Source organism: Nomascus leucogenys, chromosome 13 (genome assembly GCF_006542625.1).
Source record: "Nomascus leucogenys isolate Asia chromosome 13, Asia_NLE_v1, whole genome shotgun sequence".
NCBI lineage: Eukaryota > Metazoa > Chordata > Mammalia > Primates > Hylobatidae > Nomascus > Nomascus leucogenys.
Genome location: NC_044393.1, coordinates 87,839,820 through 88,061,785, shown reverse-complemented (window position 1 = coordinate 88,061,785; position 221,966 = coordinate 87,839,820). Strand labels below are relative to the sequence as shown.

At 44.1% G+C, this 221,966-nt stretch overlaps 2 protein-coding genes, 1 long non-coding RNA gene and 1 other non-coding gene across 5 annotated transcripts; all 4 read left to right on the top strand.

Annotated features, from left to right (window-relative positions):
- Positions 1 to 7,264: 7,264 nt before the first annotated feature.
- ZC3HAV1L (zinc finger CCCH-type containing, antiviral 1 like) lies at positions 7,265 to 61,918 on the top strand. The gene is made up of 6 exons (XM_030826772.1): positions 7,265 to 7,629; positions 8,599 to 8,734; positions 14,950 to 15,208; positions 17,052 to 17,177; positions 61,221 to 61,489; positions 61,586 to 61,918. Exons 1-6 carry the CDS (start codon positions 7,265 to 7,267, stop codon positions 61,916 to 61,918), a joined length of 1,488 nt encoding a protein of 495 aa, XP_030682632.1.
- Positions 61,834 to 212,126, top strand: KIAA1549 (KIAA1549 ortholog). 2 transcript variants are annotated; one of them, XM_030826082.1, is made up of 20 exons: positions 61,834 to 62,130; positions 125,847 to 128,540; positions 132,800 to 132,888; positions 133,963 to 134,140; positions 136,146 to 136,276; positions 138,167 to 138,350; positions 140,159 to 140,218; positions 141,447 to 141,595; positions 146,283 to 146,460; positions 150,824 to 151,008; positions 163,634 to 163,830; positions 165,569 to 165,684; positions 173,935 to 174,140; positions 175,684 to 175,907; positions 177,329 to 177,482; positions 184,009 to 184,326; positions 196,498 to 196,544; positions 204,342 to 204,499; positions 208,576 to 208,721; positions 210,774 to 212,126. In XM_030826082.1, the coding sequence occupies exons 1-20, from the start codon at positions 61,944 to 61,946 to the stop codon at positions 210,978 to 210,980; spliced, it is 5,808 nt and encodes a 1,935-aa protein (XP_030681942.1). In that variant the 5' UTR covers positions 61,834 to 61,943; the 3' UTR covers positions 210,981 to 212,126. The 2 variants fall into 2 exon arrangements, with proteins under 2 accessions (XP_030681942.1, XP_030681941.1); XM_030826081.1 differs by having other exon boundaries at positions 210,726 to 212,126.
- LOC115838075 lies at positions 168,760 to 168,866 on the top strand. The gene has a single exon (XR_004033130.1). It is a non-coding gene; the product is annotated as a U6 spliceosomal RNA (small nuclear RNA).
- Positions 212,127 to 214,626: 2,500 nt separating the features above from the next.
- On the top strand, positions 214,627 to 217,501 carry LOC101178736. Its single transcript, XR_004033018.1, has 2 exons — positions 214,627 to 215,164; positions 215,226 to 217,501. It is a non-coding gene; the product is annotated as an uncharacterized LOC101178736 (long non-coding RNA).
- The last annotated feature ends 4,465 nt before the right edge of the window (positions 217,502 to 221,966 follow it).

Here is a 221,966-nt window from a genome sequence, read left to right as displayed (position 1 = left end):
GCTAATACACCTTTCTTCCTTTAGTCTCGGGGATGTGAACAGGGCCAGGCTGAGGCACAAAAGTTAAAAATATAAATGGTGATAAGCAGAATTACCCTATCAGCCATTCCTTCTCCAAAAGCCCTTCTCTACTCATTATTTTCTTCTTTTTTTTTTTGAGATGGAGTCTTACTCTGTCACCCAGGCTGGAGTGCAGTGGCGCAATCTCAGCTCACTGCAACCTCTGCCTCCTGAGTTCAAGCAATTCTCCTGCCTCAGCCTCCTGAGTAGCTGTGATTATAGGCACCTGCCACCATACCCGGCTAGTTTTTGTATTTTTAGGATAGATGGGGTTTCACCATGTTGGCCAGGCTGATCTTGAATTCCTGACCTAAGGTGATACACCTGCCTTGGCCTCCCAAAGTGCTACGATTACAGGTGTGAGCACCTCACCCGGCCTCATTATCTTTTTTAATCACAAAGCTTTCATTGGAGAGGGAGCAGGGAGAGAGTGAGGGAAATGGAGAGGGAGAGCAAGTTCTACAGCAGCAGAGATTTGATAAAGTGAAGGTAAAACTGCTATTTGACTTGGACCTCAATATAAATAAAGCAGTCATTGCTGTCAAAGCACCTGGATTGAAACACACAAAAATGCTATCAAACCAAGCATGAGCAGATCCTGGAGTTTTTTTTATTATTTTTTCTATGAGTTTGTTTACTTTGTCATAATGTGTCCAAGAAAACCTGCCATTATCTAGTTTCTGGTGGACTCCTCAGTCCAGCATTTGGTAGAAATGAAGCTATGGCCGGGTGCAGTGGCTCCTGCCTGTAGTCCCAGCACTTTGGGAGGCTGAGGCGGGTGGATCACGAGGTCAAGAGATCGAGACCATCCTGGCCAACATGGTGAAACCCTGTCTCTACTAAAAATATAAAAATTAGCTGGGCGTGGTGGCACACGCCTGTAGTCCCAGGTACTTGGGAGACTGAGGCAGGAGAATTGCTTGAACCCAGTAGGTGGAGGTTGCAGTGAGTCAAGACTGTGCCATGGCACTCCAGCCTGGGTGACAGAGCAAGAGTCTGTCTCAAAAAGAAAAAAAGAAAAAAAAGAAAAAAGAAATGAAGCTAAATAGCAACCACTTTCCACTCATACCTTCATACCTTAGCTACTGTAAAGAGAACTGCCATGAAACGCAATACTTAGTTGAGTGCTAAGCGTGTGTGTCTGGGGCCATGGGGGCCATGTTCTGGGACATGTCTTGGAAAGAGTTCAGGGGCTAACGGGCAGGTTTCATTTAGAAGGTTAAGACCAGAGCAGATGAGTTTATAACAGTGATATCAGTGCATGTCCCCGGAGTGACTTGCTCCAAAGCTCGTGCTACAGATGTGTGCCTGAGTGACCATAAGCTTGAGAATGAGCTTCAGAATCAGAGTGGGAGGAGACATCAGAACGTTCCAGGAAGTGCTTAAGTCTTAAAAGCTCCAATCCTAAAATACCACCCCCAATCTCAACCTCCTGTTTTCTCTTTTCCATTCCCTTGTGAACCTGCCCGGCATCTAATGTCACCCTCTTCTTCCTGAAAAATCCACATGCTTCAATAAACAGTCTGCTCTGGGATCTTTCCTTTTTACCCCTCTATGCACTTCCCCATGAATGGTCTTATTTATTCCCAGATTCAAGTGTCACACACTCTGACTCCAGGATCTATACCTTTGCTGAGGAGTCACATAACCTGTGCATGGTGTCACGGCTACTGAGTGCCAGAACCAAGATTCTAAACCCAGAAGTTCAGCTGCAGAGTCTGCAGGTTAAGTGTGTATCTGTAGGAAAAGTCTCTACCTCTTCCCTCTCACCTCCCCACCCGTCCCCCATTAACTCCTGCATTTACTCTTGGAGTCTTCTCCACACTGTGCCTCATAGTCTTCCTCTCCACTTAAAATCCTCCCTTTTCCTTCAGTGTTCACTATGGTCAACCCATGCAACACCCCTAGCCTTAGATGTCATTAACACCTGTCTTCACTGTCCTCACTATTCGGGGAACCAATAGCCATCACCCCACTGTCATACTGTCATCAGTTAGAATTACTCTAGAACTGCTTTTTTTTTTTTTTTTTTTTTTTGAGACAGAGTCTCGCTCTGTCGCCTAGGCTGGAGAGCAATGGTGTGATCTCAGCTCACTGCAACCTCTGCCTCCAGGGTTCGAGCGATTCTCCTGCCTCAGCCTCCCAAGTAGCTGAGATTACCGGCGCCCACCACCATGCCCAGCTAATTTTTAGTAGAGATGGGTTTTCACATGTTGGCCAGGCTGGTCTTGAATTCCTGACCCCAACTGATCCTCCTGCCTCGGCTTCCCAAAGTGCTGGAATTATAGGCATGAACCACCGCATCTGGCCTAGAACTGCTGTTTCTGAAATCCCAAACCTCTATATTCTACCTCTGACCCCAGCCTGCTTTTTAGCTCTCTCGCCCTCCTACATTTCATTCACATACAGTCTTCTTTCTCTGCCCATTGTTCAGCCCCTGACCACTCTTGCTTTTCTTCTCTTTTTTTTTTTTTTTTGAAACAGGGCCTCACTCTGTCTCCCAGGCTGGAGTGCAGTGGTGCGATCTCAGCTCACTGCAGCCTCCGCTTCCCAGGTTCAAGTGATTCTCCCACCTGAGCCTCCTGAGTAGCTGAGATTACAGGTACCCACTGCCATGCCTGGCTAATTTTAGTAGAGATGGGGTTTCAATATGTTGGCCAGGCTGGTCTCGAACTCCTGACCTCAGGTAATCCCCCTGCCTCAGCCTTCCAAAGTGCTACGATTACAGGCGTGTGCCTCCACACCTGGCTAATTTTTGTAATTTTGGGTAGAGACAGGGTTTCACCACGTTGCTAAGGCTGGTTTTGAATCCCCGACCTCAGGTGATCCACCTGCCTCGGCCTCCCAAGGTGGTGGGATTACAGGCATGAGTCACTGCACCCAGCTCCCTGATCACTCTTTCAATTCATACTTTCAATCATCCAGAACCTTGGACCTTAAGTCTCATCCACTGGCAAAACCTAAAGGTGAATCAAATTCTGTTCTTACACCTTGAAAGCTTTTAGAATTGCAGCACTGTTCGGATCAATGCCACTGCCAATTTGTGGCCTTGGCAAGGCCCTCCCCATGCCCACCAGTCCTACCTGTCAGGCTTCTCCCCACTCCACAAGTCAGCTTTGTCAAGCCTTTATGGTCTCCTCAAGTGACTCTCCACCACCCATTCTTGGTTTTGCCTTAAACTTAAAAAGACAAAACAAAACAAAGCCTACAAACTTGTCTTTAGATGCTCTAATCCTTGTCTCCTTTCCTGTTGTGTGAATGGAAGAAGCATCTCCCCTCCGTGAAAGGTTAGTTCCTCTGACGTCTCCCATTCTCCCTCACTGCCTATGGACATCCCCCGCTGATTACCATTCCCCTTTCCTTGATACTCTTTCTTTTTTTCTTCTCTCTCTCCTTCCTTTTCTTTCCTTTCCCTTCCTTCATACCTTTTTCTGTTGCCCAGGCTGGAGTGCAGTAGCACGATCTTGGCTCACTGCAGCCTCTGACCTCCTAGACTCAAGCAATCCTCCCACCTCAGCCTCCTGAGTAGCTGGGAGTACAGGCACATGCCGCCATGCCTAGCTAATTTTTGCATTTTTAGTAGAGATGGGGTTCTACCATGTTGCCCAAGCTGATCTCAAACTCCTCGGCTCAAGTGATTCTCCTGCCTCAGCCTCCCAAAGTGCTGGGACTGCAGGCATGAGCCACTGCGCCTGGCCTCCTTTATTTTCAACTTTCCATTCTTACTGGCTCTTTCTTTTCTTTTTGTTTTGTTTTTGAGACGGAGTTTCGCTTGGTTCCCCAGGCTGGAGTACAGTGGTGAAATCTCGGCTCACTGCAAGCTCCCCCGCCCCAGTTCACTCCATTCTCCTGCCTCAGCCTCCCGAGTAGCTGGGACTACAGGCGCCCGCCACCACGCCTGGCTAATTTTTTCTATTTTTAGTAGAGATGGGGTTTCACCATGTTAGCCAGGATGGTCTCAATCTCCTGACCTCATGATCCGCCTGCCTCAGCCTCCCAAAGTGCTGGGATTACAGGCATGAGCCACTGCACCCGGCCTTACTGGCTCTTTCTACTCAGCATGTAACTATGCTTGTCTCTCCTATAATAAAATACCTTTCTCAGTCTTGTGTCTTCCTCTTATTATCATTACCTTACTTTTAGAAGTAGTCTAAAGTCCCGGATTTTTCCATTCTTCTTTTTTTAAACCTACAGAAATCTACCTTTTCTCGTTATTCCTCTGAAACAAACTTGCCTAGGTTATCACTGCCTACAAGCTTTCCCTTGTAGGAAAGCTCCTCTCTGTAGTATCTCACTATGCTGATCACTTCCTCCTTGAAACTCTCTCCTCTGCGTGTCCATGAATGACTCAGTTTTCTCTAACCTCTCCTTATCAGTTTATATGTTGGGCTATGTTCCCTCAGGAGCAATCAGACAAGGATTGAATGCACGCAGTTTACTTGGGAGGTGATCCTAAGAAACACTGGCAGAGGAATGGGGAGGTGGGGCAAGGAAAGGAAGACTGTATGGGGAGTGCTAATGAGCAGGTGTGGCTGTGGGCAACTGGGGTTCAGTTCCACTGAGGAAACATTGGGAGACCATGGAATGTACACTTCCAAGTGGTTCCACATGAGGAATAATGAGTTGGGCGATTTGATCCATTGCTGGGGAGGAAAAACTTTTCCTGCTTTCTCTTATGTTCAGTTCTGAGGGGCTGCAAATTTAACTGACAAGAGAAAAAATATATATGCATATGGCACTGCACAAAAGAAGTGATGATGATTTATTTACCTAACTTAATAGGAGAGAGAGGGGGGCAAAAAGGCTCCTATGGAAAGAACAAAGGGGTTTCTAGGGAACAAACAGGAGATAAGGAAGTTTGTGATCATGTTTGTTTATGCAGGTGCACGTGGTCTTCTGTTTTATGTCCATAAACCCCTGGAGAGGGGATGAATGGCAGCCTCATTCCCAGAAGGTTCTGCTTTTACTGAAATAAAGGAAGCTTCAAGAAGGCTTCTTTTTGCCTCTATTCAATCTTACATGTCTTTAGTTTAAAATAATCCTCATGCCAACTTTAGGGTTGAGAGTGCATCCTCAAACCACCAATTCCCCAACATCCCTGGATGAGTGCTCTTCCTGGAGGTGTTGGCTCCTTGGTAATTCCAGCCTGCCTTTCCTGCTGGCTGCTTGCTCTTTCTGTTGGAAAAGCTTAGGCAGAGAGTTCAGGAACAAATGCTGAGTGCCAAGGGGACGTAGGCTACTGCCTATTTTTCTCTTCCCCCACTTGCTTATTTAATGTGGGTATTTGCCAAGGTTCTTTCCCCCCACCTCTGCTTTTTCACACTCTTCATTTTTGCCGGGTGATCTTATCAACTCTCAACTCTCAGTTACCTAATACTCTGATGTCACGCAAATCTACATCCCTTCCCTTCTCATGTCCCTCAAGGTCTAGACCTGTACACAGAATACACCTGCCTGTTGAGCATCTTACCTTGGGTTGTCCACTGCAAACTCAACATAAATAACATTTGGGTTATAGTCCCTCAAATCTTGCTTATTTTCTGTTATTCCCCACCTCGTCTTGCTTTTCTAGAAATCCATTCTTCTCATTGCTGCCAGGGGTCTTTCTAAAACACCTATCCTACAATATGGCCAGGTACTATTTTAGGTGGTAGGGATACAGCAATGAACAAAACAAGGTTCCTGCTTTCATGAGCCTGAATTCTATAGCTAAATATATAAATAAACAATAAAGAAGAAAAATATCAGTGGCAAGTTCCATGCAGACTGGGGAGCTACTTTAGATTTGATAAGTCAGGAAAGGTTTTGCTGAAGAGAAGACATTAAAGCTCAGAGCTGAATGACACACCTTGAGTGGCATTCAGGAGATATCCACACTTCCCAGATGAAAATCCTTTAGTGACTTCTCAAAGTTCTCGGGATATAAGTCCAAATTTCACAGCATGGCAGAGAAGGTCTTCTGGCATCTGGCCAATTGTCTTCCTCTCCAGCTTCTTTACATTACATGACATTAATGCATTTAATCCTCACAAGCACCTTGTAAAGTAGCAGCTAGGCTGGCTGAGTTCTCTGATGGTCTGATTCATCTTTGTACTGTCACTGCGTTAGTAGTTGGCTCAACAAATGTTCATTAAACAAGCAAGGTGTTGGACAAAATGCATGGATGCTTAAGGCAGGTCTAGACTGGTGCTGCTCAACAAAAATAAGGTAATCCACATTTGCAATGTAAAATTTCCTCATAGCTACATTAGGAAAGTAGAAGCAACACATGAAGTTGTCATAACATTTTATTTATCCAAATATATCCAAAATATTATGTTTAACGTGATTCATATAAAGTTAATGAGATATTTTACGTTCTTTTTTTCACTCTCAGTCCTCAAAATCTAGTGTGTGTATTTCACACTTACATCACATCTCAATTCGGACTAGCCACTTTCCAATAAAGCTCACCAGGCCCCGCGGGGTGGCTCACGCCTGTAATTCCAGTGCTCTGGGAGGCTGAGGCAGGTGGACCGCTTGAAGAGTTCGAGACCAGCCTGGGCAACATGAGGAGACCTCGTTTCTACGAGGCAAAACAAAAACCAAAAAAATTAGTAATGTGAACCTTCAGTCTCAGCTACTCAGGAGGCTGAGGTGGGAGGATCGCTTGAGCCCAGGAGTTCCAGGCTGCAGCGAACTATGATAGCGCCACTGCACTCCAGCCTGGGCGATAAAGTGAGGCCTTGTCTCCAAAAATAAAAATACAACAACAACAACAAATCCCAGAAGTGCTTAGCAGCCACATGTGGCTAGTGGCCACCTCCCCCGAAGCAGACCGGCCACTCACCTCCTACCACCTTTTATCTATTTCGCCTTCTCCGCAGGCCTCCCTAGCACTACCAGTTGTCTTACTTGTTGGCGAGTCCTTTGCGACTCCCATTATACAAGCCCCTCAAGGCCAGGCCTCGCCCTGAACGGTGCTCGGGCGGATCAGACGCTCCATCAACGCTGTCCCCGCCTGAGTCCGCGTCCAGGGAATCCGCAGGCGCCGTACCCTGCTTCCACGCGCCGGGGCCGCCCCTCTTCCGGCCTCCCGCAGGCCCACCCCTCGCCAGGCCCAGGCCCATCCCCGGGATGTTCGCTGGAAATCGTGGACGTGACTGGGAGGAGCCTGCCCGCCCGGGCTCGCGGCGCCGCGCGCACAGGGCCCGCGCCAGCGACCATGGCGGAGCCCACAGTGTGCTCCTTCCTCACCAAGGTGCTGTGCGCCCACGGCGGCCGCATGTTCCTGAGGGACCTGCGCGGCCACGTGGAGCTGTCGGAGGCCAGGCTCCGGGACGTGCTGCAGCGCGCCGGGCCCGAGCGTTTCCTGCTGCAGGAGGTGGAGACGCAGGAGGGCCTCGGGGACGCGGAGGCCGAGGCGGCGGCCGGCGCGGTGGGCGGTGGCGGCACCTCCGCCTGGAGGGTGGTGGCCGTGTCCTCTGTGCGCCTCTGCGCCCGCTACCAGCGCGGCGAGTGCCAGGCCTGCGACCAGCTGCACTTCTGCCGCCGGCACATGCTGGGCAAGTGCCCCAACCGGGACTGCTGGTGAGAAGGCGGCGGCGGGCGGGGACTGTGGGCGCTGGCTGCGGGCCTGGCCGTCCTTCTGGAAGCGGGAGCGACGGGAAGAGGGGCTTAGTCCTGCCCGGGGCCGGGGACGCGGGGCTGGACGACCCCCTCCCGCAGGCCTTTCCTGGGCGGCCTCTCCCGCGCTCCCAGGAGCTGGGCGGAAAGGCGCGAAGGTCCTCTCCATGGAGACGTCTCAACCGCCCCCGCCGGAAAAGTTGCTACCCCCGCCCGCCCCCCGGATCCTGCGCGACGCGGCCGGGTTAAATCCGGACTGGGACTTAGGAGTTCACTTACTCTGGTGATCTTTGGCGGGAGGTGGGGGGCGAGGGGCGTCTGAGGATCCCATGAGATCCCTGGATCCTTTAGCCGGAAATCGCCGTTCCCCCATATCCACACACTTGTGCAGAAGCGGGTCTGCGCCCTCTAGGTTTAACAGCGCTGAGCCAGTCTCACCCCAGGAAACAGGGCTGGATGACTTGGGTGAGGCCCTGTGGTTCCTGACTGCCAGAGCTGGGGTTCGGGGCCGTCTCCTGACCCCAGGCTGTGCTTCACAGCCCCGAATTTTCCTTGGTTGTCTCTAGCCACACACCCTGCCAAAGCGGTGCTGGGGATAGGGGCCCTTTCTTTTTAACGTTGGTGGACTGTGGCAGCTGTTGCCGGGGAGAAGGCCAGGTGCAGTCGCCTACAGAACAGATGCGCATCCTCAGGCGAGGTGGGCGACCCTTGGCTTCAAAGCATCCCTACTGAAAATTCAAATGACCCTGGGAGAGGAGTTGCTTCAACCCAACTTTCTTATTTTCCATCAGTGCTTATTAGGCCATACTATCCCCGGTTTCATGAAAATTACTCAACTTCACATGTATTAGATTGAAAGCTGCTCAAGGCAAGGAATTGGACAGACTGGTCCTTCTTCACCTGGGCATCTGACCGAGGGCTTTGTTCTTTTAGGTCTACCTGTACCCTTTCCCATGATATCCACACACCTGTCAACATGCAGGTCCTGAAAAACCATGGACTTTTTGGTCTCAATGAAAACCAGCTTCGGATCCTGCTTTTGCAGAATGACCCCTGTCTTTTACCCGAGGTGAGTCACCAAGGAGTCACCCTCATGTCACATTTGTTACAAGTACTTTCCCCATTTTTCTTTTGGCTTTATATATTAATTTTAATTGCTTTGAAGCAACATGATTCAGTTTCAAATGCTTTTTTTTTTTTTTTTTGAGACGGAGTCTTGCTCTGTCGCCCAGGCTGGAGTGCAGTGGCGCGATCTCGGCTAACTGCAAGCTCCGCCGCCCAGGTTCACGCCATTCTCCTGCCTCAGCCTCTCCAAGTAGCTGGGACTACAGGCGCCCGCCACCACGCCCGGCTAATTTTTTGTATTTTTTAGTAGAGACGGGGTTTCAACGTGGTCTCGATCTCCTGACCTCGTGATCCGCCCGCCTCGGCCTCCCAAAGTGCTGGGATTACAAGCGTGAGCCACCGCGCCCGGCTTCAAATGCTTTAAAGGTACCCTTTATAATTGCTACCATGGCGAAATAGTATGTTTGTTTCAGTTTGGCCATACACAAAGAAGTTTTAGAAACAAAATAGTACGGCCGGGCGCGGTGGCTCACGCCTGTAATCCCAGCACTTTGGGAGGCCGAGGCGGACGGATCACGAGGTCAGGAGATCGAGACCATCCTGGCTAATGCGGTGAAACCCCGTCTCCACTAAAAATACAAAAAATTCTCCGGGCATGGTGGCGGGCGCCTGTAGTCCCAGCTACTCCGGAGGCTGAGGCAGGAGAATGGCGTGAGCCCAGGAGGCGGAGCTTGCAGTGAGCGGAGATTGCGCCACTGCACTCCAGCCTGGGCGACAGAGCGAGACTCTGTCAGAAAAAAAAAAAAAAAAAAAATTGTACAAATTACAAGAGAAAATTGGAACATCAATTAAGACCACCAATTAAAAGCAAGGTTTTCTAATCTAGCACAGTGATGCTATCATAGACACCTCCACTTGGCCAGAAGAGGGATGGGAAGAAGGGGAGATGTTGAGAAAACACAGAGGATAGTTGATGATTGTGGCCTGATTTTAACTCTAAGGCATTTCAGCGTCTAGAAAGGAAGATAGCCACAAGACTAGAGGTAGGAGCTGGAGCCTTTGGTGCAGGTGGCAGAGGCTGCTCTCAAGGCAGCAGAATCTGTACCCAGAAGGCAGTCCTGGAGTTGATCTCAGGAACAAGTAGGTTTCTTCCTGACGTGCATAACCTGTTTCATTTCTTCGAGCACTGAAGCCAAGTCTGGTATGTCATGGTTGTGAGCCAGATGCATTCCAACCAACCATGTTGCCCAAAGTAGATCCAAGCTAGCTGACGCAGGTTATTGGCAGGAAGGGTGAGGAGGGTGGCTGCAGCTATGAGGCTGGGTCCAGTCCTTCCTCTCTCAGAAGGTGTGGTGCTGCTGCTATTTGCCTTTTAATTTTATAGTACTTTTTGATTTATAGAAGCTTAGTATTTTTATTTTGTCAAATCTATCGAATGTTTGTTTGGTGTGCCCTTTTTTAGGGTGTATCCTGGGCCCAGCCTCACCTTGTCATATTAGACACTTCAGTGTTTTGTGAGCAGCTGATGGGTTGGCTGCACTTACAACAGGAGCCTCCCCTGTGCCTCCACTTGTCCCCATTACCTGGGACTGGAAGTAGGTGACATGTGGCACAAAACGTGATCATGTGGACAGCAGGGACTGTGGAAAAACACAGTGCATGAGGCAAGAATGGTGCCTCACATCTCTTGTATGAAATGCCTGATGATTGCTTTTACCACTCTCTCAATAAAAAAGACAATAGACAAATACGTAAAGTTTCATGCTGGTGCATTAACAGACAAATTTCTAGAAAAATACAGCTTGTCAAAATGAATTCAAGAAGAAACGGAAAGCCAAAATAGTCTCATAAAAATTTTTAAAATAAAACCATTAAACCTCAAAGCATTAGTTAGAAGGCTTGCACAAGAAAACATCAGACTTATATAGTTTGTTATTTTGTTTTTTTTTTTTGAGACAGGGTCTTACTCTCTCACACAGGCTGTGGAAGTACCTCGGCTCACTGTAGCCTCTGCCTCCTGAGTTCAAGTGATTCTCCCACCTCAGTCTCCTGAATAGTTGGGACTACAGGCATGTGCCACCATGCCCAGCTAATTTTTGTACTTTTTGGTAGAGATAGTGTTTCGCTGTGTTGGCCAGGCTGGTCTTAAATGCCTGACCTCAAGTGATCCTTCTGCCTCAGCCTCCCAAAGTGCTGGGATTACAGGCGTGAGCCACTGCGCCTGGCCAGGCTTAGATAGTTTCATAGTTGAATTCTATCAAATTTTTGTCTTTATTAAAGTATAGTTGACAAATAATTTTGTATTTACAGTGTACAATGTGATGTTTTAATATATTTACATTGTGAATTGATTGCAACGATTAAGCTAATGAGCATACTATTACTTCACATAGCTGTTATTTTTTGGGTGTGGTAAGGACAGCAATTTTCAGGTATACAGTATGTTATTTTTAAATTTAATTTTATTATTTATTTATTTTATTTTATTTTAATTTAATTTTATTTTATTTTATTTATTTATTTTTTTTTTTCGAGATGGAGTCTCACTCTGTCACCCAGGCTGGAGTGCAGTGGTGCGATCTTGGCTCACTGCAAGCTCCGCCTCCCGGGTTCATGCCATTCTCCTGCCTCAGCCTCCCGAGTAGCTGGGACTACAGGCACCCACCACCATGCCCAGCTAAGTTTTTCTATTTTTTTAGTAGAGATGGAGTTTCACCTTGTTAGCCAGGATGGTCTCAATCTCCTGACCTCATCATGATCTGCCCGCCTCAGCCTCCCAGAGTGCTGGGATTATAGGTGTGAGCCACTGTGCCCGGCCATTATGTTATTATTAACTACAATCACCTTGCCATACCGCGGATTTCCAGAAATTCATCCTGTCTAATTGAAACTTTGTTCCCTTCGACCTACATATTCCTATTCTCCTTAATTTTAACAAATCTATAAGGAACAGGCTGTTCTAGTATTTGGAGTAGGTCTAGGATCTATTTTCCATGATCTCCAATTCTTGAACCACTATCATACTAATTAGTTTATCTTTCATTTTTAAAGTTTATTTACTCTTTTAGAGACATGTTCTCGCTGTGTCACTCAGGCTGGAGTGCAGAGACAGGGTTTTGCCATGTTGCCCAGGCTGGTCATAGCTCACTGCAACCCTGATCTCCTGGGCTCAAGCAATCCTCGCACTTCAGCCTCTCGAGTAGCTGGGACTACAGGTGTACACTACCACACCCAGCTACTTTTTTTTGTTTTTTTTTTGAGACGGAATCTTGCTCTATTGCCCAGGCTGGAGTGCAGTGGCGTGATCTCAGCTCACTGCAATCTCCACCTCCCTGGTTCAAGCGATTCTCCTGCCTCAGCCTCCCGAGTAGCTGGGATTGCAGGTGCTCGCCACCATACCCAGCTAGTTTTTTGTATTTTGAGTAGAGATGGGGTTTGTCATTTTGGCTAGGCTGGTCTTGAACTCCTGACCTCAAGTGATCCGCCCACCTTGGCCTCCCAAAGTGCTGGGATAACAGGCGTGAGCCATAGCGCCCGGCCCCCAGATACTTTTTTTTTTGTTTGTTTGTTTTGTAGACAGAGTCTCTCTCTGTCACCCAGACTGGAGTGCAGTGGCATGATCTTAGCTCATTGCAACCTCTGCCTCCCAGGTTCAAGCAATTCTCGTGCCTCAGCCTCCCTAGTAGCTGGGACTACAAGCATGTGCCACCATGCCTAGCTAATTTGTTGTATTTTTAGTAGTGACAGGGTTTCACCATGTTGCCCAGGCTGATCTCAAACTCCTGAGCTCAGGCAATTCGCCTGCCTTGGCCTCCCAAAGTGTTAGGATTACAGGCGTGAGCCACTGTGCCCAGTCAACTTTTTAAATTTTTTTGTAGAGACAGGGTCTTGCTGTGTTGCCTAGGCTGGTCTTGAACTCCTTGGCTCAAGCAATTTGCCATCCTTGGTCTCCCAAAGTGCTAGGAGTACAGCCATGAGCCACTGTGCCTGCCTAATTTTGTTTGTTTGTTTAATCAATTCATGTCTCCTTTTCCAGATAAGCTTTAGAATCACTTAAATTCCTAAAACTATTTTAAAGGAATTCTTTGAGAAGGGTAGAAATTGCATTAAAGTTATGAATTTATTTTAGGAAATTGGCATCACAATTATAAATAGGATGCTATTTCATTTTAAACCAGGTCATCTGTGTCTTGTAGGATTTCCCATATTTTAGATTTGACTGATTACATTCCTGTAGTACTATTGAACATGTTCCTGTATCCCTCAAATTTTGATCAGATTTAGGATTTATTTTACTTTATTTTATTTATTTATTTATTTATTTATTATTTATTATTATTTTTTTTTGAGATGGAGACTCACTCTGTCGTCCGGCCTGGAGTGCAGTGGCACAATCTCGGCTCATTGCAACCTCTGCCACCCGGGTTAAGCAATTCTGCCTCAGCCTCCCAAGCAGTTGGGATTAACAGGTGCCACCACGACTGGCTAATTTTTGTATTTTTGGTAGAGTCGGGGTTTCACCACATTGTCCAGGCTGGTCTTGAACTCCTGACCTTTTGATCCACCCTCCTTGGCCTCCCAAAGTGCTGGGATTACAGGCGTGAGCCACCACACCTGGCCTTATTTATCTTTGAAATGGAGTCTCGCTCTGTCGCCCAGGCTGGAGTGCAGTGGCGCGATCTCGGCTCACTGCAACCTCTGCCTCTATTTTATTTTATTTTTAAAACGGAGTCTTGCTGTGTTGCCCAGGCTGGAGTGCAGTGGCACAATCTTGGCTCACTGCAACCTCCACCTCCCCGGTTCATGTGATTCTCCTGCCTCAGCCTCCCCAGTAGCTGGAATTACAGGCGTGTGCCATCTTGCCTGGCTAATTTTTGTATTTTTAGTAGAGTCGGGGTTTCACCGTGTTGGCCAGGCTGTTAGGAACTCCTGACCTCAGGTGATCCTTCTGCCTTGGCCTCCCAAAGTGCTAGGATTACAGGTGTAAGCCACTGCGCCCGGCCAGGATTTATTTTATAGCAAGAATTTTTTTACATGTGCAGCATCGTTAGGGTGACTCGCCATCCCATTTGCCTGGGACTGAGGGGTTGCCAGGGATGTCAGACTTTCATAGTAAAACCTGGACAGTTCTGTTTCCTGTTGCATCACATCAGGAGGCATATAATGTCATCTTTGTGTGAGAGGCTAAGACTGATGCGTGGTTTCAGGGTCAACAGCCTGATCCCATCATTATAAAGTTCCCCATCAGTGTGGTCTTGATGTGTCTGGGATGGACCCAGTTTATGTTAGTTGTCCCAGTGCGATTATTAATAGTGCTCCCTTGCAGCCTAAAAATGCCCTTGTCTGGATCATAAATTATATCTTTGTGCCACCCGTTGAAATTGGTTTCCCTGGAAGCAGAGCCTGAGATAGAGACCCAGGTACATGTGATCTTTTTGAGGGTGGGCTTTTCAGGAAAACCCAGTGTGGGAGAGAGGCAAGCAGGGTCTAAGGAAGGAAAAGCTACAAGCACATAAGGTCTGGCCTTGACTTGATTCATGGGGAGCTGTGGAACAAAGATCACACTGAGTCTAGCTTTGAGGCACTCTAGCATTGTTTTTAGCTTTATCTACGTCATTCATTGGCTACAGGCTTTGGGGACAGAGGGCAGGTCAGCTGAGAGTGTAAAGTAAGAGAGGGGCAGCTGTGAGTCACGAGCAGCCAATGCCCACAGCAGCTGGAGTATGGTTAGCACCACTACACTATCATCAGGCTTTCACCCAAAGATTTTAACAGCCACTGGTGATCAGAAGATGTCATTTAGTCTTCAGTTTAGCTAGAGAAGCTATAGTCTTTTGGCTTCAAAGATAGAGTGAAAGCTAATATTGGCCGGGTGTGGTGGCTCACACCTGTAATCCCAGCACTTTGAGAGGCCGAGGTGGCCAGATCACCTGAGGTGAGGAGTTGGAGTCCAGCCTGGCCAACATGGTGAAACCCCGTCTCTACTAAAAATACAAAAATTAGCTGGCTGTGGTGGTGAACGCCTGTATTCTCAGCTACTTGGGAGGCTGAGGCAGGAGAATTGCTTGAACCCGGGAGATGGAGGTTGCAGTGAGCCAAGATGGTGCCACTGCACTCCAGCCTGGGTGACAGAGCGAGACTCCATCTCCCCCCCGGCCAAAAAAAAAAAAAAAAAAAAAGAAAACTAATATTTCAGGTGTTGCTTCATTTCTGTACCAGGTCTGTTTGCTCTACAACAAAGGGGAAGCCCTCTATGGCTACTGCAACCTCAAGGATAAATGCAACAAGTTTCACGTGTGTAAATCCTTTGTCAAGGGAGAATGCAAACTTCAGACCTGCAAACGGTCTCATCAGCTTATCCATGCTGCATCTTTGAAGCTGCTACAGGACCAAGGACTGAATATTCCAAGTGTTGTTAATTTTCAGATAATCTCCACCTACAAGCATATGAAGCTGCACAAGATGCTTGAAAATACAGGTAGGAATATCCAAGGAGGACAGAGAAGTATCAGCAATATAGTTTTGGGATGCTTCACTGTAAAGAAGTAAGAACAGTGACATGAAAGTGAGTCTGGGGGCAAAGCAGTTCCTATGTTAATTTCAGCTTTGTTCTTGGGAAAGTTTAGAACAGGCAACGTTTTACTGTATAGAACGGTGATCCAAACCAAAGGAGGGAAGGGTTGGAGTTTATCTTTAGCACTGTCACTGCCAGCTACTAGGATCTACCCAAGTGATTGAACAGTAGCTTGTTGGTAAATTGGATGTCAGGAAGTAGGTAGAACAGGTTTTTTTTGTTTTGTTTTGAGACAGAGTGTCTGTCGCCCAGGCTGAAGTGCAGTGGCGCAGTCGCATCCTCTACCTCCCGGGTTCAAGCGATTCTCCTGCCTCAGCCTCCCGAGTAGCTGAGACTACAGGCATGTGCCACCACACCCAGCTGATTTTTGTGTTTTTAGTAGAGATGGGGTTTCACCATGTTGGCCAGGATGGTCTCAATCTCTTGACCTCATGATCCACCTGCCTTGGCCTCCCAAAGTGCTGGGATTATAGGCATGAGCCACACGCCTGGCCTGGTAGAAGTTTTAATGGCATGGTTAGGAAAAAGAGGAAGGAAACGGGCCAGTGACTGGAAAAGTAAGATTAATGTAGGGATGGCTTTCTTTTCATAAATAGGATTTTTGGCTTTGTTAATTTTTAAGTAATTTTAACGACATTACAGAACAATTTGGAAAATAGCAACTGGAAATGAAAATTGTATATGATTTTGCTCACTCTAATCTACTATACTTGTTACAATTTTATTATAGGCCCTTCAATTCTGTTATATACAAACACGAATCCAGCTGTGCTCAAAGTATATGTTAATTTAATATCTTAAATTTCTACTTTATACAACATCATATTTTCCCATATTGCTAGGAATATTGCATATTCCCATTATAAATATATTCCCATAGTCTTTCAATAAGTTTTATTGTTGTTTTTGAAGACAGGATCTTGCTCTGTTGCCTAGGCTGGAGTACAATGGCACAGTCATGACTCAACTGCAGCCTCGAACTCCTGGGCTCAAGTGATCTTTCTGCTCAGCCTCCCTGGTAGCTGGGACTATAGGCACATGCCACCATGTCCAGCTATTTTTTAAAATTTTTCTTTTGTAGGGACAAGGTTTTGCTATGTTGACCAGGCTGGTTTTGAACTCCTGGGCTCAAGCAGTCCTCCAGCCCTGGCCTCCCAAAGTGTTGGGATGACAGGCGTGGGCCACTGCACCTGGCCTTTAGTAGTTTTTTAGTCTACAAAGTGTGGCTTGGTGTTCTTTTAATTATAATGCATTCAGTTACTTATTCTGTTACATTTGCTGGTACCTAGAAATCAGTAGGTGGTAGGCTTAGGAGAATTGCTGTTGGGAAAAGTAAATCACCAAAGGCGAAGTTGCTAAGCTTTCACCATCGAGTTTTCATGTGTTGGGATGTTAGCGTCAGACATAGTGAGTGCAGGCAGGGAGGGCTCTGCATATACCAGTGTCAGGGGCTGTTTAGGGAACCGTGAATGGTGGCAGGTACCTTCTACCCTATGCTGTGTCTAGGGCCTGTCATTGTCTTCATCTGGTTTTGTTTGGTGAGTCTCTCCTGTGACATAGTGACTTTCCGCTTGCTGTCTATTTTTTATCCACACACACATACAATTTTTTAAAATCCAGAAGACATGAACTCTCCAAATCAAGGTGTTGGGAGTCTTGTCTGATGTCTGGTTAGCTGGGCTGTTGCTCCCAACATAAAATGAAAGTTGGGGTATCGTAGGAAAACTTATCCCTTTCCTCTTTGTAGATAATTCATCACCTTCTACTGAGCATTCACAAGGCCTTGAGAAGCAGGGAGTGCACGCAGCTGGAGCTGCAGAAGCTGGTCCTCGGGCTTCTGTCCCCGCTCAGTCAGCCAAGAAGCCCTGCCCAGGTAAACCTTAAAGGGGGTCAGTGAACTAAGAAGAAGCTTGTCCAGCTTGGAAGATCTGAAAACAAGCCTTCTGTTTAGCTTTAATTTGTAACCATTCATTTAATGATAGATTTGTAATGGTCATAATAATATCTACCTCACAGTGTGTTGTGAGAAGTAAAGAAGATGGAAAAGGAGAAAATGTCCTTTTGGAAGAATACAGTTGGGCATGGGTAGTTGGGGATGGGGTTGGACATTGAGCAGGCAAAGAGAGGCTAAAATTGAGTGCAGATGGGGCCAGTCCAGGGCGAGTGCTGAAGATGGCAGCTTCTACCTGCAGCTCCTAGGTGCTTTCCTTAGGCTGAGTAGATGGAGCTCTGCTGACTTCTGTGGTCCACCATTGTTTTTCTATCAATTTATATTGTGGCAATCATAGAGTACTTTGCACACATTATTATTTTTTTTTTACTTAATATTGTCTCAAGCATCTTTCTATATTTGTCCACATCATACATAATCATGTTTTTGCACAGATACATTAATATATCATAGTTTATTTAACTACTTGAGATGGTCTTGCTTGTTGCCCAGGCTGGAGTGCAGTGACGTGATCTCGGCTCACTGCAGCCTTGACTTCCTGGGCTCAGGTGATCCTCACACCTCAGCCTCCTGAGTAGCTGGGACTACAGGTATGCACCACGACCAGCTAATTTTTTGTATTTTTTTTTGTAGAGAGCGTATTTTGCCATGTTGCCCAGGCTAGTCTTCAACTCCTGGGCTCAAGTGATCTGCCTGCTTCAGCCTCCCAGAGTGCTAGGATTACAGGCATGAGCCACTGCACCCAGCCTCTAACAAATTTTGAATATAACTCCTGTCTTAAAATCTGCAGAATATTGAATTTTCCCAGCTATTTTTTACTTTTGCTTAGCTTACAGATGCTAAAGGATACTGTCATTTGCATTTTTTAAAATATATGTATGAGTGAATAGTTTCCTGGTGTCTGCTTTCTGATTGTCCTTATTTTTTCATTTTATATTTGACCTTTTATTAATGGGGCCCTGATCTATGCTGATGTGGGACAGCCTTTAACGAGGCCTCGCAATTTTCATAAAAGGACCTCAGCAATACTGTGCTTGGATGATATTCAATTTTTGTAGGTCCATCCTCAGCCAATAGTACAGAGTATATAACCTTTGGGTTCTCTCCAGAGACTTCTACCTCACTCTGTCTACTTTTTTTTTTTTTTTTTTTTTTTTTTTGAGACGGAGTTTCACTCTTGTTGCCCAGGCTGGAGTGCAATGGTGCGATCTCAGCTCACCATAACCTCTGCCTCCCGGGTTCAAGCAATTCTCCTGCCTCAGCCTCCCAAGTAGCTGAGATTACAGGCATGCATCACCACACCCAGTTAATTATGTATTTTTAATAGAGACGGTGTTTCACCATGTTGGTCAGGCTGGTCTCAAACTCCTGATCTCAGGTGATCCGCCTGCCTCGGCCTCCCAAACTGCTGGGATTACAGGCGTGAGACTCTGTCTACTCTTCATCTCTTGCTGAACTTTTACCAAAGCCAAGTTGCATAGTTCGAAGGATGAGCAGTGTATCCACTCCCTTAAATTCTATCCATTATTCCTGTGGCTCAGGATGGACCATCAGAAGTCTGTATGTCTCCCATTTCATGTTCCCTTTCCCCTTTCTCCCTTCCCCCTTCCTCCCTGCTCTCCACCTACCCAGCTGTGTTCATTGAGTTACATTTCAATATTTTGTGGTTTGTTTTCATCAAGGGGTACCACAAGAAGCAGCTTTATGCGATTAAATTTTTTTTCTGTTTATTATAGTCATCCCCAAATGTCACTGTGTAAAATGTCATCATTGTTTTTTTTTAATTCAACTGTCCTGCAGTAACATAACATTTGAGAAACAGAGACAATGTAATAAGTTTTCATAAAGCTAAATTAATGTAGAGAAATTTTTATCATGAAATGCTATCTTTTCAATTGGGGAAAAAGCAAAAATGTCCTTTTTAAAGTGAGAAATGGCTGTGTTTTCTCCTAATGGATAATAAGAGTCATGCCACTTGTGTTGACCTTTTTACTTTCATTGTCAACAATATTTCTGAAAGCCCTTATGCTCTGCATATTTTGTTTCTTTTTTTCTAGTCCAGATTTCTCCTGGTGATAATTAAAAAGAATTTTTACATTTAATTATTACTATTATTTACACTTATCATTTTACTATGTATATTTTTGTAGTAAGCTATCTTAAATCTTTATTGGAAACAGTGTAGGGTATAAATGCATTTCCTTTACATTGAGAGACTTGCTGGACCTTTACTTATGTTCTGTTTATATGTTATCATTATGCTTTTATATGTGAAGTTATTGGTCCTCTGTCATCTTTGTTGCAGTGTTTTATTCAGTTCTATAATAGTCTACTTTAATCTTAGTTTTGTTGGTATTCATTCTGTAAAATATTTTATATAACCATGCCTGTCTTTCTCTGATTTTCACTCATGATTCAGCTGTTAGAAAGTTATCGTGTTATAGTTGGAGAAGAGTTTTCTTTGATAATTTATCGGGGTTTTTGATGTCAAGTCGCATGTCTGTAGACTACAAATTCAAGGTATTCTAAATTGGATTATGAATTTTCCTCTAGTCTTGTTCCTCCTTTTATTTCTTTATTTTTGAATGTCACCACTATCTACCTAATGACATAGGCAAAAAGCTGTAAATTGTCCTATACTTTTCTTTCTCCTTGTTCCCTTTGTCTAATTGGTTACCCAGTGTTGGAGAGTTTCTTCCCCTCAAAAGCCTTTCAAATATTTGTCCTTCTCTGCCCCTTTCTTTCCACCCCGTACATACTGCCTTGTTTCAAACCCTCATCACCTTCCTGCATATATCCTACAGATGCTTAAACTCCATGGTTTTCAAGTCATCTGTTAACGGGAGTTTTTGGTAAAAGGTGCCCGGTTCCCACTGCAGTGATGATAGCCCTGTTTTAATCTTTTAATAGAATAGGCTTTTGTGGATTTCACTGGTTTCCTTACCACTCTTCACTTCTGCCTTCCGTCTGGCTGCCTGATGTTTTGAAAGCAAACCTAATCATACGGCTTTTTTCCTGCTGAAACCTTCCTTGGTCCCCGTCATGTAGGGTGGTATTCGTAAACTCAAAGGCCTGCAGGGACTAGAAAGGTGAGTTAAATGGATGAAGTGAACTGGATTCAAGAGAAATGGGAGAAGGGAGAAGTGCTGTGGCAAACTGTCCCATCTAAAAGGGACGCCTGCCTCTTGTATCCATGTGGGAATGTGGGCCCACTTTGTCATATTGCCCAGTTTTTTAAAAAGAAGCCAGAAATTCAAATTGTTACAAGAAATGTTCTGATTGAATATTGACTTTAGTCGAGTTTTTAAAATGCAGACCAACATTGTATGTACTTGACCTACTTGGAATTTCTGGAATGTGCTGTTTTGTCTTGTGATTCTCTGTAAATGATATTCCCTGTTTTTTTTTTTTTTTTTTTCTTTTTTCCTTTGAGATGGAGTCTCACTCTGTCGCCCAGGCTGGAGTGCAGTGGCATGATCTCAGCTCACTGCAACCTCCGTCTCCTGGGTTCAAGTGATTCTCCTGTCTCAGCCTCCTGAGTAGCTGGGATTATAGGCGTGCACCACCACACCTGGCTAATTTTTGTATTTTTAGTAGAGATGGGGTTTCACCATGTTGGCCAGGCTGGTCTTAAACTCCTCACCTCAAGTGATCCGCCCACCTCGGCCTCCCGAAGTGCTGGGATTATAGGCGTGAGCCACTGCACTCAGCCTGATGTTCCCTCTTTTATAAGTGCCATTCCTTCTTCCTTCTTCCTACTTCACAACCTGGCAAAATTGGATTCTTCAAAACGCCAGGTTGGCCTTTCTTGACTCGAAAAGAGGTGACTCTTGTAGCATTCTTACAGGCCTGACATAGCACTTACTTTATGTTGCAATGCTGTGTGTTTTTACTCCCTAGCTCTGAGCAAAACATTATTTATTCTTGGTAATTGTAACACTTGGTAGTGAAGACACATTTTTTGCCATATAATGGATTTTACTTTGTATTTGAATCCATGCAAATCAGTAGCATATTGGTCTTCATTGTTTTTCCTCCTTCTCCTACGTTTTTTTGAGACAGGGTCTCACTCTGTTGCCCAGGCTGGAGTGCAGGGCACAATTATAGCTCCCTGCAGCCTTGATTTCTCGGGCTCAAGCCATCCTCTTGCCTCAGCTTCCCCAGTAGCTGGGACTTTAGGTGCATGCCACCATACTCAGCTAATTTTTTTAGGGTTTTAGTAGAGACAAGGTCTCACTATGTTGTCCAGGTTGGTCTTGAACTCCTAAGCTCAAGCAGTCCTCCCACCTTGGCCTCTGAATGTGCTGGGATTACAGGCATGAGCCACTATGCCTAACCATATTTTTTCCAATATTAAAAAATCTGTTTTCCCCCTAAGGAATGTGTTACATAAGGTCAATATCTTTTTAGTGCTTCAATTTGACTTGTCTACATCTGAAGTTAACTCTTTAAGGCTTACATTTATGATAATAATTCTTTCCATCGAGGGATTTAGTCTCCGTTATTGTCATGTTTCTTGATTTTTTTCATTATACGTGGTTCTTCTTTTTGTCTAGGTTTTATATATACTTTAATTAATTCTTTCTTGGCTGTTTTATATCTATGTTGCTGTCAGCATGGGAATCTCTATTATTAGAAAGCTATTAACTTTTAAAATATGTATCTTTTGGTGATTGTCTTTGTTCTAACAGTTTTAGATGGCCTGTTTGCTTTTTCTAAATATAAAATCATAGGTATTTCTGTTTTGTTTTTGTGTTTCATAAAACTGTAGTAAGTTTTTTTGATATTTCTTCATTACATATGAAGTTAATTGTTGGTTTTAAACAAATGTTCTTTGTTAGGATAACAGAAATAACATCTATTCTTGTTTGTTGGAAGCTAAAAGCTTGATAAAAGGAATTGGTATCTTTTGATACAATCATTTTTATCACTTAAATTGCCTAATATGATTAAAATAAGGGTTTTTGTAATATTAAAACATCCTTAAATTCCTGAGATAAAACTCGACCTGGTTATACGTTCTTTTAATGTATTATCTTTCCTATTTGCTGTACGTCTATACATTCATAAATAAAATTCATTTATATTTTATGTGTGTATGTAGTAATTTCCTTTTTATTTTTACTGGCATATGGTCAAAGTATAAATCTTATTCTAAGTACTATCTGGAGTTTTTGTAAATTGATTTGTAATGCCATTTTTATTTAAAAAATAATGTATTATTGGGTTTTTGAATTACTCTGTTATTATTTAGGAATATTTTTCCAAAATTATTTTTTGAAAATATATCATTGTGGAAATTTTAGAGAGTACAAGAATATATGAAGGAGGTCATATTAATCATCTCATAATACCACTGTATAATCACTCTTAATACTGTATTTTTTTCTTTCTTTTTTTTTTCTTGAGACAGGGTTTCTCTGTGTCACCCAGGCTGGAGTGCAGTGGTACAATCATAGCTCACTGCAGCCTCTGCCTCCCGGGCTGAAGTGATCATCTCACTTCAGCCTCCTGAGTAGCTGGGACTACAGGCATGTGCCACCACGCCCAGCTAATTTTTTTTTTTTTTTGTAGAGACAAGGTGTTGTCATGTTGCCCAGGCTGGTCTTAAATTCCTGGACTTAAGCAATCCACCTGCCTCCCAGGTGGAGTCCTGGCTTCCCAAAGTGCTGGGGCTGCAGGTGTGAGCCACCAGGCCCAGGCTTTTTTCAGTCTTTTTTATGCATATATCCTTAAATATTGAAGGTATGCTGTACATACAATTTTATGCCATTTGGGATTGATATTATTTTGTAAGCATTTCCCTATGTAATTGAAAGCATTTACAATTACACATGATGGTTTCATTATATTTTTTAAAGTATTATTTAATAATAGTTCTATTGTTGGATATTTATTGTTTGTAACATTAATGGTACAAAAATCTTTGTCTGAATTTCTGATTTTTTTTTTTTTTTTGAAATGGAATTTTGCTCTTGTTGCCGAGGCTGGAGTGCAATGCTGCAATCTTGGCTCACTGCAACCTCCACCTCCTGGGTTTAAGCTATTCTCCTGCCTCAGCCTCCCGAGTAGCTGGGATTACAGGCATGCACTACCACACCCAGCTAATTTTTTGTATTTGGTAGAGACAGTTTCACCATGTTAGTCAGGATGGTCTTGAACTCCTGACCTCAGGTGATCCGCCTACCTTAGCCTCCCAAAGTGCTGGGATTACAGGTGTGCACCACCGTGCCCAGCCAATTGCCAATTATTTTTTAGAACAATTTTTTAGATGCGATTATACTGTGCCAGAAGATATGAATAGGATAAAGACTCAAAAAGAATTTCAAAACTCTCTTCCAGAATAGCTGCACCATATAACCGTCAGCATAGGAATTGCCTATCTCAGTACACTCGATAGCCTGTGTTAGAAAGCACATTCCCAGGAAAGGCACAGAATATATTTTGTTTCCTAAGGGGTTCTTCTGGGCAGATACTTAGAAAAATACATTTCTATTGATTTTGACTTACTTACCCAACCAGAGCTATATTTTAATGTTTGTTATACAATAACATGATTAAATTATGTACATTTTCTGATGTTTTGTCTTTACTGAGATTTCCTTTTGGATTTATGTTTGCATTGTCACTTTTTTTTGGTGAACTGATCACACAGCCTTCTAAAAGTAATATTTTATTCTCATAGTGCCTCATAGGTGCTCACTCTCAGATATTTATCTCCTAGATACATTTTCAGTTTACTCAGAAGAGATGCTGCCTCGTCTGGCATATATAGCAAGCTCTCAGTTTAATGAAGGAATGTCTGCTAACTTGAGTTGACTCTACCTACTTTCAAGATAAACCTGGGGACTGGGCGCGGTGGCTCACGCCTGTAATCCCAGCACTTTGGGAGGCCGAGGTGAGTGGATCATGAGGTCAGGAGATCGAGACCATCCTGGCGAACATGGTGAAACCCTGTCTCTACTAAAAATACAAAAAAAGAAAAAAAAATTAGCCGGGCGTGGTGGCGGGAGCCTGTAGTCCCAGCTACTTGGGAGGCTAAGGCAGGAGAATGGTGTGAACTAGGGGGCGGAGCTTGCAGTGAGCTGAGATCACGCCACTGCACTCCAGCCTGGGAGACAGTGAGACTCCGTCTCAAAAAAAAAAAAAAAAAAAAGGTAAACTTGGGAAAGCCTCAGATAAAACCTTCCTTTGGCTCAAACTTTTCTGCAGGTTCATAAAATCAAACCAGAAAACATGAGTGGATTGTTCTGTTACTTGTTTGGGTAATGGAGACTAGAGGAGAGTCCCCGTCACAGCTCCTCTGACAGTATAGCCTGCCATTCTCTCCATCTTCTCCACTTAAGACTCAGAAGAGAGTCCTCTGATTGTCCACGCCTTTCTAAGTCAAAGATACAGGGACAATAAGGGCTCACACAGAATGTAAAGACCAAGATAGGTTATTTGCAGCAATGAGCAACTCCCAAGTCTCATGGCTTACAACAACAAAGATTTATTTCTTACTTGTGTTCATTATAGTCAATTTCAGCTTTGTTCCATGTCATTTTCACTTAAGACGCAGGTTGACTGGGCATCCCCCACTGGGACCAGTGCTGGTGTCCCGGCAGGGGAAGACCATAGCTGGCTCTTCAAGCTTCTATTCTCATTGCATTGGCCAAAGAAAGTCATATGACTACCCTGTGTTCGACAGGGTGGGGAGGTATAATCCTGCATGGAGGGGTACTGCAGGTTACATGACCAAGTTTAATGTCAATGGACAAGGACAATAATACGTCCTCAGGAAGGGGCAGTGAATATTTTCAACATAATGCAGTCACCAAGGAGGAAGCTCAGGCCGGTGGCCTTTCTTGTGCTGCCCTGGGGAGGCAGAGTTCCCTTTAAGGATGCTGTAGGATTTCTGATGGTGGACTTTTATTGTCTCAACCAAAAAGCAGCAAACATTGCCAATGTGTTGACAACAGAGGTCAACCAAGACACCACAAGAGTTCTGGTTTCTGGCCAGAGGGACCCAGACCAGCACTAAGCTCCTAATTTAAGAACAGCATGGGTGAGGGGCAGAGCCAACAATCCTTCAGACTGGGGTATGGCTTAGGCCAGGGTGACCAACTATCCCCGTATGCCCAGGACAGAGGGGGGTTCCTGGGACAGTGTGGGGGCACAGCTGAGGTGTTCTTTGTGCTGCCTCATTTCTGCAGTAATGCAGACTTCCTTTGAAGCAGAGTTGAAGAGGTGAGCTGATGCATTGTGGCAAACATAATCCCTGACTGAATTAGCAAAGCCTGGGAAGTGTGTGTGTGTGTGTTGTGTGTTGGAAAAGGAAAAGCTCTTTTTTTTTTTTTTTTTTTTTTTTTGAGATAGAGTCTCGCTCTGTCACCAAGGCTGGAGTGCGGTGGCACGATCTTGGCTCGCTGCAGCCTCTGCCTCCCCAGGGAGAAACTCATTTTTCGTTTTCATTTTTTTATTGTATTTAGGGAATAATTTTTATTTTATTTGATGTTTAATTTTTTTTTTTTTTTCGAGACAGAGTCTCATTCTGTAACCCAGGCTGGAGTGCAATGGCACGATCTTGGCTCACTGCAACTTCTACCTCCCGGGTTCAAGAGATTCTTGTGCCTTCGTTTCCCTGGTAGCTGGGATTACAGGCATGTGCCACCACACTCAGCTAATTTTTGTATTTTTAGTAGAGATGGGGTTTTTCCATGTTGGCCAGGCTGGCCTTGAACTCCTGACCTCAAGTGATCCGTCTGCCTCAGCCTCCCAAAGTGCTGGGATTACAGGCGTGAGCTACCATGCCCACCCAGAGAAGAATTTTTTAAATGTTCATTTAGCTCTGATAACTAGAAATATATGTGTTTCAGAATATATTTGATGACCTTAAGGATAATTAAAAACAGGGTGCCACTGCCTAAATGATTATAGAAAAATAAAATCAGATACAATTTGTCTAATAAATCACAAAAAGAATAAGCAAGCAAACAACAACAACAACAAAATGGAGCATCCAAAACAAAGTAACAGAAATAGGGCTAAACATGCCAATCATATACTTTCTCAGTCAGTGGTTGTAGTTGCAGGCTGTAGAAAGCAATTCTGGTTTAAGCAAGTGAAGGAATTTGTTAAAAGAGTATTGGGTGGCTCATAGACTCTGAAGAGCTGTAGAGGAAAGCTCGGAGGCTGTGCTGCTGGAACCAAGTTGTGCTTAAGAACCAGTCCACTAAGACACCCAACAGGATGCTGCAGGCAGCATTGCCAGCAACAGGGATGTTACATCCTGAAAGCTGAACTGCTGCCACCCAGTGTCCAAACGATTCTGTACAGTCTTTGTTTCTCTGGATTACCAGCTTCTGATTCAAAGTGAGACTGTTTGGGGTACAGCATTGTGGCGTACAGCATTGAGGGGTAGAATCTATATCATGTCACTCTGCCCCAGCTGCGAGGAAAGATGAGAAAGTCTCTGGAATTTCCAGCTTCTGTAGTGGGCGATGGGCTCCACTTCAGAGGAGGTGAACTTATTCAACACATGAGGATTTACAATGACAAATGCCTACGCCGTTTCATTGCTTTGGCATGCCAAAATCATCATACACACTTTTCCCATTCTTACTTTAAAAAAGAAGTAGGGGTTTTCTAAACACTCTTAGATTTTTGTTGTTGTTGTTTTTGGCCAGGCATGGTGGCTCACGCCTGTAATCCCAGCACTTTGGGAGGCCGAGGTGGGCAGATCCCAAGGTCAAGAGATTGACACCAATCTCCTGGTCAACATGGTGAAACCTTGTCTCTACTAAAATACAAAAAATTAGCCGAGCATGGTGGTGTGCACTTGTAGTCCCAGCTACTCGGGAGGCTGAGGCAGGAGAATTGCTTGAACCCGGGAGGAGGATGTTGCGGTGAGCCAAGATTGCGCCGCTGCATTCCAGCCTGGCAATAGAGCGAGACTCCGTCTCAAAAAAAAAAAAAAAAAGGAATGCTTTTTTGTTTTTGAGATGGAGTTTTGCTTTTGTTATCCAGGCTAGAGTGCAACGGTGTGATCTCAGCTCACTGCAACCTCCACCTCTCGGGTTCAAGCGATTCTCCCGCTTCAGCCTCCCGAGTAGCTGGGACAACAGGCGCGCGCCACCAGGCCTGGCTAATTTTTCTATTTTTAGTAGAGACAGGGTTTCACCATGTTGGCCAGGCTGGTCTTGAACTCCTGACCTCAGGTGATCCACCTGCCTCAGCCTCCCAAAGTGCTGGGATTACAGGCATAAGCCACCGCACCCAGCCTCAGGATATTTTTAAATGGGGCAAAGCAAACCAAAATAAATCATATCTTCAATATGACTTCAAATAATAATTGAATAGGAAAAATATTAACAGTGTTTGTTTCTGGATGGGGTGTTTCTTCACACCCTTCTGGACCTTCTAGGTTTTCTGCAATGAGCATGTGTTATTTTTAGCGGGAAAAACACTCAAAAGAGAAGATGCTCAAAACAGAAATCATGTCCTATTCCTGGTATTCGTCAGTCCAACTTGGCCTTACTTTGTTGAAATCAATGCCTCCAGTGCCCTGCTGGGATGATCCCATCCTAAGAGTACATTGCATGGCTGATCTATTTTCTAGTGCCCACTTCTCAGGAAAGATGCCATCCACCTCCTGTGGGAATGGATATTACTTATTCATATGATGAGGATAATGAGATAATGAAGAAATAGATGCTACTTTTTTTTTTTTTTTGAGATAGAGTCTTAACTCTGTCACCTAGGTTGCAATGCAGTGGCGGGTTGAAACCTCCCAGGTTCAAGCAATTCTCCTGCCTCAGCCTCCCGAGCAGCTGGGATTACAGGCGCACGCCACCACACCGGCTAATTTTTTGTGTTTTTAGTAGAGATGAGGTTTCACTGTGTTAGCCAGGACGGTCTTGATCTCCTGACCTCGTGATCTGCCCGTCTCGGCCTCCCAAAGTGCTGGTATTACAGGTGTGAGCCACTTTTAAATCACTACAGGATATCCTATGAAGAACAGAGTCCTATAAGGAACCATAATATGAGGGATGGTCGATGCCACCCACATGGAAGAAGTGGCATTGACCATTTCCCATATTATGGCTCACTATAGGGCTTATGTTTCTATTTCTGAGTAAGAAAGTAGGGCAGGGACAGCTGGCCGATGGCAGGTCAAGATCCAGAGCTTCCTGAGACGCCGCCATCTTCATCACTGCTGAATGCCAATGGTTCAGCCTCAAAAGGACTTCATCATGGACCTGTGCATCGGCCCCTCCTCAGCCCCTCCTCTGTCACCAGCTTTGTGATAAGCATTCTCTTCCGTCCTGTCCTGAACCTCCATGTGCACCAGCCACTGCCATCTACTTTTTTGAGAAGGTTTGCACTTCCAAGGACTTCCTAACCACCGCGTCGCTGACTATGGTGCTGGTCCACCTGGCCCTGCCCACCATTCTATGGCAAGATGGAAAATATTAGCTGAATTTTAGAGGTGAACTGCTGCTGCTACATGATCTCCACATAAGAGAGTTGCTTTGTCCATCTCCCACTGCTCCACATTGGAGTTTGTAAATAACAAAATCTGGCACTTCTTCCATTGAGAACATGTTTGCTGCTGCCTCTCCTATCAACTCGGATGAAGACAGTTGTTCCAGCCCCGTGAGTTACACCAAGCAAGGTCAGCCTCCCTGAGGGGTGGATTCCAACCACAGTGGCTGATACCCCAGGAGCATCCCATATGTATGGCTGGGAGGGGTTGAAGCTAAATCATCAATTTACCTGTAGGCACTGTTCCCTTTTTTTTTTTTTTTTTTTTTGTCTCTGGAAAGAGGCAGAAGTTTATATTTGCCCTAAGAAATCTGTATATTTGACAGATGAAAGGCTTATGTTTGCTACCAAAACTTCTACTACAAGTGAGGAAAAAAACAAAACAGAGAGATTATATGTCTTATAAACATCTGAGTGTTTTACCCATGTAGCAATCAGAGATTGTTCAGAACCTCCTCTCTGCACCTTCCTTATGATAACTCTACATTGTAAAATAACTGTATACACTTTGTATATGCTGGGTGTTAAGACAATCAAACTCCATTTTCCCCTATTCGGAAATGTTCTATTTTTATTTTTATCTGATCTTTGGGATTAGTGTGTATTGAACATATTCATTTTAATTTTCTGTGTCCCATGGCCTCCCTGTGAAGCAGCTAGTGATCTATAAATACATAAGAGCCTTGAAGGTACTCATCATTGGTGGAACCATGTTATGAATTTTTCTGTAATGGGAGCAGTCATAACCTGAATTACCTATTTTGGGAGTTGGAACTATAGATGCATATATATGCTGCTCATCTTCCTCCCTATCTCCCCTCTGGATTATCTTGATTCCACTAATATGCTAAAAATATCTGCCCCCAGTTTTGCTTACTTGCCCACTCCCTCCTTATGTTTTATGCTTCAGTCCATGTTGGCCATTCTGCTCTAATTCTGACAGCTTTGGCATCACAGTAGAAGTTGCTGATAGCCATACCCAATTTTAAGTCTCAAGGGAGAAGGAAGCAACTCACCAGGATAAGTTAAATTACTCCACAGCAAAATCCACGTCACTGCCCCCTGATGCTGTACAGTACTCTGCTTCTGCAGCCTAATCTTCATTCCTGACTTTTGGCTTTCGATGACTTTTATTCAAACTAGTGACTACCGGTTTAATCCTGTCTGCAGGTCCTTGTGTCAGTCTTGAGTCTGCCGGCGGATCAAACTTGACCCTGTTTGCCTTCTGTGCTCAGCCCTTATTCTATCAGAAGTGACCGTCTCTTTCTGTTACCCACAACTGAAGCCTACTCATTGGCCTGCCCACCTGAAGACCAAACCAGCCCCATAACTGTTCCTGCGTATAAGGCAAACAGTATTTGTTTTAACATGTAGATGTAGGTTTTGTTTATATTCGGAGTTGGTGAGGCCAAAAGATTAGGAGATGATTGCCACGGAAAAGATAGTTTATTACAGCTCCCAAGAGGAGGGGAGCGTGCCATGCCGTGCAAGGCCACACAAGAGAACACCAAGGTCACAGGCACGAGAGAGACACACAGAGAGAGAGAAGAAATGGGTGAGTCAGGGTAAGCAGGCGAGGCAGGTTTAGGATTGGCTAGTTTTAGCGAAGAGTCAAACTCTTTAAAATATTTGAAGAGATTTATTCTGAGCCAAGTATGAATGACCATGGCCAGTGACACAGCCCTCGGGAGATCCTGAGAACATGTGCCCAAGGTGGATGGGGCACAGTATAGGGAGGCACGAGACCTCCATCAAGTACATTTAAGAAATACATTGGTTTGGTCCAGAAAGAAGGGATAATTCAAAGAGCGGGGGCAGGCAGTGGGCTTCCAGCTTCCAGGCTATAAGTAAATTTTAACATTTTCTGGTTGACAATTGGTTGAGTTTGTCTAAAGACGTGGGATTGATAGAAAGGAAATGTTCAGGTCAAGATAAAAGACTGTGGAGACCAAAGTTCCTTTGAAATTGTTGTTTCGAGACAGAGTTTTGCTCTTGTCACCCAGTGACATGATCTTGGGTCACCGAAACCTCTACCTCCCAGGTTCAAGTGATTCTCCTGCCTCAGACTCTGGAGTAGTTAGGATTACAGCCACCTGCCACCTCGCCTGGGTAATTTTTGTATTTTTTTAGTAGAGATGGGGTTTTGCCACGTTGGCCAGGCTGGTCTACGAACTCCTGATCTCAGGTGATCTGCCTGCCTTGGCCTCTCAAAGTGCTGGGATTACAAGTATGAGCTACCAAGCCTGGTCCCTTTGAAGTCTTATAGTGGCTGCCCTTAGAGACAATAGATGACAAGTGTTTCCTATTCAGATCTTTAAAAGGTGCTAGACTTTAGTTCATCTCTTTAGAATTGGGAGGGCCTGGAAGAAAAAGATCTAGCTATGTTAATAGAGATTCTTTAGAGATGCAAATTTTCCCCCACAAAGGACAGCTTTGCAGTGCCATTTCAAGATGTGGCAGAGAAACATGTTTTGGGGTAAAATATTTTGATTTTCTTCCTTGTCTTGTAATGTTATGCCAGAGTCAGATTGGAAAGTAAGTCACGACATATAGGGTTAAATGAAACCCATCTGATATGGTTTGGCTGTGTCCCCACCCAAATCTCAACTTGAATTGTATCTCCCAGAATTCCCTCATGTTGTGGGAGGGACCCAAGGGGAGGTAATTGGATTATGGGGGTGTTAGTTCCCATGCTATTCTCATGACAGTGTATAAGTCTCATGAGATCTGACGGGTTTATCAAGAGTTTCCGCTTTTGCTTCCTCCTCATTTTTCTCTTGCCACCACCATGTAAGAAATGCCTTTCACTTCCTGCCATGATTCTGAGGCCTCCCCAGACATGTGGAACTGTAAGTCCAATTAAACCTCTTTTTCTTCCCAGTCTCAGGTATGTCTTTATCAGCTGTGTGAAAACAGACTAATACAGGTTAAATAAAACCCATCTGATGAGAACTTACGGTCTGTAGAGCATGACTCCCCAGACCCCTTATATAGGAATTTGGACTAGATAAAACAACCAAAGCTTAGTCCTCACTAGTTTGAATAATAACTGTGGGCTCTGTGGTATAGCATCTGCCTCAAGCTGTCTGTTGCTTGCTTTGGGATGATTAGGGCAGGGGAATAGTGTCCTGCAATATAAGAGCCCAATAATGCAACTGGAAGGAGCTGGGGGCTGGAAGGATTGGTTAGTCTGATGAAAGGTGCTTTTGAAGGAGTCATTTTCTATCGCTAGGAATCCAGTAACCCTGAGAGGGGCCGTCCTTTTCTAGTCAACAAGGCCTCAATGATAAAACTTTAGGTACAGAAACTTTTTTTTTTTTTTTTTTGAGATGGAGTTTCGCTCTTGTTGCCCAGGCTGGAGTGCAATGGTATGATCTTGGCTCACTGCAACCTCCACTTCTCAGGTTCAAGCGATTCTTGTGCCCTAGGCTCCTGAGTAGCTGGGATTATAGGTGCCCACCACCATGCCCAACTAATTTTTTGTGTTTTTAGTGGAGACGGGGTTTCACCATGTGGGCCAGGCTGGTCTTGAACTCCTGACCTCAGGTGATCCACCTGCCTTGGCCTCCCAAAGTGTTGGGATTACAGGTGTGAGCCACCATGCCTGGCCACAGAAACCAATAAGACACTTAGTTAATACAATGTTTTAAATACCTCAGTCCTTCCTGGGCAGGGCTTACCATTAGCTCTCTGCTCAAATCCAGTACTAGGTGATACGCTGGTGGTCACTTGGCTGTGGGTTGCCTGCCTTTTGTATGAGACACCTGTAATAATAGCAGATTGGTTGCAAAAATGGCTCAACACCTCTCCCTATATCTACATCCTTTGCAATGTGACTTTGCAGCTCCTCCCATCAAAAGATAGAGTCTCTCTCCTCACTCGTTGAATCTGGGCTGGCCACATGACTTCTTTTGACAAATTAAATGCAGGGGAAGTGAAGGCATACCAGTTCTCAGCCCCTCTGAAAATCTTTGCACACTTCCAGTCGTTCTCTTGAATCCCATATGAAGGAACCCAGACTAGCCTGTTGTGGGATATGAGATCCTGTCAGAAGCGTTTGAACCAGAACAATTCCATCTTGAATAGGGGCTGGGTAAAATGAGGCTGAGAACTACGGGGCTGCATTCACAGACAGTTAAGGCATTCTAAGTCACAGGATGAGATAGGAGGTCGGCACAAGATACAGGTCATAAAGACCTTGCTGATAAAACAGCTTGCAGTAAAGAAGCCGACCAAAACCCACCCACCAAAACCAAGATGGCTACCAGAGTGACCTCTGGTTGTCCGCACTGCTACACTCCCACCAGCATCATGACAGTTCACAAATGCCCTGGCAACTTCAGGAAGCTACCCTATACGGTCTAAAAAGGGGAGGCCATAAAAATGGGCAACCAGCAGCCCTCGGGGCCGCTCTGTCTATGGAGTAGCCATTATTTTATTCCTCTACTTTCTCAATAAACTTGCTTTCACTTTACGGACTTGCTTTGAATTCTTTCTTGCACAAGATCCAAGAACCCTCTCTTGGGGTCTGGACTGGGACCCCGCTCCAGTAACAATCCCATGGAGGACAGTCCAGTTGTCCCAGGGGAGGCCATCCTATACCAGCCTCTTGCCTGTTGTCCCCCTAACATGAGAGAGAGCAGCCAAAATTACCAGAGTTGCCTACTCAGCCTGCAATTGACCATTTTGTGCATGAGCAAGCCCATCCAAGATTAAAAGAACTGCCAGGTTGACCTGTAGCTTTGTGAGCAATGATAAATGTTAATTGATTTAAGCCACTGAATTTTGGGGTGGTTTGTTACACAGCAAAAGCTAAATGATACTATATATACATCTCATTTAAACATGAGAACCCACCTGGTATAACAGGTACTATTAGCATTATCCCCATTTTACAAATAAGAACACTGAGGCACAGGGTACTGTTGACAAAAAGCCAAACTCTGTAAAATACTTGAAGAGATTTATTCTGAGCCAAATGTGACGATCATGACTCATGACACAGCTTCAGGAGGTCCTGGGAACATGTGCCCAAGGTGGTTGTGTTTCAGATTAATTTTATACATTTTAGGAGGACAGAAGTTACAGACAGGCATAAACTAATACACTTAAGGTGTACATTGGTTTGTTCTGGAAAGGTGGGACAACTCAAAGGGTTGGGAGGGGCTTCTGGGTCATAGGTGGTTCTAAAGATTTTCAGATTGGCAATGTTTTTTGGCAGGGGGATAGGTCTCGCTCTGGTGACTAGGCTGGAGTGCAGTGGTGCAATCATAGCTCACTGCAGCCTGTAACTCCTGGGCTCAAGCAATCCTCCCACCTCCTCCACTGGAGTAGCTGGGACTACAGGTGTGTGCCACTATGCCTGGCTGATTTTTCTTTTTTCTTTTCCTTTTTCTTTTTTAAGTAGAGATGAGATCTCGTCATGTTGCCCGGGATTGTCTCAACCTCCTGGGCTCAAGTGATCCTCCTGCCTTGGCCTCCCAAAGTGCTGAGATTACAGATGTGAGCCACCATATCTGGCCCTGATTGGCAATTGGTTGATAGAGTTATTATTTAAAATATTGGAGTCAGTAGAAAGGAATGTCTAGGTTAAGATAAGGGGCTGTGGCGACCAAGGTCTTATTATGTAGATAAAGTCTCATAGGCGGCCACCCTTACAGGCAATAAATAGATGGCAAATGTTTCCTATTCAGATCTTTAAAAAGTGCTAGACTTTCAGCTTATCTCTTCAGTGTCAGAAAAGACCTAGAGAGGGAAGGGGATTCTCTACAGAATGTAAATTTCCCCTACAAGAGACAGCTTTGCAAAGCCATTTCAAAATAAATCAAAGAAATGTATTTTGGAGGCTGGGCACAGTGGCTCACACCTGTAATCCCAGCACCTTGGGAAGCTGAGGCAGGCAGATCACTTGAGGTCAGGAGTTCAAGACCAGCCTGGCCAACATGGTGAAACCCCGCACTGCTAAAAATACAAAAATTAGCCAGGTGTGGTGGCACACACCTGTATTCCTAGCTGCTGGGGAGGCTGCATGAGAATTGCCTGAACCCGGGAGATGGAGGTTGCAGTGAGGTGAGATCATGCCACTACACTCCACACTGGGCAACAGAGCGAGACTCCATCTCAAAAAACAAAATATATATATGTATATGTATATATACATATACATATACTCTACTATAATCATATGACAGACAGACAGCAGGCCCTGAAAAGAATTATTTTACCTCAAAACATTATATATGTATACATATACATATACATATACATATACATATACATATATAATGTTTTGAGGTAAAATAATTCTTTTCAGGGCCTGCTGTCTGTCCGTCATATGATTATAGTAGAGTCAAGTTGGAATTTGGTATCTTATTGCTACAAAGAGTCTGTTTGTCAGTCTTAAGATCTCTGTTTTCAAGTTAATGCTGGTCAGTTGTGCCTGAGTTCCAAAGGGAGGAGGGTATACTGAGGCATGTCTGATCCCCCACTCACCTTACTTACCATCATGGCCTGAACTAGTTTTTCAGGTTTACTTCGGAATCCCCTTGGCCGATAGAAGGGGTTCATTCAGTCGGTTGGGGGGGGGGTGCTTAAAATGTTTTTTTTTTATGTTTAGAGTACATACAAGGCCACATACCTCATGTGTGATAGAGATGGGCTTTGAACACAGAAATCTAACTTCAGTGCCTGCTTTCTTCACTACTGTCTTTTTCTGCCATTCCCCTATTGCCAGTGAGGCCTAAGTCACTCTCAACAGGCTCTAACCCTATTTCTTTGCCTGTCCACCCTATGCCAAGTACCTAGTCCCAAGATAAGATTCTGTTAGTATCATTACCCATCTGACCCAGTCCATAGCACCTTCTAGAGATTTCCATATTCCTTTTTCAGAGAATCAGATAGTTCAAGTATACATTACAAAGTCTCTTCTGGTGCAATACTTTAAGTTTTAAAGTAAGATATTTTAAAAATTCTGTTACTCTTCAAACTGTCACCCATTAGTTTCAGCATCTATTGATGATTCCTGCCAGAATCAGTTCTTATGATGATGGCTACCAAGTGATAATTTTCCAGTTCCATACTTTATTCAACTTTTATTGATTGGCTTTCTACTGTAAGAGAATAATTTTCCCTTTTTATTTATTAAGTATCAGTGTGGACTCATGGTTTCCTTATTCAATGGTTATAATCGTTTACTATTGTACAGGAAAGGGGTCCTGATCCAGACCCCTAGAGAGGGTTCTTGGATCTCATGCAAGAACGAATTCAGGGTGAGTCCATAGAGTAAAGTGAAAGCAAGTTTATTGAGAAAGTAAAGGAACAAAAGAATGGCTACTCCATAAGGCAGCCCCGAGGGCTGCTGGTTGCCCATTTTTATGGTTATTTCTTGACTACATGCTAAACAAGGGGTAGATTATTCATGCCTCGCCTTTTTAGACCATATAGAGTAACTTCCTGACATTGGCATGGCATTTGTACACTGTCATGGCCCTGGTGGGAGTATAACAATGAGGACAACCAGAGGTCACTTTTGTTGCCATCTTGGTTTTGGTGGGTTTTGGCCGGCTTCTTTACTACAACCTGCTTTATCAGTAAGGTCTTTATGACCTGTATTTTGTGCCGACCTCCTATCTTATCCTGTGATTTAGAATGCCTTAACGGTCTGGGAATGCAGCCTAGTAGGTCTCACCTTCATTTTACCCAGCTCTTATTCAAGATGGAGTTGCTCTGGTTCACAAACCTCTGACATTTCTCCCCTCCCTTTTATAAGAGAACCCTTAATCCTAAGGGCTGCAGAGGGATGAAGATCCACTAGGTCCCAATCCAGATCCCAAGAGAGGATTCATGGATCTCACACAAGAAAGAAATCAGGGTGAGTTCATAGAGTAAAGTGAAGGCAAGTTTATTAAGAAAGTAGAGGAATAAAAGAATGGCTACTCCACAGACAGAGCAGCCCCGCAAGGGCTGCTGGTTTCCCATTTTAAAGGTTATTTCTTAATTATATGGTAAACAAGGGGTGGATTATTCATGCCTCCCCCTTTTTAGACCATATAGGATAACTTTCTGATGTTGTCATGGCATTTGTAAACTGTCATGGCACTGATGGGAGTGTAGAAGTGAGGACGATCAGAGGTCACTTTTGTGTCATCATCTTGGTTTTGGTGGGTTTTAGCTGACTTCTTTACTGCAACCTGTTTTATCAGCAATGTCTTTATGATTTGTACCTTGTGCTGACTTTCTATCTCATCCTATTTCTTAGAATGCCTTAACCATTTGGGAATGCAGTCCAGTATGTCTCAGCCCCATTTTACTCAGCTTCTATTCAAGATGGGACTGCTCTGGTTCACACACCTCTTGACATTTCTCCCCTCCATTTTATAAGAGAACCCTTAATCCTAAGGGTTGCAGAGGGACGGAGATCCATCTTCTGTAACTTCTTCAGGCTGAATAGGGGTGATGACATTCCTGCCTAACTATTATGGTCTGTTGTATTCAGGGTAGAGAGGAGCTCAGTCAGAAAGCATCAGTATGGTGAGGGGCATTCATAACTCTTGAGTTCTGACAAGGGTTGATATCTGGAAGATTAATAAGTATTCAGTTTAAGAAAACATTCAGTAAGCTTGTCCTGCATTCCTACACAAAGAGTACAACAGCAATGTATTCCACAAAAGTTAAGTAAAATAATCCCAAGTAAATTAAATTAGAAGGCTTTCCACGAACTGGGCAACTATTGGAACCAAGCTGATACAAGGTTGCTAGCTAATTCAAATATGTGCCCAGAATTAAAATATTGATTCAGATTTTTACATTACCCATCCCTCCTGTTTCTTATGAGCAGCAGCCAGAGATCACTAGTTGGTTCACATGAATAAGCAAGGTTAGCCTAAATTGCAGAAACAAAAACAACTGACGAGACTAGAATTTAATAAGAAGTATACCATAGTTTTTGAAACATAACTTTTCTGTCTCCAGTTTCCCATTTTTACTAAAGACAAATTATGGCAAGACTGATTTGTTTTATTATACTTGGCCTGATTATGTGTATAAAGTACACCAAGAGTATTTTTCACATAATCTCTTTTTAAATTGGCTTTGATGGAACTCTGTTACAGAGAAAGAATCTCAGATAAGACTTTTTTAAAGCCAAGCTCAGCCATGGGTGTGTACTCTCAAATACCTATGAGTTGAGTAAATGCCTCTCCTTTTGAGGTTCCAAGATAACCTGGGGCTCCTGGACCTGTGAGAAAGTGATATTCTTTACTTACCACAGGTCAGAAACCCTGTACAGGGCCTGTGTAGGCAAGGTATGAGGCCAGTTTCCCAAGGGGCTTTTATTGGCTCTATAAGTCAAGTTTAATTCCTTAAATGAAAGCACACCATTCCAGTCAAAGCCTTGGTAAAATAACGAATTTTTCCAATTGTGTCCTGTTACAAAAGAAAACAGATTCTTACTGCACTTATGCAAATAACTATTGCCATAAATTAAGAATACTCACAAATAGTTTCTAAATTCTGGAGAAATCAGGAAGAGAGGAACAAATATGCTCCAAATTTTGTTCATAGCAGTATGCTTTACTCAATTGCTAAAAGCTGTAAATAGCTCAAAAGAAAAGTTTCCTTGACTCTGAAAAAACAAAGCAAAGATCAGCAATGTTTTAAGCAAAGTTAAAAATATTACTTAAGTTTTTTTATTGGTTCAGTTAATTTAGTTAACTCCTGTCTTGCTTGATATTCACGGACATTTTAGCTCTCTCTGAGAGTTCTGAAAGCTGTTTCCTCTATTCTAATGTCACAATTTCCAAAGTTATTAGAAACCTGCATTCAAGAACACCTGTTAGAGTCCAATAGCCAATTATAAACCACCTTCTAAAGAGGATTAAAACAAGACAACAATTGTTTGTGGATGACAAAATGTTTTAGGAAGCCATAGTCAAAAACATGATTGACAAATAAATTTTGTTACCTCTGTAGTATACAATGATTTTATGTAACAATTATAATTATTAATAACATACACTGTCATATCAGAATTAGGAGTTTCCCATAATTTGGGAACATATGCTAATAACACATTTATACAAATATAGCCCAAAGAAAGCCAAACACCATTTCGTATTTGATAATGCTCCCTGTATAATTTTTATACCAAATAAGCCAAATGTCACTGTTGCATTAGTGCACTGTTGATGTCGAACTCAATTCTTAATGAAACCTTATAGATAAATGTATTCAATCTTAATCAGTTTGATGATAAAGTAAGATTTTCATACATCTTTTTTAACCCTTTACAAATTTTTGTTAAAGAGCAGATCATAAGCAGGTTTTTGCGCTAATAAAAACCTGTTGTGCTTTTATTCTGATGTTCAATTTATGAAAAACTGAATAATGCCCCTTTAATTTTAGCCAATATGTTCACACACAGAATTTCTTTCACAAGATTAATAATAAATAAACCTTTCACAACTTGCCTAAACCTTTAGATTTTTTCTATCTAACTTAAAACAATCCTATAACCCTTTTAATCTAGGCAAGAAAAGAAGTCCACATTCCCATGACTTCTTACAATCTTTTACCAAAAACACATTTCGCTTTCTTTACACACCTTGCATGTAAAACTGTTTCTTCAGTAGTTCAATTACATGTTATAATGTTAACCCTTAGTGACTTTTCACTGTTGGTAACAAATGTTGGTAAATAGCAATTTTAATTTTGTACTCGGTGTGGAGCCTAACCTAGAACACACCAGGCAGAAGTGCAGATAAGGGCTGAGTCCAGCATAGGTAGAGGTCGTGGCTAACTCCACATGTCCTAGGCCTTATCTAGAATCTAATGCTCAAAAGTTAAAGAAGCAGTTTATGACCTTAAAGCATTTAGCAAACTTAATAAATGCTTAATTTAGACCTGCATAATTTAGACCAAATATTTACATTTTGAAGATATTTTAATTTTACCAATAATCTTTAAAATTATCTTTATTTCCCAAAGATTACTTAAGTCACATGAACTAAAAGGCATTACACTTTTTACTTTTCTGACAAAATATTTTATTTAAGCTCTTATTATTAAACCAATTAATTAAAGCTCTTTTATATTATACACACAACACATACAAATACACAGACAGACAGAATGTAAAGGATCATTCCCTAAGCTGGGAATTGAACCCCAAACCCAGGCCACCATTGTGAAAAGAGAAAGCATGGCCACATGGTTACAAGGTCAAGCTCCCAAGGACATACAAAACAAGAAGGAAACCTCATCTAGTTTTTTTCAGGGACCTGCAGCAAAGTTTATAACTGATCAGTTTGCTGGGCTGTTTTGCAAAGTGGGCTTACAGGTGTCCTAAGCCAGTGTTCTATCCTAAGTTACCCCTCTTTAAGACAGAACAATACAGAAAAAACACACAACAGATTTCCTACGGCTTAAGACTAGCCTCATAAATCCTTTTTTTTTTTTTCATTTATCAAAACTTTACAGCAGAGGAGATAAACAATGATTTTTTTTAACCATTTATTCAACCAGTGTGCACAGAGAGAGAGAAAGAGAGAGAGAGAGGAAAGCATTGCCTGAGGCAAGATGGGAAAGGCAGGCGCTCAAAGAAGCCAGAGAAAGACCCACCCATTGCAGTGACACTGAAAAGTTCAGGTGGCTGCTTGTCGGCAGTGAAGGGATCTTTTCCAGCAGTCCCAGCAGCTCTCAAGTTTCCCTTTTTAGGGAGGAAAGAGCTCCCCATGTCCCACGATCCTGTACATGCCTAATCCTGTCACCCACCAGCCGTTTGCAAAGAGTACAAGGCAGATTAATCCAAGGAGAATAGCAGTTAACATCCCATAGTGCCAAACCCGTTCTTAGCCAAAAGGGACTTTACTTACTGAGAGGGACTTTACTGACAGGGGCCTCTAACCCCCTAAATCTTAGAAGGGGCTCTAACCCTCCTAAGTCAGGCCTCTAATAACCTAAGGTCAGTCAAGCATCCTTGCCTTTTATTGAGAGGGGCCTTTAACCCTCTCTGTCTTAGGAGACACTGTAACTCCCCTAAGTTGGGCCTCTAACCCAATCCTATCCTTTATTCGGGTACCCCACCACTCACCCAAAGTCGTCCAGTCAGTGCTGCAGTCTATTTCCTTTGAGTCGGGGGGTTCTCCTCAATATCATCACTTCAGGGTTCACCAGAAAGATGTTACCAGACCCCACCACTTACCCAAAGCTAGCCATTGGGTTGGGGGTTTCCGTACTGTAGTTGCTTCTGTGGTCACCAGAAAGATGTTACAGGACACCAACACTTACCCGAAGTTAGCCTTTGGATCAGGGGTTTCTGTACTATAGTCCCTTTGTGGTCGCCAGAAAGATGTTACAGGAAAGGGGTCCTGATCCAGACCCCTAGAGAGGGTCTCTCTAGGATCTCACGCAAGAAAGAATTCAGGATGAGTCCTTAAAGTGAAAACAAGTTTATTAAGAAAGTAAAGGAACAGAAGAATGGCTACTCCATAGACAGAGCAGCCCCGAAGGCTGCTGGTTGCCCATTTTTATGGTTATTTCTTGATTACATGCTAAACAAGGGGTGGATTATTCATGCCTCCCCGTTTTAGACCATATATAGGGTAACTTCCTGACGCACGGCATTTGTACACTGTCATGGCCCTGGTGGGAGTGTAGCAGTGAGGACGACCAGAGGTCACTCTTGTGGCCATCTTGGTTTTGGTGGATTTTGGCCGGCTTCTTTACTACAACCTGTTTTATCAGTAAGGTCTTTATGACCTGTATTTTGGGCCAACCTCCTATGTCATCCTGTGACTTAGAATGCCTTAACGGTCTGGAAATGCAGCCCAGTAGGTCTCACCCTCATTTTACCCAGCCCCTATTCAAGATGGAGTTGCTCTGGTTCACACGCCTCTGACACTATCATTATTTTTTTGATGCATAGATTATCTTATATTTGTCCAGTGGGAGTCCCTCCAAGCTAGCTCCTGGGTCCTTTTGACAGATCCCCATCATTCTTTGAGCATGTCTTTACTTTTTTTTTTTTCTGAGACGGAGTCTGGCTCTATCACCCAGGCTGGAGTGCAGTGGCGTGATCTCAGCTCACTGCAAGCTCTGCCTCCCAGGTTCACGCCATTCTCCTGCCTCAGCCTCCCGAGCAGCTGGGATTACAGGCGCCCGCCACTACGCCAGGCTAATTTTTTTTTTGTATTTTTAGTGGAGACGGGGTTTCACTGTGTTAGCCAGGATGGTCTCGATCTCCTGACCTCGTGATCCGCCCGCCTCAGCCTCCCAAAGTGCTGGGATTACAGGCTTGAGCCACCGCGCCCGGCCATGTCTTTACTTTTTGACATGAGATGTTTCAGGCTCATTTATGCTTTTCCTGTACCAGCCCTGGAATGAATTTTTTCTTAAAAACAACAAAACACTACTGTCCCCTAACTCGGCCCTAAACCACCTTGTTTTCTTTTTGTAGAGAATGGTAACTTTTTTTTTCTGTCACCCAGGCTGGAGGACAGTGGTGCGATTATGGCTCACTGCAGCCTTGACCTCCTGGGGTCAAGTGATCCTCCCATCTCAGCCTCCCAAGTAGCTGGGACCACAGGTGCATGCCACCACGCCTGGCTAATTTTTGTGTTTTTCGTAGAGATGGAGTTTCGTCATGTTGCTCAGGCTGGTCTTGAACTCCTGGACTCAAGCAATCTGCCTGCCTTGGCCACCCAAAGTGCTGGGATTTACTTGTTTACTATTTTTTTCTTTTTCCTTTTCATTTATTATTTTATTTTATTTTATTTTTTATTTATTTATTTTTTTGAGACGGAGTCTCCCTCTGTCGCCCAGGCTGTAGAGCAGTGGCGCAATCTCGGCTCACTGCAAGCTCCGCCTCCCGGGTTCATGCCATTCTCCTGCCTCAGCCTCTAGGAGTAGCTGGGACTACAGGCGCCCGCCACCACGCCTGGCTAATTTTTTGTATTTTTAGTAGAGACGGGGTTGCACCGTGGTCTTGATCTCCTGACCTCGTGGTCCACCCGCTTTGGCCTCCCAAAGTGCTGGGATTACAAGCGTGAGCCACTGCGCCCGGCCCATTTAGTTTTATTTTTCAAAACAGAGATGGAGTTTCACCATGGTGCCCAGGCGGGTCTCAAACTCCTGGGCTCAAGTGATCCTCCTGCCTTGACCTTCCAAAGCATTGAGATTATGTAAAGGCATGGGCCAGCATATCTGGCCATACGTTTTTTCACTTAACAATTTATCCTGCAAATCTTTCCACGTGAGTCCATAAAGTAATTAGAACAAAGAATAAATATTAGAGCCAGATGCCGTGTTTCATGTCTGTAATCTCAGCTATTTGGGATGCTGATGTGGGAGCATTGCTTGAGGCCAGAAGTTTAAGACCAGCTTGGGCAACATGATGAGACCCCCAACTAAAAAAATAATTTTTTTTTTAATTAGCTGGGCATGGTGGCAAGCACCTGTAGTCCCAGCTACTTAGGAGGCCAAGGTGGAAGGACCAACTGGACACAGGAGTTCAAGGCTGCAGTGAACTGTGATTGTGCCTGTGAGCAGCCACTGCACTTCAGCCTGGGTGACAGAGCAAGACCCCATCTCTAAATAATAATAATAGTAATAATTCTCAGTAGGCGAAAACTTAGGGAAATGACTACTTTTGTGCAGTGTTTGTAGAAGTAAATTACCAAATTCTTCCTTTTCAGATAGATGTGGATTGAAGATCTTTAGAATTCAAGGAATCAACCGTGAGAGTCTTTTGAAAAGCCTTTCTGTGGTTTGTGTGTATTTTCCCTCTCCCTCTGGTTAGGACAAACTTAGTAAAGACTAAAGAAAGCTAACTTCTCTGGCACAGCGCAAGTTTGATCCTTTCACCTACCAAGAAATCCAGGGGGTAGAAGGCGGTATAGTTTTATATAAAGACCACTGGACTGGAAATCTGAGTTTAGGTTCTGGTTCTGCCTTCAATTTATTCTGGAACTTTTGATGGATCAAGAAATCAGCTGGGCATGATGGCTTATACCTGTAATCCCAGCACTTTGGGAGGCCAAGGTGGGCAGATCACCTGAGGTCTGGAGTTTGAATCTAGCCTGGCCAACACGGTGAAACCCTCTCTCTACTAAAAATAAAAAATTAGCCAGGCAAGCTGGCGCACACCTGTCCTTCCAGCTACTCGGGAGGCTGAGGCAGGAGAATCGCTTGAACCCAGGAGGTGGAGGTTGCAGTGAGCCGAGATAGCACCACTGCACTCCAACCTGGGTGACAGAGCGAGACTGTCTTAAAAAAAAAAAATTCTCTGTGAGGCGTTTGTCATCCATAAAACTGGATAAACGCCACCTGTTCTCAGAAGACTAAACTATTTTAATATTGCATAGGAAATAAGTGGTCCAAGACAAAGTAGAGATGTCATGGGTTATAGTTTATATAAAAGAAGGTACGTTTTTACCCAACAATATCATGTGAGGTAGAGAGGCAATGCGGTATCAACTATCTGAATAAACAAAAAGATTTTAGAGCTAGCAAGAGGGTTGTGGGGAGGAGGCTCTGGGCTAGAAGTACTGACGAAATATTAGAGTCGGGGTATTGGCAAGATAAACTCATTACGTAAAAGAGGAGGGAGAAACAGATTAAAGGAAAACAGTAAGTTTGAGTATACCCTAATAATAATAAATTGATGGTGTACAGTTATAAAAATGTGTTTACATGGTTAGGAAATCTTTAAACATGTAAAATCACGTAGAATAGACATATATTTAGAAAACCCACGCAAAACCAAATGAAATAGTAACAGGGATGGAGGTTGCCCAAATAACTTTGGACCGACAATGCTAATAGTTGATATTAGAATACAGAAATGGGTCACGGCGCAATCAGAAAAGCTGTGACCAGAATGTTTCAGCAATGCAGCTGATGAAAATCAATGGCAGTACTAAAGACTGCTCCTCACTGTCCTGACAATGTCAACGGCCTTAAGCAAGAAACAATTAAAGAGGCCGGGCGTGGTGGCTCACGCCTGTAATCCCAACACTTCGGGAGGCTAAGGCCGGTGGATCACTTGAGGTCAGTAGTTCGAGACCGGCCTGGCCAACATGGTGAAAACCCGTCTCAACTAAAAATACAAAAATTAGCTGGGCATGGTGGTACGCACGTGTAATCCCAGCTACTTGGGAGATTGAAGCATGAGAATAGCTTGAACCTGGGCGGCGGAGGTTGCAGTGAGCCGAGATCATGCTACTGCACTCCAGCCTGGGCGATAGAGCCAGTCTCGGGGAAACAAACAAACAAAACATTAAAAAAAGGAACCTGAATACATATTTTTAATTTTTGAACTTTGACAATAATAAAGAATACTTTATACAAGTAAGAAGGGGTTGGTAACATTTAAAGAAATACCAAATAGAATTATTTTGGACCTTGGAATCCAAATAAAAGCCAGAGGGACTGAAATCAGTATCTTCAAGATACTTCAAGCTAATAGTCATCAATGATAAGAAATAATGACATGTATTATAGCTTGCCTGTATTGTAGCTTTACTGGGAGACAAGTACTGTGTGAAGTCCTTTAGATATACTACCTCATTTAATTATCAGAACAGAGATGAGTTAGATCAATACTGCCCTTAGACTTGGGCAAGAGGGGCCCCTGCCCTGTGTCTCTGCTTTAGAGGGCCTTTGCTGTCAGGATTTATACCATCCAAGCCTCAGGGAAATTCTTCTCCACTCTACTTATCCTGTGTCCTCAAAACCAAACGTGACTGCTTCTGAACACTCTGTAGCTCCGTGGGCTATACCACTGCCAGCATTGGAAACAGACATGGTTTTGGACTTTGCAGAGGATTTCAGTGGTGGAAACATGTAGGTTGGCAAAGGCAAATTAACTCGTCAAGTCATGCCTTTCAGATAGCATAGATGCAATAGATTCTTGCTGAATGAAGTATCTTTCTCCAGTAGTTTCCAGCGTCCATTTTCCTTTCTTCTTTCTGTGTTTGAATCGGTAGTTCCAGAGGTAATCACAAATTGAACAGTATTCACTGCAAGTGCACACGGTGTCTGGGGAACATTTTTCATTAACAAACAATTCATATGACTGTTCAATATTTATATAAGTAGTTTTCTATGTAACATGTGAGAGGCAAGATATTCTTCCATTAGCAATTACATGCATATTGAATGTGGAATCAAATATAGTTCTGTTTTATTTTTATTAAAATGTTCACATTTAATTGCATGTTCAAAAAATTAAATGGGAAGTTTTACTTCAGCTCCGAATGCAGGAAGTCACAAGAAAAAGCCAGATAACCTACAAAATCATAACTTTTCTTGAATCCATCAATGAGCTGTGCTTACAAGGCAACCAAGTTCGCTGAAATCCAAAGAGTGACAAAGCCTTGCAAGGAGAGATGTGAGGCATAAACGGCTTCACCTTTGGCAAAGGGAGGGGAAAGAGAAGGCCCAAGTACAAATAGGTAAGATAAAATCAGCTAACATTTTAATGAATTATTATTACTATTTTTGAGACAGGGTCTCACTCTGCCACCCAGGCTGGAGTGCAGTGGCGTGATCATGGCTCACGGCAGCCTCTATTTCCTGGGCTCGAGTGATCTCCCTGCCTTAGCCTCTGGAGTAGCTGGTACTACATGTATGCACCAATATACCCAGCTAATCTTTTTTTTATTTGTTTTGTTTTGTTTTGTTTTTGAGATGGAGTTTCACTTGACTGGAGTGCAACGGTGCGATCTTGGCTCACTGCAACCTCCGCCTCCTGGGTTCAAGTGATTCTCCTGCCTCAGCCTCCCGAGTAGCTGGGATTACAGGCATGTGCCACCATGCCCGGCTAATTTTTTGTATTTTTAATAGACACGGCATTTCACCATGTTGGGGTCAGGCTGGTCTCGAACTCCTGACCTCGGGTGATCCGCCTGCCTCGGACTCCCAAAGTGCTGGGATAACAGGCGTGAGCCACCGTGCCCAGCCCCAGCTAATCTTATTATGATTCTTAGTAGAGACGAGGTCTTGCTGTGTTGCTCAGGCTGGCCTCAAACTCTTGAGATCAAGTCATCCGCCCACCTCAGCTTCCCAAAGTACTGAGATTACAGGCAAGAGCCACCATGCCTGGCCAATTTTAATGAATTCTTAGGGGCCAAGTATGGGCTAGCATGTCAATTTGTAATCGCTCATAGCAGAGGAAAATATTGAGAAAGTTATGCAAGAAACACCAAAAAAAAATAGACTGTGATAATTAATAGGTAATTTTCCCTTCTACACACACTTTCAGAGATGAGATGATCCCCGTATTATAGAAATGTTTATGAACACAGAAAAAGATGTAAATAAAATTTTTAATACTTAGTTTGGACACAGGGCCTGACGGCTGGTGCTGTCATACACTGTTGGAGGAAGGTATACTGGAAAACAAGTTGGCTATATTAGAAAAGGTTTTAAAAATACACATGCTGTGTGATCAAATAATTCCAGTTGCAGAAATGTATTATATGCTAATAGCAAAAAAAAAAAAAAAAAAAGGCAGAGAAATTTACTTACAAAGTTGTTTATATTTTCCGGCAAGAAACAGATGGCACACTTAAACTAGAAAAGCGAAGTGAATTTAATGAAGGACTATTTATAAAGGTGTGGGCAGGATTAAGGGAAATCAACAAAGGATGGTGGAGTACTCTGGGGTTAGGAACAGGAGGGACACCTTACCACCCTAAGCACGAAGGTGCAGGGTAGGGAGCTGTCACAGGAACCCAGGGAGGGTAACAGTAGGAGAGAACCTCCAACCAGGTGCGGTAGCATCTAGTTCAAGGACACAGCCAAGTAGTAGCCCTTTGGGGAGCAAGCTTGGGGCAGAAATATCCTGATCTCCCTTTTTTCCTATCCTTGGATTTCTTGCTGGTGCCTCCATTGGCCAAACCTACTGGAAGCCAGAGGGCAAGGAAGCCCAGTGATGTAAAGATCAGCCTCCCCAACCAAACAACATGGTGGAGAAAGGGAGAGGATGGACCGAAAGCTATTCAAAAGATCCAGCACAATGTTTGCCATGGCATTGCTTATAATGGTAAAATATTGGAAACCACCTCAATGTCTAACACTTGGGAATTTGCAAAACAACTTACATTGGGTTCATATCTTGGAATACATGCCACCATTAAAATTTAAGTTTTGGAAGTATTATTTATTAAGATGAAAAGATGTTCATAATATATTGTTGAATGAAACAAAATTTTATGTACAGTCTGATCACAGTTTTCTGTCAGCATTTTGTGTGTGTGTGTGTGTGTGTGTGTGTGAATTTATACATTAAAAATGTCTGGACGAATCAAATGTTAACAATGCTTCTTTGGAGGTGGTGAGATTATGGATCATTTTGATATTCATAATTTTGCTTCTCTGTATATTCTGCTTTTTCTACAATGTGTAATAAAAAATTAAAGTTCTTTTTTAGAAAAACGGGAGAGATGGCATGATCCCAAATTAATTCTGTGAGTTAAATAGGTGCTATTATTAACACTGATAAGGAAGATTCCTTAAAACTTCTATTAGAAGCCAATTTCATTTACATACACAGTTGAAAAATTCTTAAATAAAATTTCAGCAAAGATTTGAGCAATAATAACCATCATTGTATATTTAACTAGATGCCAATTACTGTATTGGGAAACTTAACTGATTAACTTATTTTCATACAACACCATGAAGAAGGTATTAACATTTCCATTTTAAGGTGAGGAAATCAAAGCTTAGAAAAAAAACTATGTCTAAAGATACACAGTTAATAAATAGTAAAACTATATTCAAAGTCAGGTCTGTCTTCATCTAAATCCAATGTTTTCAACCCCTGCACTGTATACCATACCATGACTCGGTGGAACTCATCTCCAAATACAAGACCAGGAGATCAAAAAGAAAACTTTGGATGTATTACATCATGTCAACAGAGCGAATAGTGAACATCAGAAGAATACTTTATAGATACTGCTAAGGCACGGTGCACGGTATACTTTTTTTTTTTTCTTTTTTTGAGACAGGGTCTCACTCTGTTACCCAGGCCGGAGTGCTGTAGCGTGATTTTGGCTCACTGCAACCTCTGCTTCTTGGGTTCAAAAAAATTAAATTCTAGTAAGCTCTAAGAAATAAGAGACCAACAAAAATTACTTATTTGGATGGAGCAGGACAGACAGGGCAGGCTGGGGTGAGGACGAGCACATCAGGTGTAGGGTAGGTGAAGGGAGGACACGGGGCTTCCAGGGTGGGTGAAGGGGGAGGGACACGGGGGACACCCAAGGCAGCACCTGGAAGGACAGTCCTACCAGCTGGGCTTCCCTGCAGGAGTCTGAGAACCTTTGCCTGGCACGCTCAGCAATGCATTTTATTTGATGGGTGAGTGGGGAGCTTTGGAAGTTTGCTTTTATATTTATGAAGTGTTTGTTTTCACTGCAGATGTTTTATCTGCTGATGTCTTTTATTTTGCGGACTTTCTCAGACATCTGCTGTGGTCACACGTGATGGTGGCTGAGTTGGATTTTGGCCCACATGTCAGGCAGAGACTGCCCAGCAAACCCAAACTGTGAATTTCAAGTTGATTCTCAGAAGGTTACAAGGACACAGTGCTGGTTAAGCTGAGGCGGGGATAAGGTAGTTACTATTATTTGTATTATTCTCATTTCACAGGTCCGGTCTAGAGAGTTGTGTTTGCCATAGATATCAGTGCCTATCATGAAACAAGTCCAGCAGTTGTGATCGGATCTGAATCATGTGTCATATGTTGGCAGTTTCTGTATTTAGTTTTCCGCACAGCAGCCATCATCATACTTTTTTTCATGGTCTAGAGTTACACTGTCCAATATGGTAGCCACTACCCACATGTGGATATTTAAATTAAAATTAATTAAAATTAAATGATATTAAAAATTCAGTTCCTCAGTTGCACCAGCCGTACTGCAAGTGCTCAATAGCCATTTGTGGCCAGCGGCAACTTCATTGGAGAGCACAGGGTTATACAGCAGTTCCACCATCTCAGAAAGTTCTTCTGGGCAGTGCCGGTCTAGAAGTTTCTTAATTTTCTCTTTAAAATGGTGGATGACTTCCACACAGAGTTGTTTGTGGGCAGATAATTTTATCATTCAGCTTCTCACAATTTTTATCCAAGAGCCTATAAAATTCAATTTTGGTAAACACACTTTATTGTTTGGAGATTGTCGTTTCCTAAAGGGCAGAGATGTTCTTCCTCTATTTTTGTGGAGAGCCTTAGTTCACTAAATTTAATAAGTGTTTGCTGGTGCCAATTACCGTAGTGTACTGAACTCTGCACAAGGCCAAGCAAATGTCATGTCTGAGGCAGCCTTAATATTTCTCAAGCAATCTCTGGTTGGTTTCATAGCATGTAGCAGAGGAATCCAGCATTTCTTGGCATTCTTGGAAGTTCGAGACGTTATACTGTGTCCGTGCCAGGATGGATACACAGATGCCACAGTACTTCCCTCCTGGCCTTGGTAGCAAAGAACTATGGGCAAGCTCAGGCTCCCCACTTAAGTTAGTTCAGCACCTTAGGGGGCAGGCATTGGTAGGATGAGGGTTAAGAGACCAGCTTGGAGCTTAGTACTTATATGTACTTCCATTTATTCATTTAACAAGTATTAATGGAACCTTATGACCGCCAAGCATTGCAGTAGGCACTGGGGAATGAAGAGATGAAAATGACAAGGTCCCTGCCCTTGAAGAACTTATAATCTAGTGCGGAGCAGACAATGAAGATTTAATTCCGCGCGGCCAATTTTAACTCCATGCGGTAAATGCAGTGACAGGTGTCACGGGCAATATGAGGAGATCAGGGATGGCCTCCTGCAGAAGTGATGCCCACAACTATAGGAGGCCTGAGAGCAGACGTCTCCATACTAGGAAGACTCTGTCTCTGGGGATTTGGGTGAGAAAGGGGTGTTCTAGAGAAGCGGAGAAGTTGCGACAGATGTATAGTTCATGTGGGTTTGGCTTTGTTCATGTAATTGATGGAAACTCATGACAAGATGGAAGAGCAAGAAGACCTAGATTGTCATCATTCTTCTCATTCTGAGTTTGAGCCAGAGTCGATGAGTTTTAGAACACAGTCATATGTGAGTTGGAGTAAGTATAATGCCAGAGAATGAGGGTGACTCTAAAAATAGCCTTCACCAACTGTTGCCATGATTCTAATGTGGATTTTTGGCATGCCTCGGGAGAGCTGCCCGTGGGTTTGGGGCTATAGCAGGAAATGACCATAGAGAATGTGGGCAGAGGATTGAGCCAGTTGATCTGCGGCAGCTTGTGTCTTAGGGGGCGGGGGCTTAGAGACAAAGGAGGTGAGAAAAACTGCAGTAGACAGGGAGGCAAGGCGTGGGATCTGCCTCAAGAACACTCTTATTTGCCATTATTGCTACCAAATTGTGCAGGAGGAGTAGACGTCTCCAGCCCAATTCATCCAACCAAGGATCCTGGTTTAAATGTTTTACCCATGGTCATGGGCACTCAGGATGTGTCTCTCTCCACGGGCTTCCCTTCCGATAGGCAGAAAGTCTTCCCTAGTGATTTAGGTAGACTGAGGTAGTTATTTAGTTTACATCATGGCAGTCTTTGGCATGGTCTAACTCATGGCAGGTCTAAATCTGACATTATCCTATTTATTTGCTCTTTTGTCTTCAAATTCCTCCAAATAGCTTTTCCTCTAGTTAAGCAGCCCTGTCTGAGGTCACATTCTGTCCATTTCTACCTTCTTGCCTTTGCTTTCCTCTACAATACCCCTTCCTCTCCCTTTTCTTTTTCCTTCCTTTAACAAATGCTACCCATTGTTCTCATTGTTCAAGACCCAGGTTAAGCCCCATGTACTCTGTGAAAGCTTCCATACCTACTCTAGCTCATGCTATCTTTTCCTCTTTAGGATTTTTGTGTTTTAGTCCAAATACTGCCATCTGACATTGAGACATTGATGTTGAAAAGGAAGAAATCACCTTATTTTATTTTATTTTATTTATTTTTTTTGAGACGGAGTCTCGCTCTATCACCCAGGCTGGAGTGCAGTGGCGCAATCTCAGCTCACTGCAAGCTCTGCCTCCCGGGTTCACGCCATTCTCCTGCCTCAGCCTCTCCGGGTACCTGGGACTACAGGCGCCCGCCACTATGCCCGGCTAATTTTTTGTATTTTTAGTAGAGACGGGGTTTCATCGTGGTCTCGATCTCCTGACCTCGTGATCCGCCCGCCTCGGCCTCCCAAAGTGCTGGGATTACAGGCATGAGCCACCGAGCCCGGCCGGGGAAGAAATCACTTTAGAGACTACTTAAGGCCTTTACCTTGATTAATCTGTCCTTTGTCTCTTCTTCTGGAGGAAGATTGTTCGTTCTTGTAAACATTTTCTATTGAAAAGACAAATATAACATCATCATCAAAGGAGAGAATGAATGCCCATAATCCCATTATCTTAGTACAACAATTTTAAGTACTGCGCAGTTCTTTCTCAGTCATACATATTGTTTTATATCAGCTCATAAACCATTTTATATTTGTTTTTTTCCTCCAGTTAACATTATAACCCAAACACTTCCTATGTTTTTTCACAGAAGTATAACATTCCCACGTGTTACTGTAGGGTGGTTTTATCAAGCCATTAAGCCACTCCCCTGACACTGGACATTGGGGCTGATTAAACTGCCATATCTTTTTTTTTGAGATGGAGTCTCGCTCTGTCGCCAGGCTGGAGTGCAGTGGTGCGGTTTCAGCTCACTGCAACCTCCACCTCCGGGGTTCAAGTGATTCTCCTGCCTCAGCCTCCCGAGTATAGCTGGGACTGCAGGCTTGTGCCACCACACCAGGCTAATTTTTGTATTTTCAGTAGAGATGGGGTTTCACCATATTGGCCAGGATGGTCTCGATCTCCTGACCTCATGATCCGCCCGCCTTGGCCTCCCAAAGTGCTGGGATTTCAGGTGTGAGCCACAGCGCCTGGCTGAAGCTCCCATTTCAAAAGAATGATCTGTTGCTGTTGATTCCATCTGCTGTTAGCTCTGAGAATTTGCTCTATTGATGATCCCTCTCTTGGATCTTATTTTCTCGTTGTCTTTGGACACCTCTTAAATCTACAAGGATGTTGCAGTCTTACCTATCCTAAAAAATATCTCAACCCTGTTACCCGTCATCTTCTGTGGCCTCCACTACTTCCTAACCCACTCATTCTTTTACCCCTTTTTGTTTGCCTCTCCTCCCCTGCCACCCCCTCACTTCAACACAGTATGAAGGGTCCTCAAAAAATTCAAAGTAAAACTATCCTATGGTCCAGCAATCCCACTACTGGGTATATATTCAGAGGAAATGAAATCAGTTGAAGAGGTATCTGCACCCCCATGTTCACTGCAGCTTATTCACAAAAGCCAAGATATGGAATCAACTTATATGTCCATGGTGGGATGAATGGATAAAGAGAATGTGGTGTATACAGACACAATGGAATACTATTCAGCCTTAAAAAAGAAGGAAATCTTGTTATTTGATACCGCATAGATGAACCTGGAGGACAAAATGAGCCAGGCACAGAAGGAAAGTCTCTTTTTAACCACTGCATCTGCAAGTCCAAAGAGGTCTTCTCAGTCCTGTTGTCTTTGACATTGACTGTCCTATTTTAAAACTCGTTTCCCAGACTGTCGGTGACACCACATTTCCATTGTGCTTCTCCACTTTCTTTCTAGATCTTTCTCTGCCTTTTTCACGGACTCCTCTTCAGCCTTTCCAAAACGAAGGTCTTTCTCCAGGGCTCTCCTTGGCCCTCTTTTCTTGCCTTCTCCCCTCTCTTTCTAGGCAGTCATTTACTCTCTCATCTTTAGCTAATGACGCCGTACGAATGATTCCATATCTGGAGTCACATCTCCCAAGCCCTCAGCTCACCTTCGCCATCGCTGGCATCAGCACAGCTCCCTGGTACTGGTCCAGCACCTACAGCCAACACACTCAGGACCCAACCCTCCATCTTTGCTTCTCACCCAGGCTTTCCAGCTGAATTCCCTTTTTTCCTATCCTTCCACAGATGGTCCAAAATCTCTGAATCATCTTTCATTCTTTCCTCTCCTCATATCTCACCGACTCATTTAGCATCCAGAATGTGTCTCATCCATTTTCTAATTTCCATTCAAACCCACAAAGTTTTTATTTAGAAAAATTTTGAAATACAAAAGCAGTATATGCTGGTGTCAAAAATTCAAATGCTATCTAATCTATCACAGGAGTGGAGTTAAATAAATGAAAAATAAAGAAAGAAAAAAGTTCAGATGATATGATGTGTATTAATCACATGTAATATTATTGTAATCAGGTGTATGGTTATATGGAGCAAAAAGTGAGTTTTCCTCTTCATACATTCACTCCCCAACTCCTCTTCAAACTCGATTTCCTTTCCCAGTAGTAACAACTGTTTACACTCATACTTTTTTAAAAAGTGGATTTACAATCACAATCACACTTTTTTTTCTCATTAGTGGGATTATACTATATAGTATCTTACTCCCCCATCCCCATGTAATATGTGAGTCTTCCATGGAAGACAATACAAAGTCTAGAAATAAATCCACACATACATAGTCAATTAATTTTGAGAAAGTATAAAGTCAATTAAATGGCAAAAGGATAGTCTGCAACAAATGGTGCTGTAACAACTAGACATCACACACACAAAATTAACTTCAACCCTTTAATCTCACAAAATATATAAAAGTTGACTCAAATGGATAATAGACTGAAACATAAGAGCTAAAACATTAAGTTTCTAGATAGAAACATGGGAGAAAATATTTGTGACCTCCAGCTAGGCAAATATTTTTTAGGACACAAAAAAACATGAACCAAAAAAGAAAAAAAATAATAAAAAAGTGTATTTCACCAAAGTTAAAAACCTCTGCTCTTTGAAATCTACCATTAAGAGAATGAAAAGACAAGTTATGGACTAGGAGAAAACATTCGCAAAACACACATCGGATAAAAGATTTGTATTTAGGATATATAAATATACATTTTGGTAACATGAAGACAATCCAATTGTAAAAAGAATAAAAGATTTGAACAGACATGCCACCAAAGAAGACATATTGATTGCAAATAAACACATGGAGAGTGTTCAGTATCATTAGTCATGAGGACAAGGCAGATTAAGTGCACAATGAGATATCATTAGACATTTGCTAGAATGGTTCAAATTAAAAAGGCTAACAAAACCAAGTGCTAACAAGGGTATGGAACAACTAGAACTTTCATACATTGCTGGTGGGGATCTAAAATATATCCCACCTTGGAAGACAGTTGGGCAGTTTAAATTTACATTTATCACGCCACCCAGTTAAATTTACATTTATCACATGACTTAGCAGATCTACTCCTAGGTATTTACCCAAGAGAAATGAAAACATATGTTCACACAAAATACCTGAAAACAAATGTTTTTAGCAGCGTTATTAATAATGACCAAAAACCTGGAAACAATCCAAATGTTCATCAGTTGGTGACTGGACAAATTGTGGTATATCCATTCAATAGAATACTACTAAGCAATAGAAAGGAACAAGTTACTGATGTATGCAACAACTTGGATGAATCTCAGACATTATGCTAAGTAAAAGAAACCAGACACAAAATGCTACAAACTATATAATTCCATTGATGTCAAATGCTGGAAAAGGCGAAGCTGTAGAAACAGAAATCAGATCAGTGGCTGTCAGAGGGAGGGTAGGGGATAGACTGCAAGCTGGCACAAGGGAACCTTAAGGGCAATGTAAATGTTCTTTACCTTGAATGTGGTGGCAGCTACAGGATTTCATAGAATTGTTGACACTCACTGAACACTTTTAAAAGGTGAATTTTCATCAAACTGTAAACTGCTTATGATTGTGGATAGCTTTGTTCTTTGCTTCTTGTGTTTTTCAGTTTCCTAAAGTGTACACATTAACTTTTAAAAAATAAAGATTATTTTAAAAACCTGGAAAAAAAGGTGAATATTTATTTATTTATTTATTTATTTATTTATTTATTTATTTATTTTTTGAGACAGAGTCTCGCTCTGTCACCAGACTGGAGTGCAATGATGTGATCTCTGCTCACCGCAACCTCCGCTTTCCACGTTCAAGCTGTTTTCCTGCCTCAGCCTCCTGACTAGTTGGGATTACAGGCACGCACCACCACACCTGGCTAATTTTTGTATTTTTAGTAGAGACAGGTTTTGCCAAGTTGGTCAGGCCGGTCTCAAACTCCTGATCTCGTGATCCACCCACCCTGGCCTCCCAAAGTGCTAGGATTACAGGCGTGAGCCACCACGCCTGGCCAAAAAAGGTGAATTTTATCTGATTAAATTACCTGACTAAATTTGCCAGCTGAATTAAACTTGACTTGAAAAAAAAAAAAAAGAAAAAGGAAAAGGAAGTGAGCTGATTTTATATTTTGATAGATAAGGTCAAATTATCCTCCAAAATGGCTACACCAGTAGAATTTGAGAGTGCCTATTTTGCTATACACTTGCACAAATGAATATAATCAAAATTTTAAAAGCTTTGTCTGTTTGATGGTGAAAAATGTTTTGATCCTTGATACTTCATGCATGCAGCATTAAGATCTTGTTCTGGCCAGGCGCGGTGGCTCATGCCTGTAATCCCAGCACTTTAGGAGGCTGAGGCGGGCAGATCACGAGGTCAAGAGATCGAGGCCAGCCTGGCCAACATGGTGAAAACCCGCCTCTACTAAAAATACAAAAAAATTAGCTAGGCGTGGTGATGTGCGCCTGCAGTCCCAACTACTTGGGAGGCTGAGGCAGAAGAATCGCTTGAACCGGGGAGGTGGAGGTTGCAGTGAGCGGAGATCGCGCCACTGCACTCCAGCCTGGTGACAGAGCTAGACTCCATCCCAAAAAAAAAAAAAAATCTTGTTCTAATTGGTCTCCTCATTTTTAGTCTTTTCTCTTTCCAAATCATCTTATATAATTTTAATAGAGTAATCCTTCTTGTGCCTAGTTCTAATAATATCTCAACAAATCTTTAATAATCCCCCATCACCTACAAAATTAAGTCCAAACCCTTCAGCCAGATCTTTAAGCTCTCCTTGTTCTATGTCAGCTTCCCTTTTCTCCCTTCTGTGCTGCGCCTCTCTTACCACTTTTAGTAAGTGATTATAAAGCCTGACTCTTAGACTTCTAGCTCAATGGTTCTTACACATCAGAATCCTGGAAAGCTTTTAAAAGACGGGGCTGTCCAAGCCTTGTCTGCAGAGATTTGGATTTTACTGGTCTGAAGCGTGGCCTGGGGGTGTTCTGTTTTGTTTTGTTTGTGGTGTCCAGGTGATTTTAATTTGCAGTCAGCATTGTGAACCACTGCTCTAGCTGATCTGGCCATCAGCTAGATAAATTTCATGCATTCCTGCCTTTATATTTTTGTACTGTTTGTTCCCTCCACCTGGAACACCTGTCCTGTTCTCTTTAGCTGTCCAAGTCCTCTTCAATTTTTAGGCGCCCCCTAACACCCAGCTTCAATGCAACACTACACTGAAGCTTTGCTTGATCTCTTGTGCCAAATATGATTTCTCCTTTGAACTTTTTTTTATAACTTCCTTCAGATATTTGTCATGTTCTACTTTGTAACATATAGGTTTTTAAAATTTGTTTTTTTTTCCCATAAGACTGTAAGCTCCTTGAAAAACCTGTAGATAATTAATTTTTTTTTTGAGGCAAGGTCTAGGTTTGTTGCCCAGGCTGAAGTGCACTGGCGTGATCACGGCTCACTGCAGCCTCGACCTCCTCAGGCTCAGGCAATCCTCCCACCTCAGCCTCTTGAGTGGCTGGGACTATAGGTGCACGCCACCATGCCTAGCTAATGTTTTGGATTTCTTCACAGAGATGGGATTCTCACCATGTCGCCCAGGCTGGTCTCAAATTCCTGGGCTTAAGCAATCCACCTGCCTCAGCCTCCCAAAGTGGTGGAATTACAGATGTAAGCCACTGTGCCCGGCCTAACTAATCTTACTGATCATTTAGCACATGACTCTATGGGGCGCTTACTTAGTAGGGACTCAGTAAATTTTTTTTGAATGTTTATTCTGGCTACTTCTCCACTTTGCACAGTTGTTCCCTCTGCCTGACACACTCTTCCCCAGCTATCCCCATGGCCCAATGTCACCTTAGTAGAGTGATCACCCCTGACTATTCTATTTAACACGGTAACACTGACCCTTCCCTCACTCCTTTTCCCTCTTTGTTATTTTGCAAATTGCTGTCATCAGCGAAATGCTCACTTACTGATTGCCTGTCTCCTCTCACTAGAACATAAGTTCCATGAGGAAGGGCCTTTGTTTTGTTCACTATTATACCTCCAGTGCCCACTGCAGTGCCTGGCATATGGTACATGCTCAAAAAATATTCATTGAATTTAATGAATGACCTTTGTGAACATTCATCTTATTTTGTATAATTCTCTTAAGAACCCACAGCTAAGCAAGGTAGGCATGTGAAGCCCATCATCAGATAAGAACATTTGAGGTTTGAGAGTAGGGTGAAGCATTTTGTTCAAGTTCATAAACTTTTCTGTGACAGAGCGGAATGCAGAACTCAGCTGTCCTGATTCCTATTCCAGGACTCTCACACTACCCTCTACTGACTTCCGGCCATCCTCTAACTTCAGTCCCTCTGTCCCATCCTTATCCATACCCTAAGAATTGAGGGGCCCAGGTCAAGAGTGCAAATAGGGGCTTACGCAGCCCATTTCACATTTGGCCATTTTGGCCAATTTCATATTGATGACCATGTTTTCATCAGCAAGTTACATGCCAAGCAAGCAAACTATTAAATATGTCTGTTCTACCTTAACAAATGTATGTCTTCAGAATGGTTAGGCTGGTTCACAGGCAGGATTCGCAGACTTCCTGCAGTTGTGAGCAGAACATCACAGCCAGGTTGCCATGTGAATATGGGGCGTGCCCGATCTTCTCTTCCCACCCCTGGTCCTTTGCTTCATTCCTATAGGCTGCATGTGTGCATCTTTAGAGACTCCTCTTGCATAAGTTCTGCCACTCCCCAGCAAACAACTATCCCTTGGAACCAGACACACCTTTGGTGCGGCCTTGGGAGAATGGACTTGAGGAAGAGGCCACATAGGCCTGAAGATGAGCTTGGGGTGAAATGGGCAGGATTCTGGGGTCCTGGGCACCTAAGCATGGGAAGCGGGGCTGCTGGTGAGGGTGCTTCCTGGGCTTCACAGACTCTGTCCTGAGGAGAGAGGTGCAGTTTGAGAAGGCCAGACTGGGGCCCGCTTTGTCTAGGTCTAAGGATAGTGCTGAGCCTACCTCTCCCTGTCCCCAGACCAGACTATAAGCCTATTGAGGACCCAGGTTAATTTTCCCCCTCCCCTGGAAGGTGTGTGGTTTAAATGGAGATGACAATTCCAGTTGGAGTTGAGCCTATGGAAATAAACTAACCCTCTCTGGCTTGTTTCTTTATCTATGAGAATTGGATGAGATAATCTCTAAAATCGACTTCAAAATCTTACACACACACACGCGCACACACACACACACTCCCCTACCTCCAAGGGCCACTCATCCCCTCTGGGTCTGCAGAGTGACACTACCTACCAGCTGGACTGTCAGAGCCTGGTAGACATTTTCCCAGACATGGAGGCAGAATGCTTTAAATCCTAACAGAGGTAAGATTTTGTTTTATGCCTTCAGAGCTGGAAGACTAAGGGACCCTAGGGACCTCACTTTCCATGGACACTTTGGTGTCCATGAGTCATTTCTATTATCTCAAAGTTCCAATTTTTATTTTTATTTCCAACTGATCAATCTCTTAATGGCAGGGCAAACACTTTATTGTCTTTGAGTTTGCAGAGAATGGAGAGGGAGACTCCTTTCTTTTGTTTTTTTCTTTTCTTTCTTTTTTTTTTTTTTTTGAGATGGAGTCTTCCTCTGGTACCCAGGCCAGAGTGCAGTGGCGTGATCTCGGCTTACTGTAACCTCCACCTCCTGGGTTCAAGTGATCCTCCTGCCTCAGCCTCCTGAGTAGCTGGGATTACAAGCACATGCCACCATGCCCGGGTAAATTTTTCCGTATTTTTATTAGAGATGGGGTTCGCCATGTTGGCCAGGCTGGTCTTGAACTCCTGATCTCAGGTGATCTGCCTGCCTTGGCCTCCCAAAGTGCTGGGATTACAGGCGTGAGCCACTGCGCATGGCCGAGGGAGGCTTTTTTCTCTGACACCAACAGGTCTAGTGTAGATGGCAGCTTGCAGGAGGCCGAGGCCAAATCCGAAGATGGAACCTCTTCGCTGGGGGAATGCATGCTCTGGCTCAAACCAACAATTGTCTACTGAGGGCTTACTGCGGCTATGAGAAATCCTAAGCAGGACAGCACCATATTGGAACTTCATATTAATTTATTGGAGGTGGGGTGGGGGCTGTGTGTGCAAGGCATAAATTCATAGAAGATAAAACAACACAACAGGACAAGACCATTCAAGAGTTGCACAAAGGCAGTGGTTTGTGGTCAAATGTGCTGTTATACAGAGTTCAGAGAATAAAGATAAGTGTGTGAATAAGAGGTCCCAGATCTATGGCCATGGTGTCCTGGGACCAGTCATATCTGGACAGTCTCTCTTAGGTATTTACCTGGGTGTGCAGGCAGAACCCTCTTTGGGAGACAGGAGCAGTTACTGTAATAAACATAGGGGCTGTATGATGGGGGGTCATAATAACGTGTAAAAATACCAGGAACATCAACAGAAGCTATTTTTAACCTTTATTCTCATTTTCCTTGAAACTACCAGGTTTCAAGTACCCTCCTGTAAGGACCAGGTGTGTACTTACAAAAGAGTGCCCCTGTCCTATTCTTAGGAAGAACTATTCGCCAAGGGCAAGGAGTCCAGACGAGTTGGAGCTGCAAGGCTGGGCAGCCCCTTCAAGGGCTGGGCCTGGCAGGGGAACCCGACTGAATAGCCACCAGGATCCCTCCGCCAGTGTAATGATTCACATTTTCCGTTGTCTGCCATAGGTTTTTTGGACAATAAGATAGTGTCCCACATACACACCGTTAATATCTGCTTGGTGCAACAATGCCAGTGGGATGCAATGATTCAAAACTCCCAATTCCTCCTCCCTAGACCCTGAAGCCACGGGGCGTCTTCAGAGTGACGTGCCTGGCACACAGTAGGTACTTGACAGATGTCAACTCCCTTCTTCCCGTTCCTCACTCCCCCCGCCGACTCCAACCCTCAAACGCTCTCTGGGCATTCTCTCCACCTCTCAGGAGCGCCACTTTCCCTAAAACGGCCTGGCCATGCGGGTCTCCCCAGCTCCACGCCCATTCGCTTCAGCAGCCGCCTGCTCAAGGCCTGCTAAGTGCAGGGTCCCACGGGCCTCCCAAGCCGAGCGCAGGGTCGCTTCCCGAAGACCCGCAGAGGTGGCCGCACCTTCTTAAGGCAGGAAGGCGGGGGAGAGCTGCGTGCGCTCTGCTCGCCCGTTTTGCACGCTGAGCTCTAGCGCAGGAGCCCGACTTTGTCTGGCTTTGTCCCCTCCGCGGCCCCGAGGCTGTCCTGAGAGCGCGGCGCCCCACACACCTGCTGCCCGCAAGGAGTCGGCAGGAGAGGAGGAGCGAGGGCGGCGAGAGGGCTGCGAGAGGCCCCCTCCCCCGGCTTGCCGGCCTACCCTGATCCGGGCGCCCCGGGGAACGCGCGGCGGGACCCGGGCGGCGGGACCCGGGGTTGGGTGCGGGTCGGGGCGGCACCGCCCGGCCCAGGCCCCCCGAGCCCCTCGCGCTCCCTCCGGGAGGCGGGTCCTGGGGAAGGGCTGGGCCTCGCCGCCTCTGCCGCGCCGAGCCCCGCGCACGCTGCCCCGGCCGCCTCGCAGGCAGGCAGGCAGGCAGGCAGGCAAGCGCCCGGCCGGCCGGGAGGGGGTGCTCGCCGCCCCGCGCCCGGGCCCGCGCGTTGCCGGGCAGCTGCTCCGAGGCTCCGAAGGGGGCGGAGCGGCAAGGCGGGCGTGCGGCTGGCGCCCCTGTCCGCGGTTCCGGCCCGACCCGCCCCCGCCTCGCCGGCTTCCCTCCGCGCCGGTGCGCGGCGCCCCGTCCCAGCCGCAGCCGCAGCGGCCGCCCCTCCCGGACCTGAGAGCCGCTGAGCCGTGAGGCCGGGCCGGGGCGCCGGCCGGGAATGCCGGGGGCGCGGCGCCGACGCCGAGGCGCGGCCATGGAGGGGAAGCCCCGCGCCGGGGTCGCGCTGGCCCCGGGGCCGAGCGGCCGAGGGCCTTCCGCCCGCTGCGCCCGCCGCCGCCGCCCGGGGCTGCTGCTCCCCGGCCTCTGGCTGCTGCTGCTGGCCCGGCCGGCCTCGTGCGCCCCAGGTAAGCCCCGCCGAGACCCTCGGGACGCGGCCGCGACCTCGCCTGCCTTTATCGCTGCTGTTTTCAAAACCCCGGCTTTCCCCGCCCATCCTCTTTTATTCTCCAGCTCCCTCGCTGTCCTTTCTGGAAGATGCTTTGCCATTCTTCTGGGGCCCAGCAAATAAAGGCACGGGGGAAATAAATAATTAAAACGAACAAGCGAGCGGCTTCTGGCCGGTCTTGCTGAGGGGTTTGCGAAGCTGTTCTCTTGTCCATAGAGCCCGAAGCGGGTCTGGTGGCTTCATCTCATAATGTGCCTGGTTTTTCCTGCAGAATGCAGGCACTGGAGTGCTTTTTTGTCAAGGCTGTATGATGTGGCATATCGAATGTTTTGAGATACTTTATTGTCGGGGCGAAGGGGGCATTCGGGTGTGCTTTAAAAGAGTATTGCATTACCGGGACAAGCCCAGCGTCCCCCAGATGCGGGCAGGCCGGCCGTGTCCCCCCGTGCAGCAGGACACAAAGAACATTCAAAGAAAACCTCTTGGAGAGCTCCCTGGCCACGGATCTTTCCAGGGAAATAGCTATTGGTATTACTTCTGCAAGGCATTATTAGTACAATGGAGTGTGAAAATATTTTGATTCTTAAGTGTCAGGGCATGAAAGGAGTAAGGGCTGTTTTTATAACAGATGCAGTTTAGTGACTGTTCATCAGTATGGAATGAAGAAGCATGATTTATGAGGGTTTTGTTGTGGAAGAAATAATTTAATTCCTGTTGCTTCTCCAAAATGTTTATTTGTCCACCCTGAGCCTGTACACAGGATGGTCTGGAAACCGTCTCTGAGCTGACGCTGCAGGCCAGCAATTGCCCCAGCACGGGCACTTGACCACTTTGAGGCGGAAAAGGAAAGGTGGAAGGAGCAGCTTAGGGTGGAGAGCTGCTGCACGCAGAACAAAAACCAGAAAGCCGTGAACGTTGCTCCGAATCCTCCCTTCTCGTGGGAGCAGGGCCAAAGGGCTACTCAGTGGCTGGGAGGAATTGGAACACATTTGAAGGTGTCCCTTGGACTTGTGAGAATTGTAACCAGTGCCCTAGAGGGGATGGTACAATAGAAGCACAGGGAGGACTTCAGGGATCATGGAACAGGTTCACTCTGCTTACCAAAGAGGAAACTAAGGCAGAGAAGTGCCTTGCTCAAGGTCACAGTCATCACTTTCCCTGCCTCCCACCCCAGCTCTTGGCCCATAGACATATCCACACCTGAAGCCTCAGCAGAGATTTCCCATAGCTGGGTGGAACCAGGGTTGGGGTGACAGAATGAGTCTCTTTTGGGCAGTATACAGCTAGTGCAAACACCTTACTCTAACCTAGTACCTCCCGTCTCAGTCCTGCTCCTGCGAGTTCCAGCCCTGTGTGTCCAGAGGAGATGAGATCATTGTCAGGGGTCTCTTGGCTTTAGTCAACAAAGAGAGCCCATCTGATACTCGTGGATTCATCTGTCATAAGACACAGCAGATAAATGGTTTCCATCTCCTGAGTGCTTTTTGTGTGCCAGGTGTTGAATTTTATATACACGATCCAATCACGTTGTGAGTTAGGAATAGTTATCCCCATTTTACAGATGAGGAAACTAAGGCTTTGAGTTTAGGTTGGCTTGCTTCAGACTCTATGACATGCTTCCTTTCTGTGCCTGATGGCTTACCCAGATGAATGTGGCCATCTGGGTGTACTGCAGAGGTTGTGGAGAATATAAGTGCTTCTTCTGGTAACTTTAAAATAAATAGGGAAGCTGTTTGCACTGCCCATCCCTAACCTTCTCTTCTTTGGAAGTCCTTTCCTGCTTCCCCTCTACCCCCAATACAAATATTCAACCTGGAGACATGAAATTAATAATATTTCCATTCTAGACCTGACATCATGGAAACAGAGACTTCATCCTTTCACTAGTTTGTATATTGGCTTCAGCCGCTGCCAGGCTCATAGACTAGGAACTAAGAAGTAAAGGGCACAGCCCCTGTGCTCCAGGATCCAGCTGGAAACACAGAGCAGTGAAGGAAGTACAAACCCTTGCACAGACCATTCCCAGACAGGAAAGGCAGGATTCCTTGTGGATGACCTGCTGGAGGTGACCCCATCTACTTCTTGAAGACTGTGAGGAACGATCTTAGTGGAGGGTGGCTTCCTGATGTAGCTAGGGTGTGTGTAGGGTGCCTGGGCGGTGCTGTTGATCCTGGGAAGAGGGTGCATTGCAGTTGCTTGGGCCGCGCTCCCAGTCCTGAGTATGGTATTTTCACCAGGAGATTTGGAAGATAGGAGAGCTTTGCTGAACACTGCCGTGGTGGTTGGTTCCCTTTCTGAGGAATAAGCAGTGCTAGTCAGAAAATGGTATGGCTTAGCTCTGTTTTGGACTTCCTACGTGAGGCAGCATTCCCATCCGTGGCTATCTGAAAGCTATCTCCTCCTTCAGCTGGCTTCTCTTGTTAACTTTTGTTCAACGGAGTCCACCTTCCAGGTGGTCCCCTTATTACAGTCTTTGGTCAAATCTCTATGTTGAATCGATTTCTTGTCTATTTCTATTTCATTCAGCATTTTGAATGTGTTTTTTGTTTTTTTTAAAAAAACATTTACAAGTTTGGTCTTAACCATTGACTGTTGTGGAAACAACTTGTAATACTTTGGACTTACTTTTGAATGCATTGCTCTTAAGTGATTAGCCATCCACAATATAAAAACAAAGAATCATGCTCTGTTTCTTCACCTTATTCAGAGATAAGTTTTTAAAAAGTAATAGTTATTATGAAATAGATTGCTTTGTAGGGAATTTGGAAATTACTGAAAGGTACAGAAACCAGTCACCCATAATCTCACAACCTGTAGGTAACACTAAGTAATTTTGTCGTTTTTTTGTTGTTAACATTAAAAAAAGAATTCAATTATATGCACAATTATATTTACTACCGTTTCCACTCTACATTTAACTTAAGCATTTTCCCATTCATTAAATCTTATTTGGAAACAATTTTCTATCCTAATGATTTATTCTTTTATTTCCATTTTTTGGGTTGCTGTAAGTAATGCTGATGAATAGCTACATAGAAAAGGCTTTGCTGGCCGGGTGCGCTGGCTCACGCCTGTAATCCCAGCACTTTGGGAAGCCGAGGTGGGCGGATCACCTGAGGTCAGGAGTTTGAGACCAGCCTTGCTAACATGGTGAAACCCCGCCTCTAATAAAAATACAAAAATGAGTCAGACGTGGTGGCACGCGCCTGTAATCCCAGCTGCTCGGGAGGCTGAGGCAGGAGAATTGCTTGAACCAGGGAGGCAGAGGTTGCAGTGAGCCGAGATGGCGCCATTGCACTCCAGCCTGGGTGACAGAGCAAGACTCCGTCTCAAAAAAAAAAAAAAGGCTTTGTGTATGTTTCTTTCTGTGTATATGTGTGTGTATGTGTGTGTGTGTGTTTTCTTGAGTATACATTTGTGGAAGGGGTATTAGAGTGTGATTAAAATGTAAGGCCCACCAGGCTGGGTTTCTGCATGTTTTGTTCAAAATGCTGGGCCCCTAGTAGGTACTTAGTATGTGATTTTTGAATGAAGCAATTTTTGAAAGTTATAATGCTGACATAAGCCCTTGAAGCTTACGCAGGGGCCTTCCATTATCACTTGCATTGAGTATTCACTTCATCACTGGCATTGAATGTTACTTTAAAAGCCCTTGTTTAAATAAATTTGTAATACATTGTTTTAACCTGCACGGTTTTATTGCTTTAGAATTGAATATTTTTTATTTTGTATTTGTATTCTGTGAATTTTCTCTGTATTTTTATTTGTTTACCTGTTGTGGCATAGATATGTATTTAAATCTTTATGTATTAGAAGGATAGCAACCATTTTTCCTTCTATTTGTTGCGTTTTCCCCCTTCCAAAGGAATTTCTTTTAAATTTTACATAATTTTGAAATGTAGAAGTTTTTGGTTATTTTGATTAGCAAGATCTGCCATTCGTTCTTTTAGTAATTTTTTTATTGCATTTATGCTTGTGGTGTGTTAAATTTTTTTCTTAATGTGCTATTTTATTATTGGCCATTTCTAGGTGAATATTTATGCTTTGTGAGTGGTTTAGTATATGATAAACAAATACTTAAATGTTTCAAAAGTGTGGCCCCTAGGCCTCCTGCATCAACATCATTTGGGGATGTGGGGGTGCTTGTTAAGAATTTAGTTGTCTAAGACTCACTCTTAGCCTCTAAATTAGACTCTTTGGTGGCAGTACCTGGGAATCTTCCTTTTAACAAGTTCACAGCTCAGTTTTAGCCACTGAGCATTGGAACCACTGATCCAGATATGGTAGCCCAGTAAATTAACAGTATTTTGAAGATATAGTAGTCCTTCCTTATCTGCAAGGGATGTGGTCCAAGACCCCCAGTGGATGCCTGAAACCTTGGGTAGTACTGAACTCTGTATATACCATGGTTTTTTCCTATATGTACATACCTGCAATAAAGTTTAATTAAAAAATGAGGCACAGTAAGATTAACAATAATAACAAAACGGAACAGTTCTAACAGTCTACTGTAATAAAACGTGAATATGCTGTATCTCAGAATACCTCAGAATATCTCAAAATATCTTCAGACTGCAGTTGTCCTCCGGTATCCGAAACCTTGGAGGAGGGGGACTACTGTATACCATTTAATATCTTGCAATTGTCTTTTCACTGTTAGAACAGCTAATTTAAAATCGTTATGTTGAGGCCAGGTGCGGTGTCTCACGCCTGTAATCCCAACACTTTGGGAGGCCGAGGTGGGTGGATCACCTGAGGTCAGGAGTTCGAGACCAGCCTCACCAACATGGTGAAACCCCGTCTTTACTAAAAATACAGAAATTAGCCGGGTGTGGTGGCAGGTGCCTGTAATCCCAGATACCTGGGAGGGTGAGGCAGGAGAATCGCTTGAACCCGGGAGGCAGAGGTTGCAGTGAGCTGAGATCGCGCCACTGCATTCCAGCCTGGGTGACAGAGCAAGACTCCGTCTCAAAATAAGATAAAATAAGATAAGGTAAAATAAAATAACCATTTTTTGTTACATATTTTTGCTTGGTTTAGTTTGGGTTGGGAGTGAAAGGGTGCAGAGGACTGCATTTTCAATGCTCACTCCTGCCCGTTTGGGAACAGCTGCTGCAGTGCTTGTCAGGAAGTGCCTCACTTAATTCTGAAAACAGAACCCAGCCAGGGAGTTGTTAAAAGTCACTAGGGACCTGGGAGCCACAGGTTTTCTATCAGTGCCCTGAATGATAGAGGCAGCTAATTACCGTCATTATAATTACACTAGGTTGATTTTCCCAGATAGGAAGACACTGTTCTAACTGATCTAATTTGTTTTCAAGTTGTGACCACCCACCTTTCAGCTGGAGCTCACAATGATGTGATTTCTTTTTCTTGTTAGGCAGCAGGATTTGTTAAAAGGTGAGTTAAAAAACCTGGGTGTGTGCATTTCTGCCTGTAACTTTGTGACTATGGACAAGTTACCTTGCCCTGGGTTTCCTCCTCGGTGTAAGAAAGGGTTAATGAGATTAGCGCTAATCTCATTAACCCTCTAGCTCCTTGTAGCTCATTTCTCCCTGTAGCTCCTACATATCAAGTCAACATCTTGGATGTCTTGGAATGCACTTATAAGCAGCATCTGTCCCTTTTCTGTTAGGCTGTTTTGTCATTTCTCTTTGCCTGGTAGATGTTCTAGGCCCATGACCTGCTGAAGGCAGCTCACTCTCACCATTGCAGATGGCTCTTCATTTTAAAAACTCCCTTTATTCTTCCCTCTTGCATCCACACACTCAGGACACATACTTTGCTTTCTCTTATTCTTTCTCTTTGTCTCTTTCTTTATTCCGTCTCCTTTGTTAGCTTCAGGCAATTACTTCTCATTAGTGAAATTCTAATCTTGTGGTCCCCACACACTCAGCATCTTCACTGCTTTGTAGCTTGTTAGAAAATGCAGAATCTTGGGGCCCACCCCCGACCTTCTGAATCAGAATCTGCATTTAACAAGATCCCCCTGGTGATTCTGCATGCACAATTGAAGTTTGGGAAGCAGTGAGCTAAGAGGTAAAGTGCCTCCTGTTCTAGCCTTCTGGGAATAGGTATTGTTGGAACACTGAAGGCTAAGTCAGCCTGGACTAACTCTGGAGCTGTCTAAATCTCCAGGGACCTTGAGAGACACCTGCTTTTGGGACTGAGTGTGAATAGTGTGCAAGAGCCATATTTTATTTGACCAGGCAACTAGATTAGAATGGTCCCCTAGACCTGCTGTTTTCATTCCTTGCGAGCATTTGACTGGTTGTAAAAACACTGAGATACAGGCTGGATGTGGTGGTTCACGCCTATAATCCCAGCATTTTGGGAGGCTGAGGCAGGCGGGTCACTTGAGGCCAGGAGTTCGAGACCAGCCTGGCCAACATGGTGAAATCTTGTCTCTACTAAAAACGAAAAAATAGCCGGGCATGGTAGTGGGTGCCTGTAATCCCAGCTACTCAGGAGGCTGAGGCTTGAACCCTGGAGGCAAAGGTTGCAGTGAGCTGAGATCACACCGCTGCACTCCAGCCTGGGCAACAAAATGAGACTCTGTCTCCAAAAACAAAACCAAACCACTGAGATACTACCCTAGCAGTTGGTAAATAGCTGCTTTACTGAATATTCCTTGCTCCCCACCCCCAAGTACCCTGAGCCTCCCTACCCTCTTTCAGGACTCTTTTCCCAAGGACCACCGCCACCCTCCACCTCACCGAGAACCAGTGACTGAAAGGTTAATGCTCAGCACAGCAGGCGCCTCAAGGACTCTGCTCTAGTTTTTTGGCTGAAGACCATTCTGGCAGGTGTGAGGTGCTAGCTCATTGTGGCTTTAATTTGCATTTCCCTAATGATTAGGGATGCTGAGCAATTTTTCTTTACCTGTTGACCATTTATGTGTCTCTTTTGAGAAATGTCTGTTCAGATCCTTTGCCCGTAAAATTAGAAAGCTCCCTTTCCGACTGTCAGTGCTCATGCTCCACTGCTGTTAACTGTGTTGACTATCACCTGTACATTCATTCATTTTTTAAAAATCTATCCCAGATCCAGTACTTAGAAAAAAAGTTAGGCTGGGTGCGGTGGCTCATGCCTGTATTCCTAGCACTTTGGAAGCCCAAGGCGGGAGGATTGCTTGAGCTCAGGAGTTTAAGACCAGCCTGGGCAACATAGTGAGACCTTGTTTCTACAAAAAAAATACAAAAATTAGCTGGGCATGGTGGCATGCACCTGCAGTCTCAGCTACTCGGGAGGCCGAGGCAGGAGGATTGCTTGAGCCCAGCAGGTTGAGGCTGCAGTGAGCTGGGATTGTGCCACTACACTCCAGCCTGGGTGACAGAGCAAGAACTTAAAACAAAAAAAAAAAGCTTGTTAAATGTTGCACTTGGTGGTAGTTGAAGTCATAGATATGGAAGACCCTAGTGAAGGGGGAGCATGGAGAGTTAGTAGACAAGGCGGCCGAGGACAGAAACCCTGAAACTAGCATGAAGGAGGGGGAAGACAAAGAGGAGCACACAAAGGAACTGACCATCATGACAAAATAGTGCTGTGAGAGCCAGGAGAGGAGAAGAGCGTTTTCCTCTAGGTAAGTGATCCAGCATGTCAAATGCTACTATACCAAACTGTTTCTTGAAGGATGGGATGAGGGCCAACTGATCGGAATCACCTGTGAAAAACCCGAACTCATGGTCAAGCCAGATCTACTGAAACAGGTGATGCCTGAGGATTTGTATTTCTGAAATGTTCCACAAGCTGTTAGTGTTATTCTTAGGCCTGGTGAGGTTTAAGTTACTCCCTATAACTTAATGGTGGCAGGAGGGTTGGTGGAAGTTTTAAAAACGTGTTTTAGACTTGTGTCTGTAGGCTTCAAGAGTCAGTAAAAATACAGTGACTGGGCCGGGCGCGGTGGCTCATGCCTGTAATCCCAGCACTTTGGGAGGCCCAGGCAGGCAGATCACTTGAGGTTAGAAGTTTGAGACCAGCCTGGCCAACATGGTGAAACCCCGCCATTACTAAAAATACAAAAATTAGCCAGGTATGGTGGCGGGTGCCTGCAGTCCCAGCTATTCGGGGGGCTGAGGCAGGAGAATCACTTGAATCTGGGAGGTGGATGTTACAGTGAGCTGAGATTGTGCCACTTTACTCCAGCCTGGGTGACAGAGCGACACTCTATCTCAAAAACAAAACAAAACAAAACAAAAACAGTGGTTGAAAATTTAAGGAAGTAGAAGGAAGGACCTGATGGCTAATTTACCAAAAGTGAGAAAGTTTTCACCTGGGCAGGCAGGACCACCCTAAGAAGAGTTAGAAAGAAGTAATATTGGGAGAAGGAATCGGAGGGACTGGTGGAAGGTTGGGAGTGAAGTCCAAGGTAACGGGGGTATCTGTGGTGATGTTAGGGAACCCGCCATGTGATTTTTGTCCTCTAGCACTTGATGTTCCAGTGTGTCTGGCAAAGGTGAGCCATTGGCCCAAGTCAGGGATGGGGAATCACAGGACAGGTGTGAAGAGCCAAAGGGGATTGAAGGAGTTGGCAAGAGGTGGTCTGGATGAGGTAGCATGGGGTCTAGGCTGGATGAGGTAGGAGGTGAACCATGGATGGAGCAGTGGGAAAGGGACTGGGAGGAGGGGGTGCAGCTGAGATCCCAGGGCAGGTGTTGGGAGAGAGGTGGGAGAGGGCGGGAGAGATTGGGGTGTCATTGTGCCGAGTTTCAGAAGTGGGTCATCTCTCTAGTTTTGGTCTTGGGTAATGAACAGGGTAGGGTGTAGTGGTGGGAATGAGTTGTTGAAGTGGAACATGGAGGAAGGCTTTGGGGTGAATAACTTCTGTGGATGTTGAACTTGCCTGGAGAGAGGAAGAAGGGACTGTGAGCCAGGCACCAGCCCCTCAGTGAGTGAAAGAAAGTTCCCAGAGGACTGTGCATGGGAGGGGAGGAAGTCTCTCTTGAATATATCTGCTGTACCATTGCTGGCACCACTGCCCTCTTTCAAGCTCCCATCCTCTTTTCTCCAGGTGACTGTCACGACCTCCACTTCTACTCTTGCTTCCTCCAATTCATCCTCCACCTTCAGCGGGAAGGGCCTGCTAGAGACAGGTCACGTCACTTCCTCCTTGCTTGACTGTCTGTAGTGGCCCCCATGGTTTTCATTACGCTCCACGTCTGAGTCAAAGCCTGTGTGCTCAGATAGCAGGTGTACAGGGCAGGAGTTGGGGGTCTAGGATGTGGGAAAATGGGCACAGAAGATGCAGAATATTCCGCATATTGGTACTGAAAGGGGCCAAGAAGATCTTTCCAGCAAGAGAAGGGAAGTAATGTGATTTGGAGGCTGAGTTTTGCCCTCTCGAGGTTGAGGTCCAGCTGCAAGACGGTTTCTCAACCCTAGGGGTGGGTTTTGTTGTGACAGGTAGCCGCTGACTGGGTAGGACCCAGCCCCTCAGAGGGCCAGCTTCTGCAGCATGAAGGGTGCTGTGTGTGCGCAAGGAGTGAAATAACGTAGGAAGAGGGAGTGGTAAGGTGGAGGCCATCTGTGCAGGTGAGGGCTAGGAAGAAGCCAATCTGGGGTGGGGTTGGAAAGGGAGGCAGAGAGGGCAGGAGTGAAGGCTCCTGGGGGCTTGGAAGGGATGGGATCTAGGGCAAGAGTGGAGGGGTTCATTTGAGAGAGGAGGAAAACAGAAGGAGAAACAGGTGGCATGTCTGGGGACAGAGATGTATGGGGGAGTGCAGGTCTATTCGTGGAGGGTGGGAGGCGAGCAGATCTGGAGAGAGGACAGCAGCGTGGGGGGATCAGGAGCTTGAGCAAACACAACTGGCTTCCAGAGGAGAGCGAGAAGGGATGAGTGAAAGAATTGCCAGGCAGTGGCAAGGGCCCAGTTGAAGTTGGAAGGCCAGTCTTGGTCACACTCCAGGCAGACACTCTGCTTGTCCCTCCAGCAGCCTGGGTGGCCCAGAACCTTGGCGGAAGATAGGCCACAGCGGTCCTGGGGTGTTGTGTCGAGGGCAAGGCAGCTGGGAAGGCTTCTTGCTCCTGATGGTTTCTTGGTGGTTCCCAGTCCTTTGGAGTCACTTGGAAACTCTCCTTGTCACTTCTTTCTTCTTTGTTCTCTTGTTTGGGCCTGAGGAAGGAACCCTTCATCACTTACTGTTTTGGTTGCTAGGATTAATTGTGGAGCCAGACAGTCTGAAGAGCTGCTTTAAAACACTGGGTAAATACTGTTGGGGAGCTTTCGAAGGGGGAAGCCTCAAACATACAAAACAGATGATCTTATGGAGCCAGCTTCCAGGGGAACTTGGGCAAAGCCCAGGAGACAGGTCTGAGCAGGTGGGAGGTTGCCAGGTCCTTGCTGCTCCAAGTGTGGTCCCCAGATCAGCAGCATCAGCATCACCTGGGAGCTTGTCAGAAACGCAGCACGTCGGACCCCACCCCGGACCTACTGCATCGACTTCTTGAAAGCATCTCCAGGTGACTTGTGTGCACACCAAAGCTTGAGAGGCTCAGAACTGTGCAGTTTCTCATTGAAGTTGGGTGTATTTCAAAGATTTTTGGTTCTCTAATTAGCGGAGAGTCCATAGCGCATAAAAATGCAGCCCAGATCTCAAGCCGTCGGGCAAAACTGAGGGTAGGAGCATTAGCGGGTTCAGAGCTGAGCTGGTGCCTGGCTGGATGTGCTGCTCAGAGAACTGCCGCTGCCCTGAGCATGGTCACAAGCCTTTAGTCCAGTCCTGAGTTCCCTGAGCTGGTGTTAGCAGGTGTTAGGGTGGTTGACTGTCAGGAATTACAAAAGCACTTGGAGATAGTTGAAGCAAAAGGGTGTCGAAGCTGAGACGGAGGCAGAAGCAACCCACATGTCTGTGGACAGATGAATGAATAAACAAACTGTGGTCTGGCAGGAAGTGGGGATGGTTAATAGGTACAAAAAAATAGAATGAATAAGTTGCTTTTATATAGGAAAGGAAAATTTTTAAAAAAGGAAAAGAGTGAAGAGTGAATAAGACCTAGTATTTGCTAGCCCAACAGGGTGACTATAGTCAAAAATAATTTAGTTGCACATTTAACAACAGCTAGTATAATTGGATTGTTTGTAACACAAAGGATAAATGCTTGGGGGGATGGACACACCGTTTACCTTGATGTGATTATTATGCATTACATACCTGTATCAAAGCATCTCATGGGCTGGGCACAGTGGCTCACGCCTGTAACCCCAGCCCTTTGGAAGGCTGAGGTGGTCAGATCACCTGAGGTCAGGAGTTCGAGACAAGCCTGGCCAACACAGTGAAACCCTGTCTCTACTAAAAATACAAAAATTAGTCAGGCATGGTGGTGCAGGCCTGTAATCCCAGCTACTCGGGAGGCTGAGGCAGGAGCATTGCTTGATCCCGGGAGGCAGAGGTTGCAGTGAGCCGAGATCGCATTACTGCACTCCAGACTGGGAGACAGAGCAAGATTCCATCTCAAAAACAAACAAACAAAAAAAACCAAAACTCATATAACCCATAAATATATATACCAACTATGTACCCACAAAATTGAAAATAAATAAATTTTTAAAAATGTGGTCTAGCCATTCAGTGGAATATTATTCAGCCTTAAAAAGGAAGGAAATTCTGACACATGCTACAACATGGATGAACCTCAAAGACGTTATGCCAAGTGAGATGAGCCAGTCACGAAAAGACAAATACTGTAGGATTCCACTTATATGAGATCCCTAGAGTAGTCAAAGCCATAGAGACAGGAAGTAGAAGGATGGCAAGGGCCTGGGAGGAGGGGGGAATGGGAAGTTTCTGTTTAATGGGGACAGAGTTTCAGCTTTGCAAGATGAAAGAGTTCAGGCTATCAGTTGCACAGCAGTGTGAATGTACTCAATACTGTGGAACTGTACACTTAGAAATGGTTAAGATGGTCAATTTGGGGGAGCTAAATGGTAACTTATGAACACAGAAAGAGTCAACAGACACTGGAGCCTCCTTGAGTTGGATGGTGGGAGGAGGGAGAGGAGCAGAAAAGGTAACTATTGGGTACTGGGCTTAATACTTGGGTGATGAAATAATATGTACAGCAGACTCCTGTGACACCTGTTTACCTGTGTAACAAACCTGCACTTATACCCCAAACCTAAAATAAAGTTTAAAAAAAAGGATGCTAAAGAAAATAATAAGAAGAAAATATTATTGGAGCACAAGGTTTTTTTTTTTTTTGAGACGGAGTCTGGCTCTGTTGCCCAGGCTGGAGTGCAGTGGCGCGATCTCGGCTCACTGCAAGCTCTGCCTCCCGGGTTCATGCCATTCTCCTGCCTCAGCCTCCCCAGTAGCTGGGACTACAGGCGCCCGCCACCACGCCTGCCTAATTTTTTTTTTTTTTTTTGGTATTTTTAGTAGAGATGGGGTTTCACCGTGTTAGCCAGGATGGTCTCGATCTCTTGACCTTGTGATCCGCCCACCTCAGCCTCCCAAAGTGCTGGGATTATAGGCGTGAGCCACCACGCCCGGCCTTGGAGCACAAGGTTTTTAGCTTTTTATACTTTGGCTGTACTAGATGGATTGAAAAATAAAGCTCTGTTGACTATCTGACCTCTAGTTTGTTTCCTTTTAAAAACGTATATCGCTGCTGCAATGAATTGCCTTTAAATAAACATTTCTGTTTAACACAAGATGGTAAATTTTATGTTATATTTTTAACCACAATTTTTTTAAAATTTTTATTTTTAGTTCTGGAATACAAGTGCAGGACGTGCAGGTTTGTTACATAGGTAGACGTGTGCCATGGGGGTTTGCTACACCTGTCAACCCATCATCTAGGTATTAAGCCCAGCATATATTAGCTCTTTTTCCTAATAATCTCTCTCCTCCCACCCCACCTACCGAGAGGGCCTGGTGTGTGTTGTTCCCTTTCCTGTGTCCATGTGATCTCATTGTTTAGCTCCCGCTTATAAGTGAGAACATGCGGTCTTTGGTTTTCTGTTCTTGCATTAGTTTGCTGAGGATAATGGCTTCCAGATTCATCCATGCCTAGTGGAGTGGGAACCAGCCGGTAGGGAAGCAAGAGTGGACATTGCTCAATGCTGGGAGCCTCAGTGGTCTTGGTGCAGAGCAGGAGCATGTGACAGGTGCTTGCTTTGGAAACTGGCAGTGGAGGCAGGTGACAGGCTGGGATGGAGGGGCATCTGTGCAGGACAGCACAGGCCAGATCTGGATGGGAGTTGGGGGGTAAATCAGCCACTGGTGGCCAGGATAGTGGTCAGGATTGTTGCCCTTGGCTTTGTAGCACCAGCAGAGATCTCGGGGCCTCTCCACCTTGGGGCTGCTTCACCTTACCTCACCTCAGCATCCTTGCACTGTTGAGTGCTTTTTCTCCTGGACAGCTGTTTGATGGAGATGGGCTGGGAGACTGGGCTGGGGAAGGTGGCTCCAGGAATGGGTTGGAGTTTTCAGCCTGGGCCTGAAGAGAGTCTTAGGAATTTGAAAAATTAGTTAGTTTTCCTAGCCCCTAGAATTGGGCTTTTAAATATCTCAATGCGTTTTGAGAGTACAATATCTTTATTGGCTTTTTCCTGATTATAAAAACGATATGCATTCATTGCAATCATTTGTACTTGCTGTTCCCTCTGGCTAGAACTTTCTCATCTCAGATATGATCGACACAGTTGACGCCCCTTCCTTCAGGTCTCTGCTCAAATCTCCTGTTATCAGAGAGGCCTTTCCTAACCTCCATGCAAAAAATTAGCAACCGCCTCCGTAATTCCTCTGCTCCTGCCTGCTTTTTTTCTCCATGACACTTATCATTGTCTTCTACATATTTGTCTGTGCATTCTGCCTTCCTTCACTGGACTGTAGGCCCCACCAGGGCTGACTTTGTGTCGTTCAGTGTCATTTGTCCATGTATTCCACAAATCTTTGAGTGCCTGCTCTGTGCAGGCACTGTGCTGGGCCCTTGGGATACATCAGTGGACAAAGTTAATGATATCATGTGTTACTCCGTGGTAAGTGTCATGTGTAAATGCAGCAGATAAACAGCTTGGACTGATGAGTTGCAATTTTGATCTGGGTGTTTAGGGAGCCTCGTTGAAAATGGGGCTGGATTCATTCGCTCGGGCTGCCATAATAACGTACCACACGCTGGGTGGCTTACACAACAAAAGGTTATTGTCTCATAGTTCTGGAGTCCAAGATCAAGGTGTCAGCAGCACAGTGCTTCCTCCAAAGGTGCTAGAGAAGGATCTATTCCAGGCCTATCTCCCAGCTTCTGGTGTCACAATGGTTAATATTGAGTGTCAACTCGATTGGATTGAAGGATGCAAAGTATTGATCCTGGGTGTGTCTGTGAGGGTGTTGCCAAAGGTGATTAACATTTGAGTCAGTGGGCTGGGAAAGGCAGACCTACCCTTAATCTGGGTGAGCACAATCTAATCAGCTGCCAGCATGGCTAGGATAAAAGCAAGCAGAAGAACATGAAAATACTAGACTGGCTTAGCCTCCCAGCCTACATCTTTCTCCCGTGCTGGATGCATCCTGCTGTTGAACATCGAACTTCAAGTTCTTCAGATTTGGGACTTGGACTGGCTTCCTTACTCCTCAGCTTGCAGTTGGCCTGTTGTGGGACCTTGTGATCGTGTGAATTTAATACTCCTTAGTAAACTCCTCTGTGTATATATATATATAGCTATCCTATTAGTTCTGTCCCTCTAGAGAACCCTGACTAATACAGGTGGTTCCTGGCTCATGGCAGTGTGACTCCAGTCTTTACGTGGCATTCCCTCTGTGTGTGTGTGTGTGTGTGTGTGCAAGTTTCCCCTTTTCATAAGGACCGTTGTATTGGATAGGGGCCCACCCTACTTCAGTATGACCTTATTTTAACTACATTTTTGATGACCCTGTTTCCACGTAAGGTCACATCCTGAGGTTCTAGGGTTAGGACTTCAACATGTGAATTTTGGGGGCACACAGTTCACCCCATAACAGTGATATTTAAACTAACATTTGAAAGAGGCAAGGGGGCAAGACAAGCAGGTATTGGGGGGAACGGTGTTCCCAGCAAACGATGTGGCCAGTGCAGAGGCCTTGAGGCAGGAGTGTGCCTGGTACTGGGGGAGGCAGAGGAGGCCTGTGCACCTAAAGCAGAGGGTGGAGGCGGGAGGTAGCAGGCACTCAGGTGTGAAGGGAGGTGGGTGCTAGGGGTAGAGGATCATAGAGGGTTTTGATCAGAGGGTGATGTGATGAGACAATGTAAAATTTCTTGCACATTGAATAAAGTCAGGTGGTACAAAGAAGGTGTAAATTAGAAAGCAAAAATCACCCCAAATCCTACCTGTCAGACAACTGCTATGACATTTTAGTATCTCTCCTTTCAGACTGTTTTCACATGTACAGGCGCATACACAGAAAGCAATGGTATCATATTCTACATGTTGTTTGGCAGCTTGCTTTTTTTCGCTTCACACTTTATCATGGAATCTTTAGTTGTCAGGAAATACAGATCCACACCATGATTTTATTCGACGCTGTGGATGTTCCACACTTCATTTATCTGGTTCTCTGTTGATGGGTGATTGTATTGTCTTCAGCTTTCAATGTTATAAGAAAACGTTGCTGGGCGTGGTGGCTCACGCCTGTAATCCCAGCGCTGTGGGAGGCTGAGGTGAGCAGATTGCTTGAGCCCAGGAGTTCAAGACCAGCCTGGGCAACATGGCAAAACCCCATCTCTACAAAAAATACAAAAATTAGTCAGCCATGGTGGCACGCACCTGTAGTTTGAGAATACAATATCTTCATTGGCTTTTTCCTGATTATAAAAACGATATGCATTCATTGCAATCATTTGTACTCGCTGTTCCCTGTACCTAGAACTTTCTCATCTCAGATATGATCAACACAGTTGACGCCCCTTCCTTCAGGTCTCTGCGCAAATCTCATGTTATCAGGGAGGCCTTCCCTAACCCCAATGTAAAAAATTAGCAACTGCCTCCGTAATTCCTCTGCTCCTGCCTGCTGAAGGAGGCCGAAGAGGGAGGATCGCTTGAGCCCAGGAGGTTAAGGCTGCAGTGAACCGAGATTGCACCACTGCACTTCAGCCTGGGCAGCAGAGCAAGACCCTGTCTCAAAAAAAAAAAGAAAAAGAAAAAGAAAAAAAACACTGCTATGAGCATCGTTGTGTATACATCTTTACACACTTTTCCAATTACTTTCTTAAGATAAATTCTCAGAAATAGATTTGCTGGACTAGGCAGTATGCACATATTAAATTTTGATGCATATTGCCAAATGGCTCTCTAGAAAGGCTGAAGCAATCCACATTCTCTCTAGCAATGCATCAGAGTGCCAGCTTGCTTCTCTCCTCCATAATACAGGCTGTTACCAGTCTTTATTGTCTTTGCCCAACTCATAGGTACAAAATATCTCCATTAAAGGTGCATTTCTCTGATGGTTCATTGGCATTTGGGCCTTTGAATGAGGTTCTCTTTGCACTTCTTTCTCTGGTCCTCTCCTGCAGCAGTCTCAGGGCCGAGCTGGGAATAATAATAATAGCCAACAATTACAGAGCGCGTGCTGTGTGCCCAACATTGTGTGAGGAGACGACACAGTGTCTCTTGTTTAATCCATGCAACAATTGTATGAGGTAGGTACTGTAAGGATCCCCATTTTACAGATGAGGAAAATAAAGCTTAGACAAGTTCATTGACTTGCTCAAGGTCACACAGCTAGCAAGAGTTTTTCCCACCCAGGGGGAGGGCATGTGCACCCCCAGCCGCGGTCTCCTCTGTTCTGGGTCTGGGTTAGAGAATGACTCTGTGGTCTCTCCCATTGAAGTGCCCACTCACAGGCTTTGCTTGCAGGGCAGAGTGAGCTCTGTGGACAGAGCCCCAGTCAGAGCCACCTGTGGCCCCTGGCCAGCTCCCTGTCCCTGTTAGAAGCCCTGACTGTGAAGTCACACCCTGGCCTAGCCCATAGAAGCTGCTCACCAAACATAGGTTAAGAGAAATGAATGAAGCAGGCTTTCAAAACCTACAGTGTTGTGTGGTGGTGCATTTTACTTTATTTCGGCAGATTAAACATTTTAACAATAAAAAAACTCAAAAAGTTAAAATTCCATGATGAGCCATATTCCATTTTCTCCACCAGTGAGGATAATATTTTTCTTAATACTGAGTGACATTTTCTTGCCTCATTTCCTCTTTTATCACGTCCTGGATCATTTCCTTGTGGTTTTGATACCATTTTTGCTTTGTGTTGACTGTGCTGTTTTTCTGTTGTTTGTTTCTGACAGCCAAGTGTGTGGTTGTCATACATCTTCTCCGTTAATTAAGTTAGTGTATACCACTGGTTTAAAATCAATTTCTTATTTACTTTGGAATTTTGGTGGGAGGAAGTCGATGCCTTAAAATAAGTACTTTGTTCAAAAACTGACCGGTACAGCCGGCTGTCCTACTTCGTTTGTTTTATATGCCCCTTGAGCCTCTTTGGTTCTTCATAAAACACACTGTATTAACGCCTTGAGTTCTTGCCTAGATCTGGTATAAAGTTTAACCTTCTGAATACTTCCCAGAAATCCTGAACCTGCAACTGTTCTGTTTTGTTCGTTGTAGTTTATATTGACTTTACTCATTGACAGCCTTCAGGTTCCTCTACTCCCTCTTCCAATTGTGTTCAGTTCCCCTGAGAGGAAAACAAGATATACCTGTAGAATGTGTACCCTGTCAGTCCGGGTAAACCAGCAGTGCTGTGGAAACAGTTTCCAAATCTCAATGGCTTTCCGCATGTGACTTCTGACTCCCACCGGCAGATCTTGCCCTTCGTCTCTCTCCTGCACCTTTTACATCTTGTCTGGTTCTGGGAAGTGTGCTTGCCTGGGTCCTGTTTTTCGTTCTTCCATCTTTGTTTTGGGTTTGCCAGTGCCAGAAGGCATGCCTGCAGGCAGGCCAGTTGTGTGGTGGTTCCATGCCCACGTGTCTGCATGACTGAGCCAACGTTGATGGAGCACTCACTGCCATGTGCTGAGCACTGTGCTGGATGTTGGGATACTAAGAGAAATACGGCAGTCAGTCACGGCCCTCGAGCAACTCCGTGTACAAGGGGAAGTAGTTCTGTACGTAAATGACTATCCAGTGGCATGTGAAGTGCTATTGTAGAGGACTGCAGTGGTGATACAAAGAGGGCAGTCACTGTTGGTGGATGTAGGACCGCAGAACTGTGGGGGATGTTTGAAGATGGATATGAGATGGAACATTCTTTTAAAGCTAAAGGGGAGCCTCGTTTCGGTTATCTATTGCTGCATAACAAATCACCCCGAAACAGAATGGTTTAAAACAGTAATGGTTTATTATTTCTCATGATTCTGCGGGTCAGGAATTCGGACAGGTCTCGGATGGATGATTCTCCTGCTCCATGAAACTCAGCTGGGGTCACTCACTTGGCTGTGTTCGGTTGGCTCCAGGGCTGGGCTGGAAGGCTGAGGCTGTTTCACCCCCCCTCCTACCTTCGTGTTCCACCACATGCCCTCCCTCTCTCTTCCCAGGTGGCCAGCTTGGACTTCCTTATAGTAGGACTTCATATGGGGCTGCTGGCTTCTAAGGGGAATGAAGCAGGAGCTAGTGGCCCTCTTAAGATCGGGGGCTCAAAAGTTGTCTCTGCTGCATTCTGCTGGTCAGAGAAAATCACAAGACTAGTCTACAAGGGGCAGGAGGAAATAGGGCTACCCATTGATGAGTGGTGAAATAGCCTAGACATTGACATTGATGGTGGTCGTCTTTGGAGATTAGCAGCTACCATAAGCACAAAATGGTTGAAGGTAATGGAGAGAAAAGATACAATTACTTGAGAAAGCTGTCAGAGAAGACTAGGATAAATGATAATAATCATAGACATAATAATAGGTAACTAAAATTGATGTGCACTTATGTCAGGCATTCTTCTAGGAAGTTGATATGTATTAATTGTATTAAGCCATGTAATCCTGATAACCCTATCCAGTACAATTATAAGGAGATGAAGTAACTCACCTCAGGTCACGTAGCTGATAACTGAGAGAGGAGAGATTCACACTCCATTGCATCCTTGCACGGGGAGAATGGTGCCTCTTCCACTGAGACAGGTGGGAAGGGGGAGTGATGGCTACAGGTTTAGGTGCATGCAGGTAAGGGGGCGGGAGGATGATGCTATTGAGGAAGTTGATGTCTGATAGCTTTTTTCTTTCTTTATTTCTTCCTTTCTTTTCTTTTTCCTTTCTTTTTTTTTTTTCTTAAGAGATGGAGCCTCTATCTGTCACCTAGGCTGGAGTGCAGTGGCGTGATCATCTCTCACTGCAGCCTTGAACCCCTGATATCAAGCAGTTCTCTTGCCTCAGCCTCCCAAAGTGCTGGGACTGCAGGCATGAGCCACTGTGCCTGGCCATGTTTTTCTTTTTGATAGTGGCATGGCCATCACTTAAATGAGATGGGGCAGGAGCAGGTCAGGTTCCATGAAAAAAGTAGTTTATAATTATAGTATCTGTGGATCACAGAAGAAGGAATAGAGCAGGAGGCTGTGAAAGGATTGTTGAGTGGGCCAGGCCTGGGGGAGATGAGGACCTTTTGTGTACAGCAGCAGCCTCCCGTGGTCCCTGTGGGGGATGATAGCCTCGTGGCAGGGTAGGGAAAGCACATCATGGGGCCGATCCCAAAGCAGCTCTCTCAGCCCACGGTAGGAGCCTAATAGATCTATTTTCTGCCCAGCTGCTGTGTTTGCCTCAGTCTCACAACACTTCCCCCAGCAGCTTTCAAAATGCAGCATTTCCGTCATAGACTTCAAAAGAAGAACGCCAAGATCTCCTGGCATGGAGCCCTCCTATGTACTTTGACCTTTAATTGGGTGCCTTCCAAGTCCAAACTTCAAGTCTTGAGACTGCTCTGAGGACAACAGGAGCAACTTAGAATGGGGTTTTAACCTCCCAGTGTGTGCCTAGAGGAGACCCCACTCTTTGGTGGGCAAGAGGATGTGGGCATTGACCGTCACCCAGATCCAAGTGAGGGACAGATGGCTCCTGCTCCTCGGCTGTGCTGTCCGATGGCCTGCAAGGGGCCCTTCTGTCAGAACTGCACAGGGAGAGGTTATGAGGGTATGGGGGAAAGACACATGTAGTGTCCCATTCATCTCTTTTCATGTCCCTTATTGCGTGGAGTTTGCAGTGCTTTTAGAATTTCCCAGCATTCTTATCATTTATGTTCGTGGAGACTTTGCTTCATAATAGTTTGATCTCTTTGGAAAATCCAGAAGACACCACCATGTGTGTTTCTAGTCCTACAGGGCCTTAGAAAGTGTTTCTTGAGAAAAGCACGTGCACTATGGAGAGAGCAGCTTTACTCCCAGTGGCTGCAGATACACTTCTGTGAGGTGCCTGCCGTGGCAGACTGGGCTCCAGCCTGGGGTGTCTGGGACGTTCAGCCCTTTGCTGGTGTTGGAAACACTTGCATGTATTTAAAATTTTTTTATTTTTGTGGCTGGGCACAGTGGCTCATGCCTGTAATCCTAGCACTTTGGGAGGCCGAGTCAGGTGGATCACCTGAGGTTAGGAGTTCGAGACCAGCCTGGCCAACATGGTGAAACCCCGTCTCTACTAAAAATACAAAAAATTAACCAGGCGTAGTGGCGGGTGCCTGTAATCCCAGCTACTTGGGAGGCTGAGGCAGGAGAATCGCTTGAACCTGGGAGGCAGAGGTTGCAGTGAGCTGAGATAGTGCCACTGCACTCCAGCCAGGATAATAGAGTGAGACATCATCTCAAAATAAATAAATAAATAAAAATAAATAAATAAAATTTATTTTTGTAGGGATGAGGTCTCACTATGTTGCCCAGGCTGGTCTCGAACTCCTGGCCTCAAGTGATCCTCCTGCCTCAGCCTCCCAAAGTGTTAGGATGACAGATGTAAGCCACCGTGCCCAGCCTTGTGTATATTTTTTGACACAGTATTTACACTATCTCCTCTGCCACAGAGCTCCAGGGCACAAATTCTGTTTCTCCTGGACCTCAGTGGCCCAGTCAGCCTTTGACCAACTGGAGTTGGGCTGTCACTCTGATTGCTGTTTGATTCACTCTGTCTTGCAGTAATTTTTCGACACATTTCAGAGCTTGTTTGTGTTAAGGGACCAGTAGTCTATCTTTTGCTCTCCAGTCCTGGGAACTGACCTGATCCCATACGGGTGTGACATTTGGAATTGAAAATTGTTAGTCCTTGAGAGCACTGTTTAAAGAGGGGTGGGGTCTGATTAAGAGGCGCAGTTGCTCTCTGATCCTCACAAATGAAGTTAGGTTGACACCTTTTGGCCCAGTAGTTCAGCTCTTAGGAATGTATCAAGTTACACCTCTTTGACAGTTAAATCTACATAAATTTATAAAGAGATTTGTGAATGGATCTTCTAATCCAGAAAAAAGTAATGCTTCTAACTTAATGTAAATTTAAATAAATTCTAATTATGACCAAACTTTCCTGACATATTTCATGCTGAAATAATTGATAACCAACAGTCAGGGTTAAAAATGATCATAACAAAGATGACATTTTTCTCCATTCGTAAAATGTGGGTTAGGTTAATTGCAGGCTTTTTATGGGAAATAAACATAAAGACCCTTTGTCCTATGCAGGTTGGGCCTCTCTGCCATAAACCCCCACTCCCTTTTCCTAATGGTGGGAGCCCCGTTAGCGTCATCTTTTTATTCCACAATGTACTGCGTGAGAGATGGATGCATGAATATGTAGATAAATGGGACTTTCCCTAGTTGTGTGTGGTTGTGATTTGTGGTGCTATTTAAGTCTTGATGTTTAGTTGATTGCCAAGAGGGAATGAATGAGTATATAGCAGATTTTTAGAATTATATTAAGGTCATTTGGTTAAAAAAGGATGTATGAGAACTTTTGTCTCAGCACTTTGGGAGGCTGAGGCAGGTGGATTACTTGAAGTCAGGAGTTCGAGACCAGCTTGGCCAACATGGTGCAACTCCGTCTCTATTAAAAATATAAAAATTAGCCAGATGTGGTGGCGGGCGCCTGCAATCCCAGCTACTCGGGGGGCTGAGGTAGGAGAATCACTTGAATTTGGGAGGCGGATGTTGCAGTGAGCCGAGATTGTGCCACTGCACTCCAGCCTGGGTGGCAGAGCGACACTCTATCTCAAAAACAAAACAAACAAGACAAAACAAAAAAAAAACTTTTGGCCATAGTACAAAAACAAATCTGTATATCTCGAATTGTGTAATTGGTACGTACCTGGACAGGAACAACTTCTGAATCATACTGGTTTGTTTGGATCATCTTGGATTGTTGCTGAGTGACCCTGAGGAAGTATTGTTGTCTACTGTTCGGAGTTGCTAGGAAGAAACCAGTCCTCTCTATACCAGGGAAGAAGAATAGCTGATGTGAGACAATGGGATAGTAATAAGCTAAACCAGGGGGAGAGAAAGAGATTTAAATGACAGTCCCAGGCAAGGCTGTCATCATGGGACGTAAGTGAGACTGTTAAGCTCCTGAGTCATAGAACTTTACAGCTGGGAAGTTATGTAAATATTCATATATATGTCAGTTTCCAGTTCTGTGGCCCTGACAAGATGCCTCAGGGCCTGCAGCTTGGGGATCCAGGCTGTAGGAGTTGAAGACTGTTCCTTTAGGGCATAGCCAACTGGATGAATTTCAGCCTTTTAATCATTCTGTTTGAGATTCAAATTTTGGGGAGAGAGCCTGGGGCTTGGGATAGTTGCCCATCCCTTGGTCAGGAGAGAATGAGCATCCTGAGTGATGGTGGCACCTAGATCCGGTGCCATGGTGGAAGGAGTGTTCCCCAAGGCAAGACTGGGGTGGGGGTAGGTGCCAGGCAGACTGAACCCACAGATGTCCCCTCTTGTGGCCCGCGCATGTGGGTCACATGCCCACTTGTGCTCAGCATACACACACAGGCGCATGCATAATCATTAACGTGCATGTATCCAGAGGATGACAGTCGTGCAAAGACAAGGAAAGACAAATATGTATTCACAGATGTTGTCACAGGAAAATACAAAACATAGATGCATGAGTACAAGTGTATAGGTTAACAGCAATATATGCAGAGATGCACATACAAGGAAATGCATGAATACAGACACACTGACTCATGAGTATGCACCCATAGCGAAATGCACTGTTGCTGGGAGAGGAAGGAAGGCTGAGTAGAAGAAGTGGACAAAGAATAAGGGACAGTAGAGATAAGGAGGCAGCAGCAAGTGACCCTGGGACACCAGTTGGGTCTATAGATACATGTTTTCAGGAAAGTTGACTGGGTGCAGTGGCTCACGCCTCTAATCCCAGCGCTTTGGGAGGCTGAGGGGGGCGGATCACCTGAGGTCAGGAATTTGAGACAAGCCTGGCCAATGTGGTGAAACCCTGTCTCTACTAAAAATACAAAAATTAGCTGGGTGTCATGATGCGAACCTGTAGTCCCAGCTACTTGGGAGGCTGAGGCAGGAGAATTGCTTGAACCTGGGAGGCAGAGGTTGCAGTGAGCCGAGACTATGCCACTGCACTCCAGCCTGGGCCAAAGAGCAAGACTTCATCTCAAAAAAAAAAAAAAAAAAAAAAAAAGAAAGTAGTAGGCCAAAATTTAGGATTTGACTTTGGGTTTCTGTTTGTTCCCTTATTGCTGGGCCCTCAGCTCAGTTCCTTGCCAGTGTGTTCACTAAGTTCACTTGATTAGGACCGTGTGGTGCCTCACATGGCAGTGTCTCTGGTTTGTTCAGTCTTCGTTTTTCTTGATCTGCAACAGCCTCCTCTCCCCTCTCCTGCCTCATTGCCTGCCTCTCCTGTTACCATATTGCTCTGGCAGTATGGTCATTCCCCATATGGGGAACTGTGTTGAACTGTTTTATGCCCCTGTGCCTTTGCACATGCTGTTCTTTCTGCGTGGAATGCACTTCTCTTCCTCATTTGCTTGATTCTGTACCTCCCTCAGGAAGACTTCCAGAAATCCCAGAATGGTTTGGATGCTCATTGTCCCTATTGTAACTCCGGCCACTGTGTTATGATTGTTCCTAACTAGCTTTTTGAGGACAGAGATTGTACCTTATTCACTCTTAAAGCGCCCCCGTACCTAGCACTGGGCCTGGCAGAGAGTAGGCCCTCAATAAATGTTTGTTGAATCATTAAGTGGGTGGGTATAGGAAGGAATGCTTCTATGAGTTAACAATTAAATAGGTAAATGATCATATGAACGATTGAATAGACCAGAATTAATAGCGACTTGGTGTATTTGTCCATTTTCACAGTGCTGATAAAGACATATCTGAGACTGGGTAATTTATAAAGAAAAAGAGGTTTAATGGACTCACAGTTCCATGTGGCTGGGGAGGCATCACAATCATGGCAGAAGGTGAGAGGCACGTCTTACATGGTGGCAGACAAGAGAGAATGAGAGCCAAGCAAAAGGGGTTTCCCCTTATAAAACCATCAGATCTCGTGAGACTTATTCACCACCACGAGAATAGTATGGAGGAAACCACCCCCACGATTCAATTATCTCCCACCAGATCCCTCCCACAACACATGGGAATTATGGGAGCTACAATTCAAGATGAGATTTGGGTGGGACACAGCCGAACCATATCACTTGGTGAATTCGGTACTGTGGCTTCTCCCCGGATTTGTAAGCTGCTTCATAAAGCTGGGCTTCTCTTTATCTTTCTCTTCCCCTTAGCTGCTTTCTCCTCCTGAATCCTAACTCAGAATGCCTTTTCACACCTTCCTTCCTTTCTTGAAGATCACCTGGAACTACATCTTCATCCCAGACCTGTTCCATGAACTAAATCCCTGTGGGTGATTAGCTGTCCTTTTAAACCCAGTGCTGACTTTGGGAGGCTGAGGTGGGCGCATCGCTTGAGGTTGGGAGTTCAAGACCAGCCTGGCCAACATAGTGAAAACCCATCTCTACTAAAAATACAAAAATTAGCTCAGCGTGGTGGTGCACACCTGTAGTCCCACCTACTTGGGAGGCTGAGGCAGGAGAATTGCCTCAACTCAGGAGGCGGAGATTGCAGTGAGCCGAGATCGCACCACTGCACTCCAGCCTGGGTGACAGAGCAAGACTCCGTCTCAAAACCCCACCCCCGCAAAAACAAAAAACCATCAATGCTGTCAGTGCCTGAGTTCCCTGCATGTTGGTTCCCTCTCTGTTGGGATAAAAAAAAGTTTGATTATAAATGGTCCTCATTTGTAGGTACTTTGGAAAGTACAGAAGTATATTTAGTAGAAAATAATCATCTTTATTTCTGCCACCTAACAATAACTATTATATAAACAGTTTGATATGCATCTTCCTAGTGTTTCAAAATATGTATACGAGACTTTACTTTTTTCATAAAATGGGATCATGCTATGTATACAATTTGCATCTTGCAGTTTTCATCGTATTGTAAACATTTTCATGCCATGATATACTTTCACTCTGCTGTGCCATCATCACCACCATCCATCTCCACGACACTTTTCATCCTGCAAAATAGAACCTCTGTACCCGTCAAGCAACTCCTCATTTCCCCTCTCCCCTATCCCCTGGCAGCCACCCTTCTACTTTCTGTCTCTATGAATTTGACTCCTCTAGGTACCTCCCGTAAATGGAATCATCTAGTATTTATTTTTGTTCCTTCGCATAATGACCTCAAGCTTCACCTGTGTTGTAGCTTGTGTCAGAATTTCCTTCCTTTTTGAGGCTGAGTGATATTCCATTGTGTGTTTGTGCCACCGTTTATTTATTCATTCATCAGCCAGTGGACAGTTGGTGAGTTGCTTCTGCCTTTTGGCTATTGTGAATTACAGTGATTTATTTTTCACTTCTGTTTTTAATACCAGACTGTGGACAGTGGGGGTCAGGGACAGTGTTTAACTCACCTCAGTTTCCTCGAAATCTAGTGGTGTCTCTGGCACATAGTAGGACACCGATCGGTGTTTGAATGAAGACATGGCAGAGCCAGTAGAGGGTGCTTCAGAGGAGGGGTGTGTGTGGGGGGACTTAATCCGAGGCCTGCTGCTCTGTGTGGTGCCAGCAGCCTCTTGGGCGGTGTGGCTTGCTTGCCCCAGGACATTACTGTCTCCCTGTCCCCCTTATCCTCAGCCCCTGGGTCACCTTTCCAGATGCCCCTCACATCTGCTGCTTTTCTTTCCCTGCCTTCTCTTTGGTCCGCCCCACCTGATCTGAGATCATTCAGTTTCTTCTGCAGTACGGGAATCTTCCTGCAGTTCCTGCACAAGCACCCTTCTCTGGAAGCTTCAGTCGCTCTGCATGGGCCAGTTACCTCCCCAGGAGTGGCAGAGGCTTCCATGAGCCCGGAGGGTGGTCTGAGACAATGTCCAGAGGGGTGATCCAAGTGGAAAACTGCCTATGGCATTGTTGTGGGGGGGTGCCACGGAGGCAGAGGAATTACCTGACAGACAAGGAGGAGGAACCAGACCATTTTTGGCCAGAGAACAGGAGCCTGAGGAGTTCTCCCAGGCTATCGTAGAGAGCCTGCGCTTTGGCAGGGGGTGGCTGATAGGGATGCCAGCTTGTTCAATAAAATCCACACTGCTTAGTTTGGCAGTTCAGGTCTTCTGTAGTCTAACCCCAGTACCCACCCAATCTCCATCGTGTCCCTGCAGGAATGGCTCACATTACAATTTAGCCATGTCCTGTGAGGCCTTCTGTTCTTTCTTTAATATCTTACTCATGCTCTTTTCCCCAAAGGGAGTGCCTGCCCAGGTTCCCCAATTTTCTAAATTCTGGCCATCTTCAGAGCAAAGTTTAGCTCTTATTTTTACCAATAGAATTAAATTGCACGAATGCACTCTGCTTCATATTCTTTTAGCAATTTCTGTCTACCATCGTATATTTATTTGCTGTTGTTAGAAGCCAATTTTTATTATTAATCTAACTTTTTGTGCGTATATCCTTTCTCCTTAAATAGCTTACTAGCCCCTTGCTAGCATTTTGCACATAGAAATATGACTGTTGATTACTAAACATAATATTTCATTGAAACTAAGATGCCATCAATAGTGTGATGCACCATTTATTTTCTGTACCCCTGAGAAAGATCATGGAGAAAAAATACTTCCATTTAAACCGTATGCACCAATAACTAGATTCACCCTGATTTCAGATATCTTAAAATGTGAAAGAACAGGTCTTAGAATGGATGAATCACAATAGATATGAAACAAGTGTTTGTTTAGTTTATTTTATTGTGTATATATTTGTGTCGTATGGAAGATAGATGAGAAAATTTATAAACATGGCAAGAAAAGGCCTTAACATTTTATTACTTAAACATTCCCAATTAAATGCTTGTTGAGTCTCTGCTTGGGAATACGGATCACATAGCTTTTGAATTCAGCACATTTCCTTGTAGTATATGTTCTTTCTTTAGGAAGCTTCCCTCATTTTATTTCACCTGTTTTCTTTCATATTTTGTTTTTTCACTGTAGATTTAAGCTTTTTTGTGTACTTTTTTTTTTGGCAGTATTTTATATAGGAGGGATGACTCTTCTTAAAAATGTATCTTTTTATAATTGCTTATTTTTATCATTGCTTTTTCCTATTATTACTGTGCTTGAAAAGAAAAGTAGAGATGAAGCTGCACTTATTTATTATTTATCTTTTTTTTGTTTTTGTTTTTGAGACAGAGTCTTGCTCTGTCATCTAGGCCGAAGTGCAGTGGTGTGATTTCAGTTCACTGCAGCCTCCACCTCCTGGGTTCAAGTGATTCTTGTGCCTCAGCCTCCTGAGTAGCTTGGACTACAGGTGTGCACCACCACACCCAGCTAATTTTTGTATTTTTAGTAGAGACGAGGTTTTACCATGTTGGCCAGGCTGGTCTTGAACTTCTGGCCTCAGGTGATCCACCTGCCTTGGCCTCCAATTACAGGCTGGGATTACAGGCATGAGCCACCGTGCCCAGCTACAGCTGCTTTTAAAACGAGTGATTCAGAACAGACTTTTGAAGCAACAAAATTTGATCACTTCCCATCTTAAAAGAGAGCTGACTCATTTGTCCTTACGGATGAATCCATCACTTGGTGATAGGAGAATGGTGATAGGAGAATATTCTGAATATTCAGTCTAGACTCACTTGCTCCTTATTTGCCTCCAGGCCTCTCTTTGCTGGGCTTTCTCCTTATTGGATGTTATTTACCAAGGGTTTCCACTCATTAGGGGTGGTGATGCTTGTTTTAAAGGTCTTCTAGAACCTTCTAGATAGAACACCTCCTCAGGATCTGAAAATCTCAAGATATCACAAAGTAACAAGTGATCAGAGCCAGAGCTAGTGTCTCCAATGCCAAGTACAAATTTCAATGCATGAAAAATACATTTTTAGAGTTGAGTATGCAACTTTTGTTAAAGAGGCCTCATTAGGCGGTTATTGTATTAGCAGCTGGTTGGAACTTCAGGCCCTGGGAATTCACAAAAGCCCTTCACAGCTCCTACTGTGTAGAGATGAGTGACCTTTATGAACACCATTTGATATGCAGAGTCCTCACTTTATTCCTGGGAACTACATTTTTCCTGATTTTTACTGTCTGAGAAGAACAGGAACAAGAAAACATGTTTGTTTGTGCTCTTAAACCCATTTCCCCTTAGGGTTCCTGATTATTAGAATACTGGTCTCTTGCCTTAGCCTGATTTCTTTGATGTGCCTCATCTTGTTTAGATCCAGAATCCCGGATTCTTATTTTTCTAGGCCATGTTATTAATAATTACACGAACAGCTGGCATTGTTTTTGAAAGCTTTGCCACATGTCAGTCCAGTGACTCTTGACCCTGTGCAGATTATAATCACCTGGGAAGTTTTGAAATTCCAGACCATACTCAGCCACATTGAGTCAGAACCTCTGAGGGTGGATCCAGACATGGGTAAAGTGCCGGGGGCTCTGACCTGCGGCTAGAGTTAGTGCCTTCCGTGTGTTCACCTGTGCAGTCCACGTAACCACCCTGTGTGTTCTTTTCCTCATTTTATAGACGGAATCACTAAGGACAGGATTGGTTAGCCCAGCATTCATGGAGATTCCAATCCAGATCGCTTGATTCCAGAGGTGATTCTTTTAGTATTTCTTTAATTAATGCACTGGAGCCAGACTATTTGGTTAAAACCAAGCAGTTGCATTCCATAGTATTTATAAAGGTAACCTTCAATGGTCATTTATGAAGTGCTTTTAAATTCCTGGCTGTTGCTTAGACATCTGTATTATGTTCTTTTCTTGTATAGTTTTCTCATCATGATGTATAGAATTTCTGTTGGTTCAAGAATATTTGCCCCATTAGCATTTTTATGAACTCAGATTTTCCCTGAATGATCTTAGAGGAGTGACTGGTTAAGTTTTGGGTACTTTATAAAAATCTGTGCTCATTTAAAATCACTAGTTTTGTGGGGAAAGCCGGTGTCATCATCTGACACCTGGGTTTATACCTTAAGCTAGCATGATCGGGGAGCAGCTCACTGAACTGCAGAGACAGACATAGGCAGTGTCAGGGCCAGCCTGTGTGTGCAGACCGTTCAGAGAGAACATGTGGGGAGAGGATGGCAACTGTGCACTCAAGGAAATGCCCAGGGAAGGGAAGGGAAAAGAAACAGTGGCAGGGTGGCAGCAGGGTCAAGGAGAAACTGTGCTAGGGAGAGAGGACCACTGATGTTCGAAGGTGAGAGAGAAGATCTAAAGAAGTGGGAGCGGCGAAGACGCGGGTGGAGGGAAGTGTCCGTGAACCCTGCATCCTGTGATGCCCTGTCTGGGATTCAGGTTCCTTCAGAGGGAGGGTGCGGCTGGGCATGGTGGCTCGTGCCTGTAATCCAAGCACTTTGGGAGGCTGAGGCAGGAGAATCGCTTGACCCCGGGAGGCGGAGGTTGCAGTGAGCCAAGATCGCACCACTGCATTCCAGCCTGGGCGACAGAGTAAGACTCTGTCTCAAAACAAAACAAAGAAACCAGAAGAGAGGGTGCATAGGATGGGGAGTGTTAGGGCGGGCCTAACCTTGGGGATGAAGGAGTAGGTAGGGAGGTAACTGGTGACAGCTGGGCCGAGGTGAGGGCGAGGTGGTCGGGGATCTCATGTGACATGATGCTGATAACCTCCGCAGGGTAGAGAGAGCGTCTGATGAAAGTGTGGCGAGGTCGTCAGGGACCTCATGTGACATGATGCTGATAACCTCAGCAGGGTAGAGGGAGCATCTGATGAAAGGTTTCAGCCCCCGGGGAGGTCCAGAGTCCTGGAGCCACAGTGAGGTGGGAACCCTCATACCAAGACATACGTGCAGGATTGGGCCAGACCTGGCAGGCCTCGGCCACCTTTGCTGTCAGTGGTGCCTGGGAGCCGTGCCTGGGAGCAGCATGGAAGACGCGTCCCTTTTGCAGCAAACCGAACTTATATGAGGGTTGCCCTGAGCATGGAAGATAAATCTGAAGTGATTATTCTTGTGCCAAATAGTCTTTAAATGACAAGAGTCCCCTAAACCACCTTAATAGAATTTGTATTCTAGAGGTGGGTTTCCACACAGCTCTTCAGGAATTCATCTCCCTGCACGCTTAAATGAAGGCTCTCAACTCCTTCTCCTTTCTTGAAACACAAGGAAGGCTGGAAGGGAAATTAGTCAGGCTTTCCTTTTCTGAGCAGCTTGGTTGAGTGGCTTTCAAACTTTGTTAGGGGGATCTGTTAGATGTGTGTTTGCAAATTTGATAGATATTTAGTTTTTGAAATTTTATATATATTCTGAAATTTTTTACAATTATAGTAAAAGATGTAATGTATTAATATATGAGTATTCATAAGCATACAATGAATTTTCACAAACTGAATGGCTGTATAACAACACCAATATCAAGAAACAGAACATGACCTGCCCCTCAGAAGCTCTCACGTCCCCTTCCAGTTACTACCATCCCCAGCTGAAATATTAAATCAGCATACGCAGTCCTGCCATACACACATTTTAACACAATGGAGACCACGAAGTGTTAGCTCGTGGTGCTGGGATAACTTGTTCCTGTGCAGATCTGAAATAAGGTAGCCTCAGCCATCTTCTTGAAAATTTGGCACCGACTAGGAAGATTGTGGGGCTTGGCACCGACTTGAAGTCAGGGGTATTCACTGCTCTCATGACATTGCGTGAACTGCCCCTGGCCCCTGCTGGGGTTGGCTCAGATGTATCGGAGTGTGAGACCCACCTGTGGGTCTCCGAGAGTCTGGCGTGTCATTGGCAGTCCTGGGGTCTGTCGTAGGTCCTCAGCGCTCCTGGGGTCTGCAGTCATGCGAAGCCACACTACTGTTTGGTGACTTTAGGAATTTTTTAACCTTGAGGCAAACATTTCCCGGTACTCTCCTGTTAAGCTTGAGCCAGATTGGACTTTTGTTCACTCAGGTGGTTGGTGCTTGAATACTGGTTTAGGTGTTTGTGGAGTCCTGCAGGCTGGCATTGGAACCCTGTCTCTTCATTAGCTGTATGCCGAGAGACAGCAGAATAGGCTTTCGGTCTCCACAGTTGGACATGGGAAGAAAACATTAGAACTTCCATTTACTTAAAAAAAATACTGATTTTTTATTTAAAAATAAAAATTAAATTTTACTAATACGTAATATGTGGGTCGATCGTGACATCACTTGGTCTATATGACAGAACGTTTTGTGTCACATATGAAGAGTAAAGTGTCCTGAGGACAGACAAATCCCATGACATGGAGGGGTTGATGGTGAGTTTGTCACTTTTTTATCTTTCAGTGACTTGGGGTAGATGAGGGTACTGACTACTCTGTTAAGTGAATTTTCAAATTATAGAAATAATTCCAGGTTTTATATAAACAAATTTTCCCTTAGTGGACAAATGGCTCAAAACAATTTTTTTCGAGAGGGTGGAGACTTGTAGATTAGAGATAGTTTAACAGTGCAAACACAAGCAGGTAAGAAATGACAGAGCTGTTACTCCTAGTATGAGCTCTTTGTCAACCTCATGACCCCATAAAAACAGTATAAACCCTGGCCGGGCACGGTGGCTCATGCCTGTAATCCCAGCACTTTGGGAGGCCGAGGTGGGTGGATCACCTGAGGTCAGGAGTTTGAGACCAGCCCTGACCAACATGGAGAAACTCCGTCTCTACTAAAAATACAAAAAATTAGCCAGGCATGGTGGCACATGCCTGTAATCCCAGCTACTCGGGAGGCTGAGGCCGGAGAATCGCTTGAACCCAGGAGGCAGAGATTGCAGTGAGCTGAGATCGCGCCATTGCACTCCAGCCTGGGCAATGAGAGTGAAACTCCCATCTCAAAAACAAACAAACAAACAAACAAAAAACCCAAAAAACAGAAAACAAAAAAAATAAAAAAACAGTATAAACCCCATAAACCACTGCACTGTCATGGAACAATGACTCTTTTGCTTGGCTATAGGGAGAGGTCAACCTCATTACCCCATAAAAACAGTGACAGTATCTATTGGTTTGCAAGGGCTGCGTAACAAGGTACCACAGACTGGGTGGCTTAAATGACAGAAGTTTACTCTCATGGTTTTGGAGCCTAGAAGTCCAAAATCAAGGTGCTGGCAGGGCCACGCTCCCTCTGATGGCTCCAGGGAGGATTCTTTCCTGCCTCTTCTGTTGGTCTGGCTGGCCTGGGCATTTGCTGGCAGGCCCAGGCACTCCTTGGCCTGTAGCTGCATCACCCCAACCACATGGCTGTCTTCGTCCTGTGTGTTCACACCATCTTCCCTCCATGTGTGTCTGTCTCTGTGTCCTAATTCCCCCATTTTCATGAGGACACTGGCCGTGTTGGATTATGGCCCACCACAGTGACCTCACTTTACCTTGATTGCTTATAGTAAGGCCCTATTTCCAAGTAAGGTCACATTCTGAGATATTGGGGGTTAGGACTCCAAAATATCTTTTTTGGCATACACAGTTCCTCCCATGAGATTAATCAGATGTGATAAGAAGCTGGTCCCTGAGGCCGGGTGCAGTGGCTCACACCTGTAATCCCAGTAATTTGGGAGGCCGAGGCAGGTGGATTGCTGGAGTCCAGGAGTTTGAGACCAGCCTGGGCAACGTGGTGAAACCCTGTCTCTACAAAAAATACAAAAATTAGCTTGGCTTCGTGGTGCATGCCTATAGTCCCAGCTACCTGGGAGGCTGAGGTGGGAGGATTGCTTGAGCCCAGGAGGCAGAGTTTGCAGTGAGCTGAGATGGTGCCACTATACTGCAGCCTGGGCAACAGAGTGAGACCCTGTCTCAAAAAAAAAAAAAGTTGGCCCCTGAATATTGAGATTCAGTTGCATCAAAATGACTGGAAGTGTAGTTTACATCTACAGTTATTATCAAGGAATCTCAGAAAAGTTTGGTTTTGCCTTCAGATGTTAGCAAGTATAATTATGAGGTTAGTTATTGCATGTTTTCTTCATTCTTTTAAAACTTGGTATTGTATATGTTTTGTAAGATTCTTCATATGAAAACAAGAGTCTGTGTGCATAATTTTAAAACAAAGTATATATGTGAAGGTGTGCTTGGGAATTTTTTTATTAATGGAGTGTGGACCCAGGCAGTGTGAGACCACCCCCTGGGCTGGCTGCTTGGTGGGGTCAGGTGCATATAAACCCCAGCTCCACGTCTTACTAACATTCAGCGTTTTCGGGTTTTTCAACCTCTGTAGCTTCCGTTTCCTCATTTGTAAAGTGGGTGGCTGGGGAAATTAAGTGATGTACTTATGTAATTTCCTTCTGGGAGAAGGTGCTTCTCCCGGAATTTGGCATATAGTAGGCATTCAGTACATAGAAGCCATCATGGATGCTAGTAAGTTAACTTGTTTTCCATGGTAGTTTATTTTATTAACGTTTCATCTTGGGTCATCTGGTCAACATGGGGCTGCAAATTACCCAAGAAACTCAGCTGCTCAACTGGATGAACAGTGGTTCTATACTAATGGACTTAAAATGGAAGGGAGCTAGAGTTTACTTATTGTCCTGCTTGGTGAGAACATGGAGGTAGATAAAATCCCAGTGAATGCTCTACTGTGGTTTTTCTGCACCCGTTGGCAGTGGGGGCTGCTGGGAGACCAGGGGTTGTTTACCTGCTCCCGTCAGCCTCTCTCCCCAGGCCACGCAGTAAAGCTGCAGTGAGTCTCAGACGGTTTTCAGTTGGGCAGTCTCACCTGCAGAGGCGCTGGGCAATGCCTGCGAGCATTTGTTGTTGTCATCATAGTTTGGGGAGAGGCATTACAGACGGGGGTGGGGTCAGGGATTCCAAAGAACTGGGGGTCTCTGTAGAGATGCCTCTATCACCCAGGCTGGAGTCCAGTGGCGTGATCTCGGCTCACTGCAACTTCTGCCTCCAGAATTTAAGTGATCCTGTCACCTCAGCCTCCTGAGTAGCTGAGACTACAGGCGCACACCACTTCACCAGGCTAATTTTTGTATTTTTGGTAGAGATGGGGTTTCGCCATAGTGCTCAGGCTGGTCTTGAACTCCTGGGCTCAAGTGATCCGCCTGCCTCAGCCTCCCAAAGTGCTGGGATTACAGGCATGAGCCACCGTGCCCGGCCTGGCCTTTTAAAAAAAAAATTCTGTTTTAGAATATCTTTAGTCTGTGAGACTTTTCCTCCTCTCCCCATAGCCAAGAGAAAGAAAGAGTAATTGTACCACGACAGTAGAGTAGTTTAAATTTTCACTGAAGATGCCCTGTGTTTCTTATCTAAATAGGGTCAGTAATCAAGAGTCTTTTTCTCTTAAAGGCCACTGGTTCCTCTGCAGAAATCAACTAAGGCTTACATACAAGCAGAAAACAATGTTTTAAAGAGAAAACTATAACCAGTGTTTAAAAGCAGAGAATAACAAGCCTCACTCAGTAAATGTAACAATGAACGTAATATATTATGTGACTTCATATTATTATGATATGTTAAACCAGTTAAGGAGAAAAGGGAGCAGATGAGAGGCAGTAAGAACATGGGACTGGGAAGAGGCAGGCAAAGGGTGGAGAGACCTTAGGGGTGGGGAAAGAGGGAGGGGAGGAGAGAAGGGGAAGGGGAACTTGTAAGCTTAGTTGAGAGAACCCTCTTGAACATACTGTTTTTCAAGCTTCCTGTTGGCCTCAATTGTGGAAATTTTATTTTTTTTTTTGACAGGGGTACTCATCCTGTTACTCAGGCTGGAGCGCAGTGGCACAATCATGGCACATTGCAGCCTTGAACTCCTGGGCTCAAGCCATCCTCCTGCCTCAGCCTCCAAACCACTGGGATTACAGGCGTGAGCCACTATGCCCAGCCATTGTGGATATATTTTTAAAATCACCACATCATATGAAAAAAACCAATCTTTTATAATCTACTTTTAAAGTGGTCTGTATTAAAGGATGATTTTAATATGCGTATAAAAAAATGTGTTAGCATTCTGGTTTTAAAGTACCGGTGGTCAGAAGTCACAGTCTGGGGCAGGATGGCACAAGTGACTTCGTGCTTTAAATACATAAAGTTGATATATGAAATATGAGTACAGAGAGCCAAACAGTCTCAACTCAAAAGCAAATAATCACCTGTGTGGACCAGAAGTGGTATAGAGCTGCAAAGTACTTAGTGGGGTCAAGGTCAGCTTCTGCCAGGTGAGGGGCTTGGTTTGCAAAGTGCAGCTGAGAGCTGAACACAGCAGATGCTAACAGCCCAGAGGTAGTACTTAGACAACAGCTGTCAGCATGCCTGGATTGGAGCGTTAGTAAGGAGGTGATTAACACACTCCTTTCAAGAAGCTCTGAGAACTGCCTGGAAGGATGGGGATGAGATGTGTTAGACAGTGGCTGGCGCTAAGGCACCTGGGGTGAGTGTTAAAATGTGCATTCCTGGGCCCCACCCCATCAGAGAGTCGGGGGAAAGGCCTGGAGTTCCATTTTTAAAAAAGATCCCCGGGACTCCTCTGTGAGAGACACTATACTGGTAGAAAATAAGTGAACTTTAGAAAAATAATAGCTTCCCAAGTTAAACTGGGATGAGGGTATTTAACTGGACCTAGGAGGTTTTTGTATTTGACCCTTCAACTGACTGCCTTAAATTATTTTTTGGTAAAATATGCATAACATAAAATTTACCATTTTAGCCCTTTCAAAGTGTTCAATTCAGTGACAGTAAGTACATCCACAGTAGTGTGCAGCCACAGGACTGGCTGGACAGAGGGCAATGGACAGGGGTCCATTGCACCCTCCTCACCCCTGGCAGCCACTAACTGCTTTCTGCCTCTGTGGGTTTGCCTTTTCTGGATATTTCATGTAAATGGAATCATACAGTATGTGTTTGTGTGTCTGGCTGCTTTCAGCATAATGTTTTCAAGGTTCATCTGTGTCGAACTATGCATTGGTCTTCCATTCCTTTCTGTGGTTGAATGGTATTGCATTTTATGAATATATCACCTTTTGTTTTTTCCATTCATTAGTTGGTGGACATTTGGGTTGATATCATCTGTTGGCTTTGTGAATAATGCTGCATTCAAGCAGAAGTTTTGGTTTGAACGCCTGCTTCCAGTGTTTTTTCGGGGATATAGCTAGGAGTGGAATTAGTGGGTTGTGTGATAATTCTATGTTTAACTTGTTGAGAGATCAGATCCCCGCCAAACTCTTTTCCACAGTGGAAGCACCAGCTGTGTATAAGGGTTCCAATTTCTCTATATTTTCACCAACACTTATTTTTCACTTTAAAAAATATAGCCATCCTATGGGTATGAATTGGTATTTTATTGTGCTTTTGATTTGCATTTCCTTGATAACAAATGATATTAAGCATCCTTCGATGTACTTCTTGGCAATTATATGGCTTTTGAGTGAAAAGTTATTCAGATGCTGGGGTGGTGTGGGGGCTGGGGTGGCTGGAGAGATGTTGGTCAAAGGATATAAAATTTCACTTAGGAGCAGTAAGTTCAAGAGATCTATTGTACAACGTTGTGATGATAGTCACCAGTTAATAACAATATATGGTAATGTTAAAAAATGCAGCCATTGACAAAAAAAAAAAAATGCTAAGAGAGGCCTGCTTGGTGGCTCACGCTTGTAATCCCAGCACTTTGGGAGGGCGAGGTGGGAGGATCGCTTGAGCCCAGGAGTTCAAGACCAGCTTGGGCAACATAACGAGACCCTGTCTCTATTAAAAAAAAAAATGCTAAGAGAGTAGATTTAAGTGTTCTTACCACAAAAACTAAGCTGTGTGAGGTAATGCATTGGTTTTTTTTTGTTTTTGTTTTTTGAGATGGAGTCTCGTTCTGTCGCCCAGGCTGGAGTGCAGTGGTGCGATCTTGGCTCACTGTAAGCTCCGCCTCCCGGGTTCACGCCATTCACCTGCCTCAGCCTCCCGAGTAGCTGGGACTACAGGTGCCCGGCACCACGCCCGGCTAATTTTTTGTATTTTTAGTAGAGATGGGGTTTCACCATGTTAGCCAGGGTGGTCTCGATCTCCGGACCTTGTGATCCGCCCTCCTTGGCCTCCCAAAGTGCTGGGATTATAGGCAGCCACAGTGCCTGGCGAGGTAATGCATTTGTTAATTAGCTTGATTTAGCCATGCCACAATGTATATATATTTCAAAACATTATGTTGTACACAATAAACATATACAGCTTATTTTGTCAATTATAAAAAGAATAAGGGAAATAAATAATTTTTGAAAAGTTATTCATTTGGGTGGTGTTTTCCTCCATAGGCATGAGTTTCGCGTGCTGTGACTGAGACTGTGGGCTCTGGGGGCAGACAGCCCAGGGCTCTAGTCCAGATTCTCTGGCAGGGATTTGGGCAAACCAGACCTCTCTGTGCTGCCTGCCCTGCTATAAAATGGAGATGAGAACAGTGCCTTCACCATCGGGCTTTGTGGGACTCGAGGGGGACTCGTGGCGCATCTGGGCACAAAGCAAACACTCTGGAGTCATTGTTGCCACTGTTGTCACAAACAAGGAGATCTGTGATTATTTCCCTCCTTCTCTCATGTGGGTCTAGCAAGCTGCCTTAGCTTCCTCTGCGGTGGAGGGCAGACTGTCTGCAGGGACACACGTTGATTGCTCATCGGTTGTTTAAGGCCCAGGCAGCCCTTAGTAGGTTTGCTGGGGGGCAGGAGGCAGGTCTTTGGTCCATTGTGTTTGTTGCTTGAATTTTCTTGCTTCTGGTCCAACCTCCAAGTTACTTTTTTTTTTTTTTTTTTTTTTTTGAGACGGAGTCTCGCTCTGTCACCAGGCTGGAGTGCAGTGGCACAATCTTGGCTCACTGCAACCTCTACCTCCTGGGTTCAAGCGATTCTCCTGCCTCAGCTTCCCAAGTAGCTGGGACTACAGGCGCCCACCACCATGCCTGGCTAATTTTTTATATTTTCAGTAGAGACAGGGTTTCACCGTGTTAGCCAGGATGGTCTCGATCTCCTGACCTGGTGATCCCGCCCACCTCGGCCTCCCAAAGTGCTGGGATTACAGGCGTGAGCCAGCATGCCCAGCCTCCAACTTACTTTTGCAGGTAAGGGAGCGCATGTATCACCAGTGCAGTGCCTGAGAAGGCTGGTGCCTGGGACAGTTCCCAACTTTTCATACCTCTCCTCTTTGGGTCTCCCTGTGGGCCTCAGCCACCGGAACCAGGTTCCAGGTCTTTCTGTGGCAGCATCCCCATGCGGTCATGGTGCAGAGCTGATTGCAGGAGCTAGCCTCATGCCCCTCTGGCTTTAGCATCCGAGATACTATTTTCACCGTATTGCTCTTTTACATGTTGTTTAAACCTCCTGAAGTTGATGGGCCTGTGTTGAGATGCAGTGAGTGGAGTTTTCAAATTAGGAAGCGGTTTTTTTTTTTTTTTTTTGAGACCGAGTCTCGCTCTGTTGCCTAGGCTGGAGTGCAGTGGCGCAATCTTGGCTCACTGCAGGCTCCGCCTCCCGGGTTCACGCCATTCTCCTGCCTCAGCCTCTCCGAGTAGCTGGGACTACAGGCGCCCGCCACCACGCCCGGCTAATTTTTTTGTATTTTTTTTTTAGTAGAGATGGGGTTTCACTGTGGTCTCGATCTCCTGACCTTGTGATCTGCCCGCCTCGGCCTCCCAAAGTGCTGGAATTACAAGCGTGAGCCACCGCGCCCGGCCGGGAAGCGGTTTTTAATACTTAGAATTCTCGTTTGCCTTCAATTATGAAAATTTTTGTACAGAGCTGCTCAAGAATGATAATCTGGAAATTTCTTTTGCAAGATCTCAGTGCACCTCTTCAGAGAGGCAGTGTGGTGCTGTGCCCAGAGGCAGTGTGGTGCTGGCAGCGGATGGATCCGGGTTCAAATACTGGGTCCACCACTTGCTAGTTGTGGGACTTGAACAAGTTACTTAATCTTTTGGAGCCTTGGGTTTTTCACCAATGACATGAGAAGGATAATGGATCATAGCACGTGGGAGAGGGTGGCTGTTGGCGACATGAGCTTATAAAAATTGAGCATCGTGACTTTTAATGTGGTAAAATATACATAACATAAAATGTATCATTTGAATCACTTTTAAGCGTACAGTTCAGTGGCATTCATTGCAAAGTTTTTTTGTTTTTTTTTTTTTGAGACAGAGTCTCGCTCTTTCACCCAGGCTGGAGTGCAGTGGCGCGATCTCGGCTCACTGCAGGCTCCGCCCCCCGGGGTTCACGCCATTCTCCTGCCTCAGCCTCCCACGTAGCTGGGACTACAGGCGCCCGCCACCTCGCCCGGCTAATTTTTTTTGTATTTTTAGTAGAGACAGGGTTTCACCGTGTTAGCCAGGATGGTCTCGATCTCCTGACTTCGTGATCTGCCCGCCTTGGCCTCCCAAAGTGCTGGGATTACAGGCGTGAGCCACCGCGCCCAGCCGCAAAGTTTTTTAACATTTCCTTATTTCCTCTTTGGAAGAGTTTAGTCTCCCTCATCTTACTGGTCCCTGAAGGTTATCCCTGATGTCTCCTGCTTCCTTTCCCTACCTTCTTGCAGCAGGCTGGGCAGTTCAGTTCAGCAGAGCGCTAATTGCTCTCCTGAGTGGAAGTGCTCTAACCCAGGGGGAAGTGCAGGTACCTGTGAGGCTTGGCTATTAATAGAGGGTTTCTCAGGGTCAGTAAGTGATTATGCAGAAGGCATTAACTAGCCTCTGTTTTTGAAGGGAGGAGGATTCTTCTGTTTGCACAGGTATTTTACTGTTTATTAACACTTCTCTGAGTAAGGGATAGGGAGAAAAGGATTCAGATTATTTTTTGCTGTTTTGTAGAAACTCTAGTTTAGGAAGAAGAGGAATTTGAAACTGTGTAACCATTGTATCTTAAGGTTATTTTAGTACTTCCTAATCTGTTCTTTGGAAAGGTGCTGTAATAAATGCACTGCTTTGAGATATTCTGACATTTCTATTTCCTCCTTCCCTCCTTCTTAAGTGTCATAATTTCCAAGATCTGCCTTATTCTTTACTATCTTTATGGAATAGTGAACCTTGGCGGGGGAGGGGGACTTTAATACATTCACAGGGTCAGTGATTTGTGTGTAATCTTTTTAAAGAACAGTACAGAAATCGGCATCTTTGTATTGAACTCCTAATCAGGTGACATATTAAATGTTCTTACAAAACACAAATAACATTATTGTTCCAGACCCCAAATTATTATTCTTTCTATAATTTGAGTGTTGGAACATCTTTTTAAATTACTATTTTTTATTTTTTTTAATAAATTTTTTTTAAAAGCAATGGCAACAAAAGCCAAAATTGACAAAAAGGATCTAATTAAACTAAAGAGCTTCTGCACAGCAAAAGAAACTGCCATCAGAGTGAACAGACAACCTACAGAATGGGAGAAAAGTTTTGCAATCTACTCATCTGACAAAGGGCTAATATCCAGAATCTACAAAGAACTCAAACAAATTTACAAGAAAAAAACAAACAACCCCATCAAAAAGTGGGTGAAGGATATGAACAGACACTTCTCAAAAGAAGACATTTATGCAGCCAAAAGACACATGAAAAAATGCTCATCATCACTGGCCATCAGAGAAATGCAAATCAAAACTACAAGGAGATACCATCTCGCACCAGTTAGAATGGCCATCATTAAAAAGTCAGGAAACAACAGGTGCTGGAGAGGATGTAGAGAAATAGGAACACTTTTACACTGTTGGTGGGACTGTAAACTAGTTCAACCATTGTGGAAGTCAGTGTGGCGATTCCTCAGGGATCTAGAACTAGAAATACCATTTGACCCAGCCATCCCATTACTGGGTATATACCCAAAGGATTATAAATCATGCTGCTATAAGGACACATGCACACGTATGTTTATTGTGGCACTATTCACAATAGCAAAGACTTGGAACCAACCCAAATGTCCATCAATGATAGACTGGATTAAGAAAATGTGGCACATATACCCCATGGAATACTGTGCAGCCATAAAAAATGATGAGTTCATGTCCTTTGTAGGGACACGGATGAAGCTGGAAACCATCATTCTCAGCAAACTTTTGCAAGGACAAAAAACCAAACACCGCATGTTCTCCCTCATAGGTGGGAATTGAACAATAAGAACACCTGGACACAGGAAGGGGAACATCACACACTGGGGCCTGTTGTGGGGTGGGAGGAGGGGGGAGGGATAGCATTAGGAGATATACCTAATGTAAACGACGAGTTAATGGGTGCAGCACACCAACATGGCACATGTATACATATGTAACAAACCTGCATGTTGTGCACATGTACCCTAAAATTTAAAGTGTAATAAAAAAATTATTTTTAAATTAAAATTAAAATTTTTTTTTTTAGAAATGGGGTCTCGCTATGTTGCCCAGGCTGGTCTCAAACCACAGGCTTCAAGCAGTCCTCTTGCTTGGGCCTGCCAGAGTGATGAGATTATAGGCGTGAGCCACCACGCCCGGCTGGAATATCTTTAATTAATGCAGGCTTAAAAAACCCAACTTCCTTAGTGAAATAATGGATGGAGGCAATGATCATCAGTGACTGCTTAGTTGTTATGTGAAGAGTTGATGAGGAGCCTTGTAATGGATGAAAAGGGCTGTCACCTCTTAAGTCCTTGATAAATTTTAGTATCACTCAGAATAGAACAGCCAGAAACCAGGCACTTCCTGCTGTGATACAGTGGAAATACAAAGGACCACCTAGGGAGTATTCTTGCCAAAAACATTGATTCTGAATCTAATGAAGCCTCTTGATCTAACTACCAGTTTATAAGAAATTTGGGGGAAGAACACATTAAATGACACCATGAGAATATAGTCAGCCAAATATAGAATGTGGACTGTCTACAGGGAGAAATGACCTTTCTTTAACAAGTAAATAGTGAGAGATTTAAAAAGGGGGGAAAAAAAGGAGAAAACTGTCATAAAGTAAGAGAGACCTAAGAGACACATGAAGCAAAAGCATTGTATGTACCTTGTTTGGATCCTGGTTTGAAAAAAGCAATTGTACTGTTATACAAAAATATTTTGAGGCCAGCAAGGAAAACCAAGTTTGAAATGCATAATTAGATGATATTAGGAATAATTTTTAATTTTGTTGGGTGTGATAATTATATTGTGGTTATAATTTTTTAAAGTCCTTATCAGAGATGCTGAAGTATTTACAGAAATTAATGATGTCTGGGATTTGCTCTATTTGTGTTTTAAAAAAAGTTTATGGGGTTGAAGCTGAGTAATGGGTTCCAGTCTTTCAACTTTTGTGTATGTCTGAAAATTTTATAATAAAAAGTTTAGTTAATTTTTTTTGAGACAGAGTCTCACTCGGCTCACTGCAACCTCTGCCTCCCAGGTTTAAGCTATTCTCCTGCCTCAGCCTCCCGAGTGGCTGGGATTACAGGCATGTGCCACCATGCCTGGCTAGTTTTTGCGTTTTTAGTAGACACAGGGTTTCGCCGTATTGGCTAGACTGGTCTTGAACTCTTGTCCTCAGGTGATCCACCTGCCTCAGCCTCCCAAAGTGCTGGGATTATAGGCGTAAGCCACTATGCCTGGCCTATAATAAAAAGTTTAAAATGCCAAAATTGGGTTGTTTGGCAGCATTTAAATAATTTATTGAATAGCAAAAACAGGCATAGAACTCTGCATGGAAGGGACTGCAGTTTTAGAAAATTGCTTTCTGGCTTACCTATAGATATGATCTGGTTAGTTTCTTGTCAAATTAGTATTTACATTAACTTCATGTCATTCCCTATCATGGATTCCCACAGAGCCCTCAAATAAACCAAGATAAGTCATAATTATAGACACTTAGTTAATGCTATGGATAATTGCTAATCAGTAGGCTCTTCATACCAATAAGCAGGCAGAACAGGGTTTTGGGAAAGATTACCAGTGAATGGAAATAAATTAAGTAAGGTTGAGAATGAATAATATGTGTGCTTGACTGAATTGGATTCCAGAAGTATATGTAACCAGAACTCAATTTGGTGTGTGTCTTAGTCCGTTTGGGCTGCTATAACAAAATACCTTGGACTGGTCACCTATAGACAATAGAAATTCATCACTCACAGTTCTGGAGGCTGAGAAGTCCAAGATGAAGATCATAGCAGGCTCAGTTTCTGGTGAGGGCTTGTTCCTCATAGACGGCGCCTTCTGTGTGTCCTCATATGGCAGAAGGGGCAAACAAGCTCTCTCGGGCCTTTTTTAGAAGGACACTAATCCTGTTCATGAGGGTGGGGCCCTCATGACCTAGTCACCTCCCAAAGGCCCTACCTCTTAATACCATCACCTTCGGGTTAGGTTTCAACATATGAATTTTAGGGGGACACAAATATTCAGATTATAGCAGTATGATTGCTAAAGGTGGCCCCTCCTGACTGTGGCAGAGCACTCTTAAATGAACGTGTCCCTGGAGGGCTTGGAAGTCAAACTCCCCCCACCTTTCTTGATGGTATCATTTGACCCCAATGATCATCTTTCTGCAGATTATCACCAATCTCTATCGTTGGCCCAGATTTCTCTCTCAAACCCTAGAGTCACATTTCCATCCGCCCCGAGTTGGCTCCTCACCTTCCGTGTGAGTCTCAAACGACAGGCTCCTCTTGGTGACCCCGCACCATTCGTACAAGCCATTTCCACATCTGTGAATCTCCTTCCTGCTTCAGGCCACTGCGCTCGCCACCCCCTCTGCCTGGAGCAGCCTTCCTGTCTCTCTCTCGGCTCCTCATCCTTTGCTGACCTTCCTTGCTGTCCATCACAGCATCTTGCTTATTTCCTTACCAGTCTTCTCTGTTCATCATTATTGTCTGTCTCCTCTTCTCAGCCATAAAGTTGTGAGCATGGGACCTTTCTATCTTGGCTAACACTTCATAGCTCACATGACTCGTGGGTGTTTGTTGGACTTATGAATGAATGAATGGACATGTTAGTCTTTGGGCTGGACATGGGAGGCACACTGATAAGACACAGCCTCTTCCTTCAAGTAGCTCACAGTCTGGGGTAGGGTGGTGGGGGCAAGTGAGTAATGAGTAAATCAAGAATACAACCTGAGTGTCAAGAGAGAAGCACATGCAGGGTTCTGGGGAAGATGGAAAAGGGGGTTCTGGGGTGTGATAGGAGTTACGGGAAGGAGGAGGGGCCAGTACCAGTAAAGGGAACAGTCTTTGCAAAAGCATGGTGGTCAGAGAGCACGTCGAATAGCTGGGGCATGGGCTGGTTGTAGGGGAGGGTAATACTAATGGCACAGGCGGGAACGGGGAGCCGAAGGCTCTTGTATCTCAGCTGAGGGCTTTGGATTTCTGAAGGCTTTTAAGAGCCACTGGAGGATTTGGAGAATGGGGTGACATCGTTTGATTGTTTCTTTCCTTTTGGATGAACTTCATATATATGGAATGGATTGATCAGCTCTGCATGTTAGAAAACTCCAGATGGATTGGAGGGGATAGAGGAGGCTGCAGAGCTTAGGGTGGGTTATGGCACCCTAAGATAACCACAGCCCTGACTGATTACCATGGCCAGGAACACACACCTCTGATCAGGGCTGGGGCAGTTACAGAGTTTCTCAGCACACCTTCCCTTGGCCCACAGCACCAGCGTTTGGAGGGTTGTGTGTGTGGTGGGGTGGGGGGTCACACATCTCTAGTTCTCTAGTGACACTGTTTGGACTAGGTGGAAACTTGTCATGCTGGAAGTGCTGCCACCCTTTGCATATGGGGCTTAAGACACGACCCAGGAAACACTTTAGAAGCCATTTGAAAGGGTGTTTGTGGATGCTGTGGCCTTTCGTGGTTCCCAGACCAAACCCAGAGTGAGCGAGGAAGCAGGCGATGTCCATGGACTCAGGACATCTCTGCTTCCTGCGCTTCAGTGTCCTGGAAAGCCTGTCTCTCACAGAAGTTGTGCGAGGCAGGGCTCTGAGCGGGTCTTTCTAAGGCCTAAAGTAATTGGTGGCGGTGGGGAGGAAGATGTGTGAGGGTCCACAGCGCTGGCAGGACCTGGCTACAGGCACGAGCTATTAAGTGGCATATGGGGGAGGGTCAGGGTTTTTTTAGGAGCCTGTTGGATACTCAAGTAGAATTGCCTAGTGGACAGTTGTAACTGTGACTTAGAATCACCTTTGACTTTTTGTTCTGTCTTCCCCATCCATTCCACTGGCTGCTGAATTTTATCATCTTTTTTACCTTAGTGCAGTCTCTCTGACTTGGAACTTCTTTTCTGTTCCCTTCACCATCCTGATCATACTCCTTGCCCCATCAACCATGCATATCTGTGTGTATGATGGAGCACTATTTTATGCTTCTTTCCACTCTGCCAGATTGATTTTTCTGCAGGATAACTTTGGTCAAAAAGCTGCTCTGCTCAAAATATCCTATTCCTTCCTATTGTCTGCCAACATTCTCACACTCTTGGGCCAACTTTTCTAGTATTATTCTCTCCAACCACTGCAGACACATCCCACTTTGTCCAGACACAGTGCCTTTGTCCTTGCCGCTGCTTCCAGCCGGCGTGACCCCTCTCTTAAGCCTCCTGATCCCTTGATATAAAATAAAAGTTAATTTAGAGCCGAATTAAGGCATTGAGCCTGCCACATAAGCTGTTTACTGTTTGTTGGAATTAATACCCCCCAGGGAGGCAGTGGTGTCTCCTGGCAGCTTGGACATCGCTGTGGATGTTCATGGCCGCTGGCTCCTGCTGTTGGGAGGGAAGGTGCCTGCCTATGCGTAGTCATGGATGTCGTGTGCCACTCCTGCTCTGAGTGTAATAGGAGACAGAAGATTATCTGGAAGCTGATGGTGTCCTTTTCCCTGTTGTTACAGGACTGTGTTTTAAATTAAATTATTTTAGAAACAGATGGCTGACAGACAAATTTTTTTGCCTTTGTTCTTAGTGAATTGAGTAGTTTAGTTTGTTTTGGTTACTCACAGTGCTGACAGTCTTGCTTTCTAGGTTGGTGAAAGAGGATTGCATTTTATTTAGGAAAGAATAAAGCAAAACAAAGCAAAACAGAACATCTTCTGGTAAATACTCTGGACCTTGCCTTCAATTAAACCAACATTTTAATATCCTTAGCTCCTCAAATGAGAAAGTCATGCACAGAAATAGAGTCTCCAAACCCCACCATGAAGCCTAAACTGATGTTTTAGCTAGAAGGGTTGGATTTTTTAAAAGCCTTGCAGTATTAGTATTTCAGTATTGTTCGGTTGCAGTCATTGTTTTCTGAAGTTCCACATGAGTTCTCTTTATGTTTGGGTGAGGTCACTAATTGTTATCTGTGTTCCATCTTTAGAGGAGGAAATGGAAGGGGTGACTAATTACAAGGGATTTCTCCAGGGGAACTGAGCAAGTTGGAGATAGAACAGCGCCCAGTTCTGTTCTCTGTGGAATGTTCTGGAGACTTTGGCCCCAGTATCCCTCTCTGGATGGGATTGTATTTTGCCAGTGCTGAAGAGCTGTGCTTTTTATGAGCTGGTGTTTTTCCAGCTAAAACTGAAGCTGCCCCACTGCTGGTATCATGGCCATTTATCATCTGGGGGCTCCCCGTTCTCTTTCTGGGGAACCCCTTATGGTTTGAGGGTTAGAGAAAACCTCATAGCATATACATAGGGTCCTGTTTTCCTTCCACTTGGGAAGTCAGATGTCAACACCCATTTCTCAGGTAGTAATTTTCAGGGACCACGTATCTTGTTAGAGGATGAAGGAACTGAGACCCAGGAATGTGAAATGGCTCCTCCAGGTGGGCGGGGATGTGGCCCGAGGCCTGCAAGCTCTCATCTCCGGCACTCTCTATTATTACACTATGGTGCCTCTTATTTGAGTCAGGAATCAAAGATGTGACATATGGCAATTCAAACATTTTAATGTTGTCTGTGACCTAATAAAAGTCAAGAAACAAAGGATGTCAAAGGAAGACTTCAAAATGAAGTTTAAGAATATTTGTGAACTTAGAACAGTGGGGATGAGCTGCAGTCAGTTACTTTTCTTTCACTCCCAGGCTGATATTTTCTGTGTTGCGAGATTAAGTCCCCATATCCAACTACAGCCCAAAACACTGATTTGGGAATAGCTGGTTTTCCTCCCATGGACATGGGAAACCTGTCTTCTAGTTTCAGGCAGAGCCCGGCCATCGTGTCTCATTTCTGTGGATGACTCCCTCTCCCCTGCCCCTCCAGGTCTTTCACGAATTCTCCGCTCTCCTGATGTGCTCCGCCCCATCCCTCAACCACTCCCCATTTTCAGTGGATGTTCTGGACTTGTTTTTTTTTTTTTTTTTTTTTTTTTTAAATAGGAAATACTGTATCCAGAGAAGCCCTCTAACCAGAATTCTCACAAATTCTCACAAGTAAATCTGTAAAGTTCCCTGGTCTCTGGACTCACTCTCTCAGTCTGTCCTCCATGGTAGTAATTTTCAGGTACCCTGTGTCTTGTGGAGGATCAAAGCCCACTTCCTCTTCAGGTTCTGTTCCTTCCTTCCTTCTCAGCCCCGTGGGCTCCTTGCTGGCCCTTTTGTCCTTGGTGTCATCATTTCTTTTACGTTACTCCATCAGCAGTGCTCTCGCTCTTTTGATGTCATTTGAGTCACCCTTTGGTTCCAATTATAGGTTCCAAAACAACAGTAAGAATGACAACAACAACAAAAACCCATGCACTACTTCCTGATGAGAAACTGACTTATTTTTGTTTTTATTTTGCAAGAATTGTATTTTATTTATTTTACTATTATTATTTTTGAGACAGAGTCTTACTCTGTCACCCAGGCTAGAGTACAGTGGCACAATCTCAGTTCACTGCAACCTCCGCTTCCTGGGTTCAAGTGATTCTCCTGCCTCAGCCTCCCGAGTAGCTGGGATTACAGGCACATGCCACCATGCCCGGCTAATTTTTGTATTTTCATTAGAGATGGGGTTTTGCCATGTTGGCCAGGCTGGTCTTGAACTTCTGACCTCAGGTGATCCGCCTGCCCCGGCCTCTGAAAGTGCTGGGATTACAGGCATGAGCCACCGTGCCTGGTCTATTTTGCAATAATTTTAGACATGAAGTTGGAAAATTAATGCACAGAGTTCCCATATACCCTTCATTCGGCTTCCCTTAATAATAACATCTTACATGATCATAGTGGAGTTACCACAATTATGAAGTTTGCATTTGTTCGATGCCATGAATGAAACTACAGACTTTACAGGGTTTCACCAGTTCTTCCACTTCTGTTCTGGAGTCCAGTCCAGACTTGCACATCACATTTAGTTGATGGCTCCTCAGTCTGCTCAGTTCCTCAGTCTTTTCTTGCCTTTTATGACCTTGGCGTTTTTGAAAGTCGGCTCTTTTATAGAACATCCCTGGTACTGGGTTTATCTGATGCTTCCTCATGATTGGAAGAAATATTTTGCATTAGCTGCTTTGCCTTTTTAGAAATTTGCGTCTTTAACCAGCTCCTCGGTGATTCTTCTCTCTCATCTCAGAACCAAGTGACTTCCCCAGACCTTCCAGGTGCCATCTCCCTTCCCTGCCTCACGCAGTGAAACTGCTCATGAAGTTGACTGCGTGGAGCTCCTGTTTCCTCATCTGCCCTTCACTAGTCAGCCTGGCTTCTGCCACCACGAGAAACGTGCATGCCAGGAGGGCCTCTCCAGCCTGCACGTGCCTGGTCTCTCGGGGTCATTCAGCACAGCGACCCTTCCCCAGTACCGACCGATTTTCTGTTTTCTTGTCACCTCCCGTTCCTGGTTTTCCCGTGTCTCCCTGGCTTCTCCTCTTCACGTTTGCAGGTTTATCTCAGGCTCGGATATCCATTTGCATACTTGATTTCACCATGTGAATTTCCCTAAAATAAATCCCAGGCTAGTGCTTCTCAAACTTGAATGAGTGCATGAATTACTTGGGGGTCATGGTAATAGCAGTTTCTGACTCCGTAGGGTCTTGAGTGGGCCTGAGATGCTGCATTTCCAAAACACTCTCGGGTGATGCTAAAGGTCTGCCGACCACACTCTTGAGGAGCAAAGTGCTAAATACAGCACTCTAAGCCGCTGTCATCTCAAGTTCAACTCTAGTGAGCACATAACTCATCTCTCTACATCTCCTCTTGCCTCCATTAGCCTGTTCTGCACACAGCAGCAAGAGGGATTTTTGAAAACCATTTTTCAGATCCTGTCATTCCCATGCTTTTAAATAGCTTCTTCAATGGCTTCTCACTGCAGTTGCTCAGTGTCCTCAGCATTGTGGCTTCCAAGCCTTGCATGGTCTGGTCTCCTACATTTCTCTGACTCTACCTTAGAGTTTAAAAATATTTTTTTTTCTGTTCCTTTCCAGACATGCTGGCCTTCTCTGTGTTCTCCAGTGGGCTGCATTCCTAGTACTGCCTCTCTGCCTCCAACCCCGAGACCATGTACAGATCCCACATCCTTTGCCCACATAGTGCCACAGAATGTGCCACTCTGCAAACTCTTGTTTTCCAGTTAAGACAAAATAAAGAACTTACACAACAGTGTGAATTGACTGTTCATAGAGCATGCTGTCTAGTTTTTATAATTTTAATTTTTAATTTTAGCATGGCCTATTCTCTGAAAAGGCAGTATGTTGATTTCCATACTGGTTCAAGAACCTTGTCTCATTGCAGACCCATAACAAAAAGCTTGTGGACCACACTGTGAGTAACAGTGGGTTAGGACACTCTCGTCTGCCTTCATGTCTCCTGCACACACACACCCCCAATGCCTCCCCCCCACCCCACACCTCCAGGAACACGTGGTCTTAAATGTGAAAAACAAAACCTTAAAACTGTTAGAAGACAACATAGAAGAGTAACATACTGCCTTTTAGTGATGGGAACAATTTCTTAAACCTTCCATCTTAAAATATATACACGTGAATCTCAAACAATAACAAAAGACTGATAAATTTGACCATATTAAAATTGAGACCTTCATTTTTTTTTTTTTTTGAGACGGGACTTTTGCTCTGTCACCTGGGTTGGAGTGCAGTGGTGTAGTCTCGGCTGACTGCGACCTCTGCCTCCTGGGCTCAAGAGATTCTCCTGCCTCAGCCTCCCGAGTAGCTGGGATTACAGGCACCCACCACCATGCCTGACTAGTTTTTGTATTTTTAATAGAGATGGGTTTTTGCCATGTTGGCCGGGCTGGTCTTGAACTCCTGACCTTAGGTGATCCCCCCACCTCGGCCTCCCAAAGTGTTGGGATTACAGGTGTGAGCCACCATGTCTGGCCAAAATTGAGACCTTCTGTTCATCAAAGACACCATTAAAAAAATCAAACAACAAGTCATGAACTGGAGAAGTTATAACTGACATAAGATATGAGGATCCAAAACACAGGTGTATGCCTGCCCCATTTTATTGCACTTTGCAGATACTGCACTTTTTACAGATGGAAGGCTCATGGCAGCCCTCCTTAGTTAAGTCTATCGACACTTTGTGTCTGTGTCACAATTTGGTAATTCTCACATTTCTGAGGTTTTCATTATTATTATATCTATTATGGTGATCTGTGATCAGTCATCTTTGATGTCACTATTGTAATTTGCCCCAGGGTGCCGCAAACTCTGCCCATATACAAAGGCAAACTTATTAAATGTGCATGTCCTAACTGCTCCACTCACCAGTCGTTCTCCTGTCTCTCTCCCTCTCCTGAGGGCTCCCCATCTCCTGAGACACAAGAATTTTGAAATTAGTCCAGTTTATAACCCTGCGCTGGCCTCTAGGTGCTCAAGTGAAAGGAAGAGTTGCATGTCTCTCACTTGCTGTCAGAAGCTAGAAATGATTAAGTGAGGAAGACATGTCAAAAGCTAAGGGAGCCTGAAAGCTGACCTCTTGCAACAAATAGATCACCAAGTTGTGAATGCAAAGGAAAAGTTCTCGAAGGAAATTAAAAGTAGTACCACAACGAACACATGAATAATAAGAAAGCAAAACAGCCTTGTTGCTGATACGGAGAAAGCTTGAATGGTCTGGGTAGATTATATCAGCTGCAACATTCCTGTAAGCCAAAGCCTAATCCAGAGCAAGGCTCTAACTCTGTTTGATTCTCTAAAGGCTGAAAAAGGTAAGGAAGCTGCAGAAGAAAAGTTCGAAGCTAGTAGAGGTTGGTTCATGAGATTTAAGGAAAGAAGCTGTCTCCGTACATAGAAGTACAAGGTATAACAGCAAATTATCCGGAGGATTTAGGTAAGATCATTGGTGAAGGCAGTTAGACTAAACAACAGATTTTCAGTGTAGATGAAGCAGCCGCCTAGGAGAAGAAGATGTCGTCTAGGACTTTCACAGCTAGAGAAGTCAATGCTTGGCTTCAGAGCTTCAAAGGATGGCTGACTCTCTTGCTAGCGGGCCAGTGAAGCTGGTGACTTGAAGTTGAAGCCAGTGCTCATTGACCATTCTGAAAAATCTGGGGCCCTTAAGAATTATGCTAAGTCGGCTCTGTTTGCACTCTGTAAGTGAAACAACACAGCCTGGATGACAGCACATCTGTGTAAAGCATGATTTACTGACTGGCCACTGTTGAGACCTACCGCTCAGAACAAAAGATTCCTTTCAAACTGTTACTGCTCATTGACAATGGACCTAGTCACCCAAGAACTCTTATCAAGATGGACAAGGAGATTAAAGTTGCTTTCATGTCTGTTAACACATATCCATTCTGCAACCCATGGATCAAGAGTAATTTTGACTTTCAAGTCTTACTATATAAGAAATACATTTCATGGCTGGGTGTGGTGGCTCACTTTGGGAGGCCGAGGCAGGAGGATTGCTTGAGGCCAGGAGTTTGAGACTAACCTGGGCAACATAGTGAGACCTTATCTCTACAAAAGAAAGATAAAATAAATTAGCTGGGCGTAGTCGCACATGCCTATGGTCCCAGCTGTTTGGGAGGCTGAGCTGTGGGGGATTGCTTGAGCCCAGGAGTGCAAGGGTGCTGTGAGCTATGATTGTACCATTGTACTCCAGCTTGGGAAACAGAGCAAGACACTGTCTTAAAAAACAAAACAAGACAAACAAAAAGATAAAAGAAATATATTTCATAAGGCTATATAGCTGCCATAGGTAGCGATTTCTCTCATGGGTCTCTGAGAAAAGTACGTCAAAAACATTCTGGAAAGGGTTCACCATTCTAGATGCCATTAAGAATATTCATGATTTATGAGAGACGGCCAAAATATCAACAGAAGTTTGGAAGAAGTTGATGCGAAACCTCATGGATGACTTTGAGGCGTTCAAGACTTCAGTGGAGGAAGTCACTGCAGATGGAGTGGAGAACCTGAATTAGAAGCAGAGCCAGAAGATGTGACGAATTGCAGCACTCTCATGGTTAAACTTAAACAGACGAGGAGTCACTTCTTATGGATGAGCAAAGAAAGTGGTTTCTTGAGATGGAATCTAGTGCTGGTAAAGATGCTGTGAATATTGTTGAAATGACAACAAAGAATGTAGGATATTCCATAAGCCTAGTCGATAAAGCAGTTGGTAGAGTTTGAGAGGATTCACTCCAATTTTGAAGGGAGTTCTACTGTGGGCCAAATGCTATCAAACAGCATCACAGGCTACAGAGAAGTCTTTCATGAAATGAAGCATCAATTGATGAGGCAAACTTCATTGTCTTAAGATACAGCCACCCTAACCTTCATCAGCCACCCACCCTCATCAGCCATCAACACTGAGATAAAACACCGCCAACAAAAAGATTGCAACTCACTGAAGGTTTAGATAATTGTTAGCATTTTTAACAATGAAGTATTTTTAGTTAAGGTGTGTACATTGTTTTTTTTTTTTTGAGACGGAGTCTCACTCTTTCACCCAGGCTGGAGTGCAGTGGCGCAATCTCGGCTCACTGCAGGCTCCGCCCCCCGGGGTTCACGCCATTCTCCTGCCTCAGCCTCCTGCGTAGCTGGGACTACAGGCGCCCGCCACCTCGCCCAGCCAATTTTTTGTATTTTTAGTGGATACGGGGTTTCACCGTGTTAGCCAGGATGGTCTCGATCTCCTGACCTCGTGATCTGCCCGCCTCGGCCTCCCAAAGTGCTGGGATTACAGGCGTGAGCCACCGCGCCCGGCACATTGTTTTTTTTTTAATATATTTTTTATTATACTTTAAGTTCTAGGGTACATGTGCACAATGTGCAGGTTTGTTACATATGTATATATGTGCCATGTTGGTGTGCTGCACCCATTAATTTGTCCTTTACGTTAGAGGGATAACATTAGGAGATGTACATTGTTTTTTTAAGACATAATGCTATTGTGTACTTAATAGACTACAGTATGGTATAAACATAGCTTTTATATGCACTGGGAAACCAAAAAATTTGTGTGACTTGCTTTATTGTGATATTCGCTTTATTAAGTTTGTCCAGGACCAAACCTGCAAATCTCAAAGGTATATTTATACATCAAGAATGCCTTTAGGCTGGGCGTGGTGGCTCATGCCTATAATCCCAGCACTATGGGAGGCTGAGGCGGGTGGATCACCTGAGGTCAGGAGTTAGAGACCAGCCTGGCCAACATGGTGAAACACTGTCTTTATTAAAAATACAAAAATTAGCTGGGCGTGGTGGCATGTGCCTGTAGTCCCAGCTACTCGGGAGGCTGAGGCAGGAGAATTGCTTGAACCTGGGAGGCAGAGGTTGCAGTGAGCTGAGATTGTGCCACTGCACTCCAGCCTGGGCAACAGAGTGAGACTCCGTCTCAAAAAAAAGAATGTCTTTAAATCAGAAAGAAAAAGATAGACAACCCAAAAGAAAAATGGGCAGTAGGATTGAAAAGACAATAGTAGGCCGGGTGTGGTGGCTCACGCCTGTAATCCCAGCACTTTGGGAGGCGGAGGCGGGCGGATCACAAGTTCAGGAGATTGAGACCATCCTGGCTAACACTGTGAAACCCCATCTCTACTAAAAATACAAAAAAATTAGCCGGGCGTGGTGGTGGGCACCTGTAGTCCCAGCTACTCGGGAGGCTGAGGCAGGAGAATGGCATGAACCTGGGAGGCAGAGCTTGCAGTGAGCCGAGATCGCACCACTGCACTCCAGCCTGGGCGACAGAGCAAGACTCTGTCTCAAAAAAAAAAAGACAAGACAATAGTAGAGGCAACATGAGTGGCCCGCAGATATTGAAAAGGTGATCCATCTATTTTAATCAGGGAAATGCAAATTAAAACCACAAGGTTTCACACCAGCCAGATTGGTAAACATGTGGATGTCTGGGGCTATCAAGTCATAGGATTTGCGGCCATCAAGCTCTCATATATTGTTCATAGGAGCACAGATTGGTTCAACGACTTTGAGAAATTTAATGAAATTACAGGTGAACATGCTGTCTGATCTGCAATTGCATTCTTTTTTTTTTTTTTTTTTTTTTTTAGGACGAAGTCTTGCTGTATCGCCAGGCTGGAGTGCAGTGGCACAGTCTCAGCTCACTGCAACTTCTGCCTCCCAGGTTCAAGTGATTCTTCTGCCTTAGCCTCCGGAGTAGCTGGGACTACTGACATGTGCCACCACACCCAGCTAATTTTTGTGTTTTTAGTAGAGACAGGGTTTCACTATGTTGGCCAGGATGGTCTCGATCTCTTGACCTTGTGATCTGCCCACCCGGCCTCCAAAAGTGCTGGGATTATAGGCGTGAGCCACTGCGCCCAGCCAATTGCATTCTTATGCATACACATATATACATATCCACACATGTATATAACACACACTTTAAATATGTGCACCAGAAAACAGGTAGGAAAGTTCATATCAGAAATGTTTGTAATAACAAACATTGGCAGTAGTCCAACCCTCCATCCACTGTAGATGGATAAATTTTGGTCTGTTCATATGGTGGAATTCATGTTGAAGTGAAAATGAAAAAATTATAGCTATGTGCAAAAAAGGACATAGATTAGAAAACCAATATGGAGACAAATAAGTTGCAGTAGATTATGTGCAATGTGACTGCATTTTGATAAAGTTTAAGAATACGCAAAGCTGAAGAATATATTCTTTAGGGCTACATACTTGTGGTCAGACTATAAAGAATAGCACAGATTTGAGAAATGCCTAATTTAAAATAGTGGCTACCTCAGTGGGAAGGAAGGGAGTTGGGAAGGGTTACACTGGGAGCATCACTGGTAAGGGTAGTACTTTTCTTAAATTGGGTGATGGGTACTCAAGTGTTCTTTGTATTATTTACATAACCTATATATATATATTTATAAATAGTATTATCTACTTAATATTTGATAATAAAACCAGTACCAGTTGGAGAGGTAACTTGGTAGAAGACATTGGTGTACATTTTGCATTGGAGAAACAAGAGGAAGACACTTTTTTTCTAAACCAGGAAGATAAATGGAACGTGGAGAAGTGGAAAGGATGGTTTTTGTAACGGCACTAAAAATCTGCCTAGGACAACCTGAGAACTAGAAGAAGAATAAAAAGTTGGCCAGGTGTGGTGGCTCATACCTGTAATCCTAGCACTTTGGGAGACCGAGACAGATGGATCACTTGAGGTCGGGAGTTTGAGGCCAGTCTGGCCAACGTGGTGAAACCCCACGTCTACTAAAAATACAAAAAGTGGCTGGGTGTGGTGGTGGGCGCCTGGAATCCCAGCTGCTCTGGAGGCTGAGGCACAAATCGGCTGAACCTAAGAGGCAGAGGTTGCAGTGAGCCGAGATTGCACCACTGCACTCCAGCCTGGGTGACACAACAAAACCTATCTCAAAAAAAAAGAAAAAGGAAAAAGTTGCTGGAGATTTGCGAAGTTGGGGAGTGGTTTAATGATCAACTGCTTTTGTTTGTAAACTCTTAGAAATCCTGGGGGCCAGGAGCCCCTGTTTTGTAGGAGATTTCATATCCACAGAGACTTGAGATGACTCATCATGTTTTAGAAACTCCACAATTTAGCAAAGAAGCAAAAGTAATGTTTCTGGATGAAAGCTCTTTAGAGACACTTGACACTGCTGTCCCTTGGGCCTCCCAGGCCAGCCCTCAGAGGAGGAGGTGTTTTCCCAGCATCTGTGCCTGCAGCTGTGACCTGTCCCCAGGTGGACTGTGGGGCTTCAGCGTCCAAAACGTGTGCCTGCCCGTAAGTTTTAGTAACAGAATTTAGCAAGTGCTTTCAACTCAATTGTACTCTAACATAGTTTAGTCTTTTTTTTTTTTTTTTTTTTTCGGAGACAGGGTCTGGCTCTGTTGCCCAGGCTGGAGTGCAGTGGCACAGTCTCAGCTCACTGCAACCGCCACCTCCTGGGCTCAAGAGATCCTCCCACCTCAGCCTCTCAAGTAGCTGGGACTACAGGTGGTTGCCACCATGCTCAGCTAATTTTTGATTTTTTGTAGAGACGGGGTTTCACCACGTTGCCCAGACTGGCGAACTCCAGGGCTCAAGCCATTCGCTCGCCTCCCGCCTCCTGCCTCGGCCTACCAGAGTGCTTGGATTATGGGGGTGAGCCACTAGCACCTGGCCATTTAGCATGTTTTTTAACTAAATTTCCTTGCCAACAACTTTAATTTGGTGGCTTGATTTGACAAAACACAGTGTGGTATGAAGAGCCTTCAGCCCCTGGGAAGGCAGGAACCTGCCTCTTTCTGTGTTGGCCCTGTGGGGTGCTATTTTGAGCTTTATTTGCACCATGAGGGATTGGCCTAGGTCTTAAAGGATCTATTAAGCTTGAAAAGTACATGATTCCATGATTGACTACTATGGTTCAGGAAGATTTCCAGATAGAAAAACATGACTTAAAAAAAAAATGTAAGGGTACCACTTTGACTTGCTTGTGAGAGTCTGAGACAGACAAGTGTTGGAGACAGCTGGGCCTCTTCCTCACTACTGTATAATCATGGAATCGGTGTGGCCTGGTGGTGAGAGTGCAGGGCAGTTTCCTGCTGTGACGTCCAGCGTGGCCAGAACCTGGCCAGGGTGAGGTGCAGGTGCCTGGTAGGCTCCCAGTGAACAAGGGTTTGCTGCCTAAATGGAGAAAAGGCCTCAGCGCTGGCTACTTGGAGTGGGTGGCAGGCCCGGGTCAGCTGGGAGCGGTGCAGGAGTCCAGGGTCCGGCGTCATTCAGGCGGGTGTCACAGTCCGAGAAGCACCCATCTCACTCCAACCCCTTTCCTTTCATTGTCATCCAAGAGAGAACCTTTCTCTCTTTTGTGAACCTATGCTTTAGAGCTTGAAAATTGATCTCCAGGGCTTGAAATTAGAGTCCCTGACGCCTTTTATGCTGTGAGAGAGACTTGCCTGGGTTTTCTGGTCTCCTCCTGAGTTAACTGCAGAAGTGATTCCCTTTGGCATTGCAGCTCCTTTGTCCCTCCTGGGGCTTGGCAGAGAGAAAGAAAGAAAAGCATCCTAGCTTGGCATGCCTTCCATTTCTTAATACGAAGTTTTTGTTCCCGTCATTTTCTAGTCAGGAGAATTTTTTTGTCCCTTTGGCCACTTTGCCCTCCCCGTTGCCTGTCCTTAGTAGGCCGAGTTGATTTAATTCTAGCTTGCATCAGATACCCAGGTTCATAAATTAGCCACTAAACGTTGCTCTTCTTGGTTATTTTATCTCTTGCAGTCTTCCGGTTCACTTCCAAATGCATTTGTGATTTGTTTTAAAAGGGAACTTGCTCCTTGGTCAGATCTAATATTTCAAAAGAAATTATATCATAGCACTTTTAAAACAGACACATAAAATGATTTATCCTTAGGAAAACACTCAGATTTATATGATACACAATTTGATAGAACTGTGATTTTATTACTTCTTACATTTATAACTTGTAAGCCTTTATTGTAGAAAAGAACATCAAAAAAAAAAAAAAAGAACAGCTGCTATTTTACTGTGGTCATAATAAGTATCGTGTTTTCTTTTACCTGTGCTTGGGATGTGACAGGTAAGTAACACAAGCACTTAGGCAAGGAATCCTACAGCCAGGTTGTATGGAAGACAACAAATGCTGTATAATATTGCTATGAAACAACTTAAAATATCGATTAAAAAATCCTTCTTGTATTATTTATTCATTTTAAAAATTCATATGATGGAGAAAGGAATATGACCCTTTAAGCATTTTATATATGGTTTAAGTTGGTGGCTTTCAGATGCTAGGAGAACCAGCTAGAAATATTTTATCTATGGCACTAAGTATTATTTACAAATTTTGGTATATAGAAACAAAAATCTATTCACAGAATTTTGTCTTAACTCTTGATCTCCATCTCTGCTAGTGAGTCAACAATACCTCTGGCTGTCCCTCTTATAGCTTCTATGCATAACTTTTAATTCCATATAATATGTCTTTTGTAAACTCACAAATTACATAAGAGTATTACTGTTCATTTATACCATCAGTATTTGTTTAGATTTAACCATATATTTATCTTTTTTTTTCTTTTTGAGATGGAGTCTCGCTCTGTTGCCCAGGCTGGAGTCCAATGGCACGATCTCAGTTCACTGCATTCTCCACCTCCCGGGTTCATGTGATTCTCCTGCCTCAGCCTCTCGAGTGGCTGGGACTACAGGTGCATGCCACCACACCCAGCTAATTTTTTATTTTTAGTAGAGATGGGGTTTCACCATGTTGGCCAGGCTGGTCTCGAACTCCTGACCTCAGGTGATCCGCCTGCCTTGGCCTCCCAAAGTGCTGGGATTACAGGCGTGAGCCACCACGTCTGGCCATATGTTTATCATTTATTCTCTATTCTCAGATCTTCCTGCTGAGACGATAACCCTTCTTTTTGAAGTTTATCCTTATTTAGAAGCTCATTTACTGTGGGTCTTTTTTTGGTGTAACCACTGTCAAGCTGAAAATGCCTTGATAGAGAGTTTTCCTGGTTGTTCACCTCTGAGATGTCAGAGAGTTTCTCTCAGCACTTGAGGATTTTGTTTCATTGTCACCTGGCTTCTAATTCTGTCAGGCAGTTATTTTTGCTAGTTTAGTTGCTGTTTCCTTTTTCTCTGACTGCTTTTACAATTTCTCTTTGTCGTTGGCCTATGGTATCATCATGTATATAGGTTTGGATTTTTTTTTTTTAATTCACCCTCCTTGGGATTTTTTGGACTTTCTGAATTGAATGGTTTGTTTCTCTTACTAATTTTGGCAAATTCTTAGCACTATGTCTTTGAGTATTGTATCTACCCTATTCCCTTTTATTTTTTTCCTAAAACTTTGATCAAATGTATGTTGGACTGCCTTATTCTGTCTTCTATGTCTCTTGTTTTTTTAATATTTCACATTTCTTTGTTTCCCTGTTCCCTTTCCTGAGTGATTTCTTCAGACCTGTCCCCCAGTTCACTAAATCTTGCTTCAGCTTTGTCTAAATTGTTGTTTTACATGTATATTGAGTTTAAAATTTATTAATTATAAAATTTTTATTTATAAATGTTTTAAAAATATTTCTGCCAACTTTTATAGTCTCTTATTACTCATGTTTTCAGACTTTATTATTTTAAATGAATTAGATATAACTTTAAAAAATGGGTCTCATAATTCCAATATCTAAAGTCTTTACAGATCTGATTCAATTTAGTTGGCCTTTTTAAAAAATACTTTTTTCATGGGATTTCTCTTGGCTTTTGTTCATGGTACTTTGCTTTCCTATGTATTTCATAATTTTTAATTCTGTGCTCTGCAACTCTAGCTGCAGGAATACTTTGAAACCAGACTGTGAGTGTGTTCTTCTGTGTGTGATTTATGTTAGTTTCTGACAGGTGCTAGAGACCTGGTCCACTTTAAATTATGACTCTAAGCATACAGTTGTTAGGACCATACAAGTAGTATAGGTTCCACACTCGGGACGATGTTTTGTACAGTAGCTATACAGAGTCAGAGCTGAGACATATACTTTTCCCTTATTTGGCTTAAACAGCAGAAATTGATTGTCTCGGAGGCTAGAAGTCCAAGTTCAAGGGTGGCTTCCTTCTGAAGCCTGTGAGGGAGAATCTGCTGCAGGGCTCTCCCCTAGCTGCTGGTGATTTGCTGTCAATCTTTGCTGTTCCTTGACTTGCAGATGCGTCGTCATGATCTCTGCCTTCATCTTCACATGGTGTTCTCCTTCTGTGTATGTCTGTGTCCAAATTTCTGCCTTTTTTTTTTTTTTTTTTTGAGACGGAGTCTCACTCTGTCTCCCAGGCTGGAGTGCAGTGGTGCGATCTCGGCTCACTGAACCCTCCGCCTCCTGGGTTCAAGCGATTCTCCTGCCTCAGCCTCCTGAGTAGCTGGGATGACAGGTGTGTGCCACCGCACCCGGCTAATTTTTGTATTTTTAGTGGAGATGGGGCTTTGCCATGTCGGCCAGGCTGGACTCGAACTCCTGACCTCATGATCTGCCCTCAGCCTCCCAAAGTGCTGGGATTACAGGCCTGAGCCACCGTGCCTGGCCCAACTTTCCGCCTTTTATACGGTCACCAGTATATTAGATGAGGGACCCACCCTACTTCAGTATGACCACATCTCAGCCAATTACATCTACAATGACCCTGTTTCCGAATATGGTCGTATTGTGAGGTCCTGGGATTTCAACATAGGAATATTGGGAGCACATAATACATAAGCCATAGCAGTGTCTTAACCTGGGTTTTCCCCCAGAAAGCAAAGTCTGAGACATGGGTTTATGTGCATATTTTATTCTAGGACATGATCCAGAGGAACAGAAGTGACAGACTGAGAAGAGTTCAACAGGGGAAAGGGAAAGTCAGTCCAAGGTGTTCTCAAGTCAGACACTATTGGAAGCCGATATCTGTTTTTGTTGTCTTCTGAAAAGTGGATATTTTTCTTCCTAACTCACTCTTTACCTGAGATTATGACACTTCCTGGGACTCTACTTTTGGAAAATGGTCTTCAGTTGGGTTCTTTGCTTGTCTAGGCTAACACTTGTCCCTCAGTCCCCTTGTGGCCTAAACAGCCGGCCAGCTGGTCCAGTACCTGCCTTGGGTCCCCAGTCACTGCCCTTGTGCAGCTCCTGTTTTATTCCTGCATTCAGCACGTTCCCCTTACTGTCTTGCAGGCCATCCAGTCACTTAGAAGATGGTTTTTAAACATTTATTAAGCAATCTTAAATGTTCTGAAGTAGAGAGTTTCAAGATCTCTAGTCTGCCATATTGCTAGAAATAGAATAGAAATGACTTACTTAAAAAAATAGAGTGAATTCAAGACTATCCTTATACCATTTCACACAGGTATGTTCTGATAGACTGTTGGGATTAGAGAAACGAGGTGTTGTTATGGATTTTGATAGTTGCTCAGTTCCCAGCCTGGGCTGCGGAGGACAGTCCTTGGGCCCTGGGCTTTCATCAGTGGCTGGGCTGTCACTTGTCCTGTTTCTCTAGGCTACGTCATACCTGAATTACCAGTGGAGAGGCCTCAACTTAACTAAATGATAATGACACCAGTCACAAGTTAAGGAATACAAAAGTTTGAATAGATGATGGGATAATGTTGGCTGTTGTTGTCAGAACTTGGTATCTTTGGATTTCATTCATTCATTCATCAATCCAACTGATGTCAATTGAGCTCCTAGCACTTATTGTGCTAGGCACTGGGGAGACAGGTAAACAATGCCTGTCCTTAGGAAGCCCTGACTCTAGTGAGCAGATAGTTCATTTCAGTGGGCATGATAAGGACAGGGAGAAGCCTAAGGAGAGACGCAAATCCAGCTTCAGAGCATCGAGGATGAAGCTCATATCTGTGCTGCATCTGAAGGGCCAGAAGGAGCCATCCATACAGGGAGCCGGGGAAGGGTATTCCAGGCGGGGGTGAGAGGAGCCATCCATATAGAGAGCCAGGGAAGGGCATTCCAGGTGGAGGTGAGAGGAGCCATCCATAGAGAGAGCTGGGGAGGGGCATTCCAGGCAGGGGTGAGAGGAGCCATCCATAGAGAGAGCCGGGAAGGGGCGTTCCAGGCGGGGGTGAGAGGAGCCATCCATAGAGAGAGCCGGGAAGGGGCGTTCCAGGCGGGGGTGAGAGGAGCCATCCATAGAGAGAGCCGGGAAGGGGCGTTCCAGGCGGGGGTGAGAGGAGCCATCCATATAGAGAGCCGGGGAGGGGCGTTCCAGGCGGGGGTGAGAGGAGCCATCCATAGAGAGAGCGGGGAGGGGCGTTCCAGGCGGGGGTGAGAGGAGCCATCCATATAGAGAGCGGGGAGGGGCATTCCAGGCGGGGGTGAGAGGAGCCATCCATATAGAGAGCGGGGAGGGGCATTCCAGGCGGGGGTGAGAGGAGCCATCCATATAGAGAGCCGGGGAGGGGCATTCCAGGCGGGGGTGAGAGGAGCCATCCATATAGAGAGCCCATAGAGAGAGCCGGGAAGGGGCGTTCCAGGTGGAGGTGAGAGGAGCCATCCATAGAGAGAGCCGGGAAGGGGCGTTCCAGGGGAGGTGAGAGGAGCCATCCATAGAGAGAGCCGGGAGGGGCGTTCCAGGCGGGGTGAGAGGAGCCATCCATAGAGAGAGCCGGGAAGGGGCGTTCCAGGCGGGGTGAGAGGAGCCATCCATAGAGAGAGCCGGGGGGGTCGCGGGGAGGGAGCCATCCATAGAGAGAGCCGGGAAGGGGCGTTCCAGGCAGGGGTGAGAGGAGCCATCCATAGAGAGAGCCGGGAAGGGGCGTTCCAGGCGGGGGTGAGAATGTGCACAGCCATGGAGGCCAGAGAGTGTTTGGGTTTGGGGCACTGCAGGTGCCAGAGCATAGCTGGGAAGGCCTGAGAGTGGGGCAGGAAATGGTGAAAGCTGAGGCTGCAGGAAGCCTGGGGCCTTCATGTGGAAGCCTCAGCAACTGTGTTGGGGAGCACAGCTAAGGAACTGGGGAGCTCTCTTACTTGGGTAGTGAGAGATGCAATGAGTTGTCGTGTTTATTTCTCGTAGCAGCCAGCTCCTGTCACCGAAGAGAAAACACACAGGCTTTGGAGTCAAGGAAGCCTTATATTCAGATTCCAGCTCCACTCTGTCTGGGTGGTCTTATAATTGATTTATTTACCTTCTGGAAACCTTTCTTTCCTCATGTCATAAATGAGAGAAAATGGACTAAACAGCCTCCTCTGTTTCCAGTGTCCTATGGTTCTGTGGGAAAAACTATGTAAATATGCCCTCCCCACTCCCACACATGCACAGCTTAGGTAAAAACAGTGCCCAAGTTTAGGAATATTTGCAGATATTGTCCTGATGGTAATTCTGTCAATTTCTGGTTTCCAACTAGCTGTTTAATTTCTGACGGTGATTCATGGATATTTATGGTGAATGGATGTTTGTTGAATGAGTAAATTCTCATGCCTGAAACAAAACGTTAGCTGTGTGACTTCCAATGCATTGCACTAACCCAGCTCTGATTTTCTTGATAGATGAGCTCTCGCCGGAACAGCACAACCTTTCTTTATACTCCGTGGAGCTCGTGCTGAAGAAAAGCACTGGGCACAGCGCTGCACAAGTGGCCTTAACAGAAACCGCTCCCAGGTCCCAGCACAGCAGTCCTCTCCATGTCACAGCCCCGCCATCTGCCACTACTTTTGATACAGCCTTTTTTAACCAAGGAAAACAGACCGAAAGTACAGCAGATCACAGCATCTTTGTGGCAACTTACGTGTCAGTGACGAGTAATGAGGTGGCCATCGATGACGATGAGATGGATAACTTTCTGCCAGATACTCACTGGACCACTCCACGGATGGTTTCTCCAATACAGTATATCACAGTCAGCCCACCAGGGCTGCCCGGGGAAGCGTTAGAACCTGTGCTCACTCCGTCGTTACCCATGGTTTCTTTACAAGATGAAGAAGTGACATCGGGCTGGCAGAACACAACGCGACAACCAGCGGCATATGCTGAGTCCACCAGTCATTTCCACACCTTTCGGTCAGCTTTTCGCACCTCTGAGGGCATCATTCCAACTCCTGGCAGGAATTTGGTGCTTTATCCTACTGATGCTTACAGTCATTTATCAAGCAGGACTCTGCCAGAGATTGTGGCTTCCCTAACAGAGGGTGTGGAAACCACCCTTTTTTTTAGCTCCTGGTCTTCAATGCCACAGCCGTTAGGCAATGGCATTACTGTACCGTTTCCCTCCTTGGGGGAGGTCTCACAGCCTGCAGAGGAGGTTTGGGCCACAAGTGCAGACAGATACACCGACGTGACCACCGTGTTGAGTCAAAGCCTAGAAGAAACCATCTCTCCAAGAACATACCCTACTGTGACTGCATCGCACGCAGCCCTTGCATTCAGCAGGACACATTCTGCATTGCTTTCAACTCCTCTTGCATTTGCGTCCTTCTCTGCTTCACCAGCTGATGTTTCATCTAACCCCTTTCTCCCTAGCGACTCCAGCAAAACATCAGAATTGCTTAGCAATTCAGGCCTCCCCGGTCCTGTGGACAACACTCATATCCTGAGCCTGGTGTCCTCATTCAGACCATACGCTTGGTGCGCGGCCTGCACTGTGCCTTCACCTCAGCAAGTTCTGGCCACGAGCCTCATGGAGAAAGATGTGGGATCAGGGGATGGTGCCGAGACTCTGTCCATGACTGTGCTAGAAGAAAGCAGCATCTCTCTAATGAGTAACGTCGTAGCCGACTTCTCTGAATTTGAGGAAGATCCTCAAGTGTTTAATACGCTTTTCCCCTCCAGACCTATGGTCCCACTTTCTTCTAGATCCATGGAAATCTCAGAGACGAGTGTTGGCATTTCTGCCGAGGTGGATATGAGTAGTGTTACAACCACACAGGTTCCCCCTGCCCATGGTCGCCTCTCTGTGCCGGCGTCACTTGATCCTACTGCTGGCTCCTTGTCTGTGGCTGAAACCCAAGTGACGCCATCCAGCGTGACCACTGCATTTTTCTCGGTCATCACCAGCATTCTCCTTGACTCATCTTTCTCTGTCATAGCAAACAAAAACACACCGTCGCTTGCCGTCAGAGACCCGAGTGTTTTTACGCCTTATAGTCTGGTTCCTTCAGTGGAGTCTTCACTTTTCTCTGACCAAGAACGTTCCAGTTTTTCTGAGCATAAACCCGGAGGTGCTTTGGATTTTGCATCCAGCTTTTTCTCAACACCCCCGCTGGAACTCAGCGGCTCCATCTCTTCGCCTTCGGAAGCGCCTGTGTCTCTGTCTCTGATGCCGAGTGACTTGTCCCCCTTCACATCTCAGTCTTTTTCTACCTTGGTTGAGACGTTTACATTGTTTGACTCTAGTGATCTGCGGTCATCTCAGCTGTCTCTTCCCAGTTCCACAAATCTTGAGTTTTCGCAGCTCCAGCCAAGTTCCGAGCTGCCTTTAAACCCTGTCACTTTGCTACCTAGCCGTTCTGAGGTGTCACCATGGTCAAACTTCCCTTCTGATTCTCTCGAGTTTGTTGAAGCGTCTACGGTTTCACTGATGGATTCAGAAGCTCATTTTACCTCAGCTTTCACTGAAACTACCTCCTATCTTGAGTCTTCACTCATTTCCCATGAATCCGCAGTCACCACACTGGTGCCCCCCAGCTCTGAGTCTTTTGACATTTTGACTGCCAGGATTCAAGCAACATCACCATTGACCACTGTCCACACAACGCCCATTTTAACCGAGTCTTCTTTATTCTCAACTCTGACACCTCCTGATGACCAAATCAGTGCTCTAGACGGTCACGTGTCTGTCCTGGCCTCTTTCTCCAAAGCCATTCCCACTGGTACGGTGTTGATCACTGACATGTATGTGCCATCAGGATCCTCGTTTGTTTCTGAAGCAACCCCCTTCCCTCTGCCCACAGAGCTGACCGTCATGGGCCCATCACTCACACCCACAGAGGTGCCACTGAACACCTCCACGGTAGTGAGCACAGCCAGCATCGGTGCTGCCACTGGTGGTCCCCTCGACTCCACCCTGATGAGCGATGCCGCAAGTCAGAGCCCCCCAGAGAGCAGCGCTGCTCCTCCCCTGCCGTCCCTGCATCCCGTGACTGCCTTCACTCTCGAAGCAACAGTCGACACACCAACACTGGCCACCGCCAAGCCGCCATATGTTTGTGATATCACAGTCCCCGATGCCTATCTGATCACAGCTGGTAAGGCCCAGCTTCCTGCCGCCTCTCTGGGGTGGGCGATCTTTCTAAGGAGCTTATGTGCAGTGCCTGTGAGGCTTGGAGCTTCATGGTTAAGAGCAGAGGCGCTGGGCTCAGTTAACTCCCAGGTAGCACTCCTAGGCTTACTTCCTGCGAGTTCTCAGGACAGTTATTTATCCTCTCTAATAGTCTGCTATCTCACCCATTAAACAAGGAGCTTAGTTAAACCTGCTTCATTGGGCTGTTGTTCAGATTTAATGCATTAGTCCCTGCAGAACACTCAGCCCCTGCCTAGCACGTCAGAGGCACACACGGGATGATGCGTATCAGTCAGCAGTCTCAAGGAGAATAAATATTAGAACAAATACAAGAACTAAACAAGCCTTGGAAGTTCTTGGTAGGATCTTTGTCCTACCATAACCCAGTAGGTGCATGGACGACATAGTTTAAACAAACATTTTTTTTTGTTTAATTCAAGCAATGAATTGGGCAACTATATAAGGGCAACCCTTGCAATTTCTTACTCATTTACTCTTCTTACTTTTCCTTGAAAGGAGACTGCACTTTGCTCTCATAGGTCCCTGTAAATGCTACTTAGGTCCCGAGGAAAGAAAAGTAGAGTGACTGTTTGCTCTCATAGGTCCCTGTAAATGCTACTTAGGTCCCGAGGAAAGAAAAGTAGAGTGACTAAATATCCTCTGAATCCAGTCTCAGCCTTTGGTCTCCTCCCCACTGCAGCCTGGGTTGCTAGCAGACCGGCCAGCAGCTTCCCTTGCAGTTGCATGGCTGCTGTGGTCGCGTGAAGCTGGCGCCCGCCTGAGGGCATGCCTGACAGGTAGACTGATTTCAAGGGTAACATCCCGCGATGGTGGCCCGCCTGGTCAGGGTCTCAGCATTTTTCCTCATGAGAGATGACGAGTGTGTGGTCTCGAGGGCCGTGCCTGCTGTGCTGAACCACAGCCTGGTGTTGACAAGCAGCCTGCCCTCTGTTTTGATTTTGATAGGAGTGGAGGACAGAAATGAAAAAGGGGACGAAAACGGCAGAAGAGGTAGAGAAGGAGTGGGGTGGAGTGGACCTGGAAGGAGAGGAGCAGAGAGTGTGGAAGGGGGAGAAGAAGGAGAACATGCTGGGTCTTTTCCTCTCTGTGGTCGGGGGAGCCGGGAGCCTCTGCTCACTGTGACAGTGCCACATCCCTGTGAGCAGGTGGGAGTGAGGATCCTGATGGCAGGTACGCGTCAGTGATCAACACCGTACCAGTGGGAATGGCTTTGGAGAATGAGGCCAGGACAACCTTTGATCCCCACACGCCAAAGGGAAACATTCGTTATTCCACATGACAAGTAATGATTGAGCACCTAGTATGTGTGAGGTGCTTCCGGAAGCTTCTAGGGATATACAGATGGGTAAGACACAGCCCTCCTGTGAGCACCTCAGGGCTTAGGAGGACGGTACTGAGCCACAGAGTAATAGCGGTTACTGTGGAGTTCTCCAAGAGTGGCTATTTGGGATAATCAGAGACGGGTTTGGAGGAATGTGAAATTGGAGATTCCCACAAAAGGAAGAGTAGAATGTTGTCATCTGGGGATGAAGAGAAACTGTCTTCTGGGGGAGGAGACAGTCATCATGGCTGGAGATTAGGCATTGTGATGGGAGGAACAGGTAATTATGCTTGGAAATGTGGTTGGAACAAAATCATGAGCTTGAATCTCAAGATTAGAGCAGTCCAGGGAGGAGGGAAAAGAGTTTCTCATGCTCATGATACTTTTCTTCCCTTCTTACGAAATTATTACAAAGTAGGTACAAAATTGTTACAAAGTGGTCAGTTGTAAGCAGCTTATTTAAAGAGTTACTGAAAGCTTCTTTAGGAGTCCTCATAGCTGGATTTAACTTTCATATGTGGTGTACACTTAATGACATTTGGTGCCTTTATTAGGTATCCAGGTATTTTTAACAGCTCTTTGGAGTAAAATTCAGCCATTGTTAAGTACACTTGAACAGTTTTTGTAAATGTCCAGAGTTGTGTATAAGTGTCCATGCTGTTAAATTGTGTCTTTTAGCGGAGATAAGTGCCATTTTTTGTTCCCGGTGATACCTTTGACCCAGAGGAAGTATCGGCTCATTTCTCACCTTCGCTTAGATTGGACCTTGCTGTCCTTTTCATAGTTATCCGTTAGTGAGAGAGTGCGGTGAGGAGGTTGAGGTGACTCCGCGTACCCCTGAAAGGATTCTTCCTGTGTGCTCTGTGATGATGAAGCAGAGCCACTCTGGGTGCTGGGGGTCTGCGATGGCGGAGGAAGCACTTGCCTGCACACGCCCTGGGAGGCGTGAGCTGTGCTTCCACCCAGGGCCTTTCTCACCCTGCGCTGCCTCTGGAAGTCTCTGTCACCTCTCTTCTCTTAGCTATGGGAAACATTCATTTAGGAAAAGATCTGTAAGATATTTGTTTGCTGATGATCCCTTTTCCCAAAGACTGGTGTCCTCATATCCTACTGTTGCAGTTTTATAGCTTTCTCAGATTCCCTAGAGAAAGTGGAGGTCATGGTGGTGGCTGTGGGGACTTTGCAGAGTGGCATTTAGACCGATGATGTCTTTAGCTGTGTGGGGCTACTTACAATGTGTTCTTCCTGCTTTCCTTTTTAGGGATTTTCTGTTTCTGCTTCCCATTCGGCCTCTGTTTCCCCTGAGTTTAGCTCTTGCCTCCCTCCCTCCCTCCCTCCCTTTCTTCCTTCCTCCCTTCCTTCCTTCTTTCCTTCCCCCTCCTCTCCCTCCCTCCTGCTTTTCTGTCCCCTCCTCCTTCCTGTCTCCTTCCTCCCTCATTTCTCCCTCTCCATTTCTTTCCTTAAATAAGGCATCTTTCCTTCTTTCCACTTTTCCCCCTTTCCTTCCTACTCATTTTATTTTTCCCTTTCAGGTCTATAGTCCAGCCCACTTGGAGCTTATGTGGGCTGTGCGGAGGTGGCTGCTGGTATGACTCAGCAAGGTGGTTGCGGGCTGTGGATTTGTTCCAATGGTCTCATGAACTAATAAAGAAGCCCCTGCCCACCTTTAAAAAATTTCAGCTCACTGATTCCTAGAAAAAACAATCAAATATAACTTAAATATTTGTGTTTTAAAGAATGAAGAATACAGAGTGATTCTGTCTCCAGTTTAAAAAATTAAAATCAGGAAATGGAAAACAATGATAATATCAAGTGTATTCTAATTCTGCATTATGGGAAGTTGATGGAAGAGGAGAGAAAAAATAGGAGAAAGAACAAGCTTACTAAACACTGAGAGACAGGCTTACTTATTAGTATAGATTTTTAAATGGAACTTTTAAAATATGAAAACAGTTAAACAGAACTAGACTTTGGTTATGAGAAATATTTTGTTTCCTACATAAAATTTTAATATGTGGGAATTGTGGAACTCATTTTTCCCCATGATTAGTGGTAAAAACTCTTCACCTTTGCCTTGAAACACCGGGGTAGGAGACCTCATTTTACAGAGGAAGATGTCATCTGGTTTTGTTGAGTGGCATCTTAAGGCCTTGAAAAATGTTACTTCTGGCCAGGCGCGGTGGCGCACGCCTGCAATCCCAGCACTTTGGGAGGCTGAGGCTGATGGATCACGAGGTCAGGAGATCGAGACCATCCTGGCTACATGGTGAAACCCCATCTCTACTAAAAATACAAAAAATTAGCCAGGCGTGGTGGCGGGTGCCTGTAGTCCCAGCTACTCGGAGAGGCTGAGGCAGGAGAAGGGTGTGAACCCAGGAGGCAGAGCTTGCAGTGAGCTGAGATTGCGCCACTGTACTCCAGCCTGGGTGACAGAGCGGGACTCCGTCTCGAAAAGCAAAGAAAAATGTTCCTTCTGAGAGCTTTTAAAGCCTCATGTTTTGTTGTCAGGGACATAGCCAAGAGACAGCCTGGAATTTGTCCAAGTGAAAATGAGAACTGGAAGCTCCTTGTCCCCCGGCTGGGTCATCACTGCTAATTCCTGATCTAACCTATCTGGGGCAAAGAGGGTTTTCTTAGTGTGTTGAGGTGAGGCTATGCAGAGTTGACCTGGTGTCTTCAAGGTCCCCACTGCTGTTCTTCTCCAGGTAGTTAGCAGCAACTAGATCCTTAACCCCTGTTCTGTCTTGGTCTGGCCTTTATTTTACAAAAAGACTTTTGGAGCTGCTAATACATTTTGGTACAGTGCTGGGGTCCAGAAGTCTGATGTGTTTGTTATTCATAATGACATGAAAATGCATTTGGTGGTTTGCTTTCATTTGCAGTGCTGGCCAGAAGAGCTGTGCAGGAGTACATCATTACAGCAATCAAAGAAGTACTGAGGATTCACTTCAACCGTGCAGTGGAACTGAAGGTGAGTCCTGGCAGCTCAGGAGTGTGATATCTGGTGAGACTGGGGCTGATGTGAGAGCCCCAGGTTAGAGGCAGGGGATTATGGCCGTGGAATCATTCTCTTTCATCTCTTCCCTCCTGTCTATTCCTGGTTAACTCCTGCTCATCCTCTGGATCTGCACTCCACCGTCACTGCATCGAGGAGGTCTTTCCTGATCCCACGTGAGGTCAGGGTTAGTCCTTTGGGGGATGTGTTGGCAGAGTTGGAACAAAGGGCTCTCAGACCAGAGGCAGCAGTCTAGGGTGACAGCCTTGATGATTTTACTTCCCTTGATTCACATGAAAGGACTTGGATTCGTGTTTAAATTAGACGTTAGAGTGAGTACAGGTGCATCTTTCTGGACATTTGGTAGGATAGAGATGGAGATCCAAATCTTTTAGACTGGATCCCATGCTGGTGCCACTTCTTCTCAATGATCCCAGAAAGCCACAGTCCATCTAGAGCAGAGCCATCCAGAACCAGAACTGCGCCCCACGCGTGGCGATGCAGCAGTGAAATGGGGCTCGTCCAAACCGAGATGGGCTTTGGGTGGAAAATACATACGAGACTTGAAAAATGCAGTGAAAAAAGGAGTGTAGAATATCTCATTAATAGTGTTTTGTATTGACTTCATGTTGAAATGATATTTTAGATACATTAAGTAAAATGTATTTAAAATTAATTTCACCTGTTCTTATGTTTTTAATGTGGCCACTAGAAATTGTTAAATTGCATATTTATTTTGGACAGTGCTGCTCAATAGGATAAGTACTCTTTTCTATGTGTTTTAAATACAGCAAACAGCTTGAATGCCCTGTAACTCATTATTCAGTTCATATTTCTGACTGTTCTTTCTTGCTGCTCTTATAATTTTGTGCTGTTTTTGAAAAGGTTGGCAGAGAGTAAAAGCAGTAACTAAAATAAAATTTTGATTATCCTTGATGCACTACCCCTTCATTCGAAACTACCAGTTTTTTTAGTTTATAATTTTTTATTTTTCTATCTAATACAACTTCCTTTAAGTTTGAATTGTCTTTGTATTTCTTATTTCCCTAGGTTTATGAACTATTTACTGACTTCACTTTTCTGGTAACATCCGGTCCTTTCGTTTACACGGCAATATCCGTCATAAATGTGCTTATAAACAGTAAGCTTGTGCGTGACCAGACTCCTTTAATCCTGTCTGTGAAACCTTCTTTTCTTGTGCCAGAGTCCAGGTTCCAAGTTCAAACAGGTGAGACAGCTCAGCATAGTTGTTTTTATTTGTAAAAAGAATTTCATTTTATTTTTTTATATTTCTAAAATATTGGAAATCATTTTTAGAATTCATTATTATGATGATGATTTTTAGAGACAGGATCTCACTGTGTCGCCCAGGCTGGAATGCAGTGGTGTGATGATAGCTCACTGTAGCCTCGAACCCCTGAGCTCGAACAATCTTCCTGCCTCAATCTCCTGAGTAGTTAGGACTAAAAGTGTATACCACCATGCGTGGCTAATTTTGTTTTAAATTTTTTTTTTAGGCCAGTTATGGTGGCTCATACCTGTAGTCTCACCACTTTGGGAGGCTGAGGCAGATGGATCACTTAAGTTCATGAGTTTGAGACCAGCCAGGGTAGCATGATGAAACCCTGTCTCTGCAAAAAATAAAAAAAATTAGACCAAGCGTGATGGCTCATGCCTGTAATCTCAGCACTTTGAGAGGCTGAGGCGAGCTGATCACTTGAGCTCTGGAGTTTGAGATGAGCCTGGACAACATGGCGAAGCCTCATCTCTACTAAAAATACAAAAATTAGCCACACATGGTGGCATACGCCTGTAATCCCAGTGACTTGGGTGGCTGGGGCAGGAGAATCATTTGAACCCAGGAGGTGGAGACTGCAGTGAGACGAGATCGTGCCACTGCACTCCAGCTTGGACAACAGAGTGAGACCCTATCTCAAAAAAAAAAAAAAAAGGAATTTAAGAAAAATTATGTTTTGTAGAGATGGGGTCTTCCTAAGTTGCCGAGACTGGTCTTGAACTCCTGGGCTCAAGCGATCCTCCTGTCTTGGCCTCCCAAAGTGCTGGGATTACGGGTGTGAGCTACCACACCTGACCTTATTATTTAACTTATAAAAGTGTTTATAATTATGGGAAATTTCAAGCATATACAAAAGTACATAGAATAGTTTAACAGACCACCATGTACTCATATGTCTTCAACCATTTTTCCGTTCCTAGCCAGTCTTGTTATAGCCATACCCCCATCTACCATCTACTTCCCCTCCTCTTGCACTATTTTAAAGTAAATCTCAGGCATCGTATCATCTCGCCCACACGTATTTCAGCCTATATAGCCTCTAAAAGATAAAGACTTTAAACATGTATATGAAGTTGACAGTGATTTCTTTTCTTTTCTTTCTTTTGGAGCTGGAGTCTTGCTCTGTTGCTGAGGCTGGAGTGCAATGGTGCGATCTCTGCTCACTGCAACCTTTGCCTCCCGGGCCCAAGCAGTTCTCCTGCCTGAGCCTCCCGAGTGGCTGGGATTACAGGCACCCACCGCCACGCTCGGCTAATTTCTGTATTTTTAGTAGAGATGGGGTTTCACCACGTTGGCCAGGCTGGTTTCGAACTCCTGATCTCAAATGATCTGCCCGCCTTAGCCTCCCAAAGTGCTGGGATTACAGGCGTGAGCTGCTGCACCTGGCTGTTAACAGTAATTTCTAAACATCATATTTAACTTTTCATTGTGGACATGTTCAAACATTTACAAAAGTAGAGAGAGTAACATACTAAGTCTACATATACCCATGGTTAAGCTTTAAAAAAATTTATCAACATCACCAATTTTGTTTCATCTATCTCCCATGAACGTTTTTGTGGACACTAGAGTGTTTTCAAGCAGTGCCAGATATCATGTCATTTCACCCATAAATATTCAAGAATTCATCTACAATGAATTTATATACATTTGAAATGTTTCCATCTGTTGTGTCTTTTGATACTCAAATTCTTATCTTAGATATTTTTCATTTTAAAATGATACCAGTCACCTTCACATTGCATGTCTTCATTTACTGCAAAGTTGCTTTTTACATTTCCGTGAGAAAATACGTAGAAATGGTACATCACAGTACTTAATCCCATACTATGGATGAATTAGTTGATTTAGATACTGTGTTTCTCTCTCTTAATTCCTTAATACTTCAGAAACACAAACACCTCATTCTTGGGACTTTGATTGCTTTTCTTTTCAGTACTTCAGTTTGTGCCTCCGAGTGTGGATACTGGCTTCTGCAACTTCACCCAGCGCATCGAGAAAGGCCTAATGACAGCTCTCTTTGAAGTGAGAAAACACCACCAGGGAACGTATAACCTCACGGTGCAGGTGAGACTGTCACTGAGTGCAGAGCAGAAGGCTTTTGCCCTTGAAGGGGAAATTGTTCCACATTGTTTAAGATGTGCCTCTTATTCCCTCCGGTGGCGGAAACCCAGTTTACATGAGTCGGGATTGATCTATTCCTGTGGCATAGGGTCGGCATAGCGTGCACGGGCTGAGCATCTTTGAGGGTTGCAGAGTAGCTGATACCCAGGGAGCTCAGATACGGTGAGCTGAAGAAACATGACCATATTCAGGAAACTCAAGAATTACCTAGAAAGGAATAGTATCAACCTAAATATCCAATGGGGGAATGCCTACCCATACTGCTGTTTCCATATAGCTACTAAGAACGGGTGTTGTACGTATCATACGGAAACTGCTGATGTTTTTGTATTTCTTTGATTTTTTTCCCTCTACATTCTTTCCTCTCTCTTTCCAAAATGGATGTTAAAATAGATTTTGGTGCTCCTGGATCCACTTTCCATGTTTCTTATTTTTTCCTCATATTTTCCATCTCTTTATTCTCTGTTTTTACAGATTTACTAAATGTTGTCCTCCAAATCATGAATTTAGTCCTTAGCTGTGTCCATTATGTTATGCAATCCCTCTGTTGAATTTTTAAGCTTTTTGTTCATTGTTCTTTGCTCCATTTTCATCGTAGGCTTTCCCGCGATGATGCAGTGTCGCCTTAAAAGTCTCTGAGGATGTTATTTAGAATTGTTAAAATGCGTCTTCTGTTTCCTAAGTCATTCCTGTTTTCTCTGCAGTCCTTGCTCTGCGTGTTGACCTCGGTGCTTTGCTTTTGTGCTGTTAGTTTCTGTAAATCTGGAGACTGTTGGTTTGTTGTTAGGAATGAAGAACCAAGTTGTTCATTTTAGTAGCTGGCACAGCTTTCCACTTGAGCGGTGGGGATCTCTTTCTATGTCAGCTCCATCTCCTGGTGGGAAAATTCGTTGGAGCGCTGGGTCCAGGGTGGAGTGTGTCAGCATGGGCTTCTCTCTGGGTGCAGTGTGTGGTCAGAGACAAGCAGACAGGGAACCCTCTCCTTCCAGCGTGTAGATAAAGAGGCTCTTCCTGGGGGCTGAGGCACTTTAGTGTGTGTCTCAGGGCAGAGCTAGCTGCGTTTTCATTCATTTTCTTTCCTTCTTTGTCTCTGGTGTGCACGGCAGTTATCTTAGCCTCTGCCCACCTTCTTGGTTAGGGCCCAGACCCACCATAGTCCTCTTAGACAGGGGTTTGTTTTCCTCAGGGAGCAGTCTTGTTCTGGGTGAGGGCCTGGCTGCTGCTAGCGCCTCTGTTGGCCTGGGTGTGGCAGTTAGAAAGGACGGAGGAGGAAGGCAATGGACTCAGCTCTTTGGCACAGCCTTGTAATTAATTATACTGATTGCCACTGCGTAGCCTGCTCTTGGTCTCATTCCTGCTGATTTCTGCCACGGAGCCCCTCCTGGTCCTCTTGGAGAGCATGGCCCTCAGCTCTGCTGCAGCCCATGCTTGTGTATGTTTTGGATTCTGGCTTTCTCTGTTCTGGTTTATATCAATCCGATCCCATCCTTTCTCCATCCCCCAGAGGCTTGACGGAATCTCTAGTTTTCTTCCATTCTCAGTGCTGTTGTGGATTTATTCCCCTTTGTTCAGCTTATTGTTATTTCAGTGGGATTCGGGGTGGGAGGAGCTGTACACGTGCTCAGTTCATCACTTAATGTAAGAAACATTTTCAATAAACTGAGCAGTTAAACTCTTACAGAAGGGAACCAGGTTAGAAAGCCAGTTATGTTTCCTTTAAAAACTTTACCTCCTCTAAAAAAATCGGTGAGAGGACCTGTGAGAGAGAAATCATGACTAAGCTTTCAGCAGAATGTTTTATTATAGAAGGTTATCCTGACTTCATTCTTTCAGATCTTGAATATCACCGTCAGTTCCTCAAGGGTGACTCCTCGGCGGGGCCCGGTGAATATCATCTTTGCGGTTAAAAGCACACAGGGATTTTTGAATGGGTCGGAAGTGAGCGAGCTGCTGAGGAACTTGAGTGTGGTGGAGTTCAGTTTCTATCTGGGATACCCGGTGCTGCAGATCGCAGAGCGTGAGTATGGCCCTCTTGGACATGCTGGGGAGGTAATGGTGGGCATTTTTGGTGGAAGACCTCTTCTTAAAATTTTTTTAGTTTTTTAAAAGGCTTGATTTTTTAAAAATTATTTTTCCATAAGGTGTTGGGGTACAGGTGGTATTTGGTTGCACGAGCAAGTTATTTAGTGGTGATTTTTGAGATCCTGGTGCACCCATCACCTGAGCAGTATACACCGCTCCATGTTTGTAGTCTTTTACCCCTCTCCCCACCACTCTTCCCCCCAAGTCTCCAAAGTCCATTGTATCATTCTTATGCCTTTGTGTCCTCATAGCTTAGCTCCCACATATCAGTGAGAACATACGATGTTTGGTTTTCCATTCCTGAGTTATTTCACTTAGAATAATAGTAAAAGACTTGAATTTTTAAGTGAAGTTTTTGGATTCACAGCAGATATGATCGGAGGGTTCAGAGATTTCCCATATACCTCCTGCTTCTGCGCGTTCATAACCTCCTCCATTATCAGCATCTCCCAGCACAGTGGTCCATTTGTTACAGTGATCAACCTGCATTGATGCGTCATCATCCATAGCCCATAGTTTACATTAAGGTTCACCCTGGGTGTCGTGCATTCTGTGGGTTTGAACAAATGTATAATGACATGCAAATAGCATAAATTCTCCATTTTAGTATCATACAGACTATTTTCACCTGGACCACTTTTTTCAAATGAAATATCTGATTTGAGTGCCAGAATATAAATCTGATAAAATTGGATTCAGGCCAGATGGGTCTGCAGAGCCCTGCTTACCCACCGTGCCTGACTTTATTATTTGGAGAGTAAAGGGGTGCTATCAAAAAGTACACGAGTTCTGGAAAAAGCATAACTTAGGGAGCACAAATCTGTGGTTGTCAGAGCTTAAGGGCCGTAGGAAAGTTTGACTACAAAAGGGTAGCAGAAGGCAGTGTTTTGGGGGTGATGAAACTGTTCTGTATCTTCATTGTGGTGATGATTATGTGAACATATATGCATTTATCAAAACCCATTAAACTGTATGCTTTTAGTGACATTTACTGTGTAAATTTTAAAATAAAAACAATAAGTGAAAACATGAAACCTTTCTTCCTGACTGAAGCAACTAGGTTCACAATGCAAATGGAGGCAGTGGGGAAAAGGGAAGACATTTATTAAAAAAAAAAAGTAGATTCCAGAGTTGAAGTCAGGCCAAAAAATTCAAATTCTTTTTCAAAATGAAACAACCAAATGGCCTAATGATTCGTAATATATTTTAGTGTATTGTTAATTAAGTTAAAAAGAATACCTTTACAGAAGTTATTCTATATGAAAGTAGACAGAGATAAAGCTGTTATTTACAAAGAACCATTTTCAGTTGTGCTCAGTGTGTGTATGGCTAAAATGAGGATGCCAGACAGTGGGGCACACTGGCTGGCCCTGGGTAAGTCAACGCGTGTGGTCACTTTACCCTGAGACCTTGCTGGGAAAGCCAGGGCTCTGAGGGGCATGGTGTGAACATGCATTGCTGTGGAACAGTGACATTCAAAGGAGAACTTGCCGGTGACCTCTCTGTGAAGCAGTGTCCTGTGACATAGCTGGAGCCGGCCCTTCCTTTCTTTTTATCTCTCTCTTTTTCCTTGAGACTAATGTGTTCAGAAATTGCTACTGTCCACGTCCTCGTGCTAATCTGACATTTTGTTCTTTCATATTTAGAGCTAAATAGTAAAGACAATGTGTTGGGACTTTGTCGTAAACATGGCTTTGTTTTTACAGATATTTTTCTCCTTCCCTAATTCTTTCCCTTTTGTAGCCTTCCAGTATCCACAGCTCAACTTATCTCAGTTGCTGAAGTCCTCTTGGGTCAGAACAGGTATGTTTAACTTATGTAATATTTTGGGAACTGTAAGGAGAAGAAGTCTATGCAGGCATATTGAGAATGATGCTGCCTTTCTTGTTTCCTAAATTTAGGGCAAAATGTACCTTACATTCTTGGCAAAGAATGAATGAGAAAGGGATTCAAATTTGGCTGTGGGAATGTATCCCACTGAGTTATAGAACAAAAAGGACTGACTTTCTTTAAAATTCATACATCAAGTTCAGGGCAGAGTCTAACAGGAACTGACAATCTTTTGACCCAGAACAGGGTGAGGTTCAGAAGCAAGGATCTCTCTCTCGTTTTTTGTTTTTTTTTTTCTAAAAGTGTTATTTGTTTAGTTTAATAAGGACAAGCAGGTGGCTTGGCACCTAGGAAGCTTTTTTTTTTTTTTTTTTTGTCTTAGGGGAGTGGGTCAGATATTTAGAGGTATGGCATTGCAGGTAAAGGCTTTCTAACCTAGTGCACAAAAGTCTGAACAGTAGTTACGTACTCACCAGCTGTCCAGTGTGCATGCAGCACAGGAACTAGCTGGGCACGAGAGAGCATGTGGGGTAGTGATAGTTGCCATTCACGGGGTTCCTGCACCTTGCAAGTTCTCCTTGCTGAACGCACAGCATCCCACGTCAAGGCCCTACCGCTTTGCATGGTGCCATCAGTGATCTTTTCCAGATAATTTCCATAGCAATTAAGTAACTTGCCCATGGTTGTATCTCAAAGAAAACTTAAACCAATTCTGGTTGAAAAGCACATGCTCCTTCCTCCCAGACCACGCTGGCAAGTGATTGTCTGTTGAGATCATCTCGTCTGAAGTAGATAACTAAAGATGGGCAGGCTTCCTTTTTTCAAGTTAGTTTGTGAGTCCAAGTCTCAAGGCAAGATAATGAACTCACACCAATTCCAGAAGTGTTGAGATAAGTGCAGACAAAATGTTTGATCTTGTGTAGGCGCTCTTCGCGCCGAAGCTTCTGCAGTGCTGAGTTCCTGGGACTTCTGGCCACCAGTCTGGGTAACACTGAGAGCTTGGAGCTCTCATGGGCTGCATTTCCTGGACTCTCCCCATTCATGATCACTTTTTCTCCTTTTGATGTTTCCTGTCTAGGAATTGGCATTTTATGGCAATCTTGCATTAATTTCAAATACATATGCACACACACACACACACACCCTGTTTTTTTACTGCTGACTTGTTTTGGGTGCCTCGTATGTTTTCATTTAAATGTAGTTCTCCTGGGCGTCGTGGAGAAGCAACTCCAGAATGAAGTGTTTCAAGCCGAGATGGAACGCAAGCTGGCCCAGCTGCTCAGCGAGGTTTCCACCAGAAGGCGGATGTGGAGAAGGGCCACTGTAGCTGCAGGGAACAGTGTGGTGCAGGTACTCCACATCAAAGGAGGAGGGGAAGGAGAGAGAGGGAGAGAGACACCGCTTGTGTGTGAGTGCACACTCCATCTAAAACCCTGTATTTTTATGCAAACGAGAAGTGCCATGAGAAATTTCTGATTTCCACTGATCGCTATATTGGGTAGCTGCTGAATCTGGCAGCATTTCAGTTCAACTGGAGTCTAGACAAACATTTACCAAGCCCATAGTAAGTAGTAGTATAACAATAGACCTTGCGGAGCAGAGCAGAATTGTCTTACTGGGTTACCATATCATCACAGGACCTCGTTTATCAAATAGTAGTTTTTAATTAACAAAAATGTAGCCTGTTTGATAGAATGGTCAGTATTATTGATAGCATCGTAGCGATAACTCATTCAACTGGAAGAGACCATAGGAGATCAGATAGAGGGAGATGTGCTGCCCTCTGCTTGGGCATTTCATCTTCTCTGCTTCCATGGTATTATGGAGTCATCATTTTGGTTAACATTTTCAATTTCATTTTTAAATTTATTTTCTGAGCAAAATCACATCTCTCTAGAAATTACATAGCCAATTAGAGAAATTTTGAAAAACACATGTAAAAAAATGTGTGAAGAATAAAGTGAAAATCACCTAAAATTCAGCCAACCAAAGAAAATCACTGTAAACATTTCAGCATATTTCCTTCCATTCTTTTTTCCCCATGAATTCTCTATTAACATTTGGATGACACTGCATACATCCTTTTGTAGCCTCTCTTCACTTGAGCTTCTTTCTTTCTTTCTTTCTTTCTTTCTTTCTTTCTTTCTTTCTTTCTTTCTTTCTTTTTCTTTTCTTTCCTTTCTTTTTTCTTTCTTTCTTCCTTCCTTCCTTTCTTTTCTTTTCTTTTCTTTTCTTTTCCTTTTCTTTTCTTTCTTCTTGAGACAGAGTCTCGCTCTGTCGCCCAGGCTGGAGTGCAGTGGCATGATCTCAGCTCACTACAACCTCCGACTCCTGGGTTCAAGTGATTCTTTTGCCTTAGCCTCCTGAGTAGCTGGTACTACAGGTGCCCGCCACCGGAGACACCTGGTTGTCTCATATTACCCTAAATCTTCTTTACTTGGTAAACTGGCAGACAGGTTACAAAAGACAGATTTGTTTGAATTGAAACGTGACCCATTTAAAAATGCCCATACTCACAGAAAGTTGGAGGTTGGGGCTGTCATTCATTTCCATCTCCATATGAATTATGTGGATTTTTTTCTTTACCAAATGCTGACTTGTTGAACTACGAAAATGGGATATTTAGAGCTGTGACATTTCAGAAACAGGAAACCAGGGTAGAACTCTGAAGCAGGGGGTGTGGGCTGGCAGGCAGGGTAGGGAGGTGGGTGGGTTAGAGGTATTAGAGAAAAAGACGCAAATGACATTGGCTGTTGGTGGGGGTGGGCGGGAGCGGGGAAGTGTTGCCTAGAACTGCATCATCGTCCTCTAGCCCTTTTACCAGTGTGTCCCTCTCATCATTACTCTTTGTCCCCCTCCCAGAAATGTAGTCCTTAGGTTTCTAAAATAGTTCCTTTGCCAGATGCAGTAAGTTACAGAGAAATTTAAAAACTAATCACAATTGAGAGTAATCATTAAACAAATAAGTATCAACAAAGAATAAAAGTTTGAATAAATTATAAAAGCTTTGCCTTATTCAACAATCCCTGGCTTCATAGAGCCCAAGGTCTAGGTGTGAGTTAACTTCTGCACATGAAATAGTTATAGGATACCATGAAAGTGTATAATACGGTGCTAAATTTGACATGCAAGCTCCCTTAGTAGGCATGCAGGTTTGTAAAAGTGGCACATCCAGGCTAATGTGCCATCTGATAGATTGCTTATAAGCCATGCTCTGCTTCTCTTCCCCCTTGGAGTGACCAAACATGAAGGTGTAGACAAGGATTTGTGTACAGTGTTACACGGCTGTTCATCAAAACTTAATTTGTACAAGTGAAAATGTTGAAACAACCTGGATGTCCAGCAATTGGGGAATGGGTAAATAAAATTATAGTAAATCTTTATGTGTTGGAATTTTATGCAGTCTTTTAAAAAAAAATTAGTGAGTGGTATAGAAAAATGCTCAAGTGGGCTGGGTGCAATGGCTCACACCTCTAATCCCAGCACTTTGGGAGGCCGAGCGGGTGGATCACTTGAGGCCAGGAGTTCAAGACCAGCCTGGCCAACATGGTGAAACCTCATCTCTACTAAAAATACAAAAATTATCCGGGCATGGTGGTGTGTGCCTGTAATCCCAGCTCTTCAGGAGGCTGAGGCATGAGAATCACTTGAACCCGGGAGGTGGAGGTTGCAGTGAGCTGAGATCACACCAATGCACTCCAGCCTCGGGGACAGAGTGAGACTCTGTCTCAAAAAAAAAAAAAAAAAAAAAAAAACCTCAAGCGAGGCTACAAAAGTATGTATGCCATGTAATCCAAATGTTAATACAGAATTCGTGGAGAAAGAGTAGAAGGAAAATGCTAAAATGTTTACAGTGATTTTCTTTGGTTGGTTGAATTTTAGGTGATTTTCATTTTATTCTTTATATATTTTTTTGCATGTGTTTTTCAACATTAATTGGCTATGTAATTTCTAGAGAGATGTGATTTTGCTCAGAAAATAATTTCTGAAATTGAAAATGTTAACCAAAGTGATGATGACTCCCTAATACCATGGTTATAAGCGTTCCAGTTAGGAATCTGATAGGCAGTAGTCTAGAAACGATGCTGGGATTAGATTTTCCTGGCTTACTATCTGCCTGGACATCTTAGTCCATTGATGTTGCCATAAAGGAATACCTGAGGCTGGGTTTGTAAAGAAAAGAGGTTTATTTGGCTCATGGTTCTTCAGGCTGTACAAAAAGCATGGTGCTGGTGTCATGGCGAGGGCCTCAGGCTGCTTCCCCTCTTGCTGGAAGGCGAAGGGAAGCCAGTGTAGAAATCGCATGGTGAGAGAGGAAGCAAGAGAGAGGGGAGGGAGGTGCCAGGCCCTTTCTAACACCAGCTCTCTCAGGAACTAGTAGAGCTCAGAACTCACTACGTCGAGGACAGCAGCAAGCCATTCATGAGGGATCTGCCTCCATGACTCAGATACCTCCCATTAGGCCCCACCACCATCATCGGGGATCACATTTCGACCGGAGAGTTGGAGGGGGTCCAACATCCAAACTGTAGCACTAGACAGACTTGTAGAATCTTTAATCAAGGTGGGTATCACTGGATTTTGGGGACTGTGATTTCTAGAAGAAGAAACTATACTTTTAAAATTTATTAGAACTTTTAAAATGGAATAAGTAGGTACATGGGTAGAGAGACAGGTGGATATAATCTCCTTCCTTTTCACTAGCCCTTGGATAGCATTCCATTCTAAAAGCTAATAAAAAATTAATCACCAGAGTACCATTGTCAGGGAGGGAGTAGGTGGCTGGGGAACAGAAGTGGTCAGGAAATTGGCTTTGAAACAGCAGCCAGAGGGCAGGACAATGAGTCCTTCTCAGGACAAAGCATAGAGAACAGATTGTTGAGGGAAGAGGGTTTGGACGTGTGTTGTTAAGGATCTTTAGACACGATCTGGAAGAAGGAGTTCACAGTGAAATCATGAAATTGCTGATCTGCCAGAAGTTTCCCATGGTGAAGGAGGGGTCCAGCAGCTGTGTCCAGAGCACAGGATGGTGTTACAAATCCATATGTGTGGACAGAGAAGTAGCAGCTGCATGTTGCCAATGGCAAATGTAGAGACCAGCAATTTAAATGGCATGTGTAAAATAAGGAGCTTGGAGCCATCGCTGATCCTTTTCTCAGGACAGAAGTTCAGAGTTTTGCTGGAATCTAAGGGGGTAATAAAAATGTTGCATATTATTAGAGAAATAGAGTGAAATGAAAAGGTATGATATGTCAAGTGTGCTAGATTTTGAAATAAGGGCATAAAAAGACTGCCTTTTAACACCAGAGAGAGAGAAGTTTTGGGATGAATCAAAGTATTATTTGGCCCACAAGATTATGAATTTATGAGGTTTATTGTCCATAGATCAGTGGTGGGTGGGGGTGATTTTGTCCGCCAGGGTGGATCTGGCAGTGTCTGGAGATGTTTTTGGTTGTACCTTGGGTGGTGTAGGGTGGGGGCACCTGGTGGTGGTGGGTAGAAGGCAGGGATACCACTAACCATCTACAATGCACCCCACGTCAAGGGAGTGTCAGTAGAGCTGAGGTTGAGAAGCCCTGCCCTAGAAGAATGAGGAGGAAATACCAATAGACTGAAGAAAGGATTGGGTAGAACCACTAATAGTTTCAGAGAACCAAGGATGTACCTAATCCTACAGTTAATGTTGGGAGGACGATGCTCTTCTATGATGTGGTCAGCACGTCAGAGATTGTGGGGATGATTCTAGACCACCTGGACTCGCCAGCCCTGGTTCTGTGCAGCCTCCCTGCCCCTTTGCCCCAGAAAAGATGTAGAGCGAGATGAAGCAACCTGTTACTCCACACAAAGGAACTCTCCACTGTCCCTCTTCCCATGAACAGAGAGCACCATGGTGATTCTGGGCCCCTGAATGGCTTACGGAGCTTATTATGAGGATTGGAATAAATCCTGAGTGACACAGTCAGGATTCAGCAACCTGAGAGAGGGCATCTAGAAACACGAGCTTCTGCAATGTGAATGGTTTTCTGCTATCTTTCAGGTGGTAAATGTGTCGAGGCTGGAGGGAGATGACAATCCTGTACAGCTCATCTACTTTGTGGAGGATCAAGATGGAGAAAGACTCAGTGCAGTCAAGTCTTCGGACCTGATTAACAAGATGGACCTCCAGAGAGCAGCCATCATCTTGGGCTACCGAATTCAAGGTGCCATTGCCCAGCGTAAGTGCCTGAGGTGTTGTCGTCTGTGCTGTGCTGGGCTCCAAAGCCAGGCTCGTTCTGACAGTGAGCTCTGAATGTAAAGCATTCCGACGTATGTATAACCCTGATAGTGAAGTGCCAGTTGTTAAAATTCATTCACCAAGACCTTCTTTATTTGGATTTCAATTGCTTGTAGGTTTAGCCTCCACTGCTGTTTTTTCTACCTAGCATTTTGTAGGTGGGGTGTTATAGTGATTTATAGTACATCAATTTAATATCTGTCACTCATTCCTGTACTACTTATTTTTTTTTATAAATTTTGTCTGAGGCAAAATGTGTTTGCTCTGTATTTATTCCAAAATCTTCTGTGTCATACTTTGAACACTGGCAGGGACAGTGAGTCATGCAGGAAGCTGGGAGGTGCACCCTGAATTTACTGGCTTCCTTCGGGGTCTTTTAACACAAAGAAGTCCTTGATCCTTCCCCTTTTCAGCCCTGTTTCTCTCCCACCTATCCTCACACCACTCCACAGTGTAGACAGAGGTATTTTGATGTTTCTTTATTATTGTTGGAATGTTCCACTCCTGCCTGCCTGGCCCTGGCTGCTGTCAGTACTTTCCTTTCCTCCTCACAGATTTGTTTTTTTTTTTTTTTGAGATGGAGTCTCACTCTGTCGCCAGGCTGGAGTGCAGTGGTGTGATCTCGGCTCACTGCAACCTCTGCCTCCTGGGTTCAAGTGATTCTCCTGCCTCAGCCTCCCAAGTAGCTGGGACTACAGGAGCACACCACCATGCCCAGCTAATTTTTGTATTATTAGTTGAGACGGGGTTTCACCATGTTGGCCAGGATGGTCTCGATCTCTTGACCTTGTGATCCGCCCGCCTTGGCCTCCCAAAGTGCTGGGATTAGTGCAGGTGTGAGCCACCGTGCCCGGCCCCACCTCACAGATTTTGAGTATTTAAAAATGAAGAAAAAGGAGGCACATGGAAGAGTGTATTTTTCTAAATAGTCCTTTAGGGTGTGAATCAGATTCCTCTATTTTTTTTTTTTTTTTGAGAAAGGGTCTTGCTCAGTCACCCAGGCTGGAGTGCAGTGGCTTGATCATAGCTCACTGCAGCCACAAACTCCTGGGCTCAGGTGATCCTCCTGCCTCAGTCTCCTGAGTAGCTAGGACCACAGTCACCACCACTACACCCGGCTGTTTTTTTCTTATTATCTGTAGAGACAGGGTCTTGCCATGTTGCCCAGGCTGGTCTTGAATCCCTGACTCAAGCGATCCTCCCACCTTGACCTCTCAAGGTGTTGGAATCCCAACCATGAACCAACACGCCTGGCCCAGACTCCTCTTTTAATGTCAGTGTTTTTCCTTTATGATCCTGCAAGCAGGTAAATGTTTAGAGGGAATTCAGCATCAGAGAATACAGAAAAATCTTTACAGAAAACATGTAGGCGATAAAGACAATTTTTAAAAAAATGATAGCTTTAAAATTATCCTTGATAGTAGAAGGTTTTTATGAAATCTGTACTTGTTCCTAGAGACCAACCAAGATAAGAGCTGATGGGCATAATTTCTCTATTTTATGGAAGATGATGGGAGAGTGTAAGCAAAATAACCATTGGCAGTTTGTGTTTGTGTACGTGAGATATGATCACATATTGATGTGTTCTCCTCCAAAGCAGTGAGCAAAAAATAACAAAAGCAGTTCATTACAGTTCTTCATATATGCTATTCCTGATTGTAGGAGACGTGCCCTACTCCAGCCAAGCACTTGACATTTTAAACAGCTAATTGCAATAGGATATGGGCACCTTTCAGATCTGATCTTGCACCTCTTTTCCTCAGTTTTGTACTGAAAACCACGTGGGTAAAGATCCTGGGATCTCAGGGCTGGCGATTGAAGGAAGCCTCAGCCAACACCAGGGATAGCCCAAAGGCAGACCCAGGACACTGGTGTCAGGGCCTAGTTTGATCAACCTCTGCCTCATCAGGGTTTTCCTAGGTTAGAGTAAGAAGAGGGCAGGTGCGGTGGCTCACGCCTGTAATCTCAGCACTTTGGGAGACAGAGGCAGGAGGATCATTTGAGCCCAGGAGTTCAAGACCAGGCTGGGAAACATAGCAAGACCCCATCTCTACAAATAATAATAATAATAAGCTAGCTGGGCATGGTGGGGCGTGCCTGTGGTCCCAGTTACTTGGGGGTCTGAGGCAGGAGGATCACCTGAGCCCAGGAGGTCTCAGCTGCAAGTGAGCTTGATTGTGCCACCACATTCTAGCCTGAGTGACTGAATGAGACCCTATCTCAAAAAGAAAAAAACAACCAACCAACTCCACCCACAAAGAACTAAGAAGAGTGTTCAGTTGTCTCAGCTTCTCAGTTTGATTCTGTCCCTACTTCTATATTGTCCGTTGCTTTTATGCAAAATGAGCTACATATATTAACTATATTCAGCCCAAATTAAAAAACACAAGTTTTTCACACTTTGTTGCTTTTTACCGTATCCCATGCAGCCTCTGCTCTAATCTGTGCTTTTTTCCCTGGTGCATTTGATTTAGAATGCTTGCTCCCTCCCTTGCCACTCCCTCAGTCTAAACCCAAAGTTAAACCAGCACCAAGAACCTTTTTGTTATTACATCTCTGAGCAGATACCTTTTGATCCCATAGCAGGTGTTAACTGTCATAGGATATGAAAGGAGCATAAGACTTGGTCCCTGCCCATGACAACTAAGATGTTTTTGAAAAGACAAGATTTGGTGTCAAGACCGGATGAATGAGTGCAGAAGCGTAGCACTTAACAGATTATCCATTTATACAATAGGAAGCATTTTAAATGAACAATAAGACACCATGTGCAAAACAAAGAGCTAGTAAAGGACATTAAGTGGCCGAGGAGTTGAAGTGCAACTGTCCTAAGCCGTGAAAGAGGAGTGGAGGCCGGGTGGGGTGGGTGTGGCAGCAGGGTGGGGAGTGGCAGATCCAAAATGAGTAAGATTTGCTTCGTGTAAAAGTGGACAACTGGTAGCTTAAATAATGCCATTTCAATGAGTCATGTTTCAAAGGTTTAGGGAGAGACACAGGGGGGGCAATGAAGGCAGTGCCTATGGGATGCTTATTAGGACTTCAGTTTCCAAATTAACACAGTGAAGCTTCATTTTGGAAAACATAAGGATCATCTTCCTTCTTTTTTAATTGCAGTAAAATATACATCAAGAAATATACCAATTTAACACTTTTAAGTGTATACTGCAGTGGCATTCAGTACATTCACAAGGCTGTGTAACCATCACCACTATCCATTTCCAGAATTTCTTCATCATTCCAAGCAGAAGCTTTCTATGAGTTTTTTCTAGATACCTCATATAGGTAGAATCATACATTTTGTCCTTTTGTGACTGGCTTGTTCCATTATCATGATGTTTTCAAGGCACATCTGTGTAGCAGCATGTGTAGAATTTCCTTCCCTTTTAAAGCTGAATGATACTCCATTGTATGGCTGTACCACATTTTGTTCATTCATTCGTCTGTGGATGGGCATTTGGGTTCTTTTCATCTTTTAGGCTATTGTGAATAACGCTGCTACAAACATCAGCATCTCTTTGTCATTTTTCATTGCTGAAGGGGAAACGACCAGTTGCATTGGTGCACACGTCGTATCTCCTTACTCTGTTTTGCTTTGTGTTTGGCACTAGTGCGATATGAAATTATTCAGTGATTCATTTACTTGATCATTTCTCCTTTCCCCCACTAGGACCTAAGCATCTTGAGGGACTTTGCTTGTTCATTGTTGAGTCTCAACTTGCAAACTGTGTCCAGCACACTTAATAAACATTTGTGAACACGAGAAACTTGGAGTAGTGAGGGAAGGGAGAAAGAGGTGAAGGGTTTTCTTCCATAAACTCCTAGTTGAGATGCATGTGCTTTATGTGATCTGGGAGGGTGTGAGTCCTGCGGTACTTGATGCAGCCGGCAGGACTGTGTTCTGGAGACACAGCTGTTTTTCTCTCCACTTTTGAAGAGAACTGCCTTTGTACAAAGTTGTACAGAACCAGTTTTGGTATGGAAATATCCTGCAGTGATAAGTTAGGGGTGAGCTAGTGGAATAAACTGGAAATCAGGAGACCTGGAATTAACCGAGCTTTGCCATTAATTCAGCCGTGTACCTTTGGATGCATCCATATGTCGTTGTGATCCCCAATGTATTCTAGATGTAACGTTGTATGTTGTCTTTCTCTGCTGGTCACATTTCCTGTCATCAGGAGATTATAACCTGGAACCAGCTATCTTGAGCCGAAATGTCAGGGACTTCTGAGTTTCTCGTAGAAGACACGTGCAATCTAGTACATGAGTGAAGGAATTATTGAAAGACCTTTCTTCTTTGTCTGCAGCTGTCGACAGGGTGAAGAGGCCGTCTCCGGAATCCCAGAGCAACAACTTGTGGGTCATTGTTGGTGTGGTCATCCCGGTGCTGGTGGTGATGGTGATTGTTGTCATCCTCTACTGGAAACTATGCCGCACAGACAAGCTGGACTTTCAGCCTGACACTGTGGCCAACATTCAGCAGCGTCAGAAGGTAAGGGGCAGCCTCTTCCCCCAAAACTGCTTCCTATAAGCAGTTTTGTGGGGCAGGGATAGGATGAGTTTGGGCTCTTGATACTGAAAGATGGGGAAGAGGGAGGGCTATTATGGAAATCTTCTGGCTTTAGTGGTGGCATCGCTTTGCCTTTGTTTCTGCTTCCTGAAACCCTCCTTCTGTGGTAGTAAATATAGTCCAAGAATGTGAAGCTGTATAAAAACCTAGCCATGACATGCGCTCTGGGTTCTACTGGGATTTTATTTTATATTTTTTGAGACAGAGTCTGGCTCTGTCACCCAGGCTGGAGTGCAGTGGCGCGAGCTTGGCTCACTGCACCCTCCGCCTCCTGGGTTCAAGCGATTCTCCTGCCTCAGTCTCTGAATAGCTGAGATTACAGGCGTGTGCCACCACACCTGGCTAATGTTTGTATTTTTAGTAGAGACAGGGTTTTGCCATGTTGGCCAGGCTGGTCTCGAACTCGTGGCCTCAAGAGATCTGCCTGCCTTGGCCTCCCAAAGTGCTGGGATTACAGGCATGAGCCACCGCACCAGGCCGAATTCTGATTTATTTTACCCCTGGATATTTTCAGAGGATAGGAGCCAAGGCAGACTTTCTCAGATCTGTTTATCTATTTCATATACAACTCCATTGGTCAGCTGCTTTATTTTCTGTCCACCCTATTTGGAAGCCCACTTACCCACCTTGATCATTAAAAACGAACAATACATACCTTGAACATTTTAACTTAAAATATATGAATGGACATTTATTTGCCAATCCTTCAACATTTCCCAAGTCTTGTTTTGTTGTGAGTGTTGGTCTACTGAGAGGAATCGTGTTTGGTCTTTCTTACAATAAACAACACCCATAATGTGTCAGTTTCAGGTTCCAGTTTGGGTTTCTTTAGAGAAGAGCAAAGCTACCTGAATGCAAAGTTCTCTCGATTTTTTTAATACCTCCCCCAACTCCCTATCCCCTCATTTTGCAGACTTTTGAGTTCACTCACTCACACCTAATTTGACAGCAGATTTTTTAAGTAACCCATCTTTCCTATGTCTCTCCAAAGCATTCAACTTAAGTTTTTATAGAAATAGCAATTTTCTTTTCCCATGTGTGTTTCAACAGTTGCCATAGTATTCGAGGGTCACATCAGGTTTCAGAGCAAAGACATTGACTTTTGGTCAACATTGGGCTCACCTGGTGTGAGCAAAAACATGCCAGGCCTAGAGGAGCACTCAATAGTACAGCATAAGTATCAGTCAGCGTGTTTATCAAGGGAGTGGAACGAGGTAGTCAGTCCACTGTTATTAACAATCTACTGGATTAACATGCACTCTCCGTGGGTCTTCCAGATGTGGAGGACTCATTCTGCTTTAAAGGCTTGATAAAAACAAGCAAAAGGCAAAAAACAAAGAATAAAAGATTGCCCTATTTATTTTTAAACTTTATTTTGGTTGTCTTGGGTATGAAAAATTCTGCATATTACAAACCTAGACCTGTTGAATGGAAAAAAATATCCATTACTTTAAAATTTATTTAATTTTTGTAAAAGCAAAGACAGTATTTGTCTTTTCATATGAATTAACAAAAAAATGCAAAATATTTATTAAATTGCAAGCTTATGGCTATCAAGTACATTAAAAGCATTTTATACATTAATATTATATTTGTTGCCTATCTTTGTTTATTATTTACACAGTCTGCTAAGGTTCTTTTGTTGTTTTTGTTATGCTGGTGAATGGCATGGGGGAAACCTGGAAAAAAAGTGCTGGGTATACTAAATGATTCATAGTGTGAATTTCACTGTAGTAAGATCAACAATGGGTTTGGAAATGTTTTTGTTCTGGTGAAGAGTGTTGTTACAGAGGGAGTTAACCAGTGTAGACGGTTATGTATTTAGGTCTTTTATGGGCCAAGTTTCCTAATGTATACACTGCCATGGAAGTCCATCTATTATCTGTAACTTCAGTAAACTATCAGAGGACAGCGTCTCTTGGGGTCAAAATGGAATATTCCCCCAAGCTTTCTCCTTCTCTCACTTTTACTTCCTAAACATTTTCAAGTCCCAGATGTGGCTGTAAATCAAATGGACAGAGTTTCAGATGGAACCTTAGAGCTGCACTTTTTCCTCCAGGGCTGCAAAGATCTGCCCATAAATCCTGACAACAGATTTACAGAAAAGGTCCTGCAGGGAGGATTCCCCGAAAGAATAACTGTCTTCTACTGTTAGGAGGGCAAAGCCTTGCCAGTGTTGCGGAAGCTCAGTCTTGTTTTGCTGGCACAGGAACCTGCCCTATAGATTTTGTCAGGTGTTTAAAATGGAAAAATGATGCTCTTCATTTAGTTTAAAAACAAATGTCTTTAGTTCATACGTGTTTCTTTTAAGGTCATGTGGCCATAGCAAAGGGCCTCTAGCCTCGTCCTCAGGGTAATTTGCAGAGATGTCACCCCTATGACTTCAAGAGCTCTGTCTCCTGCTCATGTGGCTGTTGTCTCTCTCTCCGTTCTGCTCTCCCCACCTCCTGATGCGCCTCACCACTACTCTCTGAAATCCTTCAGCAAATCCCAGAGCTGCAAACATCTGGAAACAATAAATCTGCTGACCTAAAATCCACACCCCCTTCCCCTTGTAACGAGAAGGAAACCTCTTCAGATTGTCTGGGAGTAGATGAATTTTGAAATATGATAGGAGGGAGAGGCCATTCTGTCTTGTTTTGAGGCACGGCCTTTGCTTATTTTCAGTAATAAAGAAAAAAACCCCATGCTTTCTTTTATCTGTATTCTCTCTCTGTAGACTAAAGTCATCATTTGTTACTGTTGCCTAAAAAACTCCAGCCTGGATCCTCTTCATCATGAATGGCATTGGCTGTATGCCACTGGTCTCATGGAAACTTATTCCTTCTGATGGGGGATAGTGCACACCTCGTTATTGGTGTCAGACCAGAGCTCCTGACTGCCCTTGGTGGCTTCTAAAGGGCAGCACTTTGGGCAACCGGCTGGAGCTGCCTCAGGCACTGGGTGTCACTCACCAAACATTGAGCATTTGCTCTGAGCCACGCCAGATCCGGCTCAGTTACCAACACAAATAGCACGCGATCTCTGCATTCCAGGGCTTTAGCAAGGGAGAAGGATGAGCCATCTGAAAGCAGACATCCAAGAGTATAAGGATGTCTAGAGAACACAGAGGAGGGGGGCACCCCACTCGCAGTGGTGGGGTACTTCCACCTTCTTCGAGGAGGTGACGCCAGAGCTGAAGCTTCACGGTGGAGATGAAGGTGGGCCCAGTGGGGGAGCCGAGGGCAGCTCAGGAAGCTAGAGCAAAGGTCGTAAAAAAGGGCACAGCCAAAACCCAGGTGGCAGAGAGCCAGGCCCTGGGGGATTTTCAGGACATAGAAGGGATTGCAAATTATGCTGTAAGCAGTGGTCAGCCATTGAAAGGTTTTCAGCAGGGAGAGCAGCTTGAACACATTTGCTTTTGGAACGATCCCTTTGGGAGGCAGTGTGGACAGTGGATTGAAAAGAGGCTCTGTGAGCATTTTGTTCCATCTCAGCTAAGGTCAGCTCATTCCCTACGGTTGCTGTTTGATTCTCTGCAAAGGTCCCCTGTCACACCTAACGTGTAGGTGGTCTCAGTTCACCCACAGCTGGCCGACTGTGCCGGGTGTCGCCTGTGTGGGGGAGAATCTGGGACCCCTGCTCTCCCAAACTCCGGGACCAAAGGGTTACGGGACTGCCCGTGTGGGGCTGCACTGAAGACAAACAGATGGCAATAACTTTGCCTTGTCTTCACCTCCTAAATGGAAACAGCATGGTGGTTGTGGTGACTTTTCACAAATGACATCAATCAGGTAATAAATGCTTACAATGGCACTCGCTACATGATGGCAAATTTTTATTCAGACACTTTTGGGATTTGCTCTGTGTTTCTATTGTCATCTCAACTCCTTCCCAGGGGCTCAGGCTAACCCGAATACTGCGGGCTTCGCTGCATTTTGTGCCACCTGGGCTGTATTGTATTTATGGCCCACGTGTTCACATTCATCAGGCGTCTCTCTCATTACTTGGCTGACCTGCCCACCAGTCAGTCTCCTTGGCTTGTTGGTGACGTATTCCGGTGGGGCACAGACACTGTGGCCTGTTCCCTCTGTGATATATTAAAGAGAGAAAGAACAAAAGAGCCATCCTTCTTCAGAAATAACTCGGGCCTATTATGAATATTGAACACTCTCATTAATCTTGATTCTTCTTTTATAAAATACTGATTAAACCTATGCTGCATGTGGGAGGGAGCTTGGAGACATTGTATACCAGCCAGACTGAACTCTAGATTCTATTTTAAAAGAAGTGGAAAAACTAGAAAAAGTGATCTGGCAAGCAGGGATGAGACAAAAGAAGGTAATTATCTAAGGGAGGAGGGGCAGTGTTCCCTCTAGGTTTTCCTTCTGTGTGTAGATGGCTTCTGTTTTGTGCATAATATGCAGAGACTGGTTGCCAAATTTCTACTGGTATAGAAGGTGATGACTCACTCAGCTTGTGAGAAGTGCAAGGATCTAATGGATATATTTAAAGATGTTGGTCAGAATCAACAGTAAGCCAACAGGACTTGTATATTTCATTTATGACACGTGCCCTTTTCTTGGTTACCCAAAAAAACCAGTAAGTTTGGTACTTCAGTTGACCGTTTTGAAATTCATTTGGCCATCAGCTATTTCTTGAGGGACCCTGTGTCACATCTTGTTGTTGACTTAACAAAATATTGTATCTAAATTCTTATTTACAACTCTGATGCCTTAGAATTCTTAGCTGTGTATTAACTGCTCAATGTTTCATCAATCAACAGTAATAATAATGCTGTCAGCATCATTTGTAGGGTATATTGGCATTTATGAAGCATTTTCATGAATACTATCATGTTTCTTTCCTACACAGGCCCTGAGCGTACGTGAGGGAAGACATTTAGGTGCCTCAGCTAGGCAGTACTGTTTGTATTTTTACGTTATTCATTTTGGAGACGTCCGCTCAGGGGAGGCCATCTGTAACTCCTTTTCCAGTTTTGGTAAAGCAAACCAACTAACTTGTTAAAAACAAAACAAAACAGTTGCCCAGTCATTAGAGGCATTCACTTTCTTACTGGGAAGTATACCAAAAAGGATTTCAGCAAGATTTATTAAATGATGAAGGTGATGATTAAATGACTGCTTAGTACATCTGTTTTCTTTCGCTTAGAGGCACCTTCTATGTAGTAAATGAGGTGCTGCTGGGGTAAAAGCAACCCCACAAAATTGGAAATTGCTCCTGTTAGGATTTTTATCATCAGCTGTGAATAAGTGGCATCCAACATCAGTTTTCTCAGGCATCTGAAAAAGGCTTGACAGATGGACATTTGAGAATTACATAGATGGATTAGTATTTCATTTCAAGATGAAAATAATATTTATAATTATATATTTCATAAATTAGGACTGCATGTCAAAGTCTGAGAAAGGAATCATCTTGATCACAGAATGGATTTTTTAATGTACAGGAGGGTTACCTCTTAGCCTGCCTAATTTTTCATCTACCCATATGTACATCAGTGATTTGCTTGCAAGACAGCAGTTGAATCTTTGTGGAAATTTACAACAAAAGGAAAAGATATTTGACTAGTAAGTGTGGGGTTTAGAAAAGACACATAGATGATTGCTGTTAAGTACATTATGGTAGAATCCAAACGTGTTGCTGTGTAGTTAATCTAAATCCAGTAAGTACACAACAAAGAAACCGGCAGAGAAAGGGGTCATGGACCAGTGAACAAGTGACTTGCATTCAAGCAACCTGGACACAGATGTGCAGTATCCAGTAATCAATCATTTGAAAGAAGTGAATGAAAATATCCTGCAAGTCTGAGTAAATGTGCAGGAAAGTATACAGTATTAACTCAGCTCTCCCTTATTTGCTCTTTTGAAGTTGTAACTTTGATCTTTCGGAAGTAAACATGGACCTTTTCACCTCTTTTCCCCTTTAATACAAAATATGTTGTTAAGACCTCAGCCAAGTCCCCACGCGCAAGGGTGCCTGCCAGGCTTTCATTCCTGAGGATGGTGAGCTCACGGAAAGCGTGTGCGTTGTGGCACCTTGGGTTTCCCACACGCTGCTGAACAGATTTGAACATTGCAGTTGTCACTTAGACAGATAAAGCACAGAGCCCTGTCATGAGTTTGTCCCCCGGATGAAATGAGACAGTACCCTTGGCATTTCTCACTGCCGTCTTCCTCCCTGTTCTTGGATTCTTCTGCGGGAGTGAACTATTCTTCAGTGGCTAGGGGATGGTAGAGGGGAAGCTATGAAATAAAACCCTCACTGCTGCTGCTGCTGCCGCCACCTCCTCTACAGAATATTTAAGTTCACAGTTTCCCAACATGGAACGAATTGCCCTATTTCATGGCTATATTTCTCTCTCATTTCTTTAAGAGAGAAAGCAAGCCGTACCACAAGTTTATTGTGCCTTGATTGACCAAGACCAGCATTTTGAATTGTGATTTTATTTGATGTTCCCGAGGTTCCTACATCTCTGGGCAGAGCACCACAGGAAGCTGCTGCATGGATGACAGGCGGGCCTCTCTTCTGTAAAGTGGGAGGACTTGGGAAAGGGAAGATGGGAGGGGGAGCCAGCATGCTGCCCGGACCACAGGCACATGCTGGACAGCTCTCAGGAAAATCACTAGTGTAGGGAGGGCTTGTACAGAGGTGTGCATCTGGAATGATCCCTGTAAAAGGGCTGCCTGCTCCTAGAAAACTGTGTGTCTGCCCCCCGGGGTTTGAGTAGACCAGTTAAAACTCAGGGTGCTAGTCCATGGGTCACAGGTGAGAAAATAAACGTATTTTATTTAAATACGTTTTTAATACATGTATTTAAAGAAATAGCTAATGATGAATTTATTTTATGTAAATAAATATTTAATAATTTAAATAATTTACACAAGTGCTTAATAAATTTAATTTAAATAAATATTTAATAATAAATAGGCCAGGCGTGGTGGCTCATGCCTGTAATGCCAGCCCTTTGGGAGGCTGAAGCAGGCAGATCACCTAAGGTCAGGAGTTTGAGACCAGCCTGGCCAACATGGTGAAACCCCATCTGTAATAAAAAAATATATACATAAAAGTTAGCCAGACGTGGTGGTGCATGCCTGTAGTCCCAGCTACTCGGAAGGCTGAAGCAGGAGAATCGCTTGAACCCAGGAGGTGGAGGCTGCAGTAAGCCGACATCGTACCATTGCATTCCAGCCTGGGCAACAGAGTGAGACTCCATCTCAAAAAAAAATAATAAATACATTTATTTAAATAAATAATAATAAATACGGCATGCAATGGAGCAGTAGGTTTGGGTTTGTCATTTGCAAAACAGTGTTCTTGGGCTGAGAGGCTGTTATGCTTATGAACTGCTGAAGTGGTGGAGTGGTGTATTCCTGTAACAGGAGCTCATTAATCAGAAAACAGAGGAAGTCAGCTTTTGCCTTTTGTTTCATTTTTGTAAACTGTATTTACTGTAAGTTTTGTCCCCCTCTGCTGGCATAAATCATTATTGCAGATGACATTCCTTCTACCCATTGATCCGAGAATTTTAGCTTAAAAAAGACCTTAAGGCTGGTCTCAGTGGCTCATGTCTATAGGCCCAGCACTTTGGGAGGCTGAGGCAGGAGGATTGCTTGAGCCCTGGAGTTCAAGACCAGATGGGCAATGTAGCAAGATCCTATCTCTACAAAAATATTTTTAAAAATTAGCCAGGTGTGGTGGCACATGTCTGTGGCCCCAGCTCCTTGGGAGGCTCAGGTGGGAGGATTGCTTGGGCTTGGGAGATTGAGGCTGCAGTGAGCTGAGATTGTGCTACTGCACTCCAGCCTGGGTGACAGAGCAAGACCACATCAAATGAAAAAAAAAAAAAGACCTTAGGTCACAGACCTAAGCCACTGATGTTGTCACTCATTTGTGCATAAAGTTAGCACAAATACAACAAAGCCTTTTGTGTCTGTGCGTAATATATTGTCTGAAATTGCTCCTTAGATCTGTTTGGCCTTTGTCTTTTGACTGACAGGACTCCGTAGGGGTGTGTGTGTGAGTGGAAAAACTCAAGCCATGTTTCCCCTCTGCCCTCACACCACACAACAACAGTCAACACAAAAGACTTCTGTGACCGAATTTGTGGGGGCTTTCCTCACACACCAAGCAGCAGTTATCAGCTGAGTGTCCTTGAATTCAGTTCCGACACTGTCTGCTGGGAGGTAGCCTCAGATCCTGGGTGGAGGGCTCAGTCCCCAAGACTGTCCTCCTCCACCCGCACCTGTCACAAGTGTAGGTCTCCAGAACTTCTGACGACTGGCTTCAAGTTGAGGTTCCCACCATCACTTTTGGGGTTTGATTAATTTGCTAGAGCAGTTCGCAGGACTTGAAGAAACACTTATGTTTACCAGTTTATCACAAAGCGTATGTTAACAGAAAAGCCAAACTCGGTAAAATATCTTAAAGAGGTGTATTCTGAGCCAGTATGCGTGACCATGGCCCTGAGAAAGCACGAGCCCAAGAAGCTGCGAGTAAGTGGCCCGAGGCGGTCAGATTACAATTTGGGTTGATACTGTTGCCATTGCGTCTGGCTGGGGCCGTCATGGTGGGTGGTAAGGGCCAAGATAGCTGCAGGTAAAGAAAGGCAGATTTATTAGAGAAAGTATGAAGATAATGTTGCAAGGGTGCAATGGCCAGCACAGCAGAGAAGGGGCTGTCGGGCAAGAGGCAGGGGTAGGAGGGAAGTTTTATGGGTCATGCTGCTGGGGCTATGAGCAGAATGAGGTGTTTGGGAACAGGATGTCGTGCCAGCAGGTTGTCTGTGATGAGCCGTTTCTCAGAACAATTGTTCTGCCCTACCTGGGACCCCTTCCACATTGTTACTTATCAGGACTCCACATATACATTTTTTTTATTTTTATTTTTTTGAGACAGAGTTTCGCTCTTGTCCCCCAGGCTGGAGTACAATGGTGTGATCTTGGCTCACCGCAACCTCTGCCTCCCGGGTTCAAGCGATTCTCCTGCCTCAGCCTCCCGAGTGGCTGGGATTATAGGCATGTGCCACCACGCCCGTCTAATTTTGTATTTTTAGTAGACACGGGGTTTCTCCATGTTGGTCAGGCTGGTCTCGAATTTCTGACCTTAGATGATCCACCCGGCTCGGCCTCCCAAAGTGTTGGGATTACAGACGTGAGCCACTGTGCCCGGCCCTCCACATAGACATTTTAAGGAGACAGAAGTTACAGGAAAAGAAATAACCCAATACATAGAAGCTCAGCCTGAAAGGGCGGGATATCTTGAAGTGAGGAGCTTATAAGTCATAGGTGTGTTTTAGGATTCTTTCGTTGGCAATTGGTTGAGAGTTAAGTTTTGTCTGAAGACTGAAAGTCACTTCAAAGGAATGCTTAAGTTAACATAAGGGGTCTGCTGTCTGCCATGTGATGCTATACCAGAGTCAGGTTAGAAAGTAAGCCACATTATACCGGGTTAATTAAAAAAACAAAACAAAACAATTTAACCAGATTTTATTGTTTGTAGGGTGTGACTTAACACTCCTTTGCATGGCTTTAGGTCTTGTTTGTAATTTGGTATCTTATTACCACAAAGAATCTGTTCTGTCAGTCATATAATCTCTGTTTTAATATTAATGCTGGTCAGTTTTGCCTAAACTCTAAAAGGGAGGGGCTGTAATGACGCATGTCCCACCTCCCTTCCTGCTACGGACAAGAACTCAGTTTTTCAGGTTTCTCTGAAGCACCTTTGGACAAGAGGGGGCCTGTTCAGTAGGTTGCGGGCTTAGGATTTTATTCTTAGTTTACAGATATTACAAAGCGCAAGCACACAGATGAAGAGATGCATAAGGCGAGGTACGGGGGGACTCGGGGGTGCAGAGCTTCTGTGCCCTCCGTGGGGGTGCTACCTTCCAGGAACCTCCGCAGTGTTCAGCCTTCCAGAAGCTCCCTGGACCCTGCCCTTTTGGGTTTTTCAGGAGGCTGCTTTACATAGGCCTGTTTGGCTATGGTGATTAACTTAACCAGTGGCTGTTGGTGATCAACTTATCCTTCAGCCCCTCTCCCCTCCCTGAAGGTTGGGGGGTGGGGCTGAATGCCCTGACCCTTGTATCATGCCTGGGGCTCTGTGGTGAGCAGCCCCCATCCTGCAGCTACCTGGGGCTGCGGGCCGTCAGTCAACTCACTAGCCTGTAAAAAGACATCCTCAGGAGACTCCATGTATTTTAGGAGGTATACGCCAGGAAACAGGGATGAAGACCATATAAGCATTTCAGAGTGTCACCGTGTGGATGTGGAATATGCCTGGCCAGGAGGGAGGGCTTCGGTTTGCTTGTGGCATTCCATGGAGGAGACCCCTTGGGACGACCATTGCTATGCAGTTTATTTCCCTGTGCTTTGTAAGCTTGAATTAAGGAAACTGTTAATACCTGGCACTTTTCATGTCATCAGAAATACTGTTATTGTCCACATTTCTGCGTACCTTGGAGAGTCTTTCCAAGGGCACAGTGGTTCACGCCTGTAATCCTAGCACTTTGGGCGGCCGAGGTGGGTGGATCACTGAAGACCAGGAGTTTGAGACCAGCCTGAGCAACATAGTGAGACCCCATTTCTACTAAAAATACCAAAAAATTACCCTGGCATGGTGGCGTGCACCCTTAGTCCCAGCTACTTGGGAGGCTGAGGCAGGAGAATTGCTTGAACCCAGGAGGCAGAGGTTGCAGTGAGCCGAGATTGTACCACTGCACTTCAGCCTGGGTGATGAAGCCAGACTCTGTCTTAAAAAAAAAAAAAAAAAAAAAAGAAACATGAACAACAACAAATAGCTTTTTTTTTTTTTTTTTTTGAGACGGAGTCTTAGTCTTTCACCCAGGCTGGAGTGTAGTGGCGCGATCTCAGCTTAGTGAAATCTCCGACTCCCAGGTTCAAGTGATTCTCCTGCCTCACCCTCCTGAGCAGCTGGGATTACAGGTGTGCACCACCATGCCCGGCTAATTTTTGTATTTTTTTTTTTTTTTTTTTTTTTTTTAAGTAGAGACGGGGTTTCACCATGTTGGCCAGGCTGGTCTCAAACTCCTGACCTCAGGTGATCTGCCCGATTCGGCCTCCCAAAGTGCTGGGATTACAGATGTGAGGCACCGCACCCGGCCAACAAATAGCATGTTTGATGATATAATATCTTACCACAGCTCTAGAAGCTGAGGCCTGGCATCTCTAGTTGCAGGCTCAGGGGTCTGTCATGGGTTTGGTGTGAGGTGATGCTCGTATCCCTGGAGAGGAATCCTGCATCCACTGGTTTGAGTGGGGGACATTTTTGAAGAGCCCTTTCTCCTTCAGTTTTGTGCCCCGTTACTTCTTTTGACCACTTCTTTCTAGAAATTCTTTGTTCCCTTTGCTTCTACTACATGGAACTTTCCAAATTCTTCTGTTTCTCTGAAATCACATTCTATTTTCTTCCTTGCTTCCTTTTTCTCTTCTTAGCCCCAAACTATTAGATGTTCTCCAACACTTTATCCACAGAATCTGTATTTATGTTGAAAAACTCAGCTCCCCTACCTGTCACCTTTATGTGGGTGGTTCTTGAAGTCACATCTGAGCCTGCAAGTTCCCCCAGGCTATGGTTCCCCACCTCCAGCTACACCAAGCTGACATCCTTTGGGGCCTCAAATTAAGCGTGTTTGAAATGAAACCTGTCATTTTGTCTTGAGCCGTCATTCCTATATGACTCGCCTCTTTCCCTTAATGTCACTTTCACGCTTCACAATGCCCCTGCCCAAAAGATTCACGTCTTCATTGGCTTCTTTCTCTTCCTTTGCCTCTCATGTCTATTTGGCTTCTAGGTCTTTCTGCCTGATCCCTAGAGTTGTTCTTTCCTTCCCATCTTCACTGCTAAGATTTGGGGCTCATGTCTTTGTGGTTTTATGTGCATGGCCAAGCTCTCTTCCTGCTTCCTTGGTGTCCTGTGTGCTTGTATTTTAGAAATCTGCCTGTTTAGAAATGTTTAATGGTTTTCTGATTTCCCAAAGGGCCAGCTCCAGAAGCTGGCGTTTTTGGAGTCATCCATATACAGACTGGACTTTTCTCTCGTGCTCCTACGCTCTGACCCATCTAGCATAGCCAGTGTGATTTTCTTCCCAGGCCTCAGTGTTCTGTGGTTCCTGATATGATCTAGAACATTCTCTTTGTAGCCTCCTCTTTCTGTTTCCAAGTCTTGTCTGCTCTTTCTGTTTCCAAGTCCTGTCTGTTCTCAAGGCCTGGCTTTGGTCCCCATTACCCTATAAAGAATATCTTGCTCCTGCCACATGGCACATGGTATGCTGCTGTGACAGCAGGTCAGGTGTTGTCCTAGGGTCTGGCTATTTAATCCTTGTACTCTTGTTTAATCTTTCACAAATGCCTGTCTTCTCCTGGAACTCTGGGTATAAACAGAACCTGGCATGCAGTCCATGTTCTAGAGGTGTTTGTTGGATTGGAGTGGTGGAATTGCCAGCGCAGTCTTGGGTCAGAAGTTGTGCTCCTCTCGTCAGCCTTGGATTCCGGGTTAACAATCATGTTTGTGTGTGTGTATGTTTCAGCTGCAGATCCCTAGTGTGAAGGGCTTCGATTTTGCTAAGCAGCATCTGGGTCAGCACAATAAAGACGACATATTGATTATTCACGAGCCAGCACCACTGCCAGGACCTCTGAAGGACCACACCACGCCCTCGGAAAATGGAGACGTGCCAAGCCCCAAGTCAAAGATCCCTTCCAAGAACGTCCGTCACAGAGGAAGGTTATTATCGGGCTTTCTGTATTATTCTTTGTTGCAGAGCATGCTTCTGTTATCAGGCTGTGAGTTTCTGATGTCACAAGGGCTGATGGTGAGTGCAGCCCTGCATGTGCAGCCCAGGAGACCGATGACTTGCCCAGAGTCACACATGAGCCCAAGAGTGTTTCCGAGCCACTCTCACAGGCTGCCAAAGAAGGCTGTATGATTTCTTTCTCCGCACGGTTGAAGATCATGAATCACTATCTGTGATGGTTTGGGGGTCCCCATCAGACTTGATTAGAGATTGACCAGCTCATGTGTATATATCCTGAGGGGAGCATGCTAGGCCCCATGGAGATAATAACAGAAATAACACAGAAGGAGTGCACGGCACATGGTACACGCTCAGCCTGTGTGGGCCGCTGTGTCCATGCCTGGGATGCCAGCAGCTGCTGTGACTTCATTGCTTTGCCTGCAGGTGACCTTCATCACGTCCTCCTGTGTTTGCTTTGTTTTTCTCTGGCTACTCATGTATGTCCCCTTTGTCAGTATATCACACAAGACTCTTCACCGCCTCCTCCCGGCCTCGCTCCCCATTCCCCCTCTCAAAGTATAGCACAGGGAGAATTGCTTATTAGTTTTCCAAGCTACCTGGAAGCCCCTTCTCACCCTCTGACCCCGTGAGAAGGGCTGTAGCTCGGTGAAAGAAGACAGAGTTCAGAATCGGGTTTGTTAAGTTGACTTTCCATCATAGCACCGTTAGGCTTTGGTTACTGAAGCCTCCTGTTGTCAGCCTTTCTTTGAGCTTTGGAACGCTAAATCCTGATTTCCTGCTAAGAGCAAAAAAAAGTGTGTGATCATACCAACATTTGAAACGATGTCATGATTTCTGTCTTATCAGGAAACCTACCCCAGGGGTTCTGGCCTAGTTTTAAGAATGTAATAGATGTCAGAACATGATCTTTACAAAAGAAAATGAGTTATGTAGAGAGATGCTATTTGATTAATTATTTTGCAGGCTAAGAATAAATGGAATCATTGAAGATTATTTGATATGCAAGTAAAATTTTGCAAAGTATTTTTTTTCTTGCCTGGTAGCCTTGTCATTGACATTTAGTCATGACAGCTCAATGGTCTGCATGGTTAATACAATGTTTTAGCATCTTTCTGGGCACCAGAATGTCTTGGCATTCCACATTGTCATTGAAGCCAGGGAGCCTAAGGAATCAGGGAGCCAACTGATGAAGGAATTTTCCCTGGTGCAAGCTGGGTGCCACGATACCCTTGCTTTTTATATATAGAATCAAATCTCAGTGTAAGCACCTTCCAAAAATCTGGAGTTATTTGGGGTGACTGCAGAGCTGCTCTAGCATCCTGAGGATTCTTAATCCTGAACCCCAGGTCCTGTTTGATCCAACTCATGCTAAACCCAGACTGCTGGTCCAGAAAAGACTGGGGGCCAGGGACTGGGCCTTGAGCCTTGGTAACTGTGGGACCTTCCTCCTATCTGGCACTTAATTGCCTAGCATTTGTTGAAATGCAGCCTGCTGAGCCATTTAGTAAGCCGTGTTAATCTGTCTTCAGGAGGTGACGGTGGTTTTAATGTGATCCTTGAAGACGCTGTGCTATGGAATAATTTTTTGGACCATTTCATTTCTACTGGTTTTGCCTAGAAGCCTGACTTCCACACACAAATTAATGGGACTTTTTCCTTTTCATTCTTTCTTGTTTCTAATGTTTGCAATTCATTTTGTGTCTGCAGAGTTTCTCCCTCAGATGCTGACTCTACGGTCAGTGAAGAGTCCAGCGAGAGGGACGCAGGAGATAAGACGCCGGGAGCCGTCAACGATGGCAGGTCCCACAGAGCCCCGCAGAGCGGTCTGTGACTCTTCTGGTTCTTCCCATTAAAAGTAGTCCCTATGGGAGTCCAAAGGCTAGGGCCTTACACTACTTCAAATGCTAAATCCTTAAAAAAGAAATCTGGGAAATGGAAAATTCATCATTCCTATGGTTTCTTAGCACCAGTTGTCACCATCTAACGTGGTATTGGTGTCTGCTTTGGGGCCAGGGATTCACTGGGGTACGTCTTAAGGTTAATAGCCTTGTTTCACTCTAGTTTAGAGTCCTTACAAGTTTCCTGCCCAGAGGTCAAGGAGGAAGCACACTGAAACCAGAGTCTCAAAAACTGCCCCCAGGATTCAGTAGCTTTCTTAGGAACCAATTCAAGGATTCACAGCTGTCAGTCAGAAAGTTGTTTATCATAGGCCCAAATCCATTATGTTTAGTTCTGTTCCTAGATCTTTCTTCCAGCAGGTGGTTTAGTGTGATCAGATGGTTTAGCATGTTTGCTTTGGGAGTCACAAACAGCTTCATAGGCCAGGTATAAAATGAACTTCACTCCTGTTCTAAAGGGGATGACTGTTAAGACTGATGCACTTTAATAAAGTGAGACCCACAAGTCTTTAGACTTGGGAGCATTTTTTTGGAGTGATAGCAGGGTAGCTTGTTTTTAGTGTAATAGGTTGTATTAAATAGATGTGCTACTGCAGCTGTTGTATTTGCTGGAGGTTTATTTTTATTTAAGGATTGCATTTCAGTAATGCAAAGATCATTGGGAGGCCTCAGAATATTATTATTACTATTTTTTTTTGAGACAGGGTCTTGCTCTATCACTGAGGCTGGAGTGCAGTGGCACAGTCCCGGCTCACTGCAGCCTCGACCTCCCAGGCTCAGGCGATCCTCCCACCTCAGTCTCCCTAGTAGCTGGGATTACAGGCCTCTGCCATCACACCTGGCTAATTTTTGTTTATTTTTGTAGAGACGAGGTTTCACCGTGTTGCTCTGGCTGGTCTTGAACTCCTTGACTCAAGCGATCCATCTGCCTTGCCTTCCCAAAGTGCTGGGATTATAGGCATGAGCCACCACGCCCGGCCAGGATATTATTTTTAATAGTAATTTTTATACTTACAGTTTTTAATCATAAATTTCTCTGTATGGAAATGCAGTGCAGAGTGAACTGTATTCTAGAAATGAACAGACTGGACAGAAGCCCAGGGGCCTCTCCTCTCATTGACACGCTTGTGGCCTCACGGGTGGCTCAGCCTTTGAGGCTCCTGTGGGGCTGCCCTAGCCCGTCCTTGTCTCCTCTCACTGACAGGCTTGTGGCCTTTCGGGTCGCTCAGCCTTCAAGGCGCCTGTGGGGCTGCACTAGCTGGTCCTTGCAGTTCCTTGCAGCTCTTTCCACTTGATTCTTTTGTAATGTTAAGGACATCCCTTTAGAAAAAGGGAAGAGTTTTTTCTTTGGATGTAGTTTTTCAAAATCTTAAAAATTATTTAGCACCATGGTAACAGATACTGTTTCAGATAGACAGGATTAGAATCTTGTTTTGATCCTCAGAAAGAAATATTTGGGGGGGCGTGGAAAGAGCTCTGGATTTTATCAAGTTCTGTTCATTGCTTATCTGAGAAAACCTTACTTTCAGTGCCTGCATTTAACGCCTTCTGATGGTATTACAACCAGTATATTCTATAAGAATAACAAAAATCAAACACCACTCTCAACATAGGCTCAGAATCCAGGTAGTAAGCATCACAGCTCTGGGACCAAGAGTTGAATGTGAAGGAAAGAAGTGAATTAGATGATTTTGTGAATATTAGAAGCTCAGATGCTGCTGTTATAATTTGAAGAGATACCAGAATCTGTACATTATTTTCATGTTGTAGAAAGATAGTTTTCTCACTATAAATATCAATTTACTTCTAGAACTTTGCTTCTTGAAAGGTGCCATAAGATAGCTTTAGTGCTGCTGTGTAGGTATTTTATTGCTTGCATAGAAAATTAAATACCCTATTTTAAAATATTCTGAGTTTTTCTCCTAGCTTTCAGTTATTTTATTTTTTAAAATTTTTTGCTTTTTGAGACAGAGTCTCTTCCTGTTGTCTAGGCTGTAGGGCAGTGGTGCAATCTTGGCTCACTGCAACCTCTGCCTCCCAGGCTCAAATGATTCTCATGACTCACCCTCCTGACTACCTGGGATTACAGACGTACACCACCACACCTGGCCAATTTTTGTATTTTTGGTAGAGATGGGATTTCGCCATGTTGGCCAGGCTGGTCTTGAACTCCTGGCCTCATGTGATCTGCCCGCCTCAGCCTCCCAAAGTGCTGGGATTACAGGCGTGGGCCACCGTGTCCAGCTTGTTTTATAATTCACATAAAAATCTTTCTTTTGTTGAAATTCGTAATGAAGTAAAAGTTAATGGAGGTGGGGCGTGGGGAGGGAGGCTCCTTGAGATCCATTATGGAGCCCTCTTCCATGGTGCCATGGGACCAGCGTTCCCTCTCACTCCTGCGGGTGGCACAGCTACCGTCTCTATTTAGGCTTCTTGGCAAGGCTGTTGATGACTGTCCCAGGTCATGTGGCGTATTAAGGACCCACCTTGCAATGGAAGCTGAGAGAAGACTGTTGTTTCAGTTTTAGTAAATTGGAGGTTGTGCTTTATTCCTTTTCCAACTGACTGTTTTTGGAAGGTGACTAGGCCCTGACACATACCCTCATGGCCATCCATGAACCCTTCAGAGATTATTTACTCGAATGTCACTGTGTTCACAGCTATTCCAGCTTTAAAATAGCTCAAATCATAACCACTGGATCCCCTTAGTGAAGATGTGAAGGGAGAGATGAGGTAGGAGATGGGCTGCCATTGCTGCGTCTGTGCATAATTGTAGTTTTTCTCTCTCTCTCTCTCCCCTTTATCCAGTAATATACCAAGTAGGTAAGGATTGCAAAATACTCAGCATTCTTTTATGCTCTCCTTAGATTGCATGTGTGCAAGTGTGTGATTTTTAAGTAGTTAAAACTTCATTCATTTTAATTCCACAAATTCCAAATTCTAGAATTTCACATGCAAACCAAGCTGACACTGACTTTTGCATGTGCTAAGGAGCCTGCAGTGCTCGCTTCGGCAGCATATAGACTAAAATTGAAATGCAACAAAGAAGATGAGCGTGGCCCCTGTGCAAGGATGACATGCATGTTGGGGAAGCATTCCATATTTTAAAAAAATTAAAAGAGTTTGCAAAATAGTTTAAATGAGATTGAGTACATATAACAATGAAGTTTTTCAAGTAATTTTGGGGTACCATACCATTTATAAAATGATTGAGATCATAAAGTATAATTTTGTCTCACCTTTTCATGAAGGCAGATTCCCAGAGACCTTTTCGAGGTAAAATTTCATAAACATATTGGAGATGACTGTAGTCATTGAGTCATCCGTTTAGCAGATGTTTGCTAAGTGCCTGGGGTCAGGTGCTGGTGATACTCAGTGTCAGGTGCTGGTGATACAGTGAAGATGAGATAAATGTGATTGCTGTCTCACAGGATATTAACGTGGGTTGCACACATTAGTAAAGATGTGGTTTTCCAGCTTGGGCTACATAGCGAGACTCTGACTCTACAAAAAAAACAGGAAAAAATTAGCCAGGCCTGGTGGTGTGTGCCTGTGGTCCCAGCTACTGAAGAGGCTGAAGTGGGAGGATCGCTTGAGCCTGGGAGGTCGAGGCTGCAGTGATCTGTGATTGCATCACCGCACTCCAGTCTGAGTGACAGAGCGAGATCCTGTCTCGAGGAGGAAAAACAAAAAAAAATGGCTTGACTATATTTACTTGTAGATAATGAAATAATATTTCTTTAAAAATGCTCTCTTGCTTTGACAAGTTAGTAATTCAGACTGAATTTTCTCTTTCATTCTGCTTTGTTGACATCCTATTCTGTACAATCCTATATACTGTAATGTTTTATTTTTATGTTTTGTGCTTACCCAGTCTGGAGTGCAGTGGCACAATCACAGCTCACTGCAGCCTTGACCTCTTGGGCTCAAGCAGTCCTCTCACCTCAGCCTCCTGAGTAGCTGGGACTACAGGAGCATACCACGCCCAGCTAATTTTTTGTTTACTTTTTGTAGAGACAAGGTCTTGCCATGTTGCCCAGGCTGGTTTTGAACTCCTGGGCTCAAGCGATCCTCCTGCCTTAGCCTTCCAAGGTGCTGGGATTATAGGCATGAGCCACCATGCCCAGCCTTTTTCTTTCTTTTTAAGATTTTTATTTATATTTTAACTGATGGTAAGAAAACATATAAATTTATGGTGTACAACATGATGTGTTTTTTGCTTTTATTATTTTTAGTTGGCACATAATACTTACAAATATTTATGGGGGACATTGTGATATTTCCATGTATGAATATACTGTGTGATGATCAAATCAGGGTAATTAGCATATCTGTCACCACAAAGTAATCATTACTTTGCCTTGGGAACATTCAAAATCTGCTCTTCAAGCTAATCGAAAATACGCAATAAATTATTAGAGTTACCCTACAGTGCCTACAGGTGCTCAACCCATTCCTCCTCTCTAGCTGTGCACTTTTATTTTTATTTTTTTGAGACACAGTCTCACTCTATTGCCCCGGCTGGGGTGCAGTGGTGCAGTCATGGCTCACTGCAGCCTTGACCTCCCAGGCTCAGGTGATCATCCCTTCTCAGCCTCCTGAGTAGCTGGGCCTGCAGGTGTACACCACCACGCTGGGTTATTTTTTGTAGAGATGGGGTTTCTCCATGTTGCCCAGGCTGGTCTAGAACTCCTGGGCTCAAGTTACCCTCCCGCCTCAGCCTATCAAAGTGCTGGGATTACAGGCGAGAGCCACAATGTCCAGCCTCTGGTTGTGCTTTTGTATCTGTTAACCAACTTTTGTCTATGTCCCTCCTCTTCCCTTCCCAGCCTCAAGTAACCACTAGTCTACTCTCCACTTCTAGATCAACTTTCCAGTTTCCACATATGAGCAAGAACAGTGCAGTGTTTATCCTTCCTTGCCTGGCCTATTTTACTTAATGTCATCCAAGCTCATCCATATTGCTGTAAATGGCAGGATTTCATTCTTTCTTGTGGCTAAATGATGATGTTTTGATATGTGTATGCATTGTGAAATGGCTAAATCAAGCTATTTAACATATACATTACCTCACATACTTATTTTTTGTGATAACACTTAAAATCTACTCTCTTAGCTGTTTTCAAGTATACAATATATTGTTGTTAATTATAGTTACCATGAGGTACAATAGGTATCTTGACTATATAGTAAAATTTATGTCATTACTTTTAAAAAATAATTGAAGAGAAAAGGGTTTTAATCCCAAGTTCCTACTTGCCTTAAGGCAGGATTCACACAGCATTAATCTCTGTATGTCCATTGTACTTTGTACTAATCATTATTACCCGGGGAGCTTTTTTAGAAAAATTGTGCAATGCATAACAAACAATAATATATATTATATAATTATATATATTAATATATGACATAGAAGTATGTAATATGTAATATAATTACTAATATAATAGTCATATATTACTAATTACTAATTATATAATATATTACATATAATATACAGTTCTATAAACAAAATAATCATAATATATAATGTGTGATATAATTATATATATATGTGTGATATATATTATATGTATATGTAAAAAAATTAAAAGCCCCTCTTTTCAGCCATGTTGAAGGACTGGGTTCTGGGCAGTATGGAAGCTGGAAGATTTTCTGCACCTCTTATTTCCTCTCCTCCGCTTGGTCCCTCAGCTCTGTAGAGTGGCCCGGGATCTGTGCATCCCCTCCTCTGCTTGCAGTCTATGAACAGTTCAGCGAGGATGAAGCAAGGGCCGTGACTACAGTGGGAGCGGGTGAGCCGGGCTCTGGACAGGAGCCCAGTCTCAGGCTGCCGCTCCAGTGGTACCCAGGCAGGGCTGACAGCCCAGTAGGGAGGGGCCTTTTTTTTTTTTTATGCCTGTCACCTTTGTCTCCCAGCAACCCAGAGGTCTCTGCCACCCTGGAGGAAAGTGATCGCACTTCTAGGTATCAGTAGCTTAATGGGCTACCCTCTGTGACATTTATTGTTACTCTATAAGTCTGGGTTAGCAGGGCTAGCCTGTCTGGAGAAGCTCATGATCTCCTTTTAGGCATTATGCCTGCAACTTGAGTAGCTGCCACCGAGGAATGGTGGTGCCTGGCTGTGCTTCCATTGCACAAGTGCACAAATACTCAGGTTCCTTCTAGGTGTGGGGCCAGGAGAGAAAGCTTGAGCATAGCTGGAATCCAGACAATGGTGCCCCCTGGCTCAGACAGACATCATTCATTCAGAATCACACAAATAACTTCTAATTGCTTGGGATAATGAATGTAATTCAAATTGAGAGAAAATACAGACTTACATTGCCATGCTGTGCTTTCCTTATATGAAACATCAACTGCTGCTGCTTACTGCTTTGCTCATCTATGTTTTTTACACTGAGGAGAGACCTTTGTGTTTTTCACTTATATTTTGAAGTTTCAAATGTTAGGCTTTTGTTTAGAAGCAGTTTCTGCATGCGCTTATTCCCCTTGTCAGCCTGCTGGCCATTTATTTGAAAGCAGCATCCAGAAGTGACTGTGGCTGATTAGAAGAAGGGCATCAGTTGATGTTTTTTTTGGGGGGAGGGGGCACAGGGTCTCACTCTGTCACCCAGGCTGGAATGCAGAGATGTGATCTCGGCTCACTGCAACCTCTACCTCCTGGGCTTAAGGGATCCTCCCACCTCAGCCTCCTGAGTGACTAGGACTACAGACATGTGTCACCGCGTCCAACTAATTAAAAAAAAATTGTAGAGACAAGGTCTTACTATGTTGCCCAGACTGGTCTCAAACTCCTGGGCTCAAGCAATCCTCTTGCCTCAGCCTCTCAAAGTGCTGGGATTACAGGCATGAGCCACTGTGCCTGGCCAGTTGATCTTCTTAAGTGTGAGTAGCTAGCTGTTTCTACTCAGCCCGTCTTCATTTTTCTCTTTATCTTTTCAAAATTAAAGTGTATTGGGATTATCTCTACTATAAAAATAATACTTATTACAGAAAATCCTCATTATCAAAAATAAAAGACAATGGGAAGAATCACCCATCATGTGAAGATTCAGTCTCTGTTAACATTTTTAAGTGTTTCTTTTCTGTCTTTTTTTGTGCATCTGAATTTCTTTTTTTTTTCACAGTCCTGATTAGTTTTTAAGAAAATTATTGTGGTTAAATATAGAGGGCCTAAAATTTGCCATGTAACCATTTATACATGTACTCTTCACCTGTTTTTAAAGTAGGAACTAGCGCCAGGCACGGTGGCTCCCACCTGTAATCCCAGCACTTTGGGAGGCCGAGACAGGTGGATCACTTAAGGCCAGGAGTTCAAGACCAACTTGGTCAATATCGTGAAACCCTGTCTCTACTAAAAGTATTAATACAAAAGTTAGCTAGGCGTGGTGGCATGCACCTGTAATTCCAGCTACTCAGGAGGCTGAGGCAGGAGAATCACTTGAACCTGGGAGGTGAAGGTTGCAGTGAGCTGAGATCATGCCACTGCACTCCAGCCTAGGGGACAGAGTGAGACTCCGTCTCAAAAAAATAAAAAATAAATTAATAAAAATAAAAATAAAGTAGGAACTAATTCCCTGCAAGCAACAGGTTTTTTCTTCTTATGTGTCTTCAACTTTGTTTTCTTTCCACATCAGAACTGAAAAGCCAGAAGTGGTCATTGTTAACTGGTATCTGCCTGCATGTACTGGTCTTCTGTTTTCTCTGCAGTACGACATTGCCTTGGCAGCTGAATTTGTGTCACTCCGGCGAGCTCCCTCCCAGATGGTAGCAATAGTTCAGAGCCGCTATAAATGTGTTTTCTGAGAGTTCTGTGAATGGCTTATTGACTGCTGAGCAACTTCAGCTCCTTCTGTCCTGTATTCTTTCTGACTGAAGATTTTGAACCACAGTTAGACAAAACAGTGCAGTTTTTAACACAGTGTCATAATGATTTCCTCACATCTCTTCTCAGGGTACTTGTAATTTTTAATGAAGTTAGAGGATACAGTATATAGCCCAGACTATTTAAGCTCAGAGAGTGAAATTGTAAACACTCTGCTACTGCAGTGGGGATGTATTTTTGGTCAGGGGCCCATCCAAGGATTCTTTAAAGAATAATTCACAGTTTTGATTAGTTGCAGTTTCTTTAAATGACTTTGTGTATATGTTTTGCTTTTCCTTCTGTTCCAGGGCCACCACTGCCCAGTTCGGGAAATGAGCAGCACTCATCAGCCTCCATCTTCGAGCATGTGGACAGGATCTCCCGCCCCCCGGAGGCTAGCCGGCGGGTCCCCAGTAAGATCCAGCTTATTGCCATGCAGCCGATCCCGGCACCTCCTTTCCAGCGCCCCTCCCCAGCTGACCGAGTGGCAGAAACCAATAAAATCAACAAAGAGGTATTTGCTTTTATTTAAAAGTCTGTTAATTAAAAAACTCGGCTAAGCGCGGTGGCTTATGCCTGTAATCCCAGCACTTGGGGAGGCCAAGGCAGGCAGATCGCCTGAGGTCGGGAGTTTGAGACCAGCCTGGCCAACATGGTGAAATGCCGTCTCTACTAAAAATACAAAATTAGCTGGGCATGGTGGCGGTGGGTTCCTGTAATCCCAGCTGCTCAGGAGGCTGAGGCAGGAGAATCACTTGAACCCGGGAGGGGGAGTTTGTGCTGAGCCGGGATCTTGCCACTGCACTCCAGCCTGGGTGACAGAGTGAGACTCCATCTCAAAAAAAAAGAAAAAAACAAAAAAACAAAAAAAAAACTCACACTCTGATTTGGTCAGTGTTTGAAAATGAGTGCAAGGTACAGTGTCAACTGGTTACTAAAGGCATAAGCTGCTGACAAGGATTCTTTTTTTTTTTTTTTTTAATTATACTTTAGGTTTTAGGGTACATGTGCACAATGTGTAGGTTTGTTACATATGTATCCATGTGCCATGTTGATTTCCTGCACCCATCAACTCGTCATTTAGCATTATTCTTAATGTAAAACATCAGGCTTGTCGGAGATCAGATACTGTGTATGGACACTCGGGCGCATTGACAGACATGCAGAAAAGTGTTAGTGTGGCCAACCAGGGGCTGCCCTCCTCAGAAAGAGCCACTTCAGCTTCTAATCCTCCTCACGCTACGACCCAGTTCAGGTCTCCGTCTTTGGGGATACCATTCTGGGGGCAGGGTGTCTCATGTCAGGGAGCTTGTTTCGGTGACACTAGGTAATTATCTTCTTTGTATGTCAGTCCTATTTATTAAAGATCGCTAAAGGAGGAAAATATTTATTCTTTTCTGGTTATCAGATGTCTCTTTAAAGTTGTCATTGGCCGATTTCCAAGGTTCGAGTGACTTTTTTTCCCTGCTTTGGGGGATGGTGACAAGACTCCAGTGCACCACGCAGTGCTTGAGGGTAAAGCTCGGGGGATGGCAGGGTCTCTGCTCCTCCTTGGGCTGTGCCTGTCGCTCTCTCAGTGACTCCGTGGAGCTTACAGACAGCAAGTTAAGTGTGGGTCAGAGGAGAGGAGCATAGAAGGAAGGTGCTCCTAGAAGGCTTTGCTGGCCGGGCGTGGTGGCTCACACCTGTAATCCCAGCACTTTGGGAGGTTGAGGTCGGCGTGTCATTTCAGGTCAGGAGTTCGAGACCAGCCTGGCCAACATAGAGAAACCCCATCTCTACTAACAGTACAAAAAATGAACTGGGCATGATGATGCGTGCCTGTAATCCCAGCTACTTGGCAGGCTGAGGCAGGAGAATCACTTGAACCTGGGAAGTGGAGGTTGCAGTGAGCTTAGATCATGCCATTGCACTCCAGCCTGGGCAACAGAGTGAGACTCTGTGTCAAATAAATAAATAAACATAAAAATAAATAAATCAAAGACTTTGCAAAGTGTGTGTCCCAGAAGCCTCCCGGGACCTCTATGGCTGTCTTTCTCTCCCTCACCCTTCCTCAGATTCAGACCGCACTGCGGCACAAATCTGAGATCGAGCACCATCGCAACAAGATCCGCCTGCGCGCCAAGCGCCGCGGGCACTATGAGTTCCCGGTGGTGGATGACCTGTCCTCGGGCGACACCAAGGAGCGACACCGGGTGTACCGCAGGGCACAGATGCAGATCGACAAGATCCTGGACCCCACGGCCAGTGTGCCCTCCGTGTTCATAGAGCCCAGGAAGAGGTGGGCTGGGGTCCTGCAGCTAGGCAGCGGGGGCGGGCGCGCAGAGGTGCTGCGGGGGGCAGGACAGGAGCCCCTCTGCTACTGCAGGGCCTGTGACAGAAGGACCCCATCCGTGTTCACGTGGAGGTCTCTGAAGACAGTTGAAGGGGCTCATGCACAGAAGGATGTGGAGGCCACTCGGAAGGCTTACCCTGGCTGAGGGTCACCTTGGTGTGGGAGGCGGTGCCTTGTTCTCACCTCTGCCCCTCTGCCTGCCTCGGGGCATTTCCTGGGGCTTAATCTGTCTCTGCCAATTTAGCCTGTCTAAAACTGCGCTCACCCTTTCCCTTCCCACACTGGCTCCTTCTGTGGTGTCCTTGGCTCTTCCTCACCTCCCACTCTGTCACCTCCAATGTTTTCATCTCCCGGAGCCATCCAGACCGGTGCCCAGCAGATCTTCGTTGGTTTTCTCACAGCTGCCTGCAGGGTCTGGGGTCTTACCTTCCCCTGGTCTCCCAGACTCCCGCCCCCGACATAGATGCGTTTTCCTTAAACACGGATCTCATGTATGTCTTTCTTTGCTCAAAACCTGAGGTGGCTCTTGTTGCCTGCCAGGTGGGTCCCGTGCTCCCATCGCAGGCCGGCCCTGCCCCTCCACTCCAGCTCTTTTTCACAAGTCAGCTACACGGACAGAACTGCCACCCAGGAGACGGCCTGGTATCCCCTGAACATTCACCTGCCTGCTGTTTCTGCCCCTGACACCCACTTCCCACATCCTCCCTGGCTTCACGTCCCATTCATTCTTCAAGACCTAGCTCTGGGCCCGGCGTGCTGGCTCACGCCTATAATTCCAGCACTTTGGGAGGCCAAGGCAGGGGGATCACGAGGTCAGGAGTTCAACACCAGCCTGGCCAATATGGTGAAACCCCGCCTCTACTAAAGATACAAAAATTAACTGGGCGTGGTGGCAGGCGCCTATAATCCCAGCTACTCAGGAGGCTGAGGCAGGAGAATTGTTTGAACCTGGGAAGTGGAGGTTGCAGTGAGCCGAGATCGCGCCATTCCACTCCAGCCTGGGTGACAGTGTGAGACTATGTCTCAAAAAAAGAATAATAAAATAAAAAAGACCTAGTTCTAGCCCCATGGGACTAATGGCTCCCACTGACTTCTTTACTGAATGTCTATACAGCTAAATAATGTCACAATTACAAATGGCTTTGTATCATTCTGTGTTGCTCCACGTGGGTTAATAGGTCTGTTGAGGTAGGCTCTGAGCTTCCTTAGAGCACAGACTGTGTTGTACATGGCATTATTATCCTATGGGGTGTTTCCAGGGGCTAGCCTAGCACATCCTAGGTACTCAGGGTACTTAGTGTTTAGTTGATAAGTCAGTGGCAAAAAGGGTGATTTCCTACGAAGATAATTTCTCTTTTTCCTGGCAGCTCACGGATAAAACGTTCCCCCAAGCCTCGCCGGAAACACCAGGTCAATGGCTGTCCTGCCGACGCTGAGAAGGACCGGCTCATCACCACGGACAGTGATGGCACCTACAGGAGGCCCCCCGGCGTCCACAACTCGGCCTACATCGGATGCCCAGTGCGTGCCACCGACTCCGGTTTCTGGAACTGGGGTGGGGCGGCTCCTAGAAAGATGTGCTGAAGAGGGAGGAGAAGCAGCAGCACTGGCTGCCGCCCTGTGTGGTGTCGGTGCCTGATGGCTGGTGGCTGATGCACCAGGGCCCTCTAGGTCATGAAGTGGGTGGGGTGGGGTGCCACCCCTTCTGAGGGGAGACTTGAGTCCTGTCAACCAGGGTGCTGCCGAGTGCCACCTCTGGAAACACACTCCGTGTTTTTCCTCTCTATACGTAAGCCCCGTTCTCTCAGACTTCACAGTGGGACTTTTTTTGAGGTTAACTGGAAAACAGAGAGAGAGAAATATCCTCAAGGTTTTTTTCCTTCTCCCTAGTCAGAGAGTTATTTGGTTTTGTTGTTTATTTTTATTTTTATTTTTTTGAGACAGGGTCTTACTCTGTTGCCCAGGCTGGAGTGCAGCGGTGTGATCCAGGCTCACTGCAGCCTCAATCTCCTGGGCTTAAGTAATTCTCCCACCTCAGCCTGCTGAGTAGCTAGGACCATAGGCATGTGCCACCATGCCCAGCTAATTTTAAAAATTTTTGTAGAGATGGGGTCTCAGCATGTTGCCCAGGCTGGTCTCAAACTCCTGGCCTCAAGTGATCCTCCCGCCTTGGCCTCCCACAGTGCTAGGATTACAGGTATGAGGGCATGACCCTGAGATCAAGAGTCTCATGCTCTACTGACTGAGCTAGCCTGGCTGGGTTTCCTAATGAGAGGAGGGATATTTAGGGTTTTATTTCACTGTACTGTCCTTGGAGTGCTAAGAAGATAGCGTATTTGCATATATATATATTTTGCTTTTATGGGAGAAAGAGGTTAATGGAAATTAAGAAATAATGAGTGGTGGCTCAGACCTGTAATGCCAGCACTTTGGGAGGCTGAGGTGGGCGGATCGCTTGAGCCCAGGTGTTGGAGACCAGCCTGGGCAATATAGCAAAACCCCGTCTCTCCAAAAAATACAGAAATTAGCCAGGCATGGTGGTGCATGCCTGTAATCCCAGCTACTTGGGAGGCTGAGGTGGGAGAATTGCTTCAGCCCATGAGGTTGAGGCTGCAGTGAGCTTTGATTGCACCACTGCACTCCAGCCTGGGTGACAGAGCAAAACCCTGTCTCTAAATAAATAAATAAATAAATAAATAAAGGATTATTTTTTTCCAAAGTAAAAGAGGTCCAGACAGATTTGCTTGAAGTGTTAAAGGCAGATATTGATAGCGTAAGATACATACACACAGACTGCATTGAGTAGGGGAGAGAGAACCAGCTTCACTTAACAACCCATGAGAAATACAGACACAAAGATACCCCAAGACAGAGAGGGCGAGCCAGGTGCTGCTAACTCCGGCAGCACTGGGAAACACAGGGCGTCCTAAACTCCATACCAGGAGAGCCCTGCCTTGCCGCAGCAGGCCCCTTTCGTCTCCTGGAGGCACTCCCAGAGCCAGCCTGGTTTAGAGACACGTTAGCAAAAAGCACAGCCTTTGAGAAGGGATTTGTGATGGATGTGATCGCTTTAGATAGAGCTTATACAACCAGCCATTTCTTAGTTGAGGTTTGTATTTTTCTCCTAAATTATATAAATAACAAGCACTTAAATACGCTAAATATAATTACACAAATGTGCAAACGTTACACTGGGATGGGGCCTAAATACAACTCAATTATGATCATCTGAAAGAACGAGACTTTTCCTTAGGAACTTATGGTATTTCTAGGGTCTTAAAGACCCACCTTCTTGACCTACTCATGGGGATCGGTGTGATTTCAGAGAGTTGGGCTGTCTGTAAATGAAACTACTGTCTTCCTCAGTACAAGGAATTGAGTAGTTCCTGTTACTTTCTAAATGTGGTGCATGGCTGCTCTTACAGTAGGTGGTGCTCTTGTGCTGTGTTGGGTTCTGGGGGTATTTGGGCATCTGTGGGGTTTGGCTTGATCTGGAGAGGGCTCCCCAGGGTTGCCACCCGGAGCTTTTGTCTGTGCCAAGTGGAGACTTGCTGTGGTGTGGACCTAACAGATAGAAGGGCAGCATCCCTTCTTGCCCCTTCACTTCTCCAGCCAACCTGGGCTCCTCTCTCAAAGGAATTTGTGGGGGACCCTCTCAGTCCCCCTCCCTTTGATTTTTTTAAATGATGGAGTTTTTTATGGGGAGGAACCTGGCTTCTCCTGGCTGTCTTCATTTGCCTGCTTCAGTGACTCTAGATCAGCCTTCTTTCGCGGTAGCTTTGCAGCATCGTTTTCTTCCTTTTTCCCTTAGCAGAGAGTGCAGGGATTCGTCCTCCTGTGGGTGCAGAGCAGCGTCTTCCTGGAAGACACCACCCCAGAGGCTGCTTGCCTTCAGTGGCTTCTTTTTTAAAAGATTTCCCCAAAATAAAAACCTTCCTCAGATTTCGAATTCTGAAACACTTTAAAAGAGAATGCCTGTTTCAGAACTTATCTTTTCTTAGGTAGTTTGTCTTTTTTTCCCTCAACTTTTATTTTAGAATCAGTGGTACATGTACAGGGTTTTTTTGTTTTGTTTTGTTTTTTGCATCTTCAAGCCTATACTAGGGAAGTACTATGTGTTTTTGAATTACCTTGAATTTTCCACTTTCCCCTCAAAAGTATCTTCTCCTTGAGCAGTGTGTTCTCCTAAGGCCAAGAGAAATATTCCTTGGTTCCTTGTAATGAGGGTGACCATTATAATTCAGGCCTTGGTAGAAATCCAGCCAGCTGCCTGTTTTTGTAGTAATTTTTTTTTTTGAGACACTCCAGCTCTGTTGCCCAGGCTGGAGTGCAGTGGTGCAATCACGGCTCACTGCAGCCTCGACCTCCCCAAGTTCAGGTGATCCTCCCACCTGAGCCTCCCAAGTAGCTGGGATTACAGGCGCATGCTGCCTTGCCTGGCTAATTTTTGTATTTTTAGTAGAGATGGGGCTTCACCTTGTTGCCTAGGCTGGTCTCAAACTCCTGGGCTCAGTGATCCTCCTGCCTTGGCCTCCCAAATTTCTGGGATTATAGACACGAGTCACCAAACCTGGCCTAAATAGAGTTTTATTGCAACGCAACCGCACCCATTTGTTGACTTGATATCAATGACTGTTTTTGCTGCAAGGCAGAGTTGAGTAGTTGTGACAGACTATATGACTCATAAAACCTGAAGTATTTACTGTCTGGCCCTTTACAGAAAAAGTTTGATGTAATTTGTCATCCAATCCAGACACTTTTGAAAGTGTAAGGGGGTGTACTATTAATCATTACCGTGGGACAACAGGCATAAACTGAGGTTGTCCTGGACAACCAGGCTGTCTGGTCACCCTCTTACAGCACCCACTAAGGACTGCAAAATAGGCACCAAAATCCATAACTTTGATGACTAACAGTAAAAAGATGTACATTTATTTCTGAAGACTGATAGATAAACTGTATCTGAACACATCTATAGTCTAAATATAGATGTTAGAATATAGGAAATTGAGTAAATCCTCTTCTTGGCCTGCAAGTTCTGATAGACTTGCCTGCAAAATGAGGAGAAAACAAGAAGGTGAAGGACCAGAAGAGGAAGTGTCCTGGCCCAGGAGCTCCTGGCCTTCTGGCAGGATTCACGGGGGCCAATGGGAATCCAAGGAGACTGTCCTTCCCATCTGCAGATATCTCTCTCGGTATAGAAGTTTAGCCTTTTCTGAAATTCTGGCCACTGAGAATGAGATTGGCAGTGGTTATAGCCGCTGGAGACTCTACTCAAATGTCTGAGATCCTTTCCCACAATGGAATCTCAGTTTGTGCCTGCAGTTTTTTGTGTCACCACACTACTTGCTTCCTTGCAGTAGAGCCACATAGGCAGTCACCGGAATCACTGCCAGGAACATCGCTTCTGTTTCTGGAGAAACCCTCTTACTTACCAGTAGGCTGTTCTTCCAGACACACCCTCCCTTCTTTCCACCCGTAAACTGTAGATTGGTTGTACACTGCCGACCAGCCTTCCTCACCTGCTGCTCAAGAAAATCAAGAATTGGAGAAGGGCATGACTGTGGACCTTCATCCACCTCACAAGGAAAGGAGCACAGGTTCCTTCCAAGGTGACATCATCAACTAGAGGCCACCTTGGGGCCCCAGATTCTCACTTAGAATTCCTCAGTGACAAATCTCATTTATTAGAACCTCCACTGGGATGTTGCAGTTGGGAGAAATGGACTCATAAGCCCAAGAGTGTCACGTGCAAGAGAGGGAGGTCGCCAGTGGGGACTGCCGTGGAGAGAAGAGCACCTACCCCATCCCACAAGGGCAGTTGCTGCTTCACAGCAGTTGGTGGTTTCTGTGTTGCGTGAGGGCCTGGTCATTGCAGAGCTTCAGACTCTGCCAAGAGAACCCAGAAATCTGAGTGTTACTATGAAATTTTCAGATGTTTAAAATAATGGCTGTCAATTAAAAGAGTGTGTAGGCCAAGCAAAACCTGTCCGTGGGTGACTGTGGGTTTACTAGTTTTGTATGGTTCTCTCTCAGTTTGGGGTTAAGAACCTACTGCCCTTCACGCTTTCAGGAATAATAACTGATCACCTGTTAGAAGCATTTTTCAGATGGGGGCTAAGGTTAAGGTTGTATCTGTAGAGTAGTTTATCTTTGTAATAGACTCACTGATCCAGATGGGTAACGGAATGTCTTCCTTGGCCCCTTAAGTACGGTGATCCAACTAGCTGGGCTAAACTGCAGGCACGTGGCAAGTGAAGCATTCTAGATAGAAGCCGCCCACCCTTCCTCACAGAGGGTATGGGGTCCCCAGCTCCTTGGGCAGAACCTTTTCTCTCTTCACTGTGTCTGCTGCAGTCACCATGCTGTTTGGGCTCATTGAGCCTATAAGACCAGAAAGGACGACTCTTCTTCATTGGCTCCTGGTTTTATCTCTTACAGTTTACCTGGCGAATATTATGACCGTGTTTTGTTCATAACAGTATTGGGAAATGAGATTTAAAAAATCTTTATCGTTACTTATATTTCTACCTCTTAAACAGTAGGTATAGAACACAATTTAAACCTTTCTTTTTTTTTCTTTTTTTTTTTTTTTTTTTTGAGACAGAGTTTCACTCTTGTCACCCAGGCTGGAGTGCAAGAGTGCAATCTCAGTTCACTGCAACCTCCACCTCCTGGGTTCAAGCGATTCTCCTGCCTCAGCCTCCCGAGTAGCTGAGATTACAGGCGTGCACCACTACGCCCAGCTAATTTTTATATTTTTAGTAGAGACAAGGTTTCACCATGTTGGCCAGGCTGGTCTCGAACTCCTGACCTCAGGTGATCCACCCATCTCAGCCTCCCAAAGTGCTGGGATTACAGGCATGAGCCACTGTGTCTGGCCAATTTAAACCTTAATGACCCTTGTGATCCAGCGATACCTTCATTTTAAAGACAAATGATTCTGAATAGTTTTCATAAAGTAGATACTGTAATTGCTTGCACACATACGTAGGCTTTTTTTTTTTTTATTTTAAGAGTCTAGGTCTCTCTGTTACCAGGCTAGGGTGCAGTGGGGCAATCATAGCTTACTGCAACCTCGACCTCCTGGGCTTAGGAGATCCTCCTGGCTCAACCTCATGAGTAACTGGGACTGCAAGTGCTCACCACCACCCTCAGCTAACTTTTAAGCAATTTTTTGTAAAGATGGGGATCTTACTATGTTGCCTAGGTTAGTGTCAAATTCCTGGCCTCTCTGGAAATGATCTTCCTGCCTTGGTCTCCCAAGTTGCTGGGATTACAGGTGTGAGCCACTGCACCCAGCCCACATACATAGTTTTAATATGTATAGTTTTAAAAGTTTTGATCTTTTAAGGGTATGTAAGACTATTTTCTAATAGTCAATAGACTACTTTACTTTTTGACTTCTAGCTATGGAAAATTTACTAGTTTTTTTCAATACATAAACTTTGAAATATGTTTTTTGGCTGTTTAGGGGCTTTCAGTAAAAGTGTTCACTTCCAGGTACTGAAATGCCTTGTAAATAGTTGAGTGTTGCTAAAAAAATGATTGTTGAATTTTGGCAGTTTTTTTCGGGTTCAAGCCTCCTCTCTCCTTCCCATGAAATATAACGCACATTCCTCAGCTGTCATTTTTTAATTTTTTTGAGACAAGGTCTCACTCTGTCATCCAGGCTGGAGTACAATGATGCGATGATAGCTTACTGCAAGCTCAAATTCTTGGGCTCAAGCTATCCTTCCACCTCAGCCTCCCAAGTAACTGGGACTGCAGGTACACACCACCACACCTGGCTAATTTCTTTCTTTTTTTTTTTTTTTAGAGATGGGGTCTCACTCTGTTGCCCAGGCTGGTCTCGAACTCCTGGCCTCAAGTGCTTCTCCACCTCAGCCTCCCAAAGTCCTGGAATTAAAGGTGTGAGCCACTGCGTGCAGCCTCAACTGTCATTTTTTAATTCTTATGATAGAACTTTTCCTCAATGTCAGGAAAACTGTTTAGGGTTGCCACAAAAACTCATGTGTGATTCTTCCTTTGCCGTTTCTCACTGTAGTCGGATCCTGACCTCCCAGCCGATGTGCAGACGCCATCCTCGGTGGAACTGGGGAGGTATCCAGCCCTTCCCTTCCCGGCCTCCCAGTACATCCCACCCCAGCCGTCCATCGAGGAGGCACGCCAGACCATGCACTCCCTCCTGGACGACGCCTTTGCCCTCGTGGCCCCCAGCAGCCAGCCTGCCAGCGCCGCAGGTGTAGGCCCCGGAGTCCCACCCGGCCTGCCCGCAAACAGCACCCCTTCCCGGGAAGAAAGGCGAGCCACCCAGTGGGGGTCCTTCTACAGCCCAGCCCAGACGGCCAACAATCCCTGCAGTGTAAGTACTGGCCTTCTAGAATTCTCTGGTGGGCAAGATGTTGAAGCTTTGTTGCCTGACTGCCTGACTTTCACGCTCCGCACAAAACTGTGGTTGCATTTGATAAGAATTAAAACTCGGGTGATGGGTCTTAGTTTTTATCTTCTACTAAATTAATTCTTAATGTTGGAAGTATCCATTTATGTGGGTTTACAGGCTCATGCCTGTAATCCCAGCAATTTAGGAGGCCAAAGCAGGAGGACTTTTGCTTTGTGGAGGGATGGAGGGGGATTTTATGGAAGCATCTTCCTGGGTTCAAAACAGTGTCACTGAATGGAGATGGGGTAACCATCAAATGTATTCTTGTTGATGTCTCCAGAAGAGTTGCAGTTTAGAATGTATCCAAATCGTTGAGTTTCTTGTGTGGCCACCTGGTACTGGAGAGACTCCTGAGGTTCTGAGATTGTAGGCAGCCAGTCCCCCTGTGGACAGTGACAACCACTTTCACATGTCAGCTTTCCATCTTGGAGGTTGACATTTCAGCATTTCATCTGCCTTTGTTATCATTTATATTTTTCTTAGTCCTTTCAAATTTACCTTCCTGAGAGATGGAGAAGAAGTAAAATTCAAGGAAGTAAAGCCAACATTATTTTCTGCTAATTTCAGATGAAATGATTGGACTAAGATTTGACTCTGGAGAGAAGCTAATAGGTCGCAACATGAATTTATTAGGGAGGGTTTATACTGGGTCCACCTTGTTACATGAAATTGGGTGGCAATAAACATATGGTAAAATTATTTTTTATCTCTGAAATGGGTTTGAATTTTCAAAGTAAAAGCCTTCAGCAAGAGATAGTCTCCTTTGGGGCATGGGAGGCCGACAGCCTGCAGTATGGGGAACTGCTATCATGTGGGGTGGGGTAAGAATACCATTCAATCTCATCATTACTGTTTTTAATTTTAAAATATAGCTTGTTCCAACAAGTATCTTCAAAATTACAACTGTTGGTTTATAATATTTCAGGAAATGTATGGTACAGAACAAACCTCGGTGGTAAAATAAATGTGGAAACAGCTGCCATTGGGTCACTTTAAAGTTTTCTCATTTGCTTATTCATTCAAATATACTTACAAAGCACCTGCTGTGTCGCAGGCACTCTGCTTAGGTGCTGGAGAGTGTAGTGCACAGTACAGGTCCCTGCCCCCCAGTTTACATTCCAGTGGAGGCTCTGTGGACAATCTAAACTAATTCCAGTACAGCCTGGAAGGTGCTATGGCAGGGGGAGCTGATGTGGGAGGGGCGTCTTAGCAGAGCCTTGAGGTCTTTTGGGATGGATTTTTCTGGACAAAATAGCATCTCTGTGGAAGTCTAAGGATAATTAGTGGTTTTCAGTTGAAGAAGGATGTTCATGGTGGTGGGAAGTACAGCAGAGGCACAGAAATTAAAGTGTATGGGACAGGCTTCAGATGGAGGAACAGAGGCTGGGTTTACCTTCCTTCCTGAAACAGCTGAGAACACTGGAAGGAGTATCTGGGTGACTTGACATTAGACTTTAGGTAAGAAAGGACAGGGGGATCAGTGAGAAGTGAACTGAGTCCTCCAGTTGCCCCAGCTTACTTCTGGAGTTTCTAGTCATGGCGCAGCAGGTAGGACCCCAGGCAGAGCTCCATGGTCTCCCTGAGTTGAAGAAATGGAGTCTGGAAGTCTGGGAAGGAAAAGGCAGCCGGAGTTCATGAGGGAGAGTGCAGGAGAGCAGAGAGATACCCTGAGCAGGATGCTAGGCATCTGCAGAGAATCTTTGTTTGAGTACTGATCAGTTTATGGGTACACAGAAACTACCCAAAAGAGCCCCTCAAAAGGATTAGCGGGAACAACCCTCAAAATTCACACAGGCCTGGGGATAAGCTCTTGCTATGGATTGAACTGTGTCCTCCCCAAAATCACATGTTGAAGCCGTAACCCCCCATATGACTGCGTTGGAGATAAGGGCCTTTAGGGAGGTAATCAAGAGTAAATGAGGCTGGAAGGGTAGAGTCCCGATTCAACAGAACTGCTGCCTGTAGAAGATGAGGAAGAGACTCCAGAGCTCTCTCTCTGGCCAGGTTAAGACACAGAGAGCAGGCAACTGTCTGCAAGCCAGGAAGAAAGGCCCACCTGAAACTGAACACTGCCAGACGTTGATGTAAGACTTTCCAGCCTCCATAACTACGAGAAAATTATGAGAAAATCAGTTTCTGTTCTTGTGTGTGTGTGTTTTTTTTGTTTTTTTGTTTTTTGGTTTTTTTTTTTGAGACAGAGTCTTGCTCTGTTGCCCAGGCTGGAGTGCAGTGGCGCAGTCTTGGCTCACTGCAAGCTCCGCCTCCCAGGTTCACGCCATTCTCCTGCCTCAGCCTCTCGAGTAGCTGGGACTACAGGCACCCGCCACCTCGCCTGGCTAATTTTTTGTATTTTTAGTAGAGATGAGGTTTCACCATGTAGCCAGGATGGTCTCGATCTCCTGACCTCATGATCCGCCTGCCTCGGCCTCCCAAAGTGCTGGAGTTTCTGTTGTTTTAGGCCACCATTTCTAAGGTATTTTGTTATGGCAGCCTGAGCAGATGAATACGGTTCCTTTTCCAACAGTTGGTGGAAACTGCATAATTCATACAACATCAGTCAGAGTATTCAGAAGAGTTTTGCCTCAGTAATGGGGCAAAATTAGCCCCAACTTAAAGCTGCTCTGGTTCCACCTAACCACAAAACCGTAACATCTAAACCCAAGCAAAGCTCAAGAATATAGAAACACAAAAATATGCAGCATTCAATAAGGTAAAATTAATAATGTCTGCATCAAATCAAATTAAACAGACAAGGAAAGAAGCAGGAAAATGATACAGATGTTAGAGTTACTAGACAAGCTGTATGTGGTGGTTCACACCTGTAATCCCAGCACCTTGAGAGGCTGAGGCAGGAGGATTGCTTGAGTCCAGGAGTTTGAGACCAACTTGGGCAACACAGTGAGACTCTGTCTCTACAAAAAATATAAAAATTAGCTAGGCACTACTTAGGAAGCTAAGGTGGGAGGATCACTTGACCCTGGGAGGCTGAGGCTACAGTGAGCCATGATTGCATGATTGCACCACTGCACTCCAGCCTGGGTGACAGAGCAAGACTCTGTCTCAAAGAAAAGAAAAGAGAAAAAGAACTAGTAGACAGGATATTAAAAGAATTCTTACAATGGAGTTCATAGATTCAAGAAGCTAGAGGAAAGACTGTACACATTAACTAGAAGCATTGAAAATATTAAAGGATAAAAGTCAAACTTAGAGATGAAAACTACAGTCTCTTGAGATGAAAAAATACACTATGGGATTGAAGGCAGATTACATATTGGAGAAGAAAAAATTAGTGGGCTGTAGTAATAAAAACAGTATGGTACCGGCATAAAAACAGAAACATAGACCAATGGGACAGAATAGAGAGTCCAGAAATAAATCCACACGTATATGGTCAACTAATTTTTGACAAGGGCACCAAGAGGACATAATGGGGAAAGGATAGTCTTTTTAGTAAATGGTGAGGGGAAAACTAGATTTCTAGATGTAAAAGAATGAAATTGGACTCTTAGACACAAAAATCAACTCAAAATGAATAAAGGACCTAAGTGTAAGACCTGAGATGATAAAACTCCTAGAAGAGAACATAGGGGAAACTCCTTGATATTGACTTTGGCAATGATTTTTTAGATATCACATCTATCACACCAAAAGCTCAGGTTATAGAAGCAAAAATAAGTAAATGGTACTGCGTCAAACTAAAAAGCTCTGTACAGCAAAGGAAAACGTTGAAAATGTTTCAGTGAAAACACAACCTACAGACTGGAAAAAAATATTCATATACCACATATCTCATAAGGACTTAGTATCAAACATTTATTTTAAAAAACTCTTACAACTCAATAGCAGAAAAATAATCCAATTTAAAAATGGGCAAAGGATTTGAACAGATATTTTTCCAAAGAAGACATAAAAATGGCCAACAGGTATATGAAACAGTGTTCAACATCACCAATCATCAGCGAAATACAAATTAAAACCTCTATGAGGTTGGGTGCAGTGGCTCATGCTTGTAATCCCAGCATTTTGGGAGGTGGAGGTGGACAGATTGCTTGAGCTCAGGAGTTCAAGACCAGTCTGGCTAAAATGGTGACACCCCGCTTCTACTATAAATACAAAAATTAGCTGGGCATGGTGGCGCATGCTGGTAACCAGCTACTAAGGTGGTTGAGGCACAGGAATCACTTGAACCTGGGAGGCAGAGGTTACAGTGAGCCAAGATCATGCCATTGAACTGCAGCCTGGGTGACAGAGCAAGACCGTATCTCAAAACAAAACAAATAATACAAAACGTTCTATGAGATACTGCCTCACACTTGTTAGGATGGCTATTATCAAAAAGATAAGAAATAACAAATTTTTGCAAGGGTTTAGAGAAAAGGGAACCCTCGTACACTGTTAATGGCAATGTAGATTGGTACAGCCATTATGGAAAATAGTGTAGAGGTTTCTAAAGAAATTAAAAATAGCAATCCCTCTGCTGGGTATATACCCAAAGAAGGTAAAATCACCACCTTGTAAAGATATCTGCATTCCTATGTTCATTATAGCACTATTCACAATAACCAAGATATGAAAATAACCGAAGCGTCCATTGATGGATGAATGGATAAAGAAAATATTTTGGTGTATATATACAATGGAATATTATTTATCCTTTAAAAAGGAGATCCTGCTATTTGCTACAACATGGATGGTCCTGGAAGACACTATGCTAAGTGAAATAAGCCAGAAACAGAAAGAAAAATATTGCGTGATCTCACTTACATGTGGAATCTTTAAAAAAAAAGTACCACAGATGGGAGGGGAAAGGAAATTGGGAGATGGAGATCAAAGGATACAAAGTAGGGGATGTGTAGAATGAACAAGTCTAGAGATCTAAAGTACTAAATGACTATAGTTAATAAAATTTTATTATATTGGGGATTTTGTTAAATAAGTAGATTTTAGCTACTTTTGTCACAAAAAAGTATGTGAGAGAATAAATGTTAATTTGCTTCACTGTAAGTAACCATTTTACTGTCTGTATGTAGCCATTAATATGTTGTAAACCTCAAACATACCCAATAGAGTTGTTTTTAAAAACATAGAATGGCCAAAATTTTTCCAAATTTGGTGGAAACTGCAAATCCACAGATCCATTGGTTGGTGAACTCTATGTGCAAGAAATATGAAGAAAACTATACCCAAAATGCCATAGTCTAAATTGCTTAAAACGAGTAAAAAAGATCTTAAAAGCAGCCAGAGAACAAGAATACATTATATACAGTGGAACAAAGATAAGGATGGCAGAAGAAATCTCATTGTCCAGAAGACAGTGGAACAAATCTTCAAAGAACCGAAAAGACCAAATGATCAACCTAGAATCTATATCTGGTAAAAGTGTCTTTCAAAGACTAAGGTGAAATAAAAACGTTTTCAGACATATAAAAGCTGAAATAATTCATCGCCAGCTGACCTGCATTATAAGAAATGTTACAGGAAGTCTTTAAGGCAGAAGTACAATGATACCATATGAAGACCTGGATCTACATGCATATATGAAAAACACTGGAAATGTCAATATGTGTGTGGGAAATTATTTTTTAAAACCCTCTCTTCATTATTTAAAACTTTAAAAAAGATAATTGACTACTTAAAATGAAAGTAATAAGCATATATTGTTGGGGGGTTATAACATATATAGAAGTAAAATATATTAAAACAGCAGCACAAAAGGCCAAGAAAGGAGAAATTGAAGTTTGCTATTTTAATGTTCTTATACCATACAGGAAGTAGAATAATAGTGCTTAATGGGAGACTGTGATAAGTGAAAAATGCATAATATAGACCATAAAGCAACCTATTATTAGCTAATAAGCCAACAAAAGAATCAAAATGAAATAATAAAAAATAGCACAAAAGAAGGCAGAAAAGGGGCCGGGCATGGTGGCTCACACCTGTAATCCTAGCACTTTGGGAGACTGAGGCGGGTGGATCACCTGAGGTTAGGAGATCGAGACCATCCTGGCCCAACATGGTGAAATCACATCTCTCCTAAAATTCAAAAATTAGCTGGGTGTGGTGGCATGTGCCTGTAATCCCAGCTACTCGGGAGGCTGAGGCACAAGAATCGCTTGAACCCAGGAAGCGGAGTTGCAGTGAGCTGAGATCATGCCACTGCACTCCAGCCTGGGCAAAAGAGCGAGACTCTGTCACAAAAAAAAAAAAAAAAAAAAAAAAAAAAAAAAAAAAAAGAAGGCAGAAAAGGAAGTGAAAATCGATAAAGCACAGATGGGGAAAATGAAAAACAGATACCAAGATGGTTGATTTAAATCCAGCCCTATCAATAATCACATTAAATGTGAATGGTCTAAACACCCCTATTAAAGGGCAGAGCTTGTCAGTTTGCATAAAAAGCAAGATCCAAATACATGCTGCCTACAAGAAGCTTTCATTAAATACAAAGATACAAATAGGTAAAAAGGAAAAGTATGGAGAAAAGTTTGGAGAAAGATATGCCATACTAACACTAATGGTAGAAAGCTGGAATGGCTATGTTAATATTAGCCAAAATAGAGCTCATAGTAAAGAATATTATTAAAGATTAGGATCATTTCATAATAAAGTGGTCAGTTTATGTGGAAGACATAAAGTCTTATGTGTTTATGTGCATAGTATTAGAGCTTCAAAATACATTAAGCAAAAACTGACAAAACTGCATGTGGAAACAAATCTACAATTATGTTGATGAGAATGTAAACAACTGGAAGTCTCATGAACTGCTGGTGGGAATGTAAAATAGCACAACCACTTGGAAAAAAAGTTTGGCAGTCTCTTTAAAAAGTTAAACATATATCCTACCATATGAACTAACATTCTATTCCTAAGTATTTATCCAAGAGAAACAAAAGCATATTTTCATACAAAGACTTGTACATCATGGCAGATTTATTTATAATAGACCCAAAGAAAACAGCAGCACATACTAGTACTCCATTTACGAATATATCACATTTGTTTATCCATTCGTGTGTAGGGTCTATTATTTAAAATAGGGTTCTCCAGAGAAACAGAACTAGTAGTGTGTGTGTATGTGGGTGGGTGGGTGGGTGTGTGTGTGTGTGTGTGTGTGTATGCGTATGTGTTTATATGGAGAGAGTGAGGAGGAGAGAGAGAAATTTACTTATTACGAGGAGTCGGCTCATGTAATTATGAAGGCTGAGAATCCCATGATCTGCTTTCTGCAAACTGGAAACCCACAGAAGCCAGTGGTGTAGTTTGAAGGCCTGAGAGGTGGTTTCCAGTCTGAATCTGGAAGCTTGAGAACCAGGGGCTTCAAGGATGGGAGAAGATTGATGTCCCAGCTCATGCAGTCAGGCAGAGGAAGCCCAAATCCAACCTTCCTCTGCCTTTTTCTTCTATTCAAGCTTTCAACAGATTGGAAGATGCCCGCCCATATTGGGGAGGGCTGCCTTACTGTCCACCAATTCAAATGCTACTCTCTTCTGGAAACACCCTCACAGACACACCCAGAAAGAATGTTTAACCAGATATCAGGGTGTCCTGTGGCACAGTCAGGTTGATACATAAAATTAACTATTACAGTATGTTCTAAGCAGTGAAGTGAGTTCTGGCTGAGCAGTACAGAGCAGGCACTAAAAGTGGTGAGACATGAGGCAGGAGAGGAAAAGCAAGAAGCTGATGATTATGGAGCCTACACCTCATCCTGAGGATGATGGCTGCACATGGAAGGGTTTTGAGCAGGTGGAAACATAATTAGGTATGCCTTTTTGAAAGATTAGTCCCATTTTAGAGTGAAGAATGGTGGTCAGAAACAGACTAATAGAAAGCTGTTGTAATATTCTTGGTGAGAGAGTTGGTGACTCCAGCTAGTGCAGTGCAGTGGATAAATCCAAGAGGAAGAATCAACGGGCCTTCAACATGTTTAATGGCTGATGGTGCTGAGCCAGTGCGGAAGAAGAGTCTGACAATTCACAAAAGGGGATGAGATGAATCTGGAGTACCAGTGGAAGAGCTCTCTTTAGAAATGAGGGGATATGTGGGAGGCCGAGGCGGGCGGATCACGAGGTCAGGAGATCGAGACCATCCTGGCTAACATGGTGAAACCCCGTCTCTACTAAAAATACACACACACACACAAAATTAGCTGGGCACGGTGGCAGGCGCCTGTAGTCCCAGCTACTTGGGAGGCTGAGGCAGGAGAATGGGGTGAACCCTGGAGGCGGAGATTGCAGTGAGCCGAGATAGCGCCACTGCAGTCGGGCCTGGGCGGAAGAGCGAGACTCCTTCTCAAACAAATAAATAAATAATAAAAAAAAGAAATGAGGGGATATGCTTCTTCTAATTTAATGGGAAGGAGGAGGGAAAGGTTGGGCACAGATAAAATCAGGTTGTAGTTGGCTGGTAGAAGGTTGAGGAACCAGTCATCTCATGGCTTTTATCGTCACAGCAGAGAAGGCAGAGTCATCCATTGAGAATAACAGAAGAAATGTGGCAGGGCAGGAGGTTTGAGGGAGAGAAGAGATTTGAAAGACCTGTTAATGGAGAATGAGACAACACAGGTTAGGGACACAGGAATTATTTCTTAGCCTTGAGGGTGGTTGAGATTGACTATCATGAAATCGAAGTGGCTGTAATTAATGTTCTCGAGTTTCACTGATGAACATTCAGTACCCAAGTATATGCATTGGGATTGAAGACTAGGGCTTTGTCAGGCACATGTGATGTGCAGGTGAGAGGGAGCAGTTGAAATGATAGACCAGGCGCTGCAAAGGAAAGGTATGGAAAGCTGGGGTCATTTAAACATGCCAGAACTTTGTTGAATTCTTCCTCTTAAATCCATCCACACCATGACATCAGATGGAGCCACTGTCATCGCTCAGCAACAGCTTCTTAATTGTCTCCCTGCCTCTGGTCTTGAATGTATGATGTTAGGGTGGAGCAGTTCTGATGCCGAACACAGCATGGCAGCTGATAGGTAAAATGTGGTTCACTGGTGTCGAGTAAGCCAAGCTGCTGACGTTCTAACACCTTGGATGCATCTCAGGATGACAGGAAGACTGGAAAAGAGGAGGAAGACCTACCACCAGCCGCTTAGCTTAGCTTGTCCTGCGTTTTCCAAAGGGAAAGGCTCATCTCACGAGCTGACCTGAACTTGTTCACTGCTGGTCTCTGATTGTTTACTTCTCTCTGCTTCCAGGCTTTTCCTGATTCCCCGTCCCTCCCCTTCACCCTGTCTGCCAGTGCACCCCTCAGTGTACTCTCTAAGTGGCAATGTAATGCTGAGCATCCTGGGGATGGGCTTAGGAGCCACATTGTGCTGCCAGAATCTTTGTTTTGTTTGTTTGTTTGTTTCCCCCTTGACCACTGCTTTGCTCAGTGTGTAGCATGATTCTGCTGCTTTCCTTGTTTGGTTTCTGCTGATGAATTTTTAGCAGTAATTTTTGGCAGGTTTGTCTTGTTATTTCTCTTATTTGTTCATTGTTCATAGGTGTTACAGATTCAAGATTCCCTGATAATGCCTTATAAATTCAAGCCCATAGTAAGATTTTTTAAATAAACACCGTTATTCCTGGTTTTCTCATTGTGGACTTTTGATATTACTCTGATGTGGTTGGATGAGAATGGTAGCAGCTTAATCTAGTGGAAAACCAGAATCATTGGCTTTATCTGTGCATATCTAATATAATTTCAACATGTTTATAAATGGATTGTAAAGTTAGTGTTGCCAAGGGGAGCCTGATCACTATTTGCTGCTATTTGCTTTTTTTTGGTTAAAAAAAAGAAAAACCACAGGAATGTGGATTTCAAGGTGCCTTCAGTTACCGCATGAGCCTTTATTTGCCATCTGATGACATTATTACTCCTTTTTTGCGAGGGTAGGAGTGTTATGTGTCAGTGAGTCAGGCCACTTGATAGTTGGTATTGCTGCTTCCTTGAGAAGGTAAGCTCTCTCTGGACTAGTCCTTTGAGTAGCAAGTACAAATCCCTGGGCTGAGACACTTCACAAGCAGACCTCACTGTCTGGTTATTTTACCTCAGGCCTATCCCAAACTCTACCAACCATCTAACTTGCCTTCCTTGCTCTGTCGGCCTGTGTTTTATACTGAATAGAAAAAAAGGATGCATTAAAATGGGATTTTTATATACATAGCTGATTGAAACCTTCAAATGCGATTTTGTTCCCCAAACTTTTATATAGGTGTGATCCATCCTGCAACAGAATCAGAGAAATTCTGTCTGTGATTTTTTTTAAACCTTTTCATCAGGGCAGGTAGTCCCTAGAAATATGACATTCTTTTTCTGATGAGAATAGAGTTGAAATCCTCGCACTACAAAGATACAACAGATAATAAGTGGACAGCTATTTTTCATTGTTTTTCTCTTAGTATGCCACTAAGTCCTCCTGAGACTTTGGTAGGTAAACTGGTAAGCATTGACTTTTTTTTAGATTTTGCATATAAATATGCTTTAAAAAACCACACTGTGCCGAAAGCACCAGCACTGTGAATAATCTCTATGTAGTCTCAGATTTCCCTTTAATTATTTGGAAAAGGAATGAAGGCTTCTTTTCCTTCTCTTCCTGCCTTCATCCATAACCCCCTTTCCCTTGTTTTGCCTCAGCTGGGGAAGTCCACAAGGTTCCACATGACAGCCAAGGGGATGGAAGCAGAGGGAGTCAGAAGGTGAAGTAATCTGACCACAGTTTCATATTTAATAATCCCCTTAGAACTCTATGAATGTGGAGATCATTATATTCTCTTGGCATAAAGGAATAGGCCCAGGGATGTTAAGCCAGTCTATCTGACTCCAAAACCTCGACTTTTTCCCTCACAAAATAGCTATTTGTTCACAGGAGAGTGTCTGGTTTTGGAAACCATGGGCAATGCAGGGGGATTGGTGAGAAGCATGGTCTTTGGAGTCCAAAAGACATTAGAAGGAAATCACCTAATTTCTTTGTGGGTTGGTTTCGTTCATAAAACAGAGGCAGCGAGTGCTTTTTTAGAGATGTTGTGGGCCTGGGTTAATGCTCATACAATGCTTAACTCAAAATACTAATTCAGTAAATGACAGCTTATAAAAAGAAAGATATCATATTAGAGCAACTTCAGAAGCAAGGCTGACTTAGTCCTAACTTAGACAAACCATTGGTTCCAACTGACTGCAGCTGGACAGACTCTGCCCATAGTTACTATTCTTCTGAAATATCTAATTCCAAAAGGAACAATTCACAGTTATTGAAAAGAAATGTTGAAATAAGAGTCCCACGTATATTAGGGTTGGGATATATTGATTTCACCAGGAATACAACAGATCTCTTAGATGTATATTTCTTTAAATCATGTGGCATATTGTTTTAGTCAAAGAACATTTGGCTAGTTCAGGTTAGCTCAAGTAAAAAGAGTTGATTGAAGGATACGGGGGCACCTTATGGAATTTAAGGGCAGAAAATAGAGCTGGATCTCCTGGGGACCAGTAAATGGCCAGAAACAGAACGTGCTGTCTTCGTCTTATAGAGTCTCTCTAGTTTCTGGTTTTCTTTTTTTGCAGCATTCTGCAACGTGAGACAGCATTTGATACTTGAGTTGCTTGAGGTATTTGAATAGGTACTGGGCACCCACTGGGTCTTGCTGACCTTTGTGGCTCATGTGGTCGGAGTCACTTGTGCTAATTGTGGGCATTCAGGCCTGCCTTTTAGCAAAAGATATGAGGCCTTCTAGCAGAAGATACAGGTTTGCAGCAGAAGATACAGATGGATCTGTAGGGAACAGCAGGCACAGCAAGCCTGTCAGCTATTCATATTTGTAGTTGTCACGGAAAGCCTGTCAGCTATTCATATTTGCAGTTGTAATATACAAAAGAAGGAACGATCTAGAAATGAGTTGTGCGTTTTCTAAAGTCTGGTAGTGCAGGTCCTCGAACCGAAACTTGTAGCATCACTTGGTGGCAGAGTGCCCGGTAACATGCTAAGTTTTAATGAGAAAATAATTCTCTTGAAAGTTGATCCTGTAAAGCTGAATTTATAAGTTTGCTGTTGTCACTTTATAATAAGTATTGAATATTAATCTTCATGTTCTTTTGTATGTCTTCCAGAGATATGAAGACTATGGAATGACTCCCCCAACGGGTCCATTGCCAAGGTAAGGTTTTCAAAACAAAATGTATTATCACTTTCTCACATAGGCTATTTTTAAAAACTTTATAAACTCACTAATTTTAGCTAATATGAGCAGATGTAAAACTCTGCGTTGTATATTCTCTTGATCTAACCAGAATAGGAGGGAAAAAAAGTTGGAATTTAAGTTCTGTTCCAGTAATGACAGGCTAGGTAATTTGGACCAACTCTCCTGCTGAGGACAACTGGAAAAGCTGAACAAGATATTAACATTAAAAACCCCAGAGAGTTAACAGGGCAGTGAAGCAGTATGGGACCAAGATCCAGGAAATCCAGAGACATGAGCCCTGCTTCTTGGGCCACTTTTTCCCCAGGGACATCTGCAGATTCCAGAAGAAGCACCTGGGAAGCCAGTCAAAGCCTTTGACAGACTCATGGGGCTGGAAGCACGAAGGGAGACCCTGGTAAACATCCAAAGGTTTTGAGTTTGGACCCTTACGGGTTATGCTGTAGGAGTAAGGATGAATCATAAGTAGATCAGTCCCTGCAGGAAGTAAAGCTCAGCTTTGAAAGTTGATTAGGGTTGTTCCCTGGCAGAAACAAATGAACATCCCTTTTAGAAGAAGATTACATCACTCTTGGCTTTATATAATTGCTACAGTAGCCCCCTTTCCACACACCCCCACACCCACCCCCAGGCATATGAGAAGAAAAGAAAATACAGTTTTTTTTTTTAATTAAAAAGAAATAGACAATAGAAGCAGAACTATAGGGGATCCAGATATGGAGTTATCAGACACAAATTCTAAAATAATTACACTTATTCTTAATATGGAGGTAAGGTCCATTGTCCAGGAAGATGTAAAAGTGCTACTTTATGTTAGACTGTTATAAGTGAAGGTTTCTAGTGTAGTTCTAGGCTCAGTAAAAGAATGCTTAAATATAAAATAATAAGAGCAAAATAACTTAAAGATAATCCAAAGGAAGGTAGGAAATAGGAGAAAAAAGAACTTAGAATTTACAGGACATGCAGAAAGAAAACTTTAAGATGGTAGATATCTAAATTCAGATCTATAATGAATTACATTAAATGTTAATAACTAGATATTTCAGTTAAAAGACAAAGATTATTAGATTTGATTTTTAAAAAATGTATTTGGCTTATGAGCAACACATCAAAAAATGTAAAGATACAGAAAGGATATAGAAGATTGGAACAACATGATTAATCAATTTGACCTAATTGACATATATAGAACCCTGGAGTCAACTGTAAAATACAGCTTCCTTTAAAATACATTTTGAAAATTTACCATATGCTGGACCATAACAAATCTTAACAAATTTCAAGAAGTGAAATCACTCAGAGTATATTTGCTAATCCTAGTAGAATTAAGTTAGAAACCAAAAATAAAAGATAAAACCCAAAACTATAAAAACCTTGGAAGACATCCTAGGCAATAGCATTCTGGACATAAGAGTGAGCAAAGATTTCATGATGAAGACGCCAAAAGCAATCACAACAAAAGCAAAAATTGACATATGGGATCTAATTAAACTTCAGAGCTTCTGCACAGCAAAAGCTCTAGTTTGCAAATATTTTCTCCTATTCTGTAGGCTGTCTGTCGTATAGAATGGGAGAAAATATTTGCAAATTATGCATCTGACTGAGGTCTAATATCCAGCATCTATAAGGAACTTAACAAGAAAAAGAACAAACAACCCCATTAAAAAGTGGGCAAAGGACACAGACAGTTTTCAAAAGGAGATATACATGCGGCCAACGAGCATATGAAAAAAAGCTCAATATCACTGATTATTAGAGAAATGCAAATCAAAATTACAATGAGATACCATCTCATACCAGTCAGAATGGCTATTATTAAAAGGTCAAAAATAACAGATGCTGGTGAGGTTGTGGAGCAAAGGGAATGCTTACATACTGTTGGTGAGAGTGTAAATTAGTTCAACCATTGTGGAAGGCAGTGTGGCGATTCCTCAAAGACATAAAAACAGAACTACCAACTGATGTCAGAAAACAGCAGCACAGAGTGGATCCAGCCCAGACCAGATTGTCACAGAAAAGATGCTTCATAAGACGTGTTTTGATTAGTATATTTAAGTAAATGTAATTTAATTCGTGTTAAAAAAAAAAAAACAGAACTACCATTTGACTCAGCAGTTCCATTAATGGGTATATACACGAAGGAATATAAATTGTTCGGCTGTGAAGAAACATGCATGCAAATGTTCATTGAAGCACTGTTCACCAAAGCAGAGACATGGAATCAACCTAAATGCCCATCAGTGACAGATCAGATTAAAAAAAGTGGTATGCATACACAATGGAATACTATGCAGCCATAAAAAAGAGCAAAATCATGTCTTTTGCAGGAACATGGATGGAGCCAGAGGCCGTTATCCTTAGCAAACTAATGCAGGAACAGAAAACCAAATACTGCATGTTCTCACTTATAAGTGGGAGCTAAATGATGAGAACTCATGGACACAAAGAGAGGAGCAACAGACGTTGGGGCCCACTTGAGGGTAGAGGGTGGGAAGAGAGGATCAGAAAAAATAACTGTTGGATACTAGGCTTAGTACCTAGGTGACGAAATAATCTGTACAACAAACCCCTGTGACTTGAGTTTACCTATATAACAAACCTGCACATGTACCCCGAACCTAAAATAAAAGTTAAAAAAAAAGAAAATCTCTGTGTTTGCAAATTAATTAGTACTCTTGTAAGTAACCTGCAGTACACTGAAGAAATCAAAATGGAAATCAAAACATCCTAAAATGAATAATAATGAAAATATAACATGTCAAATGCTGTGAGGTGCAGCTATAGCAGTGTTTAGGGGGGAAGTGTTGCCTTAAATGCATATATTGGAAAGAAAAGTGGTTGAAAAATCAGTGATCTAAGCATTGACCTCAAGATGTAAAAAAAGATGATCCAATTAAACGTAAAGGAAGTAGATGGAAGGAAATATTAAAAATAATAATATAAATTAATGAAATAGAAAATAAATACCACATTGAGAGGATCAATAAAACCAAAAGGTAGTTCTCTGAAAACTAATAAAATTGATAGACTCGCACAAGCTTGATCAAATAATCTGTGCAACAAATTATCAATAAGAAGAATGAAAAGGATGCATTAATCCAGATCTTACAGACATTAAAAAGGAGATGTTATGAACTCATTTTTGTTAATAAATTTGGGGCTGGATGCAGTGGTGCATGGTTGTAATCCCAGCTACTCTGGAGGCTGAGATGGGAGGATTGCTTAAGCTCAGGCGTTTGAAACTACCCCGGGCAACATAGTGAGACCCTGTCTCAAAAAATTTTTTTTTCTGTAATGGAAAAATTCCTAGAAAGAGAAAACTTGAATAGTCATGTAACTATGTTTAAAGTGGAAATCATAATTACAGTTCTGCCCACAAACAAAACTCCAGGCCCAGGGGGCTTCAGCAGTGAATTCTGCCAAACACTGAAGGAGGGAAAGATACCGGTATTATACAGACTCTTCTAAAAAGTAGAAAAAGAGCACTTCTCAGTTCATTTTATGAAGCCAACATCATCTTGATACGAGGGACAAGGGCAAGAAGGACAAGGACATTGCAGGAAAAGAAATTGAGGGCCAGTTTCTCATGAACATAGATATGAAAAAATTGAAACTAAATATCAGTGAGCATAACCAGCAGTAGACACAAAAGAATCTCATATTACAACCACATTGGATTTCTTTCCAGCAGTGTAAGGATGATTTAGCATTAAAAAACCAAGCAGTGTAAGTTACCACTTTAAGGAGAATAAAGGAGGAAAATCTTGTCATTTCAATAGATACAGCAGGTGGTAAAATTCAACATCCCATCATGGTAAAAATCTTAGCAAACAAAGAATAGAAGTGAACTTCTCAATTCTGATAAAAGGTATCTTGGCAAATATTACTCAATGGTGAAATGTTAAAAAGGCTTCCCTCTGAGAGCTGGAACAAGACAGAGATGCCTGCTCACATGACCTCTATTCAAAATTGCTCTGTAACAAGGCAAGAAAAACACAAAAAGAGTAAAGAATTCAAAGAAAGGAGTAATACTGTTATTATTCACAGATGATGTAATTGTGTAGTAGCAAATCCTAAAATGTCAACACACAAATTGTTAGAATTTAGGGAATTTAGCAAAATTACTAAATAGCAAGCCAACTAAATTTCAAAGTAACTGGATATATAAAATCAGTATACAAAAATCTGTTTTATTTCTGCATATAAGCAACAAACAGAAAAGAAAAAATTTTCAAAGATGTCATTTAAAATAACACTTAGAAATATAAAACACCTCAGAATAAATCTAACCAAAGACTTTTAAGCCCTCTAAAGAAAAATGTTCACAGATTGGACAACTCAATATTTTAAAAATGTCATTTCTCTCCATGTGATTTGTAGATTCAATGCAATCCCATTCAAAATCCCAGTAATTCCTTTTTAATATGTGGAAACTGACAGATGGATGTTAAAATTTATCTGGAAATGCAAAGGGCCAAGGATAGCCCAGACACTTTGAGAAAGAAGAAGGAGGTGTTAGGACCATTCTAAATATTGTACATTACTGTCAAGTGATTAAGATGGTGCAGCATTGCTATGAGGCTAGAGAAATAGACCAGTCGACCAGCTATGTGTGGACACTGGTTTATTACAAAGCTGGCATTGCAGTAAAACAGAGTGAATCTCAGAAACCAAACCCAGCCATCCCTTCAGTGACCAGGAGTCACACCCAAATAGGAATGTTATATGCTTCCTACTTACTTTTTCTATTTTTTTTTAAACCATCATCATTTTCAGAGGGGTTTGCTTTGCTTTTCTCCAGCCTTCCTCCCCTACCACACAGCTTTGTGATCCAAAAGCAGCAAAGGTAAAACTGGCGAGGTGAGCTTAGGTGATACAGGGCAGAAGTTAGAGATGGGGGACCATGACTGGTCCAGTTACCCAGTTTAGTCCCATTATTAATAGCTTTCACCCTCAAAAGTGTTGTGGTGTGGATGATAAATTGTATAATCACCCACTTTAAAGGATTTTAGAGTGTTGGATTGCAAACCGTGTTAAGAATAGAGGGATGGAAATATTGGCAAGAGGTGGGGGAAAGTAGGGAGAATTAAGTCAATGGCAACAGCTAGTTTGTGGGTGGATGGTCCAGACATCGTGGTTAGGTGAGGTGTGGGCTCCAGTTTACAGTTCTTGAAGGAGGAGCATGCTTCATGGAAAGCTCTTAGATCTATAAAGTCAGGGATGTCACACGTCCCTCTCTTAGGCCAATCTAAAACAACAGCAGTTATTTAAAGAGAGTTACATAGGTAGCCTGGGTTTCAGTTTATGAGATATACTCTAGAAACAACACTGGAGAATAAGTGCAAGTCAGCCTACATTCTCACCAAACTGGTTACATCTGTGAACTACCGGTTCAGTGTCATTTGCAAAGAACCGTAGCAGACTATTATCTTTTTTTTCTTGAATTTCTTCAGAAGAGTGGTTCTCAAGGTGAGGTTCTCAGACTCCTAGGGGGTGCTTGAGACCCTTTTGGGGGTGGGGGGCGGTCTGCGAGATCAAAACAACTTTCATAATATTACTTAGATGTAATTTTCCTTTTTTCCATTGTATTGACATTTGTACAGAAGTGCAAAAGCAATGGTGGATGAAACTGCTCGTCGTCGTCTTCTTCTTTTTTTTTTTTTTTTTTTTTTTTTTTTGAGACGGAGTCTCGCTCCGTCACCCAGGCTGGAGTGCCTTGGCCTTGGCATGATTTCGGCTTACCGCAACCTCCACCTCCCAGGTTCAAGATATTCTCATGCCTCAGCCTCCCGAGTATCTGGATTACTTGTGCGTGCCACCATGCCCGGCTAATTTTTGTATTTTTAGTAGAGATGGGGTTTCACCATGTTGGCCAGGCTGGTCTTGAACTCATGACCTCAGGTGATCTGCCTGCCTTGGCCTCCCAAAGTGCTGGGATTACAGGCATGAGCCACCGCACCCGGCCAAAACTGCTAGTCTTTAGCATGCATCCAGGCAGTGCCACCAAATTGTATGAGTAGTCATCATATTCTTTACTGTCCTGTAATCACAGTTTTAAAAATGTGATTTATTAATTAAAAATTTATATTAGCATGTCCTTGGTGAGGTAGTCAAAATCATAAATCTTATTAAACCTAGACCTTTAAGTCTTTAGTAGTCTCTGTGACAAAAGAGGAAATACATAGAAAGCATTTCTGTGGAATATGGAATTTTGAAGAAAAGCCCTTGCTCCCATTGTTTGAGTGGAGACTGAACTGAACCAACTGCTTTGAACTGTGTTTGTTCAAGCTTTTTACTTGAACAAACAGCAGGCAGAAGTGGTTATTCAGACTCGGGTGTTTGGCAGACACTGTCTTGAAAATGAATGAAGTGAGCCTGTCACTTCAAGAAAAACAATGCCAGTATTTGTTGCTAATGATAAAATGAGCTTTCAAGAGAAAATCTGAGTTTTGGGAACTTGTCTGCCTGTCACTGTGAACTTGACAACTTCCTAGCACCGAAAGACTTTTCTGGATGAGTTTGATGATGAGATTAATGAATGGGATTTTTCAATACTGCAAAATGAGAGGTAACAATATCGAGAAGGTTTGCATAACTCAGTGAACTATGTTCCAAATGACAGATGTCATAAATCAGCCATGAGTTAGAGATCCCTTCCAAGTGCGAGATGGAGCTATGGGTTTTAGCATAACAGAGTCTGAAAAGTTCACCAATATCATTTCAGATTCCATATTGCAACTGACCCCTGAGGAATTACCACTTGTGGAATTTTTGTGTGGTAGCAAGAAGAATGCCTGCAATATTTTTTTAAGATTATCTGAAAAGGCTATTAAAATACTCCTTCCTTTTCCAACTATGTATTCTCTGAAGCCAGATTTTCTTCCTAACATCCAGCAACTGACAGGATGCAAACTCTATGAGAATCCTTCTGTTAAGGATATTTGAACAATACAGCGCTACTCTTCTCACTACTTTTTTTTGAGGGAGGATTGATGAATAGTTAATTTCATGAAAATATTATGTTAATATATGTTTAATTGTTATTTGTAAATAAATTTTTAAAATAAATACTTACATTTTTTTCCATTTTAATTTCCAATCTGGTAAATAGCGATACAATCCACAGAAACAAAAGCTCTTGGGAGTCCTCAATAATTTTTATGAGTCAAAAGAGGTCTGGAGATAAAAAAAAGTTTGCGATCCACTGCTTTAGAACACTGGTTTTCAGCCTTGATGGACAGCAGGATCGTCTGTAATTTTAAAAGTTACCACTGTGGAGCTTGCAGTGAGCCGAGATCGCGCCACTGCACTCCAGCCTGGGGGACAGAGCGAGACTCTGTCTCAAAAAAAAAAATTAACCGCTGTGTTGGTCTCATCCCTAGTGTTTCTGTTTCAATTCATCTGGGGTGCAGTGTGAGCATTGTAATTTTTTCAGGCCCCCCAGGTGATGCGGATGTGTAGCCAGGGGTAGGAAGCACAGGACTAGGCAGATGCTGGAGATGAGCAGGCCCTGGCTTTGTCAGCATCAACTATATTGCAGGCACTGTTCTTAGTGCTGGAGGTAGGGCAGTGAACAAATAGAAAAGTCCCTTCCCTCAGGGAGCAGGAGAAACATCTCGTCCCTGTCCAGGAGAGGAGATGGCTAAGCAGGTAGACAAATAAGTGTTACCTTCTGTAAGGTTGGGGGTGGACCTCATGGAATACCAAGGCCAGGGTGCAATGGAGTCCTGATGTGCTGGTTTGCTTTGCCTTCAGACCAGGTTTTGGCCCCGGTTTGCTGCAGTCTTCAGAGCTGGTGCCCCCTGACCCCCAGCAGCCACAGGCCTCCGCCGAAGCCCCATTTGCTGCCAGAGGGATCTACTCGGAGGAGATGCCGTCGGTGGCCCGGCCTCGACCTGTCGGGGGTACCACAGGTATATGTGGCTGTTTAGCTTCCATTTCTGAGCTATGGGACATTTACTTTTTGGCTAAATTGAAAGAAACTTTATTTTAGGCGTCTCAGTGTCAGTGTGCAGTGGCCTCTGCCGCTGTTCAGGGCTGTTTCCCCTCAGATCCTGACTGAGATGGAGGTGGAGAGAGAGGAGAGAGAGAGGCCGAGCTCCCAAAGCTGCTGTCTGCTGATTGGCTCTGGAGCCAGGCCCTTCATGTGAAGTTCACGGCACGCTTCCTCCAGGAAAAATGTTTCCAAATCCTCACTGTAAATGGAAAGATCTAGGTCTGAGCACTTTGGATGGCATGAAAACAAGAGTTAGTTTCCAAGAAGGTGCTTTTTTCAGCTTGTAATGAACAACTCTCAAAGTCTGGGTGACAGAGCAAAACTCTATCTCAAAACAAAACAACAGCAAGTAGTTTAAGCCAATTCCAAATTTGCAATAATTGGTGGATATTTTTTCATTATGGTTTTTCTAGGAAATTATTTTGCGTTGTCTATTACTCAGCAAAAAAATAATGTATCCTGGAATCTTATAGGTTTTCCTGAACTTTACAGGTGCTTTGCTTTGCAGTGAGTCTTGATTCCCCTGCTAATTTTAGATATTTGAACCTCCCTACATGGCATGCATACTAAGCAAAATTCAGATGTATTAATTTTTAGTTTAAAATCTGAACGAATATAGAAATTATACATGTTTGATAACATTCAAAAGGATTATTTTTAAATTTCTATTAGATGAAATTATGTAAAAACGTATAATGGAAAATGTTAAGATCTATTAGAAGGATTACCTTTTTAACTATAGAAAATTACGAAGCATGTATTTGTCTGAAAATTGCCAATTATTTTCAAAAAAAGAAAATAGTACCTAGGAGAAATTTACAGCACCTCACGATCAAGAAGTATTTTAATTGTAGAAGATACCTCATATAAATTAAGTGGACCAACCTGAAAAGATCAGTGGGAGGAGGAAAAAGGTCCAGTTTTTAAATTATTTTAAAATTGCAAATTAACACCATAATGCACCATTTCAATCGTGAAATTATTTTTATAATAATGTGGTATGGTAAAGTTAGCATCCAGTTTCTTCATCTGTATGTACTGGGAATATTCGTACTTACCTCCTTGGTTGTTTAGCTGATAAAACAAGATGACAGAAGTACCCAAAATAGTGCCTAGCATAGCATAAACTTTCAATCAATATTAGCTGCCATGACTATTGTCACTATTATTTTCAGTGGTGGCATAAATTATTAAATTTTTGGAAGGCAGTTTGGCAGTAGGACTTACAGAGCCTTTGATTTGGTAATTCCAGTTCTGGAAATCCAGGCTCACTCTCCTAAAATCCAAAATATTGGGGGAAAAAGACATAGGCCAAGATATTTATCACAGCATTATTTGCATAATAGCAAAGCATTGTTAGTTTCCCCAGATACTCAGTAGTAAGGGAATCCTTGAGTAAATCCTGCAGCTACTTAAGATGAAGAGGTCATAAAAAGCCAGAAAAGGGGGATTTGAGATTTACCAGTTGCCTCCTATGTGTTTGACGCTTGATCTGTTTTATGTCTTTTAATCCTTGAAATAACCCTCTGAGGTAGATTTTTTTTTTTTTTTTTGAGACGGAGTTTTTGCTCTGTCGCCCAGGCTGGAGTGCAGTGGCACGATCTCGGCGCACTGCAACCTCCACCTCCCGCGTTCAAGCGATTCTCCTGCTTCAACCTCCCAAGTAGCTGAGATTAGGATCACAGGCGCCCACCACTGCGTCCAGCTAATTTTTGTATTTTTGGTAGAGACGGGTTTCGCCATGTTGGCCAGGCTGGTCGTGAACTCCTGACCTCAGGCGATCCCGCCCGCCTCAGCCTCCCAAAGTGCTAGGATTACAGGCGTTAGCCATTGCACCTGGCTGAGGTAGATTTTTTATTCCTGCTGGAGAGGTAAGGAATCAAGGCTCAGTGGTAGCCATAGCCCATTGCTCAGGGTCACATGGCTTGTTGATGCAAACCCCGGCTTGCTGGGCTCAATGCTGACTCATGGGGGAAGCCTGTGCAGTATGTTAAGTGAACAGCACAGGATACAAAATCCTACCGAATGATGATTTCAGCTACTGGAGTGGCTTTACACAGAAGGTGTGCTTTTCTCCCTGTGCAGTTGGTTGAGCCTTTGGAAATAGGGAACACTGCGCTGCTCTTGTAGCATTTTGCAAGATTTGCTCAAACAACATCTGTTGGGCAAGGAGTGTCAGTTGTCCTGATCATTTTAATACCATTAGGATTTTTCAGTAACTGACCCAGTGCTCCAGTAGAGTGCATTGCCCTGCCCAGAGCCAGGACAGCTTCTCCTGATTTTTAGTTATCATTAAATATCCAAATAAAACCATTGAGGAGTTCTTTTTTTTTTAATGTGGTTGATTAATTGAGGTTGTTGGTCAGGTACAGTAGCTCACAGCTATAATCCCATCATGTTGGGAGGCCAAAGTGGGAGGATCACTTGAGGCTAGGAAGAGTTCAAGACCAGCCTGGCCAACATAGTGAGACCCCATCTCTTAAAATAAAGAATTGAGAGAACTGAGGTTGTTAATTAGACAACTAGAGTAGGAATAGACTTAAAGGTGGAGGAGGTGCCTCCTTTAGCTGTGGACGCTTGGAGCCTTTGTGGTTCCAGTCTGAGCATCACTGGTGAATTTGATGAAATTTCCAAATTTGGAAATAAGTATTCTATTTCACGGTTTTTAAGGATCACTTTTTTCACCCTTAATTTGCAGTATAGGTGTATTTCCATATGACAGAAGTTGATGAGGGAGAAAAACATTGTGTATTACCTGGCTTCCATAGCCACAGGAGGCTGTAGATGTCTGGGTATAGGAGGGTAATTAGCTCTAGAGAGTCCTCTGGCTCTGCCATCAGCTCATGGCACCAGTGAGGCTGGGGGAGTGGTTTTAATTGTGTTGTGGCTACATTACAGACACAATATGAGTTATAATGAAAATATACTTTAATATGCTGAATTTAAATAGATACATCTCCTGCCTTTTAAGGAAAAAAAATAAGCATATTGTATATCCAGCTCCTTGTGAATCTCGAAGCCACAAGCAAGAAAGAGCCAGGCTTCAGCTTCGTGGTGGCTCCCAAACCTTTCACCCCTTTCTTAATAAATGAGCTGCTCCTTGTTGGTAACTGCCACAGAGATGAATGGAAGTACCTTCTGTGGTACCGTTTATCCCCAGTCCTAATGGCTAGCCACGAAAATAAGGGCATCACTGTCAGCCTCTGAATTAAAAGAAAATCAGAGTCCAGGAACCAAGAAGCTCATGGTCTGTTGCTCTTAGGAAATGCCATTTCTGGAGATAGAACTGGTACCAAGTCATGATCCCTTGTCCTTAAGGAGTGCAGTGGTCAGAGCTGACAGTGTCTTCTGACAGGGTGTTTCGGAGGGAATACACCATGACTAGACATGGGGAACCCTTGGGGAAACAGTTGCATCAGGAGTGGGATAGTGGTTCCACTGGGGCTGTTGTGCTCACAGGGAGGAGGGGTCACCCTCACGCAGTGCTTCAGGAGAGGAGCCCGTGGGCTTTCTGATGGGCTGGTAGGAAGTACGCAGGAAAGAGGAGTGGGGCATAGGGTATAGGTTTTTAGATCTGAGCAAGTAGGGCTGCACAGCCCTGGGTGGAAATGGGGAGGGTGAAATGGGGGACAGACTTAGGCTTAGGGTTGAATGACATGGAGTCAAGAATTCTGTTTCAGACTTTTTTGCATAGGGATTTTCTTCTTTTATTTGTTTATTTTTATTGCTTGGTCCACGGTGCTTCGTGGTACATTTCCCTACCGCTTCGTGGTACATTTCCCTACCGCTTCGTGGTGCATTTCCCTACCTATGGGACCCTCAGGAAATGCTGACCGTATGGCAGTTGAGGTGAGATTTCTGGAGATAGAACTGGTACCAAGTCCTGATCCCTTGTCCTTAAGGAAGGTAGTGGTCAGAGCTGACAGTGTCTTCCTCGGCAGCCATACTCTCCTATATCATGTTGACCAGGCCACTCCACCGTGTTCCTTCTAGGCTCCCAGATCCAGCACTTGACACAGGTGGGGATTGCCAGCAGAATCGGAGCTCAGCCGGTGGAAATCCCGTCAAGCAGAGGCAGCCAGTATGGGGGGCCAGGCTGGCCTTCGTACGGGGAGGACGAAGCGGGACGAAGAGAGGCCGTGAGTATCTTCTGTTCGGGTCATCATTTAAAATTTAGACATAGGCCAGGTGCAGTGGCTCACACCTGTAATCCCAGCACTTTGGGAGGCCGAGGCGGGTGGATCACGAGGTCAGGAATTCGAGACCAGCCTGGCCGACATAGTGAAACCCCATCTCTACTAAAAATACAAAAAAAAATTAGCCGGGCGTGGTGGCGGGTGCTGGTAGTCCCAGCTACTTGGGAGGCTGAGGCAAGAGAATTGCTTGAACCTGGGAGGTGGAGGTTGCAGTGAGCCGAGATTGTGCCACTGCACTCCAGCCTGGGTGACAGAGTGAGACTCTGTCTCAAAAAAAAAAAAAATAGACATAATCCCTCAATTTAGCAGCTTCTGCTTTGGGGGGGGTCCCTTTTTAAAACCTACATTTAAAAAAGTTTTAATCTCTCTCACGTTTTCCCGCCTTGCTTGTGTTTTGGCTTACAGTTTTTAGCATCTAGCTTTTAGGAAGTACATAATTTTTCTTGAGGCAGAGTTCAAGCTTTCAGTAGTAAATTTGAATCTATAGGTGACACCTCTGGAGTTCTTGTTTGGTGGGATTGCTGTATAAATATTCATGCTCTTCCACAGCATTTGTGTTTCATTGTGGGTTTGTTAACGTCATTTGTATTATGACCATGCTTAGGTAATTTTGTAATAAGCACACAGTTGGGGACATTTTAAGGCACAGGTTTTCTTTTTGAGACTTCTGTTCACTCACTCAATATGAGCATCGGTAATTCCTACAAGTGCTTTCATTTGCTTAAGAACTGTATATCCTGGGGGGATAAATTAGTGAAGTTTGAAAATACCACCCAGAATATTACTTTTTGTTTTCTCCTTATCGTTATGCTACTGCGCCTGTTGCATTTCTGTGCCTTCCCAACAGACACACTCAATTCCTTTCATGGCTGGATACTCTTACCTAGTGAAAGGACATTAACTTTAGAATAAGGCGCTTCCCTAAAAGAGACGTTGTTATACTTAGAGTCTCATGTATCTGCTTTAAGTTTGCTGCCATTTCTCTTTTTTTGCCTTCATTTTGCCTAGCCTTAGCTTCATGAGGTGTTTGGGGTTCGTTTTGGTGTTTTGTTTTTTTGAAAAAATGGAGACGAGGTCTCACTATGTTGGCAAGGCTGGTCTTGAACTCCTGGCCTCAAGCAATCCTCTCTCCTTGGCTTCCCAAAGGATTGGGGTTATAAGTATGAGCCACCATGCCTGGCATGGGGTGTTAAGGTTTTCCTGTCACATCCACTTTGGAGCACTGTTCGGTCACTGTTTGGAGAAGTGAAACGTAGAAAGAACCTAGAGCTGGAATGCCATGTTTGGCTCACGAATAACTTGGCCCTAGCATGTTTTTTAGTACGCAGATTTAAGTACTCTTACATGTAAAGGCAAAGAGACATTTTTTTTCCACTGGGGGGAGGAAACATGAAAAAAAATCTGAAAAGTGTAATAATTCTTGTGAAACTACTGCCAAGTTAATCTCTATGCTGCAGATATCAGCAAAACTATTTTACGCTTTAGTGCAGATAAGTTTTTAAAGACAAGGCTCTGCAGAGCCCTCAGTAGACACACACAGAGATAGGAGACAGACGGCAGCTAGATAAGGCGGAAGATGGTTGCGTGGGCTCCAGTCCAGGGCAGAGGCAGCTGTTCCCCTTGTCAGCCTTGTGTGGATCCGCTTAACCTCCTTCAGCTCTCAGATATCACCCGACCTTTCACCTCATGAGGCACTCCAGCCTCCCTCCCTTCTGTTCTCTCCAGCCTCCCTCCCTTCTGTTCTCTCCAGCCTCCTTCCCTTCTGTTCTCTCCAGCCCCCTGGTGTCTTCACCCCTCACCTGCGGCATAGGCAGCAGGGCCCTGTTGGAGGGCTGAGTTGGTGGATGGACATGGGCAGTCCTGGGAACCTTCCTAAAGCCAGTTTGCATTTGATGTTTCGGCTTATTCTTCCGTAGGAAGTACAGTGACGTTTGCCATGTTTTTCAGACACACATGCTCCGACATCAAGAGTATTCTTCTTCACCGCTATTTCAGGTGCCAAGGACTTCAGGCAGGGAGCCCTCAGCTCCTTCCGGGAACCTCCCCCACCGGGGACTGCAGGGCCCTGGGCTAGGTTACCCCACCAGCTCCACGGAAGACCTCCAGCCCGGCCACTCCTCAGCCTCTCTCATCAAAGCGATCCGCGAGGAGCTCCTCCGGCTCTCCCAGAAACAGAGCACCGTGCAGAACTTCCACAGCTGATCGGCCTCGCCTCGCAGATTTGCCAAGTATCCGCTTCCTGTGGAAGCAAGACCAAAAGGAAATCAACTGAGTGGGTGTTTGGAAGAGGAAGGAGCAACTCCTGGGCAGCCTGCCCAAGGGAGGGAACAAGTTGCAATTTAGAAGATGCCATACGTCGTGTGACAGCTCATGAGCCTTTCACTGGGCTGGCAATTGTCTGACCACTTGGGTTCAGTTGAAATATATGTATTTTGGCCAAAAGCCAGCAGCACTTCACAAAAACAAAACACAAACCTAAGCTAACAAAATGACTGCATTCGTCTCTTTTTTAAAGGCAGAGATTAAACTGTATAGACAGCATAGGGATGAAAGGAACCAAGCGTTTCCATGGGATTGAGACTGGTATGTGTACGATGAACCTGCTGCTTTGTTTTCTGAGAAGAGGTTTGAAGACATTTTATTAACAGCTCGATTTTTCTCTTTTACTCCATAGGAACTTATTTTAATAGTAACATTAACAACAAGAATACTAAGACTGTTCGGGAATTTTAAAAAGCTACTAGTGAGAAACCAAATGATAGGTTGTAGAGCCTGATGACTCCAAACGAAGCCATCACCCGCATTCTTCCTCCTTCTTCTGGTGCTACAGCTCCAAGGGCCCTTCACCTTCATGTCTGAAATGCAACTTTGGCTTTTTCAGTGGAAGAATATGTTGAAGGTTTCATTTTGTTCTAGAAAAAAAAAAAAAATCCCTCCCAAAGTGGGGCAAAAAGCTTTATATTTATTTGATTATCCAAAATACAGATCAAAGTTTAGATCTACGTTCTTCATTGTATTTGCTGTTTCTTAATTGGGCACACACAACTCCTGGTCACATCCCAGTTCAGCACCGATTGCTAAGGCCGATCCTGTAGAATGAGGCTTTCAAGAGGTCCTAACTGATCCTTTCTTCCACTTTGCTGTTGATTTGTTCACAAATTATGTCTAAATGAGAAATCTTCTGTAAGCAAAAGTTATTTAATAATTCCCAGCACCACCAAATTGTTATACATACATCCCTACCAGTCACATTCCCTGTGTTCAGAGCCTGGAAATGAAATTGAGTTCAGTTCACCCTCTCTGTAATGAATCAAGAAATGTAAAAGAGCTTTGAGACCACAAGGGAAAGGAGAGAGTTGCTTCTCATTTCTGATTTTATTGTGCTATTATTCTGTCGAGTGGCTATTAAAATTGTCTTATGCTCTTTGGGCTAAGAGGGGATCATCTCGCTTAAGATTTACTCCTGATGTAAACATTTCCCCCACTTTCCAAATAATGGTAAAGAAAACAGTGGCAAGGGCTGTTCTGTTTTCTGGTACCTGAGTGAAACTCAGAAGAAAAGCAGGCTTAGCTAAGAGATTTTCACTATTAACTTGTTTTTATTAGATCAATGAAGACAGTCATGCATTGCTTAATGATCGGGATGCGTTCTGAGAAATGTGTCATTAGGCTTTTTTGTTGCTGTGCCAACATCCTAGATTGTATTTACACAACCTACATGGTATATAGCCTACTACACACTTGGGCTGTGTGGCATGGCCTATTCCTCTTAGGCTACAAGCCTGTACAGCATGTTACTGTATTGAACACAATGGTAAATATTTGTGTATCTAAACATATCTAAACATAGAAAAGGTATGGTAAAAATACAATTTTATAATCTTATGGGACTACCATCAATATGTAGACCGTCATTGACCAAAACATCCTGATGTGTGCATGACTGTACTTTTCATTAAATAACAGATAAGGGGCTATAGAATTTGGGGCTCTGACTTATCAAAACCTGTGTATCTGTGTCAAGTTTTAAGACCCTTGAAACAGCTAAAACAGGTTTCCAAAGTGTAATCACTGGATTTCAAAACCATGTTTCAGCCATTCATTAATGAAGCCTGTGGTACAGATTTAGAGTCTTACAATACGAGGAAAGTTGGTTCTGGGAAGTTAAGATGTAGCCAATTTTCATCTGGACACCTCTGAAAGAGAAGGAGTGCAGGAGAGTAAGTCTCTCAAGGACTTTAAATAAAGGACCAGCAGCGTCTTATCAGGCGATCCTCAGAGGCTCCAAGGAGCTTTGGAGAGAATTCCCCCTTCTGGGCTTGATGTCTTGGTTTTGGTTTAATACCCGACTGTCCCCAGACTGAACGATTCTCTTTGTATGTCACTCAAAAATACCAGGTTTCCTGAATATCTTATTAAGAATTTCAGATATCCAAGCAGAATTTTATTATGGACACCTTGTAATGAATTCAAATCGTGTGACAGCAAATGGGATAAATGGCCCCTTCTCTCCCAGTTCTGCTCGGGGCCATACGGGCTTGCACATAGAGTGTGCTAAAAATGGTGACCTCCTTTGAGCGTTGCAGAAAGAGGGTTCTGTTTCAAATTGGGCTGACTGTAAAAGCATTTTGATGTCTTTCAAACTACCATAAAGGGATTTTAAGTGTATTTTTATTCTTAGAAACAATACACCTTTAAACAGATGTCAAGACCAAAGATGACATATAGTAAACAGCTGGTGGTTATGGTGTGGTGTGAGCAGGCCCCCGGATCACCAGCCCTCTGTTGGTGGTCATAAAGCACACGCAGTTTGTACTTGCTTCCTCTCGACGCCTGCCACAACAGTTTTACCAGTCACCAAACTCAGAACAAACTAGCTGTGTGAGCAGCACCGTACCCTAGCGGTCTTCAGACATTCAGTTCATGTCATCCACTGAAAGGAAGGGTCCTCGCATTGACAGCGTGTGGCTTTGGAGTCCGTTTATGGAAGCACTCTACAATGAACAGTTGAATTTTATGTCTATTCTTTTTTCCTATTTTGAAAGTTCTAGTGGTAACACAAGCTGTAAATTTGAGTCAGAATGTTTGGAGAAATGATTTTTTTTTTTCAGAGTCTACTTTGTCACTCACTGACTGTGTCTGGTTCCTTCTCTGAACTTCATTCTCCCCATCAGCCAAACAAGAACAGACCTCCCCCGCCACCTCCCAGGCTCCCTAGTTGTGAGAATCAGATGTGATCATGTGTGCAGATGTCCCGTGAGGAGGGAGCATAAAGCACTGTGAAAATGTAGCATGCTGTCTATATGGACGCCCTAGGATGAGCGATGTGAAACGCTGAGCTCCTGCGGTGAATGGGTTCACACATGGGTAATGAGCAAAACTGAAAGCTCGGTGTGACTAAGTTTCCTCACTCCCATTTTGCTTTAAATTCACTTCCTTCACCAATTTTCCGATTGCGTTTATTAAGCATCTTTCTGCTCCCGACTTTCTGGTGTCTCTGGCACCAAATAAGCCAGCAGACATGAGCCTTGCCTTCTGAGAATTTAGAATCTAAGATAGCATGAGTGGGTATAGAAGATGGAAGATACCGATAAATAACATGGTTTAAGCATCAATAAGATTCATTCGAAGAGATCAGGCGCAGTGGCTCACGCCTGTAACCCCAGCACTTTGGGAGGCCAAGGCAGGTGGATCACTTGAGATCAAGAGTTTAAAACCAGCCTGGGCAACGTGGCAAAACCCCGTCTCTAAAAAAAAATACAAAAATTAGCCAGGTGTGGTGACGCATGCCTGTAGTCCCAGCTGAGGCACGATAATTGCTTGAACCCAGGGGACGGAGGTTGCAGTGAGCTGAGATTGCACCACTGTACTCCAACCTGGGCAACAGAGCAAGACTGTCTCAAAAGGAAAAAAATTCATTCAAAAGACATAAATGCATTAGGCACCCGGAAGAAGTTGCGGAAGTTGCGTGTTTGGAAATGCAATATCTTGGGGAGACGTCAACTTCTGAAGTGACTTTGAAGGCAGGGCAGCTACCCAGGCAAATGGCGTGGAAGGAAGAGCTGAGAGTGGGCCTGGGAAAGGCTATAGGGAAGGAGTGAAGCTGTCACTGAAAATGATCTTGACCCGCTTTAGTATGGGGACAGAATCCCCAACTGCACTATTGAGGGAGTTTTAGAAGAGAAGGAAGAGGTGCTGGAAGGATGCTTTTGCAGTCATACAGCAAGGAAATGACCAGGGCTGTGAAGATCTACAGAGGAAGTGCTCCAGTGTGGGGGAGGCAAGGGAAGAGGACGAAAATGATGAGAATGACACTGAGGTCATTATTTAGAGCAGATCTCAAGCAGCCGTTTGGCCATGCCAAATCCTTTGTGGAGCATGGTGGGTTTATCTGTCTGTCTGTCTGTCTATCTATCTATCTATCTATCTATCTATCTATCTATCTATCTATCTATCTATCTATATTGAGCTTCTTTACTGCCACCTACACGTTTTTCTCCAAATTTTATTAATTTCATAGTGTTTTAATTTGGGTGGCAGATGACTTTTAAGCAGTGGGTGTTTGCCGGCCAGATCTTTCCTGGCATGCGGACTGTGAGGCAAAGCACAGGTGAAGGTAGGCGCTAAAGGCTTTGGGCTAAAACCAGCAAGCAGTTCTGTGCTATAGGAGTCTCTCGTTTCCCGTGGACAGGTTCAGCGTTCCTTCATTTGCACAACTTCTTTCTGAGTGTTCCAGTGACCAAGCCAGTCATTCGGACACTGATTTGCAGTGCATTGGCAGTAATTCACAAATTAGTTATTACATAAGTCTCTCTCATCCCTTTCACACTAGATTCTCAGACATGAATGAATTTGTCGTTTGGAAGGAAAGCTGGGTAAGGTTTTGGGCACAGGGGTAGGAGGACTCCAGTCTTAACTCCCACGCTAACTTGAGCTCAAGTGGAGTTTTCACCATGGTCATTTCTACCTCTGGAGCAAGGTTCTAGCGCCAGTACTAGAGCCTGCTCATCCACATTTGCCCTGGACAGGAGCAGGAGGAAGTCCACTTCTGTACCAGCAGACAGAGCATGTGAACACAAGACACATTTCTATGGCATAGTCAACTGAACTTCATTTTTACATTTAATCTAACATGTTAACACGTTCTAACAGGGTTTCTATGAGCAGCTGCTGTAACATACTCATAAAATATGATAGACTTAACACTTGTTACCTAATGAACAAGGAGTGTGTGCATTTCAGGTTTCTTTTGATATTCTTGGAGGTGATTGTCAGTGTTTAAATAGGACTACTTTCTCCACTGTGAAGATGACTTGGAAATTGCAACATCATGGTACATTGCTAAGTCCATGCTTGTGTGTGTGACAGTAGACTTGATAATTGATCTTAAAACACAGCAGCATTGAAATTTAGGAAAAGAATATTAAATGCCTTTGGAAACATGAAACAAACTTAGGAGCCAGTAAGAAAGTGACAGAAGCAATGAATGTCTTAATGCAGTATAGTTAAAATGGCTTCCCACAGGGTAGATACTTATCCGGGATCCTTACTTTTCCTTCTTCCTCCAGGTTTTTCAGGGGTCACTTCACATTTCTAAAGAAAGAGTGAATAGGCTGGGCATGGTGGCTCAAGCCTCTAATCTCAGCGCTTTGGGAGGCTGAGGCAGGAGGATCGCTTGAGGCAGAAGTTTGAGACCAGCTTGGGCAACATAACGAGACCCCGTCTCTACAAAAAAAATGTAAAAATTAGCTGAGCATGGTGGCATGTGCCAGTAGTCCCAGCTACTCAGAAGGCTAAGACTGGAGGATTGCTTGAGCCAATGAGTTGGAGGCTGCAGTGAGCTATGATCACGCCACTGCACTCCAGCCTGGGCTGCAGGGTGAGGTCCTGTCTCTGAAAAAAAAAAAAAAAAGTGAATAGGTAAAAGGGACAGAGGTGAAATTTTGAGTGACTTGAGTCTCTTGCAGTCCCTGATTACACAGAACCTTTCTGAGCTACTTGGAGCATCACGAATAGTCTTTCTTGTACTTACCAGATTTCAAGTATTCATAACTTGACTCCCTAAGTGTACAAGTTGGGAATAGTACAGGGCCAAGTTCAAGTCACATACCCTGTACTGTTCCTTCTGCAAATGTGGGGAAAGAAGAGGGAGATAGTAGAGGAATTGAGGCTCCGCCCATTCATTCAGTTGCTCTAAGCACCAGAGGACTTGTTTCAGAAAAGGGGAGTAGGAACGCCCTCGACTTTGCCCTCCTCCAGAGCATCTCTGGGACGCAGGGAGCCTGGCTAGCGTTAACAGGAAAGATTGCTCGGCAGAGCTGCCCTGGGGTACTGACTTGTCTCTCCCTCCTTTGTCAAGGTCCATGTTTTTCTGGCTCTTCCTGCACACTCATCCCTAGATTATGAGCGTTAATGTACGAAATGTGCAGAGCAAATTGAGGCCACCTGTGGCATCAATACTGCAACTTAAACTTGACAATCATGGTTTGCTGGTCTCAAATAGGCACTGAAATCTCAGTATGGGTATATGATTTAATAATCGGCCCCTCCCTTCTATTTGTCGGTTTTATGTTTCTATCCTTCAATAGCTGCACTGTTTTCTAATGTGCTGTAGAGTTTTTGAAATAATTTATGCAAGTATTTGGTTTCCATATTTACAATTTATACAGCTTTCCTAGCATTTTAAATGGAAATGTCAATAAATGCTATGAATTGGTGTCGAAGTGATATTTTCTGTTGATTGCCTTTGCAACATGATAGTTTTCTCGTTTGTAAAACATGAAACATTGGATAAGATGATCTTTCTGTTCTCTAATTTTGCGTCTCTGGTGAGAACACCTAGTACTTTTGTTACTGGTGGAGGGTGTCCAGGTTCTTGGCGTCTTGAACAAAGAGTTGGACAAAACACACAAAGCAAGGGAAGAATGAAGAAATTTATTGAAAATGAAAATACTCTCCACAGTGTGGGAGCGGGCCTGAGCATAGGGGCTCAAGGGCCCGGTTACAGAATTTGTGGGGGTTTAAATACCCTCTAGGGGTTTCCATTGGTTACTTGGTGTATGCCCTATGTAAATGAAGAGGATTAAGTAAAGTCACACAGTCATTTACTTGGCATACACCCTATGGAGAGGATGTTTTCTGTCATAGCTGAACTGTGGCACGGCCTTATGTCCCCTACTCCAGACCCCATTTTCCTGCCTCACTTTCATTGTCCAAGAAATTAAGTTGAAGGTGCTCTATTCAGTGAATAGAATTCGCAGACTTGTTTTCACTCCTTTTTGCCTGTGCCAATCCTTTCTACTCAGTGTCGTTTGACTGCTACCCACTTAGCAAATGGATGAATCCACTAAGAACAAATTCAGTTTGGAATTAAAAGATTAATGCCTCACAATTGAGAAAGATGAGAAGACCAAAGTCCACACAGTCTTGAAAGGTAATAGGATAACCCTGGAGTTGTTTACAAAACCCAAGAAAACAAGAACCCCTTAACTTAGAAAAGGGGATGGGCGCTGTGGCTCACGCCTTAATTCCAGCACTTTGGGAGGCCGAGGCGGGTGGATCACATGAGGCCAGGAGTTCAAGACCAGCCTGGCCAACATGGCAAAACCCCATCTCTAATAAAAATACAAAAAAAATCAGCTGGGCATGGTGGCGGGTGCCTGTAATCCCAGCTACTCGGGAGGCTGAGGCAGGAGAATTGCTTGAACCCAGGAGGCAGAAGTTGCAGTGAGCCAAGATCGCGCCACTGCACTCCAGCCTGGGTGACAAAGTGCAACTCTGTCTCAAAAAAACAAAAACAAAACTTGGAAAAGGAACTCAAAACACAGTGGAATATAACAACTAAATGACGCAGAATCCTGGATAGGGTCTTGGAATGACAGCAACAACAAAAGAGAATATAGTGGGAAAACGCGAAATCCAAATCAAGTCTATAGTTAACAGTATTGTACAAAGATTAATGTATTGGTTTTGCTAACTTTATTATGGTTATTGAGATTTTAATATTAGAGGAAGCTATGTAAAAGGTATCCTGACACCCTCTAAATCATTTTTGCATCTTTTTTCTAAATCTAAAAGTATTTAAAAATACAAACACGAATCTGGCACAGGTAAAGCCCACAGACCTTCTGCAGAGGCTCATATAATCCTGTCCGCTGCATCCACAACCCAGGGGCTCCAGTACTTCTCAGGGCAAGCTGCTAACTTTGAAACCACAGTTAACAATTGCAAGTCCTGGCAGAAAATCAACCTTCAAGAAGGAGGGCTGGTGGGGTCAACCAAAAGGAGAATTTAAACCTAAAAATCCAAGAAAATAGGCCAGTATGAAAGAGATAAATAATACGTTAGATGTTTAAAGAGATTAAACAGAACTAAGAACAGGATATTATGTAAAAGTCTAAGCAAATTTGCCAAAACCAAAAATAAGTTCTCAAAAGAGATTTATTTATTTATTTATTTATTTATTTATTTATTTATTTATTTATTTTGAGACAGCGTCTCGCTCTGTCCCTGAGGCTGGAGTGCAGTGACGTAATCTCAGCTCACTGTAACCTTTGCCTCCCAGGTTCAAGCGATTCTCATGCCTCAGCCTCCCAAGTAGATGGAACTATATGCGTACTCCACCACGCCTGGCTAATTTTTGTATTTTTAGTAGAGATGGTGTTTCACCATGTTGGCGGGCTGGTCTCGAACTCCTGGCCTCAGGGTGATCCACCCGCATTGGCCTCCCAAAGTGTTGGGATTACAGGTGTGATCCACAGTGCACCCGGCCAGAAAAGAAATCTTTAAAAAAGACAATATACACACAATGGTCAGATATTTAATATTTTACACATAGCCGAAGAAATAACTATAACAGTTTTAATAATTTTATGTTATGTTTTAATCTAACTTTAGATGGAAAACAACAAAAATAGTGGACACTAACTGGTAGAACTCATTACCCTACAAGATTTTATATGCTCTGAATCGAAATAGGTTTGAAATGACAGAAGAGCAGGGAGTTACTAGAAACAGCTAAGACTTACAAGAAAGGGCAGGCTGGTCCCATGCTCAGAGCCTGAACCCCCAGTTCAAATGAATATAGCCAGGCGCGGTGGCTCACACCTGTAATCCCAGCACTTTGGAAGGACGAGGCAGGCGGATCACATGAGGTTGGGAATTCGAGACCAGCCTGACCAACATGGAGAAACCCATCTCTACTAAAAATACAAAATTAGCCAGGTTTGGTGGCGCGTGCCTGTAATCCCAGCTACTCAGGAGGCTGAGGCAGGAGAATCACTTGAACCCAGGAGGTGGAGGTTGCGGTGAGCCGAGATCATGCCATTGCACTTCAGCCTGGGCAACAAGAATGAAACTCTGCCTCAAAAATAAATAAATGAATATGGATTTGAGTCATAATTGGCATTTCTTGTCTCTCTCTCCTCTTCCTCTTTGCACCTGCCAAGCTGAGCTTAAGGTAAAAAGAAAAGAATAACAAGAACAGAGATCCTTTTGTTCAGTTTCTAAGTTAGATTATTAATGGAAAGTTCTCATTGGATGGTGCCCTGTTAAGTAACTTTCTCCCTCTACAGAACTCGGTACTTTCCTTGCCACACCCTTCTGCCCATCCTGGAATAAATGGGGGTGGGCGAGTTTGAGTTCTCTACTGCTGAAGACTTGAAAAATTATAGCCACAAATCTAGGTAAACCACATTTGTGTAGCTGAACTATTATTTGTTGTATTTGTGCCAAAGTATAGCATTACAGAAGTGTAAGACACAGAACCTGTCTGGAAAACTCGTAAAGCTGTTTCTGAGTGCCTGATTGGTAGCTGGTTCCATCAGTATCTTGAAAATATGCGTTAGTGAAAGTACAGGTATACCCTGGAGATACTGGAAATTCGGTTCCAGACCACTGCAGTAAAGCAGGCCACGAACTTTGTGATTTCCCACTGTATACAGAAGCTATGTGTAGCTATACTGTAGCCTATTAGGTATGCAACAGCATTCTTTTTTAAAAAAAAAAAAGCATACGTGCCCTAATTTAAAAATACTTTGTTGTTAAAAAATGTTAACAATTATTTGAGCCTTCAGTGAGTCCTAATCTTTTTGCTGGTGGAGGGTCTCGCCTCCACGTGGATGGCTGCTGACTGATCAGGGTGGTGGTTGATGAAGGTTGGGGTGGCTGTGACAATTTCTTAAAATAGAACAACAATGAAGTTTGCCACTTCAGTGGACCCTTTCTTTGATGGAAGATGTCTCTGCAACATGTAATGCTGTTTGATAGCATTTGACCCACAGTAGAACTTCCTCCAAAATTGGAGTCAGTCCTCCCAAATTCTGCCACTGCTTTATCAACTAGGCTTATGGGATAGTCTACATCCTTTGTTGTCATTTCAATGATGTTCACGGCATCTTCATCAGGACTAGATTCCATCTCAAAAAACCACTCTCTTTATTCATCCATAAGAAACAACTCCTCAGCTGTTGAGGTTTGACCATGAGGTTGCAGCAGTTCAGTCACATCTGTAGGCTCCACTGCTAGTGCCCTTGCTATTTCCACCCCATCCGCAGTGACTTCCTCCACTGAAGTCTTGAACTCTTCATCCATGAGGACTGGAATCAATTCTTCCAAACCCCTATAAATGTTGATATTTTAACCTTCTTCCATGAATTACGAATGTTCTTTTTTTTTTTTTTTTTTTGAGACGGAGTTTCGCTCTTGTTGCCCAGGCTGGAGTGCAATGGTGCGATCTTGGCTTACTACAACCTCCGCCTCCTGGGTTCAACCAATTCTCCTGCCTCAGCCTCCTGAGTAACTGGAATTACAGGCATGAGCCACCATGCCTGCCCGGCTAATTTTGTATTTTTAGTAGAGACGGGGTTTCTCCATGTTGGCCAGGCTAGTCTCTAACGCCTGACCTCAGGTGATCCGCCCGCCTCATCCTCCCAAAGTGCTGGGATTACAGGTGTGAGCCACGGTGCCTGGCTAATTACGAATGTTCTTAATGGCATCTAGAGTGAGGAATCATTTCCAGAAGGGTTTCAATTGACTTTGCCCGGATCCATCAGGGGAATCACTATCTATGGCAGCTATAGACTATAGCCTTATGAATTTTTTTTTTTTTTAGACAGGGTCTCATTCTGTCACCCAGGCTGGAGTGCAGTGGTACGATTGCTGCTTACTGCAACCTCCGCCTCCGAGGCT

Bases quoted from the DNA above. Each gene is read 5' to 3' on its own strand.
- ZC3HAV1L (XM_030826772.1), top strand. From the start codon at position 7,265: ATGGCGGAGCCCACAGTGTGCTCCTTCCTCACCAAGGTGCTGTGCGCC. The intron at 7,630-8,598 runs GTGAGAAGGCGG...TTGTTCTTTTAG, and splicing joins TGCCCCAACCGGGACTGCTG to GTCTACCTGTACCCTTTCCC. The intron at 8,735-14,949 runs GTGAGTCACCAA...TTTCTGTACCAG, and splicing joins ACCCCTGTCTTTTACCCGAG to GTCTGTTTGCTCTACAACAA.
- KIAA1549 (XM_030826081.1), top strand. From the start codon at position 61,944: ATGCCGGGGGCGCGGCGCCGACGCCGAGGCGCGGCCATGGAGGGGAAG. The intron at 146,461-150,823 runs GTAAGTGCCTGA...CTTTGTCTGCAG, and splicing joins TCAAGGTGCCATTGCCCAGC to CTGTCGACAGGGTGAAGAGG. The intron at 165,685-173,934 runs GTCTGTGACTCT...CTTCTGTTCCAG, and splicing joins CCACAGAGCCCCGCAGAGCG to GGCCACCACTGCCCAGTTCG.